Below are 269,695 nucleotides of genomic sequence, written 5' to 3'. Positions count from 1 at the left end.
ACAGTAATCTTAATAAATCACTCACCACAATCTGATTGATCGTCCATTATCTAATGTTTAGACCTGAAGGGGGTGGTGGTGCAGGTGCCTGTCTCCATCAGTCATCAGGTCAGAGGCGGGGTCACCCTGGACAGGTCACCAGCCCATCACAGGGCAGCACAGAGACAGACAGGATAAACAACCATGCAGACACACATAATGGACTGTGAGAGGTAGGAAGCACCAGAGAATCCACAGACCAAGAGAACATGCAAACTCCATGCAGAAAACACCAAGCCTGGATTTGATCCCAGGACCTTCTTGACCTTCAGTGCTACCCACTGCACCACTGATTAATCCTAAATGCATTTGTAGCTCATATTATCCAAGCTCTCCAGTGGTGGTCAGTATTACAGTAGATCTGAAAACCCTCTGACTGAAAACATTCAGATACTGTAATTACGTAAATTGTGGCTAATCACAGCTAAATCATGACTACAATAATAAGTAACATTTGTATTTTCAAGGGGCCAGGTTGGTTGGTTGGGATACCTGTAATTAAATACATGAAGTCACCATTTGCATATTACTTTGTGAGTTTATTCAGATTATGTTTGATACTGTATGTCAGTACTCTGAAACATTAAGTCTAACAAAAGAATAAAATCTACAGAGGTGAGCAAATACTTTCCCACTGTGCTGCAGATGACAGCTCTTCCTCCTGAGCCAGAGCTACTTTGTGATTCTGTAAAAAAAAATAATAATTTTTTTCAACAGTTGCCTCTACACACTGCAGATAATTAGAAGAACCTTTGATGAACGAGGTAAAACTCCAGAAATTGCTGAACACGTGAAATAGATTTTAAATGAGAAAATGATTAAAATGCATGATGGTGGCATCTCTTTATTGTTTTCAATGTGATTGTTTTTCCAATAAATTTGGTATTATAATAATTGGACCCAAAAGACACTGGTGCACATTAGGACTCCTTTGCCTCAAGCAATGCAAACATGAGCCACGCAGGAGGCAATAGACAAAGGGTGTACTTTGTACCCAAAGAAGGGTGGAAAAAAGTGGTGGAGGCGTCAATAATCTACACAAGTGAAGTGAGTCTCTCATGGTTTTGGAGCCCTTCAGTGTTTTATTCATACGTAGCATTGCCAGAGGAGACATAATTGACCTCTGCACTTTGTTGAGAAAAAAAATTCAGTAGATGAAAGAATCAGATTCTTTTTAAATCAACTCTTGAGTCCCTCTATCCCCACTGCACTGGTATTGGATTGCAAATCATGAATTATTCAAGACATAAACAGGGAAGCAGCCTTAGCTTGAAGATGTTCTATGTATCAAGGTTGCAAGAGTACAAAGTATCACACGGGTTTGTCAGAAAGGGATAAAAAAAACAAAAACAAAAAAAAACAATTGACAATTGAAGGTACCTCAAAATAAGAAAGTACAAAAATCTGGGTTGGGAAGGACAAAAACAGCAGATTTCTGCAAGAAGATGCCATTTGACCAAAATATGTTGAATGAAGAGTTGAATGTTGATTGGAATCTTTTAATCTTGTTGTGGAAAAGGGGACAAAGGCCTCGTTTATATTTTAGATCATGTTCACTAACTTTGGAAAAATCAACAGTGCTTTCTGTAAACTTTTTATCATTGTAACAGATGCTGCTGGAATGCCGACACGTGGACAAAATATTTGTTACAATATTCATATTTTTGGAAGTTTCGTGTTGTTGGCTCATAACAAACAACACGAAACTTCCAAAAATATAAATATTATTATAGCTATATTGATGAAAATATAACTAAATGAAAATGTACTGAAAATTAAACAATGAAAATCAAACATAGTTGTTGAAAGGAGGTTCAATGTGATCATGAAAAAACAAACTAACTAACAAAACAGGCATGAACAAAAATGATGGTAGCTCTAGAAAAGACTGAGAATAATTGAGCTGGTTTCAAACCAACTTCAAGCAGATGTTTGGGTACCCACTGGCTCCGCCCCCATGGGAACGTATCGCAAACCTCCAACAAACAGTGTTATAACGGAGTAGTGAAACTCAGTGTGTTGCTAGAGACATTTTGTGTCATCTTTGCCTTATCAGCCAACACTAAGGCTGAAAGAGGCAACAGGCAAGAAACTTTTCTGTCGTTTCGGCTCCAGACCAAAACAATGATAAGTCGTGTCAGCTCTATAATGTTATTTGCAGAAAACAACAGAGAAATACAATGTTAAAGCCCAAGTCTTTCACAGCCAGGGGAAGGATGATGAGGAGCACAAAGTCTAGATGTGAATATGAAATCTGACGGACATGTTTTGCACTTGGAAAAGTGGGACTTAATGTAATGACTTAAATAATATGAGCTTGAGAAAGTCTTGCCTTCAGGGAAGTGCTTAAAACTAAACAATAGCAAAGGTGCTTACATGTAAATACATGTGACTACAGCAGTTACTGTAGTACATGTTTTCATACTACCATAGAGCCACCAATGGAATCTACTCACAAAATCAAGCTTAACTACCTTCACTTATTGATCTTTGATTTGAGTATCAATCTTACAGTGTCAAATGAAAAATAATATTGAAGACATAAATATATAAAAACTGTTCCTTACTTGATTGGGCTGGGATGCTGCTTTTTATCAGTCTGTAAAATCTGGCTTGATGGAAATTTAGCACATTAGGGTCTGCAAGATGTATTTATTCTTAATACGAGATGTGTTCTCAACCACCAGCAATCTCCACTCATCATGTCATTCACCTGCTGCGCCTCCTAAGCATCATGTGTTTCACATGTGTTGATTCGCCACTCGTATTGATTTTTCACTGTGGAGTGTTGGATTCTCTGAAATTATGCCAAGATTCAAGATTTGTCGCTCCGTTCTGCTTCCCGGTTCTCCGGTTGCTGAGTTTTGCACAACGTGCAAATGATGGCTTGTTAGATGGCCTAAGAAGAACACTGACATGCTGAAAAGGTTGTTGCTACCACCAGGGAGAGAACTAAAACATGCAGGATGTCGGCCCTCAAGGACCGCCTTTGGGCACCCCTGCGTTAAACCATGCTAGTCAGTGACTTCTAGATAGGAACCTACACTGAGGGCTCTCCAAATATTGCAGGGGGGTAATAACAATCGCATTTTCATTTTCATGGCATTGTAACTTAACCATCTATCATGATGGACTGGGAGTTTGAGTAGACAGAGCATACACACAAAAACAGAGAAACACAGACTCAGGAGTACTTTCCACATAAAAGAAAAGTTTGTAATTAATCTCAGGCTTCATCTATGAAAGAGACACAGCTGACACAGAGACACAGATGAGCTCTGAGTCAGTTGCAATAATAGTTCAGACAATGGCTGTCTAGAAGAGAGACTGGGTAGAACGTTGAAAGACAGGCCAGGTGTACACCAGCTGAGAAAAAAACAGATAAGACAAAGTTCAGAGATAAAATAACAGGAAGTAAAGAAAACATGGAGAAAGTAGAATGGAGCAAAGGTGAAGTATTCAATTTGTGATCCAGGGTATATATATATATAAGTAATAATAAGAAAAAAGAAAGGACAGGTCGCACAGAGTAGCCACTATTTAATCAACACTTCGCAAAAATAAGTCAAAAAGTTTCTTTGTATTTCCAGAAAATCACCAACAATATCTGCCATACAATAGGATCACTTCCTAGCCTCTTCAATTAAAAAAAAATACTGATCATATTGGTCTGATGGACACAGTTCTCAATTTTCCAAGAGCAGAAATTCAAATCCAGCTATGGATTTTGTGTTTGCTCATATAAAATGCTTACAGGAAATGTATGATCAGATGCTGTGTGATGTAAAGCAATCCCAGAAGTATAGCAGCAATAGGTCAGCAAGCAGTGGGAAGGCACTGAAGAATTATCTTGAATGTAACCATGTATAGCATGTCTATTGTCCCAAATCTATATCCCAGCTGCATTACTGCATTCATTGGTGTACAGTTGCATACATATAGTTTTTAAAATGTGCTATAAAGATATCTGAAGACTGACTAAAACTCTTCAGATATTCAATTATTTCAGAAACCCTCACACAATTTATTAGAAACTTGCTTTTTCAAGATTTTCTGTCAGCAACCTTAACTAAATAGAAATAATCCAAATACAAATCAGGCTCACCAGGTTATCTCACATATTGTGGATCTACTTACCATGTTAAGGAGGATGCCAAATAGAATTGATTTTATTAAGCAGAAATTCTAAGAAATCATAATTCCTGAGAGCAGCGAGAATGGAGCATAATTATACCGGTAGTCACAATACAACAGAGATACGACTCTGTAAGTCTGGCAACTTCACAAAAAAAAACTAGTTGTTTTTTTTACCTCTAATTATCAATGTAATCATCATGTTTATATGAATAGCACTTTTTAGGAACAAGGTATTCAAAATAATTAACACAATAAACAATAAAAAGTTACACTGAAGTGGCAATGAAAAAGATTATGAAAAATTGCAATCCAGACAAACAAATCATGTTCCAGTTATTAATCAAAGGCAGATCCAAACAGGTGAATTCAGCCTTGGTTGAAAATAAATCAGTTTTTCAGTATTTTTCTAGTTTTCTAGAAGTTTGTTCCCGATTAGAGAAGGATGGAAGCTGAAGGCTGCTTGTCCATGGTTGTATTATTGTATTTTAATTGAAGGAATGGAGCAAATTACCATTTTTAATCTGTCAGACATGTCGTCTCCTGCATGACGGATTAACACTGATTAAAACCTGTAATGTAAATATCCTATAAACACTGTGGAATATAACATCCCAGCATTTGTGCTGATGTGGAAAAATGTTTCAGTTTTTGCAAATTTACTAAACATAGAAAACCCAAAAAAATGGTATTCATTCGCAGCCTCGAGCTGTTTTCACTGATCATCTTCAAGATGCTTCAAAGTACATAACACAACTAAGTGAATATTCATTTTTTTCTTACAGTCCATTGTGCACGTTTGTATTTATTCTAAACGCTTCTGATAAAATGTATGCAATAAGGCTCAATTTAAGCCAATTAGCTGGTGTTTATGTTGATGGTTATTGAATGAGTGTGTGCTGCTGGGCCTGGTGGTCATCCCAGTGGAGCTCCTTTGGGCTGCGGTATGGATAATTAGAGCAGTTGAGGGAGGGTTAACCTCTCAGTACCACAGGAGACCCAGACAGCTCACTGCTATACCTCTCTTTTGTTGTCTGACCACCTTTCTCTCCACACCATCAACCTGAATGTCAACCAATTGGGACAGTGCAAGGGCTTGACATTATGTCTGCAGGTTATCATTATATGTATTTTTTTTTTCTTTACCTGATCGATTGGCTCTGGTCTGCAGTCTTGCTTCTGGGGTATCTGTCACTGCTAGTTATATATTGACCAGTGGGTATCATTAGGAGTGAGCACGCCTGCTTGGGGGATGCTTTGTTGTGGGGAGGGGTTGTGAAGAACCCAAGCCTTTTTCTTTTAGCCTCCTGGACTAAGTTGACCTTTCACTTAGGGAGCAGCTGGAGCTGAGAGATATTTAATTGAATGGAGTCTTCAGATGTATTTTGGAGAAAGCAGGAAAGATACTGTCGGCTCAAGATCAGGGAGCAGTGGGGAGACAGAAAAAGTGGAGGGTGGGAGAAGAGAGTTTGTTTGACCTTCAACGCCTAATTGATAGGCTTCTCATAGACCTTGTTTGAGATGTACGTGGTCCCTGTTGTTCAGCAAGCCCTTACCACTACTGTGCAAGTACAAAGTCAACCACAGGTAGAGAGCCCCTAGCGGCCTGCCACAATCAATAGTAGCTGGCTCAGCTAACGAGAGGTGCAGCCACTCTGCAGCTTTCACAGGCCCCATTAACAGTCAGTGGGCAGCCTAATTCTACTGCCTTACTCATTAATGTGGAGAAATGGGGGCAACAGCAATAGTAGAAAACAGCCTGGAGAAGAACGGCTGTTCATGGTGTTCAGAGGAAATCAAATCAGAACAGCAACATTATGTCCAGTATTACATCTAGAGATTAACCTTGGAATACTTCAAAACAATTTCAGTTTTTCAATATTTTACCCATAATACTGTGTTGTCTGTGCTTTTTAATTACAGCTTCAAGCAAATAACATTGTCAAACTGACATGAACATAATAGAGAATTCAGAAGGAGAAAAACTCATGTCTTAAAAAAACTGCTGCTACTTTTATTGCTATCACTAAATGTTCAACTGAAATGCGGCTCGTTTTGTTTACGTACCAAAACGAGAACCTTCCATACCATCTCCACCGACTATTTTCTGCTACAAGGACAGAATTAAGAAGCACAGCTTGGATATGAGGATGTTCCTGTCAGTACAGCTGATCTCCAGAGTGAAGGACTGACACCATTTCATACAGCTGATGCTGCCAGGTCCGGGTGTTTCAGGACATGCTCACCCCAGGACATTTTTTTATGAACAACTATCTCTGAGAGCGAATGGATTGTTGCTTATTTCGTGTTTGTTATTTCTATTGTTTCTGTTTGAAGAATACACAGTACATATTGCTGTAAACCAACCTTAATTAATTAGTTAAAAATGAGAGCCACACTCTAAATTCCTCACAAAATAAATCTGGTTTTTCTATGTTCCCTATACATTCAGAACTGTGAGATCATTGCAGAATTTTGCTGATTCTATTACAATTTTATTTTGTAATTAACTGTTTTGTCTCTAGTGGTTTAGTTTCATCATGACTGTATGTTTTTTCTCAGGTAGTTTAGTAGAGTGTTGTTACCATAACAACACTCTAGACAGTTTGTTGATTGTTAGGTTGAATCCTTTCTATTAATAATCTTAAATATTTTTTTAAAATGTCTGTGTTTATCTTGCTGTTCAGATAACATCAATGCTGGACTTATGCCTTAATCTATTATTTTAAAAACCAGAAACTTTCAGGCACATAGTTATAAATATTATCTGAGATGGAACTATTAGGGCTATTTTCTTGAGTAGTGGTTCCCCTACGTGGTAATTTTGATCTAAAGTATTAGTTTTACTAATAATTGCCCTAAACAATGATTTCAATTATTCATAGCCAAAACCTGACTCATATTAAACACAACATAATAGTCTGGCTGAATCCTTATTAGGGTTTGAAGTTCAGATAGAAGAGATGGTTTGAACTTTCTACTTTCTTTTTTTCCCCTGGGCTTGATCTCAATCCATCCTTTTCAACTCATTTGGGATTCTGAGCTGTAGATGAGAGATTATTTGAGCTATTATTATCAATATTGTAATTAGAGATGATAATCAGCTGCTCCCAGTTGTGAAAGTGTGGCACACATGCCATTTTGATGGAATAGTCGAGGTAAATTAATACTGTTTGTGTTTTTTTTGTGTGTGTTATTTACTAGTTGTGTCGCAGTTTGACTTGGTTGCGGAAGGGGGTCAATATCACTCCGCCATTGCTATGTGCAACGAATGTTTTCGTGCTCTTTTTCTAACGGCTATGTAGCTATACCACTTACTAAGTTACTTTGTAACAATTATAAAATTTAAATGTTGTGGACTCAATCACAATATCCTGTTTGATTGTTTGCCACGTTTATAAAAGCACACATTTTTGCAAAAATGTTAAGTCAATTCTTTCCATAAAAAAACAGAATAATCATTAAAAAATACTTAAAATTAAGAGTTAAAGTTGTTTTAATTAATTTTTTTAAAGAATAAATCACCCTGCCACCTTGAGTGAGGCAAATTTCAGAATATTAACATCTTCCAGGGAGTAATAAAGTCCTGGAATTAAATCTGACAGACTGGGACAACTGAACCACAATGATTTCCTCCAAAAATGTCTGTCAACAAAGACACAGTACATGCAAAAGAAACAAGTCTGAAATCAGCCATTCAGCAACCAGATCACAAAGTCCTGATTACCATGCACATTCCCACAGGTCCTTTAAATGAGCTGAGATGAGCTTTAAACAAGATTCAACAGTTTAAACCTCAGCAGACTTAATTACGTTTGGGACCCTGCACAACGGATACAAAGAGGAAGACAGCGACCGGCTCTGTGGATGAAAGTATGTTTAGACATTGTCTTGGTGATGTGCTGCTGGCATTAAGGAAGTGAGGAACGGGGCTTTGCTCCATGTTGAAACATGGCGGCAGTTTACGGCTCAACTTATTAAAAAACTTCAAAGATGAATTGGTCAAGAAAACACAAGTCATTTCAATCAACCTATTTCGATTAACCTGCAACAGAGATAGCTCAGGCACTTCAGATTAAATCACACAGTGATGTGTGGTGGTGGAACTGAAGCCAAGGAAGACAAGACGGAGACAGAGACAACCTCATGCTGGTGATGGCTGATTTACAGGGAGCAGCTTAAATGAAACAAAAAAAAAAAAACCCAAACAAAACTGGCACAGTCATTTAAATCAGCCTATTGAAAACTTATATGTGTATGCGCTAGCTGTTATTTGGGTACCTGAATAGTTTGCTCCCCTTAAGTCTCATTTTGTTCTGGACCAAACAAAAAACATCAAGCCTTCAGATGACACATTGTCATAGAAAAGAAAATACTTTAACAAGAGAAGAAGTAGAAGTTTAATTAATCTTCCTAGGTGAGAACAAAAATACAGAGTCAAAGGAGTCTGTCAAGTCTGCTCTGACTAACAGTGAATTTTGTCTTCCTTTTATAGGAGGCTTGATTGAACCACAGTGGTAAATCTTTAATTATTATGCACCAACAATTCTGTGGGACTCAACACATGGTCTCACTCATTGAACTATTGTGAAGGAACAGAGTTTGTGTTTAATGTTAAAGGGGACAACTTTGATCCTGATCCTACACTAAATCAGTTAATTGTATGATAAAGTAAAACAAACTCAATTTCTATTTGTTTGATTTATTGTTTTTCTCTTTTCTCTCTTTTTCTCGAAAACTGGATGACAGAAGTCTTCAGTCATTAGAGATGATAATCAGCTGCTCCCAGTTGTGAAAGTGTGGCACACATGCCATTTTGATGGAATAGTCGAGGTAAATTAATACTGTTTTGTGTTTTGTGTTATTGCAATAAACTTAAATGTTGTTTATTGCAATAACTTCTGGTTCTTTGGTGTTAACTAGACATTTTTTGAAAGACAAATTTGTTTACAGAGACTTCATAAAACATTTTATTTGTTTCTGTACTTTTGTTTATTTATTTGGGATCTTTAAAATGTCTTCCAGTTCCAGAGTTAAATGTTCACCAGATTTTAAAGTTTATTGATCTTTGACAATGTGTTCTTGTATTATTATGCCATTACCATTATTTTACTGGAAAATTGTCTCAAACCAACAATGTTGTTTATTGCAATAACTTCTGGGACAATTTAATGTCCAACAAAATTTGTCCTTGTGACAGTCCTAGGTACAGTGCTTTGCAGAATGTTCTGTTATTTTTGTATCTTCCTCAGAGTTTGAGAAGGTTAGAAACAATGACATGCATCCGGGGTGCATCAATTGCAGTTTTCTGGCTGATAACCGATTACTGATCTAAAGATCATGAAAAGCCTGACATGCTAATTCCAACTTTGGGCGATGCTAGTTTTTGTTTTTTGTCCCAATGTCAGTAGATATAGCAAGAATGTGACTGAGTTGGCAAAGGTGGGGTGACTATTGTTAACTGAAAATGTGCAGATATGACCTGGTGGGCGGATCTGTCAGTCTAACTTCTCTTATGGCAGAGCAGAAAAGGGCCGTGGTTGATCTTTGCACCTTTGCTGAGGTAGATAAGATCACATGTAAAATCAGCCGAAATCTCCCAAAATGAAGGAAATCGGCTCAGATAAATTAGTAAAGCCCTACTTTGCATTTAATACAAATGCTAGCTTTTCATTTCGTTCATTTCAGGCTTGTTGCTGTTACCTGGTATTCTGAAATATAGTAAATACTTTAAAATCGATAATCCAGAGATCAAAACTCTGTGGCAGCTGACATCCATGTCTTCTACATCAACCCAGAGGAACAGCTAACCAGCCACATATATAGGTTTTCATTCTAAAGGGACATCAGTTATTGATCCTGCTATGCTTTAATATATTCAGTAAGATTAGTTCCATCCAAAGCTCACCTTCTACTCATTCAACGACTTGATATTTTAAATTTAATTTCAACCTGTCAATTACAGACTGAGCGGGCAGCTGGAAAAAAAAAAAAGAAGAGAGAAAGACGATGGGAAGCAAAGAACTAATTAGGCAACTGTGTAATTTTAATTAGCTGTTTTGATAATTAAACTAATTAGATCCCCTGTGTTTCCACTATGTGCAGTCAACTGGAGTTTTTTTTTCTTAATCAAGGCTTCAGAGCTTGACTCGGTTGGTTAATTAGTCACTTTTGCTTCAGAAAGCTTTATTGATAGCCTTAATTTGCAGTTGAAATGAGAAATCTGCTGTCAATAATTTGGATAATGGTCCGCTGGTTGATTGCAGATTACAAAAGTGAGCTGCCTCAGCTCGACACATCCACAAACCCTCTGGGTAATTCATTGGATTCTTAAACTTAATGATCTACATATTACCAAATAAGCTCCCTGTTGCCTATTTCTCCTCTTTGACCTTTCTAACTAAGTGAGAAAGATTGACTGACCACACCCACTGGTTCTATGTTTTCCCACAACACCTGCTCAAAACCTCACCCACAAGATGCTGTAATTCTTCCTCTGTTGCTAACCTTACAAGCCATGCGTGTGCATTAATTGGAAAACAAGGCAGACAGAAAAAAAAAGATGCAAACTTACTGCTTGCTTTGTTGCTAATTACTGTCCTTGGAATTAAATGAGTAGCTTGTTGTGCACCTCCAGCTCCTGCGGCCCGTGTTTGTGAATTGAATAATTGATTCTCCTCCACTAATCAGAGAACGACATAATGAGCCAGTTTAATTAAATGGGGAACTAACCTGGCAAACACTGGGAAAATATTTGCTCATTTACGAGTAATCAGGAATAGCAGAGTATGTGGGGGAGGTTGGTGAAGAGTGTGAAGAGGTGTGGTTTTGTTTCTGCTGGATAAACTTAGAAGCAGATGATCTGTGGTGACTGGGGTTTGGTCAGTGCAAACTGTCAGCTAATTCTACAGTCATTCATAGCTGCTATTTTTACATGGAAAGGCCAGTAAAATTAAAATACTCCAAAAGCATTTTAGACTATATTTTCAGCAAAACGTAAGGTTTGCTAAAAATATTTATTGCATGTTTATGTTGCTGCAAACCAGATTATGATCAATATCTGATGATATCCCACAGCTTTCTGGGAATGAACAACCATGCACCAGACTGAAGCACTTATTATAATAGTTGAGGGAGGTTTTGAGCTTGGATACCTCTAATGAGGTAAACAGAGTGGGGGTTGTGAAACATTTCCATTTGTATGTATTTTATGTATTTATATTAATTGTATTAAAATAAGTGTGACTAAGTCTGAGTCCATTTTCTGAAGTACTTTTACATCAAAGAAATTAGATTAATAATAACAAACGCTCTCTGTCTGGGTCAGCAGGACATAGTCATGGGGAAGACTGATGACTGGACAAATGTCCACAAGACAGTGAGACATCATTACTGAAGAAGCTGGTACTACAGTGTTCTGTATCTAAACACAGCAGAAAATTGAGTGGAAGGAAGAAGTGTGGACAGGGAGAAGCGGAGTCTTGAGCTGATTGTCAAGTGAAATCCAATCCAGAAGAGCCACCACACAAGCTGCTCCTAAACCAGAGACAACTACTCTGGTTTTGTTTTCAAATGGAAACTCATTCTGAATTTCAGGGGTTTTTTTTAACCTGAAACCACAACCATTAAAATGGCAGAAAAAAAAGAAAAGTTTTAAAGCTTGAAACATCATAATTTTTGGGTCATTAACCATTTCACTTTTTCTCCATTTCTTGATGACTGATAAGACTGATTGTCCATTCCTATATTGTACTGTAACCCAAATAAGGAGAGTGTTTTTTTTTCTTCCAATACATCCATCAAGATTTTAACTACAACTGTTCAAAATTACCAGACAAGCTTATCTTACTGAGATGTCAACAACAAAGTTTATTGTTTTGAGAAATTCACAGCGTTCACTCATCTAATAATAATAATAATAATAATAATAATAATAATAATAATAATAATAATAATAATAATAATAATAATAATAATAATAATAATAATAATAATAATAATAATTAATAGATTTATTAACTGTTTATTATTATTTATTAACTGTATTTATTATTTATTAACAGTAACTTAATTTATTACTTATCAAAATCAGGCAATTTTAATCTTTTAAAATCAATGTTGATAACTGAATTGCAAAGTGATTTACATACAGTATTTTGTTCTTTCAACCCAAAATTGACCAGGCCTTTTTGTTCACATACTGTATCTGGGTCAGATAGGGTGTAATAGCAGGGGTCTGCAACTCCAGTTCTCCACCCTGCAACTTTTACGCTTTCTTGCTCCAACACAAGAGAATGAAAAAAAAAAAAAAAACACTTCATCACCAGGCCTTTGCCAAACTTGATTTTACCCAGTTTTTTCTCTTGATTTTTGGAAGACTGATTTCGCTTAAAGTAGCTCCAGTCATTTTTATAAAGTGCAATGTGGGGTCCTACATGTGACATTCTCCTGTGTTCTCAATTTGTCTGAAGTCATGAAAAGCAAGCAGGCTTTTCTTCCAAACATGCAGGTCTCACAAATTGAATCAAAACCTTCTTCAGATGAAATATCTTAGCATCCTATATGGAATTGGGATTTTGTTAATGTCTCATGTAAGCAAAATGTAATTTTTGAGCCACAATTCTAAAATGTAAGATTGGCTCCAAAAAAACACCACTAAACAAAACCCAATGCCCAGAGTAAATGAGAGTGGCAGCAGCTTTGTGATTTAAGATAGAATTTTGTTTGGTGTTGTTCTAATTTTTGTCAGTGTGAACGGAGACATAAACAGTTAATTTTTATAATAACACATGGTGTTCTAATCACATAAAAAAATCCCAGTAATTTTGTAATACCATGATATTCTTTTGCTTTTGGAAGATCTTTGTTTTTGAGCTTTCAAGCTAAATAGATGAATATAGAAGATCCTAAATATTTAACAGAAATGGTACCTTGATTTTTATTGTTGTGACTTGTGTATTATCTTCTTTAGTGTTTTTCAAGTTGACTGACAAGAAGTGAGCATGTATATTTTTTGCATATGGAATGAGGAAGGATGTTGTTTTGAATTGCATCAAACCAATTTAATGCAATGCAACTGGTTTGATACAAACCAATTAAAGGAAGTGCCAAAGACACATCATGCTCTGTTTTCATCCAGAATAGCAGCCTGTGTGTGTGTGCATGCATATGAGAGTGAGTGTGTGCATGCATACATGTCATCCATATTGTAAAGTTCAAAACAGCTCCAAACAAGGAAAAACAAAAAAATAATAAATAACACAGCAGCTATGGAAGTGTCTATGGCCTAAAAACAGCCTGGTGAATGCAACCCAGTCCAATCAATAGATTGTTATAGATTGTAATCACTTGAAGCGTATAATCACCTTAAACCTATCAATCATAGACAAGGAGATAGCCTAGACCTCCAAATCCTGGCCTGCAGTCCTCTTCCTCCTTGGATTAGGATGTGAGATTGGGTCAGGATCACAGGGCTGCACCCAGGCCAGCCAGATATCAGATTAATGACCACTCCAGGGGCACAAAGCTCAGCCAGCAGTTAGAGAGAGACGAGGAGGCGAGTTACAGCTAAATAAATAATACATTATTTGGTCTGGAAGCTGACATAATTATCACCTAAGACAGGCTTTCTGGTCAGTGCATGAAATATCTCCAAGATACAGAGTCTATAGATCAGATCTCTCTCTCTCTTTCGTTCCATGTGCCCAGATACAGAGGTGAGGAGGCCAGGGCTATGAACCAGATAACAGTTGTTCTGGTAGAAATAATTATTGAAGAAGCCTATGTAGGTTTTATTAATAGTGGCATACAGGGCAGTGGGGCCTGGATACCCTGAGCTGGCATTTCCAGTGAGGTCCCGTAAGGTAGCATTCAGATGTACAAAACAAGCTGATTTGACAGTGTGAAAGTTTCTCATTCATTTAGCAGCAACTTAATCTTTCCAGAATGCAAATCTCCTGTGGATATTATTTTCGGCCAGTCTCTTTCTTAGTTGAATTATGAACATTGACCTTATGGGGTTTTTTGCAACCTCCTGGATAAGTTGTTGGGTCACTCCTTACTAAATTTGCTTGACAGGTTCTTCTTAAGGGTCCTTTCACACCAGCAACACAGCTGACAACCAACATCCCTGACAACAGCTGCTGCTTTGGGCCCTCAGCTGAGCGTTGGCCCCTTCCATTGTTAACTCCTCAGTGAGCTGCAGAGTAGAACCGTTCACTGAGGGTACCCTCATCAAATGTTATTTAACTGTTGTACCTGCTGTGCCACAGCTGATCTCTTACATACTGCACGTCTGATTACTGATCAATTAAATTGTACCTATTACCGTGTGCCACACATCTTCCACCTGGGTTTTTGGTGCCCGGGGCATCTGAATTTATATTTGTGGAAATATTTTACAGCCGTCTCTCTGTAGCTGAAATCAGTGCATCAAGAGGTGAGGTCCTCTCATGTTGTACTGCTGCTGGTGTGTGGAGCCTCCAGCTCTCCTTCACCCTCTTCTTCCTCATACCCGTCTCAGTCTGATGGTTATGAGAAATCCAAATAAAAAACATGTATATTTGCAATTTATCTTACCTCCCATACCTGCGTCTGCTCACCACAAGCTTTGCTTGGTTTCTCTCCTACCTGCCCCTCCATTTCACTATTTAAATTTACAATTCATAAGCGGATTTTCTCAATTTAGCCATACTTTTAATCTTTACTGAAATGAGTGATGACTTCTTTAAAAAAAAAAAAGAGAAAAAAAACTGACAGGCTTACAGCGTATTCCAACGGATTAGTTTCCTGAGGAGATGAGGTTTTCCTTTGTACCTCTGTGTGTCTGTTTGATGGGGTTTAACAGGAAGCGTTGGTGCAGAAATTGGATGCAGCAGGGATCATTGGGAGATGGCCCAGGTTTGATACAAACCCCCACACCACAACTTTGCCCTGTGCCTTTTCCTTCATTTTCCTTTCCATCAAGTTATTTGACTAAATCTTCAAGCACACATAGGTAGACTCAGTTCATACAAATATAATGAACTCCTGCTTCTACATAAATATGCAAAAACAGCACAACCTCACCAGCAGATATGGAGTTGGGAAGATGCATAGCTCTTCAAAACTGCTGATTTGAATAACCAGGTTTTATAATAAATCCCACCTGCTTCATAGTGTGTAAAATAGGAAATATTTGATTGGACTTTCTGATCATATGGTTCTATCACACAACATCAGAGCACTGATATGTTTATCTAAAAACTGTTTGAGCATCTCCATAAATGTTATAATTTCTCAGCAACAGCATTTAAAATCATGTTTATAGTGACTGAAATATGCGGGGGTAAAACTAAGAGCCATATTGAAACCTGTCCACAGCTGTTTGAGTTTTGCTTTCTCTTGGTGTTAGTTTTCTGATCACTTCAAAACCCTGTTATTGTTATTAAGGTTTTGCCATAATCATCTGTGGCCGCATACAATTACTAGACATAAACAGTCGATTGTATATATTTTAGGATCCAGATTGATGAGTAGCCTGGTCAGAATACCCCGAGTCCAAAAAATATTTTTTCCTCTCCTTTTCCTTTCCATTTGTGATTACTTATTTGCGCCAGAGCGAATTCTCTGTTTTTCTTCATTTCATGGTTTGCCCAATGGATGATAAATGGGTGGGAGCTCTTGAATCATAACTCTGATCTTGGCCCATTTTTATTGGTGTCAGTGTCACTTTCATTAATGAACAAAATGGCACCAAGGTGCTGTGTAACAACTAAGCAATTCTGAAAGCTAAATATTGGTTATTGAAGTCACTGTGTGGCAAACAGCTTAAGGATGGGAGCTAAGAAACATGCAATTAACCCTGTGTTTAAATAGATGATGTGGCAACTGTGATTGGTGTAAGAATTAAAAGACCAATAGAGAGGAGCGTAATATGAATTTAGTGTTTAGACAATGGACTGCTGAAATTATAAATGTATAAATTAGGTTAAAAGAAGACATTCGCAGAGATCTGGAAGACAAGAAAAACAGCAGGGCACCTTTATGAAGAGTTAATCTGACCATCAAAGTCAACCAAATAGTTTGAGGACTAGTTTAGGTCTTTATCTTTCATTTTCTTACAACTATTGTAATTATGCACCTTTATACTAACAATATGTTTAAACAGTTGCTATCACTGGTTTGACAAAATCATTTATTGGTTCTCATTAGATCAGTTAGTAAGTTGTCAGTGATAGTATTCCTTACAGCAAGAAATAAGACTTTTCTTCTCCCCAGTGATACAAAATGTTCACTTTCGAATCAGAACTGGTGATTTGTAACAGGATTTGGCTGTTTCCTCATGTTTCTGCTTCTTTCCTATTCTCTCTTAAGCTTGTACTCCATCTCCTTTATTTGCTATTTGAAGCAACTATTAGTGTTTTACCACCACAGGAAAGCGGCTTCATTGAAATGCAATGAAAACGGCACATAGAAGGCAAAGTTAACTAATGGGCTCAAATTTTCAAACGAATGCAAGATTAAAGTCAATTGGATCTCCCATTGGGTTTTGACTGAAACCCTTTGAAAAGAAGCCCCACAGTGGCTTTCAGAGATGAAAAATAGGGCTTGTTTTAAAATATTAATAACATTTTACACTCTCATTATGGGAAGCAGCAACATTTGTTGAGAAACTTTTTCTTTTACCTTGAGGTTGTGTGTTCTGTGTAGACGACATTGTTCCTCCATGCTGCTGGATGAACCCTCATCCAACAGCTGTTATATTTGACCTGCTGCTCTCTACTGTTGCTTTTCTGTCAAGCCATGACAAATAAGAAGAAGTAGGAGCAAAAAGGACTTTATGTGCATGTTATAACATTTTGTCTGCCACAAAAGACAAAGAAAAAAATGAGGCAATGCAGAAGAGAATAACTAAAGAGAAAAGACACCGAACAAAAGGAGAAGGGGAGAAAAAGAAAAGAAGGTGCTGTCTGACTCAAAACCTTAGAGAGATCTACACAAATACCTTAGAGAGCAACCCCCCACCCCCCTATTCTTTGTACTATTATTTAAGAAGCACACACTGTAGAAAGTCTCAACTATGATGACCTACTTTTTTCACTTTACATACCATGAGTAAAAGATATATAACAGTAAGTTCCTACATCCCCATAAATGAAGCAAACAACATGGAGCACATGCCGTGGGAGGTGGAATCATGTCCATGTGAGCAACAGATTCAGCATCTCTTTGTCTCTGTCTCACATTTAAGTAAGCATGTGTGTACAAGAGCTGTGCTTTGTCTCACTCGGTCTGTCATTGGAGGATGTAAATGTGTCAAAACTCTAGCTGAAAGATCTGCACAGGTCCACAGGAGTGACAAGAGGAAGATCTGAAACTCCTCTGTCATCTGTAATGAGCCAGAAGTCATTAAAACATTACTGCTGGCCTAATTAAGATGGGACATCTGGTCTTTCCTCACAGAATGGATCGCAGCGGAGTACAAATAACTCCTCTATGACAAGTTGAGAGGTGTCATACATCTCAGTGATCGTCAATCAACCTGGGACTTATAGAGATCTTTTATCTTTAATTAGTAGAAGTCTTTCTTTTTGCAGTGATGAAAACAGAAAAATGAAAAAAGGATGGTTGTGTTTTCCTTCTACTAATGCTCAACACCCTTTCATGTTGCTGCCAGTTTGTTGTAACTAATTTCCTTTGTCTTAAATGAAACTTGGCTGAAGTCATCTGTGCTCCTTTTAATTTAAAGATGAAACAGTGAGTTACTAACTTGGCTATTATTATATATGTAGTCTGTATAAAGGAAATAGGTGAACAAGAGCGAAAGGTGTCAATGGGAAATATTAGTGAGGCAGCAATCTTTTTCTTGACATTAGTTGTCAGAACGTCTGCAACATCTTTTGAAAAGTTTTTATTCTTGGAAAAAAATATATTGGATAATGTTATTAAATTATTTAATTCATTCAAAATATTTTTCAGCCTTACTTTTTACAGGGACGTGGATGAAACTTTGCTGGTTGTTGTGTCTTTACTGACAAGCAGTTACCTTCAGTTTATTTAAATCCTCTGGTCGTCAGCAGAACCTTTTTGCACTGGACGTCCGCAGCTCTTCCAGCCTGGAGGAGGGTTTGCAAACCTTTACACTGCCACAAAATCAAAACGGCTCTCTAGAAAAGGAACTTTCCCTCCCAGATATGAGATTTCTCTAAAAGCAAATATTTTCTATATGAAGCAACAACAAAAAGCATGAAAAATGATCTCATATCCTTCTTTTGACACCAACCTTCTTAGACTGAAAATAGTTTTGAATGATACAAACAGATTGGGAAACGTTCTCAAGTGACTTTCAAGAGTTATTGATTGGTCTAAAACAATACCTCATCTTCTAAAGTTTGGTTGGACAGCCAACTTCAGAAGTCCAGTCTGCTGCTTGGTCACCAGACTGGACCATGCTCTCTTTGGCACTTAAGTATTATCAATCAATCAAATCAATCAAATTTTATTTGTACAGCACATTTCAGCATCAAAGCAATTCAAAGTGCTTTACATCATATCAAACACAGAAACACAATGCAACATAGATTCAATAATCAAAACACGACAATGAGTCAAGTTCCTTCAATAGATTTGTAATTGATTACCTTTCAAATACAACTCTAAACAGATTGGTTTTTAGTTGAGTTTGCATCCATAAAAGGTTTACCAGTTACACTCCTACTGTGTTATATGGAACTAAAAATACCTGTTGCTATTTTTATTCCCACTCAGGATCACAATCACACAGTTTAAAACGATGTAAACAGCCTTTCAAAGGGCTCCCGGCTCCGTACAACTCTTTCATAGAATTTCGAGCAGGGACTCTGCCGTCCCTCACGGATTTTTATGCAATTCTATGGTACCTGTTAGTGTCTAGAATTTACGCGCAAAGACCCTCAGTCACTCGCCGTTTTTCTTCCGGCACAGTTTGAAGAATCAAGTGCAAAATTATAGAAAGAGCAGAAGCACTTAATGTCATCTGCATAAAAGTGATGAAGCTACAAAATTTATAAAATAACGCAAAATGTATCAAATGTAACAAATGGCAAAATGTACAAGCATTAAGATATACAAACATGAGTTTGTAAGACAAACAGCAAAAAACCCGACTCTTGCTGATTTTACTGGGGGATGGAAAAGCATTTGTCTTTTGTTTCTTTTCTGCATCAGTCATTTGCATTCTGCTGTTGTTTTCCAGCTATTCATTGAACTACTGATTGCTGCCAGCTTTTATAAGCCCTGACCTGATTGACTATGGCATCCTATGAGGTACAAACTAAACAAAAACATCTCATTGAAAACTGCCAATATTAAATCAAAACAAAATATTTACAAACAACCAACATAGTGTTAATCAAAACAGACATACATCTATAAACAATCTACACAAGTTAAAAATACATCTTAGATAATTTACACAATTCATTTTGAGTAAATTACCTCATAAAGAATAGGTTTGACAACAGCTAGTTTAAAAACAAAAAGAGAGGTTTATAGTGTCCTCTACATAGGGAGCATTAAGGTCAAAACATCTCAGAAACAAAAACATTGGGGAACTATCCACTGGGCCTGATTTTTATTTTTTATTTTATTTTTTTTTTTAGAAAAAATAAATTCCAACAAAGAAACTCACATGTGAAGCTTGAAAATAGGACATGACTGAAATTCCTGACTTCATTCTCTCTCATTTGTTCCAACATCAAACTAATTAGATTTTCGGTGTTATTGGGGTTTGGGATGTTCAGAGGAGTTTCATGTCTTGTCTGTACAAAACTCTCTACATAAAAATTTACTGCAACCTTGCAGACACAATAATTTGATTCAGCTGTTTTTCAGGTTCAAACATCAATCTTTATTTTTAAACACCAGACCAATAGGAGGCAATAATGCACATTTCCCTACTTCTTATCAAAACATACATTTTAATAATAAACTCCTCCTAATCTGTATGTTCCTGTGTGTGGCTGATGAATTGTATTAGTTTTAATTATATTTTGTCAGTTTAGGTGAGTAAAAGTGAAACTAAGTGTGCATATCTTACATCTATGACCTAACCTCCTGGAGTACCAATTAGCAGGATGCTGTTTATACACTCACAATAAAAGTAGAACATGTTTTTGTCACAATTAGAAACAAATCAAACAGTGAGAAACAAAGGAATCTATAAAAAATAATTGGAGCCCAAGGGGTAAAATTTGTTCTCTTGAAATAATTACTCTTATTATGTGCCAATATTTAGGCACAGAGAGAGAGAGCAACAAACCTCTTTCCAGTTATCAAATGCATGGGGTCTGTGGAAGAAGGTGTATTCTATGCATGTCGACACTCTCACTGCTTGCATTATAAGTATCTTAATCTTCATCCTGGTAAAGTATTTCTGCCAGAGTTCTCCACTTACTCACCTAGTGGGCTGAAGATGGACAGTGTTAGCAGGATGACTCATTATTTTGTAGTCCTCTCCCAGCTGTTTGCTGTGGACATTTTTGTCTTTCACTATCTGTATAGGAGAGTTTCTCCAGAGTCTTACATTTATGGAAAGAAAGAAACACAAATATTGACAGATAACAGCCAAACGTCAGTTTCAGTTTTCAGTTGTAGTTTTTCCGTTTTCAGATTATGGAGCTCAGCAGAGCAGAGTGACTCTAGCTGATGTGTCTTTAGTATCAGCGATGCTTACATTCAGCTTGGTGTCTCAGGTGAGTTGTTAAGTGCAAAGCCAACTCTGTGCTGTTGAAAAACAGTAACAGAAAGTTTTGGTTCTGTCCACCTTTCTTCCCACGCTGTAGCTGCATGAGAAACCTGAAAAGCCCCAAACAGCAAAGCTCAATGATAGCTAAGAATCCTCTGTACTTTGTTCTGCCCTTACAAAAAAAATCCCATGAAATTCACATGTAAAACTCATGTGCCACATTATAACCAGAGATGGTGGTTCATACAAATGTTTACATGTGAATGACGTGTGAATGATGTGAGACGCATGTAAAAACACACATACGTGTGATTCTGGAACGCTTCATGGTAAAAACCCATGTGATCACATGTTTTTACGTGTATCACATAAAACGTGTGTATGACATGGTGCATATGTGATATACATGTGAAAATGTGGTACACATATAAAACACATAAATGGTCTGAACTTATATAGCGCTTTTCCAATCATTTTGACCACTCAAAGTGCTTTAGAGTGTCATTCACCCATTCACACTCACAAATACACATTAATACACTGATATGTAGATTGATAGGCAATTTGGGCTTTAGTGCCTTGCCCAGGGGCACATCGACATGTGGCAAGGGGAATCTGGAATTGAACATTTAAGACAGTAAAATATCATACATACGATATATAAAATTTGTGAAATCCATGTGTATCATATAATTCACGTGGCATACACATGTGATACACATGGGAAGCCGATTTGAAAACATGGGTTTTTACCATGAACCATTCCAAAATCAGACAAAAACATGTGCTTTTGTGTCTCACATCATTCATATGTGAGAATTTGCATGAACCACATGCACAATTTTTTATGTCGTACATAATTTTCAGATGTGATTTTTGCATGTAAAATAATAAGATTTTCTTTTCCCTATTCAGTATAATCACATATTCAGATCTTCACAAAGAAAAAATCTGGACGTATGTGGTACACATGTGAGAAACATGCGATCAAATGTTGAATAAACCATTGATCATATAAACAAAATACTTTATCACATGTGGAAAATGGAAACCACATGTGAAATTCATGGAATTTTGTTGTAAGGTTGGCGTCACTTTATAAAGTTACAGTGCAGAATGTTGCATTCAGCACAAGAACATTTTGAATGTGTTCAGGCATAACAATGCATTTGTTTGGCAGTACGGGTCAGAGGCTCTCTGACCTCTAACCCGGGTCACATTATGGGAGAGTGGTGGTGGCTTTGGAGGGTTCAGTGGATTGCTGGAGTTATGGAGGGTTTGACTTGAAAGTAGAGAATGGAAATAGTTTATAAACGAACATTACTGTGTTCCTGAGGGTTTTCAGCCTTACAACTGCAGCTACACTGGAGATGGATGGAACTAATGAGATCTAACCTCAGTAGTTCGCAGTACCACACTGCCCAACCAGGCCTTCATTCTATTCAGATATGTCATTTCCATCAGAGGCCTTGTCTAAAATGAAAGATATGACTGTCAAAACGTGTTCTACCCTGATGAATATTATCATGTCAGTCCTATATGGAAAGTACTAACTTTTTCCTTTGCTCTCTCTCTCTCTCTTTCTCTCTCTCCATCATTGCCACTCATTCCCTCTGTTTCTGTCCCAGTGGAGAGAGACGGCAAAGAGAGAAAGAAGGTAAAGAAAAGTGAGTGAGTTCTGTTTGAGTGAGTGTAGCTTGTTGCCAAGTCTGGCTACACTACAAAGGTTAGCACATCTGACTGTCAATAGTATCTTGTGGGTGGGAGGAAAGGAGGGGGGAGACATGGAGGTGAACTGGTGGAGGGAGGGGGCGGTCGCTTTGAGAGAAAGAGATACTTTGATATTTCGGAATGTTAGAAGGGTGAATGTGGAGAACAGGAGGTTGGGGATCTAATTACCGGGCCATAATTGGGGGCTGGGGAATAGGTTGCCGTCCTCTCAACTCACTGCAGATCAATTATGTTAAGAGAACATCTGTAAGTAGTGCTTAATGAGGTCCATTAGAGCAACATGCGCTGCCTTCCCTAACGGTGCTTGTCAGCTTCTTGGATGAGCTGGAGTGTGCTGCCGACTGGGGACCTGGTAGAGGGGCTTAAATAGAAGGGGAGGCTCAACATTGTACCGCTTTTCCTGTCAGAAAACCAAAGAGACACAGAGATACAGGGCAGGGAGAAGGAGAGAAGGCAGCAAAGGGGGAATGGAACGACTGTGAGCAAAATCCAGGATCTGTACTGTTTGATAGGGTGCTTTCAAGTCTGTTTGGCTGATTTTCAAGTCATCTTCTAAGTTTGGTTGCTAAGTTTTCTCTAGAAGATCAGGAATTCACTCAATTTGAGAAAGTTGCCTCGTGGACAGTTTGTCTCCAAGTTAGGAACATCCGCAGCAGCATCCCTAGGCTCCCCTGGCTGCATCCCATTTCAAGGTAGGAGTCTCTGCCCTTTTCTCAGTGCAAGGACACAGACAGGTCACCACTACTCCTCCGTATTAACCTAAAATCACACTTGGCTTGACCAGGAACTGTCTTCATCATCCATTTCCCCAGAAAGAATTTAAGGTTTAGTGACCTATTGGAACACAGAGAAGAGCTGGGGTCATGAACATTTTTAGCCTACAAAACATACCTCTCTCTCTCTTTCTCTCTGAGTGGCTGGCAGGATGCTAGCGTTACCAATTGATGTCGCCTTCTGTCTCCGTCTTCCATTCACAAAGAGGATGACTTGGCTAATTGAGGGTGGAAGGGAAACGGGAGAGGTGTGGGAGCCCACTATCCACACACACACACACACCTCAGCAAATTGCATGATTACCGAGATAGGCAGTCTTAAAATAATTCAATCCATGACAAAACCTAATTACTGGCAGGTAATACCCTGTCAGCTTTAATGCATGTCATCACTCATCACAGCACGCAGAGAGCATTTTATGACCCATCTTATTACCGCTGCAGTTTAGGCTCAAGCCGCATGCCAACTATTGACTTGTGTCTCCTCCTACTGCCGTCTCCTCCTCCTCTGTGCTGGAGCATTAAGAGAACAACCAGCATTTATCAGGGCATTAGAACACCATGGGTGTGCAAAAGGAAGCTAGGAGGCTATTGAGGTGGGTGAGTGCCTCTGCACTGGCTTTATAGTCAAAACTGGGCCTCTAATGGATGAGAAATAGCAGATTTGTTTTAAGAAAGCAAAGAACTACTCAATTCTCTATCTCCATGAATGAAGAACGATGATCTCAGAATGAAGTGATATAGATAAGTAGACCAGTTGGAATGGATAAGTTTGACATAATTTTGTCATCAGTTGTTTTTGTGGAAAAACAACTGGGATGATTTTATTAGACTAGAAGTCCCACTTTCTGAGAAGCCCTTTAAAAAGCACATAGCAATGTGTACAGCAGTTGTATGACCCGCTTTTCATGTCCAGCCTAAACAGAAAAGACTTTGGTTCCAACACTTTTAGGTTCATTGTTGATCTTTGCATGATCCTGAAAATGTTCAGGTAATCCTTTCAGGAGTTTGAAAATTTGCTGGAGACAGAGTAGTCTTCATTGTTTCAGTAAGAGGCCTCAATACTTCGTCACCCGTCCTGTTCATGTTCAGTTGACTAATTCAATGGTGACTGAAAAAAAGAAAAGTTGCTTTAAATTAAAATATCCAGCTTCCTAATTCAAGGAAGCGTAGCCTGTGTGCAAATGAGAACAAAGTATTAAAAGATGAGGATTGGGTTGGGGAGATCCAGCCTGCCTCCCTGCCTTGTGGCGCGTTGAAAGCGCCGATTGGCGAAGCGGCGTGCAGCAGGAGCCGCTGTGATTAGGCTGGCTGCCGGATCAGATGGTCTCTGCATCGCAGGGGGTGGGGGGAAGCATCTCTTTGTCATCCTGTCATTTGCGGCCAGCACCTCTCTGCGCACAGGCTGCATCTGCGATCAGTGATAAACGTGCTCTCACACGCCATGTGAGCGTAGAGCAGCGGCAGCTTCGCCTCCAGCTCCTCCGCCTGCTGTTCCGTCGGCCGCTGCTTGCCTCTCTTCGCCTCTCCTCTCTCTCCGCCGCCGTGCTGGATTGTTCTGTGTCTAACAAAGCCCGGTCTCAGGCTGCTCGCAGACAGCTGCTCTCGGAACTCGGTGGCTTCGGGTTGAATGGTGGTGCTCCAGTGGCTCAGCAAATGCAGAAAAGGGAGCAAAGTTTCGGTAAGACGTTTTCTTTGGCTTTTCATTGAACGGGCGCCGGCGCAGGCTGCGCTTCGCGTGTTTCGGTGTTTTTCTGGGAGGAATTCCCAGCGTGTCTCTGGAAGGTGACGTGACCTGCCTCTGCTGCTGCTCCAACCCTCCGCCTCACATCCACCGGCAGCCCTCCATGTCTACAACATCACACACACGGGATGTTGGTTTCTGATACCTATGATAAGGGGTGCGCTGTGTTTGATTGTAACACACATTGGGTCTGATTACAATCGCCATGATATTGGGCTTAACTTACTGTGGGCTACCATAGCAACGGTAATTAAAGTGATGGTGAAATGTCAGCATCTTGCCACCGATCGCCCGGCAGCTGGATGGCTGGATGGTCTGCTGGATGGAGCAGACGTGTCGGGCAGAACCCGGAGCCAGCAGCACCACAGCCTGGTACCACCGGACTCCGGCTGCTCTGTCTCACTTTATTACAAACTTCCCCTTCCTGTCATAAAAGCCAAGTGAACAAATCCAGCTCATGGCTCTCAGTCTCTCCTGGTCGCAAAGCAAAGAGGAGGGCGCAGACTCCTTCTCCCTTTTCGTTGGTAATGAGGACTTTGTAGTGCTAACGAGGGCGGACGGATCAGCGGTGCTTAGTGGACAGCAGCCGAGGCGCATTGCTGTCTAAATCCAGCCAATTAACAAATCAGCAGCCAGCACCGGAACAAATGAGTTGAAAATCCTGTTGCACAATTCTTTGATCCTGTGCACATTTGTTTTATTCAGATCTGCAGCCTGCAGTGGACTCTTTTTTAGGCGGTAGAGAACAACTTTGAACTGCCTGGAGCACCAGCTTGCTCTGCACCTTTAAGGACATTTCCAGGTAGTTAACAACAGAGAAGCATCCCGAGTCTGTTTGCATGATTTTCAGATTAAAGTTGCTTCACACACATCAACAACCAGAAGCCACATGAGCAACTTGTCTCCTGCTGGGAAATTTGCGTCAGTCACTTGCTCCAAGAAATCCCCAAAAGAGGTGAAAATTTCTCTAACATTTCCTTACACTGGCATTTGTGTAATTAAAAGTGACCCAAACTACCCTACTTCATTTTAAAGAAGAAACAAGTTGTGCGTGCATGTGTGTGGGTGGGGGTGTGTGCGTGTGTGTGCCGAGTGTGGGACAAAGAGGAGTGAGGCTGTGGTGCTCCTCAGGGAATGGAAGGAGAATACTAATTTAAAGCCTCATTGTGAGGCGGCTCCTAGCACCCACAGGGCCAACAAAGGCTCTCCACAGTGAGCTGAGGCCAAACAATACACAGCACTGCCTGGAACCACGCCTCTTTACACTTACACACACGCACCCACACGCAAGTTAAAATGGGCCAAATTGGAGGTGGTGGCTTTGTGTGTGTGCCTGTTGGTCTCAAAGGCAGTTTAAACAGAGCTGCGTGTTTGTTTGTAATGATCTTATGTTTCAGTGTTCAACGCGCTCAGTTTACTCACGCTGAAACAGTTTGTGTATGTTTTAAATTTTCTAATTCAGTCTTTATACACTAAGATCAATAGTTCCTCTCACACAACAATCTTTCACCTGGAGTAAAGCTGCAGCCGTGGAGTCGGCAAAAACACAAACAAAAAAAAAAACTGCTGTTTGTAAGAACAGCAGTACATCACAGGATGAGTTAAGTGACCCAAAGAAATCAGTCAGAATGCAGACAATAAGGCTGTGTTAATGTAAACCATACAGGACGAGTTTGGATTGATTTAAACAGATTAGTTCCTCCAGCAGGAACATGTTTAGTCTGTTACTCCACTCAGAGAGAACAGAATGATTTTACAAGATAAATGACTTGACTCACTTTTTGGTGTTAAATGAACTGGTCATTAAAGGCATTTTTATTTTTGCCAGTTGATCTGATTTAACCTGAAAACATCCAAGTGAAAATAAAGACAAAATCTGTTTTCATTTTAGTCTTACAAATTCAACTATAACTGAAATTATGTTAGCCCAGCAGATTATTTATTATGGATTATATAGTATTTCACTATACTTAAGTATGACCAGTTATTGTATTTTTTTGTTAAAAGAAACCTTCTATTAATATGCTGCTTTTTAATATTGTATTAAAACTGACTGTCGATAGTATATTCATGTGTGCATCTCCACAGCAGCCCACATGTCACAATGTCTAAAGACAGCGGATACATTTTAGCTGTAACTTCAGTAGAATTTCATAAACTTATTTTTTGTTAAACAACTTGTTCAATTGAAACAATATTTTACACTCCGGCCACTCAGTGTTTTGTTGTGTGTTTTAAGAAATGGATCAAAACAACAGAACAAACAAACGAACAAACTGAAATAAAATAAAAATAAACAGTGAAGTGGCGTTCTAGAGCGTACCAGTGTTTCAGTGTTCAATGAGTGTGTCTGTGCTTCCAGGTATACAAATGCTCACTGTCCAGCCGGACGCAAAGCCAAAAGGCTGTGCCGGCTGCAACCGGAAGATCAAGGACCGCTACCTGCTGAAGGCTCTTGATAAATATTGGCATGAGGATTGCCTGAAGTGTGCCTGCTGTGACTGCAGGCTGGGCGAGGTCGGCTCTACGCTCTACACCAAAGCCAACCTCATCCTGTGCCGGAGAGACTACCTCCGGTAAGAAACGCCGACATCTTCTGACCGCTCTACACCTTATGGTTCGAAATGGCGCACAAAGCGCAAATTCACGGAAATTATTTTCCACATATTTAGAATTTGAGTTTTTAGATGTGCACATTGAAGAACATGAAGATGCATCTTCTTACAAAACACCTTTAAATTTTCCTAGACTAGTCTCGCATGTTACTGCAGTGGCATGCTTTTGGTTGCTCTTTTCAGTGAAACTGATTTGTGTTTAGTTGCTTTGAAAAACATCTGATGTTGCTTTGTATATTTATTTGTGTGTCTGTGTTTGTTATTTTTATAGAAATCATTTTTCTCTTGGTCTAAGTATTTCTTTGTAGTTTTGTGATAGGAGTGTAGTTATTTAGATCAGGAAATTAGGACAACCTGACACAACTCACTACAAGAAGCTCCAAATACTACCAAAATGGCAAACATTTATCACATTTAGCAATAAGTCTGAACCAAAATAATGCTTTATTAGTAGTCAAAACATAAGCATTGTAAGCATTGAATACAATGCACCAAAGTCTAAAGCTGAAAGATTAGCCTTGGGCAACAAAAAGGAACATGAAACGGTTTCATTTGTTCTATCTTAATTTGGAGGGATCATTAACACAGTCTGCACTCCTCTTCCCTGCAACAAAACAGGAGGTCGTAATATGTGTCTATGCTGGCACAATTAGCAATTAGAATAAAAAAAATGTCGATTTTTATTAATGTGTGTGACGAAGTAACAGTTAAAACAGCAGCATAAGAAGGAGACAGAAACTCCCTGCATCAGCAAAATAAACATATTGTTAATGCATTTAAGGGAAATGTTGCATGATTTAGTCTTTGGAGCATGCTTTGATAAATTTTTTGTTGCAATACATCAAACCTTGTTTTTATCACTTTAATCAATAACTATCCATAAATTCAAAACAGCAAAGGGATAGAAATTCACTCTAAAAATGGAGCAAAATACAGCTTTTTAAATTCTGGCGGTGGGTTTTATGAACACTCATTTTGTGTTGTCTTAAGTAATATTGTTATCTTCATTCTTTGAAATCTTCTGCCAGCTCACACACTGTGCTGAATGCTGTCCATCTGAAACGCCACATTTTAATAAGATGTTGTATCCAGTGGATTAAAGAAAAACATTGAGAAATGAAGAAAACCAGGATGAATGCAAAGAGTCATAAACTATGGAGTGATTTATCTAACCAGGTCGAAAGTCTGATTAAAGAACAGAGAATCGATTCATTTGGAGTTACCTTATTTGTGGTGGATGTAAACAAAGTCAAAAGTGAAATGGTAAGTGACACAAACTGAGGCTGCAAAGTTCTCAAGATAATTTTCTGATGTTTATCTGGGAGAGAAAAACTACTAACTAAAATTAAATTATGTCATGAGTTTACTTATTTTTTGGATTTAACAGAATGAATTGAGTGAGCTGATGCAAGGTTGCTGTGTTGTAACATTTAAATCTATGTCTGTATGAATATAAATTTTGCCCAAGAACTTGTACCTAGCAGGATTGCTTTACATCAAGAGCTTGAACTGAGTGTGATTGTGATTGAACATTTATTCTATTCTGGCCATTTTTTTATTCAGAAAAAAAACATCACCAGTGTTTTCTTTCTTTCTTTTTTTAATACCACCTCAGATCTGAATTTTCTGTCCATCATACATGTAGGTCTTAAGACATAGATCACTCATTAATATTCATAAGCGCGCTTGTTGCCCAGATGTTTGGACAAAGAGTACAAACAGAATAGCAACATCTGGAGTGCCTTTAACACTGGAAGATGACGACGTCTGAAGAGCTCCATGTCAACATGCTTCAATACAGAAACATTGTGTAAATCAACATAGTGAAACTCGACCCTAAACAACTTTTTGTTTTGCTGATAAACTGTTTAAACAGGTTGTTTAGGGTTCTATCTTTAAATTTTTGTGCAAAGTTTGACATTTTTGTGCAGCTTAGTTTGCCTAAAACCATCTCACTTCTGGAGTTGGAGTAGTTAGCGTTGCCATGGCATCTGGTGAGCATTGATTGATAGCTTTACTCAGCTTTACAAGTGTGTGATTTTATTTTATTTTTTTGCAATGTGGCCACGGAGTGGAATGGGTCTGCTCTGCTCTGACTGCTGGTGAAGGTTTGGTGTTGAACTGATGACTGTCAGACTGAGGAAGGAGAAGCTAATGGAGGCTAATGGCCGCTCTCGCTACTAGCTCAGGATAGACAGGTTGAAGCTGAGCTGCAGAGCATTGTCACCAACAACAGAGTTTCTAGATTTATCACTAGCTGTTGTTTTGAAAAATGTCACTAGGAGTCTTAAAAATTGTGTTAGAAAGTGGACAGAGTGTTTCTTTCATCCTGATCATAGCTCCACAAATCTCCTCTTTCAAATAACAAAACATCATAAATAACAAAACACTTTGACTTGAAGTCTTTGTATTCAGTGCATTTGCAGTTGGCAAGCACCTATTTGTGGGCATTACAGTGTACATATTAATAACCTGAATCAGCCAATCACAAACAAAATCAGCAGTTCAGAGATGTTTCCCCCAATACACACTAAACAGTAACACTATGAAGCTGCTCATGCAGTAGTCCACACAGCAACAGAACACAAAAGTGTCTCTGACATAAAACCCTCAGTGATCTGAATGTGACAGATCACTGCAAGGTTCCTCCGGTTTGTCCCGCTGGAGCCTGTCATCGCCTCTCACATCGCGATCAAATATGAATCCACATACAATTACAGCAAATACAGAAAGATTATATTTGATTTTACATACAGGTGTTACTAGCCTTCAAATTAGAATATGGCTTATTTAAACACCATATAGATATGCTGATCAACTCGTTGTGTTTTTACCGATGCCAGCATGCAGTTACTCTACTTCTGTCTTGGTGGGGTTTTTAAATGGTAAAAATAATAGTGATGATAATAAAATAAGGGCATACGGTAGCTTTGATACTCTTATTGAGAAAGTGCCACTGGCTGCTGAGGTAAACTCGTGAGAGTCTGAATGCTCTGTGTTGTGGTGTGTTTACATTTTAAAGATAAGGGATCATGTCATGTATTGTACGTTGACATTTTCATCCTGCTGAGAAAAATCATGTACCTGCAAAAATGTTGCAGTCGCTGGCCTGGCTCCTTTACACCGATGAAATGTAGAGTATATAGTGGTGAGTTTGGCTGCATTTCTACAGTAAACTCCTCACTTACAAGCTCATATACAGCTCTGATATTCCTCCATGTTCCTTTGGGGTTTTAAAAGTGTAATAAAAAAAACCCATCTCCATTTATTTTCTCCCCATCACCATATCATGAATCCCTCAGGCTTAAACAGCAATGTTTTGTTTCTACCATAATTCTGCTGGGAATTGGATTTGTCTAGTTCTCCACACAGGCTTTACCACTGCCGTTGTCCTGAATGAATATGGCTGTTGTAGCATTTTGACGTCATTAGTGATGATTACAGTTACAGTGCATACGTCTTATAAAATCCCACCTGTTGTTTTTGAACCATAATAAAAGAAGCACTGACCAGCACATTCAATGTCTGTTGATGATTACGATGATGGTACTCATCAAAATGTAATGTTTGTCCCTGGTTTTCTCAATCTTTGACTGGTGTTTTTTATGACTTTATATTTTTGTGTTTTTATGATGTAGAGCACTTTGAACTGCTTTGTTGTTGAAATATGCCATACAAATAAACTTAATCGATTGATAATTACTCAATTGGAGTCTTTATCCTCTGATGGCAAAATAAAGTCAGTGCAGCTCCAAATTCCATGGTGCTTTCAAAGTGACAGATAAAGTCTGTCTTGTAGTTCTACATTTCAGACGTCTTTTTGCTTTCTGACAATAAAACAGTAGAAATCTGACTGGGATAGTTCCAAGTAATTTTCATAAAAAAAAGATGATAAAGATTTTATGTGGCAAAGAAAGGCACAGAGAAAAGGGTTTGGTTAGTTTGATGCAGTGCATTGTGAAAAGAGATTGTGAAATTGTGAAAGTCCCATATACCTAAGCTGAAAATGGAACAAATGTTCCAATTTTGGTCACCAATCAAACCAAGTTAACCGGACTATCAGGTGGGAAAACGGCTTAAATTTGCAGCAATTGTGACTTATTGGGTTTGGGTGATCTGTGAGCAAGTCTGCAGAAAAATACTTGCAATTTCTTTCAAAAACTACAAAAGGGAACATGTTGGCCTTGTAAGTAAAGGAATGGTGTAAACAACAATATAACAAAAAATGTTAAGACAAATGAAATACACACTGGGATTGGTGGTGGAGTCTGACAAAGAGTTGGGAGAAGGGCAAACACCCATTTGATGGTGTCAAGTGTTTAAAAACTGAAAGGAGATAGTTTATTTTAGAATTCAGTCAAAACAAAGCATGCGTCTATCTGCCAAAGAAAAGCAACTGTATATCCATACCAACTGAGGTGAAGGAAAAAATATCAAGCAGTAACACTTCTGTTGACTTGTGGGAGTTTTGTCTGTTATGCCTAAACAACAACTGCTTCTGTGCTTGTTTGAGTCTGAGTGGGGAACAAAGTGACAACCTAGCATGATGCTTAAATTGTCATAAAAACAACTTTAGGCTTTAGAAAAACTGTTTAATCAACTCAATGATTCATGCACAAACATAACTTCCACTGTTCAGACTTGTTTAAGAATCTCTTCAAAGCACCGAAGTTCAGATTAATAATAATTTGACTTTGGAGAATCTGTAGCTTGTGTTGACTCTCAACTCTATGTGAGAGAAGAAAGGGGAGGATACCTGATAAGTTCATAACAATTCAGATTTTAATAATTAAAGCAGTAAAGATGAGCTTCAGAGAAATGTAAATTGGGAGTTCACTGAAACAAAATGCTAGGAATATGAAATGTTTAGCTCAAAGCTCAAACTTCACTTCAATTCAAAGTTTTCCTTTGAACTGGAAATTTAATCCTGAAGCACTTTTAAAGTACATTTTATTATTTGTAAAAGTTTTTGTGTCTAAGAACATCTTGCATCGAGTGACTAGCTTTGTAGCATCCCTCCTGTGAGGTGAGTGTGTACTTCAGGTGCTAAATCCTTACCAAGGCCATTTTCTGGGTGGAGTTCCATCCTAGAAATCTCATCATTTCTGTAGCGGAAATGATGAGAAGATGAAGATACCCCTGCTTCTTAAAATGTCTGCAGTGGAAACTCACCCTATATTAATAACCATCTATCGCAGTGCTTCTCACATTTTTTCAGGTTATGTTCATACATGCCAGCAGAGGTGGAAAGAGTACAAAAAATTAGGCTACTCAAGTAAAACTACAGTTATTTTTTATAAACAATATTTGCACGTAAATACAAGTAGAGTTACTAACATCATAAGTAACCAGTACCTCATTAAAATGTTACTTTAGTTACTTTGTGATGAGCAAAACGAAGTTCAGGTCATCACAAAGGAAATGAGGACATTTTGGTGTCAAACGGAGCAAATTTATAAATAAAAAGCAACACAAAATATTATGTGTATTTCTAATGGGAACAGCTGCTGTTTGTTATTCCTATTTAATAGTTTTAAATGACTGACTCCAAACTAAGCACCTGATTTTCTGTTTTTAAATTTAGTCAATACAAATCATAATCACAAATATCTGACAAAATTGACATTTCCAATTGTTGTTAAAATATTATACAAGCTTACAATGTATGATAAAGCTGTTGCCTATACTTACAGTTAAACAGATGCTTTAAATTCAGCAGGGGTTTTTCTTTTTCTCTGAAGTTAACTTGAACTAAACTTGATGGTCTTCACATTGATGCAACACCATGAGATCTTAATACAAATCCAGCTGTAAGATCAGTGCTATTTTTTCTGGTGTTTTCTCGTGTTATATTTTTACTCAATAATGGATACGATTTCTAATCTAACAGAATAACTTCACTCAAAATAAATTCAAGTAAAAGTTAAAGTTTCGATTTTTTAAACAACTTACGGTGCAAAATAGACAAAATTGTGATTAAAGTAATGAATGTATATGTAATTAATTACTTTCCACCCTGTATGGCAGAACCAAACTATATATTTTTTCCACATTGTGAAGTGCTTTTACTTTTTGTGTTATCCATACAGTGACCCTACAGTACAGTAAAATATTATAATTTTATTTGTTTTGGTTCACACAATGAGCCACTGATTGTTTTTGTCATAGTACCTGCACAAATTTAAAACTACTTTCATTCCTGGTAAGAACAAATACGATACTTAAAATATTTTAATACCACAAAAATAATTTTCTTTGCCTGGGCTCTGCTTATCTACTGGTTGGTCTAAGTGTGCGTGAAGCTATTCTGTATTTAGGTCAGATCATCATCCAGCCTAGGCAAGATACTAACAAGTGATAGTACTTTGGAGTCTTGTGGATTAGTTAAAGTGTTATACTAGTAGAAGGAGTTTACCACTTACTAATGGCCTCTCTACAAACACACAAAAGACAAAAAACAGAGCAGAACAGACAAAAGTAAGATAGCAGCTGATTCATTAGGGGACAACAGTTCAACAATTTTTGGCTTTGTTGTTTGTGATACCAAGAACAATCACTTTAAGACTGTGACACTATTTTGTAAAGATCCACTTAACTTTCCGCTAATGTGCTTGGACTACAACATTTAGCTTCTTCAGCAAAGACCTTTTGTGATGGACTTGGTGGAGGATGCCAGTGATTATCTGCTGAACAAAAGTCAAGTCAGTGTTGTGGCTTAAAGAGTGTGTAAAGCATGACAATACTTTAATTTACATTTAATGTTTTGGATATCTGACTGTTTTTGTTTTTCATAGCTGCAAGCTATCATCATCATCAGAATTGTTATTTGTGAAATGAACCTATTTAATTAGCCCCACTTTCAATTGAATTCAACTGAATTGAATTTCAGGAGGGAAAAAAAAAATCATTTGTAGTAATAGTCAAATTTATTGAGATGCACCTGAACACCATATGTCCACAGTTCCTCATTCTAATCATCTTTGGCCCTTTTTATCTTACATTTTCTTGACTCTCTCACATATAGAAATGTCTGCCAATGTTAGTAGACCAGAAGCAACCACGGTTGTTATTTTTACTTATTGACAAGGGGAAATATATTAGGTTTAGTTGATTTGCAGAGTGTACTGGAAAAATAAATGAGATGGGCATTCATTATATACTTTAATCTGTACTCCTACTCATCCCCATGCTGCTTAGCAGGGTGGCATGTTATTAGGCGCGACATAACCAGGGTTAATATAATTCTTCAGGGGTCTGCCGGGCTGAGTGATGTGATCCATCCTGCATCACAACACGGACACCAAACAGAAAAAGATTAACACAGGGGGAAACGTAATGCTGCTGCAATTCTTGTGTGTTTGAGTGAGATGTTTAAAAAGGAATGTTTTGCATGTGTGCATGTGTGTGTGCCTTCATAAGCATGTAACTCCAAACATAATTACAGGTTTGATCTCTGAGTTTGATTTGTGCTCTGCTGTCTCTGAACGTCACTAAAGTAAGATCATCCTATCAGTCCATGATCCATCTGAAGCAGAGCCTCCACTCACTATGCTGATGATGGTAGGATTTCACTGTTTATGTAATTTGAAAAGTCCAAACTAATAATGTTTGTTATGTGGGGGAGGACAGTAGTATGAATGACACATTTAGGTTGAAATTTGCTAAGAAAAAGGAGACAGCAGTACTGCGGCCTGCACAATGCAATGCCAGGGCCAGGTGGAGGCTTGACAAAGCTGTTGAGCATCAGTTTTAATGGAAAACTGTAAAGTCCAAAAACCCATTTTGAAGACAGCATTTGAAAAAAAGAAACTCACTTTATTCCCATCTATTCATTCACTCTTTAATCCAACTTCAATTTTCCTCTACACTGGTTTTACTAAAATTGTGAATGTAAGCAAGCTCCCCAGAAACACGACTGGATTTAATAACAGTTTGGAAACCAGCCACCTCTAACAGACAACAGCATGGTTCTCTGTAGGATATGTTCTTATTTACTCTCAGAATCAACTTTGTAATCTGCATCCATTTTATGGCCCTGTTTATTAATGGAAATGATTTTCTTTCTTTCCATGTTACATCACTGTTGTATAGTATTCTTAGTTTTTTTGTTTCTTTTTTTTTTCTTCTTTTGACAAATTTTATGACCTAGACTGAAGAAATAAATATTTAAATACAATTTTAAAACACGTTATTTATCCCAACAGGGAAATTAGATCTTGTTGTAACTCACATCATGAAAGTATCTTAAAAGAGCTGTTGTGGATACTGATGCTGTGGGCAGGAAGGATCTCAGGTAGCAGTCAGTGTTTCAATTAATGTGAAGATTCCTCTGACTGAAGATTGTTGCTGGATGTCAGTCATGATGACATTCTAACGCACATATATCAGAGTCAAGGCCTGCGGGCCACATCCGGCCCGTGAGAAGATTTTTTACGGCCCCTGGGATGATCTTGATTTATTATTAGAACTGCAAAATCATTTTTGCGTTACTATCTTCTTTTGTAATTTAATCGTATTTCCTCTAGGCGTCTTGTCGAGTGACCGACGTCTCTATGCGACAGAAATGTTAAAAATGGAGGGAGATGCGCATTTTGTTGGTGGAAAAACTGGAACTATTTTGAGTTTCTGTCGCCAAGTCCGATTATTATAAGTGGCTTTGGGCTTCTTTTTTTTTTTTTCTTTTTTTTTTTTTAAGTCGCTTGCAGATTTAATGAGTGGCGGGTTGCGCCTTTTTGGGCTCGTTTTTGAACGTGAAGTTGGTCATTTGGGCTTTGGAATAAGCAGGGACTCATAATAAATCCCAGAATTTGTCCGTCATTAAGGTAGTCTTACTCAGTCTCTCTCTGTCCATCATTTCCCGGATGATCCGTCCCGCTTTGTTTTTGTTAATGTCAAGTTAATGTATTACCTCTGAATGACGTCGAGCTTCGCGTTGCGCTCCAGAAAACTGCAAACATCGAGACCAATTTGAACAGCGCAATAAACGTGAAAACAGCCACGAATGAACGTGTCCGTAGTTGGCAATAGTTATAATGGCAAGTTAGCACCGTTATAATTATTAATATTACGGTAAGTGTCACAAATCTGTGCAGCCATCTGAGCTGTGGAGCTGCAGGAGGAGCGCTGTGCACCAAACGCAGGGCCGTAACACAGAACCTGGAGGCTGGGGGGAGGGGGGGCTTTAAAATCCTTCTTAGAGTTTTCCAGACAACAGTGGACCACACAAATTACTCACGTTTTTTATTTTTTTGTACTGTTTTTTCTACAATCTCCTCTTCAGTTCAGCCTTATCAGTGGAGACACATTGTTGATGTTACCATTATAAAATAGCTTACAATTAAGAATTGGCAAAGCTCAATGTTATTTTCACAGGAGGCGGAGCGTTGTTGTTAGCAGCTGCTGAAAGTAACTAAAAGTTACTTTTAGTGTAACTTAGTTACTTTCCAAATCAAGTAGTCAGTAATATAACTAAGTTACTTTTTCAAGGAGTAATCAGTAGTCCGATTAAAGTTACTTTTTCAAAGTAACTATGCCATCACTGGTCATGACATTCTAACGCACATATGTCAGAGTCAAGGCCCGCGGGCCACATCCGGCCCGTGAGAAGATTTTTTACGGCCCCTGGGATGATCTTGATTTATTATTAGAACCGGCCCGCAGACCGCAAGCTGGCACCCCGTCTGGAAAAAAAATATCTTCCTTATTTGAACTGTAAGTAGTTTTTTAAATGTTCTGTGAGATGATGTACTTCCCCATGTATTCATAACAACCGGAACTTTCAATATCCACCAAGTTATTGCCGAAATATACCGTCTATTAAACGAGTGCCCCCCGGATTAATTACACTCTCTGCAGCTGCAGCTGCGAAGTTACCGTATTAACCCGATACTTGCTGGAAAGTGCAACGTCTCCCCTTTCAGAAACCGTTGGAATTTTTCCACTTAGCGCTACGTGTGGCGGAATTACGGTACTGCAAATGTAGATGTGTCGCCGGCGACGCGTCCGGTCTAGAAGGGTTATTAGCACAGCAGTGTCAGCATAACTGTAAAATTAACTTTCAGATACCCATCAAAAATGGCAAAAAGGAAGGTGGACACTGAGAACTGGGGATTTCCTCAGCTCAGAGCCTTACCCCGAACATTGATGAACTTGTGGAAAAGATGGGACACCACCAAGTATCACCCTCAACCTCAAACAAGTGAACATTACTGTGCAATCACATATTTAGAGTTTTTACTCAGTTCAAGTTTAAAAGTTAAAGTTTAATATTTGTTTTCACTGCATGTTACTTCTCCTTGATGAAAGTGTTGTTTTTGATTAATAGATTTTTGCACTTTATTTTATTGTATTTCAATCCAATTATATTTTAAAAATATTTCAGTTGTGTCTGTTGAAAATTAAAGATTACTGACAGAGCCATAAGAAAATATTGCTTTATTTATCTGATCATATTGGAATATATTTGTTAGGTTTTCAGTAGGTTCAATTAGGTTCACTAGACTATATGCGTCATTTAAAAAAATTTCAATGAACATTCGATCAGTCCGGCCCTCGGCTTGTAGCTAAATTTTTTATTTGGCCCTACGTCCATTTGACTTTGACACCCCTGTTCTAACAGCTCACTTTCTGGGCATTCCACAATAATACACTGGGTGACACTTTCACTTGTTGGCATATTTGTTGTTTATCATTTGTTCGGAACAAAAGATAAGTTTAATAATTCATTAAACTAAAGCAACATCTTGGTCTTGATTTTCTTCAAGAATGGCAATTATTCTTGTTGCAATCCATACAGTATGGAAAATAAGCGCTGATGAACACATCCGTTTTTGTCCAGTAAATATAACTCTGAAGGGAATTGTGATATTAATTTTACATCTGAAGATGGGAACAGCTCAAGTAATCCACACATACAACGAAATAAAATGGAATGGCAAAGGGAATAAATCATAGAACACATGAAGAAAAAATTATGCGGGGGAAAAAAGCCTACAGCAGCCAGAAACCTGGCCGTTCCATTGCAAATGTCAGCTAGTTAAGTCATAACTAATGATAACTAATGAAGGTAAATCGCTAAAAGTATTTCATGAGCACTGCTTACAGGCATGTTCCTGAACTTCACAATGAGCACTGCTGGCATTATTACCCAAAAGAAAAAAGAGCTTAATTTACATGAAAACCAACCACGACTTGGTACTTCTAACAAGGTTTCTGACTCAGGAGTCTGAGGAGTCACCAAGAGTTTTCCTAGATCCAACAAAAGGACTATAGTTAAATAACAAAACCATTCTGAGGCTCAGGGTGTATTGTTCTACCAAACTTGAATCATTTGCTGTCTCCTGGATGCAGATGGGAATAGTTACTTCAGTTACAAGAAGCTAAAGTTTTAAAATCAAAAGCTGTCCACTGAACTCTTCCCAGCTCTGGCCCAGTAGCTGTGCTCTGACTGAAGCGGCTGTAGTTTGTCATCTTCTCTCCTGGCTGAAACATTTAGGCCAGCTCTACTGTATCTACGGTCTCCCACACAGTGAAGGGCACCAGGCTCATAGTCAATAAGCCCAGAGCTTCATTTTTATTTGGCACCTCTAACATGTTCTGTACTTCATTTCAAACAATTCAGAAACTCCCACTAATGCTTTAAGATGATAACTAGGATCAAATGGAATGTATGATTGAAATGAAATAGATTTTTTTGTAAAGTGCCTTGAGACAACATTTGTTGTGAATCTGCACTATATAAATAAACTGAATTAAATTGAATTAAGATCCAGAAAGCTATTACATAGTCTTTGTTAAAATACAGTAATAGTCTCATGTTAGTGGATTATTAATAAAGTTTAAGTAAACCATCATCATGTACTTTGCCTTTACAATAAAAGTGTAATTATAAATTTAACACAAGTTATTTTCTACTGTCAGTAGTGTATCCTCCATCCATCCATCCATCCCCCATCCTCCATCCATCCATCCAACCAAAAATGACTTCTTTTTTTTAGCAAAGTATTTTATTTTCATTAGAGATTGTTTTCATTATCTATGGACTACAATAAAAAATAAGAATTCTGATCTATATTTCTAAGTATTTGCTGATGAGAAACAGTATTAGAAGCAGGATCTGACAAACAGTAAAGAACAATTTACTTCTACTGACCAGAATTAATAGGACTTTGGCTAGAATAAGGAATGACATACTTCAACTAATCACTCAGCCGTTGTAGGCTCTAAGAGCTCCGAGATTTTTATCTGACTTTTCCCATCATCCTGTCTGGAAAAGACTCTCCTTTGCTTATCTGACACCTAGTTATCTTTTCATGAAATGCGGACCAGAGGGCAGGAAGAATAGATCCAAGAGTACTTCTTGTGTCTTAAATACTAACTGATCAATAGCAGAAATAATCCCTTTGCAGCTGAAGAGACTGTTCAACACTTCAGGCTGAACTTGGTCTACTGGCTTGCACAAACCATCAGTAGAATTTCTAATTATACCTTACGGGAAACACAGGAGGCACTGTTGTCTTGGAGCCCTGAACTCAGAAATATGTGTGTCTTGCTCAAAAGCTATTTCTTCTCCCTTTTCCCAAAAATTCACATCACATCTAGAAGGGTTAATAAACCAGCAGATGATACACACCGGATGTGTGTTATAAAGGACAAATTGAGTTTTGAGTACCAACTCAGCTTACCTTGTGAAATGGGAGACATGTTTTTCATAGGATCAAGGAAAAACCTTTGAATCAAAAGGTTTTCTAGTTTCAAACGGTATGCTAGTTTTCGTTAAACATGAAAACTAGCATAGCAACAGAAATCTAGCTTCTTCCTTTATCACCCCAAGATCTTTGGTTCAGAAATCAGACAGGGATATTTAGACCTCTGAACATTAGAATGTGTTAGCTGCACTGTGGATTTTACTGCCGTGAAAGGAAGAAGTTCTGTTTTGTCCTCTGCAGAGGGAGACTAGTGGAGTGGAGCGGCTAATGCTAAGGAAGCATTTAGCTTGGATGTTTGTGGTCAGAGTGATTAAACTCAGATTAAATTCTGTATTCAATGTTTAAATCATCAGTCTGATCAACCTTAACAATAAAAGGCCTCATCCAGAAATAAAACTTTAGACACCATTTAGCTTCATAAAATCACTTCACAGTACTAAAGTAAAAGACTGTTTATATTTTTAGGCTTGTATTTTTAAATTAGGAACATTAAATTTAAAATAAAAGTATTTTACTTTTATCTTTAGCAAATAAACCATTATAAGTCTAAGCAATGTTGTCTTGCTGAATACCTTAAAGAACAGACTGTCTGTTTTGCCAGTCCCAACTGAATCCCATCTCTACAGCTTGTTATTACAATAGAGCACTTGGCGTACATAAAGGCCTCTCCTGCTTAAGCTTTTAGGGAGACTTGAGGAAGGAGACTGTGGCACTCAGTCCTGTCATTCTTGCCACTTTATACCTTTTTATTCTTTCATCTTTCACAAACACCGAAACACTTCCCTCTCTCCCCACTTTCCTCTTAGGTCTCAATCCGATGGCAGTCTTTGATGCTGATAATTAGGCTCTGCATCACTTAAGAGAAGTGGTAGATGACCACTTGATTATAATTACACACAAGCTTCAATGCACCACACCCCACAAGAATCCGTTCTATTCCCCTGCCAAAACATGCCGTCCAGCTCCATGCAGCCAGACAAAACGATGTCAACTACTCCTTTGAGTTAGATATTATTGATGCCTGACAGAGAAATATGTTATTCTTCTTTCAAGAAAGAAATAAGAGTACTGCCAGGAGCAAGGGAAATGCAATAATGTATTTTTTAATCATAAAAAAAATAAGTTAAACTTCAAGAATTCTATAATTTGTGCAAAAGTCATTGGCATTGGAATAACAAAAGTTTAACGTATAGCTTGTAGATCAAGTCGGAGTGCATGCATTGGGACTGGAAGCGGAGCATCAGTTCTTCACAAAGAACTGATGCTCTTTGTGAGTCCTGCTGTTTCATCTGCCTGCCAGAGCACTGAGAGCGGAGGAAAGCTTTTCATCAGGTTGGGTTAAACCTTAGTCATGCAGTCAGTGTGTATCAAAATCCAGCTCATGGTGCAATTTGTTCTGCCAAAATCTCTCAAATAAAATTGGTTTTATTGAGGCACACAGCCGTACGTGTAATTTGATTTGATCCAAGGAATGAAATGTTCTGATCCTCCTCTTGCAGCTCTCGGATTTTCCTCTTCATATTTTAATTTATCAGTAAAAGTCTAAAATCTACTGCTTGCCTTCCTTTTTTTTTTTTTTTTTCTTTGTGTACATAAAATACAGCAAAGGTTTTAATTTGGCATTTACCAGTTTTATCTGGCAAATACCGGATGAAAAAGTCAAAAGTACAACGTTTTACTTTTTTATGAATATAATTTTTACTATCTGAACAATTTTACAAAATAATTATATTGATTTGAAATGTGCCTCAATATACCGGAATTCATTTAATTTGATTAAATTTGGAATTAAATTAGAATTAAAATGCATCGTAAAAATTAAGGTGCATTTCTTGCGCATTATGCTACAAAAGTGCTTATTACTTTTAATGTTTGTCTGTTTTTAAAAACAGATTATTAGTCATTATTATTGTGTTGATAATCTTGAACTTTTTTAGTGATCATATTCACTCAATGTAATTAAGTACTAAAACAAAAGTCTGTCAGTGTGAACACCTGGTGTTTTAAAAATCTGTCCTTAGCTCTACTGAATCGTTGATGACTGCGCCCTGGTGAGGTGTGAGGTGTGTCAGTATGAAGCTGATCACAGAGCTGATAGCCAGCTTTGTGTCATGATGTAGGAAAAAATTATCGTATGTTGAATGTGAGATGATTGTAGATTTTTGGAGAGATAAGATTATGACTGAAACAAATAGAACAGTGTAAATGTTCACACAATTGATTAGCAACCTTTTAAAAAAAACTTAGACAAGAAAGCAGACTTAGATGTAGCTCTGCTATTGGTTACAGGGTTTTTCATGTGTTCCTTGAAAAGTTTTAATTACTGCAGCCTTTAAAGGGATCCATTATTCGTTGAATATGTTAGACTAAATATGTTGTAATTTTTCTATTAACTAAAACAAAAGGGTGTTTGCAATAATTGTTTTGAAGTAATTAAGAGTTTTCACAATTCTATAGTTATATTTTTCACCCATTGAACGTTGGCATTTTTTCTCTTGCACAATGCATGCTGGTGGGTTGATGAAGCGATTGGGTTCTGTCCTGGAATCTACAGAGTAAACACAACAAGGCTACCTTTCTAGGAGTCGGGGTTTTTTTATCATATTGCATTTGTGTGGTGAGAATTAGACAATGTGTCACTGTTGGCAATAATTAATAAAAAATAGTGAGGTGAGTCTGCATTGCTTCCCACATGAGGGCAAGAAAGAGTCTTGTGGGAAAGAGCGGAACACAACTTCTGAAGAACCTTCATTTGTGCCCTGAGCATTTCTCTCCAGAAAACTTTGAGTCATTTGTACAAGCTAACAAGGGGTTGCTATCTTCGCAAGCTGAAACCAAATGTCATACTGACTGTTTTTTCCATTTGTTTATAATACAGTTATATGATTCATATCATATTGCACATATAAAACAAACTGTTCAAATTCCTAAAAAAAAATATGCTTTTTTAGTTATAAATAAACTAAAAAACAGACAAGCAGGCTCCACTCATGACAAAAATATATTTGAATAAAATAACCACCACTTCTTCAAATGTGTGTAAAACAAAAGGTAGAAAAATGGCTGGAGAGGGGATCTCCAGGACTGAATAAGTAAACAAAAAATATTACTATAAATTCATTACGAGTAAATTAAAAAAGTAAATAAATCATAATGGCACCTAGTCTGGTTCAGAGGGAATGTTAGTTCATCTAGCCAGCACTTATAGTGGTTACCCAGTGTGTAAATTGGTCAGAAGAGTTTAAGAAGGTAAAGAATATCTCAAAGCCAGTGGAAGAAGGACTGAGGTTGGGGAATTTTCCATATACGTAATATAACTCTCCTAGTGGTCATGAAAGCTAGAGAATTTTCCTGGGATGGCGTTAAGGGGGTCTTCCACAAAAGACCCCAAACAAGGCACTTAGATGGTTCAGGTCAATTTTCCTCCCAACCACATTAGATACAGCGGAAAATATCTCCATCCTAAAGGTACTGAGCCGGGGGGCCCAGCCAGAGCAGATGGATGAGATTCGCAGGGGACTGATGGAAACATGCTGCTGCTTTCAGGTAAACTCACAGAGGATGAACAAATAATTTAAGATTAGTAATAATTCAGATATCATTATCATCAGCATATTCTTTCAATAGATCAGGTTTGTCAAAGTCCGATTTGTTTTCTCAACACTATTTCATATTAAATCATAAAATATGAAGCAGCAGGTGTCAGCCACATAAATCCATTCTAAACATGATGAGTTGTTTTTATAATGTATAGGCTCAGAAAGTACAAATGCCTTCAATCAACAGTCCATGGTTCCACTTACTGTATTTGATGCAGATTGACCCTCAGGAATGCAGCGCCACACAATTCTTTGTAATAAATGGATGAGCTGGATCATGGATAAGACAGCAGTGCTATGGGAGAAGTAAATCTATAAAATAATGGCCTTAGTGTCCTGAGCATATCGAGCCGTTTAATAAAAACATTCCTGATGTGTTTCTTTCGGTGACCACATTTCTCATGTTCTAAGAAATGTATAAATTGCAAATCAGTTATTCTAGCTAATTTTGAATCGCAGTCTCTGCTGTAAGGAGTGTTGGCATTATTCCAGTAACCCTTGAAAAAGTGTTTTAAATTTATTTAAAAAAAACCACGAGCTTCAGCTTCATCATGTCCCTACCTCTAATCAGCACGGGGTCGCTGCGTTGGCTTCTTTCCATCACGTTTGATATCATCTATCCTTCCAGATTAACCTTTGTGACTTTAATAAGAGGGTCTTAATTGACATCAAAAGGACAGAAATTGTTGCTTAGGTGTACTGTTGAAGAAAAACATGATATCACCAAAAGGCAATTGTACCTGTTTTGTAAGTTTTAATTAAATTCAAGTGCAGTTTAAAGATTATTCAACCTTTTGCCACACACTCTTTTTTTGTATGTCCTGGAGGTCATTTCTATGCATATATTAATGGCTTACCTAACCTCTCCTCTCCTCATTCACAAGGATTTCCAGATTTGGTTTGGGCCTTGACTAATTTTTAATCTGCTACAGGGTACAGAAAAGAGAAAATGTTTTAGAGTATAGATGAAATTCTGACAAAAGGAGATAGACATTAGCACCTTTTAAAACATTAGGCTTGAATGTAAAGCATAGAAATAGATAAGAGATCATATTTAGCAAAAGTAAAACAAAATTAACTAAATAAAGTAAGATGAAGTTGTTAAAACTTAACACTCTGTGATAAATGTGCTCTTGTAGTAAAGACTTGTTTTCCAATCAGACAGAAGCACAACGCACTTTCTCTAAACTTGAGTGAGTTCATCTTTCTAAGCAACGGCATCACAGTAACCAAGACAACATTCAGAAAGTCAGAATCTGGATGCAGATCTTTAATATCAGTAATTTACTAACTAAAATGTGTGGGGGTTAAAATGTTTCCTTCTGTAATTTTTAAAATTTAGATTGATTTCAATTAAATTTTTGAGGCTAAACTAATGTGGTTTACTGTGTAAATTCTTCAAATTTAAAAAACAGTACCTACAATGTTTTCCTGAAAACCAGATTGTAAAGAATATAAGGGATGATTAATTTTGATAACAGTTGCTCTGAAACGACTTTCTCCCACACTTAGAGGTCAGCCGTTGCATAATTCATCTCTAATTCCAGAATTTTGCACAGGAGAACCATTAGTTTGTCATTCTTTCTTAAGACAAGTTTAGTCTGTAAAGCTTATCTTTCTTCCTTTTTTCTAATTACTGTGGAAAACCCATTTTCCTCTTAAGTTTAATGTTAACATGAAGCAGGACTCCAATTGTTGCACCTTGTTTCTTCAGTTTATTGCCATTAACATAGCGTAATAATATGTCATGGCTGTTCAGTTGGACTATCTTTTTCTTTAAGAATCAGTCATTTTCCTGAGTATGTAATTCTACGAAAAACTCTCCAACCACTGCATGCAGACTTATTTTTTACACAAAGATGTTCAAACATGGGTATCCAAGCTGCTTTGTCTTTGTTGTTGGTATCCAGAGTGCATCTGACGCTCCACCTGGTGGCAGTTAAAACAGGTTGCAGTTTGTCACAGTAAGATCCAAGTGGTTCAGAAAACTCACAACAGAAAATGACCGAATTAAATTCAAATGTGTGATTTCAAGCTTATACATGTACAGTCACTGGCATCCTTGTATACTTGTTCAATTGCTGACTTACACAAAACATAAATCAGCCATATAGGCACATTGACGCAGTGCTGAAGTAAACTGAGCTTCAGAATAGGGAGGAAAGGACATTAAGTCACTTTGAATGCAGCATGGTTGTTGGTGGCAGACAGAATGTCATAAACTACTCATCTGATTGGATTTTCACTCACAACCATCTGTCAGGTTCATGGAGAAGAATCTAAAAAAGAGAGAATATACATTGACTTGTAGTTGTTGGGGATTAAAATGTGTTGTTTTGATGCTGGAAGAATGGACAGACTGGTTTTAGATGATATAAGAGCAGCAGTCATTTCAATAAGTCTTTGTTACAGCCAAGGTTTGTGGAATATTATTTATGAATGGCCAACATTACAAAACCGATGGGCTTCCGCAGCAGAAGACCACACTGGGCGCCACATAGGAACAGGAAACCCAGGTTACAGTTCACTGCTCCCCAAAGTTGGACAAGGAGAGGATCAGAGAAACGTTTCCTGCTCTGCTGTGTCTCACGTTCAGATGGTAGGGCCAGAATTTGGAGTAACTAAGAAAGAATCCTGCCCTGGGACAGTGGTTCAGGATGATGGTGATTGTGGAAGAGTTGTACTAGTTTGGCCATCATTTAATCTTCCTTAGAGTTGTTGCAAATGCAGCCTGAACACCTGAAAGTCTAAAAAGGTTTTAGTTTGAACAGAACTTCTTACTCCAAATAGGAACAGCAAGCTTTCTGCAGCAACAGTAAAAAGAGCTTGGCTTTTTCTTTGCTTTTCGTTTCGTTTGATGTGCTTATGTCCCTCCGCAGTCACTGCTTGTTGAGAATGGGCGACATGTTTTGCCTGAAACACTCTGGGGCTGCAGGACCGCCACATATTTGGCTGTCACTTCCATTCTGCAGGCATGTGAGAGGATGATAACAGAAATCCTGCTGTGTGACACACATCGAGGTGCAGTATCGGCTCCTCTCAGCTTCACAATCTTTGCCAAACACTGGTTTGGTCTGGTTTCACAGTTATCTGGTCTTAAACCAATATACTGACACACACAGAGAGCCAGTGTGTGGTATCAAAGACAAAAACAAAGGAACACAAAATCCTCACGCTTAGTTTGGTATTGTGACATGACAGAGGTTAAAACAGCTGCATCCTAACTATTTATGCATCACTCCATTTTCTATGCCCAACATATCCTGCTCAGTGTGACGGGGTTTGGGGTATACACTGTACTGGCTCCCAGTCTATCGCATGGCTAACGCAGAAATATATGAAACTAGCAACCTGAAATACCTTGTCTCTCCAATGTACCTCTTTCAAGGCTTTTTGTGTTTTTAAACAAATAATAAGGATTTGACACAAGAAAAACTGTTAAAACCTAAAACCTAAAACCTAAAGAAATTAACATATTTGATCGGGAGACTGAAGTAGACAAACACTCATGTAAGGTCACCAACAGGAGGCAGCGTAGCAGAAGGAACGTAGCCCAACGACATTATGCTAAAACAATAGCAATGTTGAGAACTACAGCCAGAATACTGCAAAACAAATATAAGACAGACTAGGACTGATTATGACTGACATTTGAGGGAGTTGATGTTAGAATGACATGTTAATGGAATCAGCATTGTTGAAACTCCCAGAGCAGCGGCCATTTTTACAGTTTGCTCCTGAACTCTGTCACTGAATGTCTGTTGGCCTTCTTTGTTAATTTAAGAAGACTGAATGAAGCCATTGAAGTAAAATTAATTCCATTATACTCATTTTATTTTTATTGCACCAATTTACAAAGCATCATCTCAAGGGACTTTATAGCAAAGTTAATTCAATCCAGTCATACATGCAAACATTGTAGTCAAGTTTAATTAAACCAATTATCTTTGCCTAAACTCATCCAAATCCTAATAATCTCTTCTTATTTATTCCTGTTCATATCTGTGTGGTGATTAAAAACATAACTCAGAGAAAATCTTTAAGCATAATTCATACCTCCTAATCTGATCTGCTGCCCAGGTGACATAATTTTCATCATCTGAACTTGTTTACTAGGGTCTGCTTGAAGTCTCTCTGGATGTCTATGACCAATCCTTTGGATTTGTGTGTGGGTGTGGGTGGGTGTGTGTGTGTGTGTGTGTGTGTGAATAAAGTGTTGCTTTAGTTAAAGTGGGCAGCTTCAGCCAGGCCTTCATTACTATCCCTGGTTAATGAAGCAAAATGGCAATGAGTTTCAGGAACAAATGAGCTAAAAACATGTCTCAGCCTGGGAGAGTGGCTGACTGGAGCTGCTGCAGCTTGACTTGCAGACGAGGCAAGGCAGAATGTAGAAAATGGTATGTTAAAATTCTGACTGGTTGGTGTCAGTCCTGCGTACAGCTGTTTATATTGATGGTATTGGCGGCGTTATGAGGCCTGAGCTGAGCCCCTGAATGACTTCTGAATTAGTGGGCAGTGTGGTGGAACAGTGAGACCGTGTTTTACACCCACCCACTGCTATCCAGCTGCTCTGTTACCTGCCAGGTCTTTGCAGTGAGCGATGCTGACCAAGATCTTTAGCTTAGACTTGAAAAGAAAATACTATGATAGACGTTTTCCCTAGCTAATAATCCACAGTAAGTAGTAAAGATAAATATCTGCACTTTTGCGTGAAAGTACTGGTGCATCTTGCACCATTGTTATTCTAGTATGCGCTCATCTTCTTTCTACTATTGTTAACAGGGAATTCTCACTTTAAGCATTTGCAAAATCAGCTTTTTCAAACCAGTGAGGGACAGCAGCATGATTGATGAAAATGGTCCTTTGACAGGTTGCACTGAGGTGATGAGGGGTCCCAGTCCTGACTATAACATGTGGAATAAAAGGGTTACCTGTGTCACTGTTAGAACCTTCCCATTGGCTTGGCTTTTCTTTTGAAACTCAGAAGGTGTTTTTTTTTTTTAGTGTCAGTTGTTACGAAAGATTTTCAGTTTGCACATGGGGACTTTCTCTGATTTCATAAAGTCAGTCAAGCAATTAGCATTCCATCTGTAGAGCAAAACAGCTCTGGTGCAGGTAGGCAGGCCGCTTTGTCATATTTAATTCCTGATATGCTGAAAATATAGAAAAGACATAAAACAGATCTAAAAAACAAAAAACAACATTGTGTTTTTGATTTCTACATAAAGAAGCCTTTAAACATCCTGGTAACAAAGATGAAAAACTGCAAGGAATGTGACAAGATAAAAAAATATCTTTCTTGTGATTTTCTGCTAATTTTACACTTTACAAGTCACTCAAGTAAACACATACTCTGTATCAATTCCTCTGTCTCATTTCCTCGGACACAGAATATATTTGTCTAAACAACTAAAATAAACTTTTTTGCTCATGTTATATTATTCCCTCATCAATAATTTAGCTGAAGTGCTGCTTTGAATCTTTCTATTGTTGTAGTACTCAAGACCATTTTTTGATGGTCTCGTCTTGGACTCGACCACGTTTGGTCTCGGTCTTGTCTTGGTCTCAGGCATTGACGGATTTTTTTAAAGACCACAACTGTGGAAATATCACCAAATGTTGGACCATGTTGTCCAGTTTATTTGTTAACATCCTTGTTTTCACTGGATGCAAAACAAACAGATTAAAATCCAAGCAATAACTTGATTTACTAATTACGTGTTTCTGTTACTGCTGTCACCTGTCGCCTCCCTCTTTCACTCGCATGCAGTTTTATTCTGAGTGGCAGAAGATGTCTGTCTAATTGTCAGTAATAGAAATCAGCTACAAAGAAATGTAAGAAAGAAGTGAGCATATACTTGTACTGTTTTTGGGACTGTTCTCTGGTTTTACCCTTTTGGATTAAAATCTTGAATTAGGGACAATAACTAGCTAACTAGAAGCAGCAGAAATACCCATAAACAGGTTGGAGTCACGTGGGGAGAAACCTTCAAACTGATATTTAAGTGAAACATTTGACTGTTGTGCTGCCCTTGTGTGTATATTCTCACATGAGTGAGTTTCTCTAAAACATTGATAGGAAAAATAATTGATGTACTTCCCTATATTATCACCTTCTTCTCATAATGGATCCCATAATGGATCCCATAATTCCTCATTAGGACAGATCAGTGTTTGGGTGTAGATGAGGGCTGGTAGATCTGGCAGCCTCATAAGAGAGGGCACTCAAGGAGGAAAATCTTATCCCAGTGACAATTCCCAGGTCACGCCTGTGGTAATTGAAATAACTTTGACTCTTGAGTTGTTTAATCATTGACAATCTCATGGATGGTGGAGAGGGACTAATTACATCTGCTCCTCCCCCCTCCCTGGCTTCCCTTAACAATATGACTATCTGGTCAAGTTGACTTCTTAGATCAAATTCTAATATAACGCTGCTCATATCTGTACTTCTATATTGCTTCTGGATCTTTTTACAGATGAACAGTTCTACTAAGCCTTCTCTACTTTCCATGTAGAACACCAGCATTGTTCCAAGCATGGTTAATAACACAACAGTTCCATTAAAAAAAGCCGATGAGAGATGTGACAAATCATTTGTCTGTTATTAACCCGGAGTCTGTAATTATGCAAATTGCCATAGATTTTCCCTTGATGCTTTAAAGTGTGATCTGGGGCTTGTTCTCTGTGTGCCGGGCAGACGGGAGAATGGTCATGCATTACTGAACTTGCCACATTCATCATGTTGACTGATGGCACAGGGAGTCAGTCCCCGGGTCCTGGTGGTTAATGTAGTGGGTAATTAACTGTCATTTGCCTAGTAATAGGACGATGATCAATGGTTTGTGAGGAAACAAATTCTAATACAGAAGCTGATGAATGCATGCCGAGGCTGGAGCAATTTATGTGGCAGGAAAGACAGAAGGGGAGGGTTGGGCAAAAGAAAGGGAGCACACAGCTTCCAGACCTTCTTCTTTCTCCAGGTTCTGATTCTGTCTGAGCAGTTCACACGTAAAAGTCTTCACTGATTGGCCCTTATTGTTAGAGACTGTCCAATAATCTGTTGTTGCTTCTTATTTTACTAAATCACAATGATTAAGATGTATTCTGTTTTCAAATCAACATGCTGAAGGTAAATAAATGCAGAATGTGACGCTGCACGCCAGACGTAGAAGCAGGTCAGTCCATGGGCAGCTGTGGTTCACTGGGAAGAGTCATCTGGTAATGTGAAGGTTGTGGGCTTGATTCCAGCTTCCCCACAATACCTAGAGTGACTTTGTGAGTGAGTTTGGTGAATGTGCTTCCAAATCTAAATGAGCTTTGAACGGTAAGTAGCTATGAATAGAGAATGACCCAGAAAGCATTGTGCATTACAGCTTCATATGCCACTGGCTTGTGTCGCTTCAGAAACTCTGAAATTTATCTCAGCTTCATCAAACTGTTTTGTCAATTACAGAAGAGATTTGAACTACGAGGAGTCACCACTGCTCCTTTCTGGTAAGAAAGTCCTGAACTGTGGATGTTACTAAGCAACACACTGCAGAGTCCCTCAGTACTAATCTAGGGGAAGTTGGGCCACCTGTGGTCCAGTACACCTGAACTGAATGGATGAATGACTTCATTTTTTATTTTATTTTATTTTTATTTTACATTTGATATAAATGTGTGTTTAAGGTTTGAAATATTTTAGATTTGTTTGCTGGTGGGTCAGCATGCATTAAAGGAGTGTCTTGCTCTGCCTGCCTGTCCAGTTGTAATAAATCTGACCACCTCTTGTTCTCAGAATTTATTGCATTTATATATTGAATAAAAATCTATAATTTATACAAGTACATAAGTTCAATTTTTACCTGTGAATTTTTACCATTGAACTATTGAACTACTTTTGCCATCCACCCATGTTTGAAGATTTGTCCCATATTGTGTTGAATTTTGCTAACAATGATAATTGTGTCTGGATTTCTGAAGGTGAAATCCATCTCCTCTCCAGCCTCTGGGTTACATGCTCTCTGGAGGTTAATAACCAGCCCTGACTATCCCACACCCTGAGATCATTTATCAGATCGTGTTCTCTACAGGCTCTCAGAGCTGCATGCAGTTTTGTCATTTTAACACAGGCTGTGAAAAGAGCCTCGAGAACTTTGCTTAATAGCTTATTTTGCTTTATGATTTTGTTATCTGGCTGCTGGATACAGGTTGCTGTTTAGTACGTGCCCCAATACTCAGTGAATGTTCACAAGGTGAATGGAGCAGTGAAAGCAATATTCCATCTTCTTCTATGGTGCCAGCTGTAGCTCACATGCTTAAAACATAAAAAATTAATAACAATAGGATTCCATTTGGTGTGTTGTGCTCTGTGAATAAAAATCATGTTTAATTGTGACCTAAAACATAAGATAATTTAAAATGATGTAAGATATTTTTAATTGTTTCTAACTAAAGTTTTAATGTGTGCCAGTTTTAAGTGGTGCATTTATTGTTATGAAATTTTGAAAGAAAAAAAAGACACTTTTGAAAATTTATTTTTACTGCATATCTCCAATGGTTTGTTCCAAATTGTATTAAATTAATCTCTTTATTTAAAATTCAAATACTCCAGTGTGGACTTTTTTGAGTGTTTTGCAAATTTATTAAAAATAGAAAATCAAGAAATTGCATTTATTAACATATTCTTAGCCTTTGCTTAATACTGTGTTGATCCACCTTCGGCATTCCGGTTCTTTTTGAATCTGACGCCAGCAGCTCAGCTCACCTCTGTTTAGGGCAGTTTGGTCCATTCTTCTCCAGAATTCTTCTGCAGCTCCATCAGGCTGGATGTGTCTTCAGATCTCATCAGAGATTTTCAGTCAGATCTCAGCCTGGCCTAGCCTTCCAGGATGTCCACAAAGAGGTTCTGAAGCCTCTCCTTTGGGTCGTTGTCCTGCTGAACTAATGAAGTGTCGCTCCAGTCTGAGGTCAAAACGCTTTGCAGCAGGTTTTCATTTAAGATGTCTCCTTTGCTGCATTCAGCTTTCTATCCATTCTGACTAACACTTCCAGTTGTTCTGTAAACTGAGACCTTATAGAGACAGGTGTGAATCTTTACAGGTTCAACTGAATTTCCCACATTTGGATTCCATTTAAACTGAAGGAACATCTCAGGGATGATCATTGAAAACGGCTCAATTTTTAGCTTCATGGTAAAGGCTGTGAATATTTACATAAATGTGATGTATTCTGGGGTTTTTTGCCAAACACAAATTTGCAAAAGACTGAAAAGGATTTTTTTTTTTTTATTGTCATGATGGATTATTTGTATGTAGAAATGTGAGGAAAGAGATTCATTTATTACAATTGAGGCTGTTACATAAGAAAACGTAAAAAAAAGTGAAGCGCTGTCCAGATGTATGTTGATTGATAATTCAACAATCATTAAAGTGATCATTTAATTAATTCTAATTGATCTTGTGATGAATTCAGTTTTTTCCAAATTATTTGTAAGCTCTGAAACTTGCCTGATAGTTTTCTTTCCGTCTTGGAATTAATATGACATTTCTAATGTTTTCTGCGCTTTAGTATTGTTTTGGACTCAGTCATATCTTGTTTGTGTTTGTGGTTCAGGTTGTTTGGTGTAACAGGAAACTGCGCAGCCTGCAGCAAGCTGATTCCAGCCTTCGAGATGGTGATGAGGGCAAAAGAAAATGTCTATCACCTGGACTGCTTTGCGTGCCAGCTCTGCAATCAAAGGTGAGTTGCTGGATGGAGTGTGTTGCTCCCACCCATCCTCACATGCTGATAAAGGCGAGGAAGAACTGGGGCACCACGGAACAAACCAGCAGCGCAGATCAAATTTATTTCATTCAGTTGTTTTTTGTTTTTTTTTTATTACCAGAGATTCTCCCCACAATAACATCATCTGATAACAAATTATTTAAATTACATTTGAACAGTTCATTCTTACAGTTCTTACTTGCTCGCAGTGTTTAGAAGGACTGGAAGGACAAATCAACATCTGTGATGTCATCAGTGAGGGCCGGATTGTGTTGATGGATTTTCACAGGCTCTGGGCCAAAAGTCAAAGAGTTGCTTCTGGGAGGTGTCTGTCTGTTTGGGATCATTTAAGACTGATTTCTTTTGAAATATTATTGACAGAAATATAATGATATTAAGGAATCTAAGGCGTTGACCCAGGCAAGGTCATAAAGACAAAAGGTTTATTTAGAAACGAGACATTCACTGTTTAATATTCTTGATTTGATGTGGTTTATTTATTTGAAAGGGGATAAAGGGCGAGTGTAATTTAATAAAAGCTGTGATAGTTCTTGCGTTTATTAGCCAAAATGCTATTTTTTACCTGCAGTCCACAGGTAATGATTTTATAAAAGTAATACAAGTGTGTAAGACACACAGTTGGTAAGGACCTAAGACTGGACTCAACAGAACCTGACACATAAAGAAGACAAGAAATCAATACTGCTAAAAAAACAGAAACAATAGAATATAAACAATATGAAATAACAGACCCGATTTCTTTAGTGTTGACAGGTATTGGAATGAACATGTCAGTTTTTCAGATGTGTAATTGAAGCCTCATGTTGTTAATTACCTGATTTTATCAACTCTTCTTCCACCAGTCAAGCATTGCATGAGAACGTTAACATTTATTTATTAGCAGTTAACGCTATCATACTTCCCTCTGCTGGCACCCTGTGGAGGAAAGATTTTCAGATAAACCAGCTTCAACAATCTTCTCTTCCTTTTGCCCTCTTTGTTCATAACATTAGGATGGATGACTCATATTTGTTATAGTGGACTTATCTGTCACTTTATTATATCTGCTACTTTTGTCTTTAGATTATCCAGAATCTGAGCATCCTCTACCTTAGCATTAAAAGTTGAACTCCTGCATTCTTAAATCCAAACACAGAGAGCATATTGAGGCGATAGAGGACAGGGTGGAGGCGCCAGATATGAGGATCCGTCCTGTAAGCAGTTAGCCACAGATCAGCCCTGGGGACAGCTAATCGATGAAGCTGTCGCCCAGCCTCATCATCCAGCCCTTTTTCCCCCTGAAGAACCGGAGGCCACAGAAGAGCTGGAGGGTCAAGGTCAGTGTAGATGGTGGCACAGAAAACCCAGCTGGGTGACAGCAGAAGGGAAAGGTCAGTGCTGATGACAGGAAAAACTTCACATTGGACAACTTGGATCCTAACACTAATTCTGTTGAACAGAACCAAACCTATGCTGTTTGTCAGAAATTCGGAATGCTGGGGGGTTTAAAGAAGAAAAGGTAAACAATAGCTAGTAAAATAAGAAAGAATATATTTTAAACTGTGACATATGTACAGATAGATTTTAAATATTGTCATTGTCTTTCAGCTGTTAAACACTTCATGGTTGGGATGATGCACTAGTTGAAAGGCTTGTGGGGAAAAATATTGATTGCCAAACAGTGTCAGGTAAAAATCACTGTCAGGTTTATTAATGTGATATGAGAGTCACAAGATCAGACATTCTTGGGTAAAAGCTTTTGATAAAGAAGGCACCACATCAAGATACAAATAATAAATGGATGGACAACAAAAACCCTCTACTTCTACCTATCAGATTGAAAAAGGTCTGTTCAACACTCCTTTGGTTCGCAGACTTTTTTTTACTTATATGGAAACTAAGCATCCCTCCATCTCTTGACCACTGGGTGAGAGAAGTTCACTACTGGAAAAACTTTGACTTTCACTCATCGGTTCTGCCAGCAAAATTATAGACCTGGAAACATTTTCTGTCTTTAGTAGGCACTATCACTTTGCTCCGTAATACAGAGGAAAACTTTGTGGGCCCATTTATCCTATGTATTCATTTATTATTTATATATTTTAATTATTATAAATTTTCCATCCTTTTTAGTATTTGTTCATTTTTATTGAGTATTATTATTCCTTCATTTATTTACTGTTGATTTTTCTTTTGTCATTTCCTGTCTCCTTTAGAACATGTGTGGGTGTGTTGGTGGATGTCGTGTCGGTGTGTGTGTAGTGCCAGGGACTCAATCTCAAATTGTTGGTCTTGTGCTTGGACCCGGATCATGGTGTGTTCAGGGTGTGCCGGGTTTATAGAGAAACCAGCTTCATTTTGTTTTTCTCTGTATCTCTTATTTGTGATCACTGTGTTTTCATTGTCCTAATGATTAATAATGAATGTCAAGCTGTTAAAATTCAATAAAAATGATTTAGACCCTAGAATGTTCAGCAGACATTTTATTTAAAGTTTTTAGCTCTAATTTTTATCAGATTTCATCAGATTTTTGTGAAATCCTGAATGATCAAATTTATGCACACAAAAACATGTTTTTTTCTCAGGAGAGCTAATACAGGTAAAGATTTCAGGGATGCGTCAGGGAAATAAATGTATATCATCAAAATAAAAGTAATAATTTATGGACATCGCAATCATTTAGAACTGGCACAATCATTGGAGCTATTCAGAATAATAAAATAATGAGAGGAATAAACTCAACTCTTGTTCCCTCTGAAATAGAAGTGCGCATTTCTCTGCCTCACTCAGCCGTGAGCCTGACCACAACCAAAAACTCCCTGCAAACTGGAATTATAACTGACAGTCTGACTGAGCTGCAGAGAGAAAGAAGTAAAAATGTCACATATGAAGGGTAGCATAATGCTACCAGTCATACACAGTGATTACAATCAAGGTCACAATAGTTGAGGCTGAGTTAGCACCACACTCAGCTGGCTAATGTAGCAGTAAGTCAGGCCCACTGTGGAACGTTAATGACGGCACTCATGCTTTGGTGATCATCTAAGTGCCACCTGTCCTCTGCTTCTCTGCAGGTTTTGTGTGGGAGACAAATTTTTCCTGAAGAACAACATGATTCTCTGCCAGACTGATTATGAGGAGGGGCTGATGAAGGAGGGCTATGCTCCACAAGTCCGCTGATCATCCAATCAGAGGAGGAGGAAGAGCAGAAGTGAAATGAAGAGACTGAAGGAGAGCATGCAATCACACAACAAAATGCACTATTGCCTCCTGTCCAGGTTCTGTACCCAACATGTACATAAACTGGGACTCACTCTACTGTACAGAATGGCCATAAAGACAATGTGGCAAAAAAAAAAAAAAGGCTGGTGTAAATTCACATGTTTGTATATTTCATTATTTCTCTCTGACGGATGCTGGCTCTCTTTACCTGACAAAGAATAAATTAACTTTGCCCTGAGAGTGATCGTTAACCAAATTCTGTTCCTGGTTCAAAGTTCACTGGTTTCATTGTACTCAGTAACAGACAGCATCCCGCCTGACTGTAGGATCCAAACACTTAAACTTGACACAAGATTAGTTTATGCAAACCTGAATCACAGCTATTTATTTTTAAAAAACTTCACGACTAAACAGATAAAGGGTCCCCTGCTCTCATTACACTCTTTGTGGTTCAAACACTGCAATAAGTTTAAAAACTGACCTTGTCATCCTGCTCCTGTTTCAGGTTGCTGTCTGTAATCCTGTCCTAAGAAAGTTCAACTAAATTTTTTACTAGCTGTCAAATATTGTTTTGGTAATATTCTGAAAACATTGAATACAGTACCTACTGAAAACTTTTCACTCCTTTGAATGTGTTACCCTTTTACTGTTCTTACAAATCAATCATTATAAATAAAAAAATCCTCCGATGTCAAAGTCAAAACTGATTTCTGCAAATAACATAACTAAACACACCAGCAAATATACAATGCAAGAGTATTTATACCCTCAAAAAAGTGAAACATGGCAGTTATTCACATTATTTTAATATTTAATTTCAAGTGCCTATAGGCACTGAGCTGATGTGGCTTGTTCCTAATTTACACTGCGTCCGGTTCGGCTCCGCCCCCACTAGTCCTCAGCAGTGAATACACACCCAACACAGGCAGTGACAGCAGTTACACTGCATCCGGACAACCAAAATCAAAACAGATTCTGTTTTTCTGGATGCCACAGAAAGTCCAGTCAGTCTTCAAAAATCACAACAGGAAGCTGCACCAATACAGCATCTGCATCTTCAAAATAATTCACAAACACAGACTATTTACTGTCTTTATAATATGTTTGAAATAGCTATATTAATGAAAAATATTGGTATAGATAGAAACTTTTTTAATGCCTTTGGGATTCTCCTTCAGGGAAATTGTTATTTCTGTCTCCTTTGAGTCCACAGTGGATGCAAACACTGTAAAAACACTAAAAACATGCAATAAAAAAATAGTAAAAATCATGCAAAAAATTAAAAACACACACGTCATCACATCCATACTCTCAAAATCTCAAAAACAGACTCCTCCACTCATATTTACAAGTGAACAGGTTCATGACATTGTTTTGTCATGCTGGAAAATGTAAGAAAGTAAAATTATCACCAGTCAGAGCTATCTGGGAGTTGCAATGACAAAGACACTACTGAAGAAAAGTCAGATTAAGGCTGCAGTAGAGTTTGCTAAAAGACATGAGGGAGACTCCATGGCCAAATGGAAGAGAGTTCTTTAGTCACTAATCACCACAAACGCACAATCCCCACTGTGACGCACGGTGGTCGGAGAATCATGCTGTGGGGATGCTTCTTGTAGCAGACCTGGCTCCTTGTAAAAGTAGAAGTTAAATATTCTGAAGGCAAAACGGGGATGTTGTAAAAAGGCTCAGTCAAAGCCCAGATTTGTCCCATAGAAAACTCGTGGCAGGTGTTTAGACAAGCTGACAGCTGAAACAGTTTATCTGGAAGAATGGAGGAGAAGTGCAGACTGAGAGCAATCCACACAGAGAGCCAGCGGATAAATACACACTGAAAGGGTGAATATTAGTGCAATCACTTCTTCTGTTGTATCATTTTATGAAGCTGTCAGAAATCACTTCTCACTTTGACATTAAAGCCTTTTTGTATTTTTGGTCAATTTGTAAAAGCAGTTAAAGGGTAAAATATCAAAGGAGTTAATTCTATTTACAGGCAGTAAAACATAGCATTAAAATTAGAAGGAAGGAGTTTGTTATAATTAATTTCAATAGTTTCTGTAATTTTCCACCTTCTCCTTTTTTATCAATGTCAGATTTAGTAACAGACTGGTAAAGAAACTGAAGCATTTAACATTTTAACAGTCAAATATGTTTACAGAAGAGGATAAAGCAAAGCATTGTGTTCATTAAATCTATACAATTACCACTGTGTCTGTGTTCATGGCCTCTGGGTGTAGGAGTTAATAACAGATGTTAACAAGTTGGTCAAAAACTTTTCTAATGGATCGAGTGTTTTAAAGCCAACAGTTGTCAGCAACAGATAAGAAAAATGAGAAGGAAGAGAGTGGAGTTATGCTGTTTAGAACAGCCTGGATTTGGAAACGGACTCCATAGAGATGATTTTTGTGTTTATCAAAACCTTTTCTCTCACACTAAATTAAGCTGACATAAACTTTATGGAGACCTCTGAACACATTGTACAATGCAAGACTCACTTGCGAAGGGCTGGTTGCTTTTTATATATCATTTATTTTAAAAAGCCTTCTGTGCATCTGTTGCTCAAATAAGTGGCATTGTTCATTGTCAAAATATTTAGACCTCTTCCCTTTCAGATGCATGTGACATGTTCACCACAGGTTTATGTCAATTAATTTAGCTTCTCTCTGCAGAGGAACATTCACCTTAACAACCAACACTTGTCAAATGGTCAAAGCAGTGGAGAGCATTCCAGCTTCCAGAACATTAAACTTCATTTCAACATGTTGGCATGTCAGTCTGTGGTTGTACATTAAAAATATAACTAATTTTTGCTTTTCTTTTTACAATTATTTTAAGGAAGATTCAACAGTAGCAGCCAATCAGCAGCAGTTGACTAGCTGCTGCTGATTGGCTGCTGTGCTGCAGCTCTGGCCCAGCTCTGAGCTCTGGAACAGCCACAGTGTTTTAGAAATAAGCAGAACTGCTGTTTACTGGGTTCTAGCACCAGTTAAGTCCTAGAAGCAAAATTACCTGCACCTGATGAAGTTTGAGAAAGCTTACCCTAAAACTCCAGAGTGTCTGATCACACTAGAACTGCTGCCATAATAACCGCTGCTCCCTGTAAATCCAGTCATTTGCAATCCCATGGCTGATTTGTTGTGAGTGACATTACACCCAAACTTTACCGGTCCTTACTGCTACTTAACTCGGTTCTACCCTGCTGACTGTAGCTTGATCTTTGTTTCAAACAGTACATGAGGAACAAATTGCTACTGCTCTAGTCTGATTGGTGTTTTACTGTCAACTTGTTGAAAGTAATTCTTAAATTGTATTAAGAGCAAAAAACCCAAGCTAATTAAGCTAATTGAATTTCTTTGTGTTCCACACAAAGAGGAGAGGGAAAGTGTTTGATCTATTTAATGCTATTGAAAGCTCTTTGTTATTTCTTAATTGGAGATCTAATTAAAGAAACTAACTGAGCCATAGGATGAGTTCTCTTTTGTCCAAGCTGTGTGTTATTGCTTGATAGAAGATTTGTCAGTTTAATCCTCTCAGTTTCGCACAACTGGAATTTTTTTCCACATGACTGACCGATATTAATGTCTACTGAACATAATGGTTTTCTCTGCAATCAGGTTCATAATTTATGTGTCAACCAAGAATTGCCATTGAGAGGTTTTTATAGATAAAAATAGTCACAAAGCTATACTACAACATACATATAGTGGTCAATATGATACTGAAATTAAATTTAGCAGATCTAAAAACAAGATAACTGACAATCTGACAAATGAAAAGATATGTAAAAAGAAGGTGGAAAAAACTTAGAGAATGTGAAGTAAAAAAATTTATAATTTTGTTTTGTAGAGGAAAAAAACAAAGGTTTGGAAAATGAAAATGTTCAGACATCAAAACAAGAAAATATGATGTTATAGAGTTGGTCATGGTAAAGAAAAACTCTTTGATAATGTTAAATTAGAGTCGCCTGCTGGAGCCCACTAAAAGGCTGACAGTTTACAGAAGCACTTAGAAAAGCCATTAGCTGCAAGTTACACATCATTAGCAGTATCATTCATGTTCCAGTTGACCCTGAAGTCTGTGTTGGCTCCACAAACTCCCTGCTCCCCTTCCAAGGGAAAAACATAAACCAATGCTGAGATTCATCTTGGTGCTTTCAAAGAGATGGAAGTAATGTTCCTGAATACTACAGCTGTCTGAATAAAAACGATTTACTCGTTCCATTAATAAGGAGTAAATCATCCATGCACAAGACTGTAGAGGAGTTCTGATTAACCAGTTCAATGATACTCTGACCAAACTAACTGTGGCTGAAGTTCAGCTAACTGTCTGATACCCTGCTGTTCAGCTGGAGAAAACCAAAAGCTTCAGAAATTGAGATGCTCAGAACTGATCTGATCCAACAATTACAAACAATTATAAATAGAAATAAATTCTTTCTTTTTGTACATTTATTTCTATCATCATTTCTTTTTCTCTGGACATGTTAGCTGAAAACACAGGATGTGCTGTTTTAATAGTCATGCATACTTTTATTTGTGGATCTGTGTTTTATTAGAGGTTTTGATCTAAATTCTTAGTTTAATAAATAATTGCCAAAATCAATTATTTATATTCACAGCCATTATTCATTATCTGTAAGCTGTAATCATCAAAATTAAAGGCTTGAAATATTTCACTTTGTTTGTAATGAATGTAAACAAGTTTCACTTTCTGAAATGAGAGACAAAAAATATAGAACTTTTTCAATATATTCTAATTTATTGCGGTTTTCTTTTTTGTGGGGGTCACAACCTGAGTGAAGATGGATCAAATGTGATCAAATCTAATAAAATATGTTAGATTTGAAACTTATGAATGTGATGTTTGGAGCTGCGTCGGGACAGAGGAGACGTTGTCCAACTTCTGACTCCAGCGTGGGTTTGTAGATAGGAGTCTTTTATTTTTAAAGATTGCTTGGCTGCAATCCTCTCTGCTTATCAAGCTGGCTTCACAGTTAGTCTCACAGGACTGTGGAAGAATGTGGGAACACTCTTTCTAAACCATTCCAAGTTCATTAAGACTGGCAGGCATTCTAACGTTGATGCCTGGTATGTCATGTTGTAAACACACCACAATGAAATGATTCCATTCGGAAGAAACATTCAACGAGTTACTGATCAATATGTTTCATGTTTTTTCCCCAGCATAGAAAAGATGCATGAAATTAATAATGAGGCAAGTCTGAATTCCACAGTCAGGGAAGGTTTTTGGTTTATTAGACCTCTCTTTGATGCTGCAGACTAACATTTAACAGATGCCCATTGTGGCCATTAGGTCTCAGTTTTCAAAGTCAGGCATGCAGAGAAAATTGCTGCATTTGAACCTTTCATAAATGTTTGCACATGGACACTCGGTCTCTCAGCCTCAGTTTGCCACATAGAATGAAAGGACATATGAACATTCACCGTTGGTATGGCGACGGCAGGTTCTGTTGTTATTTTCTGGCATTAAGTTGAGGTGACTTCAGAGAGAAATGTTTAGGGATGTTTTTTTCTTTCTTCATTCCTGAAGTTTACATACAATAAGATTAGTATGCCCATCAAATGGTGATCCCACGGCTGTGTATGAGTACAAGTAATTATTAAAAAACAGTTGAGTTAGACTGAGGCACATTCTATTCTATTCTGTTCTATTCTATTCTATTCTACAGTGGTTTTTGTAAAACTGTTGTATTTGTAAAAGCAATAAAAAGGGTAAAACATCTAATCACTGCATCTTTCAGTTTGGAACATAGATGACTGAATCGTTCTGACTCTCGTCATGCTGAGCAGCTGCACAAGGAAGAGGAAGCAGGTGTGAGGTTGAGATCAGGAGGGAAGCAGCATGGAGCGTTAATACTGGGGAATGAATGTTGCTCAGTTCACTCAGAAGTCAGCTGAACAACTTCTGGCTTCTGTTTTGGATCCAAAACAGAAACCAGCTTTTATGAGCTTTTACAGCAGCTGTAAAAGCTCATAATATTTCTGTCATTGTTGACATGCACCAGGCTCTCCGTGGCTCCATCCAGGTCGTCTATCCAGCATCCACTTTAAATCCAGCTAACGTCTGATCAGATCTGATCCAGGCTCAGCGCGGCTGTTTCCATATTTCTTTTTATGAAGGATCATTAAATCCATGACCTTTAAATATTAACATTTAATGCTCATGACTCTTGGTATTTCTTTGATGAGTGAAATCCGATTTTTTTATGACGTCCTAAACGTTACTTGCATACTGATGAGCTCATTTTTCATTTTCCAAAAAATAATAATGGCATCTATTCCTCAATTGTCTTCTCATCTACCGGTTATCAGGTGATAGATAATCAAATAATAATCTAACCCAATTGCTACTTAAAAGAAAACAATGAATAAAGTTGGTAAGAGAGAGTCAATGTCGTCAGTGAAACACGTCTTCTTCCAAGCAGGACAGTGAAGAAGTGGGGAACAGATGATGGTCCATCAGCAGGCCTCTGTACAGCACTGACATCCTGAACCACAACATGAAGCAGGCTGAGGACTGATAACCCTGAACTAAATAAAAACAGTAATGTTTAGCTGCATTTAAAGACAACAGCCAAAAAAATGTTCACTTTATCCAGTGACTGTGAACCTCTTCTGCATGCAGAAAGCAGAACAAGACAGTTTGTGTGAATAGATATTCCAACCTTCAAGGTGCTGATTTTAGATAAGTGCATTCACCTTACCTATGGGGATCCTACAGTTTTATTTATGAAAATAGTGAAACTGCTTTTGGGTTAACATCGATGCACTTTTTAAAAAATAATATTTTAACTACATCTCTGTATTCAACCAAACTGTAACTATCCTCAAAAATCAAACAAGACAAGACAAAAAGAGTTTTTTTTCCCAGTGACAGCTGTCTGCTGTAGAAACAGTGGAGGAAGAATGAAACCAGAAGCCAACTTTCTTCTGCTACTGAATTATAAATTCCCTAAAGCCCTACAGGGTGATTATAAGACAGCTCATGCTATTGAAGTTTTCCAAGGTTCCATTTCAAAGATGTGGAGCTTCTCTTCACATTTCTCTTGGTGGCATTACTTTTCATGTGACCCCATTCTTCCAAACGACAACAAAAGTAAACTTTGTTTCTGACTAGCGTGTGCCATGTTCCCTGTGGTATCGATGTAGCTGAGAGAACCCCTGTTCTAATTCTGTCATTGTCAAACTTCTTCAGTAATCTTTGTAAAGTGATAAAAAGTGAATAAAAAGGTCCCAATTCCTTTGCTCTAAATGTTTCAAGGAAGGCATTATACTAAATACACCAACTTTCAGTCAGGCTGTCTCCTCAACCACCACAGCCAGGTCCAACAGGCAACACTCCAGACAGCAGAGCCCAGCTGTCTGAAGCATTTTGTACCTTTTGAAAATAACAACCTTGAAGCTGGTATTAAGCATGCTTTTCATTAAACCCACATTTATGTGAAATAAAATGTTGGTCTGTCTGATGTAATCTAATTTTAATTGTCATGTTTTTATTAACCCTTTAACAAACGTTCTAACTAGCTGAGAGCAGCTCCTGCAAGGAGCTCAGCATTTCCTCAGTTCCACCAGGTGTTTGCTAATTGCTGTGGATGGCTGCAGCTATGGGGAGGAGCTGCGCCTCAAAGGCGGGGCTAGGTCCACCCAGGTATTTTGTACCGCCGAATAGTTGCCATGGAGATTGAATGATTTCTCAAACATGAATGAAAGAATCAAGGCAACACTCTAGGTTTGTTTATGGTGAGGGAAAAACATTATAACATGATGGCAGACAACAAAGTTGATTTTCCATAATACTGCTCTTTTAATTATATGAGATATTTGATATTGTCTATTTCAGGCTCTTGCTCTGCTGCCTTTAGCCAGTTTCAGTCTTTGTCTCTAAGAGTTCTGAATCTCTTTATTGATCAGATAAAACTTTCTGGTTTCCCTGGTGATCCTTTTCCCGCTTGCCTTTTCAGAGAGGCTTTCACCAGGCTACCATAGGACCTTGTGGACCCTGAGGCTTTGTACCATGCTGTAGCGCAACCTTTGATTAAAAACATAGCTTTTTCTTGTTATTTCGGAGCAATGACTCTTGTTCCTTTCAAAAATACAGAAGTTTATTTTTGCACAAGGAAAAGATTTTTTTTCTGACAGAAATTTTTTCTTGTCGTTTCATTTTAGTTTTAAAATGTGTCACAGCACACAATCATCTCTTTTGCAGTTTTATAATGTATGTTATTATAATAGATTATATCCTGCTTCAGTAAAAGAAGCAACATGCTGCAGATCTTCTGTTTTGTCATAAACATCATCTGTTGTTTTATGTGTTCCAGGTTCTCTAGCACTAGAATTACCAGGGATTTCGACCTCTTCTGGGCTCCAATGGTAGAAATGTCAAATGACCCTTCTCTGGTAATTCTAGTGCTAGGAGGAGCTGTGTTAACAAGCCCTGCTCCACTGGTTGTGTTTGAGAATGAAGTCAGTGATTAATAAGCTTTTTCCCGCAAAAGACCTTCCACTAAATAGTCCTATTTCATCTGTTATCTTTATATTTTTTAATGCGTGGAATTATATTCAGATTTGACTTACTCTGTCTTTAGAATGGATTTCTGTGGCCTGGAATGAAAATGTTCCTGAAACCAGGCAGAGCAGACCGGAGTGACAGCTTTGAAGCCAGGACCAAAACACATGTTCTCTGTTTTTGGAGCCAGTGGATTATTCAGACAACAAATGCAGCATGTCACTCGGGTTGAGAACAGTTGGATAACAGGTACATGCTTTTTAAACGTTGTCTTTCCACCACATGGTTTCAACACAGATTCATTTCAGCTGCTTTGCTCAGAGCTTGTGGAACAAAGCAGCTGGATGAAAGTGACAGGCAGCCAATCAGAAAGATGAACATGACATTTCAATACATTAGTTTCATATGTATTTTTCAGTACTAAATGAATAACAGATTACACTTTATAATAAAAATTAGTTATAAATTATAAAAATAGCTATTAGATTTTTTTTAGTATTCTTCTTTTTTTTGTCTTTTTCCCTTTAGCATTCCAAGGACCCCATGCTGAGCCCCGGAGGGCCCCTAGTGGGCCCCCGGTGTTTGAGAAACACTGAGTTCATTTGTAAACTTCAAATTATTATTTCTTAGCATGTTGTGGATTTTTTTTTTAGCAAAGATTAAACTTTTCCTAAACATAATAAATCCATAATCCTAATCAGGAATTTGTGTGGTTGATTTACCACTTTTATTGTTGCACATATGTAGAAAACTATAAAGTCTATTTCTGTTTTTCATGTCATGTATATCCCACCTGATGACCAATAACTGCTGACATGGGCTTCAAGTGACTGACAGAAAGTCATTTTTAGTCACAATTTGAGGAGACTGCCTTCATTTTGGATCAAATGACATTAATAACCTTCTGTATTCCAGAGGACGGATAATGAACAATGCATTCATCTACATGAAGGTGACTGGCTGCTAAGAGGAGTGAAACCCACGGCCAGTTACTGGAAATGGCAAAGTGAAGTTACCGTGAAGGCTGCTGTTTGCAGCCTTTCGTCACCGTTGTGTTTCGTCCCTGGAAACAGGAAGAGCTTCATAGATCATTTTTCAGGCTCCTTCAAATCACAAGGTCTCTCATTTCTTTGACCATCTTGCCATTTTACAGCCCACTGGCTGAGGGAGGATCTCTGAGTCTTCTGTGACAAACAGTGCCAGACCCACCCAGACCCACACTGCTGTCAGGAGGTGATGATTAGAACCAAAACATTTAGTCCTCAGATAAAAATAGATTTCTTTGATTTTTAACAGACAAAAGAACCCTGAGAGTGCTGCTGACTTATCCAGAAAAAAAGTTCACAGATCCAGTGTAGGGCAGGTCAAACACAGATATCACTATAGTGAAAATGCATTAGTCTATATCGGTCTATAGACTAACACATAATGATTTAACAAACATGTGTGAACAGCTAGAATCAACCTGTATAGGGATAAGTAACAGCTTCCATGTAATCAATGTACCCCATTTAATTCTTTTTTTTTTCCACAGTAAAATTGTAGATAAAAATTTGATCATTTTTATCAAATCCAAAATGATTTGATCATTTTGACTTGATCAAAATGATCAAATCTCTGTTGATTTGATCATTTTTCTTAAAGTCTGTCATTCTCAAAAACTCCTGTTTTTTTGCCTGTTTTAGGGAGGACAAATGGCAGGGGAAATGTCCCCGTTCTTGTTATCTGCAAAGAAATTCCAAGAATTTGGATTCTACACAGTGGTGTTTTTTTTAAAACCTAATTACAATCCTGGTGTTTAAGTTTACCAACGTGCTGTGATTGTGAATTAATGAGAGGGACTGAAAAAATGAGAAACCTTTCAGCCCTTTGATTAAAACATTCCTATATCCGTTTTACATACTTCATCATAGAGTCCTCAAGACCAGATTTAGAACTCATACCAATTAATAAATAGAGCAAATTCGAGGGAGACAGAGCGTTGTCCATTTTTCATCAGGCACAGTTGGCTCCTACAGGATCACCTTTTTTTAGATTTTAATGTGCTGCTTTGAGCTTTAAAATCCTCTCCAGGTTAAACGTTAGATCATTCTGACACCTCAGAGAAGTGAAACTATTGGAATAAAGTGTTTTTATCTGAAATTTATCAAGATAATTTATCTCTGTAAGGAACTCCCACTCAGTGGTTTAAGTGCTGTGGTTGTTGAGTAGCTCATTTATATTTTAACCTCTTATATAAATTGTCATATTAAATACACAATGAAATAATTTCTGAATTTAAAACTGCTGTATAGCAAGACTAAAAGTCTTTCAAATAAAAAAAAGAACATTTTAATCTTAAGAGGAAAGATTATGATCTGTGTACTAAAAGGGGAGAACAGAAGTACTGAACTCATCTATTTAGTTTTATTTATCACGAAGCACTGATGGTAACGAAAAGTTGCCATAAATTGCTGCCATGTGACGGTCCAAAAAACAACTGAATGAATTAAAACTTACTAAAACAGCGTTAGCTTGAGAGTTAGCTGAAGGTCTGTGTGGACCAACCAGAGATAAGCCCAAATGTATTCATACCCCATGTAAATTTAAGATGTAAAATGATTTTCTTTCAACCAAAACGTTTGTTAGGAAATGATGCAGACATCTATAAAAGACAAGAATAATGTCAAATGAATACCAATATTTTCATCAGCAAGACGTCCTAAAAACATTAAACAAGTCTTTGCACAAAAATATGCATGTTGTTCTCTGAGAAATGAACATATTGGACAAAATCTTTTTTTTAGATATAAATATAAACTATTAATTTTGACCACATTTTTATCATTTGTTCATCTGTAACCAAACATTATTTTTCCATCTGGTAAATTTCATTCTCAATCTCCATGTTCCGAGTCCAGTGGGTTCAGGAGGAGCCGGTGTCTGATTACAGCAGTTATTATGGCTTTAAATTAACACAAACATTAAAGGCATATACATAAATAGGTGAAAAATGGAACACAAGTCACTACTTGTTTGTCTATATCTGCCACATATTTTGGATTTACTATATAAGAAGGTTCTATTCTGCAAGGAAGAAAACGATCTGATTAGGTTGTCTTACACGACAACATACAGCTTCTTTAAAAAAGATGGAAATAATCACCAGAGCTCTGAATTAAAATCCAAGATTTATTAAGTTTTGGTAACTCATCACAAGTTATTATCTAAAAAACACTTGTCTTGAATTAAAAGCAGACATGACTGGATGTTTCCTTCATAACTTCTGAAGCACATGTTAGTGTTCAGGCCATGGGCAGCTCATGATAAGCTGCATACTGCCCCGTCACATGGTGGTACACCTGCACAAGTTGCACAAATGTTAAAATGTGAAGCAAGCATGCAGTGATGATGTGATTTAAATTCTCACCTGTCTCTCGATGTCAGCCAATAGGCTGCTAGCTCCCAGGCGGAACAGATGTGGGTGGAGCCAATCATTACCAAGTTCTTCTTTGATCAGTGTGAGCCACACCAGGGCTTCCTGGGCTGTCCGGATTCCCCCTGCTGGCTTAAAGCCCACCTGGAGGAGCATGTACACACACACACATACACAAAAACATAGCTTAGTCACAGAAATACATCACTACAGAACCCCACAAACATTTACTACATTCCTTTTATTTTTAAACTATGACATATGCTTACAAACTGATACAAACATTTTTTAAATCCACATGAAAGATCAGTTTCACCAATAATGCTTTTCTCTGACTTTGTTTATAGATTAAGGAGAAATGTAAGCACCGGTTTCTCTCACTTGCTTAGTCTGGAAGAACTTTGATAACATGATCTCTATCCAGCGGCGATTCTAAGATGAACATGGTTTGATATGAACCGTCATAATGCAGCTTGTTGTCCAGCTGACCCAAACCCTTTGCTCCCCTTTCAGATTGATCCTTTTTTAATCCCTAAGTGGGGAAATTGATGTTTGCCTCATCCATCTCCCCCCATCTCAGCTGAAGAAAAACATCGCACAGCATAACGCAGCCACCCCCGTGTTTCACTGAAGGGACCCCATGTTCAGGCTGATGCAAGCCAAAAAGTTTCTTCCAAATGTTTGAGTTACAGGAGAATTTGCACATGTTTATTTCAACAAATAAACAATCTTAACCCTCTTCCATCAAGGAGTGTATGAGCTTTTGTACATTTACATGTGATTCTTACTTTGTATATAATAAACTCTACATACAGATCCGTAACAACAGGCAGTACTCTACCTTGTGGCCGGTGCGCAAGAAGTAGTCACGGATAGCTCTCACCATCACTATGGCAACAGGATAAGTAGCATTGATGGCCTCCTTCCCTGTAGAGGTCTTGATGAAGTCTGAGCCTGTTGGGATCAACAATGACAGTCTGCATTAAGATAATAAACCACTGCTGCTTCTGCTACACTGCAGTCAGCTGCTGGCTTCATGTTTATTTACAGACTCTTCATAATATTCTAGCTGATTCATGAGATTAATATGTGCTTGGACGTGAGGATTAAATATTCATCTTATTCACGCTTTAAAAGGCCATCATGTTCACTTAACTCCGGTTTTGTTTTGGACCAATGCTAATGGCAAACAGTTGTAGACCCTGAAGTAGCTCCTTCCAGTGAAGCTCCAGCAGTGACCGGTCTACCAGCCCCTGCACAGGTTAAGCTGTGCAGGGTCCAGCAGAGACCAGGCAGACATGAATATCTGCTCCTGGCTGACAGACAATATCTACATGTTCATGAATTAAAAATATCCCCATGCTCAGACTTTTTATGTCCTCCCTCACAATTTGTGTTTTATCGGCTTTCCTGCTAAAAATAGATGATAAAATGATTCTCTAATAGATCCTCACAAACTGCAAGCAGCACACAAAATGTTCTCCATCTTCGTTCACCCTGATTTATAATGAGCGTTCATCTGGCCGCTGCTGAGCAGAACAAGTTAAACATTTCCTAGATCATTAAAGGCGTGTTCCGCAAATTCTTTTTCCAGTCAGGTCTTTTTTTTCCTTTAGCCTTCATTCACGTTTCTCAATCTGGAATATTCTTAGAGATTCATTATGAGGAATCTTAATTACCAGATAATGGCTAATGGGTATTAAATGTGTGTGTGGGTGTGTGAGAGGGGGATGAAAGGTCCATTCATTAGGTGGGCACAAGGATACTAGGAGAGGACAGTAGAGTTAAATAGACATCACAGATTAATGGGTTAAATTATCTTTTAATTTCAGGAATCTTATGTGCAATTTATAGGAACAGTGGCAGATTAAGAAGTAAGTGAGGTGACAAAAACAATGCATTAAAATAATGAGCTCTATCTAACAGTCCCTGACAATTTGGTTCTGTAATCAGCTCATCATGTGATGGTTAGCTAAGCAGAGATCAGGCGAGTCCAAACGTTTCAGTTCTGCTGAATTCATTTTGCTTAAACTTTCTCACATCTTATAATGTTACAATCACAATATGACAGCATCACAATGGAGTGTATAATTATGGAGTCAAAATTAGTATGAAAAAAACTTTCAGCATGAATTTACTGTCATACCCTTAATCACATCAACCTTAGCCTGGAGAAGTTGCCTTATGAATGAGGCTAACGCAGCAGTCATGTTTCAGACTATGGCAGGAAACTGGAGTACCAGAGAGAACCAAACACCAACATGGATGTAGAAAAACACCGGGACTTGAACCCGTGATGGTCTCTGTGTACGAGTCCCTCTCTATGCCTGCACTGCCACCCTCCATAGATTTCTCTGTGAATTGTGACTCTGTGTGAATTTGCCTCCTGGTGGATCTAAAATCTATAGAAAAAATAAAAATGTAGCTTGTGAAGCTGAGACACCTCACCACAAACAGGCACTGTGACGTCCTATTGGCTGCTGTTTCAGGCCAATAGGTTGTCATAGCGGCAATCATTTCCCTTGTTGTTGTTTGCTCCTCACACTAGATAGGTTTTAGTTTCTGTGATAATGCTAAGATAATGTCCACTGTGCATATTAAAAACATATTGAGGTATATTTGGTATCTGAACTATTATCTGAACGGGTATTTGTGGATTTTAGCTCTTTGAGGGTGGTTGTGGTGCTTCACTCCCCCAAATACTAAGATCCAGACTCTTCATGGAATAAAGTTTTCAAGGAGCTTAGCCTTGTGTGTGGTAAAGAGAAACTTTAACAACACTAGCTTGATGAGCCTCTGGGCACATCAAGCTAGTGTTAGCTGTTATTCCTTCTCCATGCTTAATAGAATTAGTCCTCTTGCTTTTGTGTTTCAGTCTTCCTCGCAAGTTGTCGTGGATACGGCGTAGATCTGCTCAAGATAATTTTCTCTTTGAAGTGAAGTTATGGTGAATATCACATGCAGCGTTCCACCTTCTGCATTTCCCAAAAATGGTTCATAACTTATGATTAATACATTTTGGTGTTTATTAATAAACCTGAATTATCCACACACAATAACTGATTTTCTCTCCCACACTAAGTTTGCTGAATATATTTCAATTGACACATAAATCTGAATTTTTACATACAATTGTCATTGGGAATCAGGTGACTGAGCTCCAGTGTTTTTTGAGTAACAAATGTCTTTTTTGCACCATTTTCATAACAACAGACCAACAGAATTACAAAGAAAATTGTGTTGTGGAACTGACCTGCCATCATGGCCACAATACTGGCTTTGTAGATGTTGGTGAAGGTTCCCAGGTCTCCAGTAGCCAGAATGGTCTTCATGTGGGCATCACCACAGGCCTCTCGAAACTGGACAATCTCTCTGTACATGGCTGCAGAGACAGAAGAGACAGACTACTGATAAGGCTTCCTCCTGTTGTCTTTTGCATTTCCACAGTTCTGGGAGATCTTACGCTAGAGAAGAGCTCCTGAACATTCAGACACACGCTAATACACTGTGGAAGAAGATGTGCTGGAACAATGCATAAACCACCACCTGGTTCTAGATCCACACCACAACATGCTGGAAACAACATACACACTCGCTAACCAGATACTCTGTGTAAAACAGAAAAAACCCTTACTTAGGTTACATTCACACTGTAGTACAGGTTCAGTAAAAGACAACGGCCAAACAACAGTACTCTAAGACTTTCCAACAAGAGTCCCAGTTCCTCCACAACATCAGGAACTGGGACGTTCCTCTGACCCTCCTTTTGTCATTTTGCACTCTGTCAGAATGGTCAAATGTTTAGAGTAAAGCAAGAAGGAGAGGGTGACCCTGAACAGAGAGTGAAAAAAATGGGAGCAAAAATACTTCCATCTGCATAGCATCCAGATGGACTGTCCAAACATGCAAAAAAACATGAAGAAAATCTAAAAAGTGAACAAGTGAAAACTAACAGAAGAGATCAGCTCCAATTCTAGAAAATTCTTGTTGCATTTCCAACAGTGAACTCTCCTGAGCAACAAGATGACACACCACTCACTTCCTTTGTTGAATTTGTTCTTTTCAGACTCACTTTATATATAAGCTGCTTCAGTTTTTTATCTTGTGAAGTGGTTTTGTTGATGGCCGCTCTCTCAGCCTGGTTGAACCTGAAGTTTATCACACTGCACACTTCAGAATGTTTTTCTGGGTTAACGCAGCTCTGACGTAGCCTACCTTCCCATTTTCCTGTCAGAGCCAGCGTCCTGTTGATGACGATATCAATCTCTGTAGCGCCGTCTCTCACCGCCATACGGACCTCCTGCAGCCGGGTCTCCAGGGGCGTCTGCCCAGCTGGAAAACCAGTGGCAACTAGGAAGCAACAGAAACACACACACTCACATCCACAACCTTTAACCTGTACAGAGCAAGTGTAAAAAGATTCCAGGAGACTCACCTGAGGCAACAGGCAGGCTGGAGTTAGCTGCCTTTAGTGATCTGACAGCATCAGCCACCCGAGAAGGATACACACACACTGCTGCTGTGGTTAACCCTGGATCACATCAAGAGACCCAGTTAGGCCGATAAACTGGGCTGTGGCTCCCTCTGCAGGCTGAACTGATACATGACCAGACCTGTCATCATTTACAGCCCGGGTCTCAAACTCCAGTCCTCGAGGGCTGCTGTCCTGCAGTTTTTATAGGTACACAACACTGGAATGAAATGGCTTAATGACCTCCTCCTTGTGTAGATCAGTTCTCCAGAGTCTTGCTAATGACCTAATTATTCTATTCAGGTGTTGTACAGCAGAGGCATATCTAAAAGTTGCAGGATTGGAGTTTGAAATCCCTGATCTATGGCCTACAGGACTGCTGCTGTGTATCTTTTAAAAGTGGACTCGGCATTCTGAACAGCTGCTTCCTTTAGCAAGTAGTGTTTATGGCTGGACAGCTGACAGTCAGCAAACCTCCTTATGAATATATGTAGGCCATAAAATATATTTTTATTTTTTTATGAAAATATTCAACCTAAAAAAATATATGTCTATATGTTAGACGAGGGAGTTGAGTGTGGAAAAATTTAAAAGGTCCTGAGCTCAGCCTGAAAACACTCAGAGCACAGACTTCAAAGCAGGCCTTCTTGTCCTACATCTGACCTCACAAATGAAGAGTCAAAGAGTTCCCATAAAAACACACCCAACCCTGCTGGAAATCCTTTCCACTAGAGCTGCAGCCGTTATACCAGCACAATGTCTAATGTCATGTTAATCCCTACAGATTAAGGATGGGATGCCACTCAAGTTTCTATACATGTGAAGGCAGAAGAGTGAATACTGTTAGTGATCTTGATGCGCTGAGCAGAGCAGACCTTTGTCATGCATGTCCATCCCCCTGAGCAGGTCGTTTCGGACCGGCAGGATGGCTTTCACACACAGACGATGAACATTGGATGGCGTGTCATCTCCAGCCAGTGTTGTCAAATCGATGAAGGAAGCCGCCTTCAACAGCCAGGCCGTCTGTAGGGTGAACACAGGAACTGAAGAGCTTCTGAACATTTACAGCACAGCATGCATTATGGGAAAACTCACCTGCCACTGCTTTTTGGGGAGCTTCAGGCCTTGGATGTGCTGAGCCCTCTTCAGCACAGCCTGAGTGTTCACCCTCACTTTGGACAACCATTCTAGGTCTGCAGGCAAGAACGAAAGAAAGATTACTACTGACATCAGTTTCTATACTTTTTACTTTAAAAACTGTTTTATTATTATTATTATTTTCTACCATCCGGTTCAGAAAATAAATCTAAGTGTACACACCGCACGGTGAGGAAACACGTTTAGAGCTGTCATCCTGCAGGTTACTGACCCGCTGTTACTCATTAAACGGGAATGCTCACACTTCTTCACTTAACTCTCACGTCGCTAATTTATTTAACATTCTAGTATTACACCACAGAATGAGAACCTCAGAATTGGGACTGAAAGCTCGGTTTATATGACAACTCTATACAGACACGTGTTTGTGAGAAAGTCGTAGCCGGACTGGGAGTGGTTGACTTACCGAGGTCAGTTCCGGGGTTCCTGGCTGACATTTTTACCGACAGATGTGTAACGGGACCCAGCAGCAAAGTCCTCTCCTCCAGGCCCAGGCCAACCTGGTCTACTGGGACACTTCCACCGGGCTGCTGGCAACAAAGCTGCTCCTTCTTCTGGACCAGCACGTGACCGATCACGTGTGAAGAATTGTCTCCACGAGAGGGCGATAGATGGCAATATGCAAAAGTTTTTATTTGTTAGGTTTTTTTTCTCTCCAAAATCTTTATTGAAGTATTGACACATGTCCAGAGTTATACCGTACAAAGCATCAAATGAATTAACCATTATATTAAACATTTTATGACTTCTTACTCTTATTCTTGTTTTTATCATGTGAAGAACTTTGAACTGCTTTGTTGCTGAAATAAACTTCACTGATTTATATCAATGAAGTTTGAGGTTTCCTAAAATTAGGAAAAACTAATATTCCCTAATTGTACTTTTCATTAGTACCTCTCAGAGTACCTCTAACGCTGATCCAGGATCTAATTTTCAGGAATTAATTTCTCTCAAGTCATGAGAGGTGACAACAATGAAAGTTGTAGTTTTGGAAATAGACCCATGTGTAGTGCATCATGATCCTTTTTCAGATAATGCTATTTTTTTGTTCTGTTTTGTCTTGTTTTGTTTCATCTTTATCCTGTTATCAAAATACCAATTTCATAAAATTAAGGTCTTTGTCCCTGTGGACATTTGCAAACTGCAGCCTGATTTTTGCTTTTTCCTTTGGAGTAATGGGTTATTCACAGTGAATCATTATTCACTGTGAATAATGATTCTGTCTTACCAGCTTCAGCAGCTTCTTCACAAGATCTTTGATTTCTGTTCTGGGTCCATCTGCACATATTGGACCAAAACGTTTATATCTCACACAGAACCTTCTCCTTCCTGAGCGAAACGATCGGTCGTTTTAACTGACATAAAACAAGAGCTGTTTGGTCTGCTTTAACTTCACACTGTGAAAAATGTGAATATGTTTTTAACCAGTGCATGTAAACTTATTGCTTCTACTGCATGAAATCAAACTTTAAAAGTACTACAATCGATATGCAGTAATGGTTTATGTTTTCATGTTTTATGGAGAACATTTAGTCAGCAATGCCTGCAGAATCCAGCTGACCTGACTGACCTAAAAGAGTGGTTGGAGAGAAATTATGTTTATATAAAAGTTCCCAAAACAGAACAGCTTCTTATGAAGGTTGGATCATTCGGTAGGTTTCTTGAGAGAGAGATTTAAAAAATGTCATTTTCTATTTGATGAGCCAACTGTGATGTCTGGAGGTCAAGAAAATACATAATTTAACAAGAAAAACACTTTACCAATTCCCCTGGGAATTAGTCAAGTTTTAAATAGCAATAACAGTCTGAGACTTTTTATGAATATATTTTATTCACCAGTTTGATCAGGTGTTCAGATGAAACTGCAAAGATAAAAGTGGCTACACTTAAAATTAAAAACACAAAATATTTCTGGCCTGAAAATGCAGATCAAAATCCATTTAGTGTTCCAATATGCTTCACACTGAAATCAAAAACTTGCATAGATATTTCATTACTTCTCAGTGCAATATCATTCAGAATACAAATCAGATAAATTTAGTGTAACTAAACCTACAGATCCAAAATGTGCAGCCATGGCACAAACAAAGCCATGACTTTAGGTTCTGTAACGTATGATCTGGCTGTTAACAGATTCTAAGCTCATGCAGTTCAAATCAAAATTCAAAAATACTTTATTGATCGCAGAGGGAAATTGAATGTTGTTGTAATTTATATTAATTCAAGATTTTTTTTGGAGTTATTGTAGATATTGATAGCTGTTGGCAGGAAATATCTCCTGTAGCAGTCTGTATTACAGCAAATCTTAAGAGGCCTCTGACTGAAGACTCTATTGTATGACACTCATGGAGAGAAGGTTTAGGGTTGTTTTAAAGCATAATTATAATTATGTGTTTAAACAACGGAGTAGAAAAGTGTTTGTTAGTTGAACCTCGTTTCCTTTCTCTTCACCCTGACTGGATATGTTAACACAGCTGAGGACAGACTGTCATCATGTGGAGCTGAACATCATATCAGTTTAGCTACAATATGTCAGTTTGACTACATTCATCATATCCAGTGAACATATGGATATACGCCAGAAGAAAGATGCTTCATCATCTTTGCTGTTGCTTCAAATCTCACACTACAGATTCCTGCAGTAATGTCAAACAACGCTAGCTGAATCTGTCTGGAAGGTTTGTTGTTAGACACATATAGATATATTTGTGAAAAGAGAGTACAGCATGAGGATCTAGGACAGCTAAGATAGAGGAACAGAGTTTAAATAAAACATTTCCTGCCTTAAATCTATTCAAATATTACAAGGATGAAAATCGGGTACACAAGGAAAAATGCTACTTTTAAGTGACTTATGCTAAGAATAATGGTAAATGTAACATAACCTAAAACTCCTCCATCAATACTTGCCTCTCAAACTCATGATGTATTGACTTGTCCTGAAAAACATTACATGAGCATATAGCAATGCCAATAATGAGCATCTACAGCCTTTCTTTAAAAAGTATTTTTCTGTTTCCTTTTTGTAAACACACCAGAGCACTAAAGGATCTTCATTAAAGCATTAAAGCAGGGGTCTCAAACTCCAGTCCTCGAGGGCTGCTGTCCTGCAGTTTTTAGATGTGCCACGGGTACAAAACACTGCAATGAAATGACTTAATGACCTTCTCCTTGTGCAGATCAGTTCTCCACAGCCTTGCTAATGACCTAATTATTATATTCAGGTGTGGTGCAGCAGAGGCACATCTAAAAGTTGCAGCCCTCGAGGACTGGAATTTGAGACCCCTGCATTAAAGGGACTATGACTGGTGACTGCGATTGGTTACTATGGGAACCACAGCCATGTTGTAGAAATCAGCAGATGACTTATCCCTCTAGTGCTCTGATATATCACCATTACCTCAGATTACAGTTTCAAACTATGTCAGTTTAGCTACATTCATTAACTTTATTGGTGTTTAGTTCAGTCAGCACATCAAAAACAAAGAAGCATCTTTTTAATGAGCTGTTTGACTTTCCCTAAGTGTTTGCCTGCCAGCTGCACTCCTATAGGTCAATCTTCCCGCCAGTGGCAGCGCCGCCGCTGGAGGCCGAGGCTCCGCCCTCAGCCGGGTCTTTGGCCTGAAACGCCAGGGAAGCAGAGTTGATACAGTAACGCTTTCCAGTAGGTTTTGGGCCGTCGTCAAACAGGTGACCAAGATGAGCTCCACACTGAAACACAGGGACATTCAGCAGCACTGAGCAACCTGTGTGGAACCTCCAGCACACTTTGTGTCTGAAGAAAACATTTGTTGTGAATCAGAACTACATAAACACAACAAACTAAAGAGAAAATTATTTATTTTCAACAAAGAAGTAATTTCTGATGGGAAAAAAAATTATCATTACAGCAAATGCTGGAATGTTGAATGAGTCTGTGAGGTTGGAACGCCTCCTTACCATCACCCTCATCTTTAGTTCAAACCATAGATCTCCAGTCCAGATTCCAGTTAGGATTTACTTTGACTGAGCCACTCCAAAACATCAATATTATTTCCATTGCATAGAAATTGTTGTGTGCTAAATTAAAATGTAGGTTGAATTAAAAGATTAATTAAAATAGTACTAAAATGTAAATCTACCAGGGGTATGAACAATTTTGGACATACTGTAACTGTGCATACCTATTGGACAGTCTTCTCATTATAATTGTGATGGTATACATACAAGTACTGCACATTCAGAAATATCGCATTTGATAAGCTGTTTTTTCTGTCTGTCTAGTATGGATGTTAAAACTGTAACATACTGAAGCACTTTCAACTAGAAATTAGAGTAGTTATTGGTTTTTATGTTGATGTTCTATACGAGAGCATAGCTTTACACACATAGCTTCATCACACACACCCCGCCCCACAAACACAGCGTCAGGGTGAGGGATGAAGGGAGATTTAGGCTAAAAATGATTTTGAACTGATTTACTTCATGAAGTAAATGAGTTTACAACAAGAATTATAAGGAAACTTGATAAATAAAGTGGTGTGTTGCAGCTCACCTGGTTGCAGGTTGTCTCCACTCTGTGTAAGCCGTAGGAGAAATCATCAGCCAGAGAGACGGACTCCTCCTTCAGCAGGTCGAAGAAGGATGGCCAGCCTACACACGGTTTGTTTAAGAACACAAGAGGAATGTCGGGATAAAAACCTTCACTTCCTTCCACGTAACATTTCACACTTCTATCTTTATCAACATATTAATACCATATGTCTAGAATAATGAGTCACATATGACACCTGAGGCTTTACAACAAGCCTCCATTACAGCTTCAGCTTGTTTTATATGAATCAGATTCAGTTATTGAGGAGTAAAATAAATTACTACAGATGGAAATGAGGGAGTTCAGACAGACAGACAGAAATCTGACATAAGTTCTACTCACCTGATCCTGAGTCAAATTTAGAATCTGAGCTGTAAAAGGAAACAGAAATAGCTCATATAAAGCAATGGTATTGTTTTGTCTTATGATCTTTTGATTTAACGAATTTTTTTATAACTGTACTGTGAGCTTTAATCTGTCTGTTGGGTAAGCAAGACACAAGGGCAGTCAGGTGTGGTGTATAGAGCTCCTCACCTGAAGAGAGGGGCCCCACAGACAACACAGTGATAGGTTCCCTCATCTTTATGGTATGTGAACTCCCCAGTAAAGGCACTGTGGGAAAGGAAGTATTAATAAAAGATAACAGCACAAAATGATTCAGCAGTTAGTAATGTGGTACCATGCACTATAGGATTATTATCAGGCTAATATTCTACTTCCACCCTGTGATTCACCCAACTGCAAAATATCCTTTGGAATAAAATTCAAGCACACAGTGAAACCTGAGATCTATTCCAGGACAATTATAAAATTAAAATAAAAAATAAAAAAACTGATTGGTGACATGGCAGAAGACCAAAGCTCTATCTTCCCGACCTCTCGGTTCCTCTCTCCTGAGTGACATGGAACTGCTTTGGGGTAAGGCGTTTCCTCAGTTCTTCCTGAGGGAAACTCACTGACCAGGTCTTCTTACTTCTACAGGCTCCTGCGAATGAAGACAGGAAAAATGTTCACTACAGATTTCTTCTGAAGCCCCTGCAGAAGAATCAATACTGTATGTGATTTGCTTATCTAACTACTGTATATATAAAGCATTACACACTGAATCTTATCCACTGATCAGCCGCAAACTGAAAACCTTCTGCTGAGAACACCTGCTGGGACACTGGCAGCAGATCCTTATGAGATGTGAGTTTGTCCTTCACATGTTCAACTTTTCCACATTTATCACTTTAGAAGTACAAACTTAAACATATTTTATTTAGAACTTGGGTGATAGCCTAACACAAAATAGTATATTGATATAAAGTAGAAGAAAAATAATACTTTGGAATCCTAAGCTTTCTACCTTTAAAAATATGAAAAGTGTGATGTGTGTGTGTGTGTGTGTGATTTCAGTCCTCTTAATGCTAATATCCCAATATAAAACTAAGAGCAACTAATTGTCTTCAGAATGCAGCAGTGTGTCAAAATTGGACACGCACACACACATGCACACACACACGCACACACACACGCACACACACCAGCTAGGTATGATGTGTGTTTCTGTCGGTCGGCAGCAGACTGCAGCCTAACCATGTTTGGATCAAGAATTTCATCTGTGATAGGTTCCACTTTCATTGTTCCATTAGGATAAAACTATGTTGTTCTTTGGTTTCCAGATGTGGCTGATCAGTAAATTAAAAAAATAGCCATAATGTTACAATTGGTCTTGCACTACATATTTTTATCACTTCAAACTGCACATAGACATTTTTTATATACGGTATATTGGGGTGTTGTGAATATCCTATTAAAAAAAACTAAACAGAAGAAATTTAAAAAATGTGCAGCTAGACAATTATTTAAGAAAGTGACTTGGTGCATGCAAGCTGCAGCAAAGCCAGGCAGTTCATTATGCAGCTGAAAGTTTGGTCTAGTTAAAGCTTGTCCTCACCAGTAAACGCTGAATTTAAAAGTAAATAAAGGACACCTTCTCTGTAGCCACTATTGAAGTGTAATGTTTGGATCCTAGACCAGACAAGTCAAAAGCAACATCACATGGTGTAAGAGGACAGCAGGCTAATAAAAGCAATACAGTTCCACAAACAAAATCTGCTGTCCATACAAACTGTACTTTGGCTTTACATCATGGGAGGCAGCATCCAAAATGATAAATTACATGGCTTATGCAATCAGAAGTATCTACAATGATGACAATTATACTGCCTTTCGTTCCTGTTTAAACAGTGGGCTCTAAATGTGACTTACATTCTGCTTCCAGACCTCCCTCCCCAGACCTTCCAGGGCCCCTCCAGGACCCTGCACAGTGCCCAAGATAGAGCCAGGATAGCCAACCCTCAACTTCAAGACCTCCACTGTGAGAGGTTTGAACTGTTCCCACCGGAGAATGTCAGGAAGATTCTAAATCCACCCATGTAGTTCCTCTGGATGCACAGGAATCCAGCAGACCTACATAGTGTTCCTACAGTGCCAATAGTCACAGATTTTTCTGCAGAACGTAACTTCAAATTATCTGTGGAGAATCTGCCTGTTCAGATTTTTTCGTAGCTCATATCTACAATCTTCTAAAGAAAATGCAATATCAAATATTCTGACAAGGTTCATAATTACATAAGTCTTCAAAAAATTTGACCAATCTTTCTCTCCATTTGATAGGAATAGACTTCCCAAAGGATAATGAAAAGTGGGATTCCCTGTAGCTGAAGTACCAGCAATGTTACACAGGTGTTAGTATCCAGAACCAGGTAACTCTTTCTGCCCTTTGTGTCCCAACACCAAGCTGAACTATCTCAAAGATGTAGCCAACCCCGACTCTTCGGGACAGGGTTGGTCATCCAGGTGGAGAACATCCTCAAAGCACTCTTTGTTTCATCTTACAAGATCAGGCTGAAGCCTGCAGAGATGAAGTGATAGTAAAATAAGGTTTTGAAAAATCATATGACTAAAACCTTTTATTCATACTAAGAACAACTAAAACCTAAAATGCACCAATACTGGGTTTTACCCAAATTTTAACTGTCTTGACATGCATCTCTGTCCAAATGAAACTGAAGAAAATCCACTGGTTCTTCTCATTTTATTTTATATTTGTACTATATGTGGCTGCCTTTTCCTGCAGACTGGATGATGGGCTGCAGGTCCTTCTGCAGTTTGAAGCATGCTGCTCCCTGGGGTTCTGACTTTCTTTCTGGAGAGTTATGGTCAATGCCAGAGACTGAAGTACAGCCCAGACTTTCTTCTGCAATTCTCCAGTGTATTTAGCTTTGGACTCCACCAGCAAACCTGACAAATTCTCAAGTCAACCCAGATTCATTCTGCCAATCTTGAAAAAAATATAGTCTCTAAGGAACAAACCTGACTCAGATAAAACCTTTCCTTGTTGCTCAGTTTTTTTCCACATTTCCTCTGCTGTTTTGATGATTCATCTTTCGTAGAGCTCGCCAAGTCTGAGGTTGGATGCCCTCTTTGCCATCACCCTAATCTTTCGCTCCCTTCTTATTCTTGGATCAGATTCAAGTTGGCCATTTCAAAGGTCTCTGCCTGTACCTACACACTCTTCAAATTGTATAATTAGTTAGGGAAGATGTTTTACAAAGTAAACTGTTAGTCTAGGTGCCAATTAGTGCCGGGTTAGTGCCAGAAACAGTTCAGCATGTGTCAGAGTTGATAGTTCTATGACAACTAACTTAACATTTTGTCTGAACATTTAGAAGATGCTAGTTTGTGATTGGTTACAGTCAGAACTTGGATCAATATAGCTGGTCACTTTTGATTGTAGAGGCTGTTCTTGTGCAGACATTCATCTCTATCAATTTGTCAGGAAGCCAAAAGACATTATTTACCATCTAAATATTTACTGTTGTCTGAAAGCCTGAAAGTTAAGGGCCTGAAACTAGATTTTGTCCAAACAATAAATTATAATCGAACTGCTTCTATCACAATGCGAGTAAAATTGCCTTGCGTTCTTATTCAGCTTTTTAGATTCTTAAATTGTTTGATTTTCTTTAATAAGGATCTTTTAATGTTGAAGTATTCAGGGCAAAAAAAATCCAAATCTAACAATTAACCTTGTCAGTTCATTTAGACTTGGTTGGTGAACAAACAGGTAAGATCTCTGTTCTCTGGAACAACCAATTAAAAGCTCGAAATGGTTAGTTCAGATCAGTCTGATTAGAAAACAAACCAAAACACAGCACACCACTCCAGCAATGCGTTAAAAGTGTTAATGCGAGGCAGAGCCAATCAGACACACAACAAGCAGTCAGTGGACCTGAGGGGAGACTGCAGGACCTCAGAGGCACAGGCTGACTCTTGCTTATTAGATGCAGCAGATTGAAGCCCGACATGGTTGCTGGAGAAAAGGCAGAGCCCAGACAGCACTAGAAACAAACCGCCCTCAGTAGGGCCACAACCCAGGTCTGGACTGGATGAGGGACAGAATGACAAGGGAAAACAGGATCATGAACAGCATTAGAGACCAAATCCAGGCTGTTGGATCACTGAAATCCACAGTGTTGATGAAGGTTCTGATGAGGATGGGTTAAAAAGGACACAGAAAATAGTACAGTCACTTATTTCTTCATGGTTTACCATGAAGATTGATTCTGTTTCCAGTCTTTGTTGATCACTTCTAACTTACAGCTATGGGTTGCTCATCATTCAGTGGAGATGTACACAACAGATGGCAGCAGCAGTTTTTGTGCTGACAATGCATTACTGTGCAGACTTATCAGATCCAAGTTCAAAAGAACTTTTTACAAGTTTTCTCTAAGAAATCTTCTCATAAAATGAAAATCCTTGGAGTCCAATAAAATTGTTTTTACATGCTGACAAACACTGGTCAGGAGATTCAATCTGCTCTGGTTGTGAATTGGTTCAATATGAATAAGCTGAATTGAATAAAAGAATGTATTCCACCTTAACAGCTGTATCTATTATATCTCTCTCTTCTGTGAACCATAATTACTTAACTTAATTTTTGGTCAATATGACTAAATATTGGATTGTAGTTAAAATTGGTATTTAAATTTTGTCAGTTTCTGTCAACTATGACTGCACATTTGTTTTTTTGACGATGATCTAATCTTTGTAATTGTTAATCAAAAAAATCAAAAAACAATTGCAATTCATAAAATGGAGTATGATTGTATATGCTGGGAAAAACATAGCAGAAAGCTGGTTACCTTTTGGCTCCTTTAAGTTAAAGTATTTACTTCATCTCTTTATTTTGATGTTTTACTGTAATCTGATGCAGTGCAACCTTCTGCTGAGCTCTGCCTGGGAAAATGATACTTCAGTTTGGTGCCAAAATAAAAAATAAAGTTTGGAAAGAGGAAAATGTAGATATTTACTGATAATTTTTTTTTTTTTACCTGCAAACTGTGTAAGGCCTGGTTATAGGCAGAGTAAATGTGGAATCACTTCACTGGTTCCTGTTTTAGAAATATTTAGATTCTCCAGCTCTACTCCTGATTCTCAGCACCAGCTGGTTGGCGCTTCCACTAGGAAAACTATTTCATGTTTTAATATTGTCATTATGTTATGTAAAAGTATTACAGTCAACATTGTTGTAAACAAAGAGCATATTTTCGCATTTAAATCTATTACTCTACCTAGAACAGCTGCAGGCAGAGCAGAGGGGTAAGCTGTGTTGCTGCCTTGCCCAAGGGTACGATGCAAGGCCAAGAGGAGCCCACGTCTAAGGAAGACAGCCATACCCTTGTGACGCTACAGACAGAGAGACACTGATCACTTCTGAGACATTAGACAGGAAAAAGAACTGAAGTGTTGCAGAGCAGATTTCTTTTCCCCTCACTGTGTTCATATAAACTAACAGGTCAGTCCTGTAATCTACCAAAGCTGATCAACACCATGAGATGAAGTATAAATCATTTTCCCAGAAAAGCTCAGCTGTGAGACGTTTGCATGCGCCCACAATCAGACGCTTGGGAAGCATCCGTTCAGTGGTTTTCTCATCACAATATAAAGTCGGGCATGAACCAGAGGCAGATGCGTTAAAGTTTTAAAAAGTTGTGTTTTGAAAATAGAGACATTCTGCTCCTACAGTTTAAAAGTTCTTTTAATGCGATGCGTTCCCAGGCTGTATACAGCATCGGGCAAAATAGAAGGCGCTACACCTTCAAAAGAAAGTTTTTATTTTTTTTATATACATAAAAAATATTAATAATAAACTAAGTAATAAACTCTGGAGAAGATCTGATGAGTGGACCAAAACCCCTGCTGCAATGTCAAGAACTGGTCAAAAATAACAAGAAATATCTGACCTGAAATTATAAACAAAGGTTTGTGTAGCAAATATTAAGTTCTCATTTTCTATTGTATCAAATACTTATTTCATAGAACAAAACACCAATTAATAATTGGAAAATCAAATCAATGTTATTTTTCTGGATTTTACTTTTAGATCCCATCTCTCACAGTTGAGGTGAACCCAAGCTGAAGCTTACATCATCTCTACTCTTTGTTAGAAGAGAAACGTAGAAAATGACCAGTATAAATGCTTTTTCATTACATCTAAAGCAATAATTTAGCCCAATTTTTTAACACCTTAAAGGGAAAAAGTGCAATGGCTGTTAAAATTGTCATGTGGGATAAATACACAAAAAACTATGCTATTAGCCAGTTACATTTTGTGCAAAAATGTCTTTTCAGGTATTCTGAGTTTATTTGAATTCTTATCTTATTCCTCTGCATAAGAAAAGTCTTTATTGTTTCAGCATCACTTTTGGCTACTGGGCAGCAAACTCTGTGCTTCTCCAGGGGTCAGACGGGGCTTAATGTCCATTAGTCTTGGCTTCAAAAGTCACAGCTGTCTTATAAACAGTCATGTTCATTTTGCAACAACCTGTTTGTATTTTTGTATTATCATCCCAGTCTTTAAGCCTCGAGCAGCTACTTGCTGTTTCACAAAACTGCTGTATACTCTTTATAAATAAAGGTTGGGGGAGGGGGGGTCACGGTAGAAACCAGAAACACGTAGCTTGGCTAGACGTTATGGCTAACAGTTACGTACTTCAACACCGCAGCCATATTGGAAGGACGGGTCTATTGGAACTGCTGTGTACCATACAGGACATATTTCATTTGTGTTCATGACGATTTCATTTATTGCCTGACAAGTAGAACGGTTCCCGAAAAGTATCGCCTGCTAAACAAAAAGCCCTTCTCAGACGGGCTGGACTCTACAGATCATCTGGACAACCAACAAATCCTGAACACCTGGACAACCAGGTCCCTGCCTGTATTCAAGCTCCGGGTTTCATAATAAAATTTTAAATTGTTGTAGTTTTATCACCAATTAAATTGATAAAAATGTGAAATACTAATTAAATAGTCATCTACTACAAATATGTTAATCGTTTAATAAAACGCATCGGTTTGTTGCTCTACAAAGCTAGTTTTCGGTGTAAAACAAGATAAAAATCATACCAGAGAAGAGCAGAAGCAGGAGCAGTACGATGTTAGCTGGTAAACGCCCTGTATCTGCGGCTGATAAGCCTTGTTTAAAGCGGTACATCAGGTGGAGTTCGGATGGACAGTTCCTGACCAACAAGCTGAGTCTGAGTGAGCCGAATGTCAAGGCACCAACACATTACCTTATATGGGCACAAATGTGTTGAGCTTCCGCTTTAGAAGAGAAGCATATCTTCACCAAAGTACGTGTGCTCAAATGGATTTGTGCACATCATACATGAGGTGTTCTATGTGCAGCAGCAACAACAAAAATAGCAGAAATATTAATTTACAGACACGTTTAAACTCATGTGCATACTGCCACCTACCGTACAAAAGTAAAAAACTCTTCATTTCCTCTGGAAACAGTCCTGGTTGCTGTTTTTCATCTCAGCTTGGCTCAGGTTTCTTCCTGTCAACAGGGAGTTTTTCTTTTCCACTGTCACTACATGCATGTTCAGAATGAGGAATTGCTGGAAAGTCAATGACAATGCGAGGGATTGTCCACTGTGGCCCAGAGAGGCCCTTTGGATCTCCACAATTAAGGGAATAACAAATTCAAGTTTTATCAGAAGCTGTTGCCTTGCAGCAAGAGGGTCCTGGGTTCGATTCCCGGCATGTTCTCCCTGTGCATGCGTGGGTTCTCTCCGGGTTCTCCGGCTTCCTCCCACAGTCTAAAAACATGACTGTTAGGTTAATTGGTTTCTCTAAATTCTCCCTAGGTGGGAGTGTGTGTGTGAATGGTTGTTTGTCTTGTATGTCTCTGTGTTGCCCTGCGACAGACTGGCGACCTGTCCAGGGTGAACCCCGCCTCTCGCCCGGGACGCAGCTGGAGATGGGCACCAGCACCCCTCCCGACCCCATTAGGGATGAAGGGTGTTCAGAAAATGGATGGATGGAAGTTTTGTCAGTTTTTCATTGAATAATTGTACTGAATTTCCTCAACATTGAAATTACCAATAGCATTTTTATATGTTCCTTCAAATAACTAAGAGAAGATAATTTTCCTCAAAGATTGACCGCAAATATGACATTTACAGCAGGGTTGTCCTTATTCAACTTGCCAAAGCAAGTTATTTATTTTTGTTTGCTATGTTTTCACCAGTGGCATCTTCTGGGTTGACTGTGGAGGTCTTCTGTATGGACCGCTGTCAGCTTAGGTTTTATGCCTAATCAAAGGCCTGCCCCCCGTCCTCCAGTGGTGTCTCAGAATTTAGAGTTCTCTGGAAACAAGTCTCTGCTTTGATTGTTTTCTTCCCAGGCTTGTCCTTTCATATTCCATTTAATTTAGATTTCAACCTAACAATATTTTTAAAAAAATATTCAGATCCCATGGAAGAAATGTGTCCATCTTTTCTTTTTTTCAGAATGTGTCATATAGGGTTAGGTTTAGGCAAAAATGGCTCTTTGGCTTGTGAAGATGCATAGTTGTGAGAAGACCCATTGGATCAATAAATAAGAACTTGATGATCAAGAGACTTGAAATTGCATCAATTGGTCCTGCACAGATAAACTGATTTAATTCTGATTAAATAGAACTTATCTGCAGCCATAAATGCCAGCATAATATGGGAGGCAGTAAAAAAATACAATATTCATATAGGAATTCCTCTAAAAGTGTCCAACCCTTTGTGAGTGTTCAGATGGTCCAGAGTCAAGCTCTAAATGTTCATTTATTTCTCAAAGTGTTCACTTTATTTTGTTTTAAACATCCTGACAATCCTTACAAAGCAAGTGTCAATCATTAATGAAAAACATACAACAGGTCTAGTGACATTAAAATAGTACATAACCCTCATTAAAAATGAAAATAAATAGAACCTTTTGGTTTAATATCAAAGGAAACTTCTACAAAACGCCAACTTCCAAGTTTCCAAACTAAGAACTATAAGTCTGCCTCATTTCTCCTCTAAACAATTTCAATATTTTCTATATCCGGTACATTCTCTAAAGCAGTGCCAGTTCAAAAAAAAGCACAATTTAAGGCACAGTTGGATCATCTGCAGCAAACCATCACTGCAGCAAGCAAACGCAAAATATGAAAACTATATGCACAATTTTACACAGCAAAAACTGAGTCTGATACTGTATTATCTGCATTAAAAACAAGTATCAGCTCACGTCATGTTTTAGGAATACAAAGGTGCAGCAGAAACAAGAGACTGGAAGCTTCCCATGCTTCAGATGCTTGCAGTGTGTGGGATACGTGGAGTTCAGGATCCTTCCATCAGAGTGCTGACATCATGGTTAAGGAGGAGTCACACTGACTGGTGGAGCAGGACGTTTAATCTAATCTAATCTAATCCTATACTGTGTGTGTGGGTGAGGGGAGGAGTCAGGTGGTACAGACTCCACCCCTTTGGGAGGTCAGATGGAGCTAAAGAAATGATGGAGTTTTCCCAACATGCTGGAACGCTGCTGTTGCATAATCTCAGGGTTTTCCTGCAGATGCACTCAGTCTGCATCAGGATGTGTGCTCAGATCATCAGCCTCTCTCTCTCACATAGACACACACACAGAAACACACACACCACGGTGGAAAGCTTGTGCTTGTGCAGAAGGATTCCCATCTTCCAGTTGCCAGCATGGAGGCGGTGATAAACAGAAGTGACAGTGTTGCACTGAAAGCTTACATACATACATGACTCCACTGTGGCAATGAGCGATGGAAGAGAACAAAGATAACAATAAATACTCACTTTGCTTTGTTTTCAATTCTATGACACTTGAAATATAAAGTTGATGTTTTTAAAAACTCTGCACCACTGAACAGCTTGTGCTGCCACCTCGCTGCGGGGCCACAGTTCTATGATACAGGGAGGGGCCCTCTCAGGAGAAGCCTGAGGAGTTGGGGCCCCCGTGCTGCAGCGGGCAGGGAGCCGGGTTCTGGTGGAGGCTGGACGCCTTCAGGGGCACACTGCAGCCCTGGGTCTGCGGGAAGCGCTGGTGGTACCGGTCCAGACGCAGATACTTGACTGTCACCAGCTTACCTGCAGGCAAATACATCACTCTATAATACAGAGACACACACACACACACATACACGCATAAACACACTACTTAATACATATAACTCACCATCAAACCAGGAGCCATGTAGGGCTTTGAAGGCTTTTCCTGAGTGCTCTGCAGAAAGACACTTCACATAGACACAGCCCTGTGGAAACACACAGTCAGTTGAGGAGAACCACAGAACCAATAGGCTTCAGAACCTCAGAGCCAACACGACTTAATGACACCACACAGCTCACCTCTTTAGAGTTCTTATCAACAGAAATGTGGACGATGCCATCATTGTCACTGCATTTCTCCAGGATGGCTTCCTGGATGGCCAAGTCCCAGCTGTCACCAACCTCCCTGGGCGCACACGCACACACACACACACACACACACATACATACACACACTGAAAATCTGCACACAGGTTGGGGTTGGAGAGCCTTCGGTAGTTCAATCATGGGGGTACTTACATGTCTGGATCAAACATGTTTCTGATCTTCAGACATGGAGTCAGACTGTTGGGTGGTGAATTCCTCCGATCCAGAGGGAATGCTGGGAAAAAATACAAACATGAGACCAGCATTCATTTCCTGGCTGTAAATCAGCCGCCATGCAGTGGTCTGCTGCATGTCTGCTGCAGCTCTAAAACTTTGACAGAATCAGGCTGGCAGCAGCCTGTCTCTGCATGCTCTCCTGTTATTTGTCTCTACAGGAAGTGACAACACGAGGGAAGGCAAACCCTGAGGAGGCTGACAGGTTGATTCAAAATAACAATTTATCCCAAGAGGGAAATGAATTGCTGTTGTAACGGAGATCATCCAAGTGAGGGTTTTACCCAGAAAACTTGCTAAGCCTGTTGGTCGGGTTGCCAGGTTTTTGTATTAAAAAATATTACGTTGACAGGAAATGTAAAATATTACCAGGTTATTATGTTAATGGAAGAAATTGTTGACAATGCTTAAACACAAAACTATAGAATCTTAAAAGCAACAAACAAAAAATACAATAAAATAAATAAATAAATAGCAGCAGCATGATACCTTTCCCCTGCCACATCTTGGATTTGTCAGAGCTGAGGGGCGGCTGGATCCACCTCCACACCATGAAGTCTGCTCCCTTGATCTGCTGCGTCTCTGTCCGGATCCTGGACTCGTTAGCTGAGAGGAACTTCACGGCTCGCTCCCAAACCTTCTTCATCTTCCTCCTGAGGAGTAACTCGGTTAACCTGGTCTCTGGAGGCTGATGGACACTTCCTGCTCCTGTTGGAACTCACCGATCCTGTGGCTGAACCAGAGAGTCTCTGACATGGGGGATGGGCAGGTAAGGCTCCAGGTCCCGGTTCTCTTGGCACGCCTCACCGTGGGTCCTTAATACATCTGGACCACAACAGTTTACACTGATTTCTGCTTTTTGCTTCAAGCTGTGACGTAAAGTGTGCTGATCTTACCGATGATCCTCTCCACCATGTCGTACATCTGCCTCGTCTCCTCTTCCTCTCTCCTCCAGCGATACTTCACGTAGTAGATCATACTGCACACTAAGCCTACAACTGCAGACATGACGCTTTCATGTTAAGATCACTCAGCAATATATAAGTAAGAATGCATTAAAATACAGGGTGGGGGCTAGCACAGATCCTGGTGGGAGTGGGCTGTGGAAACGTGGAATGTGTGAAGTAGGGCTGGAAGATACAAGTGCTTCTTATCAGGTTATCGATAATTGTTGATTAGTTTTTGTTTTATGTATGGAGCCAAGAGACACAGCCGAGTGCGGGGATGAGGGAGGAGTTAGTGGGCTGTGATCGGATTCACTGTTTGTTGCTGTATTTATACATTTTTCAGGCTCCTCTAATGCCTTTTTTCAAAATAAAAGCTACTGATAAATCTAGAGAGTACTTTTCTGTGTTGTTGGATACTTTTACTGTGACATCATTGTGCAGCTAAGCTGCAGCCTGTCTGTCCTGAGCTAGCAGCGAGTGCGGCCATTAGCCTCTGTTAGCTTCTCATCCTTTCTCAGCACTGCAGTCAGTCTGACAGTCATCAGTTCAAGAAAATTTGCACCAAGTTGCCTATTTAGATGGTCTATCAGCAAAAAAGGTTGATTTGGGGGTGAGTTTCACTTGAAGAATCCTTCAATTAGATATTCAAATTCATGTTCTTCTGATGTCAACATCATATTTTTTTCCACAGATATTTGTGTGGTGTGTTGACATGAGCAGGTTATATCAGTGAAACGGGTTTTTCAAAACCAATCGCACACTATATAGAATATTGATGATGTTTTAAAGGACATTACCAGTTCTCAAGGTCCCTGATTACAACATCAGGGACTATGTTGCCCAGCTATGGTAGTGAACCGTCTTGTCATGATCCCACACCCCATTACCAAAAACACAGCCAAAAGTATGAAACTGAAAAATAAAAAAAAATAAAAATCAAACTCAAAAAATAAAATCTGAAAAGCAGTTTTTAACATTTTAAGTTTCACATCCATCTTTTATCTTCAAAAATGTTTTTCTCAGTTTCAACTCTTTTTCAGTTCCAAACTTTTTCTATTGAACAAACTCTATGGTCTCATTTTGGCTCTATATGTTGTCCCACATGTTTTATCACTGACACATGGTATGAAGACAGTTAGCGTTTTAGCACGAGCTCCCACTAAACATCATGTTGATATTACTAACTAATGTTTATAATTAGCCCTTCAGAGTTATCATAGCTAACTTGTCGGTTAGCGGTGCAGACCACTGCTCCTATTGTTCCAGAGCTACATGTTTTAGATCTGATGTTACTTGGATAGCTTTGACCTTTGCTGCCCCTCCCAGAACTCCATACGTTTGGGTCCACTCACCAACGGCAACAACCAGGACTTTGTTCATGACTGTGAGCAAAGCTCGGCGAAAGCGGCAGGTGAATGGCATCCTGGGATGCGTGGATTCCAACCAAGAGATCTCGGACACATCTGTCACTACGTCGTCTTCTCGCTGCCCGCTCAGCCTGGAAACACACAAGTCCATCACATGTTCACACCAAAAATACTTTATTTGTTGTGGTTACACATGAAATGATTGCCTGTGCAGCTATCGTTTCCATGGTTTCCAGAGCTTTATTTACAGATACAGGATATTTGTCACTTAAAAGAGATTAAAGAACTGATCAGTTACACCTGACTGATGCATGCTGTACAGCCACAATCTCTCCTAGTAAAGCTGGCAGGTTTAGATTAAAACTTATTCAACCAATAAGTTGGTTTCTAATAAGTAATGAGACTAGCATCTCTCAAAAGATAAAATATCCATTTTTATGGCATTAGCATCAGTTAAAATGATTAATCATGGACTGGATTATTCTTGACTGAATCTCAGGTTGTGATCACAACCACGTTCATTTCAGCATAGCAGAGCTGCTGCAAACAGCAGTCTGTCATCATTAGCAAAGGATAACGGTTTCCATACGTCAGTACATTTTTCCAGGGAAAACATGATGTATGAGAAACATAATGATGAATAAACAAACATGGCCGCTCTTTATGCAAACAAGCTCAACGTTCAGGTTCTTTATTTTGAAATAGACAAAGGAGATGTTCATGTCTGTTATGCTGGAGTCGACACTTCTGCCTTTGTTAACATTTCACTTGGTGGCATAAAATAAATACCAGACTGTCTGACTTATAGAAAATTTGGGATTATAATAGTCAATTAAATATTCGGTCCATACAGAAGGAAGGAGAGGTTCCTTAAAAGCCCACTGCTAATAATAATAATTAATCTTATTTCTAATGCTCTGTACACCAAATTGAGATCTCAAAGGGCACATTCACACACTGATGGTGGTAAGCTACTGGATTACAGCCATGGCTGCCCTGGGGCAGTCTGTCAGAAGCCAGGCTGCAAACAATGAGTGCTGAACGGGTATCGTAACACCATCACCCCCTTATATGTCCTTTTAATACAACTTTAAACATCAACATACATTTATACCCACAAGCAGCCCATGAAGGCTAAATATGAGTTGCTATAGCTACAGTCACGTGGAACATTTTCTCCCCATCCTCACCTTATACCAACATCCTGCCCAGCTCGGATGATCCACTCCAGAGAGACGTCGATGAAGTCTTTAAAGTCTCCATTCTGAGCCTTAAAAACACACACAGTTAGAACCAAGACGAGTGAGTCCATCCAGGGTCAAACTCAGATGGCTTCTAATGTAAGCTTCTGTTGCTCAACCATAGCAAAATCTGACCACAGATCAGCGTCTGATTCATGTCACCTACCAGTAAATACTGTGTGACCTGCTCTCTGGACAGACTCCTGCTAGCATACTGCTGCTCTCCACAGTCATGATGACCTGTGAAACAACACCAGAGTTAAAATTGAGTAACTGCTTACATTAAAGTACATTCTTTAGATGTATATTTTATATAGTTCATAACAGCTGATACTTATAGGAGGCAGTATGAGTCATGGTTAATAAATCCTAAACTGGAACTGAAAATTTTGTTCTGAACAGAACTCAGGATTCATGGAACATTATTGTTGTGGAGTCAAAGTGTAGGGACAGATTTTAAAAGCGCTGTCTGTGTGTTATGGAGAATGTGTTCATATGAAGCTCAAACTGAATAATGAGTCCATATCTACCAGCAACGATGGCCAGGTGATCATGGAGGCTGAGCAGCAGCTTTAGGATCATGTCTTTTTCTGTCTTACTCTGGAAAAAAAAAAAAAAAAAAGAAGAAACACTTGGTTACCATAGCAGCATACCGTACAGAACTTTGTAACATTAGCTCTGTACCGACATGTCTATGACACAAACTGATCCTGAACACCAGCAGTGTTAGGATTTGGAGCCAGAGGTTAAAAGAGCTAATTGGCTCGGTCAGCTGGAGGTGGTGGTGGTGGTCCGACCAGTCAGATGATTTTACACTCAGATACGTAAAAACAATGCAATAGCAAAGCCTGCTTGAGCACAATATTTGGTAGGATTCAATAAACCGACCCCGATTTCCTTCAGTTTGTCAGATCAGTGATCAATACTTGATGAAAAACTGATCTGTGCTGTGAAAAGGAGTGAAAATCAGCTCTGCCATGACAAAAACCCTCCTCCTCTCCAACAGGTCTCGCCTCAACATGCTGTTAACATTAGTCTCTACATTGAGGCAAACTCGGCAACTTTGTTGCCATATTTAGCAACTTTTCAGACAACAAAATCAGTCATGTTTTTGAAGACTGGTAATCAGCCAGAAAACCGCAATCAGTGCAAACTTAGATACAACGTTTTGTTGTGCATTCATAGTTTGCATATTAATATATTTGACCAATCGGATGGAATAACTGCCATTCACACATCTGATGTACATTTTTGTGGTAAAAACAAGTTAAAAACAAAAAATCCAATCAAATATTGCAACCAAAGTAAAAGGTTAATCTTAACTTTTTAACATTGTGGATGTCTGAATATATGAATATATGTCATAAAGGAAGAAATGATACTTACATATGAGGAGTCAAAGTTGCTGCCAAACGGGTGGCTCTTAACTACAGCAAAGAGACAAGCAAGGATTAATGAAGATAAAAAGATTAAATCAAAAGTTAACCAGAACTATTTAAAATGTGTTCAGAATAAAAATAATTTGTCTAAATGTTTCTGGAAACTTTTTACGCAACATGAAAAGTTTGATCACTAAGCTGGTGAGCCCAGATCCAGTCCAGCCTCCAGCTGCTGTCACTGAGAGCCATCGAGTCCTCCTTCATATCATCAAAAACTGATCAAGTCATTTTAAGGTCAAATAAACACAAAGAGCAGTTTATAGATGATGACTTTGTTAGGAGAAAGCATATGTCCAAATCACCCTGGTCCTGCAGGAAAACGGTATGAATCTCCTTGTTAGCCATTATTTGAGTTTCATTTCACCAGCCAGAGCCTGAGAGACATAACTAACACCATCAACAATGACACAACATTCAGATTTTACATTATATATCGAGATACAAGAACTTTCTACTCCAGATGAAATGTTGCCGATGAAAACTTTACGGAACGTCATTTTAAATGATGCTCAAAAACCTGACAGAGAGGCAGAAAAAGAAGAATCACTGGAAGAAGAGCTGAAGATTCCTCATTGAAGCAGCAGGTGGTCACAAGCAGTTATTAAGATCTTTGTTAACTGTAAGCTATAAATCAGCCACACAATACAATACTAAACAGTAGACTTAACATACATTATATACAAGTTTCACTTTTGTAAATGAAAAAATACAGAAAAGGAATTACTTTTCAGTATTCCTGTCGAACTATATATATATATATATATATATATTTTTTTTTATATATATATATATATATATATATATATATATATATATTTTTTTTTTTTTTATATATATATATATATACATTACTGGCAGGGAAAGAATACATGGAACAACACAACCAAGTGGCAGGCATAGTGTACAGAAATATCTGTGCAGAATATGGACTGGAACCCCCAAGATCAAAGTGGGAAACACCCCCGAAGGTAGTGGAGAATGACCGAGCTAAGATCCTGTGGGACTTCCAGATCCAGACAGACAAAATGGTGAGGGCGAACCAACCAGACATAGTCGTGGTGGATAAACAACAGAGGAAAGCCGTTGTGGTGGATGTGGCAATACCAAGTGACTGCAACATCAGGAAAAAGGAGCATGAGAAACTAGAGAAATACCAGGGCCTAAGGGAGGAACTGGAGAGGGCCTGGAAGGTGAAGACCACAGTGGTGCCTGTGGTCATCGGGACCCTCGGGGCAGTCACCCCCAAACTGGAACAGTGGCTACAACAGATCCCAGGAACAACATCAGACATCTCAGTCCAGAAATGTGCAGTTCTAGGCACAGCCAAGATACTGCGCAGAACCCTCAAGCTCCCAGGCCTCTGGTAGAGGACCCGAGCTAAGAGGAAGAAGAATCACCACCATGGTGGGTGAGAATTTATATATATATATATATATATATATATATATATATATATATATATATATATATATATATATATATATATGTTGGATCTCCCCAGCTGACAGAAAAAAACAAAAAGCTGGTGTGATTACTAATTGCAGCCAGTAATCCTGGTGTATTTTAAATTCAAATCTCTTTCACTCCAACTGGTAATGTGCCCCTCTCTGCTGGTCGGAGATGGGCCAACATGAAACATTTTAGACACTTACTGACACCGTCTCCTCCCGGGGATCCCGAGCCCCTCATGCGGATGTACATGAGGCCGAGCAGGAGGAAGAAGAGGCAGGCTGCGGTGAGCAGGAACATGGACAGGTAGTGTGCGCTGAAGCTTCCGGAGGAAGGCTGCTCCTCTCTTTTAAACTGCAGCAGCAGCTCATCCTCCGGGGCAGTTGGCTTCTTCTTCTGGGTTCCCGAGCCATATGCATGGTTCTGGACGGGGCTGTGATTAGAGTAGCTCCCCTGAGGGCTCGGGGTCGAGCCGTAGCGCTGTCTCACCATGTTGCTGCCGGACGCCCCCTCCTCGCTGTTAACATGGTTGTTTTCCCCGGTCTTACTCTGATGGTCCTTGCCGAGGGACACGTAGATCGGCTTCCTCGGAAGCATGTGGCTCCGTAAACCTCCCGAAGCGTCTAGGTCTCCTTTCTTCCCCCTCTCCTCATCCTCCTCTCTGCCGCCTGCCATAGCTCTGTTCCCAAGCGGATTAAGCGCACAGTTTTTCCCTCCGATCCGGGACCCTCTGCCGTCTACAAGCGAAGCAAACGGTCCGGTTGTGTAAATCCGTCGCAGCTCCAAACTCCTCCGGTCTCGCTCTGGGCCTCCAGGGCCCCCAACTTCCTCCTCGTCAGAGTCTGAGTACTCTCCGGCTAGTTTGCTTGTGTTCAAGCGAGCAGCGCTGCGACCATTAACCGGGTGGGAATGCTGCACTTCTTCATCATTAACGTCTTCGTCCCTGGATTCAGGATCATGCATAGATCTTTTACTAGTTTCCCAACCCAGAGAGGCCCTTGTTTGTCCGTCTGGGCTCGGGAATGAATTGCTTTTCAGAGCAGTCCCAACGCCATACTGCTTCTTGTTAGCCTCGTTAAGAGGCGTAGCTGCTCTAATCTTCAGCTGTTGTTGTTGTTGAAGGTGTGGGCTTCGGCTGGGTCTTTTCATGTGATCCAGGCCCTTTCTTTTCAGTGGCGTTTCCGCGTCAGATTCGTCAGAGCTGAAGCCGAGAACAGAGGACTTTAGGCCCGGTCTCCTGCCGGAGCTCAGGCGCCTGACGTCATGTCTAACTGGCCTTGGTGCCCCAGTGCTGCTGCTGCTCGTCCCGCTGACTCGGCCTTTACCCCGCTGCTGCTGCTCCTCGCGAAACTTCTTCAGTTTCTTTAAATACACCGGACGTGTGTTTTCTGTGACTGGGCCAGGAGTGTAACCGAAGCACTTCAACTGGGAAAAAAGCTCCTCATCTGTTAACTGCGTCGACGCCATCTTTGGAGAGGAAAAAAATGTCTGAAAACGTTCTTCTTCGTCCGTTTCCTTATCTATTGCTGTCGTCAACACAAAGCTGCATTACTGCCACCTACATTAGAATATATTGTATTTGATTATTAATGAATTATTTATGCTATCACTACTACTAACTATTAATACTATTACTAATACTACTACTACTACTACTACTACTACTACTACTAATAATAATAATAATAACAAAATCAGCCAAAAGAGCCAACAGAAAGAAAAAAATGTTCATCGTTCTCATGAAAAATATTTATTTTGTAGGGATGCACAATGCCCAAAATTATTCACGACCCCCCTCCATTTAAAATCAGGTTTTACATAGGGGGATGTTATAAATGAGATTGTTCAACAATTTAAAATAAGGATTCATTAAAAAATATATAATTTACATTTTAGTAAAATTCGCATCTCAATAATCAATGGAAGAAAATACTTAACATTATAGCAATTAAACCCTTCTTATAATGAGTGGATAGCTTTTTGTCTTTTTTGCAGTCAGAAAAAAGATGTTGGTAAATGAAAAAGATTATTTTAATCCTAAATCTGCCAGGCTTATATAAAGCTTGGGTTTACCTAAAAATGAATGTCTGCTGAAGAAAACAATGAAATAAACAGAGAAATAAAAGACTAAGTGTATTGCTAGAAGGAGTATATATATATTATTTACATATTTTAACACAGTTGCAGCCAGTTTAAATATAGAATGAAGACACATTCTTCATTCATTCAAACATCAACATTTTTCTCAGTGTCTGAAGTCAAATCAGACCAAACTTTTCTTATTTATGGTTGGTTAGAATCACCTGAGTTATTCATTAAAAGCCATAATAATGGGGAAAAATAAAAAATAAAAAAAATAAAATAATATATATATATATATATATCAGAGTTTACATGTAGAAAGATTACAGTTTCTTTAAGCAATGTGGGAACACTTAGAAGGCACATCTGAGTTAATTGGAGCCACACCTGCAACACTTTACTTTCTGATACGACAAGTCTATTCAAGAGAAATCAGCAAAGACATCAGGAAGAGACTCATGGGGTTGCACCAGTTTGGTTCATCCTTATGAACAATTTTCCTTGAAGGTGAAGCATTCATCTGTTCATAGGCATGATGGGAACATCCAACCATCCAATCAGAGGAACCAGAGGAAGAATCCATTACTCCAAAAGAAACGGCAAAAAGCCAGACTGCAGTTTGCAAATGTCCATGGAGACAAAGAGCTTCATTTTCTGATCTGATGGGACTGACGTGGAACTGTCTGGTCATAATGACCATTCTTACATTTGGAGGAAACATGGGGAAGGTTGTTGCCTGGAACACCATCCTAACTGAAGCATGGTGGTGGCAGCATCATGTTGTGGGCTGTTTTGGTACAGGAGGAAATAGTGCACTTCACAAAATAGATTCATAAATAGGCATCTTGAGGAAAGAACATTATGTGGACACATTGAAGTGACATCTGTAGACATCAGCTATTAAGGTGGGTTAATGGGTCTTCCAGATGGAGAATGACCTTCAGCCAGAGTGGCCCAAGGACAAGGTTGATGTTTTGGCAAGGCCATCTCAAAGCCAGAGCAAGATTACCCAGAAACCTGACCCATTTTCACCAGTTCTGCCAGGAGGAATGGGTCAGAAATCCTGCAAACTAATGGAACAAGCTCGAGGAAGGAACCCCTGTAAGGTTTAACTAAGGCAGTTAAGGGCAATGCTAGGAAATACTGCACTGTACATTTCATACAGTTCATCTTGAAAGTATTCATGGCGCTTCACTTTGTCCTCATTTTGTGATGTTACAACCTTTGATATATTGGTTTGTGAACCTGCTCTGATAAAGTTTGGTAAGTGAAACAACCACCATCATGACAAAAAGACTCAAAGACAAATATTACCTTGGAGGAATCTGAATTTATTAACTCTAATTCTAATGTAAGAACCAATGTTTCAGATTTAAGAGTGCAAGATGAAAATACATAGGATGAGACATCAGTCTTTCAGCTCATCTGACCCACGCTCCACATAATAGGAATACAGTCAAACAGCCATTGTTATATTCTTGGCAGTGAAGCTTTGAGGTCAAGAAGAATTAACACATCACATGGTGCCAAACAGAAAACTCCCAACTCATTCAGAGCAGACTCTGGTGAAGGATCTTCAAAGTCTGTTGCTTCCTGCTCGGAGCGTTTAAGGAGATCCTTTAGGAGAATGGCAGAGCCAACCTTTAGACACAAAATAATGCACGCTTCCTTCACACTGACAAAAAAGACAAAAAGGAAGACAAAAAAAAACCAACTGTTACATCTGTTTCCACAAAAACATTTATCAACAAACAAAAACAAAGAAATCGATCTTCTTTATCTTCACAAAGGTCTGAAAATCAGTGGCTGATTTTCAGACAAAAAAATCAGTGGCTGATTTTCAGACAAAAAAAATCAGTGGCTGATTTTCAGACAAAAAAAAATCAGTGGCTGATTTTCAGACAAAAAAAAAATCAGTGGCTGATTTTCAGACAAAAAATCAGTGGCTGATTTTCAGACAAAAAATCAGTGGCTGATTTTCAGACAAAAAATCAGTGGCTGATTTTCAGACAATCAGTGGCTGCTCTGCCAAGAGACAGGGCCGACTGACAGACTGCTACAAGATCTTGTCTGCATAGTTAAAATCAGTCACCCAGCTGTTGTTAACTTAGCTGCTATATTTAGTAACTTTTCACACAAAAAAACAAAAAAACCCACTGTATCGGCAGGTCAGAGTTTTTAAAGATCGGCGATCGGCCAGAAAGCTGCAGTTGGTGAATCACTAGTATTTTTAGTAGTGCTGTATGATTCCATAAAATTGTAACATTGACATCAGTTGTGATTAGCCCTCTGTCTTTAGCAATAATAACCGACTAAACAGGCTCAGATAATTGCAATATAGTCCCTCTTACTATTGCATCCGAGCACCCCTTTGCAACTGTGATATTAAACACACTGGTATTGTGTTGATGCCGGTCTAATGTATTGTGTAGCTCTAGTGTTTAACTGTCATCATATCAGGAGGATCTGATGTTGGCCTTCTGCCCTTTCCCGTCTCTGGATCCTGGTCAGTGGGACATTGTGCTGCAATAAAGCCAAGCTGCTGTCAAACACTTACTGCTTAAAGAAGTTCTCGGGTCTTCTGCAGTAATGGCCGAACAGCGGGAACAAGTTTCTGGTCATGTCGAACTGAAGCTGAGCTGCTCCACCATCACTGAAGTGATTAGACAAAATAACCTGGCAGACAGAAACAATTCATGAAATGATTGGCAGCACTAATAAGCACTTAAAGATGTTAACAGCTTCCCAACGATGACAAACCGCTTCAATTTCTTTCAGTCTGGTTTCCATAATTACCACAGCACTGAGTTTGCCCTCATCAAAGTGTACATTCATGACTTTGTATTTTTATAATGTAAAGCACTTTGTACTGCCTTCTGCTGAATGGACTACAATAAAAGACTTGACTGATATGATATATTTTTGTGTGCCCAGAAAATATACAATACTGCCCCTCTAATAAGTGGCGTAAAATACCTGCACTAACGGTTCAATAGAATTTATTAAGAATTTTAATATTTTGGGAAAGAAAACCACTCTTCAAGGCAAATGGACATAATCCTGATAAAACTGGACTAACACTCTTGGCTTCAAACATTTTCTGTTATGTAAAGAAGAAGCAACTAGCCTCTTGGCTCAGACAAGATGTCCCAGCTCAGCAGATAGCACAGAGTTCTGACCCAGACATACAGCCTGCGGAGACAGATGGAACAGGATATATAGTTGACCCTAAAACCAGGTCCCATGTCTATTCAGAGCAGACGAGACAACAGCCCTCTGCTCCACCTTGTGTCTGTCTGCTCACCTTTTGAAACTAATAAAGCTAAAGGTCTGGTGGGGTATGGCTCTGCCAGCTTTACAAATCTACACATTGACATCTTGGATTGTTGTTGTTTGCAAAAGTTCTTAACTTTCTTACAAGACGATCTGCACAGAGAGGACTTTTATTTACGCTGTAATTTGTTGTCTCTGTGATCAAACACTGGCTATTGTTTTGTTTTTAATGTAATCTCTACTGAAAGAAGCTACCATGTCCTAACTTAAGTGTGAAAGCACTGTGGGCATAGTAAAGTCTCTCACCATATTAGATCAGTTAAGCTGTGAATATCACAGAACAGAAACATCACTGCTCTCACCTCTTGGTAGATGAAGTTGTCCAGTTTCTCTGCCAAACCCTGCCAGGCAAGTTGGAACAGAGAAACACTCAGGACCTGATGAAGGTTCAACAGTCTGTCCCTCACGCAAAGCATCATGGGACACGCTGAACTGGACAGGGACATGGCAGACTGGTCTTGAGGAGGTGGAATGGACAACCATCTACGACAGGAAAAAAAAACACAATAGCCATCTATTCTGATGAACCTTTATTTTGAAAAACATTCACAATAAAAACAGGGTCAAATATTGAAAAAAGGCCCATTAAGCAGAACAAAAACCACCAGATTTGTGACTGTGTGTGGCACATTAACAGACTCACCTTTCCTGACAGTATGGCTGGGCTTTTTCAGCCGTGTCTCTCATTAAAAAGTGCAGCAGTCTTCCCAACATGTCTCCCTTCAGTCGATCCAGTAGGGACAGAAGACCATCAAACAGAGACCCCTCCAGGGAGGCCAGACGCCCAACTTCTGTCATCTCCAGGCTGCCCAGAACCTCCTGCTGTCCCAGAGAAACCGCAGCTTGCTGCAGCTGGAGGAAAAACTGGAGCACACACACAGGAAGCAGTCACACATTCTGTAGCCTTCAGTTCCCGTCATTCCTCTGCAGCTCTGGCTTCATGCTTAGCGAATGCTTTACTTGTGAAACTCAGGATGATTTTACTGCTCTTGTTCTGCTCAAAAGCTCATCATTAAGAGGTGAACACAATTTTCTGCTAGAACTGCAGTCACATAAACCCATACACACCACATTGTCCCCCCAGTCTCTCAAAATGGTTGAAATGTAGTTGACTGCATTGAGGATGGCGCAGTACCGGACCCCCAGTGGGCAGCGGGACTCCTCTTTCATCACCTGGGAACAAAAGAAAAAAACTTTTATTGTAGTGGGACATTCAGTAGTCCTCATGTTGGACATTCTGGTTGTTCCTGATGTCGCAGAGCGGAGTGTCTGATTCCTGATCCATGCTCTCGAAGGCCAGTGAAGTTTTCTTGCTAAATCATGATTTTATGGTTTTCAAAGCATTATGAAACAAGTTTTTTATGATGGCTTACATCCAGAGTCATCCTTACCTGAGTTAATCGTATGCGGAAGTCATCAACCAATTCCTTCTGCAACCCAAAAAACCTGAGCTGTGCTGCAGGACTGGGCAAGGCCCGATAACGTTCTGTAAGTTTACAACCAAACACAATTAGCTGACAAAAACTGTTGGAGGAATCTATACTATAATTAAATATGTAGTTCTCTTTTTAAATGAGCTTATTGTGGCTTTTAGTTTTGGCAAAACTTTACCCATTTTTTATCTCTGGGTCAGGAGAGGTTTAAAGACACAGTATTATGTATTTTCCAGTCCCACAGTGCCATGTTATAATATAATCAAGTTACTATGTTACCTTTGGTTGTTATAAAAATGCTATTTATATCAAATATGACTTATAAGAAATGTCACTTGATGATTTAGCACTTTGAAATTGGGCCTCCGTCTCCTGCTTTTTTGAAACTCCGTCTTCATGAAGTCATCACAATATGGCTCCTCTATTAATCCTTTAACAACATTTTACCAGGATTGAACTGAGAAGTAGCTCCTATAATGAGCTCAGCTGATGTGCAGTTCCACCAGGTGTTTGCTAATTGCTGCTGGCTAGTCTGAAGGAGCAGAGTGGGTAAGTTACTATGGAGGGCTGCTCTGTGAGGAGGAAGTCATGAAACTTGTAAACTTTGAAGGTGGCGCTAGGTCCAGCCAGGAGCTTAGCACAGCTGAATGGTTGCCATGGAGATTAAAGGATTTGAAGACAACAGGTTGAAGACAACACTCCAAGTATGTTTTTGATGAGGGAATAACATATTATGATGTATAACATAAAAGGTCAATTTTAAATAATACTGTCCCTTTAACACAGAATGGGACACTTTTTACTTATTTGCTTCAAAATCTTCTTACTCCTGTTGCTTTTCTACCTTATCTATAATCATCAAAATGAACAAAAACCCTTTGCAGATTATAAATTATTATAGATGAGTCTATATCTGGTAACTGACCAGCTTGAGGAGGTTTTGAGTTTACACAACTTGGTCATACCAACACATTTCTCAGCTTCTATGTGTGAAAACATGATGAAGTCATACCTGTGATGACTTGCAGGAGAGTCATGAATGTCTCTGCACACTCTGGTGCCTTCAGCTCATCCATGTCACTGATGTCTTTGTACTGAGATGTCCAGGCTCCCTCAGCTGACAGCATAGCATCCATCTTCTCCACAGCCACTGTGGGCAGACGGAGAGAAAAACACAGGAAGTGATGCATGCAAAGTGGAGGACGCTCCATGTTGCCTGGTGTTCTGGTTCATAACATCATCTCTAAACCACAAAAAGGACAAAGAAATTAAAATTACAGAATCATGGGCAAAATTGATCAACTAGCACATCACTGTTTGATTTAGAATTTTCCAGCACATGTCAGAGTTGTTTCCTACATAGACAGGATGCAACATGAGCACGGCAGTCAGGTAAGAACTCACTCTTCCTCTCCACGGCGAGCCACTTCTGAAGGAAGGCGTCGTCAAGTAGGATGTGGAGCAGAGCGGGCAGCATTGCCGGGTAGGAATGATGGCTTCTCAGGTCCTTCTCAAACTGTAGCACCTCCTCCACTAGGTGGCAGAAGAGCCCATCATCATACAGCATTCGAGACGCATCACTGGCTACCTTCTCCTGGACTAAACACACCAAGCCTTGACACAGCGCCACCTGCAGGCAGACGGAGCCAACAGATTGATTCTCGTCACCCATCAGGAGACTTTGTTCCTTTTTTTCCTGAATTCAAAGGATTTGTAGATGAAACTTTCTGATGTTAAAACCTAAAGTTATACATTATAAATTTAGGCAAAACAAAAACTTGAACTTTAAGGTTTTAATTTGGATAAATTAAAAATAAAAATATCAGGTGTTAAAGTTAAAATAAATATATTTAAACATTTTTTAATCGACTTGTTGAGAGCATAGATCTAATTTCCAAGAGTGGATAGCTGTACAATTTTAGCTGTAAGACATCTAACAATCAAGCAGTCCAACCATTAAAAACATGAAATTTAAATTCAGCGAGACCAACAGCCTAACGGTCTGAGAGAGGAATAAATAATTACATTTATAATGAGTACCTGCAGTTCCATTCTAGGTTTTCAGAAAAGATCTTCACATGTCTAAGGTAAGTACTGCTAGCTAAGCTAGAACTGATCTCAGTGCCAGATTTTATTTACCACAGTCTGTTTCATTTTATTTCTCTCTTTTATAATCAACATACCTTGGCACTGATGGTTTGTCCGGACCGGTCAAAGACTGGCTGAACCTTTTCCTCCAGGAAGGTGGCGCTGTTCTCCATCCATTTCAGAACCTGAGTGAGGTACCACTCTGGCTGGAACACACACAGTTATCAAACTCTTCTAAAGCAGGGAACCAGTCTAGTTAGTGTAGAGCTGAACTCAAATGGCTCATTGCCCCACACACAGTGCTTCATTAGAGAAGGTACTAAACCAAACAGGAAAGTGTTAAAAGGAGGAGTCCTAAAGGGCATATTAACAATAAAACTCCTTTTATTATATTCAGTCTACTGCATTTTCATTTCCTCAACAGTAAAAATGATTCTTTAATTATAAATATGTAAGTGAAACTCAGCCGCAGTATCAAAAATGTCAATTAAACTCCAGTGATATACATGAACTTTCAAAGCACAGAAACACTTTTAGGTCGAGATGGAAAGAAAATAACTGACAGGAAGATTAGAACCAATCCACAGAGAGATTGTCTCATAGTTAGCTTACAGTTAACAAATAGAAAACAAAGAAACAGTAAAAAAATATGGAAGCAAGTTGGTAGAACATCTTCTAAACATATAGGTCATTAAGGAGGAAGACTTCAAGTTTATATTACTTTTCATTCTGAGAGTAAATGTCACATAAAGGAACCAGGGAGACGAGTTAGGGTTATGACATCAGCTCCGCTGTGCGTTGAGTGTTCAGTGCAGGACAAACCTTATGTATGGAGTTGGTTTGGCGATTTCCATAGAAGTGGTATCTAAACCTCTTGGTGAGCGGCTGCAGCATGATCTGAATGGGCAGACAGAGGGACGGTGCTGCGGGGGGCAGGGTGGATGGTGGCGCTCCTTCAGTGGAGGCTGAAGCCCTCTGAGATATGAGGTCATCGCTTTGAGGGGCGGTTACAGAAACCAACAGCCTGATGAAAGTCAGTCAGTGTTTCTGCTAAAGGCTTCATGATTTAAACTTAGCATCAGGAACAATAGCTGAATTACTTACTGTAGCATTAAATAATTTAAGTCTGTTAAAGGGGAATCTCAATAGATTAGAATATCACTGAATGTTCATTTATTCATTCAAATCAACTCAAAAGAGAGAATTTTACACTCACACAACATTATTTTTGTTGATTATTACTACAAGCTTAAACTCAAAACTCATTTTAAAAATCCTCTTATGAAATTCCATTTTTACTGAAGAACAATAAAAAACTTATTATTAAAAAAATGCTTTGTTATAGTCACATCTATGCAATGACAGATGTACAGGTTATTTAGTCCTCTACATGAACAGTCAGCCATAAACAACCACTGCTAAAGAAACTGACTGTTTACAGAGAAGTGGACCACAATGTATGGGAAGTTGAGTGAATGAAAAAAAGTTAGGCAGAAAAGTGTTCACAAGAAAGTTGGACAGGAGCAGCTTTAAGAAGATTGCTATGCCATGAAAAGGTAGATGGCGCCCCCTGGAGTCTCAATAAAGGAAGTTCTCAGACTCGGATGTAACTGGTTTTGAAGCAGCCAAATTGACTTATGATTCATTTTCCATATGTACCAGAGGCCCTAACTGGAAACACTTTGTTGCCAACTAGAGGCTGGAGTTACTCTGAGTTATACCTTGTTTTCCTAACAACCCAATGTATTTACCTGACCTGTGTGCCATGTTGAGATTGACAATCTCTACTCAGTTCAGGCTCTGCTTCATGGTTAAACTCAAACTTAAAATCAAAATGTAAGATACAGTCGGATTCAATAAATCAGAGTTCTGATGAGGTCAGGCTAAAAGTACAACAACAACCCTTAAGCAATTATTAAACACGCTTTTCCCACATTTCTGCATTCAGCGGTTTTTGATGTAATATTCTAATTGTACTGAGCAGCTCTGTACATGTGAAAGGATACGAGGTCTGCAGAGCCAGCAGCTGCAGCAGCAGTCCCTCCAGCTGGCTGCTCAGCTCCTGGTAGTTAGCAGGTGTCGTCACTGACTGGTTAGGTGTGATGACGGGCCACTGCAGCTGAGCCAACACTTTCTCAAAATCACTGTGACAGAAATAAAAAGGAGAATCAGACTTCTGAAGAGTCTGACGTCCTGAGTGTCGGGGCTTTGAGGCAGAGCTACCTGGTCAGTCGATCCTTGATGATGTTATGCCAGAAGCAAAGAGTTTGCCGGAGAAAATCACGAAGATGGGAACATTGGGATTGGTTTAAACCACAGTCCAGGGCTGCCATGTTCTCTACTCCTTTTATGGCGTCCCACACACTGTTGATCATCAGAGACTGCTGGACTGCAGCACTGTGGACACAGCAGCACACACACACACACACCTTACATGTGATGCACAAAACTGTTTCCTGAACTCAATCAGGAGACAAAGTCACACACAATGTTTTCTCCTTCCTGCACTGTACCATCATATTCATTCTTAGTCTCTAATACAGAGCCTGGTTGACCCCCAAGACTTCTGGGAAAATATTCTGTGAACCGACGAGAAAAAAAAAAAAAGGAACTTTTTGGATTTGGTCTAAAAGAGGCTGACTCTCAGTCTTGCATTTCTCTCCTTGTATTTAATGACTAATCCAGATTCTTAACCATCTCTCCTGGTTTACTGCACCTAAGCTCCTCTATGTGGTGAAGGCACTTCAGGTATTTCATGGATCTCTCTATGAAGTCCACATGGTTACACATCTGGCCCAGATCCTCCATCCACTGCTTGGTCCCCTGTAGGTGCTAGAGAAGAGCAACAAGACCATCATAAATACAAACATCATAAAACACACATAACATGACTAGGGTTGAAATGATTAATCATGATGAGTCAATTAATTACATAATCCTCAATTAATTTAGTAGTTGTTTCTATGAGCTCTACTGTGATGGACAGGCAACCTGTTCAGGGTGACCCCACCTGTCGCCCATTGATGGCTGGAGATAGGCACCAGCACCCCTCACGACTCCAACGGGATAAAGGTGTAAGAAAATGGATTAATCATTAACTGGAATGTACAGACTAAAAAAAACCCTACACATTCAGAGTTGCAACTCTCCCTGAACTGTAAACAATATTTAAACATTTTGCATTTAAAATAAAAACGTCTTTGTCTGTAAATATGTTTAACTTCACCTGGTTCAAACTCACTAAAGGAAGCAGTTATTGCATTTTAGCAGTTAAAATGACTATTTTAGCATTTTTAAAAAACAACTGGGTTATTTGTTTATTTGGATCTTTAATTTATTTCTTATAATGTATAGAAAAAGTGGTTAAATGACAAATCTGTAGAATGAGGCAATTGTTTTATCCAGCTAACTGATTAATCGTCAAATAACTGATTGCTGAAATAATCATTAGTAAAAGAACAGAAAGAAAATACATGGAAGCAACTGGACAGACAGACTGTGGTAAAATTTCTAGATGATAATGCAGCATCAATCAGTGGGTACTGTTCACACGTTAATCTAGGTTTAAATCTGACCTTTGGACACATTGACCTAAAACTATGTCAATCGCTGTTTCTAAGAGCTCTACCTGCTGCAGCCTGTTGGAGATGCGCTGCTCTCTCTGCAGCAGCTCGTCCAGAGAACATCTGACCTCCACTGCAGCAGAAAGAGCTGCTGCAACTTTAGGAGGACCAGAACTGCAAACATTCACAACCTGAATTAAAAAATGAGACATTCACATTAGATTTTATATTGTCATAAACTTGTGTTTACTTTTGTGTTTACTCAGAGTTGAGCCAACCGACCTGCTTCTCCAAAGCTTCGGTCTCCTCTCGGATCTTTTCCAGCAGCTCACAAACATTCCTGGAGGATTTCAGGATGTCGCTCTGCTCCTTCTCCAGGACTCCAGAAAGTCCGTAGTCCTCCTGCTCCCCCAAATCACCAGGAACTCCTCCATTCCCTTGATAAACCTTCTCTTTTAACTGCTCGCTACTTTTTCTCACTGGGGAGTCTTGTTGCTCTTCTGTAACTGCAGCCATTTTCCATTTAATCTACCGCGATGACGTTGTCTTTCCGGCGAGTACAAATCGAATGTTAAAGTTATTGCCCCCTGCCGCTTCGGGGTGGTATGAAAGCAGAATGAAGGCCAGTGTTTTGTTTGTTTTTATTGACTTGTATTATGAATTGAAGCACACTAGAATAATATCCAAACATGAAATCCGTTCGGCTAGGATGAATATCCAGACCAACGTGAAAAGCAATAAAAAGTACATATTTGGAAAACATAAGCAGAGATTAAATCACATTGGCAATGTCAACATTATTTGATGTACTTTGTACATCAAAGTACACCAATTGGTTTTTAAGTATCAAAAATCATCAAAGCATACAATAAAATGTCAACATAGACTGTTTATTAGAGTAAACAGGTGTTGATCTACCTACTGGCACAGATTGCATCTGCTGGAGAAAAATGTTTCCGTTAGATTTGAATGACCCAAAATGCCAACCTTCAGCTTCTAGAATACACTATGGATGATTCAAATGAGTTTTTTTTTAATTATTACAAACTAATAACAAACATAAGTCCAAATGCATGGAAGATTTACCCGATGATTATCTACATAATAACTATCTGTCTGGCACTGTCCACCTGTCAGTGACATACAGAAATATAAAGTAAACATAACAGCATAAACAATCAGGTAGGTAGACTTCCCAACTCTTCCAGGAAAGTTGTTCATTATGGCAGGAGCACTGACTTTGTGACTAACACCCTCCACCTACAGGGTGTCACATTCTCTGAAATTAACAGTGATATTTAAGTCAGATTTATTTGCAGACACATTTCAGCAACAATGCAGTTCAATTACAAAACAAGCAATAAACAATGCATTTTGTCAAATACCATCTTCAAATTCATCAAGAATAATAACCTGGCAGGTGCACATCAAATATATTCACCAGTGTTCCAGTTTTTATCAATTTCAACAAACTCAATGTTTCAGCTGTTTTGCAGTTTTCTGGAAGTTTGTTTCGGTGAGTAATTTAGATATTTAATCTTTCACAACAACAACAAAATAAATACAATACATTTCTTTTACATTTTTACATCTTACCATCTTTATTTCACAAAAGATATGTATGTATGTATGTATGTATGTATGTATGTATGTATGTATGTATGTATGTATGTATGTATGTATGTATGTATGTATGTATGTATGTATGTATGTATGTATGTATGTATGTATGTATGTATGTATGTATGTATGTATGTATGTATGTATGTATGTATGTATGTATGTATGTATGTATGTATGTATGTATGTATGTATGTATGTATGTATGTATGTATGTATGTATGTATGTATGTATGTATGTATGTGGGGGTGTACGTGTGTGTGTTGTTTATAAGACAACTTTGGAAGTTCAGTTTCTAAGTTCCAAAAAATTTCACAATCTCCAATAATTTACTCTTCTTTACTCCAAAGTTCTGAACATTTATAAACTTTTAGTATAGCATTTAAGACTCCACTTATATCTTTCAGCAAAAGATATCTTTCAAATATCCATTGTTGCAACACATCAACAAGGTTTCTTTAATTGTTTGTCTAACAGAAAATACTTACTTTCTGTAAATATGGATTGAAAGGTCAGATCCAGTGACTGTAGTGTCCTGTGGGCATTTGTGAATGAAACTTTGACCTCTTAACTCTGCAGGTCAGTCTAAAAATGACAACATGAGAAGATCTGCCTGACAACACAGCTTTCCATGGAAGCCTAAGTGTTGTTTGTCTGCACATGTAGCTTGGTCACATGAGGAATCAGCATTCAATTATCAGTGAAACATCCTTGATAATGTACTGCTTTCAACCCCCCAAACAAATCAATGTTTTTATGAGATGAAGCTTTTTAGACTGAATCACATAATCGTCTTAATAAAGTAATGACATCCTTTTAGTACAACAAACCTTCAGCAACAGAGTGTAAAAGGATTGAGACATTATGATGAACATGCTGAGTCTGTAGGCTATGCAGAAAGAGTATATGGAATAATGAAGTAAAGCTTTATTTTGGAGAGAAAGGAAAAAGGGTTCTAAAAAGAGTTCAAAGAGAGAACTACTGGACTGGTGGGTTTACTGATTTGAATTGTGGACAAAGCACTGTTGTAGTTCGGATTAGTCAAGATCTCAAAAACAAGTTTTCTGGATACTAGCCCTCAGAGTTGCAAGCTTCCTCCCTTCTTCCTCCAAATGTACAAACATGGCTGACCTGCTTATACTCTGGGTTAGATGCAAGTATTTCACTCCAAAACATGTTCCTGTCTGAGACACAGAACAGCAAACCAGAAAGAGTGCCCTGTTGGGACATAGAAGGAGACTGAAGTGGTGTGGTTGGTGGAGGCAGAGCAAAAAACCTATTGTGTACTTATTGTGAGCATCTTCAGTCAGAGGCTTTTTCAGATTCAGTGCAGTACAGACCGCTGCAGATTTTTTCTGCCAACAGCCATCACCATCTTCAATAACTCTTTGCAGAATTTAAATCAATGAGTTACAACATTTAATTTCCCTTTGGGATTAATAAAGTATTTTTGACTTTGAATTTGAACTCAATTCACACCCTAGTCCTAAACCTAAACCCTAATCCAAAATCAGGATTTCTCCTTGTGGGGACCAGGCTTCAGTCACCACAAAGTAATATGTGTCAGGAAAATGGTTCCCACATAGTATTAAATCCATGGTAAACACACACATACATACATAACCATCAGGTTTATGAATATGTACATGATATGATGAAATGAGAGCGTATGTAAAGATATTCATGAACAGGTCAGAGTACAGTTCTGTCATCATTTTTACACCAAGGACAGTGAATTACAGACAGTCAGTCCAGGACAGCTACCTCTGGGCTCAGACAGGGTCATTAGGTCAAAGTTTATAAGCATTAAAATAAAAACATAAGCCATAGGATATTAACCTGTATGCATCATACATACTCTCCTATAGTATGTGAGTTTGAGGGACAGACATTAAAGAACATGAAGGACGGAGAACGAAAGCATGATTACAATCCTTTCAACCCCTAGAAATAATAAGAGCACAAAAGATGCTGTTTTAGAATGACTCATTGTTCTCAGGGTTGGGCTCACAGTGATCTAACTGATCACTCAGATGCCCCCATTTTCCTTCTCCTCCCCATCCTTTCTTAACATCCCCCTCCTTATTTTTGCTTACCAGCCAAATTATCAGTGAGGATTTGTATAAAGCCTCTGCTGTCTTGAAACTGAAGCATTCATTTCTGCACCAGAGACAGAAACTCTTCTGCTTCTACAGGATGTCTGCACACATCAGACCAGGCAAGTATCATGCATGAAAAAGATTTATGTCTGTCTCTTCACATCCCGTCTAATTTCTCAGTCCGTCACTGCATGAAGTTTTGTCTTTTTTGCTGCTTTCTGAAAAATCCATTTTAATATTTTGAAAAAAAGGAGGCAAATTTAGGTTTTAATATGGAAAATATGGAGAAAATATATCAAGTCATTCATTTACTCACTGCCCATATTCTCAGAGGATCACTGTGGTGTTGTGACTTTTCTTGATATTCCAGTCTTTGTTGATTTTCCTCATCTTTCTCTTTCTTTGGCATTTCTTAGTCTCCCCCGTGTTGTTGGTGCTAATCTACCTGGCACTCTGCAGCAGGCTGAGCAGCATGAGAGCAGCATCCAGCTGCACCAATGGCCAGACTGGATGCCACTTCCTCTCCCTGGCCAACCTGTTTGACCGGGTCATCCAGCACTCAGCCAAGATGCATGGCATTTCAAATGACCTCCACTCCGAATTTGTAAGATTTTTTCTTATTTCCTGAGGATTTTTAATCATTCATATCAGAGTCTCTTTGACATACTTGTATTCTGTCGTTCTGAGTGTATTAATTGTGTCCAGTGCATTTCTACTCAATCTATCTATTAGATGTAACAGTCACGTAATGTTGGCTATGTCAGTGATTGGTTGGGATTATACAGTTTTGTCTGGTGAACTTTACTTTGCCAATAATTTAAAAAGAAGATTTAAATGAATTTATGAAGTGATCTTAGAACATACAGTACATTACTGTACTGTCTTACAACATGAAGTAGTCTAAGAGATCTGAAAAAATAACCTTTAAGAAACTGAATCAAAAATATCTCAGCTGTTCTTTTAGCCATGAGCATATTTAAACATAAAATATAGCTTAGGTGACCAAAGACAACAAGACAGAATACAACAAATCTGTAAGGTAATTTGTGAATGACAGTGTGACCTATATAAGTTTTTAACCTTCTGGATGCCATGCTGCGTTGCTTTCCAGATCTCATAGTTGTTTGAAAATGGTCCTAGTGGGCTCACCATCAGCTGATATGAGAAATCTGCTGATATGGCAGACTGACACAGCAACAGGCATTGCCAAGGAAACTCCACATAGGAACACAGACCTTTTTTCTTTTCTTTTTAAAAAAGAAAAACACAGACCTTGTCACTGGAGAATTTGATGCAGTTCTGACCATATTGGGCTAATAACTGTAATGCTCTTATAGGTGCTGCAACAAAGCAGATGGTGTCTGTAACGAAATATCTAATCTCACCTAGTAGATGGAATGAAGTCACATTTTGTGCATCAGTAAAAGACATGCCTTTCAACACATAGAGACATTCACCCACACCTGAGAATTAAATCCAGTGTCGAGGGTCTGTTTGCATATTTGCATATTTGAGAATGACATCATCAGGTCATACTTCAAATAGAATTCAGATGGGTATTTGTCACAATGACTAGCATCCCATACTGCTTTTCTAAACTGCAGTGAAAATAACAATACTGATAAATTGAATTCTGATAGTAATAATTGATCATCTTGACTGAATGTATTCTAGTCAAGTCAAAGTTTATTTATATAGCACATTTACAGCCTGAAATGTGCTACCAAAATGTTTTGCAACAAACACATCACAAGTAGATAAATGACAAAATAGAAAATAAAATTAATTTTAGTAAAAATAATAAGACAAATATAAAATTGGCAAAGATACCAAAAGCTATTGGTATGAATTAAAAAAAAGCAATACTTAAATTTTAGCTGCAGCAATTTTCTTCTATCCTTTTTATTTTATTCCAGTCATGAGGGCCATTAGGACCAAACATCACTAAGGATGTCAGTTTAACAGGTTTAGAAAAGCATTGAGAGGAGCAGAATACATCTCTGTGTAATATGTTGCTCTCGTACAGCACCATAGACTGCAATATGCAAAATGCTCTCTGTAACCCGTCTTCCATTGCTCTTCTTGCTATTATTCAGTGATGCACATGCATATATACACACCCAAACAAAAAGCATCACGAATATTAATGACTTGCGTACTCTGTCCACAGATGACATTTAGAAGAAGCCTGACCTTTGACATTCTCATTTATGTCTACTCCATCAGGAACTCTACTTCCTTCCCAGTAAGAACCAGGTTGGTCGGGTCAGTCACAACTGCCACACGTCTACCATCCTAACTCCAAATGGCAAAGAGAATGCTCAGAGAATAGCAGTGAGTTAACCTTTCTGGAACTTATTTCCTCTTCCTGACATCCGCTGTCTACATCATAGTGAAACGTCATGTAACCTTTTGGGTTCCCCTTCAGTTATTACCTTTTACAACACACAACTGTGCTACATCCCCCTTTGCTTTTCAATACAGTGGTTTAAGCAGTTACTGCGTACAGTTGTGACGATGAACAAGCCCTCCTGACTTTTGTATCTTACCATGTTTCTGCATGTCCTGCTGCTCTGCAGAGAGAGGAACTGACCGAGGTGATTCTGAAGCTCCTGGTTGCGTGGCGGGAACCTCTGTGGCATTTTCATCAGAACATGGCTCAACACCATGAATTTAACAACTTCAGCTCAAACAAGTCCCTGGAAATGAGTGACATGGTGCATGAACTACGCAGGGGTGTGCAGAAAGTGGTTGAGAAGGTACATGCCTGCACATATGTCCTCATAATCGACATCACAAAACAAGATGAATGAATCTGATCCGCCTTTATTACAGATTGAGAGACGTAAGGAGATTCTTTATATTTATCAGATTAAGATATATTTTACATCACTAAAATAGACCAGGAACCTTTTTAATTAACAGGATATTTTATTTTCTCATTAATCACACTGTCCCAATGAAATAAATAATTAAAAATAACAGAAACCGCAGACTAATGCATCAATAATTCTACTCTACGCAATCTGATGGGGGAAAAAGAGAGGACATTTTTAAGAGCAAATTGAAATATTATTTACAATGAGTTAGGTCTCTTGCTATTTTCTACAGACTTTGTGGGCAGTCATGAATTCCAATATCAAACATTAATTTGAAGGGAAGGAAAATGGTTGATTTCAAAGTTTCGGAATAACCTAACCTCTCAGAGTTCAACTTCTAAGACAGAACAGAAATAGTGACTGCATGTTTTGTGAAATAAAATGGTTGGCTTACTGATGGAGGTGACAGTCCAGTCTTAGCTTGCCTGACGGGTAAACCTGTTCCCAATGCTCTGGTTCTGATCAGGCAATCATTGGGAGATTTGAAGTGATTTGAAACACTGATATTTCAAGACAAAGGAAACTATAGCTACATGGAATATAAATAGTTTCAAAGGAACATGGTGAAAATAGTTCTGGTGGGTCTGTGGCTTTGTATTTCTTATGAGAGCTCTCATAGAGGGTACTGCATGGCTTATGTTTTTGTTGGTTTTTGGTTCCTAAAGTCACTAAATTTAGAACAAAATGCCTCAGTGCATTTAACTGTTACTGTTTGATAGTCCTTGATGTTAACTCTACTCATCCACCTGATTGCCAGAGCTGTAGACTACTTTACCTGTTTTTTCCCAAACCATGTTTTTTGAAGACAGATGAGTTGAACATGATATTTCTTTTTAAGAAAGTTGTTCAGTATCCCAAATAAACATTAAGAAGCTTTTATGATTGTATTATTTGTGGTTTACTATCAATAAGAGCATTTTGGTATTGGTTAGAAAGTTGAAATAATAATGTGTGTTCCTGTGCCTAAGATGCAGATGCTGGGAGTAATAAGCAGTTCTCTTGGTAACCTGGGTTCCCCGGAGGCTCTGTTGGCATCCGACAGGGCAGAATGGCGACTCATGAATGACTACGATCTCCTCTACTGCTTTCGTCGTGACTCAAATAAGATCCAGAATTACCTGAAGATCCTGAAGTGTCGAATTGTTCCAGAGCATGGGTGCTAAAAGGAACACTATCAAAGAGGTTCTGTTGGACTCTGTTACATCAGCATTGAAATGGAAATACGCCATAAAGAAACAATGTATATCCTGACTTACTGTGCGTTCCTTTTGACAACCATCAGGCATGAAGTAGCTACACTTGTAATTTGTTCAGTTCTGTCTTGAATGAAAACCTCCAGGTAGTCAGTTTACTGTGTACTTCATACTTGATTTCACTTTCAAAACTTCAGAAAAATGATGGTCATAATGTAAGGGTGCAGTGGCAGCACAAATGTTTACAAGTGTCATGTAAAATGCACAATGTATTGAAGTATGGTTGTATTACATAAAAATATTACTAGAAAAAAATATATTATTGTCTTTTCACCAGAGAAGAAATATGTGCAGTGTTTCCACCTTCCACCAGAGACTGTTCATGTTCATGTGGTCATAAAAGACCACATGCAAACAATAATCAGTTTTCTTTATGTATAGTCTTTGGATAATGTGTCATCATATCTTTGAATGGCAAGTTTTGAGCACAAAATAATGGTGTTAAGTGTAACCTATGACCATAGTAAAAGTTCACTATTATGTGTCTCAGTTGGCCAGTGAGAACAGAAAAGTGTCTACTTGACACTGATCTTGGCATTTAGTCAAACAATCCACAAAAATCATGAACTTCAGTTAAAAAAAATTTCAGACATCAAAATTATATATTTTTTTGTCTTCATGAAAATACCAAAAGATAAGACTCCGTGAGGCAAAGTCCGTCGCTGACAAGGCTCTTCATGAATGAAGCCACTATGATGTATTTACTCTCAGCCCCTCTGGAAGGCCTTAAATCAAGCTGATAAACTGGCTTGGTCCATTGACTTGCCTTTTGCTGTATATTTTCATAAATACATGTAATGACACCCATCCTAAAAACCTGTGGTATATATAAGGATGGGGTAATCATATCTAAATTGGGGACATTAAAAATCAATTTTAATTCTGCACTGTAGTGCAAAACGTTTGAAAATATTTTACTCATTTTGTGATTGCAAACCTACCATTTTAAAATGGGTGTGTAGATTTTTGGCCACTGGATGCAGCCTAATTTTGAAACTACTTACGGGAAAGTTGCCAATAAAAAAAAACAGCAGAACATCCAGTGAATATGAGAGGGAGAAGAAGATGCTGCGTTTATTGTTTGTTAAAGGCAACTAGATTAAGATAATGTAAATAATACTAAAGTGGAAAGAAAAGGAATTTACAATGATTATGTAAGTGGCACGTGGGCAGTAATGCACAACAAAACCAGAGAGAGGCGATAGAGCAAGTTAGATCGCCAGTAACTCCTAAAGAAGAAGAAGAGGAAGTCCATGTTTTCCAGCATGTCTGCGATTGGGATTCATTTTGGTTATACTTGTGCCTGTGTGGCCGTGTTTAAGGTGAGCAACTCGCAGTCTTTAACCACGTAAAATGTTTAAGAGCTGAGCTTCATGTTGCTGTACGCGGAGAGGACGAGCAGTAATGTCTGTTCCGGTAATGATGCAAGGCGTCGTGGTAAAATGTAAGCGTTAGCAGCAGCAGTCTAGTGGTCTTTCAGAGAAGAAGAGAAATTGGGAGAACCAGGAGGCTAGAAGATCAGAGAGGAGTGAGGGGTCCAGGTTTGTTGAAGACTCGCCAGGTTCAGCTCAGAGGGGAGCTATAGAATGTCTACACGCTAGCAGTTCCACACGTCGACGAGGTCGCCGTGTTGGGAGGGTGGTGCTTTCAGTCACCACTCCAGTTTGTCACGTTATTACCTTGACCAGAATAAGGCATTTAGCTTATCATGGTAATGTGTTATAAATTAGGACATAACTTTGTAATTTTGAAACATGTATGCTTAAAAAAATAAATCCAGGATCGTTGTTGAAGTTGACGAAAAATAAAAATCATCCATTTCTTGTTCAATAAAGAGTTGGGTGGAAGTGAATATTTCTTACATCTGATCATTTACCTCATCATTTATTTGATTGACTATATATTCTACCTATAAACTGTTACCCACAACAGCAAACTATTACTGTTTATATATGTATGATTAGTCTATAATCTATATGATGATGTTATGATATACATATTCATACTTTTAAACTACCTGAAATAACGATACGTATTTATCAGAATCTGCTTTATTTGCCAAGTTTGTGCACACAAAAGAAATTATATATATATATATATATATATATATATATATATATATATATATACACATATATACATACATACATACATACATACATACATACATAAAATGAACTGCTGGATTTTACAAATCACACTCTGTTTGTGTCCGGGATGAGTGTGGGGTCAGCAGAGACGTAAGCTTTCCTTTGCCTGACCCTTGACTTGTTCCAGTGCTGAATGGAGGGCTGGTCAGTCCTGCTGACCCTCTCTGCAGACCTGATTGGTCTGCACAGTTTGGACATGTCCTCTTTGTGGATGAACCAAACCACACAGTTCTGGACAAACAAGGTACAGACTAAATAACATCTATGTAGAAGATGACCAGCAGCCACTACATGTGTACAATGTGTCCATAATCCTGTTCAACGTGCAGCTAGTATATCATCCAGCAGTGTGCCAGCAATGGCTCTTCTTGGTCCCTAGAGCTGATTAACTCTCATACCTTTTCAAATCCTCGTCCTCTTTACTGTTGCTGCCTCCTGTCAAAGTACTCTACCCTATTCCCATTGCTTTGGTTTCAAAAGCTTAGCTCACTAAGCTCAAAAAACCTCATTGTATCAAATTATTTTTTGTCATCATATTATGTCTTGAAATATACTCAAGCTACACTTCTGACACAGGGTCCCCACATTCTGTTATGAGCCTGCCGGACCCCATAAGGATGTCTTCTTTGTTTCCTATTTTTATTTTTTGTTTTAATGAAGTAAAATGTGTGTCTTAGGATGGGCGTGCAGATGTGGTGGCTAACGATGCAGGAGACAGAGTCACTCCAGCTGTGGTGGGCTACAGAGATACTGAGCAGGTGAGTCATTTAGATCTGCTTTTCATTATTTCTATCTTATTTACTTTCCTAAAATTATTGCCAACAGAATCCTTTTTGTGTCTTTTCTGGTGTTCTGAAGCCGTGTCAATCTTACTGATTCCATGTGGGCTGTTTGTTTGTTTGCAGATTGTGGGAATAGCAGCAAAACAAGGTCAGGTCCGAAACGCAGCCAACACAGTTGTTAAGGTGAAGCAGGTTCTGGGGAGAAGGTAGGTCACCAGACAAGTATTTTGTTGTAGCTTCAGTAGAACAATGGCTCTGATCAGATCTGCAGGCCAAAATCTGAATTCTTATTAAATAAATTAAAACTCAAAATCTCCCACATTAATTGGCCTATAAACACATAAAGCAGTTCTTTAGAAATGACAAATCATTTTCTGGAATGGATATTTATTGAACATTTTGAAGTTGTCTTTTCAGCGAAGGTTATGTAACGAGCTTTATTTAGCCGGACTGAGAGGAAGAACGGCTCCTTGACAACAGCTCTGGACAATAATAGAGTTCTTTTCTCTGTCTTGATGGTTTAGGTTTGATGATCCTGTGACACAAACACACAAAGCAGAGACCAAATGCAAGGTACGTTGTGGCAGTCACATTAAGAGAAAAAAATCTAATTGTGTATTTATTTTTTTGGTTGTTGATGGTTTCCGTTATGTAAACTTTTCCATTATATGCCATTCTTCAACCCACATACGAGCCAGAGTGACAAAAACATAAAAACAAACAACAGGCCAGTTATAACATCTATTACCATCAATTGACTTGTGCTATGCTAATCCTACTGTTATGTAAAACATCCCATCATCAGGGACACATTCACCTGGTTCCTTCTTTTTTTGACTGGTGATAATTTTTTTTATTTATTGTTATTTTTATGTCTTCTACCTCTCTATTTGGAATAGGACTTTGGTTTCTTTCCTAAAATGCACTTTGCCAACAGAAACAAAGCTGTAACTCCATCTGACTTGTGGTTTGTATGTGCAGGTTATCAACAGAGAGCAGATGCCATATTATGAAATCACCTGTGGAGAGCATACAGAGCTTGTGACACCAGAGGATGTTGCAAAGCTCATCTTCAAGAAGATGAAAGGTAGTGTAAATTAAACTCACCCCTGTCTGTACCCAACAGCCAATCATCTGACTCCTTTGCTTTTTCCTAGAAACGGCTCAGTCAGCTCTGGGCTCTGATGTCACCGACACCGTTATTACTGTTCCCTTTGAGTTTGCACATGCTCAGAAACGTAGTTTGAGGTAAGATTATTATTATTATCTTGTGTATTATTATTTATGGCTTTGGAGGACAAATTCATGGTGTTCATCTTTCTTTAATTGACAGCAGTAAATTTGACTGCTGTGGTTTAGTAGGCAAAACAGTCTGGAGGTTTTCTGTAATATGCTGTAATATGCTGTAATATGCTGTAATATGTATATTTATGTAATATGCTGCCTCTCTGCCTCTCTTGTTTTGCAGAGAGGCAGCTGAAGCTGCAGGCTTCCATGTTTTGAGGATGATCCATGAACCTGCTGCTGCTCTGCTGGCCTATAACGTGGGACAGGACTACTCCTCTGGGAACAGGTACAGGGTGGAAACGTCTGGAAAACAACAGAGGAAAATTCAAAAGGCTGATTAGACATCTGTTGAACAAGCAATTAAGCAGGGGTACCTAATAAAGTGGCCAATGAGGGTGCCTCCACAGTCGTTCGTAAAATCTAAATTGCTTCGGGCGTCACTGGCTGCTGCTCAGCCTCTTCATTTATCTGAACTGTGCTGAAATGCCTTCAGTTCTAATGAGATTCAGCTTACTGAGTCTGATCTGAATCCTAAATGGATCGTCTTCCTCATGGGTAGAGTGTGTGTTGATGTTTGACCTTGTGGTTTTGTCCCAGTCACGTCCTGGTGTATAAGCTTGGAGGGACTTCCTTGAGTGTGACGGTGCTGCAGGTGAACGGGGGGATGCTGCGTGTGGTCAGCACCCGGACGGACCACAGCATCGGGGGGGAGAGCTTCACCCAGGCCCTGGCCCAGCACCTGGCCTCAGAGTTCAAAAGGTAGCTGCCGTCACAAACAACAACACAAGTCAGGTCCATTAAATACAGAGAAGAACGTTCAGTTAACGGCTTTTATTTTAAAGTTTTTTTTTATCAGAAGGATGCATATCAAGTGTTTATTTCTGCTCATGTTGAAACACTTACTGAAATGAAAACTCAAAATATTATATCAGGCCAGCAATACAGGATAGTGAAGCTTAGTATGAGTTTCACTTTTAGAATCTTATGATCAAAATAATTATCTTTTTGATTATTTGTAAAATATGGGTCTGTATCTTTGTGTTATGCTAAGGTTGAAGGTTAAACCTTGATGGGTTAATGAGCTCATAACATAAATATTTCAAATCAATAAAAACATGTGCATCTCAAGATCTTCATCAGGACTGGAGAGTTCAAATGTTCCCATAATTCCAGAGGGCATCTGTATAATGTAGGAAATATTGAGAGTTGCTTAGATACCAGGAACCTCTTTTCTCTGGACAGTTTTTCTCAACCGTCATGGCAGCCAGTTGTCTCTAACCTGGTTGTTGCCTTCCTGTGCAATTCCATAAAAAATATTCTGGTTTACAGAACAGTTTGGGCTTTCTCCCACTCACTTGGATTCCGTATGGTAGAATTTCTAATCAGCAAATACAAGAAGTGAATGATAATGTTGATTTTCTGTAATGTTTTAGAATTGTAGTCTGGCTGTAGTTTTAATGATGGAAGCTGTTCAGTCTGTGTTGGGTACACTTTCAAATATTAAATTGATATTAACAGCTGCCTCATTTGGATGGACCCTTCTCTCACAGCGCAGACAATTTCTGGTAAACTGGTGTACTACATACATCACAGGTAAATGTTAGCAAGTAGGTAAAATGTAAAACTTTAACAGAGTCCAGGCCTCCAGGATGGAATAATTTCTCAGTAGTCGAGGGTCCAGTAGCAAAGTGTTGAACCAAGCTGGTTTTCACCGGACTAAGACGTCTATTTTGTTGTGCAGAACCTTTAAACATGATGTGAGCAGTAACCCACGGGCCCTGCTGAAGCTCATGAACAGTGCAGACATGGCCAAGCACTCTCTGTCCTCCCTGGGGTCAGCCAACTGCTTCGTTGATTCTCTGCATGATGGCGTAGATTTTGAGTGCACCGTTTCTAGGTAAGCTGTCAGCGATGGCATCATGGGAAAGTTGATATTTGTTTCATTTTGTTACGCTTTGACCTTTTGGTTTGTTTCCCACAGAGCTCGATTTGAGCTGCTCTGCTCCACACTGTTCAACAAAAGCATCCAGCCAATCAGGTCGCTGCTGGACGAGGCAGGACTCTCTGCTGGAGACATCAATAAGGTGAGACAGGCTGACCCAGGCACAGCTTCATGCAAAGCACATCAAAAAATAACAAGTTTATGTTGAGAGAAAAAATAAAATGTTGTGATATACTTCAAAGATTATATTAATTTTGATCAATTATGGAAAAATGACCTTGTTTGGCTATCAGTTGCGCTTAGCCTGCTAAACCTGACTAGTACCTAGCCTGGTGTTTGGTCTGTTCTTGCTGCGAGCCGTTCAAAGTTGCACACAGTTCTGTGATTGTTTGCATGGTTGGATCCTAATAAGTGCTTCTAGCGCCATATCTTCTTCCACTCAACTTTCCACTCTGAAAAAACAGCTTGTTTACCAGTGCCTGCCTGCTCAGCATCTGTAAATCTGAATTCTGGCAGTTGGGTGGCCATTTTTGTTTTAGGTGGTTCTCTGTGGCGGATCGTCCAGGATCCCTCGTCTCCAACAAATGATCCGTGAGATGTTCCCGGACGTGGAGCTGCTGAACTCGGCGCCTCCGGATGAGGTGATTGCTGTTGGAGCAGCCATGGAGGCGGGGCTTCTGGTTGGCCGGGACTGCTTGGCCCCGGAGGAGGAGTCTATTGCCGTGGATGTTTCTGCTGCTGACATCCTCCTGAAGGTATCCTCATCCTTTTGAGTCATCTGCACTGAGCAGTCTGCACAGCATGGATGGCTTTCCCTTTGGAATATGACCTTTATATATATTACTATATATAAAGTGGATAAAATATTGTCATATTGTGATAACATTCCAAAACAGAAACAACAAGTTAAGTAGTGACTCATTTCCCCTCTTAAAATAGTGGAATTTATGGAATTAGCTTTTTTATTGTTTGAGATGGAAAATGAAGATATAAAGCAAAATATATTTACATCCTCTTTTATTCTGTTCTATAAAATGAGGATTAGGATGAAAGTGTTCTGCTGTGTGCTGCAGGAAGTGGATGAATCGGGAGCTGAGATGTTTAGTGTTCTCCTTCCTGTGGGAACTCCCCTTCCTTCGCGCAGACACCACACCTTCTCTGCTGAGGGCAAACTGTCTTCCCTCTGCCTGGAGGTTTATCAGAGGGTCGCCACGCAGCAGCCCCAAAAACTATCCAAGGTAATCAGAATTGTAGCTTTGTATGCAGGTGAGTTTTAGTATTTTGTAGTTTGATATCGTCGACTGAAAAAGCCTGCGATGCAGCTGCACATTTTCATGGAAGGTAAAAAATTTGGGCAAATTCATAAAAATATTATGCACCATCTAACTATTTGCACATGTTTGTGTTTAATATCCAGATTATTTTAAGAGACCTGCAGCCCAGTGAAGAGAACCACAGCATTGATGCTGTGATCACTATGAAAAGGTGTGTCCTCTGAAGCATCAGTGTGTTCAGTTCAGTTCAGAGTTGTGGAGAATTCTCGTCTGTGTGTTCTAGGGACGGTTCTGTTCATGTGTCATGTGCAGCGCAGAGCAGTGGCAAATCTGAGGCCGTCACCATAGCAGCAGCAGCATCATGAATTCACTTCATCGCCTTCCTCTCCGTGTTGCAGCGCTCCTCCTGTTTTCTACATCTTAATAAACTAATGCAATGTGTCTATGTCCGCTTCTCTGTGCATTCATACAGACATGGAATAATGCAGATTGCAAAAATGGCCACAAGATGTCGCACTTTGAAAGTTCTTCTGAGCTGGTTAGAGAGTTGGGCAGGGTGAGCAGGATATGATGCTGGAACACATTCAGATAAAAATGAAAGTAAAGTTCTGGTCAGGCTGTTTGTGGCTTTCGTCAGCTGTGATCACACTGAGATGGAAACTATTGTTTTTGCATTTTATATGAAATAATTAGTACTAAAAGTAGTTCTCTGGCTGGAAATTAGTGATGAGAAGAAACACAGCAGATCATATGATATGCTCTCGTCAGTTACATAATTATATCTCCTTGAAGAAGCCATTCACATTTATCGGAAAATAAACTGATGCGGATATTACAAAACAATGTTTCTGCATGAGCTAATGCATCGGAAATGCCACATTTAGATTTTTTTTTTTATCCAGCATCTATACTAGATCCTGTATCTTATCTGTTGCATCTAAAGAAAAGTTTTTATCCAACTTTCTCATATGTTGGGTTGCTGATAAGAGAAGGGCACTTCAGGTGTTCTTCTAGCTCACATGATGATGTTAAACCAGATTTGTTCTTAAACTGGGTCCAGGTCAGATTCCAGTGGAGTTACAGACGCACCTGTTTATTTTTATTTTTTTTTATTTTTTTTTTATATTAAAAAAAAATGTTAAAGCTATTACAGATTACAATATAGTGTTAGTATTAAACTATACTTTAAATCACTTTCTAGTCAATCCACCCAATTGAATCATTTTACTCTGGAGACATGTTCATTCAGTCGCACACACACCTACACAGATGCAGACAACTTGGGGTTAAGTGCCTTGCACAGGGCCACGTCTGTGTCGGGAAGAAAAGCTGCAACTGAACCCACATCTTTTCAGGATGTGAGTCCTACCCTCTAAGCCCAAGTTTCCTCTAAACAAATCAGAGCTAGCTTGTAGAACTCCAGTGGACCTCGCCTGTTTGTCCAGAGTAAAGTATTTCTACACAATGCTGCTTGACTCGCCATTGGCTGGTGAGGCTTTGATCTTCAACATGGCCGTCATATTCGAGTCCCGACCCGATGACCTTTACCCCACGTCTTCTCTTTCTTTCAGATCTTACTTTCCTGTCTGACCGCTCTCAAATAAAGGCCTCTAAAGCCAATAAGACCTTAAAAAAAAACACCTGAAAATTGAAAGGTGGGTTGTTAAATTTGTATTTCGTCATGCAACATTTCTCTTAGACCTACATGTATTAAAATACAATCGAAACTAAATTAGACATTTTATTATATAAAACCAAACGAGTGGAAATCCCCAAACATTCCTGAGTGTGTGCCAAACCCAGGCCTGTAAAAGTGGTGCAGAAGCTCCGCCCAGTCAGATGGAGCAGTAAGACGGTGTTCATCCAGATTAGGCACCATCATGTTTGATCCAATGACATCAGCGCAGCGTTCTGAGTTTAGACAGAAAGTGAAACTTTGTGGCAGAGTTTGATTCTTTATTGTTTTTGCTATCTTCATGAAATCTAGATATGTGCAACACAAGGGTTTAGCATTCGTTTAGTACGTCTTTTTTAAAGTTTTTAAAAAGGGATCACTCTCTTTCTCAATTCCATTTTTTTTCTTACCTTAAGCTCTTCATACGTTATCTTGTACCATACTGGCTCTGTTTTCTGATTTTAATTTTTTTATTTGTAAATGAGGCGTTAAACAACAAAGGGGTATAATTCTAGTTGATCATGAGGCCTATAGTGTAAAGTTCTGTCCTACAGCACCAATGATGCTAAAAATCAAAGTATCATCAGCGCTGCATGTCCTCCAGATCAAAACAAGAGTAACTCACAGCTTGTCAGGGACACCGACAGATTTCCATCAGTGATTGGATAGAGATAGCACCAGCTCTTCCACATCTGGATAAAATGATCTACTCACTGTTTCACATGTGAACTATTTTTGGTTTTAGGAACTTACTTTCTATAGAAATGTTGGTTGCACTCCTAGATAACTTGGTGTCCTTATCACATCCTGTATACAAACCGTTTCTACTTTTTATTTAAGAGTTGTGATTTAGTTTTTCTATTCTATGCCGACTGCTTTCTTTTGGAAGAGTCAGAGTGGAAGAACTTCAGTACTGGTTCTGCTGGACCCCGGTGTAGCCTTTCACACTGCTGACCATGACACTAGAGAGCTGGAAGGACTCTGGTCCGGCTCTCAGTTGATTTGAATCTGAGTATAAAACAAAGTGTGAAGATTTGTAGCTACTAAGAGCAGATAGTTTAGGGCTTCGGTCTTCTTCTCTTTTAAGTGGGCTTTCTCTTCATGCCGTCCTCATTCCTTTGACTTTTCTATAACATATTTCTTATGATTAACAACCTTTTCATACATATGTGATGTTTTCATACTCCATGAAGACAATGTGGTCTACAGCTAATCAATTATTGTGCCTTCGTCTGTTATTATGTATTCATTCATTGCCTTTTTATTACTATTATGAAGAAGGGTATTACTTTGTTGAGTATAATGTGTACACAGAGGTTGAATCTTTATTTTAAAACTCTTTATCTTTGCTGGGGAGTTAATTGGAACTGGAAATACTGGCTTATTGGGAGGATGGGGTTTATGGAACCAGTTATCAGAGAAAATAAAGTTTTGGTAATATCCCCAAAAGAACACATTAAACTGACCGTTTCCCGTTTTGAAAACGAAGGAACTCAATTACAAATTTCACACTGTAAGAGAAAAACCCAAAAGGTTTTTTTTGTTTGTTCATTGTCTGGAGAATTCAGAACACGGAAACACCTAACCCGTTTACCAAAACTCTTCTCAGCCGACAATTAACGCAAACGTGTTTGGTCATATTTTACCTGGTAACACCAGGATATAAAATTTCTGATTGGTTAGGGTCACAAAGTGGGCGGGATTTGATGTGTATTCTTCCCGAGGCTGAAGCACTTTCTGTTTATTGATCAGAGGACGAAGGAAGAGTCGGTACTGTTCTAAACCTTCCGCCACCCGAAGAAGACGAAAGTGAAGTAAAAATGAAGCTACTGCTGTGTCTCGCAGCTCTTGTTGCTGTTTTCTGCGCAGTGAGCTGCAAAGTCTGTAAGTAGCAAAATCTTCTGTTTAATTCTGCCAGGATAGAATAAAACAGTGTGATATTCTTCATCACACTGAAGAATATCAGAAACATTTCCTATTTACAGGATGAACCTTCGGCTGCTGTCAACAGTTTCGTGTTCTGTTCATTAACAGCGTTTTAGGCGACACCATTGGTGTCTTTTTTTGTTGATTTGATCTTGATGAGGCCTTGATAGAGACGCATTTGTAATTGATATTATATATATATATATAATTAATATATATATACAGAATATGTCTTTCTTTTAGTTAATTCTTCCGAAAAGCTTAAATGTTGGCGGGAATTGAAGTCAAGGACAAATATGAAGCATAAAATAATTATAGAAAAAGCTAGAAAAAGTTTAGTTTCGATTTCCCCACGTTGCAGACTGTGGAATACCTCCCCCTACTGGCGACAGTGTGAAGTAATTTTCAAATTGTCTTTCTTTTCTACCGTTGCTTCTCTGCGCCAAATTATTGATCTTCTGTGAAAACGTCTTCTATGACAGTTCAATGTTTGAACTGTCATAGAAAAACTGGTTTGATGTTTAAGCGAAATAAAAGTAAAGGATGTTGTATTGTACTGGTTGTATTGAGAGATTATTTTATATGTTAGCAGCCTGACGAAGCTTTTTCATTACCTCAAAGTCTAAATTGATACACTGAGAAGGAATTATTTGCAGGAGAAATGTGAATAATTACCATAATCCTGTAAAATGACAACAATTTTTTTGTCCTGTTGCCTCCAGCTTCACCCAAGGTTCTGATCTACAGCCGTAACCCTGGAGAATTTGGAAAGCCAAACTCTCTGATCTGCCATGTGAGCAACTTCCACCCCCCTGACATCACCATCGACCTCCTGTGTGATGACACTCCACTGCCCAACCCCGTGCAGACCGACCTGGCCTTCAAACAGGACTGGCACTTCCACCTGACCAAGAGTGCCCCCTTCACTCCAGAATCTGGCAAACAATGCGTCTGCAAAGTCACTCATGCGGGAACAACCAAGAAATACAATTGGGGTGAGTTGGTCATTTAAAATCTTTCTGGAATAGATATTTTTTTGAATCAGAACCAAAGTCCAGGAGTTCCCCTCAGTCTGAATTTGGCTTAATCCGTTTTGCTTTCGATTTCCCTCTGTGCGACATGCCTGGTCATATGACTGCAGCCAACAGAAACCTGCTTGGAGAACAATGGTTTCATATAAACAATCATTTAAACCTAGGAAAATGTACCCACATATTGTTATATCTAATTCATTAAACCTCTATGATAAAAGTATAACCATTAGTGATGGGCTTATGGCTCTTCAGGATCAGTTCACTTCAAAGAGCTGTTTAAAGTATCCATTTTTGAAAATGTAAATTTTTCAAATAGCAATCCATCTTATCCATAATATAGTTTCATTTTAATTACTTCTGAAGGTAAAATTCACAAAAAAGTCTGTAATAAGTAAATAACCAAAGTATGTTCTTATAGAATATAGTATATATTTTCATAAAACATAAAATTTCAAAAATATACTTGTTAAATACCCGTGTACTCATAATGTTTTAGTGCTTTTTGTAATATTGAAACAAAATAAAAATAAAAAAATGTAACAGAAAGTAGAAGGAAAAAGTTGACTACAGATTCTGTGGCAGAAAACACAAATCCTCTTCTGGAGTATTAAATATAAGAATTAATGTGACTATACACATTAGCCAAAGAGCAGCAAGGAAGAATAAACCAGGAAGAAGGGAGCGTCCTCTTCCTCTGCTGCTGCATGAAGCCTGTCAGTGTAGCTGTCAGTGTAGCCGCCAGCTAGCGCAGAGCCGCCATGACACGACGAAAATAAACCAAAAACAAACCCAGACTGCGCCATGTGCTCATAAACCAGAGCTCTCCTTTGTTTTCTTTATTTGCTGATTAAATAAATATATTTTTTATTAAATATTATAAGAGCTGCTGCAGTCTTCACAGAGCATTGTTAGCAAGTTATGAAAAATAAACAAAGAACAGCTCTCAGTCAGACCTGCTGTTCTTAGTAAAAAACTATTAAAAGAGTCAGATTGTTCATGATGACGACACCTAATTGATATCTACAGAACCTGCAGAGCAACGTTTCCGGCTTTTATTTTTTTCAATATTTGTTGCTGTTGTGCTCAGTTTTGAAATAAATGAAAATGGTTCAGGTGTACACCATGTCAGAAAACCAAAAATGTTTTGCTGAAAAGTATTGTCCCCAGTAGAGCATTGTGGGAAATGTTTTTTTTTTTTTTCAAACATCAGCCTGGACTCTCAGAAAGTCGTCAGATGAGTAACAGTTGCTGTGTTGTGTTTTACAGAGCCCAACATGTAACTGCAGAATCCCAGGCAGGTAAGTTTCCTCATGTTCTTACTGTCAGAACTGATGAGCCACAGTAAAGTGATCAGATAGATAAAGTTTATTAATAGGTTATTATTACATTATCACCAACGTTTTTCTCACTGAAAAATTCAGTTTATTCATATTTGATATTTGTAAATTTGGTAAAATTCTGTTCCAACACGTTTTGGCTAACTTCAAGGTCAGATTACTTTTGATTGATTACTTTTCAAAACTTTTGAAATGTTTTTTTTTTTTAAATGTTGAAACTGAAAACAGCATAGATGTAAATCAGAAACAGTTTTTATCTTGACTGCACTTTGGATCATCTCTTATTAATGCTGTCATGTTTCTTTTCAGAATGTTCTCTGCTGCAGAATCTTGTGTTCACCATCCCATCAATCAGCAGCATCAGTTTTCTTCAGTTTGACTTTCATTGTCTATTGAACAATATTTGGGTAGAAGGTGGTGGGTCATTTTCAGTCTTGTTTTTGTTAATACAAACAGGCCTATAGCTTATACACCATGTCGTAATTTAAGTGTGCTGTTTTTAATTTCCTGCTTTTCATCCTGTAAATGATTGTATCATTGTTTGATATGTAAACTCTGTAAGTGAAACTTTATTTCATAATTGGCCAAGTTGTCTGAGAGGTTTTTCTATTTTTCTTATTGATTTATGGCTTAAGGTGATTGTCAACTGCCTGTACTAAATAAAAGCCTCTTAGTAATATTTATTTTCTGTCATTAATTAAGAAACATTACAATAGTTACAAAATCATAGCTTACTATAAAACAAAATACCCGTAAACTGTTGCTTTATTTCATCCCAAAGGTAAAATATGTCATAATTCAATGTTAGTCAAATATCTTCAAAGACTTTTGTTAGTGTGAATTTATTCATAAAGTATTGTAAAAGCAGCTGTTTAGTTTACCAACATGTTTACAAGTTTACAGTAATACCTACAATTGTGGATGCTGAAGAAGGGAGGATCTCCAGTAGCAGTAAGTCTTCCAATGAATGTGAAGTGTCCTCTGACTGAAGACTGCTGCTGTCTGACAGTCATGACATGCTAACATCAGACCTGGTCTTCCACAATAACGCAGCCAGGGTGACTCCATCAGTTGTTGGTGGCTCTGCTGATCCATCTCCTTTGCTTCTGCTGCTCTTCAGGTTTCTGTCTGGATGTTTGGTCAGAGAGCTGGGCAGAGAGAAGTTGAAGTTGGGGATCTGATCCTCTCCTATTGTAATCGATGGAAGAGTTTGAACTTCCTCCTCTCTGCTCCATGCAGATTCTGTTATAACTTCTCTGGGATGTGGGGTCAGAGTTCAGATGTCAGTTAAGCTTTTCAGAACTTAATTAGCAATAAAAATACCACACTGTGACAGCTGTGTCTCACTGTGTATGTAAATTTCTGGTTTCAGTTATACTTAAGTACTACAAACTCACTAAATAATGTTAAGGCATACGACTACCTGGGTTAACTGGATTGACTGTTTTAGCTTTGTCTTGACCCCACAGCCTGTAGTTTGTCTCTGACTGGCAGAGGGAGTCTCTATCATTGAGGCAGAGTTACAGCCTGAGTCGAACTGTAACTCATTCAGCATGTTTGACTCATAGATCAGAAAACTCCTCCATGATGCTTCTAGCCAGATGATTTGCCCTCAGTAACGGAGTTCATTTTTATCATTCATGATTCAGCAGTCCGGTGGAAAGGAAAGTTATGAAAAAGTTTCATATTTTAGTTGTATTTCATGAAATGAATGCATCTCAGGACATGGAATCATCTTTTAAGGTTTTATTGACTCTAGTGGCCTTTATCTGAGAGTTGTCAGATAGGAAAGTGGGTAAAGAGAGAGATTGGAGGGTCAAAGGTCATTAGGCCAGGACTCAAACCTGTGACGTTGGGGTTGAGAACTAGTCTTCCATGTGTTGTCCGTTAGCAGAACACATGGAAGCGCCCATACATGAAGTCATCTTAAAAGCTAGTTTATTTCATTAACCTCTTACACCCTAAGTGAGCCGAGGTCACATGGCAGCTGGACCCACCGGTGGGTCCGTCGGGTTCTAGAGGTTAACTCAATTCAAGAGGCGAAACACATTATACAGTCTAATATCTCTAGCATTTATTTTTTTGTTCAGTTTGAAGATTATGCCTTACAGCTGATGAAAAGCTTGTTGGAAAATTAGAATATTATCTAAATAGGAAAGCATTTTCTTGTAATGCAGAAGTGTTATGTCTTACTGACCCGATAGTTTCCTCTAACAGGCCATCAAACTCGTTTTCATTTTAGTCCAAATCAAGATCATGACTGTCCTCAAAGGGCCGGTTATGGCAGAACGTGTTAATAAAACTACTCGTTTGCAAATGGTTCAAATATTACAGAAGTCTCTGGATTTGAAATTTAAATAATTTTGAGCAAATTTTTTACATTGATGTAATAATATTTAAGCACATAACTCATGTTTGTAGTTCCTTCTCATGTGGCCCTTTAGTCCGTCCAAGCTTATTGCAGGTCACAGCGCCCATGTCTGCCGGGTTCTGAGCACCAAAAGGTTTTCATTCATGTTAAATAAAACTTTCTCATTGCAGTTTTTTCAGTGTGTGAGTCTCCAGGGTGAATTAAAAACTCATTTACGCTGCATGTGACATAGACTGATTGACAAATGAGTATCAGTACTGAACACTAGTTCAGTGCTCAAGAATAATGCAGCATGTCATGGAAGAAATCCAGTCAAAGTATCAAGTGGACACACCGACTATCAAGGTCAGTCAGGGTGATCAACTCTACAGAAGGAAACGTTTAGGCAAATCTGGAGCAAAAATCTGTGTCAGCACTCTGAGAGAAATACTGCAGAAATAGTCTTAGAGCAACTGCTGGCAATTGTTAGTCTGGGAAGGCTTTTAGCAATTTCCCCCAAATTTAAAGAATTAAATTAAAAATTGAAAGTTGCCAATCTTCCCAGGACTGTGTGGTTGGAAAATCTGATTTGTCAAGCTGTGCCTCTGTAGTTTGTTAAGGAAGGATCATAGTAGAGTGTTTACTACAGCACAGCTGGACGTCCCAGCAACTTCCTCCCACACTCAGAACAATAATTTACAGACTAAATAGAGATATGAAGGAGTCTTTATTACAAATTACTCCATAGTCAAATACAACCGGCTTTTTTTCTTTTTGAAGTTTTCTACAGAATACAAAACAAAATAACAAAAGCAAAATCTGAATCAAGTATAAATGAAATGAGTTGACCAAATGAACAGGAATCAGATTCATGCGGGAGGAGGTGAAGCAGGATGAAGGAGCTTTAGATCTTGCATAATCGATCTCCAAATGTCAGTTCTGCATCTTTCAAAACAAGTTTATGTTTTTAGAGTTTCCACTACGTCCACCAGATGGCACTCTCGTCCTGGCGCCTGATTCAGACCACTTCCATTCTGAAGGTGCTTGTTATGGGAGCGAGGCTTTGAGCTTCAGATCGGGCTCTCCTTATTGAGCTCATTACCAGCTGCTGACCTGCTGGTCGATGGAGCAGAGGAGGTGATGTGCTGTAATTGTGTGATTTGGTTGATTATTCCTGTAGCTGTTCAGAAATGCTTCGCTTCAGACTCGGTGTTTCCATCTGAGCTCAGAATAAAATTATTTTTAACTCGTTCTAAAAAAAACAAACAAAAAAAAAAACTACCATCTGATAGGAGAATGCACAACAGTAATTATTAAATGTTATTGTAAAAAGCTTATTGCATTGGTTGAAAGTACATGTACTTAGATTTTGAAATTTTGAAGTTTAAACTAGAATATAAAGTTCATTTTCAGGATTCTGGCTTGCAGTTAATGTGAACCCAATATTCAGTTGATCTGAAATTTAGAATATTACATCAGACAAATAGGCAAACTAAACTTGTTCTAAAGTGCTGGTGTGACAGTATTGATATCAGAAAGCAGGCTATGTGAAGCGAGCCGAGTCAGTTGCATTTATAGGCGTTTACTGTAAAAAGTAAATTATGTAAACCAAAGTACAGAAAGCTTTTACATCCAGCAATGACTGGAAATTGGTGGTTTTCCTTTCCCTTTTTTCAGTAAAACATTAAAATTCATGGGCAGGTGTTTCTGTGCTTCATGTACACCGTTAGAATACCAGATGAAAAATATATTTCATGTTCACTTAATATGACTCCTCAATTGCTTGTGTGAAATGACTGGATCAAGCAACACAACAGCATAATACTTCAGAATCCAGTACAGATGTGATGGAATGAAAGCATCTTAATCCAACCAGTTCTGGATTATAAAGTCTCTGAATTCTAACCTGAGGTGGAAAACCCAAACATCTGTCTATCAGAACACCATTATTTATCAGTCAAAGTGAAAACATGAAACTAAAATATCTACAAATTGTGTGACTTAGTGATAAAATTGCTAAAATTAACAGACTAATATATTGGTGAATAGGCAAATTCTCCACCGATAATTTTGATTTATATTCCACAAAAAAAATAACCAAATAGGTGAATCTGTGACTGGTGGTCCACTGCATCCATGTTGTGTTTGGGACTCAGTGGGAAAAGTGGACATGGAGCTTTCAATGCCCCATGTTGAGGCATGCTGCCTGTCAGAGCTGTGTGTGAGGGTGTGTGTGTGTGTGTGTTTCCACTGTGAAGAAACATGACCAGTGTTATAGTGCATTGATTGGATGGTAACTAGATCTGAACCAAATGACTTGAACATATTAAGGGGAAACATGTGTGATTGTCGCTACATGCTGGTCCAGGAGAAACTGATGCTGCAGGTCAGAGACAAACTTTTTAATCTACTTTCAATCATTAATTGAGTTTATAGGGTCAATTGGAATGAACTGAAATTATTTTTTATCACGTGCCTTGAGAAGTGAATTGGTGTTCTATAATTGAGTCCGTCTGTTCTGCATAACTCCATCCAAACACAACTGATGGAGTTCAGATTGAAACCCAGTTATTCCCCATGTGTCCATGCGTCCCTCTATGATGGACACGTCCCGATGGGAATCTGTGGGACAGCATCGTAAGGAACTCGGACAGAGACCGGGTGAAAATGTCCAGATATTCCAGCAGTAATGTTGGTGTTCCCCTCTGTCTTCCTCTCTGTTGTCTGTGGGATGAACTTCAGGACTTTAGCCTGTGCTGAGTTCTGTGGAGCTGCCGCGGTCTGTCCTTCCTCCTCCTGCTGCTCCTCTTCCTCCTCCTCTCCCTCCTCCTGCACCTCTTTATTGTGCAGCTAAATCCGTGGCGGATGTCCCTTTAACAGGCAGAGGCAGTCAGCAGCAGCAGAGAGGAAGCAGCTCTCTCCTCCTTCAAACTGACCAGCGCGTCTTTCTGGCTCCTTCCGGCCGGCGCGGACCAGAGCATCCAGTCAGCAGCTCTCCTCCACAAGCGGTACGTTTCTTCTGCATCTTCCTCGCCGTGTGTCAGGACAGCCATGTGAGCAGCTCCGTATCTCAGCCTGTGGAGATGTTGCGCTCCGTGTCCGTGTTTTATTCACGTGTCTTTGTGGGATTCTGCGCTGGTCTTGTACGCTTTTCATGTACAATATGTAAACGCATCTAAAGCTCGGATGTGTCAGATTTTGCTCCGAACACTGTCCAGTCCGGTCCTTCACGTGCCAAGCACAAAGACGACATAGTTGGTGGGACCAAATGGTTGGAAAGTTGAAATCTAGATGCTGTGGAGGCAGGGATCTGCTGCAAAGTGAGCAGGAAGGTGATCTTTGACTAGACCAGTTCTCAAGTTGTGTTTGAACTCTGCATGGGAAGCAATACTGAGAGGTAACTGAGAGGAACAGAATTAGATGAGACATGAGATTAAAAAAATAACTACAGTCTTTTAGAAAAAAATACAGGCGTGTGTATTAAACAGAGATCACTTTAAAATGTGCAGTTTCTCTGACATTACTTAGAGGTGTTTTAGTAAAATAGCAATTTCTGGTTAATTTGATGAAAAATTAATCATTAAATAATTTCAAATATTTATTTGGAATATGACTTCAAATAATGCGAAGAGAGCAGGCTGATATTCAGTCTTTAAAACACACCAGTCGTGTTTCAGAAATCAGTGTGTGGAGGAATAATCCAGATTTTCATCTTCTTCTCTCCTGATCGCTCAGCAGATCCATCCGTAATAGATGTAGAAAATGTTGGAAGTAATCTGATTATTTTTCCAGAACTGGACTTCAGTAATTTTTCCCACTTTGGATATTTGGTTCTTTTTAGTCTATTTATTTAATTTTATAAATATATTGTCACTTTCTCACTGTTCCATGTAGAGTTACTGATCTTGATTTATTTATTAATTTTAATTAAATGATCAACAACATACATTATTATTTAATTCAACTAATATACAAGCTAAGATTTGAAATGTTGAGAAACTCGTAACAAAAGAGAAGCAGCAGCTCTGATGAGCTGTTTACTGACAGTTTACTCAGAGGAAATATACAAACCGATAGGATGGAAACAGGACAGGATATGAAACATTATACAAATGATTTAAAACATTTACAAGTAGTGAAAAATAAAAGCATCAAATCAAACAGATGAAGGAAGAAAAGAGTACTGATCAGAACTGGACTTATATCCAAGACAATCAGACAAGATAGAAAACTTGTAATCTGGCCTTTTTGTACTCAGTCAGTGTAATAATCCCAATATAAAATTTACAAATCTAAAATTATTCTCGAAAACATTTGCAACTGATAAAGATACCCATTAGTTTCAGCTGTGAAATAACTTGATCTGTGAAAAAAATTATCACACTTATTTCTTTAGATGATAAAAATTAGGATTTTCAAGAAAAAAACCCAAAACAAACAAACCGCTGTTATGTTTGATCAGAATCCAACGCAATATAATACCTCTGACACAAACAGACATTTTGTGAATATTAGAGTATTAGTATTAGATGTGTAATTTAACAGTTCTGCAATATGTCACAATTTTAATTTTTAATTACTTTAATTTTTGAAGTCAGTGTCTATATGCTTTTAATTTATATATATATTTTTATATATACCTAAAAGTAAGTACATTTTTGGTTTCTTTCTTTACATTTTTGGTTTCTCTCTTGTTTGTTTTAAGTTTTGATATCGGAGCTTATCAAAGAAATGAACTAATTTGTCTGACAGCAGTGAGAACACAAAGGAAGCTGAAATAAGTGTGTGGATCAGAGTTCTGAATCAAACAGCAGCCGAGCGTAAAACAAAGAAAAGAAGATTAGTTCTTTCATTAATGAGGCGCTGCAGGACTCTGCCAGCACAAACACACATTCTTGTTTCCTTCTATTCAAGGAACTATTTAAATGAGAAAAATTAAAGAACACGCAGAACTAAAAAGTCAAGCGGTGAAAATAAATCATAACTGAACAGCATGATAGTAGATGGGACAAAGATCCACATGCATGTTGCCAAACCCGGCTGGCAATGCAGCCGCCGTCCTCTCGGCTGGAGAAGGAACACCGTAGCTTGATGATGTGCAAACAGGAGAAGACGGAAATCAGCTCTTATTATATGTTTCTATTAGAAGTACTGCCGCAAATGATGATGAAAAGAAAAGTGTAACAACGATACTGCCTTGTTTATTATCAGAGCAGCGCTGTCAGTCAACTATACCATCTTAGTTGCTGTTTTCTCAGGTCTTCTACAGCACAGTTCGGTTTCAAACCTATAGGCAGTTTTAGTTATTCTGCTGCATTTTTTCTGTTTCGGGGAAATTCTTCCATCATGAATCCAGCCTTGTTTTCATTACTTCCATAAAAACAGACTAAAAACACCTGCATCTAACTGATAACTCATTTAGAGTTTGATTCAAGGATGTATGTAAAGAGTGTGAGAGCAAACTGGTGTGTGTCACATAATCCTGCCATGGTACTAAAAATATTAGCTATTGTTTAGATTAATGTGGGAAGCCTCATTTTATCTGAGGTATTAAAAATGAAAATGAAAATGAGTGTCATCAGGTTTCTGCTGGAGGGAACCGCAGGTGTTTCATTCCACCTCAGCAGTCAGCTGGTTACATTAACTACACAAACTGTATCTCTCATGGCTTCTTTATGATGTCGAGTTCAAAACAACATTTCTTTAGCGGGGCAACGGTTGGCGCTCTTCTGATAACCAAACCATCGCTCTGGGTGTTTTTTGCTACCAGAAACAATTTCAAACAGAGCTCTTTTCTTTTATAACTCCATAACATCTGTTCTGAGTCTGAGGCTTTTTTCAGAATATGTTTCTAAATAGTCATAATTGGTGAAGTGATGCCGTTCATGTTGTCTTCCCAGCTCTTTTCTGACAGCGTCCCCTTGCACTGGCGGCTGCCATCGTCATTAATGTGCTTTTATTGTTGTCATTTTTACTATTGCTCCATATGGTGGTCTATTAGTTCAGAAGCATTGCTCCTTCTAACCGAGCAGCTTTAAGGACGGCAGAATCAACCTGACCAGGCATCCTTTCCTGCTGAAAGCAGCGCAGGTTTGCTCTCTCTCCTGTTCTAAGGAATGAAAACAGACCTTTCTGAAATGATGCAGAACCCAGTTTTGATTGGTTTAAGATGGAAAATCAGCTGGTCTTCTCTTTTTAAACAGGCAGATTTTATTCATTCAGGTAGAAAAATGTAACTTTTGTGAGGGAGATGCAATCACAGTGTGTTATCACTGTGGGAACCTGCGTCTACATAGGAAACAAAGACCAGCGACAAACACAGTGACACAGCTCTGCTATCAGGAAAGACTTGATGGTATGGATAATCTTATTAGTGATAAATGTTAATTTAAGAAAATATTTTTGAATGTGGTAAAATATGAGTGCCCACTATTTGGATTTCTGGGTCACATTCATCAGATAAATTAAGCTCTTCACAATTCTGATGTGTTAATCCATATTTAAGTCAGAATACAATTTAACTCATTTGTAATTTTTTTGTGAACTGCATTTCTGATAAATGTTCCTGTAATAAAGACAATTCCATTCATTCACTTAGTCTAGTGCCTTGCCCATGGTCCTATAGACATGACAGAAGGAATCTGGAATCAAACCTACAACCTTCCAACTGTAGGACAACCACTCCATGCACTGAACCACCAGGTGCACCTAACAACCAGTAAAGTATTATCTTCATTTAATGAAGTAAATGTGGTAAAACGTAACCACATTATATGTCAGTGTGGTTTGGAGTCATTCATCTGAAATTATTATGCTTCTTATTTCATCTTGTTTGGTAAAAAAAAAAAAAAAAAAAAAAGACATTTCCTTTAGTATCTGTATGTATTAAATCCACTCTGAAAGTTGCTCAGCCGTGCTGCTGATCTGATGACCTGTGTAAGCAGATCCTCATTCATTTTCCTTCACCAGAAACCACACCACCGCGCCTGGAGAAACTGAAACAGCATTTTAATGAAGCATCTCCAAATTAAAATCATTTTAATTCAGGCAAAGCCCCGTAAATTAAATGAAATAAACTTGTGATTCATTTGCTGTCAAAAATAATTAGAAACACGGTGCCGCGCAATTCGTTTCTGTTAAAAAGCGTAATTGCCTGAAAGCCGTACTGTTTTATTTAAAAGCTACATTTTTCAGAGCTGAGATGTGCAGCAGAAAGAAAAAAGATTCAGCTGAATGTGAATGGGTGATAAAAAAGAAGCAGGCTGTGGTGCAGCAGTGGTGCTGCCACCAGCTCCAACAAAACTTTTAACAGAAGGTTTTCTAAAACTCAACATGATGTCTGATGTCCTGAACAAGCTTAGAATGAGAAGTGCAGCAGGGCCGCTGCAGCCTCTGTAGAGGCTATAGGGTCTTGGGGCTCCGATGGCCACCCAGCTTCCTGCTGGTCACACTGTAGCTGTGCTTCCATTCTTAGAGCAACCTTTTAAAATGTTGTAAAAAAAATTTAATAAAAGTTAATTAGGTGTGTTTCCATGTACAAATGAATCAACCACACTACACAAAACGGGATTTCAACAGATATTGACGGTATATACATGGCTGTAAAAAAACAAGATGTAGAAAGTTGTAGACATTTTTCTGAGTTTTGTGCACAGACCCACCAATGGATGGGAAAGTTTGTTTTATCAGAACTTATTTGGCAAATGTGTTTCCATCCTGGCTTTCAGCACATGAACTCTTTTTTAGAAGAGCCAAAAAACAAAAGAAATGAGCATAAAAACTCTGTGAAATTGAGGAAGCTTTGTTTCTTAGTTTGCTGTTGAAATCCATTTTTTACAATGTGACACCTCAACATGCACACAATAAACACAGTTAGTAGCTCTAGCAGCAAATTCAACATTTTTACTGCTTGATCATTTGGAACAAACAATGCAGAAAAGTCCATAAAGCAGAATAAAAATGAAGTGGGGGTTTTCCTCTGACTTCTCTTTAGCCGACAGGTTTGTTTCAGCTGCGGCTCAGGAGGAAGAGGATTGGTCTGTCTGTGAGCATTTTCACCATCACGTAACGATCCCACAGTTTGAATGTGTGACCCTGGACAACCATGTTGGATATGTGAATCATTTTATTGCCAACATATACATGAGCTCCAAGTTCTTTCACAGAATTGACTGGTTGAGGCTTTTTCCTCATCAAACTGAAGAAGTTTTCAGCACATTTTAAACTCGGTGCTAAAAGTGTGTGAATGAGTGTGTTTCCAGGTGTTAAAGACATCTTTGTTTTCATGCACTTGCCCGTTTTGAAGCAGACAGCCACAGAATAAAACCCCGGCAGCTGAGAGCAGCATGTTGGAGCTCCAGCGCCAACCTGTCACGTCTGTGGAAGTAAAAAGAAATCTGGGAAAACTGATGACAGCTTTGGTTTCTCCTCCGGGTTATTTTCCATTTACAGTCTCTTACTAAAGTATTCACACTCCTAGAACTTTTTCACATATTGCCCCATTACAGCCACAAGCCTTTGGGAATTTTATTGGGATTTTATGTAACGCTACGCATCACTGTAAAGGACAAGAAAAAATATTTTCAAAAAGATTTTACAAATAAATCCTTTCAATTTGTATTGTGTTTGGCTCCTTTACGCCACTAAATAAAATCATTTGCCTCCAGAAATCACCTAATGAGGAGGCAGAGTCCATCTGCGTGTCATTTAATCACAAAAGCCGATGTGCATCTTGGTCTTTGTGTTGGTCTGTCATTTAATATCTCAGTAAAAATGTTTTAAGGTTTATGGCTTTAAAACAAAAACAGGAAGCAGATCAAAGGGTTTGAATAATTTTTTTTATTCTCATAAATTAGAATTAAAAGCCAAAAGGTCACTCTGATACATAGTAACTGTATTATATTGGGACTAGAATAATTTCCACGCAACCAGGAGATTATAACAAAAACAAACAAACAAACAAACAAACAAACAAACAAATAATTACAATAAAAAATCAAGGTAAAACAATGGAACCACAGAACTAGGTTTGTTGCAATAAGCAATAAGTCAATTATGTGATAAATTAAAACTCAATTATCTTTATTTTCATAAAATTTTTTGTGGTTTTTCTCTTTTCTCTCTTCCTACCAAAAACTGCCTGATAAAAATCTATCGTCTGGTGCTTTTGTCTTAACGACTTCCTTTTTTGAAAAACAATTTTCTTTACAAAGACTTCATTATTCATTTTATTTGTTGTTTTTGTTGTTTTGTCTTTTTATTTGTGGTATTTAAAATCTTTTCCAGTTCCAGTGTGAAACCTTCCTTAGAATCGAAAGCTTATTGATCTTTGACAATGTGTTCTTGCATTAATGTGCCATCGCCATTATTTTACTTGAAAATGTAATATTGTTGAAATATATTGTTGTGATAAAAAACAACGTTATTGTTCATCACAATAACTTCTGGAATTATTTATTAACTTGTTATTGTGTCAGGCCTGCAGAACACAACATTCTGATGTCTTCAATTTCATCAAATGTTTTTTCTTTCTTTTATTAGAGATATGGAAAAATTCAAGTCATTCTAACAGGCGTCAAATAGGATTAAATTACAAGAGACAGAGGAAAATATCTGCTTTCTAGAACGTCAACCTGCAACAAGGTAAAAACCTTCAGAAAAAAAGTAAAAATAGAGTAAGATTACGGTATGCATATAGTATTTAATTATACAGATGGTGTTACGTTTGAGTCCAAAACTGATTTTCAAAATGACTTAAACCTGGGAGGAGAGTCAACACGGGAGTCTGTAAAAACAAGATTCATTCGTTCTGAGTCGCGTACGTGATCAAGACAGCTGCATCTGAGTCCAGAGTGTTAGACACTCAGCATCTGCTAATGCATTTCTCTGTCTGACACTAACAGTGTGAGGGACTGTCACTGTCACATTCATGACAACAGAAACACTTTTAAATATGCATGCACAGGCCTTCATGCTCATCCGCTGTGCACAGAATGCACACACACCCTCAAACACATCCACCAGCCATGCTGGGATTCGCCTGTGACAAACAACCGCAGTGTGAAGTGTGAAGTGTGTTTCTGTCTCATCAGTGGGCTGTCAGTGTGTGAGGTTGCAGTGAATGATGAATCGAGATGGCACGCCGACATCGCGCGGCGGTCCAGGTGGACTCCGCCAAGCCGCCTGTCCCCAAATTATCGCCTCCTTCTTACACTGTTGCCATCATTCAGCACCTCTCAGTAGCTGCGCTCTGCTTCCAACAGCCGGTGAAAAATGAGCTGCAGGACTGAATCCGTGTCTTAATAGATGAGGCGCACACAGACGGGCCTAACACCAGGGACAGGCAGCGAAATCTACCAAATCCTGCTCAGGTTCTAGCATGTCAAAAGCTGTATTCACAAGAACTAAATGTTTGCTGCAGATTCATTACATGTTAGCAAAATATGAAAGCATTCATTAAAACATCTGTAAATATTAAATCATTTGAGAGCTGAACAAATTGCTAGATTTCTTTTTCATTCAGTTGGTTGGGTGAAAATGTGGAAGGCTGTGCTTTCTAAGCTTTTATTTTTTATTTTTCTACATGTACACTGACAAGACAGCAGCAAAATCCGCTGAATTTAGTTAGATACTTTTCAGTAATATCAGAGTGACACGCAGAGCTGATATTATCAAGATACATATTTTTGACTTGACAAACATACTACTATTAATAACATCATTAATATTAATACTAATGTTATTAAATGGGTGGCATAAAGTCTTTCAATGAACAGACTGTCTTTCTTTTAATCAAGACAAATAAAATTCTGAATAATAACTCAGAAGAGGAAGTCAGTTCAGACACAGAGCACCAGTAGAGTTAGTAGAAAGTCAGTGGACTTGCCTCAAACACAAGGAGTCTGAAGAAAAGTGGTGCTGATAAAGCTTGATGTGAGGAGATGACAAAGAAAGCAGAAGATTAGAAAAGAATGATAAACTGAAAATCTGACAAATACAGACTGGAACAGCAACAATGGAGACAGCTCACAGGTGCAAAACAAGAAAAAGGAAAACAAAAAAACCCTGAGGTATCAGAACAATCAAGGAATCTGCAAAGGTATTATTCATCATGTATGCAAGTCATTTGGAATGAATCACTTCTAGGATATTTTTATGACAGCTTATCAATGTTCACTGCTGCCAGGGCTGCACAATGTATTGCAAATTTATTGTTATGACAGAATCATTTTATGCAATATGCATATTGAAAACAATTGAAACAACTTCAAGAGCTTTTGGAGAAACATTTAAGGACACATTCAGACTTTCGGTGCTTATGCTGAGTATAGCTGTGAAGCTGGTTGTTCATTAGAACTTAAAAATGTTTAGAAGACAAAAAGGTGATCGGGTCACTTAAAACTGCGACTAACTTCACTGCAAAAACAGCAGATGTAACCAACAACTTCTCTTCTTGTTGACATTTCCAAAAAACATTGTTGAGATGAACATAATTAATTTTACGAAATTTTTTCCAGTAGCTGGACATCAGGTGGACATTTGTTTTGCAAATATCATGGAAACTCTACTATTCAAAAGTTTATTTTCACTCAGAAAAATAAGCATAAAGAAATAAAATGTTATTAAAATCAGATATAAATTTACATCAGAAGTTAGTATAAAAAGCCAAAACTGGGGATGAGGAGGTACGATTCTAAGGTGATTCAACAAACTCGGAAATTCAAAAATGAAAGGTTTCTTGTGTCTCTCTGAGTGAACATTCCTTTGCTTTATGTTGAGGAAGGACCACTGGAGATCAAAGGATTTCTCAAATATGCATGAAAGAATCAAGGCAACACTTCAGGTGTGTTTTTGATGAGGGAATAACATTATAACATAATGTGAAGCTATAGCAAGTAACAGTCATATATCCAAGCAGAACTTGTGGACACCTTTCAAAGTTGTCCCCCTTCTTTTTGAATCTGAAGAATGTGTGTGTTTGGACGGCCAGGAGAACATGCTCAGTTAGTTGTGCTTTACTTTACAGTTATGTCAAGACTGTAGTTACGTCTTGTTGAGGGTGTGGTCAATAAACCACAGCTTTTCCTTTCACTAAACTTTCCATCAAGATGGCTGCAGAAGGCCAACTTGTTTAGCAGTCAGGGTATTCTCAGTCAGTTTAAGGGAATCATTGGCAAACAAATGGAGTCAATGATGCAATATGAAGATATTTAGTGTGTTCTTCAGTAACTGTTTAGGAATAAGAGGAACTTTATTAATCTTTTTAAACATGTAATCACTACACTGGGTAGACCCAGAACCTTGTTCTGGTTATAGAACAAGTCGGCCCATGTTAAACATGCAGAGCCAGTTTTCTGTTGTGCTCTAAAAAGAAGAAGCAGATACCAGGATAGCCTCCAGTTCTGCTTCTTTTCTGAAGTGACTCTGTTGTATTGGTTCTGATTTGTTCTGTTTGTCGACTTTTCATGGTTGCTTTGGTTGATTCATTGCATGTTTGGACAGTTCTTCACTTTGCTTTTGGATGCTGTGCAACTGAAAGGACGAGCAATGCCTCCATGGCTGCAGCCCCAGGCACCTGTCTCTCTTTGGATAGGCTCTGAAGTTAAATTGTGTTGTGCTTCTGCACAATTCTATTCTATTCTATTCTATTCTATTCTATTCTATTCTATTCTATTCTATTCTATTCTATTCTATTCTATTCTATTCTATTCTATTCTATTCTATTTTACTCTTTCTTTGTTTAATTTACTTTTGAACAGTTATATTGCATAACCAAGAAAACAAGGTCTTGTTTTTACAACTGGGAGCTGCTGATTTGCATCTCAACAACTCAACTAACACATGACCTCTGACCCCAAATCTTCAAACTGTGTCTTCCATTTAACATGATGGACCAGTCAGTCTTTCTAACCAAACAGCCAGGCAGAGATTTAAAGAGGAACTGTCAGAGCAAATGAGGTGGATTAGCAGTTCTTGATAAAAAGGAGTTCAGGACAGGATATTGTTATAGCATATCATTACTAAATAGTTATTTTAAAACTTAATAAGAACTCCAGTTTGTCACAGAAATGTGTTTGTGTTTTAGGAAATACCCTCTCATGTAAATGTTTAGCTACAGATCCCAGCTATCCAAAGCTCTGTTGGTGAATTCTGTTCTTTGTAATCCCTTTAGGTGCTGAGGAGCTGCAAGTAAGCAGAGGAACAGGAGGCCATGTTCCCGCCACAGATTACAGCCACAGTGAACTCAGCGTGTGTTTGAGGACAAGAGTCTCCCCTCTGGCCTATCCAGTCCGCGTGTTGTCCAGAACCAAAAGCAACAAGCAGCTGACACCACAGACAGCAATGGCTTTCACACTGTCAGAAATCATGGCGGCAAGGCGGCAGCAGTCCCAGGCCCAGTCACACACTCAGAGAGGCAGCAGGGCGGCTGTGGAGGTAGACGAGTACAGTACCAACCCCACACAGGCTTTCACCTTCTACAACATCAACCAGGGCCGCTTCCAGCCACCGCATGTCCACATGTGAGTAGTCTGAAGAAGAAAAGCTGCGGCCATGCTGGCCACCATGACAGGATCTCACTGCAATGAGTTTCCCAATATTCCACAGTCAGCTGTTAGTCATGTTATAACGAAGTGGAAGTGATTGGTAACAACATCAACTGTGCCATACTGTGCTGTCAGAGCAGTCAGTGGATAACACTTTTCTGTAGCTACAGTCCTCCAAGCTTCATGGAGTCTTCACATGGACATAGAACAGCAGAGAGCTTCATGGAATGTATTTCCACTGCTGAGTCATTTCCAAGCCTTACATCAGCAAGTGCTCTCTATCCATCGCTGGAAACATGTCACGTAGAAGAGTCAGGGTTTGGACGTTAGCAGCAGAAAGGTGCTGGGCTGAGTGTGTGTGTATGGTTTGGTGGTACGGGGTTACTGCAAGAGGTAGACCTTTTATTACAGTAAAAAGAACTTTTAATGTTTCTCCTTATAAAGACATTTTGCATAATTACTACAGTTTTGTGTTGTAGGAATACTCTAGTTACAATTCAGCTGACATGTCCAGCAGCTGACCCATCCTCTCTTGATGGTGAAAGGTCCTCCTCCTGGCTCTGATTGATAGTAGAACCCCAAAGAGGAGGCAGAGTAGCTCATATCTTTCTGTCTCATTCCATGCTGTCAGGACATGGTGGTTTAAACTATTATTTAAAAGACACATTTAATAAAAGTTACTGCTGCCTAAGAAATGATCTTGTATAGTTAATAGAGTCCGAAGCATCTGCCAGGTTCTGTTTAATAAAACTAATTATAGACAGAATATATATATATATGTATATATATAAATACATACATATATATATATATATATATATATATATATATATATATATATATATATATATATATATATATATATACATATACATATATATATATATATTGTGAGAAAGTAATTCTGCCAGTTGAGGACCATATTCATTAGCATGTCAGTGGAATGAAAATGTTAATGTGAACTTTAGCATTTTCTTACTGCGCTTAGTTTATTTTACTTTACTTTTCATGACTGTCTGAGATTCATGTAGTGGATATCTACTTTTCACCAACATCCTGCTGCTTACATTCTAGAAGTTGGATGGTGTGTGGTGGTGATGGGGGGTTAGGATGTGGTGGGACGGCAGTGTGGAGGAGAAAGGGCTGTGTGGAACCGTATCTGGAGGAAACTTCCTAAAGTGGGCCATGGTTATTCACCATCTCCCTGGTTCCCTGGAGACCACATGAATGTACATGCTCACTGAAAATCCCACAGGACTCTACACTTTTCTATATCTGTACTTTATTCTTTTTCTATTTTTGTATGTTTGCTTCAGTATGTCTTTGTGCTGTGCTTGTATTGTGGCCTCTCGTTCCCACCTCTTCCCAAGTCTCCTGCTTCCTTTGCTCCCTCAGTCTGTGGGGATGTTTTTTTTTCTTTTGGTTGGATATTAATTTAAACTTCTTTTCTTGTCAACCTGCTATTGCAGAACTTTTGCGAACACTGTTATTTACCTGCACACTTTACACATGCAGTGACACTTTTATCATGGCCCTCAAACTCAACCTTGACTTTGCTCCTTTCTTCCTTCTCAGGGTGGACCCGATGCCCCACGACACTCCCAAACCTCCAGGCTACACACGCTTCGTGTGTATTTCAGACACTCATTCTCGCACAGACGCCATCCAGATGCCGTACGGGGACGTGTTCATCCACGCTGGAGATTTCACCGAGCTTGGGCTGCCCTCTGAGGTCAAAAAGTTCAATGACTGGCTAGGTTAGTAAAGCCTTGGCTCTAGCACTACTGTGGCTCACGTGTTTAAATTTCACCACTAGGATTCTACAGGCAATCTAAGTACAAATCACATGCAGCACCTTTTAAAACTTTAGAAGTTAAACAAAAAAAAAAGGAAATTGCTGTTTCTTTCAGTGCATTTTCTCAGTATGATGTAGTTTCTTGTGTATTTTGTAAGTTCAGCTCTTATCTGATTGTATTTATTCTGTTATAAGCTCAAAGATGTCTGGGTACACTTTTACAATTTTTTGATTCAGGGCAGAATTTCTGCTTTCTTATTTTCTAAACCTTTAAACAGAAAGGAAATCCTTTGTTGCACCCAAACTTCTCAGAAGTTCACTGACTCAACTGGAATTACTTCAGTTGACAGTGAAAACTTTAACAAAAGGTTCACAAAATGCTTAATTTTTTTGAGGGTATCATTGTTGGCTAAAAGGTGAACCTTCAGGTCAGATTTTAACCCGTGTTGTCCATGAGCACGAATGTCTGTTGAACTTTGGGCTTCTAAAGATGAGTTTGAGTAAGGCAGAATTCACTTGATTTTGCTTAGTTTGAATTCTTTTCACTTTAAGTGGATTTACAGTCGAATCTGTGTCACAATGTTTTACAAAATGTCAACATATTTCAATACATAATTATATCCAGCTTACCAATTTAGCAAACATGTAGAAAGATAAGAGTTTGCTGAGGGTCCCAAACAGGCATGTGGCAGTTCAAACAGGATCAACAGTTTTTAGCTCTTGCCAATATTTGAATGGTAGACAAAGAAAGACAATTAAAGATGTCATGCATAGGAATATAAAATGTGTAGAAAATATGTAAAGAGCTGGAGGATCTCAGTTTTATGAATGCATTGACATTTCTAATAGGAGTTTGTGTCTCTAAATATTTTGTGGATTTTTTTGTTGTTGTTGTTTTGAGAAAATCTAGATCTTTGAGTTTAATCCCATTTCAGCCTCCCGCTCTGTTGTCCTCCACCTGGAAGCATCTCATCTCCACTGAGCTACTGGAAGTTTATCAGCTGTCAGGAATGAAGAGTCTTTGTACAAAACTGGGTTACAAACTGGAAAATAAAACAGCAGCAGCTCAATAATAATTATTTCTGCCTCAAAAACCTTCCCAGGTCTGTTATGTGAGAGTCTGTGAGCCTCTGTGTGTTCATCTCACTTTCTAAGGGGGAGGGGGGAAACCTGTCCTTCCCCTGTTTACCCACTCACATATATAAAAGCTGCAGGGAGTGCAAGTTGCTTGGTGAGTTGCTGTGTTCCAGCAGCGGGCCAGCCAATGGGAGAGATGGGGATAAGAAGGTAAAGTGAGCCAAAAGCACCTGCTGCCACCTCTGAAGTTCCACTCCTCTCTCCATTCCTTCATCGCTCCTTTCCTTTCCTATTATTTCCTCCTCCCCTGCAACTCTGCCGTCTTCCTCCTCTCATATAAATATTTATGATGTGGCTCTGTTTGCTGCCTTTTCACTGATGAATGTGACTCCTGCTGCTTCCTGTGCAGAACAGATTTGGAGTGTGATCAGCTGTAGTCTGACCCCTAATCTCGGTCACAAATGATTCTGCTCCTAAACTTTTTACCTTCTCCTTACTTTCATTGCCTTTTCTCTTTTCCTCCTCCTTTTTTCTCTCCTTTCCATTTTCCTTTCTCCACCTCCTTCATTTTTTCCCATTCCTCTTTCTCCCTCACATTTTCCAGCTAGCTTCCTCCCAGTCCAGTCCTTCCTTGTGCTACTCCCTCTCACTTGGTGCAATTCTTCTTTTGGCTTTTATTTTTAGCAGGAAGTCAGCCGGCTCTGAGGGTGGGGGAGGGAGAGGGAGACTGGCATCCACTCAAGGCTTTTGTCAGGGGATGGCAGCGTTGCAGGAGAGGCAGGCAGAGAGAGGAAGGAGAGAATGAGTGAAGAGGTAGGAGTTGAAATTCATGCAGGGACAGTGATTGGACATGGAGGAGATGATGGGACTGTGGAGGTAAAGTAAGTCTGGTCTTTTTTTGTGTGTGGAGGAGCTCAGAGTTTTAAAACCTGGAGGTTGATTCCATGATCCCCCAACCCCTATCTTTGTCACTGTCACAGAAAACCATATAGTTACTACTGTCAGTCACTGAGAAAAGGACACTATGTGTGTACACACATGTGTCTGTTTAGCATTTCTCACCTTGGAGGCCCATTTTTTTGTCTCACGTGAGAACAAACTTCATCTCATGGGGCCCAAAACCCGTTAAAAAGAAGTGCTGTTTGTTTCTGGGTCAGGGGTTAGGTTTAGGGTTTAGAGTCAGGCATACTGGTAACAGGTTTAAAGCCTGGTCTGGGTTAGTTCTTGCACAGTTCTTGTGAAGTTAGAAAGATATGTGGTATTATACCATTCTGGGCTTCCGGCTGTTGAGAAACAATTGCTTCATGGAGGCATGGACTGTGTTGAATTTTTAAAATGTACCCAATCTAATGTTTGTCTGTGGCGTATATAAAGTACCAGTTTGATGACAACCAGAAAATCCCTGCGTCGTAAAAACAACATCCTCCACTGTGAAGAGAGAAGAGTCGATCCAAACAAGGCTGGTGTTTATGTTAATTTAATATTTTGAAGCATGATCAACACAGCTTCATTCACTTCCTCTGTTGCCATCACTAAAACTACAGGCAGACTACGATTCTAAAACAGAGCAGAAAATCATCTTCATTGTTCACAAGTTTGGTCAGAAATCAACCAGAGAGAATTTGAGTCAATGAGAGAAAATCCAGACTGTGCTGAAAGCAATGTCTTTGAGTGGAACTGCAGAGGTTAGTTACACTTTAAATAGTCATAGCTTGATTTCAAAATAATAGCTATTGATTTTTATGAGTATAATGTCTTTCTATTAATATCTATCGATCTATAGATTGTCCGTATCTATAGATCAATATAGATATATATTTATCTATCTAGACCAGGGGTGTCCAGAGTCGGTTCTCGAGGGCTGGCATCCTGCATGTTTTAGTTCACTCCCTGGTTTAATGTACCTGGATCAAATGGTGGCTCATTAGAGGCCTAAGAAGAACATTGACATGCTGAAAATGAAAAGGTTGTTGGTACTACCAGGGAGAGAATTAAAACATGCAGGACGCCAGCCCTCGAGGACTGACTTTGGGCACCCCTGATCTAGACAGACACAGCCACACAGGTAGACCCACTAGAAGGAAAAAAACATGTCCTCCAGGAGGCTCCCACCGCACAGCACAACACTTTCATTCTACTGGTTGGAACCAACGGTACTTTTTTGTTTCGAGAAAGAGCAGAAAGGGCGAGCTGATAGGTTTGCAAGCAGAAAGTTAATCCATCCAGAGGGAAGTTTTGCGAGCAAAGAGAAAATCTGAGTGTGAGTACAAATATTTGAGGGAGCACAGACAATATTTGAGAAAGCAGTTTTGAGTGCAAGCGCTACAAGTTTTGAGAACAAAAAAATTAATTTCTGTTTTCAAACTAAAAATGTGTACTCTTCTTGACTTATGGCAGTAAAGTTCCTCCATAGCTATCAGCCTGTCATACAGCTAGCTGTTACAAAGTTCCCCTGATTAGCAGTCAAGCTGTGGGAGTCGGAGACGATCAGACAGAGACGGAAAATGGAGCAAGAGAAGTGAAATAACTCAGTTAAGTCACTCAAAGCAATAAGTTCAGAGAGAAAAACATATGAGAAGGTGGAAGGGAAAGAGACAGACATTACAACAAGATTGGCTAACTGCATGCAGCGAGGCTAATGCTTTATACTCCTTCCTTGCCTCTTTTTTCAAACATCAGAATTTGATCCATCATGTATGACTGATGAGGTGAGACAAAAGCTAAATGTGCAGTGAAGGTATACAATGTTTTTAATCATAGTGCTGTATTGTGAAAACGCGAGAAACACACCTTAAAAGAGGCTTTGTATAATATAATGGTCTATAATCACTGGTAAATTTGATTTGTAGAGAAAGTAGAACACGGCATGACATTGTAATGTTGCCTACACGTTAGTAGATGTTTTGATATGACAATTTTGGAGTAACAAACCCCTGCTTTCACATCTGGAGGTCACTGGGTTTGGTCTTGGTCACAAAAGCTGTATTGTAAAAATGCTGCTTTGGTTGTCAAATACTATGATCTCTCTAATCAACAGTCACCTGACTGTGTGCAGCGAAATGTGACATTATTTTAAATAGATGCAGAAAACTGTAACTTTTTGTTGTTAAAGGAGAAGATTTTCACTTTCTTCAGAGATACTTTTGGTTTTTCACAACATGAGATTTTATAGTTGTTGTTGCTGTTTTCTACTGTCTAATTTTGTTCTATTAAGAACTTGGCTCTTCAGCTCCTTCACCATCACCCAAACTGGTCTGTGTCCCATACAGATTTTGGCAGTTTGAAGCCACAAATGTATTTTTTTTTTCCTGTTAGTAGCAGTGAATAACGAGACACTTTGACATAAAACACATTATGTCATTTCATTTTCAGGATAACCACGCAGGGTTTGTCTTTTTGCACAGAATATCTTTTTTATTGAACATTTGTGATGCAATTTTGTAATGGAGTTGTACTTAGATAGAACTAACTTTACAAGTTATCTTTTGCCACTCTTTTTCAGTTTTTAAAGTTTTAAATATTCCACATATTGTTGTGTTCTTATAGTTCTGGACTACGGGTGATCAGCTTATCATTTGGAGCTAAAGCTCAGAAATTTAAAACATTAGTGAAATTGGAATTTATTTCCGAGTGACATAACCATTTCAAGCATTTATTTCAAATGAACAAATCAAATACTTTTTTGAAGAGTCTTGTGAAGAAAATTTAATTTAATTTTTTCCATTAGCTGTAAGCCACAATCATTTCAATTTATAGAAATAAATATTTCAATGTTTAAGAGTAAATTCAGTTCACTCTTTACATAAAATTAGTTTATTGAGATGCATCTACAGTTTTCTTTTCAGCCCAGGCCTGCAGAGTTGAAACCCCCCACTAAAAATGTGATTAAATAGGCAGAATTTGTTACTCATCATCCTGAAAGTAGCATTTAAACAGTGTGTGTTCAGATACACAAATTATTTGGTGTACATCAATAAGGAACAACTATTATTTTGCAGTTTGGTGCAAATTCCATCTCAAGATGAGCTCAGAGAGCTGCATTCAGTGTGAGACTGTGTCTGTTTCGCTCTTTTTTTCATTTGCCACTTGCTGTAAATTCATTTTCTGTTTAGTGGCATTCAAACAACTTCTGCCCCTTTTCCCCTGGCTCTGTGAGGCTGGACTTTTCTCGTCTCCACATAGAACCTTAACCTGTTGTGTTCCATTAGGAGGCTGACGGCTGAGGTTCTGGCTCAAAGGCCTGTCTCCAGCTACCGCAGTGGTTTTCTGTTAACTGTTACTGTGTGCAAGAGCTGCTTCATGGTGGTTTTGGGGGAATGCTTGTACATTTGAACAGCTGATTTATTATTACACAGCATGTGTAGTTAAGCTGAGTTGTAAATAGTAAATACTATACTTGGGTTCTACCTGCTCTTTCCTTTGTGGTTCTAAATATGATACTAGTCCCTCTTGAGTTTCATGAACCATACAGGTAACAGCAGTCTTTTCACATCGATCTTCAGTCCTGCTCAAAAAGCCAGCAGTGGGCCAGAAAACTAGTAATGGAAATGCTTGCAAAGCGGTGTCTGCCTCCTCATTGGGAGAGAGATGGGACACAACCATTCACAGTTAGAGATCCCCAACAGTTATGTTTTTGGGCTGCTACAAATGTCCTGGGATTCGCCTGTAGGAGCTGGAACAGGAGGCTGGGGAGAGGAATGTCTGGGTCTATCGGCTGATGGATGGATGGATGGATGGATTGATTTGCATTACTCTGACAAGAAGTCCAACGATCTGGAGACGTTTAAAGTCTTTGAAAGGTGAAATGAAGTCAAACTGTGGGTGTGACCATGACAGACTCCTGCCAGTTTACACATTTAACCTCAGTTATTGTGAAAATATTAGTGTAGTTTTGGAATAATACAAAATATAACATAATCGTGGCAGAGTTTCCCACAATTAGTTTCACTGTCCTCCTCTTAGATGTGACTCTGCTTTCTGGCTGGAGGCTGCAGGGTTCATAGCCTTTAGCATTTTATTTAAAACCTGCTCTGTTCCTTTCTTTTGAATAATAAATGAGCAGAGACTGTGATGCAATCACCATGCAGGCATTTTAAATGCAAGTAAGTATGGGTTGTTGCTCTTTTCTGGTCAGAAAATGGAGAGAGCTCTTTCTCTGCATATGTTGGCCTCTCCAGCTCCATCTTTGGGTTTTACACTCTTTTACTCTGTTTCCTCATATCTCTACTTTTATTTAGCTTCTTTATCTTTCTTCAGTCTTCTGCTGGATTGCTTCCTTTAGCTCTGTAACAGTGAGGGCATTAAATTTTTATGCTGTCTTTTTATGGTATGTTGTACTCCTCTTCTGCCTCCCTCCTTTTCTTACTGCCCTTGTCACACATCTATCTCTCATTAGTCTGCCATTTTCTCGTTCCTATTCTTGGATTTCCCTCCTCACCTAGGTCTGCACTTATGTCTGCACTTCTATTCTTCATTTGTCTTCATTTCTAATTTCTCTCTCTATTTACTTCCTCCCTGTTAAATTTAAATCAGCGAACTTGAGAAAACTTCATTCGACTGTAGATTTAGCCAGCCATTGTCCCTCAGGGCTTTTGTTTGTTCTGTTTGCATTTTTACAAATCTGTTCTACTTTAATCTATTGTATGTGCATACGGGAGGGAAAAAGATTCAATTGTCCGAGAAGTGCTTACAGAAACATTTTACTATTTTTTTTTTTGTAAGTACTGAAATTTTTATTCATAGTTCAGAAAACATTTATAGGCAGAGGAGCTTCCAAGAAAAATATTTCCAACGTGATGGCTATATCTTTCCTTGTTTTTAGCTTTTCTGTTGCAGAATTCTTTCTGAGTCAGGATCATTAATGTATGTTTCATAATAAATGTAGCTTTCACACTGTCTGTCAAGAAGAGGGAGGCCTTTAACAACCCCAGGCCAAACTGCTGGAGACTTTAAAAAGGAGCAGATGAAGGCAGCACTGCACTGCAGCTTGTCTTAGTGTAGACAAGACACAAGTAGATAATTTCACTTAGTGTGGCGCTGTATTTGATAGCAAATTAAGGGATTCACCTTGGAGCCAAATGTATATCATGACTTCTTAGTGAAAGAGCAGGATGTGAAACCCCAAAACAAATACTTTTGTTGATAAACTGTCTAAACAGGCTGTTTAGGGTTCTAGCTTTTAATTTCTGTGCAAAATTTGACATTTTTGTGCAGTTTATTTAATTTGTCTAAAACCGTTTCACTTCTGGCCTCTACAGTCAAACAGTTTTTAGGCTGTTTGACTAAACAGGCAGTTTAGTCAGACAGTTGAATTTTCTTGTTGTTGTTCCGGTACGGCTTGGTGATGATGAAATCTAAATTTGCTCTAAATAGTTTTGAAGAACAAATAGTTGAACAGAATTCTGCAAAGTGGCTCAGAGTAAACGAGTTGTTGTTTCATACTGATTTAGTTTGACATAATAGAAACCAAAACTCAGGCCTGGGGTGGATGGCTCGTTGCCAAGTACCTTTAATTCATCAGCATTCATCAGAAGCCCACGCTGCTTGTTGTGAAAGTTGCAGCTTAATCTTCCGCCACATTATCCTGGAGGCGACGTTTGTCACACCGAACAAGGAATTGGAGCAGACAGAGTGAAAGAGAGAGATGGAATGCCAGAGAGAGAGAGGAGACAGACCACCTACGAGGATGCTTGATGATGCGCCGTATCTGTTTTTGTCACTGCCTCTGTGTGAGCGTCTCTGGATGTGTCCGTGTGCGAAATGCATTATGTTTGCTGTGGACGTTGTGAAGTGTTAGGAAGTTCTGCTGGACTCAGATAAAATAATGCTTTTGGATGCGTGGCGCAGTAGGTGGTGTTTGTGTGTGGCTCCTCATAATTACTGGCTGTCTTTGTTTTGGGTCTGTTTATTCAATTGTGTGTGTGTTTATGTGGGTGTGATGGAAACTGCAGTGTGCGGGTGGTGCATTAAATGAAATGTGTATAAAGTTTTAGTTGAGGTGGAAAGGCAAAAGTTCTTTTATCTTCCTTCATTGTCTACCTTTATCTCGCATATCTTCTTTGTTTCTCTTTTATATAATATATTACTTTTTTCACCCAGTCAGTCTTTCATCTCTGTGTTTCTCTCACACTGTGTCATGAAACCACCACTGAGTGTGTAATTTATCTGTCGCTGAAAATCAGTTGTGTTTTGTCTGAAGTTTCACTTTGAATCCAACTGTTCTTTTTATTCTGGCTAATGTTGTACCCTGGGTTCAAAACCTTACACAGTTCTACACATAAAGAGAGTGTTCAGAGTCAGACAGACAGTGACAGAGATGGCAATTATAAAAGGAGCTGAATAATCAAATTTATCTAATGCAAATGTTCAGTGGACTTGTGAACAGATCCACAATTCTGAAATCCACAAATACTTGAGACTTCAGACCTCCAAAACATTTAGAACTGCATAGACATGTATTATACACTAATATGCACTGAGATAATGAGAAGTATAAGAAGACATGAACCAAACGGGTACGTGGCAGTGATAAATGTTGATTAAAGGTGATGATCTAGCTGTGCAGTTCAATGAATGTAGAGAAGTTGCATCTCTTCCTCTTACTTCCTTCACCAGCTGCTCTTTTTAAGGAGGTTTTGCAGACTTTTTCTTCATGGGTATTTCAGCTTCTAAAGCTGCATTTTCTTTCAAATGTTTTGGATATTTTTAACAAAAAGAAAAAAAAAACAGTCTGCGAATTGGCAAATTTTCTATGAATAACTCAGAGCTAAGGAAAAATCTTCAAAAATGTGGGACTAGGCTGAGGTTCACTGTGTATGTCTCACAGCATCAGCCCACTGCAGCAGAGACCTCCAGATCTATGAAGGTCTGCCAAGGGATGTGGCACAAAACCATCAGTACCTGATCATTTAAGTCCTGGATGTTGTGAAGTGTAACCTCTGTAGTTCACTCTCATTTGTCCAGATGTTGGACTACATTATGGTGGGGACAAATGGGAGGTCGGGTCAGGTCAAAACCTTAAACTTGAACTTGCTGTTGTGCATCTGCAGACATTCTGCATTGAAGCATGTGGCATGAGGCCAGTGCCATTCGGGAACATGATTTCCATAGTGAGGTGTGATTAGTCAGCAACAATGCTTAAACAGGTGGTAGGTGTTCATGTAAAACTCTCCTAAATGACAGGAAGAGAAGTTTTCCAAAGCATCACTCTGTATTCCAGCTGACCCTGGTTCTCCATCTGAGGGCCATATGTCCTTATTCACAAAGACAGTAAGGATACAAAATTGAAAAAGAACTGCTTGTTAACTATTACAAGAACAGTTATTTATTGGGTAGTTAACATTTGCCTAGTAATAGTCTACTACTCTGTTAGGAATCCAGCCATTACCTACCAGTGGGTTATTTATAAAATTAACAAGGAACAAATGAAATACCACTAGCTAACAATAACTAGAACATTTCTTTTTTTTTTAAGGTTTTTATTGGCTCTAGTGGCCTTTATTCAACTGGAAAGTAGGTAATGAGAGAAGGGGGAAGACATGCAGCAAAGGTTGCCAGGAAGGGAATTGAACCTGCGATGGCCGCGTCGAGGACTAGGGCCTCCTTATGTGGGTTGTGCTTAACCCCTGCGCCATCACAGCACATCCCATAACTAAAACATTTCTGAAGAAATTTATGAGCCAGGCTAAAGTGTGTGATTCTGGACCGAATCAGAGGTTCTGATTAGGAGTCAGGTCCAGTGGGCCTCAGGTCACAGAATAAAAGCCTAAACAACTTAAATTAATATATAGTTCATTAATTATTACATGAACAAGATTTGGTTCCAATGAGTTTCTGCATAATGTAACATTTTTCCAGATTTTTTTTTTTGGGTTGTGAAGTCTTTCGAACATTATGGAGCTCCTGTGGGCCGTCAGTGTTAGAACACACTGACGATGGTCTGTGTGTTCTAACATTGACGGTTTCAAATGTTATGGATATTTTTAACAACAAAAAAATAAGAGTCTGTTACGACCCAGCTCAGCCAGGAGGAAGGAGAAGAAACATTAAAGAAACCTAGATGTTAAAGGTTTATTATTTGGGTTTAACAAAATAAAAAGTTAAGAAAAAAACAACTACAATCAAAAGTTAGGGACTTATAGCCAAAAATACTAAATAAAGCAATATCCACTAAACAACCAGAGTTGTAAACCAAAGATCATAACCAAAAAAAAAAAAAAAAAAAAAAAAAACTGGACCAAAAATCTAAGGGTAAACAAAAAACAACAAAATTATAGTAGGAGTCAGGCTACTATAAGCTTACATACAAAGCCCCCACAGAGACGATCAAAGATTTACAAAAGCTCGCAAAAAGACAGTGCTGAGTACAGAAGTCAACAAACACCCAGTAAAGTGGAAAGTTGTCTGAACAAAGAATCAGCCGTGCCTTCTCCCAGGAGGTTTAAATAAGGATGCCTCATCAGGGATTGGTGGAGCTGATAATTGGTGAGCCAATCAGCTCTACTGTAGGCCTCAAGGAGTGGCACAGGAGGATGAGGGCTGCATCCATTTTCCAGTGGAGTCAATTTGGTTGGAAAGCTGCAGATATACCGATATGGAAGAGAAAAAGAAAACATACAAGGCCACTGGCCGTAACAGAGTGTAACTAAGAGACAGACTGTTCTTGACATTTAAGTGGCCTCAAAGTATTCAAGTAATATTCATCCATCCATTTTCTAACAACCTTGTCCCTAGTGGGATTGGGAGGGGTGCTAGTGTCCATCTCCAGCTAACGTTCCAGGCAAAATAAAACTTGCCTGGAAAACTTTAATTTAAATAAAGTTTTGATAAAACTGATTTAAATTAATGATGTAACAAATAGAGAAAAAAGACCGGATGAAGGTTTGAAAGAACCTGACTTTTCTTTTTGTCTTACTTCAGAGGAAAGTTTGAGAGCTGCCACTTCCTTATTTATTAACTCCTACGGAAACAAAATTCAGGCTGGCAGGAAGAATTTGGCCCTTATTTTTATGCAACTGCACACACTCCCAGAATTCCCAGACTTACACTGTTATTAAGTTATTTGGCAAGATGTTTTGGCTACTGCTTTTTAATATCGACATGTACACACACACACACACACACACACACACACACACGCACACGCGCGCACACCCACACACACACACACACACACACACACACACGCACACGCACACACATGCACACTTTGGAATTAACTCTGTTGGCAGGCTGGGTTTTTTTGCCTTTCTTTAGGAGTCTATGTGTGCACAAACACACGTCAGAGCACGCACATGCACACACACACAATGGGCAATAATCCGCCTGTACATGTGGGAGCTTTGGCCAGACCAGGGATTTTCCTTTTCGAAGAGCAGACCACCCATAGCAGCGACAGAACAATGATGGCCATGCTCCGGAAGATTTCCTGTGGGTGCAGTTAGAGCCCACACACATACCTAGTTAGCTTCATGCATACAGACGATCTCAGGCATTTACATATACAACACACAAAGATTATACATGGAGACAAAATCATAAACATACCTGCAGGCTGCATAGAGCAGATGTAAGCTAGTTTACTTGGAAACCACCAGGTAGAATTAGGGGCAGGATGTCACACACTCTATTTTGAATGTTTGCAGCTGAAGGGGAGGGCATGTAGCAACACAACAGACAATACAGAAAAAGGACTGAAAATTGACAAGGAGAAACTAGATGGTTGTAAGGATAAAAAGAAGATTTTATCCACAGTGTTGCCAGCCAACTGCTACAAAACTAAACTGAATGATGCAGGCAGATCAGTACTAAGTAACTAAGTATCTTGACTATAATTAGAACTTTGAAATAGCACCTGGGCTGCCTGGACCCCAAGATCATCTCTGAGCTTTCTGAGCTAAATATTCAAAGATGCTGCAGTAGAATAATCTCATCATAACACAATGTTTGCTTTAAAACTGCTTAAATCAACACAGAACTACTGGTTAAAGTAATATTTCACTTGTTTTACAAAAACATAATTATCACAGACAGAACATCCTGCAGATTAAAAACTCATCACTGTTATTCTCCTGGTACGGACCGCTGCCCTGGATGGAATTATTTCTGGAAAATCCACCCATCACCATTGATACCTGCAGAACATCTCACTTAATTTTTTTAGCCCCCCCAAAAGTAACCAATAGAAGGATCAAAAACATCTTTGCATAAATTAAAGAAATAATACTTTGAACTACCCTACAAAACCTCTAATTTGTTATAGCTATATTTATTAGTTTTGATTATTTGATTATAACACCATCTTCATCCATCCATCCATTATCATACATTCTTATCCCTAAATGGGGCCACAAGGGCAGCTGGTGCCTATCTCCAGCGGTCAACAGGTGAGAGGCAGGGTCATCATGGGCAGGTCGCCAATCCATCACAGGGTAACACAGATACAAACAGGACAAACAAACATGTACACACTCACATCAAGGAGAATTTAGAGATCAGTCAACCTGACAGTCATGTTTTTGGACTGTGGGAGGAAGCCAGAGAACCTGGAGAGAACCAAGGACCTTCTTGCTACAAAGCAACAGTACCTTCTTAACATATACTGCATGCTACCGATAGGAGCCGCCACTGTGCAGCTGCTCTACATTTTCATTTAAAATAAATAAAAAAAATATTTATTTTTCCAGAATCAGACGTGAACATTCCACGTCCCAAGCGGCCGAAATGGGTTTTCTCCGTAGGGTGTCTGGGCTCTCCCTTAGAGATAGGGTGAAAAGTCATCCAGGAGGGACTCAGAATATAGCCGCTGCTCCTTCACGTCGAAAGGAACCAGTTGAGGTGGCTCGGGCATCTGGTCAGGATGCTTCCTGGACGCCTCCCTGGTGAGGTGTTCCGGGCACGTCCCACCGGGAGGAGGCCCCGGGGAAGACCCAGGACACGCTGGAGGGACTATGTCTCTCGGCTGGCCTGGGAACGCCTTGGGATTCCTCCGGAGGAGCTAGAAGAAGTGGCTGGGGAGAGGGAAGTCTGGGCCTCCCTTCTGAAACTGCTACCCCCGCGACCCGACCCCGTATAAGCGGAAGAAGATGGATGGATGGATGGATGGATGGATGGATGGATGGATGGATGGATGGATGGATGGATGGATGGATGGATGGATGGATGGATGGATGGATGGATGGATGGATGGATGGATGGATGGATGGATGGATGGATGGATGGATGGATGGATGGATGGATGGATGAACATTTATCTCTACATTTAAAATGTTACTCCACAGCAAAAACTTCACAGAAATACATTTTATTCTTTAACACAAACAAAAGCTACAGTGTTACAAAAGTTTAAATCTAGATTTTGTGTCAAAATCTAAATTTGATTGTCTTTATTCCTAAAAATAAAGATGATAATTTTTATTTGTAAGATAAAAAAAAAATAAAAAATGGTGTATTTCTAAAGCAAATGCTCCTTTTCATGAACCAGAAAATACAAAATGAGACACTCAAGTCTTCCGTGCTGTTTCCAACATAGGGAAAATATAACAATACAATAAATGTGGCAGAGCTGTTTTAACAACAAAAAAAAAATCAGATCACGGTGTTTTGATTTCTCTTAATTTTAAGTCTGTTCCTTCCCTTTACAATTTTCAATTGAAGCCAAAGTTCTCCAACGAATGTAGATGTTTATAGACAAAAAGGAATCAGAAAACGAGTTTGCTGTGCATTGGTTTTGTGTGTCCATTTGCCTTTGGGGAAGTGCAGCCCCTTGTTTATGGGGATTTTTTTCTGTGTCTTTGTGACAACTAAACACAAGCCCTTTCTCCAAACAAATGGCAGTTATGTATGAAGAGGCGTCGGCCCGGGCCCAAACCGGAGAGATGGCTTCTCTTTGACAGCTGCTTTCATCTCGTTATTATTCCTCCTTCACACTCAAGGATTTTTGGGCTTCCCAAAGTATTTCTTTTGCCGTCTCCTTCCTCTCTCTCCCTCTGTCCTTCCACTGGCACTGAGCTGTGATTGGCTGTTATGACAGACTTGTCGCCTGGCTGTCAGCTTTCTCTGAAGCTGACTTTAATTACTCCTTTTCACTAACATGACATGTTCATGCACAGATGCATGCAAACTTGTGCACACATTGGAAAGTCACTCACAAATAGGCCCGCTGATACACAAACTGCCGCGTTGAGCTGCATACTGTGCTGTGCTGGCAGTAATAATGAAATAAGAATGGTGATTGAACTTTCTGCCAGCCAAACTACCTCACACAGCAGACCTCCAGATGTTTGTCAATGTTGACTCTGTTTCCTTAGTCAAGCTTTGAAAACGTCATTTGAAATTGTGAAGGCCCAGACACTGCTGGGCTTGATGAGCTCAGATCAATGTGGCACCCTGCTGTGCCAAGCACTGAATAGCCAATTAAAGCCATTGAAAAGGAGGAGAGGATGAAGGAGTGAGGGTTTGATTAGAGGAAGATGATGAAAAAAGACGGGGTAAAAATCCAGCAGTGATTGCTCTGCCTGTAAATGTTTAATATTCTGCATCATAAAAGTGACAGTGATGACCCATTCTGCTTTCCTTTCTTCTTCTTCCTGTTTCTAGAGCAGTGTTTCCCAACCCTGGTCCTCAAGGCACACTGTCCTACATGTTTTAGAGGTTTCCCTGCTTTAATGTGCCTGATTCAACTGATTGCAGTTCAACAAACGCCTGTTAATCAGTCATCAATTTAAATCAGCTGCACTGAAGCAAGGAAATACCTAAAACATGCAGGGCAGTGTGCCTTGAGGACCAGGGTTGGGAAACACTGTTCTAGAGGGTAGTTGGTGAGCAGCGACTGGACATTCTCATAACTGGACATTCTCATAAGGGGTAGGGTGGCAATTCTCATAATTGCCACCCTACCCCTAACAACCCTGTTCAGCTGATGGTCCTGCATGTACCTGAAACCTCACAAGTCACAATTTTCACAATGATCAGAGGGACACATTCAGCTTTGTTTGCATTAACAAAAGGTAGCAGTGTACTGGGTTGAGACCTTGACTGATTGAGGAAATCTAAGACAGATATACAGATTTACTAGGAATAGTGAGGAAAACACGAAGAACGCCTTGTCGCATGTAAATTTTAAACCATCTGAGAGAGGTTTCACATGGTCTGCAGTTTCTTCCTCCGCTTTGCTTTCTTCTGTCTTCACCTCTGTTTCTCCTCCCTTCCTATATTCCTCTTCATTCCCTGATTTCATAAATATTTTCTCCCATGTGCATTTCCTTCATTATGCTTATTTATTTATTATCTTAATGTATTTATTGCAGTTTCCACATATCTGCCTGGCCACTTCTTAACTTATTGTGTCCTTCTCTCCTCTAACCCAGGTACTCTGCCCTACGACATCAAAATAGTGATTGCTGGGAACCATGAGTTGACCTTTGACCAGGAGTTCATGGCAGACCTCATCAAACAGGACTTCTACTACTTCCCATCAGCCTCCAAGCTGAAGCCTGAGAATTATGAGAATGTCCAGTCGCTGCTCACCAACTGCATCTACCTGCAGGACTCTGAGGTCACTGTGCGAGGCTTCAGGATCTATGGTTCTCCATGGTGAGTGACTGCAGCTCTCTACACAAGTCAACAAGTCTGAAATGTGTAACATGGAATCTGCTTCCTGCTTGGCTGCCGTGCTGAGAATGAGACAAAGAATGTGATGCGATGAGGGTGGAGGATTACTTGGTTGGGAAAGTGAGTCCACAGCCATCTTCACCATTGAAACCATGCATAAAATTAAGAGCATGAGTAGACAGTTTATTTTTCTTTTTATATAATTACAAATCAGTGTAGCATATTTATACTACATATAATCATTTATTAATTGGGTTCATTCTTTTAGACATTTCATTTTACTCAAGTTTAAGAAATTTATGAAAATGTTGCTTGTTCTGTTCTGTTTGGTAGATATCCCTCTATGCTTGACTGATTGCATAAAATGTTTTCAAAAAAGAAGAGCTCTCTTTTACCTTTGGCCTGGCTTTTCTCTCAGGCACCCTTTGTTTCTAGTACATCAACAACATGAATGTGTGTGTTTGGTTTTTGAGGTGTGCATGTGTGTTTGTGTGTGATACAGGATAATTGAGTTGGTATAATAGCAGGTTTCCCAAAGCGGTGCTTAAGCTGGTGTATAGTGAGCTGGACAGTGCAGCAGAGAGCTGCGAGTCAGAGTGAGAGGATAGAAAACAGACAGGGAACGAATTCCAGGACCGGACTGGACTGGACTGGACTCAAGAAGTTAGAGCAGGATCTAAACATGGAAGATCTTCTGTTCACCACCTGGTCATGGTTGCTGATTGTGATATGTGAGTGTGTGTGTGCCTCTGGTAGCCTTGGCATGTGGTTTAGCAGCACAAAGGCGCTCCAGCTGGAGGTTCACCCCCTACCCTGTACTTTCTTCTGTCTCTCTTGCCACCCTACCCCTAACAGCCCTGTTCAGCTGATGGTCCTGCATGTACCTGAAACCTCATAAGTCACAATTTTCACAATGATCAGAACACTGCACCATCTTCCCTCCCTACCACTACAACTTCCACCTCCACCCATTTGCAGTCTTTATATACTTTCCACCTCCATGCTGAGAAAAAAAAATCCATAATGATGTTAAGGAAGGAAGAGTAGAGTAAGAGGAACTTCATCAACATCCTCTTATGGGTCACAAACCATATCCTGATGATGTTGGAGTGATGAGAACTGCCACATGCCTGCTGCCTCTTCTTCTCTTTGCCTCCTAACATCTCTTCTTCTTCTCTTTGGGTCTCTGCCCAAGTCCTTGTCAGCTTTTTTCTGCCAAAAAGTGATTTAGACCCATTTTCCGTCCAATGAAATGTAATTTTTGCCTGAAATGACTTTATTTCACTCAAATGGATCACATGATATAGATTAGGTTAACAAATATGTAAAACAGTAAAATGTGTTTCTCAGTTCCCTTTTGTGTTTTCATGTAGGCTCACATAGGCATGTAGAAATTACATTCATAAAGACAAAAGTAGGCCTTACAGATTCTGAGCACCAAATTGTAGTTTGTAAGTGTTTGCCCGAGATTTCTTGTAAAGCTGTCTTTAAATGTAAGGGATACTGAACTTTTGTTTGGCTGGTGGGCATAGCATTAAGAATCAATGCTATGCCCAAACATAACAAATGCAAAAACATGACTCGATTTCAACTACTTAACTGTAAATGAAGAAAATTATGAATTAATTAATGCCCAAGTTCTTGCTGTCTTGATATCCTATCCATATCTTTTCTTAAGAGAGCCCTGCCTGTCATTGCAAATGATCTGAGTCAAATAGTTAACTCATTCCTCTCATCATGTGTTTTCATCAGTAGGAAAGTGTTTAAATTTGCAGATGATGCAGTTATGGTTAGTCTGCTGAACAGTGATTAGGCCTGTGGGGAAATATTTGAACATGTGGTGCAAAGCTCACCTTTACCTGCACACTGAAGAACAAAGGCAGTGGATTTTCTGAAGTCTGCTCACGCTCTCAGAAAAGAATTATATTTTAAGCTGGTGAAAGAATATATATCCAGGTAGAGATTACATGATGAAATTTTATTCTTACTTGAAAGCATTTCTTAATAACTACGCCACTGTATTTTCCTAGGAAGTTGGAGGTTTTTGTTGCTTTTGCATCAGTCCTTTACTGAATTAGTTTGAACATTTTCCATCATGGCCTGGTTTGGAAATATCTGAAAACACTAGAGCCAGAGACATTCTCAGATACCCAGATAATGACTCCCCATGTCCTCACAATTTAGTGATGCTATATTAATGTGCATATTGATGCCATTCGTATAGTAAATCTGCATTGATGAACAGTCTGATGCACAGAAGGCCTTTTAGGTTCTGTTTTACTGCTAAATCATAATATTTATACCAACAAAATTTACCTAAAGTGATGTGATTAAAGAGATTAAATCTGACCATGTACATATTGGGAGAATAATACATATCTTTGGTCTAAGACAATTTTATTGTTTACTCTAAACAATAAAAAAACTATTTGTACACCTTAACACCATCATTTGTTGGAAAATATATTTGAAACCTAAGCTGTTACTCAGAAATGTAATTATATTTTCTCTGAAATTGCATTATCCGTTCTCTGAGTGCCACAGATCTGGGCTCTTCAGTGTATTAGAAATGTGTCCTACTCATAATTTAGCAACTTAGATTCTCAGAAACATGGCTGCTCCTCTGCAAATGACATCTGAGTCATTAATAATAATGAGCTGCATGGCAGGGGCATACAGTTTCACACATTCTTTTGTGAGACCAAACACAGAAATGAGTATGCATGTCTCATTCTGTGCAGTTATTTCATTAGCACCCTGTTAACCCCACACCAATGTCTTATGATAAGAAGAAGAAAAAAGTCATTATATTTGCTTAAAGGAAATTTTCCCTGAATTCATGTGAACCTTAAAAAAAATATAGAGCTACTTCCCCATCAAGAACCAGCTTCTAAAAAGTTATTCCAGAAGAAATGAAAAATGTTAAAGTGGCAGTATTATGTATTTTCTAGGCACATATAAAAATTTCATATAAAGTAACTATGTTACCTTCAGATGTTATAAAATTGCGATATGTATTAAATATGACTTAAAAGAAATTTGACTCTGTAATTTAACGCTTTGAAATTGAACTTCTGTCTCTTTAAGAAACTCCTGCTCTTTCTAAAACTCCACCTTCAGGAAGCAATTTAGAACATGGCTCCTCTATTAATTCTTTACAACATTTTACCAGTGTTGAACTGAGAAGTTGATCCTATGAGTTTAGCAGATGTGCAGCTCCACCAGGTGCTGCACATCTGTGTTGCTGGCTAGTCTGTGTTAGGGTTCACCTTCCCAGATCCTATGATATTCCATTTTTTTCATTTTCCAAATTCTGTGACAAATAAAACCTTGCCAATCCTGACCATGATCTGGGTCAGGATTGAAATGTTCTGACAGCAACTCGTGTATTAGAACTTTGTAGATGCTCAAAATGAGTTTATTTTTTAAATCTTTCTCTTTGAATATGCTTCCAAGATCCTTGAAAATAGGAAATTCTCAGTGAGCTAATTTAGAGGACAGGAAAAATGTCCATATGTGTTCGTAGTCTCATAAAAGGTAAAAGGAAACAGTCCATTTGTTGATTGGGGATGAGTGACTGGAGAGGCAGAGCTAGAGATTCTGTTTTCCTTTTTAAACGAAAACAGTGAAAATGTGCCGTTCCCCACTGCTCCACGAGAAATAATTAAGGATGGAGATGCAAAAGACTCCTTAATTAGATTTTTTAATTATTGAGGATTCACTTCTCCTTCTATAGTGTCCCAATTAAGAAAGCTCATCAAAAACTAAAGAGATGAAGAGAGACTGTTTTTCTTTCTTGTTCCTCCTCCTTTCTGTCTTGTCTCCTCCTCCTCCTTCTCTTATTCCTCCACTCTTTCATTTAACATAAACAGACTACCTGCCTTCTGTCTGATGGCCTGTCTGCACTGATGAGCAGAAAATAGAGGGGATTCTTTCCAGCTTTAATTACCCATTTCATGGGTATGGTTAAAATAAAGAGAGGACAGTAGAGTGATGGGAGGGGGACTGAGGAGAAGTAATGGTGGCATGAAAGTGTTTCCTTTAATGATAATGAGTTTAACGATGGTAGTGATGACAACAACATTAAACTGTTTCTCTTTTTGGATGTTCATTTTAGACTCTCTTGCTGACCAAACTTTCCCAGAAAAAAACTGAATGCTGGGAATTATACAGGATTCTTTCAGTTTATCTTGGAATTTGGAATGAGATTAGATTAACAGTCTCTCAACACATAAGTATGAAATTTGATAATGTCACTTTCATTGGTGTGGGGTGTCCTATTCCCAGTGTTTCTAGCCAATCACAATACTGTTTCTGTAGTTTCCATGGCAACTGGTCTATAAGTCTACATTTGCTTTTATGAAGACTGTTGGCATTTTTTGTAACATAAATAAAGACTTATTGATCAATTGCTAACAATATGTGTACATAAACTCTAACTGTCACACCTTATCTTTGCACCAGCCATCTTGGATGTTGTGGACGGGGTAGTTCATAAACATCCAACATTCTGAGCTGGAATTCCAGCTTCTGAAACCATTCAGTCTCAGAACTTCTGAGTATATATATAACTAATGGGAATGTGCTGTGAGCGGCATGGGAGAGTAGTTGGTAACGATGCTATAGATGTTTTGCTTGTTGGGACATTCCCAGTTTGTTCCCACAAACTTGTTACAAGATTATCTGCAGTTGGTGATGCATGAAATGTGTACATAAACTCTAACTGGTTTCTAAGTCTAACCTTATCTTTGCATAAGGTGTGACAACATCCCTGTCCTTGGATGTTGTGGATGGGGTAGCTCATAAACAACATATTTACGAGCTAAACATGTTGGATGTTTAGCTCATAAACATCCAATTAAATAATTATAATTATTAAATTATGATGTTATAATTTAATAATTTAATAATTATAGGATTATAATTATTAAATTATAATGTTTAATTTGGTCTGTATTGTACAGCTACAGTAATGAAGGAGTAGACAATATTAATATGAGGATACACAAGTTAGTTACAAAAAGACAAAAAAAAGAATCTTGATTGAATTCAAATTTAATATTAACAGGTCTTAATGTAGTTATATAATTTTTATTAAAGCATAAATACCTATTTATATTTATGCATTTGACTAATTTTCAAGCTAATGTAAAACAACCTTTGGCTATTTTTGATGGCACATTAAATGTCATTTGTTCTAAACATAACTTTCCATATATTTTAAAAGATTACAAGATAATGATCAAACCTTCATATAACAATTTAAACATAATGACAAACAGTCCAGGTTTGTCATTACAGCGATGCAGGGTTAAAGGTGACCCACATGTTTTGGAGAAATGTTTTTGACTAAGTCTTTAGACTTAGCCCTCACTTGGGGTGAAAGAATTGAGACTAGACCTCTTCTGGTTGTGATCTGCATCCAGAACCAGAACCAAACATGGAGAAGCAGCATTCAGCTTCTGTGCACCACAAATCAGGAACAAACTGCATAACAGCTGAAACACTGAATTCCTTTAAATCTAGACTAATAACGACTTGTTTGGAGTCACTTTTAAATGGAACACTGACCAGTGTATTTGATGTGTATTGATGATTTTGATGATGACATTTGACTAAATGTAGTGTCTATTACTGGTTTCACAATTGGTGACTGTATAACCTGTTTATGATGTTTCTGCTTATAAACTTTTAAAGGCCATGATGCTGAAACGTGTTATCCAAATAGTAAATACACTTGCAACTAGATGTGGAGACAAGTCAAGACTTGACACTAGACTAGACATCTTTGGCTCAATTTCTTCATTTCTTCCACTTTCTTTTCATATCCTTCTGCCTATAAAATCTTTATAAAAGAGACTTCGAACCATGAACATTAATAAATGTGCATGGAAAAAAAAAAGACTAAAAAAAGGTATTTTTTACCCGTTCTCCCCACCCTATCATGTCTCATTCTCCATCTCCTCCTTCCTTATTCTGTTTTCCAACTCCTCTTCCATTTCATCTTTATCTTCCTCCTAAGTGCTGCCAGTCTGCCGGCCTGTTGTCGAATAAACAGTGCTGGAAAGCAGGAAGAGCAGACAGGAGGACGTTTTAGTGTGTCGTTCCCCTGGAGGGGTTTCTCTTTAAATTACCTGCTAAATGGCCTCAAGGGGCTGAGCTTTAACATGCGTGGGTGTGCATGTCAGCATTTGTGTGTGCTTTGTGCTATGGCCCGCTATGGGGCATTTTCCTCTATTTCACACATGACTTCACTCCCCAAGGCATGTGACACTGTTGATGGGGGAAGGAAAAGAATTAAAATGGTTCTGTCCTTATGTTCCTCTACACCTCCCCTTCCTGCTGCTACATGCACAACACACACGCTGTCTCACACACGCAGTGACGTTCATTAACCGTGTACCCACCCAGACCCAGACATACTGTTGGAGCTCTACACCAAACGCCTGATCAGCACTGATTCAGAACTACACAACTAAAAGAAACAAGATCACTTAGAAATCATCTCGTATTCTGTACATGACCTACATGACCTACAATGGCATGTAGGTCATTTTATTTATCGCAAGGTGCTGTTTATTGTGAGACGAAGCTTACTACATTATCTTGTCACACAGCATATTACTTAGCTTTGTCCTGTGCAAGTTTTCATATTACAGTGATAATTTACAGCTAATATCTATCCAGTACAGAATATAAGTTTGAATAAAGAGATTTTGCTCATTTCAGCCACATTCATGCATATATTTAATAATAATGATGTAAAAACTTCAGTCACTGTGACTCCTGGTATTTGTTGGGGTTAGTGACCACAACTTCCCTTGAGTGGCTGAAATCCATGAATACTTGAGACTTTCTCTACAGCTGCCCATTTAAAAGGTTCAAACACCAAATATACCTTGCTATGTCTACTGCTTGCTAACTGGACAGAGTTCGTCTCCATGGGTCACTCCTCATCAGATCCACACACAGTCACCTGTGGTGTTCCTCACGGTTCAGTCCTTGGTCCCATCTCCTTCATCCTTTACCTCCTACACCTTGGTCAGGCCATCTGCCTGGTGTGAATAGCTTTCTAGTTCCTAGTGTCTTCAGTTATACAACATATTCTATGAAAGTCAGAATTTTTTTAATCTTTCTTCTTAAAAATTTTAAATTCTAATTCCTTCATTTTGCACACAAATTCTTAGGAGGAATTAGGATGAACAACCTCTAGTGATCATCATTCATTTTCACTGAATCCTCAAATCCCCTCAGTTATTACTGCATCTTACTCAGCTATACTTTGGGAAATTTGATGCTGGATTTGAAAAAAATACTGTTAAAATTATTTTTAAAAACTTCTACGGCATTCCTTATGTGTTTTCTGTTCAGCTTCACTTTGAAGTGACTTGTCTTTTCAGTGAGATGGATGGCTGTGTACTATGACTTTATGAATTATTGTGACTATAAAATTACAAGTATCTCGCTGCTGTTTTGCATCTTTTTGCATGCCACCTTGACCATTACTCTGACTTCTTTTTTTATGTTAGGAGAAGTTTTCATGAGATCATGTGACGGTGGAACCTTGTGATGTCATATGAAGAAGGTTTTTAGGATTCCTTCCTCTGATATTTTGGTGATGTATAGCAGGCAGAGAACAGCTGACTAAACTATAAACCATTAAACCTACTGAAGTATTAACTTTCCTGAATTCCTTAAAGGACCGTACATCTGATTTGCTTGAACTTTGCTCTGGACTCACTGACAAGCACCTCAGTTTTCCAGAGTCACTTTGAAAATTATTTTTTTTATTATCTTCTAACTGTTTGAGCTCATTTGTTTGCTTTAGCACGATGCATTCAATATTAGGCCATTTTCTGGAGTATCTTATTTAGTTCTAAGAACACAAAAAATATTTTACCATCTATCTTCAAGTTGTTAGCACCTGTAGGTGTAGGTGCTGCAGCTCCTCCAAAGTAACTATAGATCTCTTGGCTGCTTCTGTGACTAATGCTGTCCTTGCTAGCGAAGACAGGTTCTATGTGTTGTAGGTCTGCAGTGGGTCCATCCTCTCTTCTTGTTCTGAAGATGGATTGATCAGAGCTCTGGGATGCTGTTGCAGAACCTAAAATGTGTTCAACTTTCCCTCCAACGTTCTCCCTAACCTGTCTGCTCTAGTCCTTAGTCTTCATGGTGCTGGTTATTCTCTAGGCAATAAGAGATGTGATTTATCTAGGAATACACATGCTTTACAAATTTAAATTTGTATATATATAATCTATATAACCCTCCCGACCCCACTAAGGGACAAGGGAGAACAAAAAATGGATGGATGGATGGATAATTTATATAAAACCATAATTTTTATTCTGCTTCATAGTCACATGGTAACTGTATTTCTTGTCCTCAAAATGGTTCTAATGTATGTACAACACCTGAAAAGCGTTAGGGGTTGTACATACGTTTATAAAACACTGGTGGATTATGGGGCTTTGAGATAAAGACTATATTTTCGGGGCCATTGTGATAAATTCTACTATAGACTGTCTGCTGTTTGAATATCAGAGCTTAATCTTCAGGAAGACGTCACGCTCTTTGTGGATTACTGGTTCATCCTAGCCACTCTTCTTTTTTAACGTTTTTTTTGGATTCTATTAGCCATTATTTGAGAGGTAACAACAGAAAAATGGATGGTAAAAAAGGGAGAAGACATGCAGCAAAGGTCAATGTGTCTCCATACACGGGTCGCACTAGTCATACTCGTCTTACTGAAGCACTTATGTTATAATTTTTTCCAGTATGTTATTATTCTTATTATTATTTGTTGTCATTTGTGTGAACCTACATATCTACTGTTACACTCAAATTTTCTCTCAAACCACGGAAATTTGAGAGAAATTTCCAAACCAACAAACAGTACTGCTACAGAACAGAACTTTAGTTTGTTGGTTTGTATGCTGTCTAATAGAGAAGGATTTGCACATGGAGAACAAAAATAAGTAGATAATGAAATGTTTGTTTCCGGGTGGAGACTGGAGGAGAAGCCCCAGCTCCTCCCTGGAGGCCTCTCAGTTCGCCCCGTCTGCCATGTTGGCACAGGGGATACACTTCCTGTCTCCACCTGTCCCGGAAGATGGAAATGGAGCTCCGAGCCTCCTCCTCACCTTCCACCCCCAACATTTTATCCACTTCGCTTCCACAAGCCGCTGGCTCTGGCTGAACTGGCTAATCTCCATGATTCTTACACAGAATTATAGGCAACTGAGTAGGGGAGGAATTAGGCAAGGAGAAAGCCTGGGGAGGGACGGGGCAGGAGAGGCAGTTAAATTTTGTCTGTTTTATTTTCTCTACCTTTCTTTTTCCTCTCCTCCTCCCCTCTGTTCCCTCTCTACAAGCAGAGAACTTTGAAATAATTTGCGTCTCATGGGTTTTTTACACATTCTAATTTCCAACTAAATGGGACATCTGTTTGAGAGAAGAAAGATTTGCCATGGTTGCCAAGGCAACTATCACTGTGAAAGGAAGGAAAGGGGGAGAGTGGGTTGTGAGAGAGGGGAAAAAATGCAACTGCTTTTACAGACAAAATTAGACTTTGGTGAAATGTTATCCTTGCATGACAGCAGCAGTCACTCCTTGTTTTTCTCTTTTTTATTTTCATCTTTGCTCATTCCACTTTTTCTCTATTTATCAACTCTTTGCTTGTCATATTTCACACCTTTTCTTTGGCTGTGCTTCCTGTTCCCTGATTGCCCCTAACCCTAAACTAGGGTTGGGCAAAGTACCAACCCTAGTTTAGGGCGAGGGTTCACAACCTAATCTAAAACCTTACCCATAACCCAAGAACAGCATCTGTTTTTAGGAGGCCTGAACTTTGAGCCCCACAGACAGCAGTGGGTCCTAGCACTGCTCTTAGGAAAATGGGCCTTACATTGTGAGAAATGCTAACACACACCTCACACACATGCACATACCCCCACGCACGCACACACATGCTACAACCTCCACCTGCTACTGAGTGTAGTTTACACAATTCTTAAAGCATGTGCTCAGATCCAGCTCCTCCTAATCCCCTGCACAGCCAGCAGACGCTCTGTTCATCTGCAGAGACTCATCGTCCGTTCCTCATCATGTCTGTCTGTCCATCTGTGTCTTTACATTCTTCTCTTCTAGTTTGCCCCGGTTCATTGTTTTACTTCCACAGAGCCCTAAAAAATATTTCAACTTAAATTGTTGTTCTTATTTATTTATTTTACATTTAATACTTTGATGGCTGATTAGCTCATCACTTAGGGTTTTGCATGTCGTAAGTCCCTCCTGTGTAGTGCTGTTTCCGTTGGGAGCTCATTATCGCTGGGCATGAAGTTGACTGTTAGGGTCTCGGCTGATTTGCCGCATCCCGGCTCCCTGCTGCCGTCGAGCACTGCTGACGGAGGGCGTTGTTGAGTGGTGTGTGTGTGTCTGTGGGTGGTGAGTAGGCTGGAGCTGCTTGAGTCGGGGTTGAGGGACTGTTCAGAACTCTCCGCTCTGGGGACAATCACAAAGCATTTTGCTCTGGCTGTGCATGTTGCTGTCTTGTTCCACCACAGTGACTTGCATCAGCAGCAGTGGATGGCAACTATTGATGTCGTACATGTTGAGATTGGTTCCTTCAGGTATTTATCATGTGTCTGGTGTTATTCTCAGTAATCTGTCCTGGTTTTGTTTATTTCTTGGCTGTAATAAGAATAAAAATAGTATTCTGGTAGTAGAGCTCATAAGATGGAAGGAATGGCTGATGACCGTGAAAGTTGGCAGGTTTTAAAATTCTGATAGATGTGTATGTTACTGCAGGGAGGCCAGTACCTTTACATGTGAGCAGATATCATCTTGAAAAGCAGATTCAGGGTAAAATCAGTGGTGTCTGACCTAAAGAAATCAACTCTTATTGCATGTCAGCATAATTATCTGCTTTGGCTACTCCACTGCTGTGATGAAAGACAGTAAATTCTCATGTGGTATTGACCTGGGATTTTTCTATACCTTTAAATCCCTAGATGAGTTTTGAACTCTTGGTCTAAGTTTTGGCTCCAGCCACCTCTCCATCGTTCTGCTCTGCCCCTTGCTCTGCTGTCTGAGCATCCTATGTGAAAAAATATTACATAATTAACAGACCTATTCTACCTCACATTTATTGCTGACCTTACTAAACACTGGACTTTACAAAAAATGCGTTGGGTGATAGATATCAAACTTATGGGTCCACTCACTGTACTTACAGCCGAGGTAGCGAAATAACTTCTAATGTCTGTCGTCCTTTTCTTTTTTGGTGGCGACATGGTCTCGGAGACTCATAATAAATGTCAAACTCAGAAGGAGACGTGTTCACTTTCAGCAACATGGACCAAGCTTCCGTTCCGCGTGTGGCCCGCTGGCCGCCGCCTGTTGCAGCTAATCAAAGAACGTAGATCCACGTTCTTTGAGCCAATAGCGGCATGGGTCGTCATAGTTCATAACAGCAAATTTTAAAATGAATGCTACCACTGTGTAGTATATTGAAATATTAAACTAATCAATGTAGATTTTTGTTTATTTATTTTGTTTTTGTTAAAAAATACATATGTTTTTTTTTATTTTTTATTAATATGGCAAAAATTGATCGGGACTATTTTATATCCCTTGAATATTCGTCGTGACATGTCACGACCGTCCATACCCAAACCTACGCCCATGCCTGTGGCACATCTAAAAACTACAGGAAACCAGCCCTTGAGGACTGGACTTTGACACTTGTCAACTAAACCATTCTGTCCCCACAAATTGGAACATGTGTTGGCACTCCTGGTGTTATTTGAACATCCTCACTGATATCTGTCTTAATTTCTTGTAAACAGTCTGCTGCTGTTTTCTGTGCACAAATATGTGTATATTCTTGCACATTTTTTATATTGGCCAACTCTGTTGCACATTACTTTTGATCTGAGTATACTATTTTTATTTTTACATTGCACATGCAATTTATCTTTGTGTTTATCATAAACATATTTTTAGAATTTAATATTATTAAAAAGGTGCTTCTATTTGTCAGACAAAGCAGCAAGAGGAATATAACTTCAAAAACCACATAATCCACAGTGATGTTGCAGTTAATAATAACTACTAACAAAAGAAAACCAACAACAATAAATTAAGAATGTAATGAGTGGACTGATCCACAATTTAAAAAAATATCTGGATTCACATTTTGTGGCCTAGTGGCATTTATTCTATTCATCAGTAGCTTAACATGAAGAAGAACTGAGAGACACAGGGAAGACATGTAGCAGAATCAAATCATGGAATCATTTATACAGCTTTTTAAAAAATTACTGTTTGATCTAGTTTATATAACAGAAAGTGGATGCTCTACCATGAAAATCAAAGAAAATCATTCATTTTAAATACAGAAAATACTGCCAATTTAACATCTTAAGAAGATCAGCATATTGCAGAGCTAACCATCTTATTTAAAAGCCTATTTGTCATCATTTTTGAGTAGACATCAAAGTGAGAGCATGCAACACTGACCATGTGTTGCATGGTGACATTTGCAAGGTGAAATTCCAGCCTCCCGTATATAATTATCAAGCAAAAGAAAAGACAAGCCTTACGTCTGTAATTATCATTACTGATGAAAAGAAAGGAAATGCAAACAAACAGCTCATTATGTGATCAAGCAACACTTATGGAATAGATTTTCTTGCGACCCTGTTGATTATTAGTAACAAAACGTTTGATGGTTCTGTGATCATTCATGTCTTGCCTGTACATCTTAATATAGTGTTTACCTCCTCAGGCCAGACCCTCTGTCATTACAGACACATATCACCTGCTATGATCAAATCCATTCATGATCCAGCCGGGAGGTGGAAAATATCCCTAAAAAAGATGATATGGTCAAAATACTCACCTGCCTAATAATTATTCTCTCATCGTGCCTATCACAGTGTAATAACCACTTTGTGATTTTTACTTATGAAAGGTGCTACATAAATATTACTGTATGTTGTATTTTTCACAGATTGTGGTAAGTTAAAAAGCAGAGCTACATACAGTCTTATGTTTCTGTCATTATCCCCTCTTTCCACCCACACAAAGGGATTTGTTTAGGCTAATTTCACAGTAGTCAATGTATTGCTCCTGGACAGTGTGTATAAAGACAGACTGTACATGTGTGTCTTAGTGCTAACGTAGCCTGTGGTGATGTATGGTATGTGTGCGTGCAAGTTTTTGACTTAATCTACCCACTCATCACAGTAGGGCGCCAAGTTAGAGAAACTCTATGAGGGAACATGTTGTTTAATATGATGAAAAGACACAACTTCAGCCATTAATGATTTATATGCACTCAATCTGGAGCAGAAAATTTTACGTTAATCCCTGGCCTTGAACAGAGTTCCTTACTGAATCAAAAGGAAACATATTCTGGAGTTCCATAAGCCCGTCTGGTTGAGACAGAGCACAAAAAGAACAAAAGGTTTGGATGCTAGAAAGGCGAGAGGACAAAGTGAGAGAAAAAGTAAGACATCAGATTGGTTAATAAACAAAACTATAATGCAGAAAATGAAGATGGACAGATGGGAGGAATGAGATGAGGAGGGAAGGAGGATCACTGCTTGAAGACAAAGTGTGGCTGCCTATGGTAACAAGCAGGATTAGAGCTGTGACCGAAACAACAGCCTACAGCACTCTTCTCTGTTAGAATGACAGTGGAGTGTTGAACCATCCCCACCTTAGTCAATCCATTTATGACTCATTACTTTAGTTTCACACTTGTCACTGTTTTGGCTCCATGGAATATGTATTCATCATTCTTGTAATGCCAGTGAAAATATAGTGTCAATTATAGCCCAATGTGAATATTGAATAATGAATTTCAGTTCTTGGTGGATATTTAAAGAAGAAAAAGAGAAAAGTGGCAAAAGTCTAAAATGATTTTATTTCAAAACTCCGAATGATTAGAATTAGTTTGGCTTTGGGGTCAAAAATGTGAAAGATTAAGCACTAAGGATAGTTCATAATAATCAGGACTAAATGTTAATGTAAGTTAAACAACTTAAGCAAACCAAATCTTAGACATCTGTCAGTGTGAAAATGGCTAAAATGCCTTTTTCTGAGCAAGGGATGGGAAACGTAGCAAAAATATGATATCACAATTTTTTTTACTGTGATTGACAATTTTATCACAATCCTGCTACATAAAAGGTTAGAGAGCAGATCTTAAAAGATTTTAATGATCTTTTAAAGTCAGATGAAGTAGAGTATCTTCATCTGACTCTTGCTCAGACTGGTCATGTGATTTTTATAGTACTTGATTTATGTATTCTGTATTTTGCTTTGCAAACAGTCACTCTAGAGATTTCACTAAAATAAATCAGAAGAATCCAGTGACTCACTCAAAATTTCCAGGCTAGGTGAGTAGAGGAGTGTTCTAACGGATCATTCTAATTAACTGCTTGGGTTTCAGTAACACACAAAATAGAAACCGGAGTGTTCCTTGAACCATCTGGAGGTAGTTCCAATCAAAAAAATTAAGATGAAATGACAGGAAAAGTTTGTCCAGCTGGAGAGGCAAGCATACAGAAACTCCTCTGCTGAAACAAATCTTCCCTCTGCTGGAAAGAGGAAGTGTTTTTTCCCCCATCCATTCCTCCAGTGAGTGCTGCCACTGCCAGCTGCCTCCTACAAAAATCCTTACATCCATCACACCAGCCTCCTTTCACTGAAATTATCCATCCATCTGGATGAATCCAGACTGTAGTAGTGGAAAATCAGTTTGTTTGCTGAAATGCTAAAATATTACAGCATAAGGCTCACATATACTATCTGCAAATAAACACACACCTGGTAGGTCCCAGTCTCCCCAATGCTTCCTGTTTTCAATAAGAGAGCGTCGGCTGTCAGCAACGGAGGGAAGGTGTGTTAGGGTAGGGAATAAGAAGAAGCGGTAGGGGGAGGCAGACAAAGACTAGGAAACAAATCAGGGAAGAATGAAAAGAAAAGGGATTAAACTCCGCCAGACAAAGAAGTGAGACAGGGAAAACTGGAATACCACCGGACACGGGGAGGGAGGAATGAGATGCTGGATTAGAGACACATGAATAGTTGAGTCCCTTGTTGCTCTCCCTTCCTACTTCTCTGAAAATCACATTCTCCATTTTTTCCTTTTTCCCTTTTGTTCACCAGTCAAATCTGTTGTCAAGGGAGCCAAAAGTGAGGCTAGTCATCCTACAGAAGACAGATTTATGTCACGCAGTCTAACTTCACATGATGCTGGCCCACAGGGAGTCTGGTCTAACTGTTTGCTCCGTCGTTCATACCGAAATGTAGACTTTGACATTGATGTGGGTAATAGTTCCACTGATGGGATGTCTCACACAGAAGTCACATATGCACGCACGCCCACGCACACGCACACACGCCCACAAAAGACAAAAAACTGAATGCTATACATTTTGTTTCAAGCTTGGAAATAAAACAAAGGCACAGAAATTTGCTTGAAGGATTTAAATTTGCATATTTATTCTTGTAATCCAAAATTAACTAGTTTATATATATATTTGCGAATTGTTTGTGCTACTCTAACATTTTTCTGGCCTAAAATTGCATTACTGGTTAGTATTCTTACTGGTACTTCACACGTAGAGACAGAACTCAATTGCTCTAACTATAACCTAACTCTGTAAAGAAGATCTAAGTGTTATACATATGTGAGTGCATCAAGAAATCTCAGTCCCATCTGATGCATGATGGGACTGACAATTACCGCTGCTATTCTGAACTTTAATCTCGAAGAATATCAGAAAGCGGTTTCTGTCAGCCTTTGGCATTGCAGGTATGAGATGAGCTTTAGGACAAACAATCTTACTGCATCAAACCAAACCTCACATTTGTTTTTGTTTAAGGGTGAATTTTATATTGGACCTTTAAAAGAAACTCCAGCTAGCTGGTAGCTAGTATGGTTTACTGTCAGCAGCCAAAGTGTGAGTATTGGTCTGTGGCCAGTTTGTCTGCTACATATATTCTCAGGACGTTTACCATAAGGCCTTATATCTGGCCCATGATGCTAAGACTAATTCCTGGAATTATATTGTTTCTGCTTGTTCATGTTAGATGGTCTTATAGCAGAGACAACAAAGTTTCATGTTTTCTTATTTTAATAACTTGTCTATTGTCTCAAAGAAAGCTGAACTTTCTCACTCATCTGTGGAAGGAGCAGAGAGGAGGCCATTTTCAAGAAGCCAGCAGTTGACAACTGTCTTGTTGTGACAGTTCACAACCAGAGGCGCTCAGAAAAACACCAGGCTTTCCTGCCCTCACGTTACTTCAAGCATTTCCCTTGTGATGTTATTCTAATGAGCAGGACTCATATCTACACGGTTATAAAGACAGGGATGTTTGGCACCTGGAGTTGCACAGAAAACACTACAGGGACAAATGTATGAGCAGGTACGTCTTGCTGTGTGTGCACTATGCTAACCATGGAGGAAAGCAGACTTGATCGTGTGTGTGTGTGTGTGTGTGAGGGGTGTGGGTGTATTCATGTGCAGACTGTTTTACTCCTTTACTACCCCTTCCAGGCTATTGGGGTCATTAAGCTGTGAGTAGTTAATTAAATCTAGCAGAGGTGATTATGGCTGAGTGTTTCCAGTGTGTCAGTACATGGAACGATTAACATGGATCTGTGTTACATTTCAGCTGTACTAAATTTGTCAATTTTTCCATCTATTCCAACCACCACATTTTATTGCCTGCTTATTGGTACAACATGTTTCTACGGAAGAGGATTAGGGCCACCGAAAAAAAAAAAAAAGAATTCTGACTTTCTGACTTTAATCTCAAAATTCTGACTTTAATCTCAGAATTCTTTTTTTTTTTTTTTTCCGGTGGCTCTTATCCTCTTCCGTATGTTTCAGTACATAAGAAAGCAACATAAATTCAATAAATTGAGCATCAATTTAGGATAGCTGGTTCATGTCAGTTACTTTTGTCAATCATAACTAGTTTAGTATTTAATAAATACAGTTTTACATGAAGACAGTTGAGGATTTAAAAAGATGCTCAGAATTGTGCTTTTATTTATTTTTCTATGACTGATTAGATTTGTCCATACTTTCAAATATTGCAGACTGCAAAATCCAAGTTTTTCCTGCATTAAGAAACTTGAATGAGTTAAATTTGAATTCAGTTTAGTTTCAGCTACTTTCTTTTCATAAAATAATCTAAGTTAATGGTGAAAAATGTCCTGATTATTCCCAGAGTCATTGCTTTTTGATGTGTTTGACAGAACAAACTATACTGAACTGAATATCAATATCAATATCTATAACAGGTATCGCACACCAAGGATTTCTCTATAATGATGAATATAGATAAATGCTGTGTGCTTATTTAGAAAGGTGTTGATCATATTTACAGCAAAGATAAAATCTTAAAAATACCCAGCATGCATTTCTTAGAAAAGGCACAACTAAAGTAGAATCTCAGCAGCTCAGCCTCCCTCCTAAGCCTGGAAACTCTTTTCTCTTCCCATCTGGACTGCTATGCTTTAAAAGCGTGGCCCTCCATTGGCTACGGCCATGCTAGCAGGTTGTTTCCTTTCTAAGGAGGTGTGTCAGGGGGGTAAATGAGGAGGGAGTGAGAGCTGGGGTAATACGTCACAGGCATAAAAGCATGAGCGAATGAAGATGAGGAGATGACGGCCTTGCAGCCCTCAGCAGAGGTATTCAATGATTCATGGACTTAGTGCATTGATATCAGTGGACCTGAGATAGTGAGACACACACACACCGTTAGGTTCGTATATGAAAGCCAAAAGCCCCGCTGTCATCTGTTTGTGTTTAAATAGCGTGAGCTAAAAAAGAAAGTGTTATGTTTGGCTTCTTGTCTTGTTGTTTTGAAAGGCAAACCCTTTTTTTGAAGAAGTGAGGTAAAAGCAAAGGTTTGAGCTGTGACTCTGTCCCAGCGGGCAGCCTAAGGAGATGCTTGGGGATTGTGTCCTCCAGCATAAACATCTGTTTTCTCCTTTTTGTGAAGCCCACAGCAGCTTGGTACATTACCATAATCCTTAGTTTGCTCCACACTTCTCCCCCTCTGAGTTAACACACATTCTTGCACCAGTGTAATCCCTTACCTGATAAAAACATCATAATGCTTGAGCACGGTTATTATCCATGAATTACATTCAGTTATTTTCTGCTTTTCACATCAAACATGGAAGTACGGCTGATTTCCTGTCAAAGATAATCTAGGCGCATACGCCTACACTTTGTGGGAACTACATTTCATGAACACTATGGCAAATATTAATCAACCATTCTAATGTAAAAAAACCCCCCAAACTCTTCTGATGTTCACAGGAGAATCACATCATGCTTGACTATGCAAAACTGAAGTATGATGCAGATATTTAAGCTTAAACTACATAGTTTTATTATTAGCTGACAAAATGGCTGCCAAAACTGTCAGTGTTCTATTCCTTAGATATCTCCGTCCCACAGGAGGCCAGAAATACTTGAATTTCCTTATAGAACATCATCATGAAGGAGAAAAACCACTGAGCCAAAATGGCCACTAGCCTTTCTTCGTTGAACACCTGTTATCAATTATTTACCTCCATCGATACACTCTTCCATCCCAATTATGGTAAGATTGTGATGGAATCTTCTATCCCAATGTATGGATCATATGTCTTCTATCACTTGATACAAAACAGAGCAGGATGGTGGGACAACTAGTCCCATCTACTATTACACACACAGCTCTGGCTTATCAGCTCTGATGCTGATTTTTGCTCTACATGCATGTAGCCAATTAAAGTTATAGGAATGTCTGGCATATGAAGGTGAACGGGGAATGGGTTTAATAAACCATGAGTGTAAAGTGTGTTTATTTCTGCAGACGACTTACAGGAAAACACTACAGTCCCATTTGTCACGTGGTGTGTTGAGATACAAGTCAAGTAAGTTGTTCTTTTCAGAGACTTCAGATCCAACCCTCCAACAGTTCCAAACATGCCACACTTGTTCACTCTATTTCTAATTAAACATGCTAACTGAGATGGAACTCTGATTTGTTTTTCTTTTTTTGGAGTTAATTTGGGAATTAAACAATTTGACCACAGTATGATCTTGCTGTGATGTGCTTTTCTCAAAATGGTAAAAAAACACCTGTGAAAAATCTCTGTGGAAAAAAAAATAAATTATTATTTGGAATTGTTTTTAAGTACTAACAAGCAGCAGCAGATGTTTCTCGATCTTGTCATTAAGTTATCTCAGATTCAGCTGCTCCAAACAAGGTTTGCTTTTTTTGAAGTTATTGAGTCCATTTTGCTCATTGTGGTGTAAATAATTTTTGTAAATATATTTTGTTTTAGTTCTGTTAATCAAATAAAACTTTTAAAATTTTATGGGGAAGAGGATTATTATTTTATTCTAAATAAAAAAGGTTGGAAGTGGCATTCAAACCTTTTTTTGGCTGTATGTACATTTGCTAACCCTGTCCTGCAGCCAACACTCATCTGTCTTCTCACATTTCCAAGTCTGTCCATGGGGGAAGCATTTTATCACGGTTCATTCATTACTTGTTCAGATGAATTACTTTATGTAACTCATGCCTTTTTCTTCTTCTGCTGTCACTTCATTGCTTCCTTTGCTCTGGAACTAAGGAGCATCAGTTACACTGCTGGGCTCATTCCAGTTTAATTTAGATGTCCATGTTAAGATGGACATACATATTGCATTTCTGTAGCCTATTAATATGCTGAGCCCAGTCTAAATGTTTTAATATTCGCTGTGTAAATTATTGAAAGTGTGTTCTTGGGCTGCTTCAGATCATTTGACAGAACTCTTTATTCCTGGATCCTTACAAAGAGATAAAAATGTAATTAAGAGCTGCAGCAGAACCATCATGGTCCTTTGCCTGGATATGACCAGTCCTCTGCACCTGTGACCTCCACATTACCACATTACCATCCACCACTGCTCTAAATGGAGAGAAATATTATTTTACCGGCTCGACTTGCTTTCTTCCCTAAGTTTCTTGAAGTCCCCATGTAGCCATACACATACCCCTCCCCACACACACATACACACAGACACACACACGCACACACACACACCGGATATTATTCTAAAAAATCCTCATCTGATGTTCCATTAGACACAGATGCCGCTGCAGCAGCTCTGGCGATAAAGTTGGCGTTTCAAGTGACTGAGCTCAGCAATTTATTAAAAGCCGGTTGAATGCCGGCAGTGACAGACGCTGTCGCCTGCCGTTGTACACACACGTGCGCTGTGTGTTGTGGCTGAAGATGGATCGGAGTACAGATTGTAAGTGACATGTTAATTTCTTCTCCGTCACTCACGGCCGAGGCGTGAGCTCCTGCAGTAAAGGAACGGCACGCTGAGCCATCAAGGATTTCTTCCTCCTCTGTTCTTTCCTCACTTATCCCTTTTTCTCTCCTCTTCTTCCTGTCATGGTCCATTCCATCACTGTTCAGGATCAAAAAAAATGTTTCATTTATCTTTTTACCACATGGCTGCAAACTACTTAATGTTCTAAAACGTGCTCTTCATATGGCCACATGCATGTTTTTAAAGTCAAGGTCAGACCACATGCCTGGACACTGAGAGGACAGATCTCTCATGTTAGAACTGTCCTCTAAGATGCTGGTCAGTGTTACCAGTCAGCCTTGATGAAATCATAAAATCACTAAGTGACGGAGGGGAGTTCAGCTCACAGACAGACTCACATAGGCCTGCTGCTTTACAGCAGCTGTCTCCCATTTCTCTAATGCACCTCTTTCATGTGAGCTGTTTTTTCTGAGTGCTTTTCTCTTTATTGTATTTCAGTTTAAGGTCTCAAAACTGTACAATAAATTCTGCTCAGATCCTGATTTTCATATTGTGTTTGTGCTTCAGATGGATGTATGATAGTTGGAGATATTTCATGTGTTGTAGTCAAATAATAAGTGTGTGTTGATAATGCTGTGTTTAGTTTTGGATTTGTGATGTTTTTGTGTTTGCTCTGAACCATCAATACATGTTTTAATGATGATATTATGGGTCATAAATATAAATGTCAACATCCAGCAGCTTTTGACTGAGACCTGTTTGTACAGTCTCTATATGAAACTGAAATATTTCCACTCACTCTGTGTGTGTGTGTGCAGGCAACCATGGTACTATGGCTGGGGCTTCAACTTGCCGCGGGGTCAGGCTCTTCTCGACAAATGGAACCAAATTCCAGACAACACAGACATCCTGGTCACGCATTGCCCCCCACTGGGTGAGATATGCATTACAGTGTGACCCCCTCCTCCCTCAAGGGACACACACATACACACGCACCCACTCTCAACCTGAGCTCAATTCACAACACAGCTCTAACCTTAACCTCTAATCCCCCTGAATACTGGGGGTTCAATGTAATTTCTTAATTTTTTACTTACACTGTGAAGAATCCCATATTTCACAGTTCTATGTCCAGATGATATTTTCATTACTTTTCATTCTGGCTGCATAGAAATTCTATTTGGGATGCGTTTTCTCAGGCAAAGGTGGGATGAGTCACTTCTCAGTTAGCAAATAAAAGTTTGGGTTCAGCTTGCTCTGGACTTCTGGAGTAGCCTTATTTACAAGCATATTGGGAACCTCAGTGCTCACCTTTCAGCTGCTAACCACTTTATCACACATTCCCATCACAGAACAAAATGCTTAACAAACAGATGCTGGATCGCAGGCTGACTGACATGGTGCTCACACACAAACTAGTGCACGTACACTTTTACACCTCATCTCCTGCTGCAGCTGTGCTGCTCCAACAACTGTTTATGATTGATTTCTATGTCTGCATCTCGGCTTTGAACACTACGATTTATTTTTCACTCAGCTTAGCCAACTGTCTCCGACTATCTGCTCACAAGCCACCAACATATGGAGCAGCTCCAGCAGGCTACTTGTGCATGACACATTTTCACTCAGATGCAAAAGCTAAGTGATAGACATGAGAGGAAGGGGAGAAATGGACAGATGTTGATGACATAAACTTTTCAAATGTTTTTGTCTCTTAGTAAAAAATAAAAAATAAAATGTATGAAAGAATTGATAAAGAACAAAGCAGAGTAAGCAAGACATTGGCAGAGCAGCAGAGGTTTATATATTTTAGGAGGTGAGAAAACAGTTTATCTGAGGGCAAAGACAAAGATATGGCCCCTTTGTTTGGCTGTGAGAAAGAAGCCAACATCACAAAGAGATGGAGTGAGAGTGAGACAAACAGAGGAGCACTCCCTGCCCAAACAGCAGCTGCTTTAAGCAAGAGGCACATTAGAGTGCAACGCCCCGAGCCCTCAGATATTCTCACTTCACTTCCACTGCAAGAACACCAATATTCTATGTTGATTAAAATGTTTTCCTCCATATATATTTTGGCTTAATGGGTTGAGAAATCAGATTGATTCATTTATTGAACTCAAGCTATTTAACAACATAGTAAAATGTTGAAAGCTGTGCTCCTGTGGGGCTGCAGAATGGTTTTACTGGTTTCCCCATGCTGGGAAAGCAGCTGGAATAGGAACAGGTGGGTGGCTCTGAGGAAGTACTGATTTAGAATGTTTCAAAGGTAAACAGATACTTGAATTTATATTTTATGTCAATTTAGACCATTTTTTTAATTTAAACATTCATTTGCAATTAAACACATTTTGGAATGTTTTTATGAAGCTTGTGAAATCTCTTTATAACAGCAGTCTGAAAACATTTACACTAAGAGGAAAAGTGATTACACTTTTTGACATTTTATGGAATTTTTTGTTACTTTCAGATTCAGATTGTCTGTCTGTGTAAGTGAATTTTCACTGAAGAAAGCAGGTCTAAAACTATATGAGTTCAGAACCAATAAAATACTATTTCTTTTCTGCAAATTCTGGTGACAGATTACTAAATGACACAGCCCCCAAAAATGTAAATTTTTATCAAACACACGGAGAAGATGATATTGCCTTATGTCTGTGGTTAAAATGATTAAACACCTTATAGATTCCATAGCAACAAGCTCAAGAATGTCTATCTTTAACTAATCTGGGTCATGTCAGTCATGAAACATCATCAGGTGTTTGCTGGGATAGCTTAGACTGTGTCTCAGAAACAAACCATGGATGGAGCTACACAGAACTTGAAAAGAATTTCACACCTCTTCAATTTGTCCACAGACATTAAAGTATTGAATTTGATTGTATGTGACAGACTAATAAAAAGTTGTGTTCACAATTCTAATTAGAAAATGACAGTGTACATTTGCGTTAATGCTGCATCCATGGCACCCAGAAGGGTAATACGTGTCTGTGGCTGGTGATCATATACTGTCCATCTCTGCGATATGAAAAATTCTTCATGGGCTTAAGGAATGAAGGGTACAGTGAGAGGAATTGCATCAGTACCGTGATGTTGGACCCTGACATCATGTCCTCGGCCTCTTCTGCCTCCTCACCCTCCACCACGACCTCACTCCTCCTCGTCTTCTCTCTGGCTGTTGATCCCATCCAAGTTCTTGTCCTTCCTTTGTCACAAATGTAACTTCATATTTGGATGTACCTCTGAGCCATGCAGAAATGGGTTGATCGTTGATGCTTCCCATATTTGTCGACATTAGAGAAAGTCAGGATTCACCTGGGAGCAACTTACCAAATCAGGACAGATTGAGAGAAAAAAGTCTAATGGAAAGGAATAGAAGTATGCTTGAACTATATGACAACTTGTCCAACCAATGTGCACGTAGACTTATATGACAAACTTTTACCTAACAATGGATTCAGGCCAACCCTGATCTCCACAATGTTCTCCTTCCTTTTCTGCTTCCTTGGTCTTCTTGTTTTTATTGATCTCCCACAAACCTCTGAGGCTACAAGCACAACAGCTGCAGTTATATTTATATAACATTTAGGGGTGTTACAGTAGAGGGGTTTAAATACACATAAGCATAACACACTATAATTGTATTATTTTTGTAATTCGTCTTATACAAAAATGTAATTCTACAATGTTTCTTTCAATGTGGCAACATATGAAACAATGAAATGGGTCTGAATGAGTTTGCATTGATCTGCAGATCCAGTAGATGTTCATCAGTAACTGAAAGTGACATTCTCGTCTTACCTTACTGCAATAATGGTTCTGTTCAGATTGTTTCAGAAATTCCCTTAATTGAATGTTTGATGGCTTTGGGTTGATTTCCTGTGTTTTCACCGCTTACATGCCTGAGTGAAGGTTATAAATTTCACCTCCCCTCTAATGGCGATACATCACTTTTCCAAACAAAGCTTTTCATTCTGAACTGTTTGTGGGATGGTAAACTGCTCAGAACAGCACAAAGGGTAAAAAAAACAGGCTGTCTGAAAGCAGCCATATAAAATAAAGATCAATCAAAGCCACACACAGGCGCAAACTTCACAGTACGTGTGACAAGAATGAAGCATGGAGTGTGTAGGATTTAATGGCTGCGCAGTGAGGAGGCACGCTGCTGACGCTGAGTCAATAAAAGCATCTAGTCAGAGGAATAAAATGAGCGAGGAGTATGAGACTCCATTTTTCGCCTCCTGTCACTCTTTCCAGACAACAATAATAAAGTGGAAACAAAAGACCAGAGAAAAGCAGCAAACAAGAAAAGAAAATAGATAAAAAGACTAATAGAGGTTTTAAAGAAGAAAAAATCAAACAGCACTTTTTAGCAACAGAGTAATTCTTCTGGATTTCAGATAAAACCTTGGTTTAAAAAAAAATATTAGTTTTTCTCAGTTACTTTAATGCATTTCTCAGCACAGAATTCAAATTCTCAAAACTTCTTGTTCAGTCTTTAAAAAGTAGTTTCTCATTTCTGTGAGCAAGTTACAAATGCTTTTGTGCATCCATTTAAAATACTGTACTGTTTCCTCTATTCTCTTTTCGCTTATGTCTTGTTGATAAAAATGTATTATACGACTCTCTTTTGAATAATCAACCTCCACAACATTTAAACCACAACATTGTACAATTTTTTGCGTCTAATAAAACCATTTTTAAGCTTTCTCTGTTTCATAACTTCCTGAGATCTATAAAAGTCAGTCTCCCAACAACCAGCACAGCCAAGCCCCGTCTCAGTGTGGAGTGAATATGTGCTGCAAACCTATATATACTAGGCAGTATTAATTGGTCGCCTACTATACTCATATCACATAGCAGTGTGATATGAGTATAGTAGGCATACCAACCATAACACTCCAACATCCAGCCTGAGCTGCTGCCAGGTTGTGATGAGTTTGAATCCTGAGCATAATGCCTGTGTGGCCAAATTCTTAACAGCCTAGCAGCGCTGAAGGCCCAGGTCTTTATGTCACACTGTTCCCCCCAAACAGACACAGTTCAATGATCCAACAGAAGTTTCAGTCATGTTCAAAACTTCACTCAAATTTCACCGTTGTGGGGTGAAGACCCCACTTTGATTTTGACATCCTCGAAGAATTTGTCCTGCAAAGACCCGGTGTAAATTTCCTCTTGCTAGTTATGACATATGTAATTTCATAGGTAGCATTTCTTTTCGCGTTGCACATTTTAAAGAGATGGCATAAAACTTCTCCTACTTGATCCAAAAAACAATGATCTTATCTAAGATTTTGATCTTTTTGTACATTTAATGAACAAGAGGATTCAGCTATCACTTTAGCATATCTATAATTTTTTTGCTTGTTTGTTTTGTATAGTTTCTAATGTAACCTAAACATTCTATAAATCAGTTGATGAAACATCATACTGCAGCCTGGTGATTCTGCTACTTCACACGTCTGATTTCTCCAGGTTTCCTGGACTGGGTTCCTAAAAAGATGCAGCGTGTTGGATGCATGGAACTGCTCAACACAGTTCAGAGGAGAGTCCAGCCCAAATTTCATGTGTTTGGACACATCCATGAAGGTAAATGCCTCTGCTTTTTATACCTCCTCTAGGAGGTTGTGTTTGTCATGTTTTCAAGCTGTTGCGTTCAAAAGGTCGTTGCTGATGTGTTTCCATCTTGGCATTGTGGGGTGATAACAGGCCTCAACTGTTATTTGAGGCCTGGTGAAATATTCAGTAAAGCAATATTTCACCTTCATGATGCTAACTGTAAGCTATAACACCTGTAAGCTGTAACTTTATGAGCAAGCTAAAATTAAATCAGGTATACCTATAGCATTGTTTGAAACCAAGGCTATTTAGTGAATATGCCTCTCAAATACTTTCTTACTGTTTTTAAAATTTAAATCTGTTGAAACATTCTTTTTTTCTTAGTTTTTCGCCATATCTGTTTTAATTTTCTAATTATTATTATCATATTATCCCACTCTCACTTGCTCTTCTCACACCCTTGACTATGAACATTTCGACTGATAGTCGAAATGTCCTGACCTCTTCCTCAATCTGACGCTGGGTTAGGTAGAGGGGGACTCCTCTAATGAATCCCCCTAATTCTGCCTCTTTCTCTGGCTGTGAACTTGCCACGCCCTCAAAGTTGTCATAATTAAACACATTGATTATTTTGGCTATTTTGCTGCGTTAGTTTTTAGCTTTACGGCTTGTGGCAGTTTGTCCATTGCCACACACTTCTCTCCAGATCCAGTTAACCCAAACGACAAAATCTGTACAATCAATCGTCAACATGGAACTTTGGTCAAAGGACAGGAGGAGGGTGTCCTGATGAGGGCTGAAAAATTTCATTGTGTTAGCCAGATGTCCATAAAGAAAATCAACCAATCAACACAAGTGATTTATAATATACTTTTTTAGTTAAATTACGATTGGTTGGCCCAGGCAAGGGGTTTGCCAGCTCACCCCTGACCAACACTAACCTGTACAGTGTGCCACTGCTCTTGGCTTCTGCTTGGCCTTCTCATTGTTGTACATACTACTTCTGCAAGCTTGCTGTATTAGCAGTACATGTTCATCTCAGATCTGACGTGGACTACATTATTATATTTAATTATATCTGGTTACATAAAAGCATAGCGGTCTCACTGTTACTGCTGGTTAGCTGTTACATACTCATCTGCAATTCATCCAGGCCAGCAGGGGCAGCGAGGCAGCTCCCTGTGCTGAGGATTACTTTTTTCGGGGTTACCAGGTCAGTGTGGGACCCTGGAGCAGCAGTCCCTGATCAGAGACAACCAGATTAGAAAGTAGATCAGATTATTTTGAAAGAGTTGAGTTTAGTGCCGCTTTCTTCATTATTGAGAGGGCTCCAGGAGAAATTTATAAAGAAGTGCATTTTTGAGTTGTTGCATTTCAAATATTAAAGGGCCTAAATAGAGTTGCAGACATCACTTCCACAATCCTGCAGTCAAAGAAAACACTCTCACAGTGAGGTCATTTAAAAGATGACAGCTAACCTCCGTTGTATCTGTTACTTGAAGACATGTTGCTCCAAAGGGTTTTTGGAGCCCGGGTTTTTTTTTTGTTTTTTTTTTACATTACTGTCTTAAATCTCACACTCACACACTTAGTACACTGTTACTTCCATTCCTAGGAACTCATGCTGCTCCTTATCTTTCATTTGTGCCATTAACAACTGCATGTAGAATTCTGCCTCTCCTTCATGGCTCATCAAACAAACCATTTCATCAACCATAGTTTACGTTTGTGAATATTTACGAAAGAACAGTGTCTGGCCTCACTGTACTCAAGACTAAATCTACATTTGTCTTGCAGCGTATGATTTAGATATTAGAGTTTTCCCAGTAAAAAGTTTTCCTTGTAATAATTGACATTATTGAACACAGTTTGGGGATTTTAAATGTTTGTTTTAAAGCAAATTCTTAAGATTTGTTTCAGTTTTCAATTCAGTTTATTTAGAACACCAATTCACAATAAATGTTATCTCTAGGCACATTACAAAAACAATCAATAATTTCAGCTGACTTATACATTCTAATTGATCCTAGTTATCAGTAGCTTAAAAAGTTTATGTTTAAAGAAACCTAGCAGATTGCAGATGTTGTGGTAGCAGAGAGCAATGGGGAGTTTGTGAGCAGTGTGTACACAAGTCTGATTGACGGTGCAATGAGACCCTCTTCTCGGCTCTGGTTGTTTATAACCAAGTGGTGTGTTTCTGCAGTTAGTACTGGGAGAAGGCAGAGGAGCTCAATTTTGTTCACAGATTGTCTTAGGTTGTCATGACATAATGATAATTTTAACAGATATGTAAAAAACATATATATATATATTTTTTTAAATAAAAGTTACATAATGAAGCTTCTGGGGAGCACATCCAAAAGACAGCATTTAGACCTCTGCACTGAAAACGTCTATGTTATTTCACCAGATATTGATCTCTGAACTCTTCCTGAGTTAAAACATTATTCCTTATAACAGTATTATTCCTTATAACAGTGTTATTGTTTCTAAATTAATATAAACTTTTTTTTTTATTTTTTTTTTTTTGCATTATTTGCAAAAAAATTGCACTGCATCTTTTTTGTTGTTCTGACCATTTCTCATTTTCTGCTAATAAATACAAAATTTTTGCTTGGAATTTCAAAGACTTGTCAGTAGTTCATGAACAAACAATGTTCATTTTATTCAGACATATACCTATGAAAAGTAAAATCAGGGAAACTAATAATTTTAAGTGATCTCTTAATTTTTTCCAGAGCTGTTTAACATAACATGTATTGTGTTAAGGTAACTTAAATGGTTTAAAGCTGTGTTTGCCCTAAAATGAATTGAGGAGCTAAAAGTTGTGGCAACTAGAATTGGATCTTTTTTAAATAGATTTTACCATCTAATTTAGTCTGGCTCAAAATAGATGACAACAATCAACACATTTTAAGTAAGTTCTAAGAAACATAGGATACTTACTAGTTCAGTTTACTGAGTGAAACTTTTTTTAATCCATGTTAGCCTGACAGAAAATATTTGAGTTAAATGTACTTAAATTGAATATTTTTCTGAACTGAATGGTTTAGGTTAATAATCTTACACTTCTTAGACAGTTTCCTCAAATTGAGTTAAACTAACTTATCAGGTTTTACAGTGCACCTGAACTCCATAACGACTCAACAGAATGTTCTCCAGAGGAACATGAGAAACACCAGAACCAACAATGAGATATACATAGCCTGTGTGGAATGAATGTATGAATATGTTTTATTTTCATCCACTTCATTTAAGAGTCATAAAAGCTGATAAAAGTTCTTTTAAGTTTTTTTTTTTCCTTATTGTACAGGTTATGGTATGATGACAGACGGCACCACAACGTTCATCAACGCCTCAGCTTGCACAGTGAACTTCCTGCCCATGAACCCACCTATCGTCTTTGACCTTCCCAACCCCAGGACCACATGACTGCAGACTGCTGGAGTCCAGACCCCAGCCGTCCGCCAGGAGAAAGGAGCCTAAAGAGGAAGTTGAATGTGAAGGGCTGGACAGATGGCAGTGTGTAAATATAATCCTGGTGTGCGTTTCACAGAGTGCCATAGTGGCAGACTGATGCTTCCTCAGGCTTTCATCATTATTCCATGTGCCATAACTACTTCTTCATGTCAACACGGGGCTTGAAAAGCAGATGCATGGACTCATGGAGAGAAACATTAATATGCAGAGAATTTGTAACATTTCTTTGTCCTTGCTGCACTGACAATCTAATGCTACCGTCAGAGACAAAAGAGACTTCATTGTCAGTTCATTAAAATTAACAGTGAAACAGTCCAACTCCTCGTGTACACCAGAGCCTTGGCTGAGCAGCAACGGAACGTTTGCCAAGAGGATTTCACACCACTCTTCCTACTTTTCAACTTTAATTTCCCATGTCTTTCCCAGTCCCCTGCACACACACAGACCGTCCCATCTCCCCTTTTATGCCTCCACTTCCTCTCGTCTCCTTAGGGCCAAAGCATGCTGGAATGTGTTTTCTGTGTTTTTTCTTTTTTCCCATTGGCATGTTTGCACATGCAAGACATCAAAGGAAGTGTACAAGGGCAGCGAGAGGTCTCTGCCACAGGCTGACAGTATGTTGGGGTGTCAGATGTGTCAACACTACTCTCTGGGGCTCATCGCAGCCTCAGGTGATTCTCTTAACCAGCTGAAAGGCAGAAACAGGGTGTATGCCCCCCCCCCCCCTCCCTCTGTATCACTGCTCCTCCATCCTCCCCACCCCTCCCGCTGTGAATAGCTCAGAATGTAGCTGGTGCTGTCTGAGAGCTGAAAGGGACCACCATTAAACCTGAAGGTGCTACATGCTAACACTGCTATCCATTCAAGACAAGCAACACTGGAACACTGGGAGCAGCAGCTAGTGTTTCAGACTCCTCAGTTACTGTGTTTGTAAGAGGACTGGACAACCTGGTTCTTTCAGTCAGGACAGGAGAGCTGTAACTGATATTTGTAAAGTTCCTCCCTCAGAATAAAGAAGAGCTTGAAGCTCTTAAATGCTGTTGCTATGCTATGCTTTTTCATCGAAAAAAAAGTTAATAATTGTGGTTGTTACATTTCATTTGGTCTTTCTTAGTAATGTAAATGCTTGGTGTGGTATTTATTCTTTTTGTTTAGCTGTATGTATTGATGAACTCTTTAATGTCTTTTATATTTAAAAACAAAAGTAGATAAAAATTTGTAAAATCGTTTGGATTTTTTCAAGGTTCTATCTTGTAGATTTGGTCATCTAAATATGCTGAGCATACCAAGACCAGGTCACTACAAATCTGTCTGCACTCCAACGATGCGTGTGAATATTCCTCAGTTTATTCCTCTTCGTCCTCTCCTGCTTCTTCTTAAGTCTAAGTCTATTGCACTATGATGTCTTAAGGATTTTTTTTGAAGTTATGAATAATGAGTGTATACCAACAGCATTTAACTGCTTTACTGTACTGTGCTTTGACAAAGTGTCATTGTGCTTTCAAATTTAAGGGCCCTTTAAATCAGAATTAGAACTTCAGAAATCAGATGTCTAAGATCCAATTCACTGTCTGCCACAGGTAAAACCTATGGAAACTTGCATTTACAGTTTATTTCTAAATTCTATAGGATCATCTCATATCAGACGTAAAAATAGAAATGCACAAAGTCTTTGTGGTATCTCATTTCACAATGGTGGCTTATTTATAGAACAACATTCATACACAAGAAAATCTCAGATCTTGTTTAGAACATCGAAGTAAAGACCAAAAACAAATAAATCATAAAAGCAATGGATTAAAGATATTAAAATATAGATATTTAAGGCCTAAAGAAACTAAATATTTCAAACAGTTCATTAGTCTGACATTTTGAAAAGTTGCTTTAAATCATAGTGTTATCAGTCTTGATTTAAAGGAACCAACAGTTTCCACACACCATAAGTTGTCATTGAGTATGTTCCAGAGCTGAGGAGCATAGAACCTCCATGCAGCCTCACCTTGTTTAGTTCTGTCTGGTTTCTACAGACCTGGAATAGGAACATCACTTCAGGTCTCTATGGTTCATACTTGACAAGCAACCAATGAAGTTGCTGCCACCGGAAACTTTTGGTGCTCATGACCAAAGCCAAGACAATTTTAAGAAAAATCATTCAAGATTGTGAAACTAGGGCACTCATGCTGACCTCTGTCCTCTGGCCCAGACTGCTTACAATACATTCAATACATAACTCAGTGTTAAACAGAACTGTTACCATGTTGAGGTGCATGTATATTTCAGTTAGCTGAATTGCTGAGAAACAAAAAAACCGTATCATGCATCAACAGCTCCCTAAATGTTCCAATCATCAGAATATTAAAAGGTCTTGGTTAGCAGTGTATTAAACATAGTGACAACTGAAATGTCCAAATTACTTTAATAATCAGTTTAAGAAAAATGTCTTAATGAAAGTTTTCTTGGTTTGTATTTGGAAACTGTTTATGTGAATGTAAGGAAAACCAAGACATGGAATGATGTTTTTATGCAAGGCTGTTTGTCTGGTCCACCTGCAGGTTTGTGTGCATATTTACCGTCTGTCTCCTCCTAAATCTGTTCTGCTTCAGTAGCTGTATTAATGTGCTTCCTGATCTATCCACAAAGACACAGACTGGTTATTGGTTTCTTCAGACATTTTCCATTCAGGAGAAAAAGTACTTCTGCTCTTCAGACAATCTTTGTGTCAATGTTTTTTTCTTTAAAAATAAAAAAGGGATTTTTTTTCCCTAGGGAAGTAAAGAAGAGCCTCCACAGGCAGACTGAGGTACTGCAGCAGTGGTGTGATTTAAAAGGGAGTCATTTTTGTCCTGTGACAGTTTTACTTCATAGACCTTTTATATTTCAATATTACTGGATACGTATGCCCATTTTTAATGAATGAATGTATAGAATTTTAAAGATGACAAGAAGTTTTGATTTGCTGTTATATATTTTTTCCATTGTTATTGGAACATTTTGTGTGCTTGGATAAATTCGGATCCATCAGCATCTGGACACATCTGTAATGTGAGTTACCTTGCGTTTTTTAAAACAACAGATGAAATTCTGTAGGTTCTGAGACACTATTCAACAATCAAATAAAAACCTTATCTGTGATCAGCGGATCTCGTCTCCCGACCCTTTTTTTTTTTAAACAGATTTGCAGAAAAATAAATTGAAAGGTTGTGAGGTATGTTTTCACCAAGTTTTTCCCTTTTTTCAGTCAGAGATATTTGTGTCTATTATCAGTTGTAGAGGTTAGAGCAGGAAGTTAATTTCCAGTAGCTAAACCTTCTCTTTGTTTGGCTCACATTTGTTCCATAAGTCCTCCACACCTTTGGACATTCTAATGACAATCCTTGTTCAAATAATTACATTGGTAATCCTGAGGGAGAGCAAGTGAATTATTCACAGACGGTGTTTTCCTTTGCCAGTAGTATCACTAGCTCTCATATGCTCCAACATCAGCTTCTTGTTCCATTCTTCTTTCTCACTCTGCCTCTCCAACTACAACTCAGTCATCTTTCTCTCACTTCTGATCATCTCTTTCAAAATTCTGTCTGCCAGTCCTTCTATTAAGTTCCACAGATAATGACTTTCGGCTCTCTGCATGTTTCTCTCCTCTGAGTACTAGTGTAGATCCTGCAGCATCATTTTCTTTGGAAGACCAGGCTATTCTGCTCCCATTCATTTATCCTAAATGACAAGACAAACTCTTAAAACTTCAACCAAGTACATTGGGAGTGAACTGTCTTCTGATGTTTTTAATTACGTTTATCTTCTGATGCAGTACCTATAGCATTGTTATGCCTGCCCTTAGCAACATTCTAAAGATTTTTTTATTTTTTTTTGTCAGGTAATTGTTGTCATTCCCAGCCTATTTGCTGGCACTTCTTCTATGAGATTATATTTACTAGGAATCACAGCAGAAGGCCAGCACAAGACATAAGAATAATCAAAAACCTAAAATACCAGTTGAGGTGAGAGCTTCCGCATTTTCAGAAATATTTCACTTTTTTACAAGTGTTTGCAATTATGTGATCAGATAAAGAAGTTTTGTATTCAAGCTAATGTACAGACACTAGACATTACAGAATTAGATACCACGCAGTGAGTATCTGCAATTTTACACAGATGGTGGGATTGTTCAAAACAATGCAGGTCTTTGTGAGGAAGGTTTTGGTTTGGAAGGTTGCAGCTTGTGGGTTGCCAGATTAGGCCCTCTCCCACACGCTTCACTAAAGCTTGGGGTTCGACTTAGCCACTCAGCAGGATTTCTTTCAGAGCGTGCCCACCCGTGTGTCATTGTTCAAAGCTTCTTGTACACCTCTCGGTGCCAGAATAGCAGCAACACACCAAACTTGTCCAATTTGCCCATCATGGGAGGTGACAGTCGAGAGCCTGAGGGTGGGAGGTCCCTGCTGTGTTTACACAATCTGGCAACCCGCTGCTGCCCATCACCACCCCCTCACATTCCACCGCCAACCCCTCCCATCACTTTACAGTAACCCAGATTTTTTGCCTTTGATGAGGGTGAAGACGATAGAAAGGCTAATGTTGCTCTGGGGATGTAATATAAAATGTACAATAACCAGTAATAATTAAATTCAGTTTATTTATACAGCTCCAGTTAACAACAGAGGTCATATCAAGGCGGCTCTGGGGAAAAGTCGTCCACCAGTTTCTACCCCACATTCACACCCATTTGTTGACATATTACAAACCAGTTCACATTTTCCTTCACCATATGTTAAGTAATATACAATAATATTCAATTATTTAGTTCATGCATTTTAATGAGGACCATTTGTCAGAGTACCTGATGAAAATAATAACCTTAGAGCAGGAATTAAAGATATATTTTAATAAGTTCACATTTCTATATTAAAAATGGATGGATGGATGGACGAATGTAATATTCTAATCTTAAATACTGTTTGCATGAGATGTAGCCAGAAAATAATCATAATTAACACAAATAAAAGGGTGAAAACATGAATGTGAGTGGGTACTGGGGACCTCCAGACCAGCTGACCAAACCTTGGTATTAAATCTTTGTTTCTGCACCTCAGAGGAATAGCTTGTGGTTTTTGAAGTGAAGTTCTGCTAAAAGATTGAACACAAATAATATCTTACCGGCAGTAGATAACTCTTTTGGCTCTTCAAGCAGCATAAATCCAGATAAATTGGTCGAGTTGGCTTAAATTATTGACCTAAACCTTCATCTTAAACACTCCATCCATAAAAAGTTTGAGGTGGTTTTCATGAATGTTATTATTATTATTTATTTTTGATTGAGCATCAAGTTCTCTTCTGTATGCTAAGTTTGGGAAAATCCTGGTAATGAGGCACTCATTACCAGCAGGGTTTCATCTAAAACAGAACAGCAGATCTGCAGGGCTAGGGTTGGAGACCCTGCTCTAAATGGTCATGTTGTCATTGAACATTCATCTTAACTGATAACAATGATTATTTAGTTGGGAGTCATTTATGTGTACAGAGCAAGGAGAACTTGTTCATGGCCTTGGACCCAAAGAAATTATACCAATATGCAGCTCTGTAAGCTCTGCCCCACACATACTGATGTACAAAGTACACAAAGCATATACCCTTAAGCATAAAGGTTATGTTTTTTAACATAACCCTAACTTGAGAATAAATGCAGGCTCATAAATGAAGCTTGTTGCTTGTGTAAGTAGAACATGTTTCAGTTACTGGGAGATTTGCTGGCAAAGTGCACTGAGTTTTTTTTATGAATAATGTTTCTGAGTCCTAATCAGTGTAAGCTCATCTGAAATGTTCTCCTTATGTCTTGTATAGGAAATATATGAGTTAAGTACAAAAACTATTATGGCAAGAGAACTTGATGCTGAATTTTGAGAACTTGCATACTTTGATTGAAAAAGAAAAACATTTCTTTTGGATGCTCAGCTTCTTTTATTCTGATAGCAAATCTTTTAAATGTGGAGCAAATTATTATCCACTTCAAAATGTATCCATCACAAGATTGGACAGAAACTACAAAAACTAGAAAAAATTCTAATTACAGGTAAAAGAAATTATAATTAAAAAATTATGCATGCTACATAGACAAACAGTATTAGGCTAAAATATCACCAATCGTCCTCCCTACTGATAATAAAAAGACCCACATCATTCAAACACTAATAGGATGTTGTGTCCCACCTGTCAATATCCAGAACTTTGCAGCAATTCCTCATTCTGAGGAAAAAATTGGCTGAAGGGAACATATAAAGTATTTCCCGTCGAGTAACTACTTAATGGAAAATGAATGTAGTTTAAAAAGCTCTGAGAATAACAAAAATATGCTTTTTACAAATCTTTTATCGTTTACAAACCAGTTGCTCTGACCAAAAAATTTTCATAACAGGTTCTGTTGTCAACATACATTTTAAAGGAAGATCGCTGGTGTTGTACGGTCTCTTACCTACTTTTATGCAAATATTAATTGGTTTCTTTGTAATTATAATTACAGCGTTATAACGCTAAATGCCAACATTATGATGGCTTTCAGTTTAGCGTTCACTCAAACGCTTTCAGGTCATCCCCATTCCAGCTTGCAGATCAAGTTGAAATTGAGATCTCCAACAAGTTCACCAGCTGCAAACATGAAGTCAAGAAGCTGTTCTCTTTAATGCTCAGCAATATATTTTCTCAAATTCTCTCTAGATGTCCTTTGAGAATCGCTGCTCATCCCCACACTGTCTCTTCTCCATGCTGCCTCATGGGTTTCCTGTTCCTGGACTCCCATCAGATGGTTTATGCCTGGAGTCTCACTCAAGGCAGAAAGGAATGAGGAGGGGAAAGCACAACTGTAGTGAATATTCCCTTGTGGAAAGTCTAATGTCATTCATGTAAGTTAAAATGCAAAATAAAATGCCAAGTGAATGGAATAAATATTCACAAAAACATTTTATTTATAGTAAAAATAAATTATGAGCACAAATTTGACCACATTTTGTATTTTTACATTTCTGTTAAATTGTTTTGAACTTTTAAAACACATTTATTTCATAATCTGGAACCAGATGTTATACTTCTCTTACTTACAAACATTTCAGTTCAGTTTTTTATTTTGTTAGACAAAGCCTACTCTATCTGGTGTGTATCTTTTTTGCGGATACAAATTAGGAAGATATCCTGCTGTTCTGTGATTTGCTGCCAAAATACAATTAGCTCAAACCAGCAGAAATTAGACTGATTCTGAATCCACAAAGACAAAGACACTCCCTCTGATTCTATTTTTAGTCCAAGATGATTTCTCCAATGGCTCATGTCCGTAACAAGAGATAATTTAACTGAAAGCAGGGGGTTCAGCTTTAATTTGGTAGGGTGGGGTAAGGAACAGAATGCAAAAGAAGATGAAGTGGCGGTGGATGTAAGCCTGTGGGGAGTGGGAAATAATTTTAAAAATCTCTATTTAAGCATTGAGACCCCTGTGTGGTGGAATTGATAGAGTTCTTACTGCTGGTCATAATAGTTTTACTCTGTCTTTTCATTTCATTTTCCTACTTAGCTTGGGAAATATCAAGACTTGATTCTTTGCAATCTAACAGCTTAGAACACTTACTGAATTGATATTTCTTTACCAAGATGACCTTGCTGTGTCCTATTTTCTAAAATCTGAAAGCAGTCAAACACAAAGAAGTACAAGTTTGCTGCTATGTGACGGCTCAGCTGCTTATGAAAAATACACATACACACATAGTATTTTCCCTTCATTACTTCATCTTTCATAATCTCCCATTGTCCTACCTGGAGTATTAGGGAATGGAACCAACCCTGCAGTCATCAGGGAATGGATGGTGTTGTGATCCAACAGTGTGTGGGTCAAACAACTCAGGTCCACTGAAAATTTTTTTGACTATGATACATGGGAGGTGTTGTCGTGTGTTGTGTGATCATAAAGGATGCAGGACGCCAGAAGATAAAAAGGTGTAAGAAAATGTTTAATAACAGAAGTAGAACTTACACAAAATAGTGCCCAGCACTGTAAACACATGGAAGGGACATCAATGCCATGAGTCTGTCAGAACAGTGCGACCGTTCCCCAGTATCAAGCCCTGGGTAACGATCATTGGGTCACCAGAAACCTGCAGGAAGTGCTAAACAGGAAACAACAGCCTTCAGGGAGGGAGACAGTAAATGATCAAAACAACAATTCTCACTTAAATGTGAACTGCAGTTGTATATCTGCAATACTGATGGTTCATGGTAGTGTTAATAAAAGCTAGATTAAAATGTCTGGTGGTTAATTGGTCTCTCTAAATTCTCCCTGGGTGTGAGTGTGTGTGTGCGTGTGTGTGTGTGTGTGGGGGGGGGGGCGGGGAGGGGGGGCGGCATGGTTTTTTGTCCTATCCGTCTCTGTGTTGCCCTGTGACAGACTGGCGACTTGTCCAGGGTGTATCCCACCTCTTGCTTGGAATTTTAGCTGGAGATAGACACCAGGACCCCTCCTGACCCCACTAGGAACAAGAGTGTTCGAAAATGGATGGATATATATATATATTTGGATGGATATATATATTTATTAAATATATATATATCCATCTCTTATTAAGAGAACTGATGCTTTTTCAAATATAAAATTAACATTAATTATCAGATTCATTTTGACATTTTCTATTATTCAGAATTTTTGTGAAACCTATTTGGCGGCCAGACACGCTGTGCCTATTTCTGCTCATTGTCCTAGAAGCCGACATCTCTGTAGGGCTCAGGTATGTGAATATTAGAATGTGTGTTGGTGTTATATCACTTCCTTTGCAAATATGTTTCTGTCACACTTACTTTGACACATTGCTTTTAATACTTTTATGTAATGTGAGGGTGCAAGTGATCAAAAACTGTAGAAGTAGATATTTTTGATTTGCACCCCCAAATCACAAAAAAGTTAAGTAAAAGGAACACTATCAATTTTGTAATGTCATGATCTTAGTTTTTGGTGTTTGTAATTTGGTTGATTACTCCTTTTGTATCGTGGTGTTCCCCATTATTGGTTGAAGCTGTTCCTCATTTCATCATTGTCCTTTGGCTGCATTTAGCCACACTTGTGTTTTCTGTTCTTCATTAGGTCCTGTCTTCAGTTTGCTTGTTTGCTTGCCTACATGGTGTAACGGCTGTGTTTTCTACAGTGGCTTTGGGTCCTTGATCCCTTCACTGTGACACGTCCTCCTTATTTCCTGCATTACTAGACATCCATCCATCCATGTTCTAACATCCTACTAGATATGTAGAGAATTAAATTTAAATGTTTCCGGAATTAGATCTCAGTGCTGCTCTTGCTTTGGAAGTGACATCCAGTGTTACCACAGAGGCCTTGAAACATAGAACTTTTATAAAACAGTTTTTTTTTTACATATTTGTTGAAAGATAATATGTCTAGAAGGCAGCTCCCAGAAACAACCAATCAGAAACAAGAAAGATCTAAATGCTGAAATATTGGAGGCAGAGGTGAAAAGAGCCATCAGATCCCTAGAGGGAGGGAAAGCACCGGGCCCGGATGGGCTCACTTCGGAATTCTACAAAACATTTATGGACCTGCTGTTAAATCCCTATCTATCCGTGCTGAATGACTCATTTGGTAACGGTGTCCTCCCCCCTTTCCTCTGGGAAGAAAATATATCCTTAATTCTTAAGAAATCAAAACCTCCAGAAAATTGTGGCTGTTACAGACCCATTTCATTACTTAATGTAGATTTGGAAATACTGTCCAAAATTCTGGCAACAGACTTGGAAAACATTCTACCTTTTTTGATAGGGGTAGATCAAAGGGGTTTTGTCAAGGGTCGTAATTCCTGCAATAACCTCAGACGACTTTTGAATGTGATTCAGCTGTGTCATCAGCGGGCGATGGATGGTCTTGAAGGCGTCTAAGGAGATGCCTTCTCTGCGTCTCCTTAGACGCAGATTAGTTGTTCGACCGCGTGGAATGGTCATATCTTTTTCATACTCTGCATCAATTTGGACTGTGTCCCAACTTTATCAGCTTGATTAAAGTCCTCTACAGTTGTCCCTTAGCTGCAATTATTACAAATGGGATTAGGTCTAGTCTGCACAGTGGCGCAGTTGGTAGCACTGTTGCCTTGCAGCAAGAAGGTCCTAGATTTGATTCCCGGCCCGGGGTCTTTCTGCATGGAGTTTGCATGTTCTCCCTGTGCATGCGTGGGTTCTCTCCGGGTTCTCCGGCTTCCTCCCACAGTCCAAAAACATGACTGTCAGGTTAATTGGTCTCTCTAAATTCTCCCTAGGTGTGAGTGATTCTGTGTCCAGTATGTCGCTGTGTTGCCCTGCGACAGACTGGCGACCTGTCCAGAGTGTACCCCGCCTCTCGCCTGGAACATAGCTGGAGATAGACACCAGCAACCCTCCCGACCCCTCTGCGGGACAAGGGTGAACAGAAAATGGATGGATGTGCTAGGTCTAGAAATTTTGAGGTGGGAAGGGGAAACAGGCAGGGCTGCCCCCTTTCGCCTCTTTCATTCACTCTTGCAATCGAACCCCTGGCAGAAGCAATTTGAAGTGACCCCCACTGTATTCGGCATCAACACTGATCATAAAATATCTTTATATGCCAACAATGTTCTGTTGTTTCTCTCTAGACCTACCACTTCAGTCGAAAGAGTCATTGCAATTATTAATCAGTTTGGCTCATTCTCAGGATACCAAATAAACTTCTCCACCCATGCTCTTGGGTAGACAACTCTATATCCCTAGTTCCCCTTTTAAGTGATCCCCTGCAAGATTTAAATATCTCGGCATATTTGTCACACCTCTTCGATCAGATGTTCAAAACAAACTTTGTCCCATTATTTGAAAAAATTAAGCTAGACCTTGAATGCTGGAATTGTCTTCCCATATCCTGGCTGGGCAGAATTTCGCTTCTTAAGATGAACATTCTCCCTTGCTTGTTGTACCCAATTAGGATGATTCCTATTTAGTTTACTCAGAGGTGGATCCAAAAATTAAAGAGTTGGTTTGGTTCCTTTATCTGGGCCAAAGGAAGAGCATTCATAAAAATGTCAACACTACAGCTATCAAGAAACATGGCTTAGATCTTCCAGACCTCAAAAAATATCAATTGAGTTATCTTATATTAAATGCCCGAGAGTGGATATCCACAGTGTGGCTGGATACAAAAGCCTCGTTATGTGACTGTTCTTTTAAAAGCCTACTTTTTCTGAAGGACACGTGTCTACCATCCTGTCTCGAGCATTTATGAATGCTTAGATGTGGACTATATAATGATGGAAGTATGTATGCCCCCTATCTCATATTTCTTTTTGTCTCTGGACTGCACTGCTGAGCTTTTTTTTTTGTTCTGTGTTTTGTTGTTGTTATTAAACAAAAAAATTAATAAACATATTTACAAAAAAAAAAAGTTAGAAGTTACATACTGCATCTTTAAGCTTTCCTAAACTTTTATTTAAGTTCCTTAACCTTTTGTTGTCTTAGTTAAGAGACTGTTGGAACAGGCCTCATCTCTTTGTAGCATGATGTCACTCGGTCTTGAAAATATCTGACGCAGAAATAATTCAGATAGGATAATTTATTTTAAAGGTAATTTTTCCAGTGCAGCTTTCTAGGTTTTTCCTGCATGATTCAAATTATCTTCAGAGCAAGTGGGATGGTAAGAGGTGTAGCGTCCACTTGGACTCAAAAATAACAAATGGAGTAGACAGAGTAGTTCAGGACACTAAAGACCAGGAATCAACCCAAAGGTTTAGCTTAAAACATAACAGACATAAAGTGGCCGAAAATAAAGGAGGGACAGGGACACAAACCCTGAAGAGAAAGTTGATACAAACAGAAAAGGGGACCCAGGGAGCTACACCTCCAAGTAAACACAGACAGGTTTGTACTTTTAAAGCAATGAGATTTCTGCAGCTTTTTGTTCAGTGCTGAAATGTGTAGGCAGAAACAATAAATCGGAACCATTAACACTGCTCGCCAACTTTAAACAGTAACACCAACATTTCTCAGTAACTGTTGAGTAGGATGGAGTATAACCACCATGCTGCCATTCACACTACCCAAACAAGTGAAAATGTTTCAAAGTCTTCACACAGACCCAAGTGAAGACAAAATTAACGACATGTGTTGAAGATATAAACATATATGTGTTAAAACAGCTCAAGTGCTTCTATTTTATAAGGTTTAGTTTTGCTGCTGAATTTAATGGAACTTTTTTTTTTGACTGTAGATACAGGTTCAGCAAATATCTCTACAGCACTTCATGTTTAGTACCTTTAAATTATTTTTTTAGACAAAGCAAATCATAAACAGCAAATCATATTCTTAATGCACTTTCTCCATTGCTGAAACCTAGGCCCATCAACACACAGATGACCACACCTCAAGGATTCACTCAGGGTAAAAATGATTGAAACTTAAACCATCAGCTAGGCCAGCATCTTTAATACACTTAACTGTGACATGCAGTTTATTTCAGTTAGAAAATGGTGAATTTCTGTACATCTATGTTTTTACACATCTCAGGATAAAGTTTATTTTAACCTCAATCAATAATGATACAAACAACAGAATTGCTTGAGTGAAAAAAAAAGTCAAAAATGTCTGTAAACCAGAGCTAAAACTGCAGTGTTTCACACAGAACGTCAAACTTCCAGTATAAACATCTCTGTATTTGTCAAATATTCCCTTGTAAGATTTTACATTTCTAACCACATACTCTTTCAGCTGGTACAAGATGCTAATCACACGATTCAGTCCAAGAGGAAACATTAGTAATGAAATGTATGTTTTTGTTTAATGTGATGTATACAAGGGCAAACCACGTAAAAAAGAATCACTAACACAACTCAAGATTCAAAAATGTTTACACAATGAGCACAACCTTCTTTAATATGAAACAATGTTAATTATGGTCTGGCTTTGAAAGTCTTTTATATTGAGTGCTGGCTATTGTTTGGTTGTATTTTTATTTATGTAATTGTTCATTAGAGATAATAATGAGTCTGTACCATCAGACTCATGTCCAAACTACATTTTTTCTGAGGTAGTTTTGTTAATGCCTGAACCATAGCTGTTGTGTAACTTGCCTAAGAGCTCATTAGCACTCTGAAATGTGAAGACACATCTGTTTGATCTTCCATCCATTTAAAATGACTGGAGTTTTTTTTGTCTCTAGTGTGGCATTAAAATAGGAGGAGATTTTAGCACCTAGACAAGAGATTTATATATCCACGAATACTTACACATGAACATAAGAGTGCATGTGTCCTCACATTGGAAGCAGTGATTTTTATAAGCAACAGCAACATAAAAATCCCTTCAAAGTAATGATTAAAAAACACCAAAGTTTTATCAAGTTGAGGAAGACTGATTTGAAGTTAAAGGAGCAGAACTGAATGTGAAGGCGTGTTGAAGGGGACAGCTGTCAGACGAACATATGGCTAGAGACTGAGTTGCTAACCAGTGGCCATATGCAATCATCTAATCATGTTTATGGCCATCAAAAAGCTTCAGATAACGATCATATCTGTAAAGCTGTTTGGCATTTACATGTAAAGCATACATCTGAGCATGTGCCTTTGTCACTCAGCAATCTGCTAAGATTGCTCCTTTGAGGCCTGTTGAATTATGTTCAAAACCACTCCTGTCGTGTCTTTTAGTAAAGCTCCTGCAGTAAAGCATGAATACTTTGGAAGTCTGTTAGCATACATGCAGCAGATTTGCTTGTTAAAATGCAAGTAAATTTAAAATGTAGGTAAGATTTTTTTAACAGTAGTATTTCAAGATGAACTTTAAATTATTAACTTAGTATGAGTTGTGACTGGATGGTCTAGTGTCATGTGCAACTATAATTTTAGTCATTTGCTCTTGGTGTGCACTCTGCCCAGGTAGCTACTGTATTAGATCAACTCAGACGTGGCTGAGAGAAAAGCAGCAAAGGTAGAAGCATTATTTCAGAAAATAAGTAATATGTTTTTTGATTCATACAGTTGAGTTGCTGTATACTTCATACAACGGTATGTTCACAATCAAATTGTAACATTCTACTTTTTGATTAAAACTGAAAGAAGAGAATAGCCAGCTACTCCGCATCCTGTGTCGATGACGTATAATAGGTTTGAAGAGCTACTCTGTTTGTCTTTCTGTGTGTGTTTGTGGATGGGGCAGCTCGTTCTTACTCGTGAGAGTCTTCTCATCATTAAATCATTAGCTCTAGGATTAAATTTAACCCAGCTTCCCTTCCAGATTTCACCAGATGGTTCCATCTCCATTTATCGTAGCAAATATTCTTCGTCTCTATGTTTGTGCCTGGATCCGTGGGATTGCTCCTTACTGACAGCATCTCTTCTTGTGCCTTAATTTAAGTTGTATGCCAGCCTGCATGTTCAGTTCAACCCGGCCATCTGCCTGCCTACTGTATCTATTAGCATCTCTGATCTGCTTCCCCTCTCCACTAACTGTACTCACCTTAAAGGCCTTGTCAGTTTGCTCATTTTCCACCACCATTGCAAGCCCCATCACACTCTCAGCTGAGCCTCTGGATCCATGTCAGAATGCTGAGGTTGCTCACTTTGCTTTGTCAGTAGAGCCAGGACCAGTTTCCTGATATCCTTCAAGCATAATTTACCCTCCAAAACTAAAGATTAGTGCATTTTAAACCTATTCACATTAACTTAAATGGGTCAAACAGGTACAAAAGCTCTGGATTTAAATCTCAACCTGGGGTCACAATCAAAAAATATTACTAAGGTTATTGCAAGAACTTGAAATTATTTGGTTTAAAAGACAATATCAACTTAAAAGATAAAATCCACAAGCCAACTGAAAATGGACATTTTTCTACAAAGATTGAGTCCACTGATTTAGTCTTTAGACTTTTGATTTTGTGAAAATACCCACCATCAAGAATTGTTCATAAGCATGTATATTGTCTGTTTACTGAGCTGTGATAAAGTTATAAAAAGACAAAAACGGGGTTCCTAGTTAGAATTTATTAATAAAGAATGAAACAGAGTGCATAAAAGACTCTAAAGGTGAGCAAATTTTTTTGTATTTCTGCAAATATTTAGTTACGGTAACTAATATTCAACATTAAATTTTTAAGACAGTTCTACAAATCTGTTTATCCAATTTTTCAACTACAGTTATTTTGTAATTAAGATTGGAGAAGTGTTTTAGTCTCTAGATCTGTATTGACGTTGAAGCCATAAGGTAAAACACTAACAGCAAAAGAATGTGATAACTTATTGACCCAAGTGGACAGTACACAAATGGAGAACCTTACAGTTTTATTGATAATTTGCAAAAATATACAATATATTTCTTTAACTTCACAAATGAAATTCCTTTGTGTTTACTTTTAAATAAATACATAAGCATATATTTAAGCTTGGGGTCATGAAACAAAAAAGTTAAAAGGTCCAAGGGGTTTAAATAAATGTTTCTGACAATGACTTTGTAGCAATCACTTCTCCTAGATTCATATGTAGTAAATGGCTATAGTCAAGGTGTGCATTGCGCTGAATTTCCTTCACCAGTTCCTGATGGTTAGAAGGGAAATAGTAGCTGTGGAGACAAAAAAAATTTCAAACGAAAAAAACCTCTAGCAGAACCTAATAAAGTGTCTGTGACTATTTGCCGTAAACAACTAGGATTTGGAAAAGACACACCTCCTCCCCAGAGCAGAACCTTCGGTGAATGCAGATATTAAAGTCTGAGGTCATTACATAATATCTACATGCATTTAATTTTGATCCAAAAAATATTAGGACATCTAAATGTAGATACCAAAACATACTATATACTGAGGTTGAACAAGTTAGCAGGTAAGATTAACCTATATCTGCTAGACCATTCCTGCTGTGCTGCAACAAGCTACATTATTAGATTAGCTCTAGCACTAGTATCCACCTGTAAACACCTCTTTGCTATTTTACTGGTGATTTTATAAATAAAAAAAAGAAAAGAAATCAAGCAGATACTTACTTGCAAAGCACAAATGTGGCAAAATGCATGGGTTTTCAATATTTTTAAAATGCATAGCTCAACTCAACCTCTGAATTGCCTCTGATGTTTTTCCTTGTTTTTTTAATTTAACATGCCAAGTTAACATAAAATTACAACAATGCAAGAACAATAAATGTTAAAGGTAATTTGAAAACTTATAAACATATTACTGCGACAGTCTGGCGACCTGTCCAGGGTGAACCCCGCCTCTCGCCCGGGACGCAGCTGGAGATAGGCACCAGCAACCCTCCCGACCCCATTAGGGACAAGGGTGTTCAGAAAATGGATGGATGGATGGATATAAACCTATTAAAACTCACCCCTTCTCCAGCAAAATGATCTAATTTTGTTTATATGTATTGTACTGGTACAGCTTAATCCAACTTTCTGATTCTTGATTAATGGCGTACACTCAATATATTATTAACAGCTGTAATAGCATTAACTACAGAATATTGTTAATGTTGATTGCCAACATTCATGTAACAATAACATAATAATACATCATGAAAGTTTCTCATATTTAGTTTAAACCATTTTCTTATTCAAAAGTTGAATTGTTTAATGTTTGGACATTTTTTAAAATTCCAGTCAAAATGTTCCATAGTTGCAACAGACTGGTGACCTGTCCTTGGGTGTACCCCGCCTCTCGCCCGGAACGCAGCTGGAGATAGGCACCAGCAACCCTCCCGACCCCATTAGGGACGAAGGGTGTTCAGCAAATGGATGGATGGATGGATGTTCCATAGTTCCACACCACAGACTGAAACGCAAAAACTTCTTATTGTTCTGATCTTACAACTTTGAATTTGTATTTTCTTCTGAGATTATAAAATCCTTCTTCTTTTGAAAACAATTTTTGAATATTTTTTGGTAACTGTTTATTTTGTGCTTTAAATAAGACACACACTGTTTGTAAGTTCACCAAATCAGTAAGTTTTAGTAATCTAGAATTTATAAGTAATGGATTTGTTCTATAAATACAACTTACAATAATATTCTGATCCTTTTTTGTGCATATTTCTACAGTTATACTTTCAAAAGCATTATTAACTGCAGCTGACAACATGCCCAAATGTCTAAAATTAAAATTTTTTATAATGTATAGTCCTACTCCTCATCCACTTTTATTCTTTCTATTCATGTAGCTAAATTCACAACTGTCGAGAAGAAAATCCATTTCTCTATCTGTATTCAGCCAAGTTTCCAATACTGCTACTACACTGAATGGTTGTGCAAACGTTCGCAAATAATCTCTAATATGTTCGAAATTAACATAGAGGTTTCTGCTATTAAAGTGTATAATCAAAAGCTTTCCCTCTGACATAAATCTATGATTAAATTGATCATGTGTTTGGTAACAGCAGGTGGTATCCAAGCTGGAAAAGAAGTTAATGTCCGGATCCAAATCACCTCCAAAATCCACAGAACTAAATTCCTGGTAGTCAAAGGTGAAGATTCTAATTTACTGTGTTCATAAGTTCTTAGTATGAAATTGTTTTTGCAACTTAGTTCAGTTATTCTCTAGTTGATTCTAAATAATGGAGTGTAGTTAGTACACTGCATTATCCAGTGCATCATGCACTGGGTGATACACCGCGTTATCCAGTGCATTATGTGCTGCAAAAATTTGTCGCATAGCACTGTGTATCATCCAGTGCAGGGGTCACGAACACGGTGCCTGCGGGCACCCGGTCGCCCGAGGGGACCTTGTTAGTTGCCCGGGGAGCGCCCGAGGGGACCTTGTTAGTTGCCCGGGGAGCAAGTTCTAAAAATAGCCATTGTCAATAGGGAGCGCTGCCAAAAAATTATTTAATTTAATCTTTTTACATTGAAGTAATAACATTTGTTTATATATAGAGTTTAAAAAAGGAAATGATAAAAATGTTTGAAATAAATTGCTTTATGCCTAAAACTTTTTTCTATGGTTAAAGTTCAGAACTGCGCAGACGCCTGCAGCATATTATCGGATGGCAGCAGCGCCTGCAGCTGTACAGCTGTACATACTCTGCGTACCTTGAGATCTTCCTTGAAGTGAAAAAAGAAAAGAATAATTTCTGGAATTTTTATTATTTAATCCTCTTTACTATTAACAAAATTGTGGAGAAAAAAAGATCTTTTGTGCCAAAATATCTTGTATGAAGCGCACATCTGTGTGAGTCTCTGGGGGTGAGCACCCAAAGCCTAAACCCTTTTGGTCAGTTTACTTTTATTTGCCAGCTTGGCGCTTTTCTGTAAGATAAAAATGAATGACAGGAGTTTGAACCTCTCGTAGTTCTAAGAACGGTCGTTTGGATCCCAGCAGATCTTTTTACCGTGTGCGGTTCTGGCGGGTTGTCGGTTTATGAACTTCTTTGATGTTTCTCGAACTGGAGAGCTGCTGGGTCACCTGTCGGCTGACATCCGCCACTCTTCCTCTTCATTTTAGGTGAGGTAAATTCCGTCAGCACTTTCAATAAATTTGGATGAATTATGTGGTTATGTTGTCACACATGGTTAACCGTGGATGTAGATGAATACCATTGCCATTATCCAATTAAGTCACCTTTTTCTAAAATTTGTGACAGAACATGATATTTTAATGTATACTCATTTTTAGTATAGTTAAAATGTCTGCTTCCAAAAAAGAATGTTTATTTAATTATGTGTTACAATCATGAGTGCTGATATGCACATTTTCAGTGCCAAACAACAGCTAGCTCTCCTGCTGTTTATTGGAAATGAAAACAAGTGATAAGAAATTTTAAGGTTTTCAAACTTTATAGAAATGTTGATTTGCAGCTTATTTTTATGTTTTGCAGTTTAAGATGGCATCACGTAGCAGTCCGATCAAAGATGCAATGCATCATGTTGTTTTGAGAATGGACAAAATATCAAAACTTGAGGTGAAGTACATTAATACAGTGAAAAGTAAGATGGCATATTATTTAGCAAATTCAATCAAACATGAATGACAAAGTCAAACTGTCCAGCAACCAAACATATCTGAACATTTTAGCCACTAATTATTAAGAAGACACTGTGCTATGTTTTATAGGACATGGGGTCTTTGCAAAAAGTTCAATTTACAAAGAACAGTTTGTAGTTGAGTATCATGGAGAAAGTATCACTGAAGAAGAATCTGAGAGGAGGAGACTGTACCACCCTACTTGTGCTGCCTTTATGTTTGCATTTAAGTGGGAAGGCAAAACATGGTGATGAGGGATAAAATATTTGAGTACTTTCAAAAATTTTGTTGAATAGATTTTGCACATTTTCTTATTCTTATGTTTTCTGCTTTTTATCCATTTTTATCCATTGATACCTACAGAGATCATGGGTCACTTGGTAGGTTCATAAATGATGACCACAGACAACCAAACTGCAAAATGTAAAAAATTCATGTGACTGGAAAACCCCACCTTTGTTTGTTTGCCCTTAATGACATTAAAAAGGAGAAGAAATCACCTATGATTATGGAGGTTCAGACTATCCATGGAGGAGCTTTGTAAACTGTGAAGTATTGAAAAGCATAAAAAAATACATCAAGAATTGTCGTCAACACAGAATGAAAGATTTAAAATACTTTGCAAAATTGTATTTTAAAGACAAAGTTGGAAATATAGACTTTAAAATTTTCTTCTGCAACAAGTATGAACAAATTGGTTTAGATCTAGTTCCACTGTCAAGTCAGATTTCTTTCAAAGTTAGGCCATTTTGTTACCTTGCTACTCAGTGGCAGATCTGGCAAATAGGTGAATATTATCAAAGAGTCAGCATTTGGACATCTATCATATTCCTGTTTTAGGCTTTTCATGCTGTTGAGTTGGATTTAAACACTAATAATAATAATAATTGAATCAAATGTAACAGTGATGGTCAGATGTGCCTGTACAATGTATTGTACATGACATTTGATGACTGACATTTGATGGCTACAAGTCCTTAAAACTAATGAAGCAAGCAGGTGAATGTTCTGCATGTTAAAATGCAGTTGCAGTGATACATCTGACTAATGCTCTCCCTTGGACATTCATGGTGTCCCCACAGCACACATTATTTCTTTGACATACTTTTTAATATAATCTAGGGTTTTGTTCACCACTTTTTTCCATCCATCCATCCATCCATTTTCTGAACACCCTTCATCCCTAATGGGGTCGGGAGAGTTGCTGGTGCCTATCTCCAGCTGCGTCCCGGGCAAGAGGTGGGGTACACCTGGACAGGTCGCCAGTCTGGGCAACACAGAGACATATGAGACAAACAACCATTCACACACACACACTCACACCTAGGGAGAATTTAGAGAGACCAATTAACCTGACAGTCATGTTTTTGGACTGTGGGAGGAAGCCGGAGAACCCGGAGAGAACCCACGCATGCACAGGGAGAACATGCAAACTCCATGCAGAAAGACCCCGGGCCGGGAATCAAACCCCGGACCTTCTGGCTGCAAGCCAACAGCTCTACCAACTGCGCCACTGTGCAGCCCACTTCTTTCCATAATTCTTTGATTTTATTTGAAAAATGTATTTGTTCAAGAAATTAGTTTCCTTTTAAGCAGTTGGTTGTCCATGTATGTATACCAACAACTCTGTTAAATCCAGACATTGACCAGTGCAAGTGTGGAACCGACAGAAATGGATTCCAGTTTTCTGTCACTTTTTTCAGGTTCTCAAAGGAACATTGGTGACCCTGAGGAAGACAAAGCTTCTACAGAGGTATTTGTCTCAGTTTAGGTTAATGCTTAACACTGTTTGGCTTATTATTCTGTTTAATTGACATTTGATGGCCACAAGAGCTGAAGACTAGTGGGTGTCGAAATGCATCTTATGTGCTATATTCAAGGATTTTTCAATCTATCTGAATAGTTTTTGAAGTTTGCTTATTAAGTGTCCTTTTTTAAAGACACTAGTTGCCCTCACAGCACACATTAACTTGTGTTAAGAGTTGGAGAAAATTGATTTTCTGGAAATGTTTAGGTTATGTTTATGGTATACAGTTCACCTTAATTTTTTTATTACCTTCTGTGAAAGTTTTCTATTATATTTGTGAGAAAAAAATCTGCCATTTATTTATTTTTAATCAGGAATGTTAAATTACCCTAATATCAAATCTCCTTAACATTCAAATTATTTTATAATTTGTTTTACTCTTATTTTTTAATTGTCAAAGTTTTCTAGTTTCTTTGCTGAAACAAGCATGTCTATTTCTGAATTTCACACAGTGTCTTGATGAAAACAAATTGGAAGCAGTTTTTCCCCTGCTTCCAAGATAAATTTCTCCTATGGGAGACTAATAAATTTATCTGATCTTATCTTATCTAAATTAATAAATTGTGCCGTACTAAAAGTGTCAATGTAAGTTTTTCCTCCTCTGTTATTTCACCAACTATTGGACAGAGAACAGCTATGTTTAAAACTAAAACTGCATATTCATTGTTTTTGTCCCATTTAAATGAAAAATGTGGATCTTCAAGATTCTGATGACCTTTTTGACTCAACATTGGGTAGTGGCAAGGAATACATACCAGATTCTGCAACTGAGGAAAGCGATATTGGGAGCGATTAATTAGCCCATTAATTCCCATGACGATTTGATCAGAAAGTTTTCATCTTCAGAAACTGTTGTGGAATGTGACAGTACATCTGTCAAGTTTGTCGCAGACAATGGTTCTGGCAATGAATCATGCTCTATTGTTGTTGTTGCATGCCAAAAAAAGGTAGGAAAAAGGCTCTACAACAAGAAACATTACTGTTTGTACTGCTGCAAACCATTTTCTAAAATGGCAAGACATCTATAGCAACTACATGAAGATAAAATGGAGGTGACTGAAGCACTCAGCTTTCCAAAGGGTTCCAAGGAGAGAAAAAAAATCTAGATTTCATCCGCAATAAAGGAAACTATGGTCACAATGCCAAGGTAATGCAAACAGGAGGCGGAATGTTGGTGCCATTCAAGCAACCAAAGGAAGAAATGAAGAGTGAAGACTTCATGCACTGTGCATATTCCAAGGTCTTTTTACCAGGCGCCACATGCAGAGTTGTGCTGTTAGAGCAGAATCAGCCCATTTAAAACCAGGGGGAAAAATTATGTGTAGTCCTTCTGTATTTATGTTGGTGGCATACCTTCCAACATTGGCAAACAATTGTGAGGAACAATCAGAGCAATGAATCCTGATCCAATTACAAATCTTGTCAAGAATGACTCTGTAATTACTGAGTTGGGGGAACATTTGCTGAACAAGGATGGTACTTCACTCAGGAATCAACAATGTGTATGTGAGAAGATGAGAGAATTGTCAAGGTAGATGTACAATGCCAGGGATTGCACAACTTTTTTTGTTTATGAAAACATTTCATAAACATGAAGTTATTGAATTTCTTATTTATCCAACATGATTGTATCATATTTTTGTTTGAAACATTAAATTATTTAATTAAATGTACATGATATTCTTTTGTTAATGTGAAAACCCCCTAAGTTCATTTGTTTCAGTGTACCTACAGCGTTAGCTGTTTCCGTAGAGCTGGCTCCAGGGTTCCAGGCTACTCGAGGACAATTCTCTCTATCCCCAGTTCCTTGTCAGTGCTGAAAAAATGTTCTGAGTTACATCCCCAAACTAATAACACTATTTTTTTCCAGTAAGTGTTTGTCCCATACACCAACCTTTTGATGTAATTTCAAACCAGAATTTATAACGTCTGCATAGTCTTGATCCAGTTCTTAAATAAAATCCCCAAAATTGTACTCTTGTCTTGTTGCACTGGTTGCTGTATGCACCCACACTCCTATGCACATGCATTAAAAATGCAACACAGAATAGATGATTTCCAGACATCAGAATTTCAAAAATAAGGTTGATCAGAGACCTAAGTAAGCAAAATAAAATTATAAAACATTTCTGCCATTACTGGCTGACTAGCCAGTAATGGCTAGTCAGCTCCTCCCCCCCCAAAAAGCAACAACTGACTAGTTGTTGCTTTTTCGGGGGGGAGGAGAGGGATCAGATTTCATAAAAGACCTCAGAGGAAGTCATATTTTACCTGCTCAGAATAAAGCCTGCCACAGTGGAGCTCAGATTTAACCAGAAACCTGGACAAGCACATACATCCATATTTTAAGCAACTCTTCCCTGTTTTTTTACTCAGTAAAGAACCAAATAAGTCCTCCATGGATTTTAGTTGCCATGGAGAACAATCCAGTACAGCTGTGAATGAGAACACAAAACCAGCCCTGACTCATTCCCCTTTCCGACAAATTAACAGTAATTACCACACTAAGTTGGGAACTAATTTTTATTTGGAAACATTTTGATTAAGACTGTTCCCTTTGTCGTTTAACATACTAACGCACCACTTTGAGTCAATTTACTCCTTTATTTTTAACAAGTAAAGTGCAAGTGCAAGTGCAAAGTGGAGGATAATAAATTGCAAACTCAACCAAGTATGTACTTTGAACACAGCCTGCAGTGTGTCTGTTATTGGACTGATGGTGATCTGACGTTCTACATTTGCTTCTTGCTTTTCAGTGACTTGAACCACCTACAATGACAGAGATTCAACCTTAGTTAAAAACAAAACAATCATGAGTCAATCAATATCACAGCAGTTCAATTCAGTTTAACACAGTATATTTACATAGCACTAATTAACACATAATCTTAATTAATTTTACAAGGTAGGGTCAATTGAAGCCAATCATACAGATTTCAAACAAGTTTATTTGTTTAGCTCATTTCAGGAACAGGGCAGTTCAAATTGCTTTACATTATAAAAACATAAAAATAAAAAGTCATAAAAGACACCACATAGACCAAAATTGAAAAAGCCACTAAGCATTATATTTTGGCAAGTACCAATATCAGATATGTTGGTTAATGTTTCATTTATTATGGTTCAAATCAACTCTAAACACGTGGTTTTCAGTCTTGATTTAAAGGAACTCAGTGTTTCTGCTGTTGTGTAGGTTTTTGGAAGTTTGTTACAAATTTATGGTCCATGTTTGGTTCTGGTTCTAGATGCAGAGCAGAACCACAAGACCAAAGAGGCCTGGAAGGTTGATACAACAACACCGGGTAAAAATTGGTTTACAAAGTATTCTAAGGTTTTGTTGAGTCATAGACTTCTGCATGAGCATGTACCAACAGCAGACAATAGCTTCCATGTTGTCATTAACTTTACAGCAATCCCACATATCAAACATGCATGTAGAGAAAATGTCCATTTTAACAGGAAGAAATCTTTAACAGTGCCTCTCAGTGTGAGTGATCATTTGCCATGACTTACTGGGGGGTTGAGTAAACAGAACAGATACACAACAAATTAGCACTCGCCACTGGGCAAATGCGGTTAAAAGTATGAAGTGGCGTGTAAATTGGCGCAACGGGCGGGTTGACAATTTGAATAGAAAAAAAAAAGCTGCATTCAGTTTGAACTTTTGTCCAGGAGAGGAGTGGCTGATTAGACTACAGACTGATGCACATACTGTATATAGGATGGACCTAGCCTGTTAATAATTTAACAAAAAATATATATCAAATATAATTTTTATTGACCGCGACAGGTTGATTTCATTGATGGACATTAGGCTTATCCAATTAAATCCTTGAGTTCTCCTTGGGGGGGGGGGAGGGTCAGAAGAACTATGATAAGAAAAACTAAAAAGCGTAAGCCCATTCAGAAAAATGTGCCAAACTAACCGATATGTTAATTACCACGCAGTAACATCACTGAGGGTATTATTACTGTAAAAGAGGGGAGGGAAAGAAGCTAACGTGAGAGGGGAGACAGGGAGGATATAAAATACAGTAGATAAAATACAGTAGTTTCCCAGAAAAAACGGGAGACTTAACAGGTAAGGGGTGGATAACACAGGAGGAAGGATGACGGCGCGTGGAATTTATAATGAACACGTTTTTAGATGTCTTAAGTAATAAGAATAATTGTAAATTTTAATAGAAAATCTAATAAGTAAGGAACAACAAAATAGAATAGTTAGAAAACAGCTATTGAAACCATTTTCAATTTTTTAAAAATGACTTGACATTTTTACTAAATACAATGTAGGGGAGTTATAGCCAAAATATGGATATATTCAACATAGGAAGTGACTGCAAGAATGTTAGGGATGTGTTGTTAAATTTGCTGTTAGTAATTACTAAAAGTGAACTTATTATACAACACCTCTGTTAAGGTATCCATGCTTTGTAATGTTAAATTAGTTTGTATACGTACATATGTACGATAAACTTATTGTCAGTAAATTGGTTTTTGTGGAGTTAAGAATATATTATGTATTTTATGTCATTTGCTTGTACTGGTGGGGTCCGCTGGACGTTGACGGCGCGGGGGCCATTCTGGTTGGGTCCTTCTGTCATGAAGTGGCAGACACGGTGGACCCAGGTTGGAAATGAGTAATGCTGGTTTTAATGAAGAGTATAATCCAAGATAACAGAGCACAACAAGTCCAAATCCCTGGCAGCACTGCTGAGCGGAAGCTGAGACTCAACACAGGTAGCAACAGAGAACACAAATGGACTAACCAGACAAACGGCAGAACAGACGCCAAATGAGACGAGGACCCGACTCTTTGTTTAGGGCCAAGTGTTTTCTGTTTACATTTCCTTTTCTGCATGTGATGTTTTCCCTCTTTCTAATAATTTCCAGATAACCTTTCAATTTCCTTTTATAGGCATTTGATGATGTTCATTGATAATATTCCTTGTTATTTCAGACATGGTCATCTGGGTTAGAATAAATAGTGTAGTCGACCATAATGTGAAGGAAAATAATGTCCATGTTGAAATGAGGAAGCATGCTCTGTCTTGGCTTTGTCTATTCTAACAGACCAATAGGAGGTGTGTGTGTGTGAGCGTGTGTGTGTGCGTGTGTGTGTGTGTGTGTGCGGGTGTGTGTGTGTGTGTGCGGAGGCCACAGGATCCTGAGTGCTCAAACCAATTAAAGTCATTGAAAATGAACCTGTCACACAGAATCCTCCTGAGCCAGATCAAAAAAGTTGGGCAGCATATCTGATATGGATTTGACTGCAGGGCCCAAAGTTTTCAAAGTCAATTAACTCTGTCTCATCCAAGGACAAAGTCGGACCACAAAGTAAGTCAGTTGTCTTCCTACTAACAGACAACTTCCCACATTTGGGGATACTGCATGTTCCCCAAAAGGGAAAATGAGTATCCACTGTACCTTGGTAATAACCAAGGTATAGTGGTTAACAACATTCAGACTAGGTCAGGTCTGAACCTCGTGGGCAGTGGGATTAAAAGTGGAGTTAACAATATTCTCCCCACTGTTTCCAACTCAGCGACCAATATTTAGCAACATTTCAGACAAAAAAAATCATATCAATCAAATCCCCCCTCCACCCTCAGTCGGTTGTGGCAGATGAGGATGGTTTCCTCCTGTTAAAAGGGAGTTTTTCCTCTCCACTGTTTTCACAGGCATGCTTGGTTTGAGGGATGGTTGTCCAGGAAGGGTGAATTCTTCAAGTCAATAACTAAATGAAGTCTGCAGGGTGTTCTTAAACATAAAACTTTCTAAGCTAATTTGCATATGGTGCCTTGAAACGGCAGTTATTGTAGATTGGTGCTACATAGACAAACTGAATGGAACTGCATTGAATTGGATTATAGGCAACATTATTTTCATGAGACTCTGCTGTTAGCAACATGAACTACACTGTAAAATGTAAAAGTAAAGTGTACTCAAAAAGAAAAGTGACCTGAACTCATTCCAGCTTAGTCTGTTGACTATACTAACTTAAACTTAGCAAAGACAACTTTCTACTGAGGCAAGTAATCAAACTCATCAGCAGCAAGTAACCCGAACTTGGAGTTATGAGTGAGCAAAACGCATCTGCATAACCAGCAAAAAACTCGGCATCATTCGGCAGCTCTCGTTGAACGCACATGCGCATTGGACACTGACGAGTGACGTCGTGTTTGAAAGAAGCTCCAAACTGTCAACAATACGGCGGTTGCTGCAGCTAAGTTTGGTCACGGTAAGTCCCACTGTTTTTTAGCAAACTTATATTCGTTATCTCGGCCGTATAATTCATCCGAAAGTCCAGGTTTTGAGGTTAACTTTATGTGTAATGATTTAGCGATGCCTGGGACTAACGTTAGTCGAAAATATCATGTTTATTTAGTGGCAACAAGATGGAGCGGCAGTGCAAAAAAGCTGTCCGGGGCGCAAAACAAAAGACGGAAAAGGGATAAGGATAAAGATGTTGGCGGGTTAAAAAAGCCGCTGTACTGTTATAGAAGGCTTATGATGAGTAGACTTCCACAGGTGGGACAGCTGTAAACTGTAGGAGAAGCAGCCGTGATGAAGAAGTGTAGGGTCACCAGATTTGGGTTTCTGAAAAGGAGGACACTTCTTTTTTTGTTGGCGGGGGGGTAGAATCGGCGGACACACATGCGCCAACGGGGGGTGGGTGGGGGGATAGAACCAGCGGTAGCACAAGAAATCGGTAGCACATGTGTGTACATGTGCTACCGATTTCTTTGCCATACAAAGAAACCTGGAATGGAGTAGTGGAACGGAGTGGCAATGTAATCACAATGCACAAGCTATGTAATGTGTTTTGAGGCAGTTGACCAAAATCCCTAACGATTTTTAAATTCCCCCCGGACATTTCTTTAGGTCTGAAAAGTAGGACATGTCCGGGAAAAACAGGACGTCTGGTCACCCTAAAGAAGTGTTATGTTGATATGTAATTGTGGTGTTACTTCTATTGGTAGGACGAAGACCTAGACACACCCCATTGTCTCACACCCCCATTGGGATCCTGACCATCATTCCTGAGGACAGGCAGGCCTCCACTGACTCACTGCACCTCCAGTCTTCAAGTACTGCCATCATTTTGGAAGGAAGTCTTGTCATGAATGATCTTGGGAATCTTCCACATGCCATGTGCTTGCTCTTTGGACTTATTTATACTCTGAATTTGGAGTACCCTCTACAACTGAAGTACACCTTTGACTTCATCCAAAGGGTGCTTCTCTCACTTGGACATAAATCCCTAAAACCAAAAATACAATCACTCAAAAATCTTCTGATGCAATGAGTGAATGTGATGTGACATTATGGATCAACGTTGATACCTTTACCCTTATTGGAAAAGTGATTTTTATTTCTTGTTTGATTCTGTTGTTGGAGAGAGCATCATTGCATTTGCAGACTATTAAATGGTTTTATGTTAATGAGGAGAAACATTACTTCACTTCACTACTTCATTATTTACTTTATCAATGTTATGATAAATGTTGGGCTCTAGTATTGAGAATTGAGTTTTTGTTTCACACCAGTCAACAAAGACATTTAAGCAGGGATTCTCAAAGTTTTAAAGACTGAGGGCCATTTGAAGGTTTCAATATTAGTTTGAGGGCTACCCTATAAAAAAAAGTAGTGTGTTTTTTTTTCCTTAAAAAAGTCTATGGAAAACTTTGTTTCCAGGTTAGTGTGTATGTAACCACACTTGAGAACCTTGTATTTAAGGTAAACTTGTTTAATTATTAAACATTTTTTTCCATTCAAACTGTCTGTTGGCTCTTCGTTCCAATAACTTAACACTTTTGGTTCATCTTACTTGAACATATCAAGGCAATCGGTTTCCTGATATTTTGCAAGTAATGTGAACTCTTAAACGTGTAAGCATAACTTATTTTTATGAGTACTGCTTAATTGACATAACTCACAATTTGAAGTAGTCATAATTGACATTTTATAGTCAACTTTACTAATGATTTTGAGTTAACGGCACTCAGGTTTACTGCCATTGCATGAGTTGTCTGAATGAATATTTTACAGTTAACCCAATTAATGATTTTGAGTTAACGGCACTCAGGTTTACTGCCTTTATCTGAGTGGTCTAAACATAGTTATTTTTAGCAATAACACCTTAAAATGAATTAGCTACTTTACTTGAAGATTTTGAGGCAATCGGTTTCCTAACTTTTTTTAAGTAAAGTGAACTTATTACTTTTTACAGTGTAGGCACAAAATTGTATTTTTGTGACAGTAGGCAGACAGGAAAGAGGGCGAGGAGAGGGGGAAAGACATGCGGCAAAGGTCGTCGGGACCGGTACTAGAACCCGCGAATTCCGCGTTGAGGACTAAGGCCTCCAAACGTGGGGCGTGCTAACCCCCTATGCCACCACAGCACGCTCCAGTAACTCTTGTTATATAGTCACTCTGGTTGGTGACAATACCAGCATGTAACACATTACAACCATAGGAATGTGCTCCAATATACACTACATGGAGGCCTATGTAGTGTATATTGATGTTTTGGAGCATATGTCTTCTTGAAATTATGTAAAATATAAGAAAATAGATCTAAAAGACAAAATTGTCTTTTAGATATTGTTGAGACGCTTATCCAGGGTTGCACGTGTACTCATGCACATACAGCTGTATTTCACACATAGTATGTTTCATTTATGCACAGAGAGCTTTTGGAGGAATGGAACTTGACCTTGCATGTTTCACTTTCAAACAAAAGGCTTTCAGTAGAAGTGAAACTTAAGCTGACACCATGATATCATGACATTCCTTAGCTGACGTAGTCATCGGACGACCAATAAGGCGTGTCTTAGATATAAAGAATGGATCGTCCGTTTTTGATCAGATGCTGTTTAATCCCGGTGTATTCACGTCACAACAAATTAGCCTGTGAGGGTAAGCGTCTCTTTCTTTTTAGCGCTAAAAAGAATAAAATAAGTAAAGTCTGATTATTTGTGTTTGACTGATTTTCTGCACGTGTGATCACATGCTTCCGATTCATCGATAATACATATTAGATCAACAATATATAGCTCCATATATTAAATAACATATGGAGCTGTATGTTTAACTAAGAATTTCTGATTGTCCATAGGTAGGCAATATAATACTGTCATAGTAAACCTGTTGCTGTTGTATCAAAAGTTCAGTTTAGTTCTGACCGTCTGGCATCAGCTGGAGTCTTTAAGTCACGTATTTGTTTGAGAGGAGATTATTATTTTGTTAATATTAGATTTTTTTTGTTTCAGTCTTTTAGGAACTATTATGTTCATGTTTTAAATTACAAAGATTGGCAATCTGATGTCGATGAGGTTGTTGATTTCAGACATTATGACACAGGATTATTTGGTTTGGGAAAGCACCATTTTAGGATGCTTAACTAGGATACACCAAGGGACTTAATTTGGGTAGGTAGTTTCATTTCCCCCCTTTTCTTCTAAAAGCAGACCAAAGCATTCAGACAGCATTATGCAATACAAAAAAAAAAAAAAGCAACAAGAAGAAACTCATCCCCTTCAGCCAGTCTGAAGCACCTCACTTTACCTGACAACAAAAACTAGTTCAAGACCAAACCAGAGCAGTAGACAATAAACTCTTTTGCAAAAGGTTTGAATTAGGTCTGAGTTTGTTTTGGAGTACCCTGAAACTCAATGAGGAATTTTGTTAAAGCTCACTTTTAGTGGCCACTCAGCCATTTCCTACCAATTTTATTTTAAATTTTAGTCTGGCCTTATTTAACCAGTTAAGTTGATTGAGAACAAATATAGTTTTCAGCAACAACCTGTTCAGAAAAAATTAACACCATACCCACCACCCAGTGTGATGCTGTCTTGTACATGCTTGCTTTGTTGCTTGAGGGCACCTCACTAACCACTGAGGAACATGAGGATGGATACTAAATATACCCCAAATGACTCTTGGGTAATCAGAGGCCTCTGTGGCCCAGAGAAGTCGCTTTCTAATTGCACTCTGATTAGTCTCTCAGTCAAAGGCTTGGAGGGAGCGTCCCTAATGTGCTGTAACACTCATATTATCTTTATGTTAAGACACTGAAGAAAATAGATGAAGTCAAAATATAGCATCTAACATCTGAAAGGCCTTAACTTGAGAAACCCTTCAAGGTTAAATCTAGTTTAAACCTCCATCCAATCCCATTTGAGTTAAGATTTCTTTGTGTTGCAGAAAAACTTTCTTTCTGCCTTTTATAATCTAACTTCTACTGTCAAACTTCCTTACAAGCAGAACACCCAGTACCAAATGTATATAATTTTTTTAAATTCTGCCAGAGTCAGGGGAAATTCAAACATCGTTCCACAGCAGCTTGTGGGTTTAAACAGAAAGATCAAATGAAAGTGAATTTATTAAAGACAGATATAAATATGATTCTATTCCCTCAATCTCCTTCCTACCTCCCTCGTCAACTTAGAGGATTCTGTGCTAATTAGAAATGTGTTAAAATCACCAAGGAGGAAGAGAGGAGATCATACGGTATTAATGAACAGAGACAGGAGGATATCGTCCAATCTCTGTCTCCATTTCATCTGTCCCTCTGTACACACACTCCCCCTACCTTTATTTCTACCCCCTTTCAATTCTCTTTACAAAGTTAGTTTCCCTTATTCTTACCCCTTTTTTGTTTTTCAGCCCTCAATCATTTTTATCAGAGCTAGAAATTCCTTGATTATTTTTAATTCCCTGCTCCCTCTTCCTGTTCCTCCCCTCCATACTCCCACGTATTTCAGTGGTGCCAGCTCTCCATTAGGCAGCTGTGTTCTTGTTGGCTAGGTTGGAGGCCTGGCACTGAGCCATGCTGAGAGTGTCTTGCCCATCCGTCTGCTCGTCTACCCTTGTGCTCTTTAATTTTTCTTTACCAGCTTGTTATAAAATAATCCAGAAAGCCCTGTGAGTAGATGATAGTTCTTCACCCTGCCTGTGTGTTACCCAGTTAGCTGATCAGAGTTCAACACCAAGAGACATAACTGGCAGCTATTTGAACACTGCATATTCCCTCAACTGCTTATAAATATTGCATATTTAAAATGCTCTGCTCATTGTAAGTATAAATTTTCCACCAGACTTAAAGGTGTTAATCTGTGCAGATTTAGCTCAGCTGATAGTGGAGCACTCTCCACTGTCAAGACACCCTATGAATTGCTATCTGTTGTGCTAAATATTTGGGCAAGTGAATATTTAATACACATTTTTGAACAAAAAATATACATTAAAACAAAGGACACAAATAAATCAAATCAAATTTTATTTGTATAGCACATTTCAACAGCAAGGCATTTCAAAATGCTTAACATCAAATCAAACACAAAAACACAATGCAACATAGAATCAACAATCAAAACAGAACATTAAGTCAGGTTCCGTCAAAAATGTTGTAATTGATTACATTTCAAATACAACTCTAAACAAGTGAGTTTTTAGTTGAGATTAAAAGGAAGTCAGTGTTTCAGCTGTTTTACAGTTTTCTGGAAGTTTGTTCCAGATTTGTGGTGCATAGATGCTGAATGCTGCTTCTCCTCATTTGGTTCTGGTTCTGGGATGCAGAGCAGACCAGAACCAGAAGACCTGACAGGTCTGGAAGGTTGATACAACAGCAGCAGATCTTTAATGTATTGTGGTGCTAAACCATTCAGTGATTTATAAACTAACAACAGTATTTTAAAGTCTATTCTTTGAGCTAAAGGTGTAGGGACTTTAAAACTGGTGTTATGTGCTCTATCTTCCTGGTTTTAGTGAGAACGCAAGCAGCAGCATTCTGGATCAGCTGCAGCTGTTTGATTGATTTGTTGGACAGACCTGTGAAGACGCTGTTGCAGTAATCAATGCTCACATCCATGCGCTCATCCATGCGCTCATCCATGCGCTCATCCAGACATAAAGACTTGGTCTATCGTGGACTCTAATCTGGCAGAGTTGCAGATGATTTGCAGCCCTGAATCTTTTCCATCAATCCGTTGCTTGTGTTACTGTGGACAAAGTGAGAGTCATCTCTGTGTCCTTTTTGGTTTCTCTTAATTGCGCGTGGATGAGCTTCTCTAGATCTGGCTGAGACATTAGTCCTTTAATCCTAGAAATGTTCTTCAGGTGATGGAAGGCCGACTTTGTAACTATTTTTATGTGGCTCTGAAAGTTCAGGTCAGAGTCCATCACTACTCCTAAGTTTTGGGCCTGATCGCTGGTTTTTAGTTGTAATAACTGAAGCTGTGCACTGACTCTAGATCGTTCCTCTTTAGGTCCAAAAATAATAACTTCAGTTTTGTTTCTGTTCAGCTGGAGAAAATTTTGGCACAGCCACACATTTATCTGTTCTAAGCATCTGTTCAGTGATTGGATGGGTTCTGAATCACCTGGTGACATCATAATGTAGAGCTGCGTGTCATCTGCATAGTTATGGTAGCTGATATTATTTCCTGTTATAACTTGAGCTAGTGGGAGCATATAAATATTGAATAAGAGGGGTCCTAGGATTGAACCTGGTGGTACCCCACATGTGACCTTTGACATTTTTGATGAGAAGTTTCCAATTGAAACAAAGAAATCCCTGTTAAGATTCAAACCAGTTAAGCACTGGACCGGAGAATCCGACCCAACTCTCCAGTCGATTCAGTAATATGTCATGGTCAACAGTGTCAAAAGCTGCACTGAGGTCCCACAGAATCAACACTGTGGTGCTGGTTCTGAAGAAGAAAAAGAAAAGATCTTTGAAAACTATATGTAAATGGAAATTTTACACAACAAATTTCAGTAAGGAATAAATGTGGACACCCTTGGAATTATTCCCATTTTAATGACTGTAAATTACAAAGTGGAATATGATGTCAGGTGCATATGATCAGAGCACCATTAGCATGTTAAAGAGGTTTTGTTCTGTATTTCATATATTTCATTTTATGTGCTCCTGCTTTTAAAATGTCACCAAGTAAGAATAAAGATTCTAAGGCCTCTGCAAGGAAGACTCTACCAACATCTTAGTCTGGCACAATAGCTAAGAGTTCTCAAAAGAACTTGATATCAGACTTTAGGGAAATGGTGTACAAGAGGAGAACATTAACAACAACTGGCAAAATTTATTTCTCTTATTTCAATTTGCACAATTCTATGGTCAATGTTTCCATCAATGCCTGTTCAAGTCAAAATAGACTGCACAAGTTCAGCCTTCATGAGAAATGTGAAAGAATAAAACTCAGTTAACTGAATTCATAGAGTAGAATAGAAATATGATTTTTTTGAATTCTGTATTTCTACTTCACAGTAAGAAAATGCAGCATTGGAAAAATTTGACAGGCAATCAAATCATGTGGGCTCACACAAAATTTCAAATATAAGATATTGGAAAAACAAAATTGAGCATAACATACTGTAACATACAGCAAGAGAAACATTACAACGCAAAATATTGTGCAGTTCTTAAAATAGCAAATTCTGATCCAAAGGAATGAGTAACTGGTATCACAATTGGAATATGCTGTTCTATTAAACCTAGACATCAAACAGATCAGTTGTGTGTGTGCACAACACCTTTACATTCACATGGACAACAATAGTCAACCCATAAATTGGCAGTTCAAAAAATCCTTCATCTAACCTTTGCATCACTACTTTAGTGAGAGTGCTGTAATAATATGTGAACGTATGTTTGTGAGTGATCTGAATGGAATATTGATAAGTGAGGGAAATGCATGGGGTAAGCAGCTGTGACTGCTGCTTTATCATAAAAGTGTGTGCATTAGTCATTACCAGGCACAGCTCCTGCTCTGAGACAAGTCATCAGAGAGACCAAACTCTCTCTGTCATTCTTTCATTCATCTCTGTTTTGTTTATCCAAGATGCTCAGGATGAACACAAGATTTTTGCTCCTGGAACTGATACCAAAGGGTAAGTCCAGGAGGGAAAGCTAGGTCTCCCTTTTTCCAGCAATACTGAAAGGGATGAAAGTGGACTTCCACAGAACACACTCCCTCCCTTCACCTTCTTCAACAACATGGTCTACTTTCGATAATTTCCGTTTTCTATGAACAACTCCATTATTTCTTGGGATAGCCTAGCAGAGACAGAAGTAGAATCGTCCAGAGGAGCTGCTGGTCATCTTCTACATAGCCATATGCACACATCCATCTCTGTGTGGTTCAACTCATCCACAAAACAAGACAGTTCCAAACTGCAACAAACAATCAGGTCTGCAGAGGTTTGTGCAGGTCAAGGGTCAGGAAAAGGACTACTAATGTCTCTCTAGACCCGACACATTCCTGGAAACAACTTGTTCAGACTTTTTCCTTCATGTCGGCACTAAAGAGCACTTTATGGACAGAGACTGTTCCTTCTGGGAAAACAACAGAACACAAAGGTAAAAACTGCATTATTAGGGTGATTTGTGGTCGTTCAACCTCAAAGGCTTTAGAACTCATCGGCACTAATAAATCATCAAAATACCACAAGAAATATGTCAAAAGCTGTTCATTTGTTGTTTGTCAACATTTTTACATAAGACAGTTTTGACTTTTCCTATTTTTTATGCACCGTACAAAAAAAATATTTTTTTTTTCAAACATTTTTCTTTCATTTACATTGTTTTTTACGCTTTGGTAGATAAGAACACAAACAATAAGTTTGTTCTTGCTCTTATCAGGAACAAACTCATTGGCCTGAATGTGTTCATTTTATGAAGAGCAAGATTGACGAGCATTAAGTATTAAAAATGATCAACAATTCAGTGTTTACTGTCTTGAAATTCTAATACACTCTGTTCGAGGAATGTGAAAATTTAAACACAGACACACACCCACAGACACAAACACAATCTAAACACAAACACACACCCACAAGGTAACAAACATTTCAACCACACATGCACAAAAGACTCATTCACATACTCCAGAACTAAAACATGGTTAGAGAATAACATATTGCTTCTTAACAAAATTTAGTAACTGATAACTACGGTGGCCGTGAGGTGCAAAGCGCTACAAAATTAATGAAGCACAATTACAAATTACAAAAACACTACAACATTAACGACGCACAATTACAATTTCAGAAACACAACATTAACGAAAACACAACATAAACGAAGCACAATTACAAATTCAAAACCACAACAACATTAATGAAAACTGAAAGGGTATGTCCCAGTTGGAGACCTGAGAGCACTGATTGGACGACAGTGCTTTTGAACCAGAAATTATTGCTTGAACGGGTCGGCCGTTGTTGCAATATGTTATAGCGTCCGCCATATTGAAAGTGGCTTATTGCTGGTAGATAAGCTAATACAACTTCGTAAAGTGTTGTTCTGCAAAGTATTTCAAGTTAATGAATGCCACTGACACAATCTCTCACACATTATTATACAGTGATGTATTCATGAACATATTAACACAATTCCATAATTCAATGCGCATTTGCTATTTCAAGATATGAATTAAAAAAACGTAACGTAAAGGCAGTGGGTCCACTTTGTACCGTTGAACCGCAGCAAGTTTTCTTCAATGCCACTTTCAAGATGGCGGTGACTTAAGTAGGACCCAGCATACGTATTCATGCCTATTGTCCAATCAGCGATTTCTCAGGTCTCCTACTGGGACATACCCTTTCCGTTTTCGTTAATGTTGTAGTGTTTTTGTCAATGTTGTGTTTTCATTAATGTTGTGTTTTTGTAATTTGTAATTGTGCTTCGTTTAATGGTGTAGTGCTTTCATTAATGTTGTGTTTTTGTTAATGTTGTGTTTTTGAATTTGTAATTGTGCTTTGTTAATGTTGTGTTTTTGAATTTGTAATTATGCTTCTTTAATGTTGTAGTGGTTTAGTTAATGTTGTATTTTTTTTGTTAATGTTGTAGGGTTTTTGTAATTTGTAATTGTGCCTCGTTAATCTTGTAGTGTTTTGCATCTCAGGGGCACCGTAGATAACTGATACCACCCTGATACAATAACTCACATTATTGCCTAAAAGTATGTTAGAGACATTTGCATCTAATAACCCAGTGTTTCCCAACCCTGGTCCTCAAGGCACACTGCCCTGCATGTTTTAGGTATTTCCTTGCTTCAGTGCAGCTGATTTCAATTGATGACTGATTAACAGGCATTTGTTGAACTGCAATCAGTTGAATCAGGTACATTAAAGCAGGGAAACCTCTAAAACATGTAGGACAGTATGCCTTGAGGACCAGGGTTGGGAAACACTGTAATAACCCATGTGTTACACATTTTTGTTCAGATAAATTAACAGTTTGATTTTATTTATTTTTTTTACCTGTAATTAATTCATTTTAAGTTACATTTGAGCACATTCTCAAAAATGTTTACTGGCTTAGAAAATAGCAAGATTTTCTGCTCCAACAACAGTTCTATCTGCCACACACACATCACTCTGAGAAGGACAGGCAGTTCTGGTCTCTCCTGGCACACTTTTCAAGGTTCCCCATTTAGGATCCAGAACTGGGAAATGCTCAAAGAGAAAGCTAAGTGGAGCTGAACACACAGGCGAGGTGGATGAAGGAAAACTGGAATTTTGCACAGCTTTTCTCAAAGATAGACAAACATAGTCAAACTTATGATGCAACACAAAATATTTTCTGCAAAGAGAACTTTGTGTACGGGTAGAGAGGGGAAAGCCCGGATCCGCAGTTGGGATCCGGGCTTTGCTGCATGTCGCTCCCTTTTTACCTATTCCAAATACTAAGTGAGAACTTTAGGTCAAGGCCACTAGTGCCATGCAAATAGTTACTATACTGTAAAAAATGAACTTAGGGGGTTATTACATTAACAAAAGCATATCATGTACTTTTAACTAAATAATTTCATGTTTCAAACAAAAATGTGATACAATCATGTTGAATAAATAAGAAATTCAACAACTTCATGTTTATGAAATTTAATCATGTTCAGATAACATGATGCATTATAGTCAGAATGATCTTGTGCTGAAGCTGAGTGAGATCACAGGATATCAAGCAAGTTCACATGAGACAATCGTTTTTGTCTCAACTTGAATAACGTATTCAAGTTGAGATAACGTGATTCAATTTAGTCAGATTCATTTCCCTCCGAAGAGGGCCTAGCGAGATCAGGGAATCACGAGAGCTTATGAGACATAACTGTTTTGCGCCTGGGAAGACTTCAAAGCGGTTTTAGTTACACATTAAACTATAGATATTTGTTTTTCTCTGCAGGGCACTATTGGCATTCTAGAACTGCATTGTAAGAGTGCAATTCTTTCTTTCAGCATTTAAGAACTGCACTGTAACAGTGATCTAGAATCAACCATAGAATAACCATAATAATAAAGTTGAGCCAACTCATTTTATTTCAATTAGACTAACCATCATATATTTAGTTGAGCCAACACATTTGATTTAGAATCAAACATAGAATAACCATAATAACATAAGTTAAGCCAACACAATTGCTTTGCATTGGAATAACCTTAATAAATTAAGTTGACCTATCACAAATAGGAGTGGGAATTACATAGTGCTGAAATAAAGCAAAGTGTGCTTGATTTTCTTATGTTCATCCAAAGAGTTTATTTTTCACTGTAAATGGAAAGGTTGTACATTCAATGAAAAAAGATTATTCAATATTGTTTTGTCTAAAACAATTCTTTACAATTGAATAGACCAAAAATATCAACATATTACCCGAAACATGACAGCTTATGACTCAAGCTGCTTGCAAATTACTGTTTTTCTAAAATATGTCAAGCTTCTATTAAATAAGACACTCATTGATTTAAGCTTTCATGCTATCTGAGGAGATGTTTGTGTGGGAGACAATAAAACAATGCTCAGTTGTGACCACCTGACATAATGCAAATAAACAGCTATGCTTTATTAACGGCCTCTTGTTCTATGTCTTCTAATGCAGGAGAAACTTATCATTAACAGCTTAGAGTTTTCTACTGCACACAAATATGTAGGCATACTCAGTTTCAGTTACATGGAGCAAATAAAAAACAAAGGTCCAATTTTTACACATTTCACTTACATTTCCAGCAGCACCAGGGATAATGGCACATGTAATAGTGTCTCTGAGGAGCCTGGGAGAGCAGAGGCTGACATAAGGTGGCTACAACAGTAATTTTCATGATGGGGCTCGTTGGGGAATACACAGGGTGCTCTCTGAACACTTTGCAACTGCGGCAAGGAAGCATTAATGTATTTGTTCTGACCCTCTGCTTCACCATGAAATTCAAATACTCATGCGTAGAGTTATGATGAAACTGGTTTGAAAAAAACTGCCTCAAACATTCAAAAACAAAAACAGTTTTATAAAGGAAAATACATAAACATAATAAACAATAGATTCAGATAACAGTTTGGCACAAGAATACTCCCACAAACCTATCTAGATGGCTCATAATCAAAGTAGAGTCTCTGTTGTCCTGCCCTACATCCTTCCATAGTGTAATCCAGTGCAGTGGTCCCAAGTGAAGCTCCTAGCATTGAATCTTATTATAGACACCACATTGTCCAATTATCACTGCTAACCACATCCTCTGAGCACAGAACTCCAGAGGGCCCGCCACCTCAGGGAGGCTGGATGGTTCTGATGCTCTACATACCTGCAGCGCTGTTGTATCTTCAGTTTACCATGACGATGTGGGTGACATCAGTAAGTGAAAATATAATGTATTTAAATAATTTTAAAAAACATCACAGTTGGTCAAAATCAAAGTCAAAATCTTCATTGTGTTTGCTAAGACTCGCTGATGGTCAGAGATCATATTTCTCATATTTTATCTTCGATTCATTGGCTCCTTAAGAAATCCAGAATAGAATTTCAGATTCTCCTTCTCACATCCCTTAATAATCAGCTCCATCAAAAATCAGATCTGATTGGTCCATATGTTCCTAACAAAGCACTTCTCTCTCTGACTGCAGGTTTACTGCTGGTTCCCAGAATTCCTGATAGTAGAATGGCAGGCAGATCTGTAGTTCAAGCTCCTCTGCTGTAGAACCAGCTCCCAGTTTCAGTCTGTGAGACAGACAGCCACTTTTTCTCACTTTCTTCTTCTCCTGCTTTACTTTAATCAACATCAGAAATCATCCTGTATCAGTACATCAGTTTCTTCCTGTGCATTCTGCTATATCTTCTCAAATCTCCAGTCATTTTGTGTCAGAGGTCGCTTGAAATGAGCCCGGTTCTGGTTCTGCTGGAGTTTTCTTTCTATTAAAGATGGGTTTTTCCTCTCCGCTGTCATTCCATGCATGCTTGCTGTAAAGTCAATGATGGAGCAAAACACAAGCGCTACATGCTGGTCCAGTAGAAGTCGATGCTGCAGGTCAGGGACTCCAGGCTCTGCTGGGTTTTCTTAGATACAAACATTTTAATCTACTTTAAATAATTAATTGAGTATACTGTTTGATAACTATAATCAGTTGGAATGTATATATGACTGAATTCAAATTATTTTTTATAAAGTGCCTTAAGATGAATTGTTAATAACTGACTTAGTCTAAAAAGTGAAAAATGGAACAGCCAGGGTTAAAATTATTCATGAGTTATTTTCCATCAGAACATACATTAAAATCATCTGGTTTCCAGAAATACATTTTTTCTTAGTTTTGTACTTTGGTAAACGTTTGCAGGTAGTTATGTCAAATCCAAAACAAAACTGAAAAAGAACGAGTCAGTATCGTGGAGTCAAAGAGAAAATAACACCTTCTAACTCAGAAGTTACTTTATTTAACGTCTGCTTCAACATTTACCACATCCGTTTCTCCCATCCGAGGAGACTGAGCTTCACTCGGTTAGGAAATGTCATGTTTTACTACCATCTACTGGATGATAGCAGTACAGAGAAAACCTAAACTGAATACATTTACGGCTATCACTTTGACAGATCCTTCTTCCATTTTTAGCTCATGTTAGATGTGTAGACATTTCTGTATTTTCAGTATCTTTGGCATGTCTGTGTTCTTTCCTACTGTAATTTGCTCAGTTATTTCAGGGCTCAATATTGGACAAATCGACAAGAAGTCGGGAGATTTTGACTTACTTGGAAACCTCTGAATATTTTGTGTTGGTTAACTGCACATAGACAAAGAAATAGATTAAATAATGTGTAGAATGGTGTGTAAAGTGTTGATAGTCATGTTTTATTAGTTTAAAGAGTTGATGTGTTGATGTTTTAAGGAAGGCAAGAAGTTTTTGATTAATTGGGCATTTTAGTTCCTTAATGGAACATAGAAGGCTCATGGAATTTGTTCCTCTCTCTGTTAGAGGAAAATCTGTCCTATGAGACGAAACACTGTTACAAGACAGCTAGGGGACCCAGCAGCAATAACTAAACTTAGGGGTGAAAAGCATGTTCACTGTGACTGTGGATATTTGAACTGACATGATTATGCATGTATTTCATAGCTTCGTGATAGTCATGTTGGAAAAGCCTGTTTTCGCACTCTCGCCAAAGAAGATGGAAGAAACAATGATTGTTGGGACAAATAAATTAACAGAATTTCAGCTGAATAAAATGCTCATATCTGATTCTTTAGCAGCAACTTTTCTAGTTCCAAAGTCTTCACTTCGCTAACATTTAGCAGTGCCTGGCCACACAAAATGTTTGAACAGGTGGGTTTTATTTCTTCTTTCAAAAGTTACAGTCTCATAGCTTATCAGTTTATTTAAGCAACGAACAATCAACATATAACTTTATGAAAAATATGTTGGTAAATTCTTGGTGGAGCTTCAGTACCTTACAAAGCAACTTGTCTTCCCCTACATCTCTGACTTCATCCATCTGAAAGAGCTAAATAGCTCTGCTAATTACCATAAGTAATTAAAATAACAATAATATAATAATTTATAATAATAAAAGTAATAAAGGCATCTTTGCGAAAAAAGAGGATACAATTACTAAGTTTAGGATATTGCTTAGATCTATAAAAGCAGGAATTGGTCTGTTGACCTGAACCCTGGCTATAGAGCTGAGCTCAACCTGCTGAGGTTCATCGTGCTTTACTAACACCCAGAATATCTACACTGAGGATTTCTGCTGCTTTGCCATGTTTAAAAAAAACAACAAAAAAACGTGAAAACATTTTACAGGATTTTGTTGCAATTCATTTAATGTGAAAGTAAGTTGGGTAAAAGAAAATGTTCTGAGTATTTGTGTGCTTTTTTTGTTGCTTGACGAAAATAAATTCAGTCTTAATCCTTTTCACACTTAAATGAATTTAAGTACATACTCAGTCAATGAATGATGGTTTAATAAAAATTAAAACAAGAAAACCTACAAACTTGAACTAGAATTACTCATTTATAGAGCCACACAACCAACGTGGAAAAAGTACAGTAGACTATTTATGCAGATGGATTTTCTGTCAAATGAACATCACATCCTGCTGCCTGTCCCAATGAGCTGCTGGTGGCAAGAAAGATGGAAAGAAGTAAAATATGTGAGTAGAAATGTTCACATTTCACTTAAACACGCACATGCAGTGCCTTCCAAAACAATTAATAATCTTCATATTTAGGAACCAATCATGAACTTCAATGTATTTTGGGGTGAGCTGATGTGATTGACCAATACAATTATGGTATAATGATAATATGGAAGTACAACAACACGGCAACAAACATGATTTTAAAGATAATTTTACACAAAAGAAAAAAATAATCCTGGAAGGTTTGCTTGCAACTGCCTTTAGAAGAACCTTTTGGCTGCAGTTCCAGCTGCACAGCTGCAGGGGTACGTCTCATTCCTCTTTGCAAATCAATACAAACTGAGTCAGATTGGATGGGAAGCATCTGAGAAGATAAATGTTCAAGTCTTGCCACAGATTCTCAATTAGATTTAGATCTGAACTTTTACTGGTCCATTGTAATACCAAAATCTGCTTTCACCGAAACCATTTTATTGATTCTAGCTGTATGTTGACCTGCTGGAAGATGAACCTCCATCCAAGGTTTGAGTGGCAACGATGCCTTGGCCCATGGTGATGTGCAATGTCAGCTCACTGGGCCCAGATTTCCTATTACGGCCCATGAAGTGAGGATCTTATTCTGCATGTTTGCTTTGTGCCCTTCATGGCTTGTTGAAAACTACCAGCAGGATTTCTTATGCCATTCTTTCATCAGAAGCTTTTTCTGGACATTATTCTGTAAATGCCAGTCTGGGGAGCTCAGGTGTGACAGCTGTGCTGATTCTCACACCAGAGCTGTTAATCTCTCCTGCTTATCATAGATCTGTTGGCTACTTCTTTGGTTTAGGTGGATGACCAATTATTGGACCCTACTTTAACCTCTAGAACCCGACGGACCCACCAGTGGGTCCGTCGGGTTCTAGAGGTTAATGCACTCCAAATCAGAGCAGGGCCTCAAAGGGTTAAACTTCTGTTCAACTTTCTCGCTGACCTGTCTGCAGTGGCTCTTGGTCTAACTGATACCGTTTTGTTCACTAATGCTCTGTAACAAACCTCAGAGGCCTTCATAAAACACCTGTTTTTTTAAGAGTCAGTTAACTGAGTGTTAAGTGACTCTTAACTGTCAGTTGCAACATGACAAAATGTGAAGAGGTTTAGATAATGTGAATACTTTTGTAAGGCACTGATTTCTGTCACAACATCAAGAATTTAGAAGGTGTTGGTTCCGATGTTCATATTTACTTCACAGATCTTCCCAGTGCCAACAAAAGTATACAGTAGCGGGGTGGTCAAAAGGAGTATATAATGGGAAAGTGGTTGCCCATGAGAATTTCCATAAAACACCTCCACCCACAATTATCTCAGGCTTAACTTAAGACAAACATTAAATAATTTTGTGTTTGTTGGTTGGTCTTTTCTTTGCTGCTAGAATGCTTCTTGGCAATAAATTATGTACTGTTGGGGAGCCAGTTTGTTGGTGGTATTGTGGCACATTTGTAAGGAAAATGTGTTTGTAGTTTGAGCAGCAGGCCCTTGTTTGATAAATTGTTAGATAACTAAAATGTCTTGTCTCTTACTCAACAATCAGCCAATTCAATAAATGACACCAGAGATTGACAGAGATCACCTGTTCAGCCATCCAAAGTCTCAGCTCTGTTGCACAAGAGAAATAACGAAGACTTTTCAGTGGTTTAAGATCTATTGCCAAGAAACATTATCTCAAAATAAACAATAAACCCAAAAAATGTCCTTCATTTCTATTAAGAATATACTGATTTTTTGTAATGTGCTAGACTCTAAGCAGTGTAAATTAGTATGCACAACATTTACAGGAAGAAGATAAAGACAGGGAAATTGGAATGGAGGCCGAGTCAACTCTCAGAAGAAAGCTCACAGCTGTCAGATTTCTGAGGTGTCAGTGAATGTTGAGTCACATCTGCTGAATGTAACAGTGCAACAACACATTCATATGTGTACATTAAAGAAGCAATAACATTAGAAATATTGCAGACCTGACACCATTTTTGTGAATGTTGAACACTGTGATTTATCTTGTTCAAAAAACCAAACAGTCTCTGGACAAGGCCAGAGTCCAGCTGGAGGTTAGAGACTATCTGCTTCCAAGCAGAAAGGAAGTAGTTATAAATACTGTGGTTTGCAGAACCTGCTTGTTTCCGCAGTAACCCAAATGCACACAGCAGCCTCAACATATATAGTGAATTTTGGAACTAATCATTGATATTTTAGAAGTTACACAGTGATTTCTGTTTGGTTGCAAATGTGATTTCTGTGGAACCTTTTTAGAAGGTCAATCTACTCTCTGACTGCACAGTTAAACTTCAGACTGATTGAGCTGATGGAAATGAAGATCATATCTCTACAAGATATGATCACTTGTAGAGATCAGTGGTATCAGGGGAGTGAGAGTCTTTGGAGAGAGAGGTACAGCTATCCTCACAGGCAGAAGTCAAAGCTGAGGTCAGATTTGGCCATCTTCTGTCTGTAATAAGCATCAAATGTCTCATTCATGGACACAGTGAAGACATCCCTCCACACACCCACACGACCTGCAGAGAGAGGAGAAAAGGTTAGGACCAAATTCACTAGACTGTGTGTGATCACAGTTTAGTTACACTGATCTAGCTGTAGTGTGAGAGCAGCTGTCCTTGGCAGTTACTCAGCTTACCTGATGTGACGTGACATGACATAGATCAGAGCAACAGGTCAGACACCAGATTTCAACTCACTGAATGAAAAGATGAGAAAACAATAGGAAAACAGAAAAAGGAGAAGTAAAATGAATGGCAACTCAAAAATAAAAAATATATATATTTGCACAAGGACAAATGGCTTAAACTAAAACAGACTGGGTAGGTGGTTCAAAATGGACTACATGGTGCAAGTCAAACATGTGCCCACAAGAGGGTGCAACAGCCTCTCAAAGGGAGTCGGAGAGCAATTTTAGGAATTCAGTGAACTGGCTTGAAACCAGGAGGTCCTCCAGTCCTCCAGAGCCACTGTCCTGTTCCAACACACTGGAACCAAGATGGCTGAATTCCCTCAATGGCATTTAGTCTGATTAGGCCTGATAACAAGCAGCTCCTTTGGTTCAAGTGTGATGGAGAAGGTAACTGGATACAAACACATCTGACTTAAACTGAAGTCTGAGGGAACTTATGTATCACTAGTCTGAAGACCCTGTATTCATAAATCTGTTCTAGAACTTTTGATTTGGTGAAAGTTTACTCATCCCTGATGGACTGTCACACTGTAAAAGATGAACGTAGGGGGTTATTACATTAACAAAAGAATATCATGTACTGTTAACTAAATAATTTCATGTTTCAAACAAAAACGTGATACAATCATGTTGGATAAACAAGAAATTTAGCAACTTCACGTTTATGAAATTTAATCATGTTCAGATAACATGATTCATTATAGTCAGACTGATCTTGTGCTGAAGCTGAGTGAGATCACAGGATATCAAGCAAGTTCACATGAGACAATCGTTTTTGTCTCAACTTGAATAACGTATTCAAGTTGAGATAACGTGATTCAATTTAGTCAGATTCATTTCCCTCCGAAGAGGGTCTAGCGAGATCAGGGGATCACGAGAGATTATACGACATAACTGTTTTGCACCTGGGAAGACTTCAAAGCGGTTTTTGTTACACATTGAACTATAGATATTTCTTTTTCTCTGCAGGGCACTATTGGCATTTAAGAACTGCACTGTAACTGTGCAGTTTTTAAATGAACTGATACAGTGCATTTAAGCACTGTAAAAAAAGTATAAAAAAAAAAACACTTTTAAAAAAAAATGTCTTTGAATTAACGTAATTAAATCATGGAAAGGATTTCCACACAATTAAATAGCTTTCTTTCAGCATGAAGCATGTTTGTTGACCTAACCTAATTTTCATGAGTTGGATCAACTTAATAAGTAGTGTGAAGGTATCACTGTAACATAAGTTGGTTTCTCCAGCGTGCTGTGGTGGCGCAGGGTTTTAGCACACTACACATTTGGAGGCCTTAGTCCTCGACGCAAATGTTGCTAGTTCGACTCCTGGTCCTGGCAACCTTTTCCATGTCCTCACCCTGTCTGCCTGTCTCAGAAAAATACGAGCCACTGGCGCCGCAAAAAAACTCTTTGGAGAGAAAAAAAAATGTTGGTTTCAACTAAATTGCCTTTAATCTTAGTCAAGTAAATTATTTGGTCCAAAGCATTGCAAATTATTTGGGCTGGTTCTTTTAAATTACATTGGGTCTAACTATAGTAAATGAGTTGAACCAACCTTAATAAATTTAATTGAGCTAACACATTTGCTTTAACTTGGAATAACCATAATAAATTAAGTTTAGCCAACACTTAGTACACTGAAAAAAGTGATTTTGGAGAGTGGTAAATATGATCTATACAAATCATATGAAATTTAATTAATTTTTTCAGTCAGCCAAGAAATTACAAAATAATGGGTAAATTCTACACATGCTACCCATTCGTTAACATTAAAAACCACTACATAGGAAAATACAGTAAAATATACCCCCGAATCTTAAGTCCGGTGCTCCAACGTTGCGCATGCGTCAAACCGCGTTTTTGAATGAGCGGGACAGGAAACTGCATCCTTTACCAACGAACCGTGAGCTGAAGGTAAGCTATTTGTGAATAATACCGCGAAGGCAAATTGTAATATTTGAAATGATGAGATATTACACTTCACTTATATTCGATGTGCAGCTGTGTAACATGCCATTACTTGAAATCAAAGTTTGAATCTGTCCCTGGCGCCACCATGGCTGTTAACTGTCTGGACAACTGCAGGTACGTTGCAATGAAATGTGTTCGGCTGTTCGCGGTGTGCTTTTTACAAGATTAGCCAGCATGCATGACTGTGTCTGACCGCTGGTTTTAAGGTTATAGTCAACGCCAGTTTTTTGTAATATATTGAATGGGCTGATGTTTAGGCAACACATAGACTGTAGAGGGGATAGTTCAGCTTTTGCCGAGTGTGGTTAAGGTATAATGGTCATTAAGTATCTGCAGGTCTCTGCTCCCACATCACGCTGCACCGAGACACAGGCGGTTGTTGTTTACCCGTTAGCTCCGTTAGCTCCCTCAACATGGCTGCTAGAGTCGGTCTCCGCCGCGGTCTGTTTAAAAACATAATAATTCGCTCTCCAGATTACCTGCATGCATGTGTACTTGTGTCTCTGTTGTTAAAGTTTAGCGTTACTTCTCAGAGTTTTATTTTTACAATCGGGACTCTAAAGACTCATGTAAATATGACGTGTCGCACGTCTTTTCCGGTCAGTCGTCATGGAAACAGGACGCTCATCCAGCGTGCTGGATGTGGACCAGAGTGGAAACAAACATGGTGTAAAATGAAAACAAAGTACCACTGTATCCCGCCTTTATGTGTGTAAACACCCACTGTTGCTGCACCAAAAAATTTTAAAGGAATTGTGTGTTCAAGTAAAACATTTTAGAATTGATTTTATATTATCTTGGGTATTGTTAAAACGTCAGTGCTTAATAAATGTTTTCAGAATCTTGTAATATTGTTTATGAAACATATTACATCTATCATCTATAATAATGACAATCAAAGATTACTTATTCAAATCTCTACTGAACTAAATCTCCTTTTATTTCTTTGGCAGAAGAATATTGAAGCAAACCTATTCAAATAATCTGATAAACTATTAACAACCTGTCTCAACTTATTTTCTTTCTCTGTCTCTGCAGCTGAGGAAGCACACATCAAACAGCAATGGCAGTCCAGTTAAGAGTCATTTTACAAGAACACAGCATTAAGAAGTTGACACTTCCAACAGGAATTCCCAATACAGTAGACGATCTTGTTTCCATAATTACTAAAACTTTCCAATTGCATGGGGAATATGGACTACTATACCAAGACAAAGACTTTGACAATCAGTTTTTCAGTGTCACCTCAACTGCTGACTTGTATGACAAGGCCACTGTTAAAATGATCCTAAAAGAGCCTAACATCACCCTTGACCTACACCCAATATTTGAATCAGGACCATCATCTACATTGAGCTCTTTGAGTTCTGTGAGCACCCATCCTGCAAGTACTCCTGAAACAAACATCTGCCCTGAAGATCATGATGCATCCTCACAGGTGTCCGACTCCACATCGTCAGGTTCCAGCGACACCATTATTCTGCCTGATTCATGTCGCCTTCCTGCATGGCCAGTGCCATTTCAAGTACCTGAGTTTTCCAGAGACATACAACTAATCCTTGCAGAGGCAAACAACTCATATCATGCCACTGGAAGACACTTCATGGATGCCAGAGTTAAATCAGCAATAATGCAAGAAATGTTTAAAGAAAGGTGGCCAGCATTATTCATTGAAGCTCAGGTGAGAATGTATTTATAATTTTTCCTTCCCATCAAGAAAATGTATGTGATTACTATGAGATCTGGTCTGTCATTTAAAATTTTATTTTTGTCCTTTTATTTCCTAGATCAAGGAAGAGTTCAGATGTATCACGACAGTTTCTTTGGAGGAGACATTCATGCTAAAGCTTGATGAGTACACACCAGGTCTTATGCAGCTTATGCGTGCTAAAGGAGGGGCTGCTGGTTCCAAGATGCACCCTCTGTTGGACACTTTAAATGACGTATGTTATTTTACTTTTTTTTCACAAATATGTCATTATTGATATACGTGAATTAAAAGTGAATTAATTTGTAAAGAATTGCTTTGTTGTGCACAAAGTTGAGCTCCTTACCAACTTAAACTACCCTTTGGTTTTTAAGCAATTCGGTCTTAGTGTATGCAATTCTCTCCCCACTCTCCACTAACAGTCTTTTCACTACATTGTATCTCCCTACAGACACAGAGCATTGAGGAAAAAAGGGATGCAGTTGTCTGCTGCCTCATTAACTACCTTGGTGAAAGACAAGAAGATCTTTTCCATGACTGCCAGGTATGTCATTGATAACAGATGATTGATTAACTCAAGGGATCCTCTCCTCTCCACTCCTTTCCTCTTTCTCCCCTTTTCCTATTATCTTCTGATCACTCCCCTCTGCTCTCCTTTAGATAAGTTGAAATGTATTGAAACAGCATCTTCAATAAAATTAAAAATGTGTATCTTTTTTGTTTCTTTCTTTTTAACATGTAGGAATGTGAGGACTACACAGACAAAACAATGAAGGTGATCGTGATGCACAACATCATGGCTGAGGAGGATCCATCAGATGTCGATTGTGATTGAGGGAAACCAAGTGATGGAAGGATGTGGAAGGCGAACAAAGGCATGTGTACTGCTGATGGGACTGATATATGCCCTCAACCTTGACTATCCAAAGCAGCTCAAGAACACATTTGAAGCTTTTCAAAAACTCTTTTTGGAACTTGATGGGGAAAAACTACTGAAGAAGGACCACAGCCTCAAAAACAAGCTCATGCAATAGACATACATTTTCCCTCTTGTTCCAAGAGGAACTTTTTTCTGGACAGAGAGTTTTAATGGAGTATAGTTTTATATTTTTGTTCTCTTCCCTCCTCTGCTCCACACACAGACACAGAAATATATGTACAGATGGATACACAAGTATGTTGCAGCCTCTCTCAGCCCACTCCATTGTTCTCTGATTTCTCCACATTGACAGAAATGGAAAAGCAATAGAAACTGGCCAGTCTGGTCAATACCACTGACTGAATCCTGAAGAATTTTGAACTCACCCTCTTTCCCTCCCCATTTGTTTGTTTCTTTTATTCTCATCTTGTCTCTGAGAGTGAGAGCAAACACAGAAACTAAAGGATGTTGATTTTCTGATCTGTCTTTATCCAGATGTTTGATACTGTACACACAGAAACAATCTTGTAGAGTTTGTGTGTGGGTTTTGTGGCTTTTAAAATAGAGTAAGGGGCCTCTGAAAGTGTTGTTTGCATTGACCAATTATCCAGAAAGAACATTTGAAGCCTTTAGCTTAGTGAGTTATAAAACGGGTTTATTCATTGAAATGTGTGAAGGTGTGTACTGCACTTTATTCATTTTTGGATAATTTAGTGTATCATTGCTGCATATAAACAAGGCAGTTCAGTTATTTGTTGTGTATAAATACACCTGCAGATTGCAGATTTGCTCAGTCACTGTTGTGTGAGGCTGAAGAAACACAAGTAAGAGTTTAGATACAAGAAAATCTTCATGTGATTGGACATCCCTTGCACCTCTGCTCTGATCACCTCACTTCTCCTTTTCTCTGATCTACTCCTTTATTATTGAGCAGTCTGGATGTCCTAAAACAAGGATATGTTTTATTGCCCAACATTACTGAAACAGCATTTGAAGTTGTTAGGTTATAACACAGGTTCATTATTTGAAATGTTGTGGGACATTGTTGTGCTGCAGTTTATTCTGTGTTTTTGTTTTTGATGACTTTATGTATTAAAAACATTGAGAAGGTGTATGATCTGAATGTCTTTTTTGGGGGTACATTTTACCTTCTCTGAATAAGTAATGGTTATTAACTGATTTTAATTAACTTTGATTTGTAATTATCAGGTATTACCTACTAGCAAACAAGAAATAGTTTTACCTAATTTAACTGAGTAAGTAGCTGTTGAATATATACATAAATATGAGGTAAATTTTACCCAATTTCTTTAAGTATTTCATATATTTTTTGTTCAGTTAATTTATACTCAATATATGGAATTGAATCTACCCCAACAGAGTAGATGCAAATTGTTACCTCACATTTATTAGGTAAATTCTATAGGTTACTTTTTTCAGTGTAGAATAACCATAATAACATAAGTTGAGCCAACTCATTTTATTTAAATTAGAATAACCATAATAACATAAGTTCAGCCAACATGTTTCATTTAGAATCAACCATAGAATAACCATAATAACATAAGTTGAGCCAACATAATTGCTTTACATTGGAATAACCTTAATAAATTAAGCTGACCTAACACATTTGCTTTAAATAGGAGTAACAGAATTACATGGTGCTGAAATAAAGCAAAGTAATCAGGTGGAAAACCTTTCCATGATTTTTTTATGTTCATCCAAAGAGTCATTTTTTTCAGTGCACTGTATAAAAACCACTACGCTAATATCCATGATGAAGGAAAAAGAAGCAAAAAATTTGAAGATATATTAAAGTTGGACAGCTTGCGTTAGTGTTGAAAGAACTCCATGTGGACGAAGTGAAATTAAAAAAGCTTTTATAGAAATGGTGCTGAGGAGTTAAACATTTCACATAACCAAAGGGATGAATTAAAGCTTGTCTTTAATTCATTCATTTGCGGATGATTTAAAGACTTATAAAGAGGTATAAATTACTGTTCAACATTTGCTAATGCAAACTGATTTGTCTGAATTTATCTGAGAGAAAAGTTCTAAGAATTGTTTTTTTGTTTGGGTTTGTAAATGAACATCCACTGATGGTTGAGCTGATTGGGCATCTATATTTACTCTGAACTGCATGATGGGATTCAGGGAGTTTTTGTAAACTTTGGATGAACATAATGTTGTAAGTTTAACTGTTGGGATCAATATGATGACAGGAGCTCAGAATGTTGGAAAATCACTGACATTTCTGGAAGAAATTCTACACATTCTCTTGTAAACGTATTTACTTCCCTCCTCCCCTTTGAATATTTTTCATACCTGTACTTTACAATCATGATGCTTTTAATTGGTGCTTCATTGGAAAGAGGAAATAACATTATTAATGATTTTCAAAATGTTTGAATTGTATTCCTTCTTAAGGTAATTCTCTAATAGCTTTGAATTTTGTTACCCTTTTTTTGCAAAACAGTCTGAGCTCAGACAGATTGGATGGACTGTCGGCTCTTTTCCTTGGTCTTCATGATGCTGTTTGTTCACTAATGTTCTCTACAGAACCTCTGTGGCCACAAACAGAGCATCTGCATCAGATAATTAGATGCAGTAGGTAAAACGATGACTTCTGAAGCCAAGCCTTCCTACGTAGTTCTGTTTGATTCTCATCTCCCGCAGTCCTCCATTTAGGATTTCTTCCATCAAACTCAAGTTCTCAATTTTGGGAACAATAACAATGTCTTTATTTTTGAATCAATTTTCATAAAGCCAAGCTACTAAGATGACCAAAGGTATTTTAGAATTACTATTCTGTTTGGGTATTTTAAAAGTTGACTATATTTATCTAGTGAGACTTGTTATTTGTTGCCTTGTCTTTAGCGCTCTTTGACAAAAACTTGTCTGCTGGAAATTTTGCTAAAAATGTAATAAATAATCATTAAAGATACAGTACTGACTGGTTTACCAGTTGAATGCCTGCAGTGACTTTAACAATATGGTAAACTGCACATTCAAACATGGTGGAATCACAGTGAACCAGGTAGAAATTTAAAAAGAAACAGGGAAATCTTAAAATAAGATTTGAGAGGATTTGATAACCCCTCTTAAAACAAATCTAACACAGGCTCTTAAAACAAATCTAAGTAAAGTAATGTTTAAAAACAAGTTGAGAACTTTAAGAGGCCGTCTGTTGCAAGCTCACTCACAGCTAGAGATAGACAGCGCCTCAGATTTGCAGCATTGCTCAATCAGTTGGTTGCAATTTTCCACCAGAACTTCCAGCTGGGTTTTATCACAGGAAACACAGAGGAACCGGGCCAGATCCTCCACCATCGTCCCCAGATTCTGGAAAGGGAATACAAACCACAGCATCACATTGGAGCAGCAGTTAGCTCTGTGCACAAAGCTAACTGCAACCTCCAAACATTCAGATGGTTTCACTACCTCTTTGACAGTAGGTCAGGTTTTTACACTCAGACACAAAACAGTTTTGTTTGAACAAATCTGTCATGTTGGGACAGTAAAATATATCAACATAATCTGTCTCTATCACAGTTTAAGTTTACATATACATGTATCGTAAAAGGCCATTTTGACTTGGAGTCACTTTGTTAGCTCAGGATGAACTTTCTACTAAAGAGGTTTTCAACAATAAATACAAGAAACTGATTCTGTACTAAAAATATATATGTGTATGAATTCTTTTTTTTTCTTTTGTATTTCAAAACAATATTTTCACTCATAAATTGAACATTTGACATTCATTTTGTTCCTCATTCATTTCTCTGCTCAGCCACAGAACAGCTGTAATGCTCACTTCACATAAAATCACCAGGAAGAACATTTACTACACTGGAAGAGATTTGAAGCAATAAAAGGTCAAGCCCTGATTGTTGCTTGACAGCATCTCTGAGTAATGCAGAAAACACTGATATCATGTTACATAACATGTAACAGGTTGGAAGCTGATATAGCTGAGCTGCATTTGATGTTTTCATTTAGAGTGGTGCCAAGACAGATTTTGCTCGTATTTTTTCATTTATTCCTCCTCTTATTGTAAATCCTGTGGAAGGGAGAAGATCCAGGATGATACAAAGTCAAATAGTTAATCACTTCAGTAGGCTAGAGAGTGTTTCATGATCCTGAAATGTTTTCATGTTATGTTTTCTTCTCATCTCCTCTTGGGGCGCCTGCTGTGTTGCTCACTCACTTATTCCCAACCAAACCTCAGCATAACAGGACCTGTTTTCTCATAAATTATATCAATTTCAACTCCATTTATATGTAACTTTACATTATTATAGAGCCAATTATTAGACAATTATATATATATATATATATATATATATATATATATATATATATATATATATATATATATTATTTTTTTAAATTAAACTTATTATAATCAAGTACGTTATCAATTTCTACAATCAACAGCACAAACAAAAATCAAATAAATTACAAGTCTGGGGAAAGTGACTATAGGGAGCTGAGGCAAACTGTGCTTTATCCCTCCTCCTCTCATCCCAACCAGTCACATGACTTCTGCTAGTTCTGTTGAACTGTTGGATGGAGCTTGGTAAGGGTGAACTGCCTCTTCTTTTCATATTAATTTTTCTCCTGTTTATTTAGGGAGGTAAATCGATATAATTTGGTTTGCTTGTTTTTTGTTAGCTTAAATGGGCTGAAACTCGATAGATTATTTTTGTTTGCTTTGGTATTATAGTTCATCCTGAAGTTGTCATGATGTGACAGCTTCAGGATGTGTAAATGGAGAAGACAAAATATTACCTTGAACATGTCTTCATATTTCAGGAAGAGGACATTGGAGTCCAAACGATGCTCCCAAAATTCCTGAACATGTTCAAACCAGGAACCATAAGCCACTGCCAGATGAAATAAAGAAAACATTAGAGTATGCTAAAAATCTAAATGAAAAAAGCATAAAGAAAGTCATATTAATTAATCCTTTTGAGATTGAAAGGTTCTTACATTTATCATTCATGAAGCGCCGACAGAATTCCTGAAAAGTTCCACGGTAGCTCATGGTCCTGAGAGAGCGGTGAAACTGATAATAGGACACCACCAAGTCTTTAGGGTTTCTGGCCATGTAGATAACCTGAGGGGTCCAGTCCCATGGACAATAACAATCTTATGTCATTACCAAGAATTGGTTTGTTGTGATGCTGAAACCCTAACTTAACACAAATAACTGAAGTAACTTAAATTTATGAAAAAGTTATTGTCACTCGTTTCTATCAATTAAATAACTCAGAAACACATTCTTGAAGTAATAGCACAGTTTTTTTTAAGTGTAGCACGAGATCTGGAGCATTTTAAGGGGGATATATAATGCAAAATCTCCTTTTGTAGTCTGTCCTTTGAGTGAAAAAAACGTTAATGTATTATTTTCCTATGCAGCATAAATATCTTTATATTCTTTTCGGGTTATTATTTTGAGTCTGTTCATTTCTCTCTATTGCCTATAACATTTTTCTTGTCTCTGAAAAATGACCGTGCTAAATACAGTCATAACTTCCTGCTAATCAGTTCTGTGAATTCACCAGTTTTTGTTGTTTTGCAGTCCAAGTTCATGTGAACGCAAAGTTGCAAATAGACAAGTCAAAATATTCAGTTCTAGGATGTATTAACGCACACGAATCCTTACATCATCCCCAAGCATAATGTAAGGATTCGTGTGCAGAGGTTGCACTAGACTTTAATGTTGTCCGTCATTTTGATGGACAGCATTAAAAAAATTGGTCGTATACTATTTTTACTCGTCAAAATATAATCATATTATTATCGGCTATTCCTGAGCACCACTCTCCTTCTGGGTGTGAGATGGTAATGCCTATTTGTTAAAACCACAGGATGAGTTAAGTTTAATTCTTCGCAGCGCTGAACCGCGTCCACATTAGTTGTGAAGCAGATTGAGCATGTTACAGTTTAAGTAACTTCTGCACTTTTGTTTATTTCCTCAAGATAAACTGGGCTCTTCTATATATATCTTAACACAGCATTGCATTCTCTTTATTTTATTTTTTCTGTTCTGTATGTATTCGTTACATACAGAACAGAACATACTAGTTTTCTGTTCACATCTTTAATAAAATTTGGAATAAAAAGCTTTTCTGCTGGTAGATAATTGTATCGCTGTTATCAGACTATAAAAATGGCCGAATGGGGTGGAACGCCCTGCACCCTGTCGCATTCGTTTTAAAAAGACCACAGCAAAACCAGTTCCTCTGAAACACCTCAGAACAGGTAAATGAGGAGCCTGGAGCTGTAATAAGGAGGAATTCAGATCAAATCATTGCAGTCACATGGCAGTGTTACGGTCCTACTTCATATAGACCATAGGAGAATGATTCAAATTCAAATTCAAAAATATTGATCCTAAAGGGAAATTAAATGTTGTGGTAACTCAACAACATATGAGTTTGACATAAAAAAGCATGATATGTCCGCTTTAAGTAATGAGTAGATGACAGATATGATTTTGATGTCTTTTAGTTGAGTTTTTTTAGTTGGAAATTTATATTTTGGGCTAATTACACAGTTGATCCACTGTTGTTTGCTGTTGTAGCAGCATTCCTTTCTTTAGTATGATGTGCTTTAGTTCCTCATAATCCTCCATCTAAAGATGAGGTATGGCATAGCGGTGGCGTATCATCAGTGAATCTGTGATCGATTTCACTGGTCAGTTGAAGAAATCTGTGGACTTGCATTCACCTGAATTACTTCAGCCTGGCTCCACATAGTTGCACCTCCTCAGCCTGGTTGGGTCTTTATGAAACTGATAGTCAGGATGAACTGATGCTATGTGAAGCCTGGCTTTGTCTCTTATCCTGGATTTCTTAATCCTACTTTTGTCAAACAGCCCTCTGGTTCATGTCAACCTAGTTAAATAGTGAAAGCCCAATGTGATCAGCAGCTGATGTGCAATAAATTAAGCAGTTTGCAAATGTTATTTTTAATATCAGGTCTAACTTCCCCCTTAAAATGGTTTTCTCAAATTGCTTGAATTCCACTAACTTATTAGTTTTTACAGTGTATTAAACCGAACCTCTGTAGGATAATGTAGCTGGGCCCAGTCACATTGATGGGAAAAGTACAAGATCCAATATACTTTGGAAGATCAAAGTCCTGAGGCAGAGTCATACTCTAAAAAACTCATACTCATAAACTCAAGGCATATTCTGATGATAGCAGAAGACCAAATTGTTGAACTAACATCTTTGAGATACCGAATCACACATGGTATGACATGCACTGACCTTGGCCTCTCCATTGTGCATAGCTGTAGGGAGAAATCGGTAGGGAAGATGGCTTTTTATCAATCGAGGGGAGGTCAGCTCCTGTAGAACAGAAACAATCATTTCAGCAATTTAGAATCAAAGATTAAAATGTCTTGAGGTTTGCAAAGTTTTGTTGTTGGTTAATGTGGGGTGCCAAATATAGGTTCCCAGAGCCAAAACGGGCCCTTGGAATTATTTTTTGGCCCTCCAACTTCAAACCAGGAATGGTACAAACTTAGAAACTGCTACATATAATACAGACTACTTATCTTATTCATTTCCAAACTTTTATTTTTATTATTTCACATTAACTAGGAGACTGACCTAAACACTGTTCAAGGTGCTGAGGACAGATTAAACAATTTTTCTGCAAAAAAGGAGAAATAAATTACCCTAAAAATTGGTTTAAAAAATTGGTTAGACACACAGTCCTTCAGCCTCACAAACTGTGGTCTGTCTGTCAGGTACTTATAGATGCACCCAGGTGATTGTTGAGGCCTCCACCTCCATCTGTGTCTTCTGGAGTTTCTGACAAAGCAGATCAGGCTGAATTGTGTTAAATTCCCTGGAGAAATCAAAGGACGTGATCCTCACAGTGCTGCCTGCTTTGACCAGATGACAGTGGGTTTGTCGCAAAACCGTATGACGGCACCTTGAACTCCAACTTCATGGTGATAAGCAAACTGCAGGGGTCCTGATATGAGCTTGCCTGCTTATTCAGGTGGGCCAACAGGAGTCTCTCCAGAACCTTCATGACCTTCCTTTATTATTTAAAATTTTTTAAAAATAACAATGTCATTGCAAAAATAATAGCATAACATATGTTAAATATCCTGGATTTATGCCCTATGTCTCGTCCTGAGCCTCTCTGTCCTGCAGACAGCTGCTCCTCATATGGCTGCTCTGGTGATGCCTCATCCTTTACTGATTCCTGGATGCCGAGTATTGCAGGCTTTCTCCCGTTCTTGCAGCTCTCGGTGACAAGTTTCCTCATATGAAGTCCAACAAAGATCGATCTAAGTATACAACTATTGTAACCTTAAAAAGGTTCTCATTGAATGCTGATCAGATGTTGTACCTGTATGACATCCAGCCCAGGCTGGGGGTATTCTATGACAGGTAGCTGCTCATCGATGTTCATAAGGCCAATCTCATCAGGGTCTGCTCCCTGACTCACTAGAAACACAACTTCCTGTAGCAGACTGGTTCCTACATGAAGAGACAGAAGAACCAGGACATGAGGGACATACAGACAGTGCTTCCACATGAAGGATCTGACCTTTTTAAATGTTGTAAACTCATTCAAATCTAACTTCAAAAGGTAAATTAAACACTGTTCACCATGTTATTTATTAAGCAAAGATGAAGCCAAAATGGACACATTTTCTCTCTTTCTACTATAAATATATTGTTGGAATATTGAATGAATAATCAAAAAATAAGAAAAGTATATTTTTAGAACAACAATGTTCAATTCCCACTTGGGGATTCTGATGTCTGGAGCTTCAGTCTGTCGTGTTGGTTTCTGGGTGAGGATTCAAAAAAAGCTTCTTTTACATCTCCAAGAGACAAGACCACAATATTCTGTGAGTCTTGCCTGGATTGGGAAGATGGGACGTCTTCCTGAAGCCAGGTGAGGAGAACTGGCTGCAGCCAGCCAAACACACACACACACACACACACACACACACACACACACACACACGCACACCCCCACACATCAACACAAACACACAGTTGTGTAATAACAGAATAAAGTGACTCACATGCAATATGCTGACACACTGTAAGTTCTGTGTAAGGGGGCAACTGTGGCCCTATGGTAGAGTAGTTGTCTTGCAATCAGAAGGATGTAGGTTCAATTCCAGCTTCCTCCTGCCACATGTCAATGTGCCTCTGGGCAAGGCACTTAATCCCAAATTGCCTACCTATTGGTGTATAAATGTGTGTTTGTGTTTGTGAGTGCCACTGGGCGAATGTGACTCTAGTGTAAAGTGCTTTGAGTGGTCAAAATGACTGTAAAAGCGCTATATAAGTTCAGTCTGTTTACAGTGAACCTGTCCTTTTTACCCATTCAAGGAATTTCTGTGAAACATGGTTCAAAATTATAAGTGGAAAATTTGCCCATTGGCACAGTTCCCTGAACATACAGGGAAACAGAAAGCTGAAATTATGTCAACAATCTAAATCCTTTTCTAATTATATCATCAAAAACTGACAATGTTCTGCAGATTCAGGCATATGTAGAAAGCCACCTGTCTTAATCACAATAAAATAAACAAATCATTAAGATGTACTTACATAAACAAAGATAAATACTTATGTTATGAGTAGTATAGAACCTTAAGTTGATTTGCTTTAGTGTACTGGCTACAGCAAAAGTCAGAACAAGTCTACTCAAGGGCATAATGAGTTCTTTACAGATTCTTTACAGAATCTGTAAAGAATTCTGTAAAGAATTCTGTAAATTCTGTTTTATTTCCAGAGGAAATAAAAAATGGAAGACGATATGGTCATTTGAATGTTGGCACTGTCTAATCTATCTTTCTGAGAAAACAGCTTTCAAAGTTTTCCCCAAACTTGCTTTGCAACCGGGGGAATCCACAACTATAGATGTGTGAAGAGACCATATGCTGAGTATTTCCACTGCCCAAAACAACAATGCCTGCTGGCTCACATTACTCTGGAAATCAGCTGAATTCAATCACAAAGTTTACTATTTTAAAAACTCCAAAACTGCTACAAAAGGCATGGGGCTGTTTCTTTATATATTTAACTAGTATATTCTGCAGAAAAGTGAAAAACGTCTCTCAGAAATGTATGTCTTTTTCTTCTTTTTCTCTGTTGTGCTCAGCTGATTTGTTCCCACTTTTGTATTTTGACCATAATTTTATTCACTCTGGAATTTTAAATTCTTGATATTGAGAGCTGCTTTGACCAGAGATTCCTGTTTGTTAGCTCAGACGTCAGTAGTTACAAGACCTTTCAAAGCAATCTGTGAGAATTAGTCATGAGCAATAAATAATTACAGAAACAGTATCTGTAGGAATGAGGGAGAATTCATTTAGGGGCTGATAGCAGACGCCTCTCTTTATCCTGTTATCTTATGAACTGCTGGACATAAGCAGTTCTCCCCACATTAAACTGACTGAGAACAAATTTCTTTTTATCATATCAGCTTTGCACATGAGGTCACAGACTCATTTAACCTTTGGAATAAGGTGCAGCCTATACGACTCCATATACAGATCTCTCGTCATTTATTCTTTAGTAGTGTTGTAAAAACAAAAACTAAACTAAACAAAAAGACAGGATGTTCGAAGTTTAAGTGTCTGAATGCTTTTGGTTCATACGCTATAAAGCAGTGGTCCCCAAACCCCGGGCTGCGAACCGGTACCGGGCTGTGGACCAATTGGTACCGGGCCGCGCAAGAAAGAATTAAATATTTCCGTTTTATGTATTATTTGAGTCTGGAGGATCTTTGATTTTGAAAATACTTTAACCGTATTCTCTCTGTTATGTCTTGCGCGCCATTATTGAGCCCACAAGCAGCAAAATGAGTAAGAAATAGATCAGATGTATTTGGAAAATTTCTTTGCAAAGGGGAAAGGCCCAGAGAAGAGACAGAAGAATGGATTTATCCCACGCCATACGTGATTCCCACATTCCAAGCTCTCTCTGCATGAAGCTTCAAACTGCTTTGCCACTAGAGACCAAGCACCCTGTGCATAAGCAACATTTCAGGTGTCATTGTCTTTCATCACTCCCAGATGGGACCGTCTCATTGCAGAGAAACAAGCTCAGGGCTCCCATTAGTCGTTATCGTGAGCTAAAATTTTCACGAAAGTAGAATGTTCGTTTTTGTGGCGCATCTATATCTTATTTTGAAGGGATATGTAAACGTTACCATAGCGACCAGAGTCAGAGAGCGTTAGGGCAGTGATCGAGTCTAGAAAAACATTCAGCCACTTCTATCTTGGATTTTCTTTATGACCCAAATCCTGCTCCCTCCTACACCTGAGCTGATCCATGGAAAACATACCAAGCTCTCCAGATGGGTTCCAGACATTAGAGCTCAGTGTATGTGTGTGTGCGTGTGCGTGTGTGCGTGTGTGTGCGGGTGTGTGTGTGTGTGTGTGCGTGTGTGTGTTCCTAACTGCTCTCATATGGTAAATCAACAGTACTCTCTCTCTTCTTCTGGTTATAAAATATTGGTATTACTAATGGCTAAGACAGTCACAAGTTAGCTGATGGCATCAGAAAGCTCTGCAGCTCTGCCCAAACACGGGGTTGGTCATGTGTTTGTTACTTATCTCAGGACAAGATGCGAGACAGGCTCACTAACACTACAACTGATGCACAAAGTGACACAAAAGCATGAAACATGGAGCTTGGTTAAATAAACAACGTTATCACATAACTATAACAGAGTGGATGGAAAACTGTAGAAAAGTTGTTGAGTTCAACAAGTTCTGTCCAAGCACATATTGGAATGTCTTGAACTATAACCCACACATGTCACACTTATGAAACTTATGTTTTTGAAATCTCTTCTCAGAATGATCTGCCCTCTACTTTTGCCCTGGAGACCTAAATAAATGCCAGAAACATCTGAGACCAAGAAAAACAGCTTGGATTTTATTTCTTTGAACTCTCTGTCTCTGTTCTGTTGCGTAATAGAACACTGGGTATATTTCTTCATTTTTGGTCTTTTATTCAATAGACTGGCGTAAATACAGGATTAGACCAGTCTAAGCATTAATTCAAAGTTTGAGTCAGAGTCAATGTCAACTTTCATGCAAAAATTTTCAAATTGTTAATTACAACTCTGCCCTTACAAAAAAATCCCACGAAAATCACATGTGATCACATGTGGATCACGTGACTTTCACATGTGATCACATGTGGTTCACACAAATTTTACATGTGAATCATGTGAATCACATGTGAAAGCACATGAATACGTGTGATTTTGGAACGTTTCGTGGTAAAATTACATGTGATTCACATGTGAAAATCATGTTTTCACATGTGATTTTCATGTGATTCACATGTGATCACATGTGGAAATGTGTGAATCGCATGTGGAAATGTGTGATTCACATGTGAATCACATGTGATTTTACCACGAAACGTTCCAAAATCACACGTATTCATGTGCTTTCACATGTGATTCACATGATTCACATGTAAAATTTGTGTGAACCACATGTGATCATATCTGAAAGTCACATGTGAAAGGCACATTTGATTTTCGTGGGATTTTTTTGTAAGGGTGCTCGAAAACAATCTGGCTTCTAGCACAGTCTGGGCTTTCTCCCATTGACTCAGGTTCTCTATGGTTGATTTTTGACTGGGCCAATCAGGAAACAGAAGGAGAAATTGTGAACGATTACGTTGATTTTCTGCTCTGTTTTAGAATTATAGTCTAGCTGTAGTTTTAGTGACGGCAGAGGAGGAGGTAAACAAAGCCGTTCAGTCCATGTTGCTCAAACTTCCAAATATTGACTTAACATTAACACTCGCCTCGATTGGATCGGCTCTTCTCTCTTCACAGTGGAGGATGTTTGTTTACAGCGCAGGGAATTTCTGGTTAGCTTCATAGCATTGAACTGGAATATTGCATAATTCACAGGAAAACGTTCATTAGAGTTCATGCCTCCTGGAAGCAATGGCTTCTTTATAGCCGCCAAGTGTCCAGACCCTCTGGACGAAGCAAACTGTAGAACAAGGAGCTGGTTTTCTACTTATGATTACTGTGTAATATTTCTATGTTAAAATCTTGTACAGTATACAGAAATTATCAGTCAACCTCAGGAGTCAGCATCCAGTGTACTGTTGCCTGCAGGAAGTAAACCTGTATATATTATTCTATAAAGGACTTTATAACTGAACACTGTGTCATGGAGAACTTTGACTAATTAAGTTCAGTTTAAACTTTTGAGCCTGATTCTGACAGTTTTATCTTCCTGGTGAACCTTTTTATCTTCCTGGTTATTGTAAAGCCAGCAAGCCTCCTGAAGTTTTCAGTCTAACTTAGATGACTTCTGTTTCTGCTGAACCATTTTTGTGTAGTTTAGGCCCAGGGCCACCTCAGTATTGGAATGGGTCCCTGGGCCCCAGGTTGACAATCCCTCTCACATAGTAATTTTGTCCTATGTATTTCTCAAAAACAATGTTCAACAACAATTTTTTTGAAGAAATTTACAACTTTAAAGCAACTGAAAAAAAATCAGAAAATATTATTATGAAGTATATACAACTTTTATGTCAAAAGTTTTCTATTATAGTTTTTTTTACATGATGATCTGTTTTGCTTTGGGTGTACTTCATTTATTTGCTTTTCTTGTGCAGTCCTTTCTCAGATGGTTGTGCTTTGGCCTAAGATGAAGAGGCACATATTCTTCAAATATTAGTCAATTTGAAGAATTCAGATAAACAGAAAACAAAAAATTGGATAAACAAAAAATTCAACAACTTCACGTTTATGAAATTTAATCATGTTGAGATAACATGATTCATTATAGTCAGACTGATATAGTGCTAAAGCCAAGTGAGATCACAGGATATCACGCGAGTTCACGTAAGACAATTGTTTTTGTCTCAACTTGAATAACATATTCAAGTTGCGATAACGTGATTCAATTTAGTCAGATTCATTTCCCTTAGAAGAGGGTCTAGCGAGATCAGGGGATCACGAGAGATTATACGACATAAGTGTTTTGCGCCTGGGAAAACTTCAAAGCGGTTTTAGTTACACATTGAACTATAGATATTTGTTTTTCTCTGCAGGGCACTATTGGCATTTAAGAACTGCACTGAAACAGTTCTTAAATTTCTTTCAGCATTTAAGAAAAGTCTTTGAATTAACGTAATTAAATCATGGAAAGGATTTTCACACAATTAAATAGCTTTCTTTCAGCATGAAGCATGTTTGTTGAGCTAACTTAATTTTAATGAGTTGGATCAACTTAATAAGTAGCGTGAAGGTATCACTGTAACATAAGTTGATTTCTCCAGCGTGCTGTGGTGGCACAGGGGTTTAGCACACTGTATGTTTGGAGGCCTTAGTCCTCGACGCAGACGTTGCTGGTTCGACTCCCGGTCTTGGTGACCTTTGCCATGTCCTCACACTGTCTCAAATAAAATATGAGCCACTAGTGCTGCAAAAACTCTTCGGAGAAGTGGAAAAAGAAAGTTGGTTTCAACTAAATTGCCATTGATCTTAGTAAAGTAAATTATTTGGTCCAAAGCATTGCAAATTAGTTGGGCTTTTAAATTACATTGGGTCCAACTATAGTAAATGAGTTGAATCAACCTTAATAAATTCTATTGAGCCAACACATTTGCTTTAAATCGAAATAACTGTAATAAATTAAGTTGGGCCTACACTTAATAGAATAACCATAATAACATAAGTTGAGCCAAGTCATTTTATTTAAATTAGAAATAACCATAATATATTAAGTTGAGCCAACACGTTTGATTTAGAATCAACCATAGAATAACCATAATAACATAAGTTGAGCCAACACAATTGCTTTACATTGGAATAACCTTAATAAATTAAGTTGACCTAACAGATTTGCTTTAAATAGGAGTAACAGAATTACATGGTGCTGAAATAAAGCAAATTAATCAGGTGGAAAACCTTTCCATGATTTTTTTAGGTTCATCCAAAGAGGTATTTTTTTCAGTGTATAAGGCAGGCTTGGTTAGGCTTTATGTTTTGGATCATTACCGGTATCCTACAGAGGACAGAATGATGACATACTTTAGAATTTGGTGAGACTCCAGCTGATTTTTTCTTAAATTTTCCCAGTATTTCTAAGAATCTCTGCACCCTGTGCTCTGACCAGTCAGTTTATCAGGGAAACCATTCACCTTTCTTGTTCTGTTCACCACACACCTACCGTTCCTCTGTGGCTGTCTGCTCTGCAGCCCACACCCTGTACAGCTTGACATGTAAACACCGACCAGCTCAGCTGTGTGGCTGAACTGGATGACACGGACCACAGGAGAAGATGTAGGCTGTAAAGCATTGCAACCAGAGTTTAATCCGTTTATGTGATGTGACTCACTCACTTGCTGGCAGGTGATTATGAAACAACCTGCAGACTGTAAAATGCTATGAGAGGACTCTAAGACCCATTTCTGCTGCACATGTGGATAAAAACAGATAAGAGCAGATTTACAACTTACATTGTAAGTCATAGTTGTGACAAAACGACATTACAACCATTTATGTGCGCTGTTATTTTTAAGCTCTGACAACATTACATAAATGAAGCTGCAGAGCCAGCCCAACAATAAGTTAAAGCAGCAACAACCACCGTGCAGGAGGTTTGTTTACCTGATTTCGGGTAGGTAACGATCCATATGTCGCTACTTCTCAGGGAGAAGTTGGATATGTCCTCCATCTTCCCTCTGCAGAAGGGCGGCAGCCGCACTCCGTCAAACTCGAAGTATTTACTCTCAAACTCGATCGGTGTGCTCGGCGTGTCTGCCTCGCTCTCGGCCATTCTTGCAACTCTCCACCAGCGCAAGGTGGACAACACGCGCTCGCCCACGCGAACTGTTTCCGTTAGAAAAGGGGAGGATGAGCCGCTGTGGTGAAGGTGAAGATGATGATAATAATGATGGTGGTGGCAGGACGGGCCTTAAAGGATGTAGAGCCTGGCGCTGGATGCGGGCAGCGAGGTGACCCAAGCAGCGAGAGGTGACGTAATGCGCGTCCCCGAGAACCAGCATCAGGACCAAGCTAGCTACGAGTCAGGACGTGCGCGCGCACGTCTTCTTACTAAACGTAAGAAACGGCTAATTTAGGGGTTAGCTGTGTGAACCCCTAAGTCCACACAGCTAAAGTTTGATCACCTGAAAGTCTGCACAGCCCTGATGAGGCCAGCTTTTCTCCTCGTAGTTTTCAGATTGTGAAACATCTCTGACCCGCAGACCTCTTCAGGCGACCCACAACATATGCGTTGGATTTGGTTCTGGACTTTGGATAGGCCTCACCAAACCTTTCTCTCTGGAAGTTTTTTTATTATTATTATTTGAATGTATCCCTGAAAACACTGTGACACAAAAATATTGTCTTAGGATTTTAACGTACTAAGATGTGTGGTCAAAATGAAGCTATTCTATATATTATTAAAACCTCAGTGTTCATTTATTGTTTTATATAAAGGTACTGCTGAAGTAAACAACAAGTTTGGTTCCATTAATGCAAAATATATTCTGTCAAGTTTCTTTAGAACAAAAAATTCTGTTTTCCAATCCTATGTGTTGGTCCAGAAGGATGGAGACTCTGGCAGGAAGTCTCCATAGAGACACAATGTTTGACTACAGCACACCCGCGAAAAAAACTTATGTTACAGTGATACTTTCGCACTACTTATTAAGTTGATTTAACTCAAGAAAATTAAGTTAACTCAACAAACATGCTTCATGCTGACAGAAAGCTATTTAATCGTGTGGAAATCCATTCCATGATTTAATTACGTTAATTCAAAGAAAAGTGTTTAAAAAAAAAAAAAAAAAAAATGACTTTTTTTACAGTTCTTAAATGCACTGTATCAGTACACTAAAGAATTGCACTCTTACAATGCAGTTCTTAAATGCCAATAGTGCCCTGCAGAGAAAAACAAATATTTATAGTTTAATGTGTAACTAAAAACGCTTTGAAGTTTTCCCAGGCGCAAAACAATTATGTCGCATAATCTCTTGTGATTCCCTAAGGGAAATTCTTCGGAGGGAAATGAATCTGACTAAATTGAATCATGTTATCTCAACTTGAATATGTTATTCAAGTTGAGACAAAAACTATTGTCTTGCGTGAACTCACGTGATATCTCATGATCTCACTCGGCTTCAGCACAAGATCAGTCTGACTATAATGAATCATGTTATCTCAACATGATTAAATTTCATAAATGTGAAGTTGTTGAATTTCTTGTTTATCCAACATGATTGTATCACATTTTTGTTTCAAACATGAAATTATTTAGTTAAAAGTACATGATATTCTTTTGTTAATCTAATAACCCCCTAAGTTCATTTTTTTTATAGTGTAGAATGAATGCTGAAACTGAATCATAAAGTATTATTTTAAGGGTGTGTATACATTTGCAATACACACACACACACACACACACACACACACACACACACAAACAAACACTGAAAGACAATTTAGAGACCAAATTTTGGACTGTGGGAGGAAGCCAGAGTACCTGGAGAGAACCCACAGGGAGAACATGCAGAAAGACTCGGACACCAAGGATTCAAACCCATGACCTCATTGCTGCACCACCATGCAACCCAATTCAACAAGGTTATGGCAATTTCTATTATTTTATATGTAGTTTTTCCTCCTATAAATTTGTTTTCTTGAACTATTCAGGATGGTATTTGTTGAAAATAAATCAACAAATACTATGGTGTGATTTTGAAATCATAAAAATCAGGCATTTTAACGGGGGAGTACAGTAACTATACGTTACCAAATCTTCAGCTTATTTTCCGTCATAAAAATCTGTAAAATGTCGGCAGCACTTAAATAGCGGTCTGCGTCAGAGACATTCTTTAACCTCACCCCATGTTCCGTTCAATTGAATTCAGTTAGGAACTATAAGCATTAATCCAACAGAAAAATTTTATCCAATTCGTCTCTTGACAAAAAACAGTCAGATTGCAAACCCAGACCTGCTCAGTCTCAGCTTTTTGTGAGTTGAAAGGCAGGACTCATGACTAACTGAATTTAAACCAGAAACCTTTTGGTCCTCGTTGCTGCTGGCGAGTTAAGTGAAGAGCTGCTAATCTCAGCGTCTTCTGACATGTTAAAGGTTCTAGTAACGTTCCGAGACATGTGACCTGTACGACTAAAGCCAAGAGTAAAGGAAGGCGAGAGACTGGATCCGCATCTAATAGAGCAAACAGTGACGTCACCGTCATCTGACGTATGCTGACAGAAACCACAGTGGTGCGTTTCATTTCAGTACGACCTTCGGATTCCAGAACAAATAATGGTAATATTTATAATAAAAAATTACAACCAGAAGTTAAAAGGTATTTTAGGCGTCTTCTATAAGCTCCAAAACACAAAAACATTTGCAGACAATAAGGGTCATAACTGTAACAACGAAGTGATTTTTGCGCTTATTGCATTATAGTTCACTTTGCGTTCAAAGAAACCTGATTTATTACAGTTTTACGGAAGAGTAATGGGGCCAATGGAAAAAGAATTGTTTATTCCTTATAATTTATAATTCTGAGTTTAAAGTCTGGATCCTTATAGTCAGAAATTTATTCTATACAGAGTAGCTTGCATGAAAACATTACGAAAAAGGAGAATAAACTATATTCGGTCATTTAAGAACTCTGAAGAAGCTTGCGTACAATGCATCGCTTGTGTAAAATGAAAACATATTTACAATACCTGTTAGTAATAATTCAGACGGTCCGTGAAGGCATCCTAGGCTGTTTATAAGCTAGTTGTTTTCGTTCTGCTTCTTCCTCTTGGCCATCGCCAGAGACAGTATCTCTAACCCTGTGTCCTGTCCTGCGTCCCAGCTAAAGGTTCCCCAGCCAGGGCATGACCCGCCATGTTCGACCTGAAGGCTGGCTGGAACCTGTCCTTTGCCGGGTGCGGCTTCTTGGGGATCTACCACATCGGAGTGGCCAGCTGCCTGCTGGAGAAAGCCCCGTACCTTGTGAAAGGAGCCACCCGGCTGTACGGGGCCTCTGCCGGTGCGCTCACCGCCTCAGTTCTCGCAAGCCAAGCATGTATAGGTAAGAAAAATATTGATTCATAGAATATGATAAAGCCATGTATTTGTTGCTTATTGTTGATATGTGAGGCCGGTTAAGCTGGCTCAATGTTGAACAGTTTATTATATGAATGCTGCAGAAGACAGGAAATGTGATTTGGAGCATATTGTTCAAAAGTTAACTTCCCTCTGCATGAGTCAAAGCCAGTCTAACCCATTCTCATGAATAAGCATAATTGTAGGAAGCGATCAACAAACAAGTATCAGTCTCTACCGACCTCTGCACGCTGAGTGATAAAGAGGCTGTTCTGACCTCTGACATGAGAAACGGTTCACGTGGGCCACAAAGTACTGATCGTGTGCTGCTGTTGTGTCTGTCCCAGCAAAATGCTGTGAGGACGTTATTGAGGTGGCAAAGGAAGCCAGGAAGAGAAACCTGGGCCCACTCCACCCAACCTTCAACCTGGTGAAGGTCCTAAGGTCCGGCTTGAACCGGGATCTGCCCTCTGACGCTCACATCCTGACCTCTGGCAGGCTCTGTGTCTCCCTGACCAGAGTATCAGACGGAGAGAACGTGCTGGTGTCAGAGTTCGGTTCCAAAGAGGAGCTCATCCAGGTGTGTGTGCGTGGGCATGTGTGAATGTGTGTGTTTGCACTGGAAGTGTCCCGGTGCTCTGACTGGACCGGAGTTAACCCTGTGTTCTGTCATCAGGCTCTGGTCTGCAGCTGTTTCATCCCCATCTACTGTGGACTGATTCCTCCATCCTTCAGAGGAGTGGTAGGTGTAATGTTACTAGAGCTGAGGGTTAATGATTAATCAGATTAATCGATTATTTAATCATCAAATAACTTACTTGGTAATTGATTAATTGTTAACTGGAGTATACAAACACAAAAAAATTGCATTTGCTGATAGAACAACACACTCAGAGCCGTAATGAAGCCAAAACTCGCATGGCAGTTTTAGCATCTCCTGGTTCAGATTCTTGAAAAAAAAAAAATTGGTGGCATATATATATATATATATATATATATATATATATATATATATATATATATATATATATATATATAAAGTACCTTTTGTGTTGATTAATCAATAAAATAGTCACCAGATCAGTGCTACACTCAGAGGCAGTCCTAGCCTGTTTGGTGACCTGGGCAAACCACCTTCCACCGCCCCCCCCCATTTTCCCCTGCTCATGGGCCATTCATGCCACCCATCAAGAAACGCCACCCTGGGCGACTGCCCATGTCACTCAGAGACACCACTGCCTATACTGTATTGATGTTACGTTAAGCACAAAAGCCTGAGCTTTTCACATGTTGACCTTGGACCAAATTTTTTTTTCCTACAAATAATCAAGCGGTTACTAAAATAATTCTATTATTGCTTTTAAGACAGTAAAATGTTTATTTTCGTATTTAAAGGGGGATTATTTGTTTAATTGCATCTTTTAATGTATTTCTAATATTGCACAGAAAAAAATGCTGAAGTGGTTAAATGAAAAATCTTAAGAATGTGCCATTTTGTATTGTATTAAATGTTTAATTGTCAGAATAATTGGTTACTAAGATAATTGTAAGTTGCAGCCCTACTTATGATTATTAGTACCTGTTTCACTAAACAGGAAAAAACAATAATTATAATGATACATTTAAAACTATATCAGGTCTATTGAAAGCAATATTTGATTTATCATAAATCTAGGTCACACTTTGTTTTTTATTTAATGAAATCCTGAAAAAACATAAATCTGGTTAACTTTGAACCAGAATATTTAAAATTTTCTTCAGGTAAAATTATCCAGAATTCTGAATTGCATGTTATTTATAATAAAACATATAATTTCTAAGCTATTCAACAGCTGTTTTGACCTCTGGTTTTGGATCTAACCATCATTCTGACTGAGCTTCTGTCACTGGGTACATTGACTTCCAGAGTCATTCAGTTCAAACAAAGTCTCCCAGATTAGATTGGATCCTCAACTCAGTGATAAAGCTGTAAAGTTAAGTGCACTGCACTGGAAGTAGATAATAATCCAACAGATAAATTCATGTATAATAATGTTGCAAAGTACAGTTTAATCTTCTAGAAGTTTCATTTTAACACACAAACAAGCAAAGTATTTTTAGCAAACCGTTTAACATGCAGAGATCAATATGTAGATAAATAATAGCCAGAGGGGACACAGGATCACTGGGGGGAGTGGAGGGAGTGATGACTGCCTGAGTGTACTGCTGTCTTAGATTACATGAATCTACTTGGTTAGAAGAATTTTGATACCCAATAATTTAAAGAGTCTGATATCAGAAAAGCACATGTAAAAGTGGCAGAAGAATTTATGTAAACTGGTTATAACACCAGATAATCACTATCTTGATAAAAAGCAGAAGGTTGTAACCAGGAATTCACTAAAAACTGATTCCCCAAAACAAAATCAATGAACAGATCCACTCTGTGGAGAAAGTTATATTTCCCTGTGAATATATTAGTGAGAATATTTCTGGACAGGGCTTCTGGTCTCTAAGTTTATTTGGTACTTCTGGCCCACTTTTTGCTTCTGGTCATTCTTCTTTTTTGAACGTTTTCCACTTTTGTGTGTATTGGGGAAAATGTTTATTCACTTTAAAAAGCCTAAATAAAGAGTGAAAAACAGATAGGTGTTGTGGGAAACTGATCACTGGTAAACATAAAAACTGCATAAGGATATTTTAATAAAATACTGAAAGTTTAACCTGAACGTAGTACAAAAAACCCTTTTATAAAAGTGATAAAAAGTGAGCTGTAAAAGCAGCTTTAGCGCCATACCATGTTGAAAGTGAGGGAGAGTAAAATAACAAATAAAAAGGCTTCACATGTCCATCTTTTAGGAAGAATCCAGATAAACCTGAGATCACTGAAGCAGCTACTGTGAGACATTGTATACATGGTAAACATAAGGATGATTCACTTTACTGAGATGTTATTGATAAAGATAGAAGCTGAAATCACATTTGTGTCTCAGACATGTAAACCATGTATGGAAACTTATCTTCTCTTCCCTTATTCTGCTTCCTGAACATTGCATTCACAACGCCACAGGATTGATTATTTGTGACAAAATGGTTGGAGTTTATGGACAGGAAGTCTCCTCCATGTGTTATCTACAGGTTCAGTGCACTGTGTCCTGTCCACAGTGATGTTTGCTGGCCCTTATCTTTTCTGTGAATGGATGTGTTTGTTTTAAGGAATAAGAACTGCAGATGGTGAAATAGGACATAGACATGAATACACAGGAGAGGTCCCTATGAGAAACTTGCATGCTTTATTATTTCTTCACAAATCGTTGCCAATGTTGTCATTGCACATTAATTACAGAAAGAAGTGTGTTTTGGACACAGGGTTCATATTGCCATTAGTGAGGATCCCGCGTCAGTAAATATACTGGAGAATACTCCTGGTGCATTCTGGGAGCCCCCCAACCTTGACTTGCAACACATCAAAAAGTTCTTAATGCATCAAATCAAGAAGCCCTTAATAGAACCTGAATTGGCTAAAAGATCTCAAACATCTTGGCCACTGTGTGACAGAAAGATACATGAACAAAGTCACTGACATGTTTGAGACGGAGAAGGAAAACATGTCAGACGATGTGGACAAGCTGGCTCTGATCTCCTACTATGACATACTAGAACTATGACATAGTTCACTTCACTAATTACTAATTTTACTAGTTTGGCAGTACTACAGTAAATATCACTGATATTTATCTTATTATTACACAGAAGTGGGTAGGGTCCTTAAAAATTGTGATCAAGTAATAGTTGTAATGTACTTTGATAGTTTATAAGTTAGGAATGAGGTGAAAGCTAGTTCTAAGATTGTGGCTTGTTTATTATTGTCATAGCAACTACCTGCCAAGATGGCAGTCTGTTACAAAGTTCATGGATGTGTGATGTCACATGAGAACTATGTATTCAAAGCCCTACAGAGAACCCAGCCAAATCTTACGAAGTCAGGCAAATGGCTGCAGGATTTTATCCCACTGCAAAACATAAAATCTTACCAAGTTTTTGTGGTCTAGTTTCTTCTGCAAATATTGTAATAAACTTGAAATTGGACAAAACTAACTAAAAAGTAACTTTTTAGTAAGATATAAATATATACATAATACTTCTGATGGAATACTCAATAATTTCACTGAATTCCTATCCATCCAGCATTGCACAGCATTCTGGGGGTTTTAGGCAGAGGAAAAGGTTTAGCTGCTCAACCTCTCATGACCAGCTAAGCAAGGTTGGTGGCATCAACTAACTCACGTACTCTTTGGTTACTTAGCAACAACTTGTTGAGTAACTTATTTATATATAGTGAGTAACATATTTTTTTTTTAACTGGTCTGGAGGCCATGGGTCTGCTTACATATGCTTGCCTACTAAGACGGCGCAGATTTCTTCTGATTCAGATTTGTGGGAACAGTGTATTGATATTGATCATGTATTTTATGGCGATATATATTGTTATTGATTTATTGTCCATCCCTAAGCTTCCTGGTATAACAGGACCTGAACCTGAAAAGGGACTTTTTCTCTATAGCAGTTCCAGCCATACAGTCCATGGAAAAACAACTTGTTGAGTAACTTTCGCAGCAGCAGTTTCAGGTTTGGCTGTGCGTCTGAACTGCTTAATAAAGAACAACATTGTGGAGAGAAAACTGGATAAAACAGAAAAGATCACACCACAGTCTGGTAGGATTTCAGATATATAAAACAAAAACTAATCAATAATTATTGATACCCACTGATAAGAAATGCTTATATAGTGATATATTTTCTTTGAATGCAGTAAACATTCAAAGAAACATTAATATTTATACAAAACTTAGTAAAAAATCTGAAACGTATCTCACATTGCCTTGAAACTCTTCTAGCTGAATTTATTTTGTTACTTTGACTTTGTTCCTCTGTGGATTCCTCCCCTGTGAAGTCAATTTACTTCACAGGGAATTAATCCACTCTTGGCTGTTTCCTGTTGCACTTTTTCACTTTGTGGTAAAACGGAAGCCATCGACTTGAGAAAGGCAGTTGGCCTCTTCATAGAAATCTCATGTTGAGATTTTTATGTTGAGAATATTGGTATTCTCAACATAAGCTCCTTGTTTCTCTAATGCAATGTGGTCTTTGGTCGGTTTGATTCATTTATTGTTGCTAGACCAATTTCACACAAATCAGAGCTCCTTTGGTTTACTGCACTAGTACCCAGAACCCAGTCTACTAAAATATCATTTATGTCCTTTGGATAAATGATCGAGATCCCGGATTTCTTAGAAAGTAGGTCTGCTGGCTGCAGCGTAAATCCAACGTTAACCACTATTAAGTAAGAGTGTGTGTGTGCGTGCGCGCGTGGGTGCTTATGTGCGCGTGCGCGTGGATGTGTGTATGTGTGCCCAGTGCTCACTGTGATCTGCATTCCTGCTCTGCCCTACTTTCTGTAGCTGGCACTCTGTGAAACAAACCTGTTCCTCTCTGACTAAGTAGAAGTTTACAACCAGAGCTGTCCTCCTCTGGGAGCTCAGGGTCATGGAACCCTTCTTTTCTCCTAACATGTTCCACAGAATGGAAGCAAGATGTTGTTCTCTGAAAACAAAAGATCAGTCAAACCTGTGTCCTTCCCTGAGCGTGGCTGCACAGTTTAAAGTGCTTTCTGTAAGGAACTTTGATGTGAGAACTGTTGCTCCATAGTGCACGGAGTAGTCATGGCAGAGGACAGTAAATTTGTACTGGAATGATGGAGGTCTGGAAAACCTGTTGGAACCCCCGGCTGCCAAGGTACCTCTGCAAACTTGTATTATTAACTGCTGTTAATAATACAGCAGTTAATATTAACTGCTGTTAATATTAACTGCAGTTAATATTTTAGGTTTTACAAACCTAAAATTGAAAGAGCTCTTTGTGGGGACAGAAGTCATATTCCACTGGGAACCATATGTCAGGAGGCTGATGGTGGTTAAAATACTCCAGTAAAATACTCTGTAACCTTAAGCAGAAAACAGTTGGATATCCTTTTGTAACTTTCTAAGGAAGATTAACGATGATACTAACTGTAATTCAGTGGAAGTCCCCTATAGTTCAGTGTTCTTTTTTCTGCAAAATGCGACTTATGTGGAATTGTAAATTATTGACAGAAAATTAACCTATTTGCTTAACATCTCCCTGTTTGTTTGTTTACGTGTGGGCGTGTGTGTGCAGCGGTATGTTGACGGTGGAATCAGTGATAACTTGCCTCAGTCGGAGCTGAAGAACACCATCACCATCTCGCCCTTCTCTGGTGAAAGCGACATCTGCCCTCGGGATAACTCCACCAGCTTCCATGAGCTCCGCTTCACTAATACCAGCATCCAGATGAACATGGGGAACCTGTACCGCCTCAGCAGAGCTCTGTTTCCCCCAGAACCCAAGGTAGAAACTCCCACAATGCTATGCTCTTCCCCAGGAAATCATTTGGAACCTGGTGATGCTGCTGTTCATTCCCCACAACTTCAGAAGATGCTAACTCTCCTGCCCCCTAGTGGTCACACAAACCTGGCTCATTCAGATCATGATGAATTTTATTAAAGATATTTTTTTGGGGTGGACAAGCAGCTGGAGATATTGGCATGTGGTGCTGATCAGGAATGTAACCCAAACCTTTACATCAGTTTAAAGACAATTAGGTGATTATGTTAATCAGTTTTCATCAAAATCCAAATAACATTTTTTTCATTTTGGACTTTCATTTAGTTCTAATGGATCACCAGTCCAGAACATTTGTGAGACTCAACAGTCGGACTCCAGAGTAACACTATGTATATTTTTACAAATTCAGCCTACTCTTTCTATGAAAACACATACATGTGCATATTTATATGAAAAAATATCGTATTTTTATTATACCATTTTCTATTTTAAATGTCTTCAAAGGAAGTAAAAGTGGAACTGAAATCAAATTGCTTGTTTTTGTGCACAAACTCATAAATCTGATTATGATTTCAATGTTGACCAAAACTTGTGAAACACAAGAAGCTGTTAAGAAACTCATCCAGTGAATAAATTATGTAACAATATTTGTAGGACAAATTTAGATTTATTTTCTTCTTACTTTGAAAAACTTCAGCTAACCTGCCGGTAGTCAGAAACAGCAATGGCAGGTGAAGCAAAGCCTCTGATCTGATGCCTACGTCTCCCTCAGGTCCTGGCTGAAATGTGTCAGAGCGGCTATAAGGATGCTCTCCGCTTCCTTCAGGAGAACAGTGAGTCCCGTGTTGTTCTGCTGCTTGCAGCTTTGTCTGAGCTGCAGTTAGCCTGAGCTCTGTGGTCTGTGTGTGTTTGTGCTGCCAGACTTGCTGATGCTGGATTGCCCCGGCCGCAGCCTGCCAGACAGCTCCCAAATCTGTCCCGGCTTCGGCCCCGACTCCAGCAGCTGCTGCTCCAAGCCTGCTGAGAGCACCAGGGAGTGGGTGTTGCGTAGACTCCGCCTACTGCACAACAAGCACTGGTGGCTGGATGAACACATTGTTCTGCCCACCCACTTAAAGAAAGGTGGGATGTTGACTCTAAGTTTGAAAGTTGATCATTACAGATAAGATGACGCCTCAGCATGCAGCTGAATATTTCCCCTCATCATGTCTAACAGTGTTCTGTGAGGCCTGCCAAGACAAATCAGGTCTTTATGCCAGAGTGTCTGGCATGCTGCCACTGAGAGTTGCTTCCTACATGCTGATGCCATACACACTTCCGGTCCAGTCTGCATATTCTGTGGCCCAGAGGTAAGGTGGAGGGATCCACAGCATGTTTATTAAAAGTTTAGATTTTCCTTGCTATTCCAGATGACAATTAAATGCATAAAGGGTAGTAGCTGTAATGTGACAGAAACTGCTATACATTCTGTGGGTATTAAACATATCTTCATAGAATATGATATATGTGAAGGTGTGGTGTGTGCG

The 269,695-nt window shown here is 38.5% G+C and overlaps 12 protein-coding genes across 22 annotated transcripts in view; 7 read left to right on the top strand and 5 right to left on the bottom strand.

Moving 5' to 3' along the window:
• The first annotated feature begins 22,902 nt into the window (after positions 1–22,902).
• Positions 22,903–57,259, top strand: lmo3 (LIM domain only 3). Of its 6 annotated transcripts, XR_006369735.1 has the most exons (5): positions 23,363–25,063; positions 27,489–27,702; positions 53,648–53,773; positions 54,954–55,134; positions 56,872–56,980. XR_006369735.1 is itself a non-coding variant. In XM_044107612.1 (4 exons), exons 2-4 carry the CDS (start codon positions 27,497–27,499, stop codon positions 56,975–56,977), a joined length of 438 nt encoding a protein of 145 aa, XP_043963547.1. In that variant the 5' UTR covers positions 22,903–23,301; positions 27,489–27,496; the 3' UTR covers positions 56,978–57,259. The 6 variants fall into 6 exon arrangements, 5 of the variants coding, with proteins under 5 accessions (XP_043963547.1, XP_043963545.1, XP_043963544.1 ...); XM_044107612.1 differs by lacking the exons at positions 23,363–25,063; positions 54,954–55,134 and adding an exon at positions 22,903–23,301 and having other exon boundaries at positions 56,872–57,259; XM_044107610.1 differs by lacking the exon at positions 56,872–56,980 and having other exon boundaries at positions 54,954–55,152.
• An 11,443-nt stretch (positions 57,260–68,702) lies between these two features.
• On the bottom strand, positions 68,703–75,190 carry dera (deoxyribose-phosphate aldolase (putative)). Its single transcript, XM_044107608.1, has 9 exons — positions 74,996–75,190; positions 74,527–74,624; positions 74,307–74,454; positions 73,396–73,491; positions 73,176–73,310; positions 72,214–72,342; positions 69,802–69,914; positions 68,955–69,104; positions 68,703–68,886 (listed from the first exon to the last, which is right to left on the bottom strand). Exons 1-9 carry the CDS (start codon positions 75,024–75,026, stop codon positions 68,830–68,832), a joined length of 957 nt encoding a protein of 318 aa, XP_043963543.1. The 5' UTR covers positions 75,027–75,190; the 3' UTR covers positions 68,703–68,829.
• Positions 75,191–76,400: 1,210 nt separating this feature from the next.
• msrb3 (methionine sulfoxide reductase B3) lies at positions 76,401–86,832 on the bottom strand. Of its 4 annotated transcripts, XM_044107607.1 has the most exons (8): positions 86,618–86,635; positions 84,781–84,895; positions 83,439–83,591; positions 80,039–80,147; positions 79,697–79,774; positions 79,505–79,533; positions 79,124–79,221; positions 76,401–78,300 (listed from the first exon to the last, which is right to left on the bottom strand). In XM_044107607.1, exons 3-8 carry the CDS (start codon positions 83,512–83,514, stop codon positions 78,136–78,138), a joined length of 555 nt encoding a protein of 184 aa, XP_043963542.1. In that variant the 5' UTR covers positions 83,515–83,591; positions 84,781–84,895; positions 86,618–86,635; the 3' UTR covers positions 76,401–78,135. The 4 variants fall into 4 exon arrangements, with proteins under 4 accessions (XP_043963542.1, XP_043963539.1, XP_043963541.1 ...); XM_044107604.1 differs by lacking the exon at positions 83,439–83,591 and having other exon boundaries at positions 86,618–86,772; XM_044107606.1 differs by lacking the exon at positions 84,781–84,895 and having other exon boundaries at positions 86,618–86,772.
• A 1,381-nt stretch (positions 86,833–88,213) lies between these two features.
• Positions 88,214–98,175, bottom strand: lemd3 (LEM domain containing 3). The gene is made up of 13 exons (XM_044107603.1): positions 96,839–98,175; positions 95,134–95,174; positions 94,278–94,347; positions 93,914–93,987; positions 93,697–93,776; positions 92,492–92,637; positions 91,089–91,190; positions 90,915–91,017; positions 90,682–90,845; positions 90,112–90,193; positions 89,893–89,998; positions 89,720–89,798; positions 88,214–89,631 (listed from the first exon to the last, which is right to left on the bottom strand). Exons 1-13 carry the CDS (start codon positions 98,100–98,102, stop codon positions 89,471–89,473), a joined length of 2,472 nt encoding a protein of 823 aa, XP_043963538.1. The 5' UTR covers positions 98,103–98,175; the 3' UTR covers positions 88,214–89,470.
• Positions 98,176–100,032: 1,857 nt separating this feature from the next.
• On the bottom strand, positions 100,033–109,987 carry rint1 (RAD50 interactor 1). Its single transcript, XM_044107602.1, has 15 exons — positions 109,417–109,987; positions 109,200–109,325; positions 108,288–108,403; positions 107,795–107,968; positions 107,578–107,715; positions 106,394–106,565; positions 105,667–105,777; positions 104,888–105,113; positions 104,496–104,633; positions 103,442–103,536; positions 103,119–103,223; positions 102,694–102,914; positions 102,353–102,533; positions 101,275–101,393; positions 100,033–100,392 (listed from the first exon to the last, which is right to left on the bottom strand). Exons 1-15 carry the CDS (start codon positions 109,648–109,650, stop codon positions 100,188–100,190), a joined length of 2,361 nt encoding a protein of 786 aa, XP_043963537.1. The 5' UTR covers positions 109,651–109,987; the 3' UTR covers positions 100,033–100,187.
• Positions 109,988–113,238: 3,251 nt separating this feature from the next.
• Positions 113,239–117,152, top strand: prl2 (prolactin 2). The gene is made up of 4 exons (XM_044107601.1): positions 113,239–113,458; positions 115,081–115,188; positions 115,434–115,613; positions 116,702–117,152. Exons 1-4 carry the CDS (start codon positions 113,327–113,329, stop codon positions 116,894–116,896), a joined length of 615 nt encoding a protein of 204 aa, XP_043963536.1. The 5' UTR covers positions 113,239–113,326; the 3' UTR covers positions 116,897–117,152.
• Positions 117,153–118,193: 1,041 nt separating this feature from the next.
• On the top strand, positions 118,194–124,866 carry hspa14 (heat shock protein 14). Its single transcript, XM_044107600.1, has 14 exons — positions 118,194–118,308; positions 119,814–119,894; positions 120,042–120,124; positions 120,443–120,491; positions 120,900–121,005; positions 121,076–121,166; positions 121,387–121,491; positions 121,803–121,964; positions 122,947–123,102; positions 123,187–123,289; positions 123,687–123,902; positions 124,221–124,385; positions 124,565–124,632; positions 124,705–124,866. Exons 1-14 carry the CDS (start codon positions 118,240–118,242, stop codon positions 124,784–124,786), a joined length of 1,536 nt encoding a protein of 511 aa, XP_043963535.1. The 5' UTR covers positions 118,194–118,239; the 3' UTR covers positions 124,787–124,866.
• A 2,929-nt stretch (positions 124,867–127,795) lies between these two features.
• b2m (beta-2-microglobulin) lies at positions 127,796–131,072 on the top strand. 2 transcript variants are annotated; one of them, XM_044107598.1, is made up of 4 exons: positions 127,796–127,980; positions 128,745–129,017; positions 130,323–130,354; positions 130,703–131,072. In XM_044107598.1, the coding sequence occupies exons 1-3, from the start codon at positions 127,917–127,919 to the stop codon at positions 130,334–130,336; spliced, it is 351 nt and encodes a 116-aa protein (XP_043963533.1). In that variant the 5' UTR covers positions 127,796–127,916; the 3' UTR covers positions 130,337–130,354; positions 130,703–131,072. The 2 variants fall into 2 exon arrangements, with proteins under 2 accessions (XP_043963533.1, XP_043963534.1); XM_044107599.1 differs by having other exon boundaries at positions 127,824–127,980; positions 130,323–130,350.
• A 3,974-nt stretch (positions 131,073–135,046) lies between these two features.
• mpped1 (metallophosphoesterase domain containing 1) lies at positions 135,047–196,286 on the top strand. Its single transcript, XM_044107597.1, has 8 exons — positions 135,047–135,129; positions 135,486–135,751; positions 145,915–146,263; positions 147,863–148,044; positions 163,526–163,751; positions 184,936–185,051; positions 189,590–189,703; positions 192,987–196,286. Exons 3-8 carry the CDS (start codon positions 146,085–146,087, stop codon positions 193,103–193,105), a joined length of 936 nt encoding a protein of 311 aa, XP_043963532.1. The 5' UTR covers positions 135,047–135,129; positions 135,486–135,751; positions 145,915–146,084; the 3' UTR covers positions 193,106–196,286.
• A 39,975-nt stretch (positions 196,287–236,261) lies between these two features.
• Positions 236,262–258,681, bottom strand: sult4a1 (sulfotransferase family 4A, member 1). 2 transcript variants are annotated; one of them, XR_006369734.1, is made up of 8 exons: positions 258,317–258,681; positions 251,042–251,172; positions 249,943–250,023; positions 247,655–247,781; positions 247,454–247,548; positions 245,866–246,004; positions 238,008–238,067; positions 236,262–237,888 (listed from the first exon to the last, which is right to left on the bottom strand). XR_006369734.1 is itself a non-coding variant. In XM_044107596.1 (7 exons), exons 1-7 carry the CDS (start codon positions 258,483–258,485, stop codon positions 237,776–237,778), a joined length of 855 nt encoding a protein of 284 aa, XP_043963531.1. In that variant the 5' UTR covers positions 258,486–258,681; the 3' UTR covers positions 236,262–237,775. The 2 variants fall into 2 exon arrangements, 1 of the variants encoding a protein (XP_043963531.1); XM_044107596.1 differs by lacking the exon at positions 238,008–238,067.
• Positions 240,936–243,752, top strand: LOC122826086. Its single transcript, XM_044107595.1, has 4 exons — positions 240,936–241,716; positions 241,823–241,978; positions 242,195–242,287; positions 242,486–243,752. Exons 1-4 carry the CDS (start codon positions 241,099–241,101, stop codon positions 242,576–242,578), a joined length of 960 nt encoding a protein of 319 aa, XP_043963530.1. The 5' UTR covers positions 240,936–241,098; the 3' UTR covers positions 242,579–243,752.
• Positions 258,682–261,459: 2,778 nt separating the features above from the next.
• The window catches only part of pnpla3 (patatin-like phospholipase domain containing 3), a 20,186-nt gene continuing 11,950 nt past the window's right edge, over positions 261,460–269,695 (top strand). Inside the window, exons 1-7 of the mRNA XM_044107593.1 lie at positions 261,460–261,753; positions 262,115–262,347; positions 262,444–262,509; positions 267,963–268,172; positions 268,942–269,002; positions 269,091–269,291; positions 269,386–269,518. Of these exons, the coding sequence (XP_043963528.1) occupies positions 261,567–261,753; positions 262,115–262,347; positions 262,444–262,509; positions 267,963–268,172; positions 268,942–269,002; positions 269,091–269,291; positions 269,386–269,518 (1,091 nt within the window). The 5' untranslated portion in view covers positions 261,460–261,566. The remainder of the gene's footprint in view (positions 261,754–262,114; positions 262,348–262,443; positions 262,510–267,962; positions 268,173–268,941; positions 269,003–269,090; positions 269,292–269,385; positions 269,519–269,695) is intronic.

The sequence above is a fragment of the Gambusia affinis genome, linkage group LG23, assembly GCF_019740435.1.
Source record: "Gambusia affinis linkage group LG23, SWU_Gaff_1.0, whole genome shotgun sequence".
Taxonomy (NCBI): Eukaryota; Metazoa; Chordata; class Actinopteri; order Cyprinodontiformes; family Poeciliidae; genus Gambusia; species Gambusia affinis.
The sequence above is the reverse complement of the archived record's forward strand: the minus strand, read 5'-3'. Positions and strand labels throughout refer to the sequence as shown.

Coding starts and splice junctions, on each gene's coding strand:
- lmo3 (XM_044107609.1), top strand. CDS start 24,706: ATGGTCTCTGCATCGCAGGGGGTGGGGGGAAGCATCTCTTTGTCATCC. Junction 27,703..53,647: donor TGCCGGAGAGACTACCTCCG/GTAAGAAACGCC, acceptor TTTGTGGTTCAG/GTTGTTTGGTGTAACAGGAA. Junction 53,774..56,871: donor TGCCAGCTCTGCAATCAAAG/GTGAGTTGCTGG, acceptor GCTTCTCTGCAG/GTTTTGTGTGGGAGACAAAT.
- dera (XM_044107608.1), bottom strand. CDS start 75,026: ATGTCAGCCAGGAACCCCGGAACTGACCTCG. Junction 73,311..73,395: donor CAGCCTGCCTGTTGCCTCAG/GTGAGTCTCCTG, acceptor GTTGCTTCCTAG/TTGCCACTGGTTTTCCAGCT. Junction 68,887..68,954: donor TGGCTGACATCGAGAGACAG/GTGAGAATTTAA, acceptor CAACTTGTGCAG/GTGTACCACCATGTGACGGG.
- msrb3 (XM_044107604.1), bottom strand. CDS start 84,883: ATGGCTGTCTTCCTTAGACGTGGGCTCCTCTTGGCCTTGCATCGTACC. Junction 79,775..80,038: donor CAGGAGAGAGGAACCGAGAG/GTCGGGAAGATA, acceptor CCTTTCCCACAG/TGCCTTTACTGGGGAGTTCA. Junction 79,534..79,696: donor TGTGGGGCCCCTCTCTTCAG/GTGAGGAGCTCT, acceptor TTCCTTTTACAG/CTCAGATTCTAAATTTGACT.
- lemd3 (XM_044107603.1), bottom strand. CDS start 98,102: ATGGCGTCGACGCAGTTAACAGATGAGGAGCTTTTTTCCCAGTTGAAG. Junction 95,175..96,838: donor CCCGGGAGGAGACGGTGTCA/GTAAGTGTCTAA, acceptor TCTTTGCTGTAG/TTAAGAGCCACCCGTTTGGC. Junction 89,999..90,111: donor AACATGTTTGATCCAGACAT/GTAAGTACCCCC, acceptor GTGTGCGCCCAG/GGAGGTTGGTGACAGCTGGG.
- rint1 (XM_044107602.1), bottom strand. CDS start 109,650: ATGGCTGCAGTTACAGAAGAGCAACAAGACTCCCCAGTGAGAAAAAGT. Junction 108,404..109,199: donor TCTCCAACAGGCTGCAGCAG/GTAGAGCTCTTA, acceptor GCTCTTCTCTAG/CACCTACAGGGGACCAAGCA. Junction 101,394..102,352: donor ACAACTTCATCTACCAAGAG/GTGAGAGCAGTG, acceptor TCTGTCTGCCAG/GTTATTTTGTCTAATCACTT.
- prl2 (XM_044107601.1), top strand. CDS start 113,327: ATGAGAGCAGCATCCAGCTGCACCAATGGCCAGACTGGATGCCACTTC. Junction 113,459..115,080: donor ATGACCTCCACTCCGAATTT/GTAAGATTTTTT, acceptor CTACTCCATCAG/GAACTCTACTTCCTTCCCAG. Junction 115,189..115,433: donor AGAATGCTCAGAGAATAGCA/GTGAGTTAACCT, acceptor GCTGCTCTGCAG/AGAGAGGAACTGACCGAGGT.
- hspa14 (XM_044107600.1), top strand. CDS start 118,240: ATGTTTTCCAGCATGTCTGCGATTGGGATTCATTTTGGTTATACTTGT. Junction 121,006..121,075: donor CATCTTCAAGAAGATGAAAG/GTAGTGTAAATT, acceptor GCTTTTTCCTAG/AAACGGCTCAGTCAGCTCTG. Junction 123,103..123,186: donor TTTGAGTGCACCGTTTCTAG/GTAAGCTGTCAG, acceptor TGTTTCCCACAG/AGCTCGATTTGAGCTGCTCT.
- b2m (XM_044107598.1), top strand. CDS start 127,917: ATGAAGCTACTGCTGTGTCTCGCAGCTCTTGTTGCTGTTTTCTGCGCA. Junction 127,981..128,744: donor CGCAGTGAGCTGCAAAGTCT/GTAAGTAGCAAA, acceptor TGTTGCCTCCAG/CTTCACCCAAGGTTCTGATC.
- mpped1 (XM_044107597.1), top strand. CDS start 146,085: ATGGCTTTCACACTGTCAGAAATCATGGCGGCAAGGCGGCAGCAGTCC. Junction 148,045..163,525: donor AAAGTTCAATGACTGGCTAG/GTTAGTAAAGCC, acceptor CCTCTAACCCAG/GTACTCTGCCCTACGACATC. Junction 185,052..189,589: donor CACGCATTGCCCCCCACTGG/GTGAGATATGCA, acceptor TGATTTCTCCAG/GTTTCCTGGACTGGGTTCCT.
- LOC122826086 (XM_044107595.1), top strand. CDS start 241,099: ATGGCAGTCCAGTTAAGAGTCATTTTACAAGAACACAGCATTAAGAAG. Junction 241,979..242,194: donor TGTTGGACACTTTAAATGAC/GTATGTTATTTT, acceptor ATCTCCCTACAG/ACACAGAGCATTGAGGAAAA. Junction 242,288..242,485: donor ATCTTTTCCATGACTGCCAG/GTATGTCATTGA, acceptor TTTAACATGTAG/GAATGTGAGGACTACACAGA.
- sult4a1 (XM_044107596.1), bottom strand. CDS start 258,485: ATGGCCGAGAGCGAGGCAGACACGCCGAGCACACCGATCGAGTTTGAG. Junction 251,173..258,316: donor CGTTACCTACCCGAAATCAG/GTAAACAAACCT, acceptor CTCTTCATGTAG/GAACCAGTCTGCTACAGGAA. Junction 250,024..251,041: donor CTGGGCTGGATGTCATACAG/GTACAACATCTG, acceptor TCTGTTCTACAG/GAGCTGACCTCCCCTCGATT.